The sequence below is a fragment of the Brassica napus genome, chromosome A7, assembly GCF_020379485.1.
Source record: "Brassica napus cultivar Da-Ae chromosome A7, Da-Ae, whole genome shotgun sequence".
Taxonomy (NCBI): Eukaryota; Viridiplantae; Streptophyta; class Magnoliopsida; order Brassicales; family Brassicaceae; genus Brassica; species Brassica napus.
In genome coordinates this window covers 8,054,696-8,337,168 of record NC_063440.1, presented here as the reverse complement: position 1 = coordinate 8,337,168, position 282,473 = coordinate 8,054,696, and the positions used below count along the sequence as shown (strand labels likewise).

The window sequence follows — 282,473 nt, the reverse complement described above, 5'->3', positions numbered from 1 at the left end:
TAAAAATTGCTAAGACTAAAAAAAAGTAAAGAAGATGTGTTCCAAAAAAAAAAAGTAAAGAAGATTATTGTTTACCTAAATTCTGAATGGTCAAGCGTTCTGCAACTCTATGTACTATTATTCCATTCGTCTTCAACCTTGGCCAACTCAGAACATATCTCTTCTTCAACTATTAGTTGAACAAGAGGATCAACATTTGAGAGAGAGAGTTTGTTATGAAGATATTTCTCATTACGTAAAGTTGAGTACAATGTACAGATTATATACAAACTACACTAAACCAAAAATAATTAAACCGGTAAAAGAAAACCGGAAATAACCAAAATAATTAACTCAATAGGCCCCCTCAAGATGTGCAAAGATGTTACATATACACATCTTGGATTTTAAATGTTCAAACTGATGAGGGAACAATGGTTTAGTGAGAATATCAGCAATTTGATCCTTTGTTCTGACGTGAAGAGTCTTGAGTAAACCCTTATCAATCTTCTCACGAACTGTGTGACAATCCAATTCAATATGTTTGGTACGTTCATGAAAAATCGGATTCGTAGCAATATAGATCGCAGCAGTGCTATCAGAAAAGATTCTTGAGTAAATCCTTATCAATCTTCTCACGAACTGTATGACAATCCAATTCAACATGTTTGTTATGTTCATGAAAAAATGGATTCGTAGCAATATAGATCGCAGCGGTAGAGATAATAGGCATGGAAGATGATGGAACTCGCAGCTCTCGAAGTAAGATGCAGAGCCACATCATTTCACATGAAGCTAAAGCAAGGGCTCTCTTTTATGCCTCCGCAGATGACCGAGACACTGTTGGTTTCTTCAAAACTTCTAACACGATTCAAAATACAAATACATGATTGTTTACATGTGAAACTTCACTTAGAAAAAAGACAATTAAACACCACAAAGAATGCATACTCAAACAAAAATTGACGTACCTCCTCCATTAATCATTATTAATCATCAGCAGCAGCAAGAACATGCATGTACAAACAACTTATATAACTACGGCATTCCAAGAACAACATCAAACTACTCAATATTACCAACAATTTTGTATAAATTGTCTTTCGAGCGTAATATTTATGCATGCACAAATCATTTTGTTTTAATAGCCACAAAGGATGCACATTAAATATGTCCGGTTAAACCATAATTTTCTCATCATAATCTTGCCGTCAGTGCCGGTCCGGACTCATGTGGCGCCTAGACGCACATAGAAATTGTTGCCCTTTAACTATATCTTTTTATTTAGTGACAATAATAAATACCATTAAAACATATTTTAAAGAAAATATTTTTTTTATACATCATTATATTATTTGTAAGAATATGTTTTACCTTTTTCTGCAAAAGTATACATTAACTTTTAATAATCAAATTTGTCAGTCAGTTCGTGTTCTATTATTATCATCGATAATCCATTAAATTTCTCACAAGGCATATAATTTTTATGAGTTTTAAATTTTTTTTTTTCTAAAAACAAGTTCTACTTGATAATCAGTTTTTGTGGTAAAAAATATTCATTATTTTAAAAATGTCTAATATCTCAACCGCTTTAGTAGTTTTCCTTGAACTTTTTTAGTTAATGAAATTCTATAAAATGATTTTTTCCTGTGATTAAAATAAATTTAACAATAATTTTCATTTGTAAAATTTTAATGAAATTTTACAGAATTCCAGAGAACATAACTAACTTCTAATAATTATATATTTATTCAGATTTCAATAAACTCCTCAAATAGATCATAAAACGTATGACATAAATAAGGAGAAATAGAGAAGAATTGGAAAGCTTTAATGGAAAATGAGAAATACATATCTTCAAGAACAATCAATCAACAAATAAGGATATAGTTACTTCAGAATTAAAAATGGTTAAGAAATATTACACTACAAGAAAACGTAATTTTAACGAGGAAGTTTAACGAGGAAAAATAATCCTCGTAAAAAAACGTTGATTTGTGAGGAAAGTACGTTGAGAAAGAAAAGCATCGTTATTTCGTCGTAAGCTAACGACAAAAAATATTCGTCGTAAAGACGATGTAAATTAACGTGGCTTTTACGAGGAAATAGTTTTTCCTCGTAAAAGCCACGTAAATTTCGCGAGTGCTTTACGACGAAATATTTTACGTGTACTTAACGAGGAAATTTTGAATCCACCAACTTGGTAGGTGGCTCACGTTTTTTTTTGGCCATACAATTAATTTTCGTCGTAATTTCATAGTAAAATTACAACTACCAGATTCGAAATTTTCTATAAATATGGATGTTGGAACATCATTTTAAACACACCAACAACAAAAAACGTGAAAGAAAAAAAAATGGCTGGCTCTGGGACTATTTACGAGTTGCGGAATTGGATGTATATGCATAGAGATGCTAACGGGAGAGTGACGAAAGAATACCTTGCGGGGCTGGAGACATTTATGCACCAAGCAGATTCAACACCGCTCGCCCAAGAAAGTGGTAAGATGTTCTGTCCTTGTCGGAAATGCAACAATTCGAAATTGGCAAACCGTGAAAATGTTTGGAAGCATTTAATAAATAGAGGTTTCACGCCAAATTACTATATCTGGTTTCAACATGGGGAAGGTTATAATTATGATCAGAATGAAGCTAGTAGTAGTAATAGCAATTTTCAGGAAGAACCGGTTAATCATCATTTGCATAATGAACATAGTTACCATCAGGAGGAGATGGTAGATTATGATAGGGTTCATGATATGGTAGCTGATGCATTCGTAGCTCATGATGAAGATGAAGAACCTAATATAGATGCAAAAAAGTTTTACGGAATGTTAAACGCGGCGAATCAACCACTTTACAGTGGTTGTAGAGAAGGTCTCTCTAAATTGTCGTTGGCTGCTAGAATGATGAATATTAAAACTGATCACAATCTACCTGAAAGTTGCATGAACGAATGGGCGGACTTGTTTAAAGAGTATTTGCCGGAAGACAATGTGTCTGCTGATTCTTATTATGAGATTCAGAAATTAGTTTATAGTCTTGGGTTGCCTTCGGAGATGATAGATGTCTGCATCGACAACTGCATGATCTATTGGGGAGATGATGAGAAGCTAGAAGTATGTCGATTCTGCAAGAAGCCACGATTCAAGCCGCAAGGACGGGGACGTAATAGGGTACCGTACCAAAGGATGTGGTACCTACCAATTACAGACAGATTGAAAAGATTGTATCAATCAGAGCAGACTGCTGCAAAGATGAGATGGCATGCCGAGCATACTCAGACGGATGGTGAGATGACTCATCCATCAGATGCAAGAGCCTGGAAACATTTCAACAAAGTACATCCGGATTTTGCTAGCAATAGCCGGAATGTGTATCTCGGATTATGCACAGATGGATTTAGTCCGTTCGGAATGTCAGGGAGACAATATTCATTGTGGCCAGTCTTTCTTACGCCATACAACCTGCCACCGGAGATGTGCATGCAACGGGAGTTGCTATTCTTGACGATATTGATACCTGGTCCGAACCATCCAAAAAGGTCCCTGGATGTTTTCCTACAACCACTGATAAAAGAGTTGAAGGATTTGTGGTCAACAGGGGTGAGGACGTATGACTGTTCAACGAAGACGAATTTTACGATGCGAGCTATGCTTTTGTGGACCATAAGTGACTTTCCTGCATATGGGATGTTGTCTGGATGGACTACACATGGGAGATTAGCTTGTCCATATTGTAATGGAACGACAGATGCGTTTCAACTGAAGAATGGTAGGAAGACAAGTTGGTTTGATTGTCATCGTCGATTTCTTCCCATTGGCCATCCTTACCGAAGAAACAAGAATTTGTTTAGGCACAAAAGGGTTGTGAGAGACACTTCTCCACCATATCTAACTGGAGAACAAATTGAAGCACAAATCGACTACTACGGAGCTAACGAAACAGTTCGTTGGGGTGGTAATTGGCATGTCCCTCGTAATATGCCTGATTCTTACGGTGTTCATCACAACTGGCACAAGAAGAGTATATTTTGGGAGTTGCCATATTGGAAGGATCTTCTTCTGCGCCACAACCTCGATGTGATGCATATAGAGAAGAATTTCTTTGAGAACATCATGAATACAATATTGAATGTCCCAGGGAAGACAAAAGACAACATAAAATCGAGGTTGGACTTGCCGGATATTTGCTCAAGAAGCGAGTTACATATTAAAAGCAATGGACAAGTTCCCGTTCCGATATTCAGACTGTCTTCAGAAAAAAAGTCGGTGTTGTTCAACTGGGTGGCATCAGAAGTGAAGTTCCCCGATGGGTATGTTTCAAATCTCTCTAGATGTGTTGAAAAGGGTCAAAAGTTCTCTGGGATGAAGAGTCATGATTGTCATGTCTTTATGCAACGACTACTGCCCTTTGCATTTGCGGAGCTACTTCCAACAAACGTACATGAAGCACTTGCAGGTTCGTAGTGTTTTATATCACAATAATTTTATAACGGTCTAGTTTGCAAAATAATATACGACTAACAATGTGTTTAATTGTTTTTGGAATATAAAAGGCATTGGAGCATTTTTCAGGGATCTGAGCACACGCACTCTTAAAGAAGAAGTTGTAGAACAGCTTCAGGAGAACATTCCCATCTTATTGTGCAACTTGGAGAAGATATTTCCTCCTGGATTTTTTGACGTCATGGAGCATCTAGCTGTCCACCTCCCATATGAAGCATTGCTTCGTGGACCTGTACATTACGGATGGATGTATCAGTATGAGCGAGCCATGAAATATTTGAAGGGAAAAGCAAAGAACCTCGCCAAAGTTGAAGGTTCTATAATTGCTGGAAGTTTGACGGAAGAAGTTTCTCACTTCACATCGTACTACTTTGCGTCAAAAGTACGTACCCGTAGAAGAGCTCCAAGAAGATATGATGATGGTGGAGTTGCGCCAACATATGCAGTTGCTGGTGTTCCAGACATCTTTAGCCAGATTGGACGACTCGGTGGGAAGTCTAAAGAGGTTTGGTGGTCGAGTGAACAAGACGCTCATAGTGCACACACCTATATTCTACTCAATTGCGAGGATCCATTGATGCGTTATTTTGAAAGGTAACATATATGGACACTTCAAAACACATATAATTAATTATATAATTGCAAGAGATTCATTCCTATGAAATGTGATTAATTTTACAGCCTATTTGTTTCTCAAGTCGAAGAAACATTTCCTGGTATATCCACAAGTGACGTAGACAAAAGGAAAGATCAGCACTTCATTAAGTGGTTGCGGAATCAGGTATTATAACTCAAACTATTTTTTCATACATGATTTGTATTTTAATGTTCTCTTTATTTTTGCAGGTTGATTATGACGACGATGCAGATTATCCTAAGTGGTTACACGAAGTAATTCAATCTCCACTTGTAAAGGTCACCACATCACAGATGTATTTCACACGAGGCTACACTTTTCACACATATGAGTATGGTAGACAGCGGGCGACCAGTAACTATGGAATATGTGTGAAAGGGGAAACAGATTTCTACGGGATCTTGACGGAGATTATTGAAGTCGAATTTCCAGGGATACTGAAGCTGAAATGCGTCATCTTCAAATGTGAATGGTTCGACCCCGTCGTCAACAGAGGTGTTCGGTCTAACAAATTTGGTGTAGTTGATGTCAACGGTGGACGTCGGTACAACAAATTCGAGCCTTTCATCTTAGCTTCACAAGCAGACCAAGTTAGCTTCCTTCCATACCCTCGGATGAGAGATTCGGGTATAAATTGGTTAGCAGTGATCAAAGTTACACCTCGAGGACGAATCATCAGTGGAGAAGAACCACCATTGCAAGAAGAACAGATAAATGAAGTCGAGGAACCTGAACAAGAAGTTGATGACATCCTTCTCATTGATCCGCATAATCACGAATACGAAGATCTTACCGATGATGCCACAGACGAAGCTGTAGAAGACGAGTTTAATGAAAATGATGATATTTCTAGTGATGACGAGAATGTCGATGTATCCGATTGATGTATTTGATTTTGTGTAGTTTGTTTTATGAATAAGGTAATGTGAGAGTTTGTTTTATGAATAAGGTAATGTGGGAGTTTGTTTTATGAATAAGAAATTGTGGGAGTTTGTTTTATAAATAAGTAAATGTGGGAATTGTGGTTTGGAATGGAAATAAACATGGGGTTTGGAATATATGAAGTAGAAGATAAGGAATATGGGGTTTTGGGGTTTGGGGTTTCGGATTTTAGGGATTTAAACGTACTGCTCGTTAATTCCTCGTAATTTGACGTCGAATGTACGACGTAATCGTCGTTTATTCCACGTAGGACAGAATCGTCGTAAAGACCTCGTAATTAAATTGATGTAAATACCACGTAAAGTGAATGACGAAGGAGGCACTCTTTAATTCCACGTAGGACAGAATCGTCGTAAAGACCTCGTAAGGTAAATTGACGTAAATACCACGTAAAGTAAATGACGAAGGAGGCACTCTTTAATTCCACGTAGGATGATTTCGTCGTAAACACCTCGTAAGGCCACGAGGATTTTACGACGAAATTAAAAAAGCGGGGCACGCTAATTCCACGTAAGCCAGAATCGTCGTAAAAGAGTCGTAAACTAACGACGATATTACGACGAAAATATTAAAAATACTAAAAAAAAAAAGAGAAGAAAGATGCTTGAATCACATTTGGCGAGACTTACGTAAGTCTCGACCACATGAGTTCCAAATATCTTCTTCTCTTCTTTTTTTTCCAAATTTTCTAAATTGGTGAAAAGCGGGACTTGCTACTTCCTCATAGTATAAAAACTAGAAAAAAAGAAAAAAAGAAAGATACTAGAATTATATGTGGCGAGACTTAAGTCTCACCCACATAAATTCTAATATCTTCTTTTCTTCTTTTTTTTTTCAAATATTTCTAATTTGAAAAGTATTTTGGTGAGGAGTGTGATTTGTGTGTGTGGGAGTTGTGTGTGTGGTTTGAGAAGGAAAGTTGTGGGTATTTATAGAAAATAAAGGCTCGCTAATTCCTCGTAACTGGTTAACTCGTTAATTCCACGTAACCCTTTTCGTCGTAAAAACGTCGTTAACGAAAACGCGGGCCTTTGTATTTCGTCGCTATTTCGTCGTAACTGAAAACGCGGGCCTCTGTAATTCCTCGTAAGTTTACGAGGAAATTACGAGGACAAGTAATCTTATATATATCCCGAGCGAGCTCGCTCCGTCTTTCCTCTCCACTTCCTCTCCACTTCCTCCCTAATTCGTAGCAATGGTAAGTCTCTCTAATTCCTCTCTAGTTTGATTAGTTTAGGATAGATTAGGTGGTTAGTATAGGGAATTTAGATAGGTTTACGGATCTTATGTTATTTAGTGTTGATTAGGTGGATAATGTTGGGAAGTATATGTTTACGAAAATTTAAAAAATTAAATTTTTTTCTCAGGTTCGAAAAGGTAGACTTACTGCCCATTACAGAGAGATGTTCGGTGAGCCGGGTAGTCGTTTAGACCCGTCGTCTTCTTCAGCTCCCGGTTCTTCGGGTCAGGAGACTGTCCCCGAGACTCAGTACACTCAGAGAGTCATTGGATCTCCTTCTTCTAGTGCTCCCCAGATGCCTCCTCCTCCTGTGCCTCCTACGATGCTGGCACCTCCGATGCCCGCGGCCGAGATTCATCCCGATTTGATGGTGCCTCCGAGTGCTCCTTACTCGCAGTACACCGTAGAGGACATTCTCCGTCTGCCAGGCAGAGAAGGTTTACCAGTCATCGACCCCGACCGACCGGACGGAACTTTATGGTATGTTTCATTATTTTTTTATTCTTTTTAAATTCTTTTATAACTTTAAAAAATAATTTATATTTTAAATTTGTATTTTTCAGGTGGGGGATTGACGGATGTCTTGCATCGGACGTAACCGACACGATAAAAGGTTACTTCTCCATGGCACATCCGAACTGGAAAATGACGCCCCACTACGTCAGAAAGACGTGGTTCAAAATTTACGCTGTAAGTTCTATTAATTAAATATATATCTTTAAATTTTTTAATTATTTATATATATATTTTTTTCTGAAAAACTAATTATAAATTATTTTTTCCAACAGCAAAAATATAATTGGGCCTTCGGGATCACTGAGAGGGTGAGGAAGAAGTTTGAAGCGAAGGCGAAAGTTCGCTTGTTGGACACGGTCTCCAACTGGAAGGGTGACTGGATCGTGAAGGGGTATGAGCGTGGCAAACCCGCTGAGCTCACCACGGATGTCTGGGATGGCCTCATCCGATATTGGCGTCTTCCTGATTCCATTAGAATCGCCCAGTCTTGCTCTAACTCCCGTAACACAGTCGATGAGCACGGGAACGGGCCGATGCTTCACACTACGGGCCAAAAACCCCACGCTGGTGTCCGTTTGGAAATGGTAATTAAAAATTTAATTATATTAAATTTTTAGTATATTTTTATATATATTCTAATTAACAACTTTCTTAAATGTTTTTTTAGGCCAAAGAGACGGGAGAATTCCCGTCTCTTATGCAACTTTACGAGAGGACCCACAAGAACAAGGCGGGCCGATTTATAGATGGCAAGTCCGAGCAAATCTACAACGATTTGGCTGCTCGGGTTGAAGAACGCCAGACCCAGCTGACCCAACAGTCCACCGATGGATTACCCGTCACCTTATCCACACCTGAAGTGGATAAGCTTTACGAGGAGGTAAATTTTCTAAAATTTTAATTTTTTTAAATATTCATTTAATTTAACTTTAAATTTTTACTAACAAAATTTATTTTTTGTTTTTAAGGTTGTCCCTAAAAAAAAGGGACGGACGTTGGGGATTGGTTCCGTCAACGATGTTCCGAGAGCGACATCGTCTTATGTTCAGCGACGGGATGATGAAGTCTCTCAGCTGCGTAGGGAGTCCGAAGAGCTGCGTAGAGAGTCTACTCAGCTGCGTAGAGATTCTACTCAGCTGCGATCTCGTATGGATGGACTCGAGGGCTTCTTGGACGTTGTAGCGGCCACAAATCCGGAATGGGCGACTTTGTTGAGGACCATGCGACAACAAAATCCTATCCCAGGCCAGTCACCGACCGACGACTCACATGCCGAGGCGGATGTTCAGGCGAGGAGTGATGAATTCTACGAGGCGATTAATTAACGACCACCCAAGTTCTTTTTAATTTCGGTTCTTGTATTATGAATTCAAAACTTATTTATATATAAAATATTTTGGTTTTGATTTTTTTAGAATTTTAATTTTATTAATAATTTAAATAATTTAAATTATATTATAATTATAATTTTTTATATTTCTATAAAATAATGAAACGAAGTAAATTCGTAGCTAATTTTGCGGCTTCTTTACGTGGAAGCTTAACGTGGTTTTTACGAGGAAACATTTACAAGGAAATAACGTGGAAATCTATCAAGGTTTTTACGTTTTCTTTACGTGGAAATCTTTCAAGGTATTTACGTTAATTTTACGAGTATTTATTTACGTGGGTTTTACGAGGAAAGTTTTTCGTGGTAATTACGAGGAAACTTAGCGACGTCCTTACGAGGAATCTTTACGTGGTCTTTACGAGGAAAATTAGCGACGTCCTTACGAGGAATCTTTACGTGGTCTTTACGACGAAATATCCTCCTTCGTTTTTACGATGAAATTATTTCCTCGCTAACTTACGACGAATTAGCGAGGATATATGCGTTACGACAAACGTATAACGACGAAATGAGTTTCCTCGCTAATTCGTCGTAACACTGCTTTTACGACGAATTAGCAAGGAAAACTGCCCTCGTAAAACTTGTGTTTTCTTGTAGTGTTAAAACCTAAAACATAAAGTGTCGTTAAAGTATAGGGAATTAATAATTAGTATTTATTTTACATCATATATAATATAATAAAAGAAATTTAAATGGTTGAAAGGGAAGAAACAAAGATTCGTTTTACATTCCACCACATTTTATTCATTGTTATTATTATTAAAGAGAAAAAGGAAAAATGCTGACAAAAAAAAAAGAGAAAAAGGAAAAATAAAATAAAATGTCTACTTGAAAAACATCAAGTCAAATCTACAAACCTCTACACTAAAGAGACTTTACAACATTTTGGGGCTCTTTAGATACTTATAGTTTTTGGCGCCTAAAATCCTTTTTTTTATGGGTTTTAGCCCTGCTTGCCGTTCATCGCAAAAAGAAAAAAAAAACACAAGCAGTTTGATCTGTTTATATATGGGAGAACAAATCCACCTCATATTTGCATAGATAGATCGGTTCTACGATATTTAATACTTTATGTTTTTTTTTATTTGAATGGCACAAAGTTTTCTCTTCTTTGTTTTGGATTTGTGTTTTTTTATCTAGACAAGAAATAAATATACACATAAATTATTGGTTCAGGTCACAGAAACTCGATAAACAAAACATTCAAGACTTGAAAGATGCACTATGTAATCTGGAAGCAAGTTTGGCTTGATAAAAATGCATTTGTGTTTTTTTAAAACATTCGAACTTAACAAGATGTCAATACTAGATAGAATGATAAAGGAAATATGAGTTTTTGTTGATTTTGGAGTGACTTAATTTTGGTGCACCGATAAATGATACCACGACACCTCTTTTAGTAGATAAGAAAGTTTTTTGGAAGGAAAACAGAATATTGGGGTTCGAAACTGTATAAATACAGGTGTAGTGGGTTATAAATCTTTCAGTCATATAATCGATATACAAACTCTAAAACGAGTATTTGCTTTAATCGTGTTTTCTCTCTAAGTATTCTTGTTTTCTTTGTGATTGATTCACATTTCTTCACAATCGTTTTTAACTTTAACAAACTTCAGTATGTAAAGTACATTAGTTTTACATGATCGATATAAATTCTTAGCTTCTTCAGTATTCAGTTTACTTATCCTCATGTCCAAAGTAAGATAAACAAAAATATAGTAAAACAACAAAACAAAGTAAAAATTAGAGAACAAGTCAAAAAACATAAATGGCCACCCACAAACCTCTCGACCGGAGTTTATTCATTTCTTCTTCACCACAAACACCATAATCCGAATTATGAAAAAAGAACACTATAAATTGACTTGTCATCGCAAAATGAAAATATCAATTAATCAATCAAAGCTCATTTATCATCCAAAGAAAGAACCACACTTCTTATAAGTTAAAGTTGATAAAATCATGTCGAACTTGCAACAATCGTACAATGCTGGGCAGACCAGGGGCCAAGCTAACGTATCTTCTCTCATCCCATTTCTTGTTTTAATCGCTAATATAAACATGATTTTGGTTATGAAATAAATGTATATATTGGTGAATATGGCAGGAGAAGGCCGAGCAATGGACTGAATCAGCCAAGGAAACTGCACACAACGCTTGCGACAAGACTGCTAACGCAGCTCAGTCCACCAAAGAATCTGCCCAACACGGGCAACAACAAGCCTCTGGTTTCATCCAACAAGTAATTTTGATAAACTAATGTTTAACCATTGTTAATTATACTATATATGATATAAACTATTGTTGTCCAAGAAAATGATATGAATTAGTAAGAAGCTAAACTTGTATTGATCTAGACTAACGATGGAAATGTTTTCGGGTACAGACCGGAGAGTCCGTGAAGAATATGGCTCAGGGTGCGGTTGATGGTGTCAAGAACACTCTTGGAATGAATGAGAAGAAGAAATGAGAAACTATTATACTTTTCATATTATATTATTCAATTCTTTTGGAGATCTCTCTAAAATTTGAAAATCTCTTGTTTTACTAACTAATTTTGTAATAAAGTTTTGATTTTTTTTTTTGTTCTTTTTTACAAGATCTTGTCATGAGACATGGCATAAGTAATAAAATGGTGGGAGTCGCCCATTCTATATGTTAGTAGTGATGCTCATTTCTCGCAACACTCTTAATTTTAAGAAAATGTATATTTTACAAATGAATCTGAATGGAGAAAAATAAGTGTTTTTATTGAATAATAATGCAAAATTGTCTTTATTGGCAACATAAAAGTTCTCATTTTGACAGAAGAGAGAAAAAAAAAAAAAAAATTGTAAAAAACAAACCATGCAAATGATCCAGAAGCTACAATGATACTAAAGAAATGACCGTACAGTTTCCCTCGTGAACACGCTACTTTCTGTTGCTCATTCACAAAAACTGCTCAGAGATGTCGAGCTTACTCATCAGTCACGCATCCAGCTGAAGCCGATTGCACATTCTTGATGTACTGTTTTAGCATATGTCATCCAAAAACCATTGATTTAGCAACTAATCCAACAAATGAAAAAGAGAGAGATACATACGTTACAAGTAGTGGTTTCATTGATAGTACCTTGTATAGAACTCCACGGTTAACCTTGTAAGCAGGAGCAGTCCATTTCTTTCTTCGCTCATTCATCTCTTCGGCCGAGACTTGTGTGTCTATTCTCTTCTTTCCTATGTCGATTGTGATTATGTCTCCATTCTCTACCAGACCAATTGGACCACCCTCCTGAATATATAAATAGCATGTGGAAGCCAAGGGAAAAATTCAAAAAAATCATCCACCTTAAAAACATTACTGCAGCACTTTTACCATTATTGTTCCTTGACTTTCCTCATCTAAATATGATTGACACTTGTATCAATACTTGGGAGATATATAATATATACAAGAGGTAGATGATTCTACCAAAAGCTATACTAAGTGCGTAATCTAGGTTTTTGCTATGATCAAACTTGTGGATAGAGACAGAGAGAGAGAATGACCTGAGCCTCAGGACAAATATGGCCAACAACGAAACCGTGTGACCCACCCGAGAACCTACCATCAGTCAGCAATGCACATTCCTGCAAAGTACCAACAACAAGACAAAGTGTGTTCACAAACATAAAGCATGCGTTATCTCAATTAAAGAAAGTGTGTGTTCAAGTAAAAGGTGGAGGTACCTTTCCAAGACCGGCACCCATAATAGCACTTGTTGGTGTCAACATCTCTGGCATGCCTGGACCTCCTTTAGGACCCTCTCCTCTGATAACAACCACTGTTCCCTGTAATAAACGATATACATTCTCAGCAGACAGACAGTACAAATTTAACCTTTTACTTCATATCAGAAAGGCAATTACTTTAAAACTCATCGGGTCTGCTGATATAGCAGCCAACATAGATTCCTCTCCTTCAAATACAAGTGCAGGACCTGAAACAGAATAGTTCCATTAATTATGTAAGCGACCTATAAATGAGGAAGTGAATGTGGAGTGTAAACGGAGGCAATCAATATTACCAGAGAAATATAACCCTTCTTTGCCAGTTATTTTTGCTACAGAACCCTCTGGTGCAAGGTCTCCTCTCAAGATTTGGATGTGTCCAGTCTCCTTGATTGGGTTTGACACAGGTCTGATAATAACCTGTAAAAGCAAATCAGAGAAATGTATAATCTTAGAAGAAGCAGGTCGTAGATTCTGATGAAATAACCAGTAACATTACAAGTAAACAGACCTGGTTTTCTGGTAAACGAGGGACGTTTTCTAAATTTTGAGCCAAAGTCTGCCCTGTGACTGGTAGGAGACAAAACCAAAATAGTAACGTAATCAGCTCACATCAATCCAAAATGTTAATTCGAGTTTCTAACACGCTTAACAATCTATACCAGTGATACAATCCCCATCCATAAATCCAGCTTCTAATAGATAACGAAGAACAGCTGGCGTGCCACCAATCTGTAGATCAAACAAAAAGACCAAAAATACAAAATGATCAATAGAAAACATATAACTTATAAACTAAACGATATTGCCAAAGACGCGCACCTTATGTATATCTTCCATAACATACTTCCCACTTGGTTTAAGGTCTGCTAGAAACGGAACAGCATCGCTGACCTTCTGGAAATCATCAAGGGTCAACTCCAAACCCACAGACCTGGCAATAGCAATTAGATGCAACACAGCGTTGGTTGAACCCCCAAGAGCCATGACTGTGACCATTGCATTACGAAGTGATTTAGGAGTGATAATGTCACGCGGTTTCAAGTCCATCTTTAGCAACTCTATAAGATATTTTCCAGCTAACCGGCACTCGTCCAGCTTCAACGGGTCTTCAGCAGGTATTGAAGAGCTTCAGAAAAATAAAAACAAAGAACCACATAAATTGTTTAGTCTGGAGGAATGTATGGCCATTAGTGTTTGAAAGGCTAACCTGTAAGGAAGGGACATTCCCATGGCTTCGATTGCAGAAGCCATTGTATTAGCAGTGTACATGCCACCACAGGCTCCAGCTCCAGGACATGCATTATGGAGGACAGTCTTTCTCTGTTCATCACTTATAGACCCACCAACAAATTCTCCATAACTCTGACAATACAACATGACGAAACACATAAGTACTGTGGATCTCTTAAGCATACATAACATAATCCAACAACTGTACCTGGAAAGCAGATACTATGTCATATGTCTTCTCTTGAAAATGTCCTGGCTGCAATAAAATCAAAAAGGTTTAGGGTATAATGAAATATCTGCTTACCTATTAATTAGAAAACTTGGTAAGTACAGTACCTTGATGGTTCCACCATAAACCATAATCCCAGGTCTGTTAAGCCTTCCCATGGCCATAATAGTTCCAGGCATCTAGACACAAAACAATAAGAATCAAATCAATCACATAACCATAAAGATGAAAACAACAAGACAAGACAAAAAAAAAAAAGCTTACATTTTTATCACAACCAGGGATAGAGATGTTGCCATCATACCACTGAGCGCTCATCACAGTCTCAATACTATCAGCAATCAAATCTCTAGACTGCAAACTGAAACACATCCCTCTGGTTCCCATAGAGATAGCATCACTCACACCAATCGTGTTGAACCTAAACCCAACCATCCCAGCTCTCTCCACTCCCTCCTTCACCGCCTCGGACAGCTGGAGCAGATGCATATTGCAGGTGTTGCCTTCGTACCACACGGAGGAAATCCCGATCTGGGGTTTCAGCAAATCGTCGTCGGATAGGCCCACGCCGTGGAGGATGGCTTGGGAGCCGCCTTGGGACTTGGGCTCGGTGATTCTTGAGCTGTACTTGTTGAGCTTGTTGGAGGAGTCCGTGAGAGGAGGGGAGGGGTCGGCGGTTACGGGTTGGGCGGCGCAGGAGACGGTTGATCGGCGGCGGCGGCGAGAGTCGAGGCTGTTGGAGGAGCGGACATTGTGTGGAGGGAAGAGAGTGGCGCGTGGGGAGAGGATGGTGGCGTGCATTGCGGCGCGTGCCTGAAGGGTTTAAGCAAATGAAGTTTGAAACTTGCAGAGATTGCGATGCGGCGCGGGGAGGCAAGTATACGAAAGTTGTTAGAAGTCTGAGAGAGAGTGAGAGACCAACGTGCAGTAATGCTACCAAACTTCAGATAAGTAGGGTTTGTCAGAACCAGTCAACCAGGGAACAAAAGAGATCGGTTGAGGTTAGTGTTTGGTCCGGTTTACATCTTGTACCAATTTGAAATTGTATAATTATAACCGAATGTTTTTTTTTTTTTTTTGGTTTTCAATGACCGCCACCTGAAATTAAATTGGAACTTAAAAGAATGTTTGGAACACTCTCTTTGTAGTGTTTTATTACTGAAATTCAAAAGTTAAATCCTAAAATGGGAAATAAAACTGAGCTAGAACAAGTAAATATTCTGAAAAAAAGAAGTTGGTGGAAAATAAGATTTATATGAAATCAAAATCATGTGAAAGAACATTGAAACATACAAATAATACAAACAAATTTAAAGCTGATATTGGAAAAGATAGAAACAAAAAAAAAACTAAAAGCTAAAAATAAAACAACTTAAATAAAAATGATATTAAATAGGTATAATTTTGAAAATTAACATGTTAAAATGGACAGAATAATTAGTTGAATTATTTAAATGTATAACAAAGAGTTTGTATATCAAAAAGTATATTGAAATATAGGTTTGAGTAAGTGGATTTAATCCGGTATGTTTTTGATAAGTTAGCAGTTCCCTTAGCATTTGCTCAGAGAAGGTCGAGATCAAAGAGACAGAGAAGTGGCTGAAGTGAAGAAGAGAAGAGATGGAGGAAAGGCTCTAAGTGAGAGAGAGGGTCTTAATAATTATGTTAAGTCATTTGAGTTATGCGTTGTCGTTTTGGTATTTCCTTTAGGCTTACTTAAGTCGAGTTATGTGTGTGAGAAACATTATCAAAAACAATTAATCAAAATATCTATCTTCTCATCTTATCTTCTCTCTCTCTCCTCTCCCCTTTCTGTCACGAGATAAACCCTAATCTTCAGGGTTTTATCATTGGTATCAGAGCCGATCATGCCGCCTAAGCAAGATTCCAACTCCGATAGGATCTCTGCGCTGGAAGGTAGCGTGGCTAGCATCCTGGACGAGCTGCGAGAAGCATCAAAGAAGACCGACCAGCGATTCATGGAAATGGAGAAGCGAGCGGAAGAACGTCACCTCCAGTCCATGGCGTCGAAGGAGAAACCATCGATCGAGGCTCCGGTAGTGTCTATCGACTCCGGAAACCCTAGATCTAAGAATGGGATCACCGTCGAAGCTCCGCGGGTCACTGTAGAAGCGTCGAACAACCAGACTGATGGATCTCTCAAACGTGTTGACACGGGCCTGCTCGTTCTACCACCAACGGCGACCCCTCTCAGATCTGCCGAGATTAACACCCCGATTTACAAGGGTGGATCTTCTGGTTACTATTCGCATCAGAAGAACGGATCTTCCCCGAAAAAGCTGGACTTACCGGAGTTTGAAGGAAAAAATCCCGACGACTGGATATTCAGGGTTGAGAAGTGCTTCAAGGTGAATCAAACGGAGGATGATGAGAAGTTGTCCTTAGCGATGGACTGTTTAGTGGGATGTGCTGTAACGTGGTTAAGAATGATACAGGATCGCGATGAGTTGTTAGATTGGAGGGATTTTAAAATGAAACTTAAGAGGAGATTCAAGACCACGAAAGGAGGAACTATTCTCAGTCAAATGCTTCGCTTGAGGCAGACGGGTACGATTTCTGAGTATAGGGAGCAGTTCGAGGAGCTCTCTGCTGAAGTACCTCACGTTCCTAATGACGTTCTGGAAGAGATCTTCCTACATGGGATGAAGAGAAGCTTGAGGGAGCAGGTGGTGAGGTTGAGACCAGCGGGAATGGACGAGATAGTGGATATGGCGACAATCATTGAAGAGCAGGAGAACGAGAGGCACTCCTATCAGTCGAGGCCGTTTCAAAGGACTAACTCAGCTCCGGCTTTAAACTCTAACCAGAGGAGTAGCAACTACAGCCCGGGAAAGCAGGGCGATCACACTCCCGCAAGGAAGTCTGCTGATTCTATTCGAGATAACAAGGCTACCAACCAAAGACGACCAATACAAAACCCATGTCGTCACTGCAGAGAGCGTTATTTCACGGGCCATCGTTGTAAGACCTTCCAAAGGTATAAATGCCTGGAGGTGGAGGAAAGGTCTGAAGAAGGCGACGAATCAGAAGAGGACATAGCGGAGGAAACTGAAGCTCCCGCGAAACAGGAACTGCAAGTTCTGTCGTTGCAGTCAATGGCAGGCCTCACCACCAAGAGGACAATGAGGATCAAAGGTCACATTAAGGGTGAAGAAGTGGTGGTCCTGATAGACTCGGGAGCCTCATGTAGTTTCATTGCGACCAGAGTGGTGGAGAAGTTAGGACTCCCTGTTGTAGCTACTCCAGACTTCGGTGTGGCTATTGGAGATGGTAGAATCATGACAAGCAGTGGGAAGTGTGAAGGCCTTAAGCTGATCATTCAAGGGATTGAGATACAAGGAGACTTCATGCTGTTTGACTTAGGAGCTACCGACATGGTGTTAGGCTACACATGGTTGGCTTCATTGGGAGAAACAAGAATCAACTGGGGTTTGCACGTGATGCGTTTCCAAATAGATGGGGAATGGGTGACTATCTCCGGCGATCCCGCGTTGTTGCGAGAGCAAGTCTCTCTAAACTCTATGGAGAAGCTGTGTGACAGTGAAGACGTGGTATACTTACTGGAGTTACAAACCCTCTTCGAGAATCCTCAAGAGCCACCGCAAGGAGAGAGGCGTAGTGCTGAGTTAAAAGGATTACTAAAGAGATTCCGCGGGGTTTTTAACATGCCTACTGGCCTTCCTCCAAGACGGTCCAGGGAACATGCGATCACCCTACAAGAAGGAACTTCGCCCATCAACATACGGCCTTACCGATACTCGCATCTGCAGAAGAATGAGATCGAGAAATTGGTACAGGAGATGCTCCACGCGGGAATCATTAAGCCAAGTATCAGCCCGTTCTCCAGTCCAGTCTTGCTAGTGAAGAAAAAAGATGGAGGGTTTCGTTTCTGCGTGGATTACCGAGCCGTTAACAAGAGCACCATACCGGACCGTTACCCAATTCCCGTAATTGAGGAGCTCTTGGATGAGTTGGCGGGAGCTGCGGTGTTCTCCAAGCTTGATCTGAAGTCGGGTTATCACCAGATAAGAGTCAGAGAGGAAGACGTGGGAAAGACGGCATTCAAGACGCATGAAGGCCATTACGAATTCTTAGTAATGCCTTTCGGACTTACCAACGCACCGGCAACGTTTCAGTCCGTTATGAATGATATATTCAAGCCCTACTTGCGTAAGTTCGTTCTGGTCTTCTTTGACGACATCCTTGTTTACAGCAGGAACGAGAAAGAGCACCAAGAGCATCTTCAGATAGTGTTGCAGCTGTTGGAGAAACACCGGTTCTATGCAAATGAGAAGAAATGTGCGTTTGCACAAAAGAGGATAGCATACTTGGGACATGTGATCACCAAGGAAGGAGTGTCAGCTGATCCCGAGAAGGTGGAGTCTATGAAACAGTGGCCACAACCTAAAAATGTAACGGCTCTGCGAGGATTCCTTGGGCTCACGGGGTATTACAGGAAGTTTGTGCTCTCTTATGGGAAGATTGCGAGACCTATGACAGAGTTGTTGAAGAAGGATGGGTTTTATTGGACAGTGGAAGCGACACAGGCGTTTGAACAGCTGAAAGGAGCAATGTGTAGCTTACCGGTCTTGAGATTGCCAGACTTCAGGAAACCGTTTGTGGTAGAGACAGATGCCTCAGGTAGCGGCATAGGGGCCGTGTTATCTCAAGAAGGCCGTCCTATTGCTTTCATCAGCAAAGGGTTTTCCAACAAGGGCAGAGTTAAGTCAGTTTACGAGCGGGAGCTACTGGCAATAGTGTTTGCAGTCACCAAGTGGAGACACTACTTAACGGGTCGACAGTTCACAATTAGGACTGATCAGAAGAGTTTAAGGCACTTGTTGGAGCAGAGGGCAGTCTCAGTGGAGCAACAAAAGTGGGCTTCTAAGCTATTGGGGCTTAATTTCATCATTGAGTACCGTCCAGGGAAGGAGAACAGGGTGGCAGACGCCTTGTCTCGATGTATGGATAAGAAGGAGGAGTCTCAGGAATTGCGAGAGTTTCAGTTAACAGCTCCACTCTCTATTGACATGGATGAATTGGCCTTTCAAGTAGAGAAGGATGATATGCTTCAGAAGATAATAAGAGGCATTCAGCAGGGAAATAAGGACTATGCAGACTTCACCGTAGACAAGGGTGTGTTGTTTAAGGAAAGGAGACTCGTAATTCCCGCTAAGTCTAGGTTCATTCCGACATTATTGAAGCAGTTTCACTCAAGTGCCATAGGAGGACATGAGGGGGTGTTAAAGACGTTCAAGAGAATGGCACGGGAAGTGTACTGGCAAGGAATGAAAGGAGACATTACTGAGTTCATCAAGTCTTGTGAGGAATGTCAGAAGAATAAATACTCAACGCTTTCTCCAGCAGGACTCTTATCTCCCTTGCCTATACCGACTCAGGTATGGTCTGATATCAGTCTCGATTTCGTTGAAGGGTTACCAGTTTCGAAGGGCTTTGATGTGATTTTAGTAGTGGTGGATCGGTTGTCAAAGTATGCACACTTCTTAGCTCTCAAGCATCCTTTTACGGCCAAGACAGTAGCGGAAGTGTTTGTGAAAGAAGTGATTAAGCTGCATGGGTTTCCAGAGACAATGGTGTCTGATCGAGATAAAGTTTTTCTGAGTCAATTTTGGTCAGCTCTGTTTGCAACGCAAGGCACCGCCCTTCACAAGAGCACCGCCTATCATCCGCAGTCAGACGGACAAACGGAGGTTGTTAACAGGTGTCTGGAAGCTTACCTGAGGTGTTTTGCAGGTCGCAAGCCAACGTCGTGGAGTCAATGGTTACCGTGGGCGGAGTACTGGTACAACACCTCGTACCACTCTTCTTCCAACACCACTCCCTTCAAAGCCTTGTATGGCCGCGACCCACCAAAGCTGTTACGTTATGGAGATGTTCCTACTTCAAATGCGGAGGTCGAAGTGTTAGTTCAGAGTCGTGATGACTTGCTGCGGGAGCTACGTGAGAATCTAGCAGAAGCTCAAACCCGTATGCAAGCCTCAGCGAACAAGAAGCGTCGAGATGTGGAGTTCAGTGAAGGAGAATGGGTCTACCTGAAGCTACGACCCTACAGACAGATCACCGTTGCCATGAGAAGAGCTGAGAAACTGGCTCCGAGGTTCTTTGGGCCGTATCAGATTGAGAAACGCGTCGGTAAGGTGGCGTATAAGCTCTTACTCCCCGCAGGCAGTCTTATACATCCAGTCTTTCATGTGTCACAGTTGAAGAAAGCAGTTGAACCGCAGACTAAGGTACAAGAACTTCCCTTGATCCTTTCTTCTTCCTTTGAGTGGAACACAATACCTGAGGAAGTGTTGGAAGTACGGAAGTCAAAGAATGATCAGAGAGCTGAAGTGTTGGTTAAGTGGAAAGGACTTCCAGATTTTGAGAGCTCGTGGGAAGCAGTGCAGAGGTTGAAGGAACAGTTTCCGCAATTTCCGCTTGAGGACAAGCTGGCTCTTCTTCGGGGGGGTATTGATAAGTTAGCAGTTCCCTTAGCATTTGCTCAGAGAAGGTCGAGATCAAAGAGACAGAGAAGTGGCTGAAGTGAAGAAGAGAAGAGATGGAGGAAAGGCTCTAAGTGAGAGAGAGGGTCTTAATAATTATGTTAAGTCATTTGAGTTATGCGTTGTCGTTTTGGTATTTCCTTTAGGCTTACTTAAGTCGAGTTATGTGTGTAAGAAACATTATCAAAAACAATTAATCAAAATATCTATCTTCTCATCTTATCTTCTCTCTCTCTCCTCTCCCCTTTCTGTCACGAGATAAACCCTAATCTTCAGGGTTTTATCAGTTTTCCAGATAGGAGTCTATTCAATCCGGAGAGAACACTATGCACATCAATAGAGAGAGCAAGCAACACCTTCTTCGAGCATATTCAAGTGGATTGACAAGGAGGTTCGCCTGCGACTCATGACAATCGAAGGGCTGGGCGATAGGAGATATGAAGTAAATTTTCAAAAGTGACTGGAAGCAACATATAGCTCGAGTTTTTCGTTTTTAATATGCACAAATGTATTTCAAAAAAACTGCATTTCATCGTAAAAGCCGAACATCCTTTTTCTTTTGAGTTATGGGTCCTTGGTGGACCTTCGGCTACAAACTAGGCTTTAACTCATGGTATGGGTTAATACGTCTTTAGAGAGAAATGGCATTTTTGTCGAACTTGGGACGATGTCCATTGCCCAACATCAACAATGTTTTGAGGAAAGACGTTTTGTTTTTTTTTTTGTTTCTGTTTCGTTTGTAAATTTTAATTAAATCGAAAACCGGACTGCATCGAAATTTAGAAGTTATGTGTGTATAGTAATGTCACTGGTATGAGCAGATTAAGAGACAGCAAAGTTACTTTACCGCTGCATACCCAAACGAAATGGTTCATGATCATTATTGCTGAATGATTGCATCATGAGTGCGTATTTTACACAAAAACATATGATTTATTAACTTATTTTTTTGTGCCGTCATGTGCTTTTCAACGTTGTAGTGCTATAACTTGCTATTCCAATATAAAAAGATAAACAAACCAAAAGAGAAATAATATGTGACATTGTGTATCAAAGATTCTCTGACGAGTGAGATATATCACTGTTGCAGGAAGACTGTTTTGACTTTGAAGTGTTATGTACATTCCACACATTTGGTCTTCAAAATCATCAGATTCGTTGATGCAAACGATGCTCCTTTCTTCTTATTCTTCTTGCTTCCAAGAATCCTCAGACTCTGTCTAAGTATATCAATCTCTCTTTCCTTCTCATATTTTTCTCTATCCATCAAAGCTATTTTCTCTTTTAGTGTCTCAATTGTATCTTCTTTAACTCTAACTTCATTTCTCAGTTCCTCCACTGTCTTAACTGCTTCTTCTTCACCTTTGCCCTCAAGTTGCCTTTGCATTGTTGCCTCTCCTACAAGTAACCCACTATCAGAGATCAATACTTTATCAAAATAAAAACTCTCAAGTTGAAGCTTTTTTTACCAGAAGAGGAAGAAGTTGTGTGGATGATGAGATGATCAAGCTCATTCTTGATAGCTAAATAGAGTTGTTTCCATTTCTCAACGGCTTCATCTCTCACTGCTCTCTCCACACACATCTCCTCAACAACCCATTTCCAGTACTCTCTCTCCTCTGTTGTTGTTGTCTTTGCTTCCTCTCTCTCCTCCACTTTCTTCCTTAGCCTCTTCACTTGCTCTCTAAGCTTCTTTCTCTCTTTCCCCCACTCTCTCTCCGCCTCTCTAAGTTTATCAAACATTACTTTCTCTCGCTCATCCACCTCTCTTCTCATGTGTCTTCTTCCTCTTCTTTTTTCAGTTGAAGACTCCTTCTTGACACTTCTCATACTTGGTCTCTCTTGCTTGCTTGTGCAACCACCCATATCTAGTCGTGTGGATGTTTCTTCTTAGGACATGAACAAAGAATTTTAATGGAAGGGTCTCTCTCTCTCTCTCTCTGGAATGTGTGTTCTTATTTAACTTCTGATGTAGAGAGGCTCCTCTTCATTTAATGAAGAGAAGTCATTATTGTGAGTGAAGAAGCTCCACTAGTACTACTCTACCATATTTATACAAGGCCTCCAGAAAAGCATCTCACAACAGTAATTTCTCTAGCTTTTTTTTCACTCACATGTGTAACATACTACAGTTAAAAAGTATATTGAATTTGGTGGGGAATGGAATAAATTAAGAGGCGAGTGATGGCAGATGTCAGAAAAGAAGGTGTAAATAGTGTTGAGAGGATTAGGTTTAAGGACATGGAAAACTACAACACCATATTCTCATCCATTTACCAATCAATGGTGTGGGCTTTCTTTGTTTTTTCACATGGTCCACTTCAAAACTATTTGGATGCGACCCTCTCTCTTATAACTCTAGATAATTTATACTCCATATAATATATATATACTCTATAAGTCTTCACTTCATATTACTAATCCGTTTCCATAGTCACAAGTCTACAAAAAAAGAAGGAGACAACTTAGTGTAGATCTCACATTAAGAGGTGAATAGACATACCTGTTTTTGGGTGGCTCAAGGGACAAATTAATCATATGGAGGAAGAGACAAAAGTTAGACTGTTGTCTAATCATAACTTTATTCATATGAATAGTTTATATATAGATACTTAGGTTTTACAGCCACATAATCAAATTAAAACGATTAGGTTGGTCCCATGATATTTATTTGTGGGAATTAGAATTTAGTGTGTTTTTTGGCTGGTTTAAGCTGTCTCTTCACGTGAACTTCCATCTTAATATGGCACTGTCTTTAATCTTTTCCATTAATTAGAATAATCATTCATTATTACTTGGTGTTTTGTCTCTCTAATTTTGGTCATTCTTTTGGTGAAAACATTGATTACTTGGAAAAGCACTGAAGCAGCTAATAGCTTCATTTACTTTTAATGGCACAGTAAATGAAAGAGATAAATGTGCTGGTTTTGGGTTTCTGCCACTAATTTCTCCATATTGAAAAGAATGAACGCAATAAACTATAGTAACCTCTAAGATCATTTTTAGTAGCTATTTCTTAAAATTTTTAGCAGCCTTTTGTTTAAATGAAAAATCCAAATCGGATATTAAAAGTGATGTTGGACGGTTCAAACTCCCATCTTCACACAACTTTAATTTCGTTTCCTCCACCTAATTTATTGATAACAAGATTTTGATCCGCGCTTTAAAAGCGTGGGGTTACCATTTGATTAAAATATTTGTATGCAACAAAATTATAATTTGTATACATAATAGTTATATTTTTATAAAAAATTATATAATTTCTGTTGAATTTGTATGCTTTAATTTATCTTAGATGGACTAATTTGGAAATTTTGAATTATTTGCACCAACGTTATGGTAATATATTTATTTAAAGTATTTATTACATTGATTTTGTTTTTATTAATTTAAAATGAAATAACTTAATCCATACTTTTAATTATTTCACATTTGATCAAAATTTATTTAAATATATTAGTATGTTTGTTCAACCCACTTCGTACAAAATCACAAAGTTATTCGGATATTTTAAATAAATATTTAAAATCATAAGATTTTATGGTATAGGAGTATTTTGAATATATCCATAAATTATTGATTTTGATTTTGCGTTATAATTTTTTTTTTCAAATCAGTTAGCATTGTCAACTAAAAACTTTATACTAATAGTGTAGGCTAGGAAATAAAGTTGGGTACACAATATGAGTAGGAATATTTGTGTAGAAAATATGGGAAGTTAATATATTTTGTGGATCCAATACATTTAAAATAGTGTATTTGATGATCATAGAAATGCAAAAGATATTGCTAGGTAATATTTTAGTAGAATAAACGAAAATTTATATATTTTGTGAATCCTAATATTTTCAAACTTTAACTTTAAATAATCGTGGCTTTAATGATGTATAGTGTTCCACAAGATATTCCTAGTTATATATGATTTGAAGTTATGGAAGTTATATATTTTCATGTATGGTAAATCTTCGAAAAATTAAAGCACAAAATCGTGCTCTTCAAATTATTTCTAAGGATATCTTCACACAATCGGCTCGTATCTTTCCTAAATTGATGCTAAAAATCATAAATGATAACGAAAATGATAAAGGGACATGTACTACATTGGTTGTTTAATTTCGGTCTGGTTTCCCAGACTACCTCAAACTTGAGTAATAGATCAGCCGTTTGACGTAAAAAAAAACGAAAATGAGAAAATGCTTACATATTTTACAATTTAGTTGGGATGCTTATAACTAAAATAGCTTCGTCATATTACACGTCGTGTTACAGAGTAGGGTTTTCTAACTTAGGATTATACTATTCCATTTTACATATATACAAATCAAAGCAATACCGGACATTGTATATTCTTACACATAAATGATCCGGTTAATTTAAAAAAATAGTGATGGTGACATTATGTTTTTAAAAAAATATACAATGTCTGATGATATATATAATAGCGATGGACATTATATTTTGACATTATGTGTTGGGACATATTATATGAAGAAACTAATTTCACTATGAGAACCTTAAGTTATAAAACAGAAAAGTATAAAATATATAAACCCTGTCCGAATTTAAACCAAATTTAATTTGACTGTTTATATGTAAACATGCTTGGTTTAAGATTTTAAATAAGGCAATACGTTTGTTTAATTGTTTTTGTAGTTAATAATTAATGTTTTTAATAATAAATATATTCTTTTGTAAATAACTTAAAAAACTAATGGTATAATCATAATAGAGATTCTGCTTTGATAGTATAGATAATAAAAAAAGATAACTAAGAACCATGTGTTTTTTTTTTTGTAAACTTCATTCGTTAAGAACCAAGAGCCATGTGTTACAACACGTAAACAAATGAGATGGAGAAAGGTTGACACACCGAGCAGCAGATCCACAATCCACTCCAGCTCGGCTGGTGGATAACGTCAAAACACTACTGCATACTCTTTTTTTATAGAAATTGTTGGCGTTTATACAAGGCAAGCTACATGCACACACTTTAGAAGACGATTAAAGGCAAGCTACATGCACACACATTGCCGTCTTTAAAATTTTTAATGGCCTTAGGCCAAACATAAAATAGAGACCCTTAAAAAATAATAATATTGCATTTCTTTAAACTGAAGCAAAAAAAATTTGTGGTATTAAAAGAAAAAAGTGGGCATGTAAGTGTAAATTAGGTTTTGTTGTAAAAAAATTAAGAACGGTGAAGTTAAAAAAAAAACATTGTATTTTTGTATTTAAAATTGAGTTTGTTAATCATGAGCTTATTTATTGTTATAAATTCACCAACTAATTGATAATTTAACAAATTAAAATGCAGACTTCTTCGCCCGCACGAGATACTTCTCGAAGTTGGATCTACGGCGGGATACTACCAAGTGCGTATCGCGGAAGGAGACGAGCCAAAGATGACCTGTGTGACAAGCAAGCAACCTTACTAAAAAGAAAAAATAACAATATTAACACCAAACCTTAAGAAAGGGAGGGGGGATAGTATAGCCTTATAAGCACAAAAATACCTCGTCTAGCGTTACTTAGTTACCGAGGAAGCTTTTCTTAAAAAATCAAAATCCACAAACAAAGCCCACCCTTCTTAAGTCTTGCCTGATCTTGGTCAAAACCAACCGGGAGCGGATAAAAAGGCCACATACAATCTACAAAAGGAAACAACAACAAAATCGATTAGATCAACCGAATAATAAGCCAAAAGCAAGGACAAACTAGCATATTACCAATATCATGATTTCAAAATGGCTGGTAAAATCTATTGACATCAGAAACCAAGGCCCCGTTAATCTTAGCAAAGAAATAACGAGAACACCACACTCATTAATACCCGGCCTGATTTATAAACGGCTCATCAGCGACCCAAATCTTGAAAAAGTTAACAGACAAAAATAAGGAAGGCGGCGTCTGGCCACACGAGCTTGAGTCCATACCTCCGACGGGCGTGCTGATTGCTCAGAGAGGTATAGGTGATACAGGGATTCACATTAAATGCCTAGAGATAAGGCGAGTTGAACTACGTAGCAGCGAGTATGTCACCTCACTCTGACACAAACCGAATATATGATCTCATCACGAAGGAAGATGAACTATATTTTGTCTTATCCAGAGCAACTTTCAGCTATATAAAAAAGTTTTTGCTAACTGAGTAAAGGATCGACTTTTCTCACGAGTGAGAAGAAGATATTATTTAGCGATCTTAATACTCTTGTAAGAGCAAGCTTGATTCGAATAACGAATTCTTCTCACTTTTGTAATCTCTTTTTTACTTCGATTTACTCCTAATGCAAATAAATATTTTAACCTATTTTGTCCCTTATCATTTCTTAATCATAAACCCAAACTCACGACTGAACAACGGCTCAAATGTTTTTTAGCAAAACCATTTAAAAGAAGCTTCATCAAGTTCTCAGAAGAAAACGTTCTCGAAATAATCAGAGATAACGAAAAAAATATCTTCTTACAAATGAAAACTCGGCTAAGCGTGAAGAAGAACATATTAGGATAATTGGACGGGCGAAGCTAGTTTGTATTAGGATTAAATTGGGTTGTTTTGTTTAAAGCGGATTTGTAACCGAAACTGATTTCCCGATTAAACGGGTTTATATAAATAATCCCCTATATATTAATTGAGAATCTTTTAAATAGTTATAACCTCAAGTTTGTACTAATTGAAAATAACTCCTTCCTACGTGGCAGTTTTGTGTACTCTTAAAAATCCTACGTGGCAGTTTAATAGAGCACAATATGTTGAGCTTAGTCTAAAATTAAACATCCTAGGAAAATTTAATATTTTTGTTACGGATACAATGGTTAAATCATATGATCATTACTCATATTAAACATGTCGTATATAAAACTTGGAGTTAACCAAATCGTGCCACATACGGCAGAGCAGACGCTTCCAACGGCGACTCCTTTATTTCCTTTATCACCACCACCTCCAACAACATGAACCCTAGATAATTGCATCATGTTCCCTCTCTGCACCAGGTATATTTCTCACCTCCTTCCTGTTTGATGCAACCGTCTCCGAACTCCGAAGGGTAGAAGAGGTGGAGCCCTAAGAGCCGATGCGGCAACGGATGAAGGAAGAGACGACAGAGAAGAAGTGCAGTGAGTCAGGGAGGCGAGGTCATGGGGAAGAAGAGGTGCGAGGAGTGGGAGCTTCGAAGATTTCTACGGTGGTTTTGTTCGGTGTTGTCGTTTTTGGGTGGTATCTTTGATCGATTGCATGATGGACATCAGCTTATGTGAGATTGAAGTCTTTCTTATGGCTAAAGTTGATTGTATTTGGAGTTCTTATCTTTGTACTGAATGTTTGTATGATTTAAAGCTTGAAACTATTACACTTTGTTGATGAGCTCAAAAGTTTCAAGGTCTCGAAGACTTTAAGAGTTCAATCCACTACTTATGTGAGATTGGAGTCTAAATCCAGTGGTCTTAGAGTTCTTATCATGAGTTGCAAAGATGTGTTCTTGTGATCTCAAAGCAAAAAGAAACTCTTTGACTGTCTTATATATTGTGTACTGTGTTTATAAAGCTGAAACTTTTAGGCTCTGTACATGTCTTATTTCTTCTCATTTAACTTTTTTGTTTGTATAGTTTGCTGAGATGATACAACTTATTGAAGAAAGGATGTGCAATGTGCAGAACTATGTTAAGGTAATTGCAGCATTCTTTGAATATTTCACATAATAGTCTTCTTATTGCCATGACATATATGAACTAATTAATGTAATATGAGTGACAAAAATGACAGAGTTGAGTTTCCCTTACTTACTTTCTCTCTTCATGTGGGAGAGGTTTGTGTAACCCGAAAGATGGTTGGAGAAGGAGTAGGGAAGGAGCGAGGATAGTGGGCTGAGAAGAGGAGGAGAAGGAAGAGTAAGGAAGTTTCATGGTGAAGAGAGAAAGAAGGAAGGAAGTGTTAGAAAGTAAAAAGAAAGAAAGAAGAAGAATGGATTGTTCAAAGATGGGTCATGTGACTCTTATAGCTCAGTCACCGTCCAAGCAAATACAGAACTCTATAGAGAATGTGGAACCTTCAATACTTTCGATTTAATATAAATCAGAAAAAAATATTCATCGGTGAAGAACAAAGTTCTTTCAATAAGAGAAAAAAAATATCTAAACCAACAAAAATGAGAGAGGATGAGTCAAAGCCATGTAGAAAAAAAAAGATACAGATTTTATTTATTTTTGTATAAATATATTTTATAAGTATTTATTTTATTTGGCCCATAAGTATACTAATAATCACGCTTTAGTTTATCTTCTCCATAAGTATACTAATAACCAGGCTTTAGTTTCTTCTGGTCCATAAGTATGGTAATAGTCAGCATGCCCAATTTTGTATGTCTTATTATAGCCATAATTAACTATACTTACAAATTAAAAGTCTAACCAATTTGTAGTTGTCATTTTTTATATTTTTATTTTTCATTTTATGTAAAAGTATGTAATTCTGGAAATTAGTGTAAATTTGAAAGCACAAATGTATCGAACCCATCATAACTTCTAAGCTTTAGTCCAAAATTTCAATTACAATCGACCCCAGTCCAATATATAGATGATTATACAAATAATCCAAAATAGTATACATATAAAATATTCAACAGATTTAAATCTTAAATTTCTCAATTCTATTTATTTTATACTTTAATTATATAAATTTACCCTGCGTAAAGCGCAGGTCTTATCCTAGTATATATTAAAAGAAAAGAATATATCAAATGAAAGCTGTTAAGACTGAAAGAAAACAAATCATGACTTAGCAAAAAGAAACTAAATCAAAATTGTTATTTTTATTCGGTTAAATCAGAAGGAAAAAGCTGACGATCACACATAAAACAGAGAAAACCAAAATTAATGTCTGAATCAGTGAAGAACATATTGGAAAATAATTTTTCTCTCCTTTTAGCTATTTTTCCTCAGATTGAGCATTGGCTATGTAGATCTTTTACCATCAAATTCGTTTTTCTTTTGTACCGCCGATACATACACAACCTTAGCCTAAACATTTCTGATTTTCACTTGAAACAATTACACAAACACTTCAAAACAGGACTGCTACAAAAGCACACAAAGCAAAATCAATACGTAACTTTTTTTGGAAGTATTGGTACAAGAACGCACATTAATCAGGTGTATATCTTTTTATTTTCATATGAATTTTTATTATTTAGTAAAAGATTGAAATCATATTCCTCATGCTATATCACTATAAGAACAAAAAGAAGAAAACATATACATATTTTTTTTTAGTACTAGGGTCGGTCCGCCCTACGGGCGGGATATTAGTTAATTTGATATTCACTAAATGCTCGAGTTGAAATTTATTTTAAGATTCAAGAATTTGGTTATCTGTTATATCTTACTTATTAGTATGCGGTGGTATAGTTGTTTGTCGATTATTCTTGCTTTGGTATTGTATCAAATTAACTAATTATCCAACTCATAATTATAGATGTACAAATGTGGATTTGTGACAAAGTTTGATGACAATACTGTTTTTTTTTTAATTTTTATTTGTAGTGGAGTGTGCATGTGTCAGAAAGAGACCTATAACAACTTTTATGTTTTTGTGTATGGATTTTAAATATATATTATTTTGTATAATGTATACTTGCTCTACAATATTTGTTTGTAGACTAAAAAAATTGTTTTCTATATTTTTAAAAGAGAAAATATTTAGTCTAGAATATAACATGGACATATGTATTGATTATATATAGAAGTTGGGTGTTATTTTAAAATGACATATGTATAGAGATTTTTCAACCATTACTTCACTGGCACAAAACATTTATAACCGTAAATACCTTCTTTTAAAAGCAAAACTAATAAAAGCGTGTACAACAAATGTATTTTGATATATATTATATGCATCAAATTATATAGGTTGGAAACATTGCAAAACTGTTTGGAGCAAAGCTTTTAACTTCACGATCTTCATCTTGACGTCAGTTCAGTGTCGGCCCTGGCCACAAGCAGAAGAAGCATGGGCTTGCAGCTGACACGATAATAAGTATTTTCGCGGTCACATAATTATAAAAAGTGACTTTAGCCTACTGGTTCTAAGAAAAATTACCAGTGCTAGAGGTGCTGGGTTCCATTACCCTTAACTACGTGTCGCTCTCAGAACGCACGAATTGATGACGTGGCTTCACGGGAGAGAGGCGAACATTTCTTTATATATATAGATATATAGATGTATCAGAAATAGTACAAACGCCACAACCCTGACCAAAAAAAACCACAGCTATGGCCCATATCATTTTTTATACCGCCGATACATACACAACCTTAGCCTAAACATCTTTTCGGCATCATCATAATAATCCTTACATTACATCGCTTACGAACATAAACCATGGGGTGGAACCATACCATAATCGCGCGCTCTTTCTAGTGAGTGAGAGCCACTGCAGCTTCTTGAACCAGCGGCTGAGTAACATGCACAAAGTGTTCAGCTTCACGCTCCACTTCTTCCCGACACCTATCAGAGTCTCTCCCTTCACCCATTTTCTTCACAAACCCTACAAACTTCCCCCAATTGTCCGCCTTAAACAGCTCCGGATTCATCCTCAGGTAAGTAAACGCACACATCTCTCTGTTTTCTCCCTCGCTGTTCTGATCAAAGCTCAGCGCAGACGCCTTGAGGATCTGCTCGTGCGCGTAGTCATCATACCTAGGCAATGCGTTTTCACCAGCTAGAGGAACTTCTGCAGCTAGAGTAGCTAGAGCCACCTGGTTCACTAGCTTCTCTGGTGCACAAAGCGCATCTTGAGGCTGCTCGTGGTCTCTCATCTCGATACAGGTGAAGTTGAATATGGCGTTGTGTCTGGCTAGCATTTGAGCGATCGGAAGGTATCCGTCTCTGAACCTAGTGTTGTAGTATCCTGCTGTGAGCTCAGGGGCGTGAGAGCGTGTCCCGTAATGCCAGTGGATTCCAGCGACTTTGACTGATATTTTGACACCCGTGTCTTGGAATATCGATTTGGCTGAGGAAAGGATACGCTCGCCATGATCCAGCAACATCTGGGAATACCATGTGAGGAAGAACTCTCCATATTCTGTGTTCCAACCACCGTCTTCTTTTTTGAAGAACTGAGTGTCTTCTGGCCAGTTATTGTAGTGACCCGCATCGGTTGGGCCAGTGCCACCCCACTCTGGCTTCCCATAAGCTTCAGCTGCTGCTTTCAAGCTGCTTAATGAGTACTGCATCAATCGTAACAAGTAAAACAGTTTGAGTATTACATTCTTTGCAAAACGAATCAGAGGCTATTCATATGTGATTTGTGGTAAGTACCTTGTCGTAGCACTGGAAGGCTCCAATCCCTGGGAACCTCCATGTCCCGTCTTGCTCGGGGTATGAAGGGTAACGCAGCTCTCCTGCTGGTCCCATTCCCACTTGGATTTCCTGAAAAATGAATTCAATCGAATCAGTCAAGCAAACGTAATAGAGGAACAGAATAAGTCAAAGAGGTGTATGCTTCTGACACGAAGTCATGAAGCACAAAATGGGTAAAAGAGAAGTTGGGAATTACCACAATGGTGTCTCCAAGAAGATGCTTGAAGTTGTCTCTGAAAGCACGCATGAAATCGGAATAGCATTGCACGGGTGTTCTACCTTTGAGAACTGGGAGTGTATCAGCGCCAAGTGATATATATTCGTGGTTCCTTCTTCCCCACTGATCAGTATATGCAAGGTCTGGATCCTTGTCAACCTCTTCAACAACCCACTGAGGCAAAGGAATACTGGAGAAAAAAAATAAAAATTCCCAGTCAGAAGACACACAATGATAAGACAGAGAAGACTTCAAACATACAACATGAAGTAACTCTTCACGAAGGACAAGAAATCATTCATTCTTTTAATTGTTTAACTGGTCCATCTAAAGGAAACGTCTTGACTACCAAAATCAATCCTTTGCAATCAAATATTGAAAGAGACGTAAGACAAGTGAGAAGAAAACTCAAAAGGATACAAAAAGAAAGCCTAAAAACAAGGAAGAAAACGACGAACAAGTCACTCAATCTTTTTAAAAGAGACGCTCACGTTCACGTAACAAACAAGAAGATGTGTGGTTCTAATAGATTTTCGAAACTATCACTCTCCTCTAGAACATTGTGTCGTCACGTGTCAACGCAACTCCCGTGCACGTTATTAGTCCCCGTTAATCAATGAAAAAGTTTGACAATTTGGCCTAATAAAAAATTCCCAGTTGATCATAATCTTCAATATTCCAACCCTCAAATCTTACTCGTGATCATTTCAAATCTCAAATCTTACCCAAATTTCATATAGAGACTCTTCCTATCAAAACGAAACATCCATAAAAATTCAAAATAAAACACAAATGCACACAACCGGAAGCTAAAAATGCAATCTTTAGAACGTTATCTCGTCACACGAAAAGTTTGACAATTTCGCCTAACAGACCATTCACAACTGATTATACTCTTCAAGTTTCATATAGAGACTCTCTACACAGAAACACAAACTAAAAAAAGCAATCTTTAGTATCAAGGGAGATAAGCACTTACGTGACAGAGTCACCAACGTTACCACCACACTGATGAAACGACATAACAGCCTGCACCTTAAGTCCAACCTTCTTCGCCATCTCAAGCAGTTCATTATAACCTCCCCAGTTATAAGCCCCAGGAGCCTCCCTCTCCACCAAACCCCACCACACATCGATCATGATCCCTTCAACACCAGCACTCTTCAACGCCTGAAGACTCGCTCTCATCGCCTTCCTCCGATTCACAGTGTTCCCCATCGTCACACTATCAAGCGGCATCATCACGAACACAGGAACTCCTCCCTTCCCTTTCTCTCCTCCGATCCCTCCTTCCTTGTACGTCCTCTGCTCCTCCACTGTCTCCACCGCGAAAGCTTTACACGCCACGGACAGATCCGCTCGCCTCGATCCCAAGACCGGACTCATCGGCGGCGATACGTTTCTGTTCGAGGTGTAATTCATGTTCATCGATATAGGCATCCTCGCCGACGGTGGTGAAACCGATAGCGACGATTCGGCCGATGGTGCGGTCATTTCGCCTGACTTGATCGGAGTTCCGGCGAGAGCTCCGAGCTGATGCGTTAGATTAAACGCCATTTCTTCTGCGAATTTTCTCGAGAAAATAAAAACGATCGTTACGATAACAAATTGGTTCCCTCTATTTGATTCAGAAGCTTTGAGTTTTATGTGACGGAGGAGATCTGAAGAAGGTAGAGAGGGAAGATATTTATAGGGGACCGTTAATAGATACGATTAAAATAATATAATTTGATGAAGTGCTCCGTTTGTCGACACGTGTAGAAACGTACGATGTGGATAAAGACACGATTTTAGATAAGAGTCAGAATGGACGGTGGTGTGAACAGTGCGCGTGAACTTTCCAGCTGACGCGCTTATAACCTCAGAAAACATTTTGTGGTCTATAGATCCATTTTATTAGGGACCATAATAAATATTTTATTTCTTAATTTGTTTTCGTTTTTATTGTTAAATTACAGTAAGTTCATAACTTTTTGTTTCTTACACGGTTTATATAGAAAACGGGGATAGTGATGGTTACTTACTATATAAGATTTTCTTTCATGAAACGTATGTTTCATATTTGGGTGCTTCTGTATATATTTATCAAAATATTTAAAAAGTATTCGTCAGTTAAGGTCTCAGATTCATTTAGTATGGAAAAAATTATACGAGTTACAAAAAAAAATGGAAAAAATTATTCGTAAATAACTTTCAGATACATTTTTATCAAAAAATTAATATGGAAAAATTATTTGGAAATGGTCTTCTCCTATTGTTATTGATTTAACAAGGAGTTGCTGAGCCAAAACAATAGGGTACGAATTCCTTCGGAGGAAAATGAAGTTATAGAATCACGCAATCGAAGTTTAAAAATAAAAAATCCTTCTCTTATTCAATCATTCAAACTCACAACTGACAAGTCACAAATATCAAATCACAAATCACAAGTAATGAACAACATATGCATCTTCTTATATATAACTAGATAACTCCTAACGATATTAGTAATAACATCTTTTCCATATTTCTTAATCCTTTAAATAATCATAACACAAGTAGGATTAGGAAGCTAACTCAAAGCTTATTCCAATATTCTCCCCCTTAAACTTGAAGTTATCTTCACTCACCTCACATACTCCGATAAGGCTTCTCATTTCAACAAACTTGATCATTCCAAGAGACTGTCAATATATCGGCTCTTTTCTTGCTACCCGGAACATGTTCAACCTCAACTTGATCATTTTCGTTACATTCACATATGAAGTGAAATCTTCTATATATGTGTTTGTTGCGGCCATAGAAGACATGATTCTTTGTAAGTGCAATTGCAGATCTATTATCAACTCGTATGATTATCTTCTTGCACTCTTTCCCAACGATTTCTCCAAATAGCTCCTGCAACCAAATCGCTTGTTTGGCCGCTTCAGTAGCAGCCATGAATTCAGCTTCGCAGGAAGATAGAGCCACGATCTCTTGTTTATGTGAGCACCATGTGATCGGGCTTTCATTGAGATAGAATACATGACCCGTCGTACTCTTGCCATCATCATTATCGACGTTATGTGAGCTGTCACTGTATCCGATCACCTCCATCTTGGCTGAGCGAGTGAACACGATACCGGAAGAAACTGTTCCATGCAAATACCGCAAGATGTGTTTAAAAGCCGCCATGTGTGACTCTTCTGGCTCCTGCATATACCTGCTTAACACCCCAACAGAGAATGAGAGATCCGGTCGAGTATGTAACATGTACCGTAGGTACGCTTTCTGATAGACCGCGGTCCACGGATCAGTACATGGAGCCGAACCAGCCTGGAGATCAGAACGTTCTGAACATTTCAACCGAGGTTCATGTTTTTTACCGTACCAGACAGACTGACCGTGCAGTGTACTGGACAGTCCCGCATACGTCCGGAAAGGAGCTTTGGCTGGAACCATGGCCAGATGACCGATCTGACCATACTGGGGCTTGTCTTTCCCATCCAACTTCACATTTAAAGACATATGGTCGAGCTAGAATCCACTTTGGACGAGCTGGACGAGGTGACACTTACTTGGGTGAGCTAGATGAGCTAAGTGAGCTAAGTGACACTACTCTGGAGCTGGATGAGCTGAGTGAGCTAAATGACACTAGCTTGGAGCTGAATGAGCTAAGTAACACTGAAGATGGAGCTGGTTCAGCTTCTGGGCAAAATGGGTCTTTTCATCCCAAAGAAAAGTTCATAAAAAGTTCATTATGGGATTGTTTCTTTCCAAATTCGACCAGCCCTTTCCTCAGTCCATTTCAAGCACATTCTCATCAAGAATACCAAGAGGGAGTCAGCAAGGAAGTCTTGGTCGTGCATGGGAAAAATAATTCAACAAAAATCATTAATTTCGGTCTTTAGTTAAAGTCTTCATTTCTAGTTTCTATGTCTTGTTTTTAGCACATTCTTCTTTGGATTTCTACAACTTGTAATCCTATAAATAAGGCCTTAGAGCCACGAAATAACACAGATTGTTTTTCCCTTTTTATGAGTTTCTCTCATTGTTCTTTGTTTAGAACACTTCTTAGTTTCTTGGTGAGGTTATCTCCAAGTTTCGATCCTTCTTTTGTTGGACCGGTGCGTCACATCCGGCAACGATCGAAGTCTGGTAGTATCTTTGGGCTATTCCGCAACCGTTAGTGTCACCCCTTGATCCATCAGTTCTCAATCCTCTCGGATCTGAGTTCATATCAACCTTACCGAAAGAGTGATCCTTATTTTGGTTCTATCAAGTGGTATCAGAGCCACTCTCTCGGTAACTCTATTATCATTCATCTTTCTCATCTTCCATATTCTTCATCTAAATTTCTTATATATCTATCTTGAACCCGGACTCCTCATTATCCCCCATATAAAAAAAAGTATATAAAAAAAAGAAAGATATTCCAAAGTTTGATTTGTTTGTGGTGTGGTGGCGGAAGAGAAATCCTGCTGGCCGAAGAAAAATCCGGCCTTTGAAGTGGTTAAGGCGGGTTCCCCTCTAAATCTCTTATCTTTCTCTCTTGTTCTTTTGTGGTTCACTAGGATTTGCTCATTGGGTGATCTAGTTTGTTCTCTTAGAACTTTGAGAGACAACTCTTGTGTGACCATAAAATTTGAGTGAAACACGTGTGTGGGTGAGGATAAACACTTGAGTGTGTGAGGATTTATCTAACCTTTTGTGTTGAGTAATTATCTCAGGAATAAGATGTTTGGACTTCACAGGAAAAATACCAAGGAGAAATCTCCACGACCATCAGCCTCTCAATCTTCATTTAAATTTGTTTTGAATTATTTTGATGAGTGTGTTATTGTGCAGAAAAAAACAAACAGGTGGAGCAAAGAGCATGTTAATACATCCAAAGGTGAATCTGGTCCAAAAAGGCAATCTTTTCAGTTTGATGTCCAACAATTTTGTGATAACTTTGTGAAGGGTGTGGACAAAGCCCTCAAGAACATCAGGAAGAGCCAAAAGAAGAGCACATCCACACGTGCCCCAGTACCTGAGCCATCCTTTTCCATCAGTAAGAAAACCCAAGGTGAATTTGAAAACTGCTTTGAAGAATTTAAAGATTTTTCAGATTCTTCACCCATATTTGATGAAACTGATGAAGAACCAATTGAAATTTTGATGTCTTGTGAAGAAAGTTGTGATCTTCCTTATCTTGAATCTGAGTTTATAAATGATAATGAACAGGATAATGTAGAACTAACTGTTTTGCAACCGGAGCATCCGAGTAGCCTTGTTTTGTCTCAACAGGTTTTTGAGGAAGAGCCACTGGATATTCCACATCAGTGCCCATGTCTTTACACTTGGATATCTTTGGATGAAGTCCCAGAACCTATCTTTGATGTGGAGGACGAACCTGATCCAGTCTTTGCTGAAGAAGCAACAAGCATCATATCCACCTTTATGGAGAGCCATCTTTGCTTTGATTCCGGCACAACTACTGCTCCTTCATCTCTTTCCCCTTTGCTTCCTGATCTTCAAGAGCACTGTGAGAAATCTGAATTAGTTATTTCTCTGCCTGACATGTTTGATAAGATCAGTTCTCTTGATGTGATTCGTTTTGGTCTTGATAAGATAAAAGAAAATTGTTTTTCAAAATCTGTTTTTGGAAACATGATTAATTCTTTTAAAATATTTGAACCTGATAAATTTCTTGATCAGCAACGTTTTCAAAATAACCTTGGCATCAGTTCTGAAATTATTTTGAGCTTTGATCAGTCCCTGGAACAAAGTAAAGTTTTTGATCATTTTGAAAAGTATCTTGAGCTTGATTTGAAACAAACTGATTTTTGTGCTACAAAATCTTTTGATTCGTTTGTTTTCAAAAAAAAATAGCTTTGATCTGAACTCTTCTAGGCATAGACTGATTACTGATGATTTGTTTGCATCTTCTCTGGACTTGGACGATTTCTTAATTAAAAAAGATGAAGGAACATAATTCACTTGAAACTGAAACTGGTTTTTGTGAACTTGATTTTTGTGATTCTGTTTTGCAGCCTGATCTCTTGAGTTTTGAAAATGATAAAACTTGGAATTTTCTGAGATCATCTTGTGAGAATTTTGTTGATTTGAGTGTTGATGATATATTGATCTATAACACATTATTTGAAAAATGTCTTGAGTCTTTGATAGTTGTTTCTCAATCTGAACTTAAGCTTGTGTGTTCAGATGTTGATAATGATATGCATGTTTTGAAAATGATTAATGTTGTTGCATATCTTGATAAGATTCTTTTCTGTAATGTCTACTTTGATTTGCATTTTGACAGGCTGAAAAGTGTGCTACTTGTTCTTGGAAATGATATCTTAATTTTTGATTGGAACAAGTATCTCTCTTACACATTTGATCCTGGTCTTTTAGTGTTTGTTTTGAGTATCCAGGAAAGACAGGTTCAGCCTCTGAATGAAAGCATTGGCCGTGCCCAACAACCTCAGATTTGGAGAAGCTTTGTTGTTCAAACCGACTACCTTGCTGCCAGCGACAGATGTTCAGTCCAAGAAAGATATCTCAACATTCCGAAGGTCTTTTGTCTTGAATCCAATTTTACTCGAAATCCAACTCATCAAGGATTCACTGAGGCTTGGAATCGCATGAAAATCGTCACGGATGAAGAAGTTATGAATTTTCCAAACCAAAGGTTCTTCAGTCTGTCTATCCGCGAGTACCAGATTTCTAAACGATATTCATGCCCCATAAAGAAGCGGCCTGAGCCAAAACCGATCATAGGGTTCCAGATGGATCTCCCAGCTTCTCAGAAAGACCAAAATCAGAAGAAATGGCCATGGGATCTTGAAGTTATGATCCATACACCAAAACCGGCCAGACCAAAGACAGCACTGCCTTCTTCATTCAGCCAACAAACCAGAGGTATTTCTAAAACTTCTAAATTTATTTGTGCTGATGAATCTGTTAAGTTTCATGACAGGAAACATGTTACCATTGACGTGCCCATGGAGCTTGAATGTTTTCTTCCTTCCTTTCATTTTTATGATTTGAAAGAAAACCCAACAAAAGAGGCAGCAAAGTGTTCACCACATGAAAAACAATTGGAGCTGATGATCCTCCATGACCCAAATGTGTTTCCTCAGTCAACTTCCTGTCCAAAACAAAAGCACTGTAAGGATCATCAGTTGATTGCCTCTACTCTTCATGAAAATGTTTTGAAACCGAGAATTTCAAAGAGAAAACATATTCTTACTTGGTTGAAAAACGTTTTGCTCAAACCTTTTCATGAATTGATTTCATTGAGCTGTGCTTTGAAAGAGATTTGGTGTAGGAAAGAGCATGAACTAAAATTGCTTAGGCCAAAGAATTCTTTTGATTTCGTTCATGATGATAATTTCTCAAATTTTGCATTGTCTCTTTCTTTCCATAATAGTTTCTCACTTTGGCCTGATTTTGAGATTGATAAATCAATTTTTGGCAACCAGCTTACTTGCTTAATGCTTGCCCACGTCCTTGATGATTATTCTAAGTGCTTGGATCATGTTTTTGGTGTCTTAAGGATAAAGAAACCCTTTGATTATTCCTTTACCAGATTTGATGTGGTTTCTCTAGTTGCTTTGAATAAACAGGATAAGCATGATCAGTTTCTAAGGAGAGCAAGCACCAATGGAATGGACGCCAAAATACTTGGAATTCCTTGATGAAAATGACTTCAAAACTCCAAGGAAGTTTCTGTCCATATTTTTCATTCCCTGAATTTTCCATGAATTTTAATTCCTTTGTATCTAATTCATCTCTTTTTGGTATAGGTCCTTTGGATATGAGGACAAATCATTTTGAAGAAGGAGGGAATGATAGACCACGGTCCACGGATCAGTACATGGAGCCGAACCAGCCTGGAAATCAGAACGTTCTGAACATTTCAACCGAGGTTCATGTTTTTTACCGTACCAGACAGACTGACCGTGCAGTGTACTGGACAGTCCCGCATACGTCCGGAAAGAAGCTTTGGCTGGAACCATGGCCGATGACCGATCTGACCATACTGGGGCTTGTCTTTCCCATCCAACTTCACATTTGAAGACATATGGTCGAGCTAAAATCCACTTTGGACGAGCTGGACGAGGTGACACTTACTTGGGCAAGCTAGATGAGCTGAGTGAGCTAAGTGACACTACTCTGGAGTTGGATGAGCTGAGTGACCTAAATGACACTAGCTTAGAGCTGAATGAGCTAAGCAACACTGAAGATGGAGCTGGTTCAGCTGCTGCGCGAAATGGGCTTTTTCAGCCCAAAGAAAAGTTCATAAAAAGTTCATTATGGGATTGTTTCTTTCCAAATTCGACCAGTCCTTTCCTCAGTCCATTTCAAACACATTCTCATCAAGAATACCAAGAGGGAGTCAGCAAGGAAGTCTTGGTCGTGCATGGGAAAAAGAATTCAACAAAAATCATTAATTTCGGTCTTTAGTCAAAGTCTTCATTTCTAGTTACTATGTCTTGTTTTTTGCACATTCTTCTTTGGATTTCTACAACTTGTAATCCTATAAATAAGGCCTTAGAGCCACGAAATAACACAGATTGTTTTTCCCTTTTTATGAGTTTCTCTCATTGTTCTTTGTTTAGAACACTTCTTAGTTTCTTGGTGAGGTTATCTCCAAGTTTCGATCTTTCTTTTGTTTGACTGGTGCGTCACATCCGGCAACGATCGAAGTCTGGTAGTATCTTTGGCTATTCCGCAACCCTTAGTGTCACCCCTCAATCCATCAGTTCTCAATCCTCTCGGATCTGAGTTCATATCAACCTTACCGAAAGAGTGATCCTTATTTTGGTTCTATCACCTTCTATACTCACTCTCGTCCACGCTCTCGTCTTCCTGAGACTTCGAAAACTTCAAATTGAACTCCATAGGTACATGCGTTAAGTTGCATTCGCTCATCCCGCTATCTTCGAGAATCTTGAGTGCATATGTGTTCTGCTTCAGTGCAATGCCTCCATCGAATTGATGCACCTCAACACCTAAGTAATAGGTTAACATGCCCAAGTCACTCATCTCGAATTTGCTCGCCATATATTTCATGAAATCGTTTATGGATGTCAATGATGATTCGGTGACAAGAAAATCATCAACATATACCACCACAACAAGAAGGCCCAACTTATCATCTCTTCTATATAGTGACGGTTTCTTAGAACATCGATGAAACTTCAAGCCGACCAGAATTTGATTTAACCTGATGTTCCATGCTCTAAGTGCTTGTTTCAGACCATAGAGAGCCTTCTTTAGCTTACAAACCTTGTTCTCTTGTCCTGCAACCGCAGTTAAGAAGATCAAAAAGGACAACCACAAAACCGGCGTACTTGGAGGATTATGCCATTCTCACAGAGTTCGAGTGCGAACGATTGCTGATGGTTATCAATGATGAACCATGGGACTTTACGGAAGCTAAAGAATTAGATGTTTATCAAACACGATGAGATATGTTAAAACCGAGACTGCGATGACGAACAAGGAAACTGGCCCTTCCTCTATCAAGTATCCGATGCTAAACGCATCGAACTATACGGTTTGGGCCATGCGAATGAAGATAGCTCTCAAGGTCAACAAGGTGTGGGATGTTGTAGACCCCAGAAGCAAAGCTGAAGAAAAGAATGACCTAGCCATCGCCTTGATATTTCAGTCTGTGCCCGAGGCCTTGATACTGCAAGTTGGTGACCTAGATACGGCTAAAGAAATTTGGGAAGCAATTAAAGCCTTACATGATGGAGCTGAAAGAGTTCAAGAAGCAATACTACAAACTCTAATGGTGGAGTTTGATAGACTTACGATGAAAGATGAAGATACAATTGATGTATTTGTCGGCAAACTATCAGAGATTTCATCAAAATCGGCATCGCTAGGGGAGATCATTGAAGAGTCGAAGATTAAGAAGAAGTTTCTTAAGAGCTTGCCGAGAAGAAAATACATTCATATTGTTGCATCTGTGGAACAAGTCCTTGACCTAAATACGACAAGCTTTGAAGACATAGTTGGGAGATCAAAAGCTTACGAAAAAAGAATAGGAGAAGATGAGGAGGAACTCCAAGATGATAAAAGTAAACTGTTGTACTCCAATACAGAGTCGCAACAAGATCATTATGGTGGCAATAGATGTCGAGGGCGCGAAGGAAGAAACAATTCGTAGAGAGGATGTTGTCGTGGCAGGTACAGTACGTTCCAACAGCAACGCAAAGCATATCGACAAGGTTGTCAACAGCAGCAACGTGATGCTACTCACATAACTTGCTTCAAGTGCGATAAGCTTGGACACTATGCAAACGATTGCCCAGAGTAGAGAAGAAAGATGAAGAAACTCAAGAAGCCGATGAGTTAATGATGCACGAAGTATTCTATCTCAATGAGAAGAAGGTAAATCCAACTATGTTTGACTCAGATCACGACACACATAACTTGTGGTACCTTATAATAGGGCAAGCAATCACATGAGTGGCAAACGCACATTCTTCTACGAGCTCGATGAAAACATCACGGGTAAAGTGCGCTTTGGAGATGACTCGCAAATCGATATAAAAGGAAAGGGGTCAATGTTTTCTCTTCCCTAGAGGATCGAAGAAAGTATTAAGGAATGGGTACCATATACCGGCGTTAAGAAGCAATATCGTGAGCTTAGGTCAAGCAACGGAAGCAGGCTGTGAAGTACGTATGAAAGACGATGCATTGATGCTGTTCGATCGATAAGGTCGACTGATGGTGGAGAGCACAAGATCAAGAAACAGATTATACAAGTCATGCTACAAGCCGATAGTATCCGATGTCTACAACTTGAAGAATCAACACAATCGTCTATATGGCGTGCTCGTCTTGGTCATATTAATACTGAAACGATGAGGATGATGATGAAGAAAGAGCTAGATATTGGTATTCCCAGGATCACAATTGATAAGGAAACCTGCCCATCATGCCTTCGTGGCAAACAAACAAGACAGCCATTCCTGCAAGCGACGTCATACCGTGTGAGTAGTCCTCTCGTGCTTATCCATGGAGATCTTTTTGGACCAATAACACCTGCAACACTTGCACTAAAATGGTACGTGTTTGTACTCATTGATTATTAATCACGTTATATGTGAACGATATTACTGAAGGAGAAGAGTGAAGCGTTTGAAAAATTTAAAAATTTCAAACTACTTGCTGAACACGAACCAAAGACTACGATACAAACTCTTCGAACTGCTAGGGGCGGTGAGTTCACATCCCATGAATTCAAAATTTTCTGCGACAACAAAGGTATCAAAAGGCATCTCACTACTCCATATTCACCACAACAAAACGGAGTGGTCGAAAGGCGAAATCGAACTCTACAAGAGATGACTAGAAGCATATTGAAGCATATGAATATCTAAAATTGGTCATGCGACCTACCTCATTAATCGAATTTCAAAAGGCACTGCTTCATATTGAAGCATATGACGCAGTGCGTCATGCGACCTACCTCATTAATCGAATTTCAACTTGCTCACTTGATGGGAAGACCATACGAAGTCTTACGTGGCAAGAAACCAAATCTCGGTCATCTCAGGACTTTCGGCTGTGTATGTTATGCAAAAACTGATACAGCAGGAAGGAAGAAATTTGACGATCGATCAAGAACCTTGGTACATCTTGGGACAGAACCCGGGTCAAAGGCGTACCGTCTTGTAGACCCAATAAGCAAGAAGGTCCTAGTGAACCGTGATGTTGTGTTCGATGAAACAAAGAGCCAGAATTGGGATGAGGAGATACCACGACAGGAGACGAACTCAGACACTTTTACTATAAGAGTGAAAGGACTCGATGATAATGAAGCGATAGAAACTCAAGTAGCTAATGAGAATGAAGGTATTTTCCAAAATGATGAAGTAGAAGAAGAGAGCGATAGTGAGACAGAAGAGAACCTGGCTCTGATGCCAAATATAGAATCACACAATCGAAGTTTAAATAAGAAATCCTTCTCTTATTCAATCATTCAAACTCACAAGTTACAAGTCACAAATATCAAATCACAAATCACAAGTAGTGCAACAAAATATGCATCTTCTTATATATAACTAGATAACTCGTATTCCTATTAGTAATAACATATTTTCCATATTTCCTAATCCTTTAGATAATCATAACACAACTAGGATTAGGATAGCTTGTTTCTCAAGCTAACTCAAAGCTTATTCTTACAGAAGTGACTCCCAAATTTTTATTTGGTTTTCTTCTTCTAAAGATTTAAATGATATTATCCGAATGTAAAATGAATTGGACTTATTGTACAAAATATTACATTGTAGGGGAGTTTTAAGTTTATTATTACACTATGAGTCAGTTCTTACTACTAATGTAGTTTTGTCTAACTAAACTCACTTTATAGATAAAATCTAACTAAATAAGCTACTAACTAGTTGCATACACTACCTAAGTTTTATATATATTTATTTTATTGATGGGATTTCATTAGAACCTTTCTGATTTTTTTTTTAATTTTTATTCTAAGAAATTGACTTTTACAGAATTTATTCAAGAGATCGCCGTTAAATCTCATTGATTCTCTTTTGAAATTGTTTCAACAGATCTCGCCGTTGTACGTCTTGATTAGCTCGAGTCAGACATCGTTGTTAAGAAGGTGGCACTCAGCTGTGACTTCCAAATCGTTCAACAAATCAGAAACCAAAAAATCACTTTTGTTCTAACTTTTAAGATTAAAGCTATGAATTAGGATTAAAATCTATCACATATGGGTAAAAATACATAAAAAAAATAAGTCTAGAATGTAAAGAATCATGGAAAATAAGCGAGATATGCGGAGATTAGGGTTTCTGTTCGACAATGGCTAAGAAAGAAGATGAGGTTCTTTTCGTAATTTTTCAACATTAATGAAAAAAAAAAGTCGTGTGTACATTACATTCAAATTCATGTACATTAATTTTGTATGTGCACACTTTATTTTGTATTATACATCAAAGTGATTGTGAGCACATTTTTTGCTTTTTGAAGGTTTTCTATCTAAATAACTAAGACTCTGCGACTTCATGAACTCACATAATGTTAGCACAATGTACATGTGTACACCACCATATTTACTGTACAGATGTACGCAATTATACTTTATCGTACACACGCATAGTGAGGATGAATTGAATTTTGTGTTTTGTTCATCAATTTGTTCTTGACTCTCCGTTGTCGTCAACTTGTACATGTGTACACTTAGTTTTGAATTATACATCAAAGTGATTGTGTACCTAATTTTGGTTTTTTTTGCAGGTTTTATATCTAAATAACTAAGCATACACGACTTCATGAACTCACATAATGTTAACACAATGTACATGTGAACTTTTTTTCTTCTTCTTATGTACACGCATGGTTGGGACATCCTTGAAATCTGACTGAACCCAAATATCATCCTTCACACTTTGTTTAAGAGCTTATGATTAGTGTGTTTGTGTGTGTTCATGCTAGCTTCATGGTAGGTCTTAGCTTGATTAATTTCTGGTTATTTTACTTATGTACACTATCATATTTATTGTACGCATGTACACAACCATATTTATTGTACACATGTATACTATTATACTTTATCGTACACACGCATAGTGAAGATGAATTAAATTTTGTGTTTTGTTCATCCACTTGTTCTGGACTCGCATAATGCAAACTAAATTTAATTTTGTGTTTTATTCATCAACATGTTCACCGACTCTCCGTTGTCGTCAACAAGACTGGCAAGAAGTGTGATCTGCAATATTAATGGAGGAGTATCACCTTTTTGCACTTTTGGTCATCTAGTTTCCTATTTCTTTAATCATATGCCTCAAACTTCCAATCTGATCAAATTACTTCACAAATTTACCCCAATACTTTTAATGTTGTAATCTGGCCTAATATACAATCAAAATGATTAAAATATTTAAAACGAGATGCTAAAAGTATTAAAACATGAAATATCATATATGTACACATGAGTAGTTTTTGTATGTACACATCGAATAACATTCTGGCGCCATAGTATTTCTTTTTTTACAAAAAAAACAGTGTACATGTGAATCGTTGTACATGTGGATAGTATAGTTGTATGTACAACATATCATGTACATATGACTATATATATCTTTACAACTATGTACACGAAAACTGACTCATACCTTATGGAAATCCACATACCTTGTATAAAACCATATTTATGTTACTTATTTTCTTCAAAAACTTCCAAGACAAACAACAACTAATCATACATTGACTATACTAAATTTAATATATCACGGAAGTATAAATATATATTTGATTACTTACATAATGAGTTTTTTTAGTATGGTGGTTAAATGCAATGGTTCTTTACCTTATCGACGCGGGTTCGACTACCAAAGAACACATTTAGTTTATTTTTTCATTTTTTAATGAGTAGCATTTTCGTAATTTTAAGTTCATCTTCCCCTAAATCAATTAGGGTTTCTGTAATTTCCCTCTATGGCTGCCAGCCATTATTTCACCTTAATCATCAGTGTTTTTCATTTTTCTTGCTTGTTTTACCTTTAAACGTGTAAAAATATCATTTAAGACCCGATTTCAAGTTTTAAATGACTTTGTTTCTACAACAAAAACATAGATCTTGCTTCTTCTTTTATTATTGTCACAGCGCGAGGCGGATCAGTTGCGGAGCACGAGAGGGGGAAGCTTGGCCGTGTTGATTCATGGAGAAGGAGAAGACAAACCGCAATCGAACTTGGTTAAGGTTCAAAGAACGACTTGGATGAGGAAGTTGCTCTGATGATTTCACGGCGAAGGAGAAGACAAACCGTGACGGCTTGCGCTCGAACGTGGCTGAAGTTCGTCGGCGGTGATGAAGGAGGACTAGGAAGTACAGTGAAGAGGAACTCCAGCATAAATGACATGATGCACCACAGATGGAGATTCCAAAAAGTGAAATGTGAAGAATAAACATTCTAGTTTTAAATTTTTGTTTGTCTGTTCCAAAGAAACAAAAAAAAGGAAAATAATCAACTTAAGAATATAGTATAGGACCACTTTAGTTAGATAAATGATTTTAGTTGGTTTCTAGTCACAAAAAACTACTCCACTAGGGGAAATTGCCTTAGCATGTAAATAAAATTTGGAAACTGTCTTGCAGCGTTAATAACTCTTTATTGTATTGGTATGGCTTCCATTCAAATCGAACATTATCTTCCAATATTATAGTCACAGCCAGCCTTTGACACATACGGATGAATCTATTCTATTAAAATAGAGGTTATGTCTTCTTTTATGAGTGATTTTTTTTTGGACCATCATTTAGATATTTTATTAAACTTATTTCATTAATGCTAATAATATAAAATCCTTTTAACTACCTTAGTCATAATATGTTTTGATATATTTTCATTTTAAATATAATTATTTAAAAATCTAACAAATCTGTTGAAACATATTTTAACAAGATCTTAATTCTCAAAATTGTATATTAATATATATATATATTCAGTTATCGTTTTTAAATTTTAAAAAATAAAAATATTATCCTGTTTTATTTGTTTTACAGTTATAATCTATCATATTAAAAGAAAAACATTACATAGAACTAAGTATGACAAAATTAAATTAAATTGATAAATTAACATATTTTACTTTAAAAATATAAAACGTTTGTGCTAAAAATATAATATGTTGGTAGAATGGGTTAACATTAGTAAACTATATAGTACATGTATAAAAATAAACTTATCTTAAACTTATATATATATATATATATAATCTATTATCTAAAATGAACAAACATAATAAATTACTAAAAGTAATCCATCATTTTGAATTACGGATCATAATCTAGCATATATTAAATATAAAATAAAATTTCAAATATATTATCATGCATATATTAATTCTTGGGGAGTTTGCCAAATATGACTCAAAACTTGATTAAAATGCAAACTTTTACCCAAACTTGAATCAAATATAAAACTAACCTAAAAAACCTTGTGAAAATACATCCAACCCCTTGTGACTAAACAAAAAAAAAACTCATTTTTATGAATATAGTCCCGGTAAGTCGTCTGAGTTTTTCTGAGATACTGGAATTCGTCTAGACGACTTCCATGTAAGTCATCTCGACGACTTCCATGTAAGTCATCTGGACGACTTCCATGTAAGTCTTCCGGTGTTTGATCTTAAAAGTAATTTATAAATTGTTTTAAAAAATATTTTGACAAGTGAAAAATTAAAATCATGTAATTGTAAACAATTTTAAGTGATGTAAATTAATATATAATAAAATTGAATAGTTTTCAACATAGATGAGTGAAAGTAGTTAATCATGATATTTTTTGGTGTATGGTTTGACAACATATATTGTAGTATTGTATGTATTCTTAGGGTTAGATTTTGGAAAGCTTAAATGTTATTTTGAAAAATTAAGTTTTTACCTATATGTGTTTATTTATGTTTACAATAAACACTTTTTAAGTTTAATTTGATTTTATGAAGTGTTTAGTTAGTTAATTTAGTTTAGAGGTTATGTTTATGGTTTAGACGACTAACATGTAAGTCTTCCAGGAATTCTTCTATTTTAGTTTCCTGCTAAAAATATTTTAATTTTTCGCTAAAAATATTGAAGTCTTCTGGAAGACTTACTTGAAAGTCTTTTGAATCGAAAATATTTAACCTAATTGGATTTTTTGTCTCCCTATATAAAGAAAAATTTACACATTATCTTTCTTTCTCTTAAATGGCTGCAACAAAAATGTAATGTTCCTCATTTTAAAACTCTCTAACCTCTCTCTAATCTCTTTGAACTTATAAACATCAAACATTATATCAATTTATTGTTTTTGTCTAATGTCTTTCTCACCAATTTATCTTGTTTTTGCAGATTTTTCATCGCATGGTTCTCATTTTCCACTTATTAAAAGGTAGATTTATTAATTTTAGATATGTATTTTTTTGTGTTCTATATAGGTAGATCTATCTAACCTTCCATTCAGTTTCTCTGTTTTTAAGCCATTTGAACGTTTTTGGATATGAAGGTTTTTCAGATCTGGATTTGGATATGCATGTTTTTAGATCTGGAAGACTTCTGGGCTAGAAGACTTGCATACGACTTCCAGAAAGTCTTCTGACGGAGTCTTTTCCCATGTCTCCATTTCATAACAGATCTGAGCATTTTGGTAAGTTATTATGTCTGATTTTTCTTCATTTGGTAACCTCATGTTGCATAAAGTTCATACATTTTTCCCAAACTAAAAATCTGCAAACCCACTTTAATCTCTTTGTCTCATGTATTTCTCACTAATCTATCTTTTTGTTGCGGGTTTTTAATCAGATGATTCTCACCTTCCACTTGGATATATACTTTGTGTGTTCTATAAAAGTATATCAATCTAATTTTTTACTTATTTTCTCTGTTTTAAGCCATTTGAACGTTTTTTGATATGATATGCAGGTTTTTCAGATATGGGTTTGATATACATGTTTTTCAGATCTGGATCTTTGGAAGACTTATGGGAAGTTTTCTCGGAATTTTTCTAAAATATAATGCGTTAGAAGTCTTCCATACGACTTCTAGGAAATCTTCCGGAGGACTTCTAGGAAATCTTCCAGACGACTTCAAAGAAGTCTTCCAGACGACCAAGAAGTCTTTTGATGGAGTCTTATTCCATAGCAAGTGGAGTCTAAGCTTGTCTTTGTAGAGCAATGATCTATAATAGTTTTATTTGTGGTATGTTTTGTGATTTGCATGTGTACTCCTTTAGTTGTGACTTTTTTTTTGTAAATTTGAAGAGATTTTAATGAAAAAAATTAGTAAATATGTTCATTTTCCACAATATTATCTTGCCAAAATTACTTGATATAATTGAAGTTATTCATACAACTTCAATAGAAAACACAATAACACAAAAAAATTTAATCAAATTTATTACAACTAAGGGATAAAAATTCTCAAGAAAACTTAGTCAAATTCACAAAATAGAAAACATTACACAAGTTCAAAGATAGAATACTTTCATTAGATACATAAGTAAAAAGTATATCTCATGGTCTAAGAAGACACATTAAACCATGTTACATGATATTCTTGAAGTTACTTAACACTTTTGAAAATAAAATAAACATATCTTAACGTTACTTAACAAATTTCCAAAAACTAACGTAGATGACTTCCAGTGAAGTCTTTTCAATTAGCTAGAAACTTTACTAAGCATGAATTTTGGTAACCTCATAAATATCACCAATTAAGTTATAAATTCATTCGATAGCATCAATATTGACTAATATACATGAATTAACAAAAAAAATAAAAAGTCTTTATAGTTTTAGAGAAAATGAAAGTTTATTAAACATTAACGCAGGCGACTTCCATGGAAGTCGTCCATCTTTGTTTGTTAAAAAAAATCGAGACGACTTCCATGTAAGTCGTCTAGGGAAAAATGGTAAGTTTTGCACTTGACCAGATTGTGTCAGAAATTTGACTATTCCTGGACGACTTACACATAAGTCGTCCAGTATAAAATTAAAAAATCAATATTTTGTTATACCTAGACGACTTCCATTTAAGTCGTCTCATGTTAGTTTTGTAACTGAAAAATAAAGCAATTTTTTTTCTATACGACTTACACGGAAGTCGTCTGTCCAACGACTTACATGGAAGTCGTCCAAGATAAGCAAGGTTTGACCAGAATCTCGGAATAAAATCATGGAAGACTTTCATGTAAGTTGTCTGATGGACGCCTTCCATGTAAGTCGTCTAGACAAAAAAATTTTTTTTTGTTTTATTTTTCAATTGCAAAACTAACCTGAGATGACTTACATGGAAGTCATCTAGGTATAACAAAATATTGTTTTTTTAATTTTCTACGGGAAGACATACACGTAAGTCGTCCAGGAAAAGTCAAAATTTTGACGCAATCCGGTCAAATGCAAAACTAACCCATGCATTGACCAGAAGACTTCCATGTAAGTCGTCTACAACCAAACGACTTACCCAGAAGAAGTGTGGACGAACAGATCTGAAAAAAAAAAACTAATTTCATAGTTTCAACTAGTGAGATAACTTGTTTAGCACACAAAAGTCTTCTCCATGCACCCAGAATCTCAAACAAAAGTGACCCACCAAGAATCGTAAGCTTCAATGGCTCTATGAACCATAAAAAATTTAGAATCAAAATCTTGCGTTTTCTTGGATGAATATGGAGAGAAAATGAAAGAGATGTTGTTTTTAGTTCATAAGAATTGAGAAAGAAGGAATGTAAATCGATTTGAGGTGCATTAAGAGCTTCAAATTGGTTGTTCATAGTAGTTGGTGTATTGATGAGAATGACAATCTTGTAAATACTTGAAGATGATGAGGTTGAGAGAGTAAAAAACCATTTTTGAAAGAAAAAAAACTTATGGTATTTTTCGTGAATAATATGAACTTGTGGGGTGAATAGGACAAAAGAAAAATTCAAAAAAAACATGGGTTAGTTTTAGATTTCACTTTGAGTTTTGAGTCAATTTTGCAAATAGCCATTAATCCTTTTAATAATCAACAGTAAATTTAATAGGATAACTAGATAACAAAAAGTGACAAATGCATGTGATGGTTTGAAACAATTAACTAAAGTACAACATGTAAAAAATAAAATTATTTTATTTGAAATAGCCATATGACATTTAAATATGTGATTAATATTAAAAATATACTATTAACAATGTAAAACATACATATATATATAATTGAAACAAACATCTGCATGGTTGCGGATCAAAGTCTAGTTTTAACTATTAATTCGGCAACTTGGTTATTGTACACATGTGGGCTTTAGGATGCTATGGGTTCGAGTTCTTCTCTCTTTTATTCCACAATTTTTGATTTCTTCCAGCCCCCATAATTTTTGAGCTGGTTTTGATTATATATCTTATCTATTAAAAGAGAAATATCATTTTTATCTACCATAAAAAAATCATACTAACCTTATTAGGTCCATTTCATTAATTACATTTATTTAATTATTTACATTAATTTATTAATATATAAAGATATTAATAATAAATCAATTTTAACTGTAAATTTAAATTTTATTTTTAGTTATAACAAAATATTGAGAAACAATCTAACAAAATCTTTCAAAAATTTTAAAATATTTTATTTAGATTAATACCATTGATTAATTTTGTAATTAATAATATATAGTATTATACATTAATTTAAATAAACTTTTATTATAAAACAAAATAAAATAAAAGTGTATGCTATTTTTCAAATTTTATTATTATATTATATATCTTCTTTAGTAAAAGAAATACCATAAAAATTCATACTAGGTCTATTTCATCAATTAATTATTTAAGTTAATTTATTTAATATAAAACATTTCTAAAAATTCTTATAATTTATATAGATATTTAAAAATAAATTTTAGTTGTAAATTTAAATTTTAATTTTACTTATAACAAACTATGTTGAGAAAAATTTAACAAAATCTTAATAAAATATTAAAATATTTTTAAATTAATGCGGCGATTGATTTCATAATTAATAATAAATTATTATTATAATGGATTTACTTATAAATTCCCTAAATATACTAAAATAAATAACATAGAAATATAAATTATGCTAAGAAAATATCAGTTCTATAGTATTACTAAATAAAAATTTAAAATGTATTGTATTCAGTTTGTAAAAATTAGAAAAAATGAAGGAAATTCTCAATTTGTTTATTTCATACTAATAATTTATTTTACAAAAACTCGAAAATATATTAATGTATAATCACAATTAATAATAAAGTAAATGTGTAAAACAAATTATATACATTAATAATATTGAATAAGAAACATAACCAATAACAATATAGATTTACACAACACGTTATAATACTAAAATGTAAATTATAGCTTTTAAAATTTTACGATACTATCCGTTATATAATTATAAAATAAAAATCTACATGCATCGATGTGCGGGTGAAAAATCTAGTATACTATTAAAACATAAACATTTTTTATCCACTTATAAATAGTCTATATTAGACTATTACATTAATTTAATTTCATATTATATCTCCTCCAACTAACTTAGTTATTATTAAATATATAACAATATCTAACCTATTATTATAATATTTTCAAAATAAGATATCTAAAAGATTCTTAAGTATCATTTTTTTAAGATTGCATTTAATAATATTTTTAATAGTTTATATTTAAATGTAAATATATATCTCAGGTTCTAAAACGCGGCTGGTGCGGCCGAGTACGCGGTGAAGAAGCGTTTAGTGGCAGTCAAGTGTGGCGATTTCATCTTATTCGCCAATTAAATCGGACTCATCGAAATATTTCACGTTCTAAAGATTAAAAAGCTTGAAATCGAGTTTTACATGTTAAATCTACAAGTTTGAACCATAGAAAATAAGAAAAACGCAAAAGTAATGGATGAAATCTGAGAAAACAAGCATGGCGGCTCTGAAATATATCTGCGTAACCCTAAAAAAATTTGAAGAAAATGATGATACTATTACGGTTTTGCCATTAATAAAGACAAAAACCGAAAAAACAAACTTAAGGGCATCGAACACAGGAACTAGTGGATATAAACAAGGCGATTTCCCACTAGACCAGGTCAATATTTACTTTCATCAGAGTAAATCATATAATACTATACATATTTGTTAGAATTTTTTAAATTAGTGCTCAAATTAATCCCTGATTAATCAGCATTAGTCTCCGATTTTATTACAACTCGCTAGGTCCGGATGTGCCGCCCGACTCACGCCTACCGCAATATATATATATATGATATTTAATTTTAAATAGCAAAATTACTAATAAATATTATATATTATTATAAATGAATATTAGTTCTTTTTATTTATAGAATAAGAAAAAAAAATTCTATAATATTTATATATACATAATTCATACTCATAATTAAATTGGTCAACCAATTAATAAATATAAAGTTACTTAATCTATCTATTAAATATTTTCTAAATTTTAAATTTCAAAATAATTACATATACAGAATAGCATATATTCATGAATTTTAAAAACAACTTCAACTTATAAAAGTAAGATATTTAAACTAATTAATATTTTAATATTTTAATATACTTATTTTAATTAGAATTTGAAATATTAAAAATATATATATTTGAATTTGTTAAAATTACACTACTAAATTTAGTTGGTATTAATATATATATATAAACAAAATCATTTTGAAAATTTACCGTAAAAATTGTTGGACCTATTCATTAATAACTTAACATGTTTTATTTTATATTTAGCTAAAATAATCAAAATATAAGCCAAGTTAAAATAGAAATAATATTATAGAAATTTACATATATTCCTAAAAAATCTTCGAATTAGTTGAAATTTTAGTGGATTTTGCATTTTATATATAAAAATAATTTAGGTAGTTAAATTATAATTCGCAAAAGCATGAAAAGTAATTTATGATTTGATATGTATAATCATATACTATATCATGTAACCATGAATAGACCAATCGTTCTATGTTTTTTTCTTAACTTGAGTTTATCATGTCTGGTATAAAACACAATGATTACGTAACACGTGAACGTGAGAAGCCTTAAAAAAAAGACACATAAACATGAGAGCATTTTTTTTATAAACCTAAGAGAATTATGAGATTTTTTTTTTTGTATTGTGAATAGATTGGTATTTTCTATAACTATATTATCACACACAATTCTATTCATTATTAAATGAAAATATTTTAACAGTTTTAACCTCATGTCATAAACTCATATATTTTATATACACCAGTAAAACATTAAATTTATATACATATAGATATTTATAAGTTTATAGAATATAAAATTAATAGAATTGATATTAGTATATTTTAGGTCACTTCAAATATTTATTTAGTTTTTAGAATGATTCTCTTTTAGTATAATATTTTTTTAATTTATCCTTAATACCAGGTTCCTGGTGTTTTACGGATGAATCATGGAAAAATCAGAATTTGTTTCGGTACAAGGATGGTACAGCACGCTACCGGGTTTCAAGGGACTAATGGGAGCTAGAAACACAAAAGCAAGTCTTTCGTCTCTACACTCAGAGGTGGAAGCCCTCATATGGACAATGGAAAGCATGATAAACTTACGTCAATATTATGTTACTTTTGCGACGGATTGTATCCAATTGGTGAAGATGGTTTCACCCTCAGAGGATTGACCGGCATTTGCCAATTATTTGGACGACATCAAGATTCTTCAAGAAAGGTTTACTCATTCAGAGATCATTCATATCCCTTGAACGCTGAATACAATACGGACAATCTGGAGCGGAATGCCAGGAAACAAACGTCTTTTGTTGTTCATATGGATGCATAGTTACCAATTTGGTTTACAGAATCTACATAAAATCTATTTAAGTTAATGATAAAAAAAAAGATTAAAAAATTACAAATCAAATAGTTTATCCAAATTTATATATTATTAAAAAGATATCATTTTTTTTATAAAAATACATCACCAGTTTATATAAGTTTTTATCGGGACAACCTATCAGATCGCTGATTAATGATGGGCTTTTGAGTTTTTACCAAATTTTATCAAATTTTACTTATCACGTTTTAACTAAATCCGAACCGGATTATACATAGATAATTGAGTTTACCTGCTTGACCACGGATCTATAAAAATTATTACCAACCTTATGAATCAATACTAAGTAAATCTAATGTCTCACTAACTTAACAAATATAACTCTTATAAAATATACACAAAATATAAAGATGACGTTGTAAAAGAAAAGTGCACATAAAAGATATTAAATGATAAATATGTTGAGAAAAATCTAACAAAATCTTACTAAAACTTTTAAATATTTTTTAAATTAATAAATTGAATAATTTCGTAATTAGTAATATAGTATTATAATAAATTAATTTTAAATAAAAATATATTACAAAACAAAAGAAAATAAAATTATATGATATTTCTATAAATTTTATACTTATTGTCTATATTATATTAAAATAGAAGTAATCTATGAATTAAATATGAAAATTATATTAAATTGGTAAACTATTATATTTTTGAAAATAGTTTCATTTAACTAAATAAATAAAATAGTACTCACCATTTAAAAAGAATAAATTAGTATCCACCATTTAAAAAGATTAAAATATCATTCACCATTTAAAAGGACTAAAATTTGAATTATGTAATATTATTATACAAAAAAATAAAATTGTTAATATATGTTAATTTTTTATATCTAAACTATATATTATATATTTTTTATTTATTTTAAAATTACAACAATATATTATCTAAAAATGATTATATAGAAAATATAATAGAATATAGCTAACATTTACTTTAAGTGCTATTTATAAAATATGCTATTTGAAAATTTTAAAATTTTTAATTTATTTAATATACTAAAAGTAAATTAATTTTAATTATAAATTTAACGTTTATTTTTTATCATGACAAAATATGATGAAAAAGTTATAAAGAATTTCATCAAAATTTTCAGTTTTTTATATAAATAATGCATTAGTTTAGTAACAAAAGAATCAAAAACATATAATTTTTTTAAGTTTAAAGGTTATAAAATGAAAAATTATCCGCACGGACGTGCGGATCTATGTCTAGTTCACATTAAATTATAGTTTTCGCAATTTTACTTTGCGTATATATAATGTACTGAAGAAGTCTTTTCGCGTGAAATGATATTTTAATATGCATATACAACTTTGAGTAAAAAATAAGATAACATGATGTATATAGATACTTCAATTATAAAAAATATCATTTGTGTATTATAGAATGATATGTAGAACTGACAAAAAGCGTCAAAATTGTTTGAAGTTAGCAATTTATATGGGATCTTACATGAACTAAGAATATATATGGAGTTTTTGATCTAGATACGGATCCAAACACTTGTTTCTTAATCTTGTTATCATATTTTTGGTTCAGGGATTAGTATCACATAGCATTTTAGCATTTCTTAAACAAATACTAGTTATTATATAGCAGGAAATTAGGAATAAATCATGCAACTTGTAAACAAGTCTGATCTTTATGATGAGTTCATTGCATCGGTAAATGTTTTTCGAATCTCTTTATCTATTTTAATTTTTATCTTTTCGGTTTTATGATAACATCTAGTTTTAAATTAATACAGTAATACTTGGAGTATACTTTTAAACGTGCAACTAGTGGTAGAAGGAAAAATCCTTTACAATTTGCAAATAATAAAAAATATCCACCATACAAATTGAATAAAAGAAACGTTGATAGTAGAACACAAAAGATTAATGCCATTTCTCAAAAAAGAACAAAAAAGATTACGTAGGTAATTCCAAATTCTAACAAATTAAAATTTTAAAATTGCATGCATACAACATATTGAATGGTGGAGAAAAGTGAATCAATATTGAAGTTTATTTTGTAAGTGTAACACGTGCCCTAGTTATGTGGTCCTCGCTATTTGGTATTTTGTTACGAGTTCCAACCTCTCTGGGATGATTTTTTCAATTGATTCTTCAAACACCTAAAGCGGAGATTGATATCTTTTTTTTTGTAACCAGGCTTGATTGATATCTATTTTGAACACCTTTTTGTATTTTATAGATATAATGTTTTCAATGTCTCTATATAGAAACCAGATTGCACCTGGCACATTAAAAGAAATTAGTTTGTATTTTTGAAAGGGAGGGGGTTGTCTGTTGTATTCACCAGATTTGCAGTCATAAACGGGTTCCATAAAACATCAACAGTAAATTATGCTTGAAAAAGAGGGACCAAAAAGTAAAATAAAAGATATTTGAAGTAAATAAAAGAGTTATTCTTGGGTTCACCTCACCCTCTAAGTTGAACCTCTAGGTTCACCAACTAATAAAATTTCATTATTTTAAATTTAATATCTTTTAAAAAAGTAAACACAATATTATCAAGTTATATTATGTTTTTAAAATAAAAGTTAAAAAAAATAATAGTTACAAAAAAAAATATTTTTAAAAATAATTTTAACGTCGTCAGCAAAATAGTAAACCCTAAATCTTAATCCCTAAACCCTAAATCTGAAACCCTAAGCCCTTGGATAAACCATAAACCCTTGGATAAATTATAAACTCTTAATCAAAAACACTAAACACTAAAACCCTAAACCCTAAATCTTAAATTATAAACTCTAAACCCTTGAGTGTTTTAGTGTTTAGTGTTTTTAATTTAGAGTTTAGGATTTATCCAAGAGTTTAGAGTCCATCCAAGGATTTAGGTTTTAGGATTTAGGGTTTAAGGAGTAGGATTTAGTTTTTTCCTTAAAAATTTTTGTAATTACTACTATTTTTTTATTTTTATCTTTTTATTTTAAAAACATAATATAACTTGACAATATTTTTTTTATATAAATTTAAATAAAATTAATATTGTGTAAATACAAAGAAAAAGGTCCAAAAAAAGTTAAGTTCTCTTCAATTTATTCTTCTCCAAATAAGAAAAGGGAAAGATTTTTGTTTATTTCCTTTTTTTTTTTTTTTGGTCACGAAAGGGAAAGAGTGTCCCTATAAAAGCATAAACTGTAATCACCATTCTCTTAACAGAAAGAAAGAGGACAATGACGATGTCGCAACTTCTTCCAGATAAATTGGTAGAGGAAGAGATACTATGTCGAGTTCCGGCCACATCTCTAAAACGTTTACGAGCTACCTGCAAACTATGGAACGGTTTATTCAACAATAGGAGATTTGCAAAAAATCACTTTGATAAATCCGCAAAGCAATTTCTGTTTTTCATGTTAACGAAAGAGTATAGGATTCGCTCGTTGAGCGTGGAGCTTAAAGGTGAGCTTGGCCTACTAGATCCGCTTCATTCAGTTCAATTCAAGATAACTCATGTCTTTCACTGTGATGGCCTGTTGTTATGCACCTATGAAGGGTACCATAGACTTGTGGTTTGGAACCCATGTACCGGTCAAACCAAGTGGCTCAACCATCCTGTAAGTCGTTACAAGGGTTACATAACTAACACTCCTGGAGGTAACATAACTTACACTCTTGGATGCTACGAAGACAAGAAGTCTCACAATAGTAGCTACAAAATATTGAGACTCGTGGAATGGGAGAAGAACCAGAGATTCGAAATCTATGATATAAAATCTGATTCATGGAGGATTCTTGACGTCAATCCAGACTGCATATTAATGTATAATCATTCCAGCGTGTCTTTGAAGGGAAAGACCTACTGGTTTGCTTTGGATGAAAAAGAGTTAGATCCCGTCGTACTCTTAGTCAGTTTTGATTATACAACAGAGAGATTTGCACGCGTGTGCCTTCCTAATCCGTATGGCATTTATAGAATAATGTCTCTATCGGTTGTCAGAGAAGAGAAGCTTTCGGTTTTATTACGACGCAGGGATGCATTAGAGTCAGAGATAGAGATATGGGTAAGCAATCCGATTGATGAGCACAAGGTGGTTTCGTGGAGCAAGATATTAGTAGGGGATGAGCCTAGGCTTGGCCTTTGCCGCGGAACAAGTTTCTTGGTGGACGAGGAGAAGAAAATTGCCTTGTGTTGTGATAGGGGGATATGTAACCAAGACACGACCAAGGACTACTTCTTCCTATACATTATTGGGGAGGATAACGAACTCACACAAGTGGATTTCGGAGCATCTTCTACATGGCAGTTACATTCGCCACTTTTGTTCAATTACGTTCCAAGTTTGGCTCAAATCCAGTGATCTGGAAGGCAAGAGAAAACAGAGGTGACTGAAAAAGCTACATATATATTAATTAATTTGATCTTTTTGTTTTTTTTTTTGAACTCTGAGACTTCATTGCATTGACAAAGAAAAAAAAAACTGAGTATCCAAAGAAACAAACCCATGAGAAACTGGGCAGAGATAAGGAAGTAAATAACAGACTCAATCCCTCGTCTTTGCTTTTTTTTTTGGGTCAATATAAAAAAATTCAAGTCATGCTATGTAGTAAAGATATACACATAAAAAAGACGGGATAGTTAATGTTGATCTCCCTTTTCTAGCATATTCGATAATGGTTCAATTTTTCAAAGCATCTATCATTTCAGACAACTTGGGGAGTCAGTGATCACAGAAAGCTTCTCCTTCTTAAAGGTAAAGCGGCAATAGCACTCATTATCGATTTGGTCACTCCAGTATCCTTACCAGTGAGTGCATCGAGATGTTGTGGTCATAAGAACACATAACGTGTAAATGCTTAAGAGTTAAGTCTATTTAAATCAAACTCTAACCTGAATGTATTCCTGTTGGATGCGTTCAAACCTAAGTTCAAGAAAATTCAGTGTACAAATTGCATGAGACACGCTAAGAACATACAAACTGTCCTTTCCAAGGCCACATGTAGTTTATCACTTCCAAGGCCACACCTTAGATGACTTAATTACTGAAACTATCAGTGACTAAGAAGAACATTTGTGTGTTTCTTGAAGTTTCATGGTTAGATAATAGGGACTTGAGATAACTAAACACACACGCCAAAACCGAGTTTTATACTATAATGGTTTGGACTAAAACAGAGTCAAGCATCCAAATATAAGATATATGTGCCTGTTATACAGGTTGGCTGAATATTACTCGACCACACCTAAACCCGATTGGTATGATAATTATAGGGATATCTCGGTCAGCAAAGGGCTATTGTATGATATCTATCTTCGAGACTATGAAAGCATATTCCCTAGATGATGGTTTAACAGAAGAAGCTCTGGTCACCAAGCTACGCACCCGTCGCTGTCATCATCTTTTCTGACACGCATCATAGAGACACAATTCATCAGGTTTTGTACAATTATCTACAATTCAACATTTTATGCAATTCCAGATAAGTTAAATGTTAGGCGTGTAGTCCATGGTGTAGCAATCAGAGAATCAAAGGACTATTATAAAAAATAATATTTATAAAGTTGTGTCAGATTACTTAACTTCTGAGCCTGATTGTCTTTTATGATAAAATTCTTGTAAACTTCACTGTGCAGGAAGATACCTAACTTGTTCCGTGATCTTCACCACTAAACAGTAAACACAGACGCACCAAATCAAGTTTTATATTATAATGGTTTGTGCTAAACCAGAGTCACATGTTCATATATACGTAGTCCTGTTACAAAGGTTGACCCGACCCAAACCTAAACCCCATTGGTTATTCAAACGGTTACGTAAGATATAAGAAACAAATCTACTTATTTATTTATTTCGGTCTAGACTAACCAAAATTAAAAGTGTGCCAAAATCATTAGTGAGAAAACAAATAAAGACATTAAAATATGGGACGTGGCCGAGATAGGTACAAGCAAAACTCCCTAAGGGTACAATCAATCAAAAAATAGATTTTACTCCCTGTGAAAGAACCAAAGAATGAATGAACCAAACCAAAGAATGAAAAAGCTACAGAATTTACAAGAGACAAGTCAACAAAGGAATATACCGAGATATCAATGGAGTGTACAAAAGGCAATTATATAGTTCTATAATAGGTAACAACAAAGCAACAATATGTATCTCTTTGTACAAAGAGAGCCTCCACAATCAAATTCTACTACCAATCCTCTCATCCTCAATAGAAGATAAAGGCATCTAGACAAACAACTCTTTGGCAAAGAGGTTAGGTAACAACAAAGCAAGAATATGTATAAGTCTTTGTACATATAGGTGGATTCTTCTAGACTCACATCTTCTTTAGAACATAATCGCATGTCTTGACAACCTTTCTGGCCGAGTCATGAGTCTCTAACTCGTTTCTCCTGCTCAATATCTCAGAAATGAGTTCCCTGCACTGCTCAGCATTCAAAACAGAGAGCCTTCTCACAACCGATTGCAAGACATAATTCCCAAAGCGCTGATACAACAAAGAGACGAGGCCAGTGGTTGAGAGCTCAAAGATGATGAAGAGGACATTCCTCTTGCTGCCAAGGTGCAGACACTTTTGGATAACAAAGCTAGCATATGGATGATGTGACAAGCTGGTAATGTTGTTTGCCATTGTATTGACAAGAAAGTCGGAAGCTCCATTGTGAAGAATGATCAGACTTTGCAAAGCATTGTTCCTAAACAAATGAAAAATGTAGAACTTGAGATAATGAAAAGGAAGTGAATAAAAATAAAAACAGGCTTAGTGATGTGACAAGTGAAAGGAAATAACCCATTTTTGTCGCGTGCAATGTCAAGAACACAAGGTCTAATCATGTCAATGAGACACATCTGAACATCATATCTGGCGATTTGAACCATGGACTCAAAGTTTGCAAGGCTTCTAGGATCACTGGATAGGTTGATGATGTTGAAATCGATTAACCTCATCAATGGCTTTAAAACAAATGAAAGAACAGTCATTTAGCATAATTTCAGAAGATCAAGTCATCGAACAAGACAAAAATAGTAAGAAAAAAACAAAAAAAAACAGAGGTCTCTGTACCTCAAGCTGACGAACGTTAAGAGTCCGAAATAGAGAACTGAACAGAGGTCTAACATCCATAGATTCTTTCATGATGTCTATACGTTTGAGGAGCAAGGCGAAAACTTCAACTTTGTTACATACATGAACAATGTTCATCAGCGACTTGAATGAAGTAAAATGTTAGCCATCAGTAAAGAAGCCAAAAAGAAACCCTAACCCTAAATGAAGATTCATCTTACCAAATGCCATTGAGCAAAGTCATCTTCATCCTCTCTAAGTCGGCGATATGATCAGCAAGGAGTTGAATGATAGGTTCCTCGAGATTGAGATCACTGATCCTTGCACAGAACTTCATCAGAAGGAGAGATCCGAATTCGTGTTCGCTAAGGAAGAAGAGTCGCTCGCGGAACTCCCTGTGCACCTTCTCCAAATCCGCAACGGAAGCGTTCTCCAGAAGATCACAGAGATGTAATGCTTCAGTCTGATCACCAGAAAAAGCAGCGATTTTTCCCTGTAGGTTAGCCATGGCGGAAGGAATCTAACAGAGAAGAGAAAGTGAAGTTTTAGAGAGCAAAACCTGAGAATGTTTCTGTCCGTCGTATATATTGGTTTTTGGAAATCGTCGATCAGGAGGGCGCTACTGAGCCGTTGGATGAAAACCGATGAGCGGCCCAGATCCTTCGTCATATGTCCTGAGCCCATCTCAAGTATCGCTGGATTGCTGTTTTCTTCAACTTCGCAAGGCTTATGTTTATGAACAAAAACAGAGTAGGAGGAGAATAGAGTCAGGAATGAGTTCAAGAGGTTGTGTAGAAATTATTGTCCTCGTATATATATAAATAAAAATGAGAATGCCGCGTGTTTTTTTTAAATTCAATTGATAATAATAAATTGCCGCGTTTGCATTTAATTCAATAATAAAATCAGCCGCGTGTTTTCTATATTTAATTACCTAGATATCTTATTGGACGTTGGAGCGGCCAAATATTTACTTCTTACTGTTTCCAAAAACATTTCGTATTATTACCGTTAATTAACCAGTATTATTTACTGCGCTAGTTAATTAATCTGATTGGGCTTTTCAGAGGTCGAGATATTACTTTCTACGGTTCCCATGCAGAGTAACTGTTTTGGTAATAGTCAACTTCGAGAGTAAGAAAAAGTAAAAAAAATCGTATAGTTATCCTTAATTAAATAGCATTATTTGCTGCGCCCTTTTTTTATTGGATTATGTTGGCGGTGGTATGGTGTCCAATTAAATTTTTTTTTTTAAGTTGTTAATTAATTTCTCGCAACGGTACCAAATGTAGCATTTAAAATAAATCTTCGGAAACAGTTTTAAAGTCCAACAAACGACTTGTACATCGAAATTTTACTTTTAGCTTGTGTTATATTGTACGAGAGATTTTGAATAGTTTTAATTTTCATTTCTAACTAATGTTATGGCCGTATCGTTCCTTATACAAATTGCGAAACTATCAATTTCCCCTCTAACTCGTAATCGTAATCGTAACTGGTACTTTTAGTTTTATAACCTTTATATAGATTTATAATAATCCAAAACATTAATAGAAATTACCTCTCTGTATTAGTTGTGTATTATAAAATCTAATACAGTAAGTTTTATATTGTCTTAAGATCTCAAGCAAATTCAATGTACGAATTGTATGAGTATGACACATGATAAGAACAATTGTACGACAATAAGGATGTTGAGATATCTAACTTGTTCCGTAATCTTGACGTACCCCTAAACACATGCACACACGCACCAAATCAAGTTTTTATACTATAATGGTTTGGGCTATACCATAGTCAAACGTTCACATACACTTTTTCCTGTTATACAGGTTGACTGAACCAAACCTAAACCCGATTGGTTTCTAAAAATTCTATTCGAACGGTTATGTAAGATATCCAGAACAAACCATTTATTTATTTTGGTTAAGACCGGTTACCCGATTGAGTGTGTGTCAAAATCATTCACTAGTCAGAAATTAATCGAAGTCTAAATTTTTGTGGGTTTATTTGCACGATGTTTTACGGCCGAATCATTAAGAGATACTAGCGCCATAACCTCCGCCCGGATACGTATGATGCATTGTGTTGTTTTGGCATTGTGATTTTATCGTTAGTTTTTTAAAGTTTTTGTTTTCTCATGTTGCCTATAATTGTCTATGAATAGAATAATGAAAATTACTTAGCTTGATTAGGTTGATATAAAAATGACCATCAGATTCATAGAGGAGGTATTGGTAACTCTTATCTTTGTAATGATTAAATTGACAATTAGTGTTATTAGTGGTTTTATTGTTCGACCAAACTTAGGTATTTGTTAGTATACAACTCAACTAGTGCAAATAAAAAGATTTAAAATTTTGATCTTAATTTTTAACAATTTATATGAACCGTAAATTAATTACTTTCCTTATTCTATCTGAAATTGTTTTTTAAAAATTTCGTATTGTATTAAACTATATTTTTATAAAGTAGTAACTCTAGAAATTTATAATATTATATAGTTAGATAAATGTTTAGATTGTTTGAGGCTGCGAAAAAATGTTTGAAATGGTGGACCAAAAATATAAATTGATATTGCTTTAAGACCCAACGTAATGATAAAGTAAAAATGAGTTAAACAATTTTGGGCTTTAAAATATACTGGGCCTTGAATCTAATGATTCTGAATAAACCATTATTTTGTTTTTTTTCCTTCATCGTCAGGAGACTTATCAAGATATTTTTCCTTCAAACCTTTTTTTTTTATGGTTATCTTGATAACTTGCAAACTTCCTCGTCCGCTTGATAGTACGTGAAACCATACCTACTATATCAGCTTTTTTAGATCTCATCTTCATCCATAGAGTCATAGATCGTTAAGAAATAATTAGACAGCTTAAGATAAGCACTTCTATTGTACATAGCACAATCAGAGTTGAAGCTTGTGACAAACACATAATCTGACCTGCATGATAAATGAAAAACTGACTTAGAAAAATTAGAACTTATATTTTTTGTTAACACGATGGAATAATAACGTTGCCATACCTTTAAAACTGGAATACGTCATCATATATTTTTCTGTTGCTGTCTTAAATGAGTGTAGGAAACAAAAGAACATTCAGAATAATAACGCTTGTGGAGATTTAAAATGTCGCAGTGAGAATTACAAATACAACAACGAACAATTTAGTAGTGAGGATTCAAAAGGGTTGTGTGCTCGTCTTCATAGCCTCTTTGTCTTCATCCTCTTTTGAAGAGTTTTTTTGTGAACGCAAGCTCTCCACAACATTAAGCACAAACAGATGTGCCAAGCAGATTTTGACACTTTTATACTTTTACGAACTCGTGTTAATAGTGACCATGATAAAACTTAGCTATAAATAGAGTTAGCTACTCTAGATAAATGGACTCGTTATGGCTATAGTCTCAAGTAATTTCAGTAAACAAAGAATGACTCAATATGTTCATGATTATAGATGGTGAAGAAAGCAACTGCAACGCCAATACTAAGGTACTACATAAGCATGGACTCATGTGCTACTCAATTATAGATTGTTTAATGATAAGCTAAATTCAAGTTAAGAATCAATACCTATATGCCAAATCTCAATGTCCTTTATTTAAAGATTAGACTTCTCTGCTTGAAGCTTTTCATAGTGAGAGACTTAAGGACCTCCTAGCTTTTGCTGAATGAATTTGAAACAAAACGAAAGAAGGATCATAACCAAAACTACCAAATAGTCGAGATTTCCATACGCCAAAGGATCATAGTAGGAATCCTGGGTGGAATGCAGGAAAACTGGAAAAGAGAATCTATACCTATGGTGAGAGTATCAAGAATTCCATAGGGCTCTAAATAGTTCCTGAAAACTTCTCTATTGGTATTTCTCTCCTGATTCAAACAAGCAAACAATAAAATCTAAATCTAAAAGAAATAGATATCGCCAGATCCAGTGAAGAAACAAAGATGAAAACATAATTAGAAGAGAAAAACAGATTCTTTCTTGTTTCATTTTGGCATGATGGAAATTAAGTAATAAAAAATTGTATCTTCTCCTTGTTATAAAGTATACAAAGCTCTTTTGTGGCTTGCTGCATGAAAAGCTTGGACATATCTATATTATTAAAGTTGAAGTACACATTGAGATTGTTTGGCAATATGGATAGTAGTTAAAAAATAGAACTGTTTGGAAACATGGATAGTAGTAAGTTAGAAAAAAATAATGGGCTTATGCTACTAAAAAATTGGAAGTCCATTACATTATATTAAAAAGTAATAGGTCTATGTTACTTGATAATATATATATTCAAATCAAAATAATAATTTAAAATTGATTTATATCAAAAATTCATTCAAAAATAAATATATATTCAAAATTTGATTTTTACTAACATATTTTTCAATAACTATTATAAAAATGTTTTCAATATATATAAGAAAAATACAATACAAAGCCCAATTTCAAACACCAACTTAAATTATGGTTTTTATGTTTCACATTAAATTTTAAAATATAATTTATGTGATTATTTATATCATTGTACGTATAAAATATTATTAATTATAAGAAAACTTATTTGATGGTACTTATAAAATATGATTAATTATATGATAACACATATTTTGTAACCTATAATGACACATATAAGATATATATATATATATATATATAATAGTGATTAGGGGTGGGCGTTCGGGTTCGTTTTCGTTTTCAGGTCTTTTTGGGATTTCGTGTTCATTTCAGATCTTTGAGGATTTGGTTCGGATTTGGATAATCAATTTAAATAGGTTTGATTTAAATATTTGGTAGAGAATTAATTATTATTAAAGTATTTTTGGAGTTTTGAGTATATTTTAACTATCTAAGATATTTACGTTTGATTATTTGTATATATTTTCAAGCATTTAAGCAAACTAAAAAGTATCATATATATTCTGGATGTTTTTATATATATAAAATCTAAAAATAATTAATATATATATAAGTATATAAATCTATTTTGGATACCCAAAATACTTCGGTTCGGATCGGATTAGATTTCAGTTCTTCAAATACCAAAATTTTGAATAATTCGGATATTTAATCAATTCCGGTTCGGATTTAGTACTACTTATTCGGATTGGGATCGGTTCAATTCTTCGAATTCGAGGTTTTTGCCCAACCCTAAATAGTGACATAAAAATCAAATAGTATCATATTTTTTTAAAAAAATACACCCGCACAGGCGTGCGGGTCAAAATCTAGTTTAGATTCTTCTAAGAGTGAAAAAAACGAAGCTTTCTCTAATCATTCATTATATCTACTTACTTACCAAAATTGACAGGATCGTAGATATCAGAATGAAAAAAAGAAAGACCTACGAAATTGAGGGCTTTGAATCCTTGTTTCAACTAACAATGACAGAGCAGCTAAACATATTAGCTTTCAAATGGTTTACTCCCCTGAATAATTCCCCTTTATGGCCGCCAGCCATTATTTCACCTTAATCATCAGTTTTTTTTTTCATTTTTCTTGCTTGTTACACCTTTAAACATGTAAAAATATCGTTTAAGACCCGATTTCAAATTCTTAATGACTCTGTTTCTACAACAAACACATAGATCTTGCTTCTTCTTTTATTATTGTCACAGCGCGAGGCGGATCAGTTACGGAGCACGACGTGGAGGAGGAAGCTTGGCCGTGTTTATTCATGGCGAAGGAGAAGACAAACCGCAATTGAACTTGGTTGAGGTTCAAAGAACGACGTGGATGAGGAAGTTGTTCTGATGATTTCGCGGCGAAGGAGAAGACAAACCGTGACGGCTTGCGCTCGAACGTGGCTGAAGTTCGTCGGCGGTGATGAAGGAGGACCAGGAAGTACAGTGAAGAGGAACTCCATCCTGTTTTATTTGTTTTACAGTTATAATCTATCATTTTAAAATAAAAACATTACATAGAACTAAGTATGACAAAATTAAATTAAGATAGTAAGGAACGACTATCCTCCCAATTAGGTATCTTGGAGTCTCCCTCTGCACCAAAAAACTGAGTCAAGCAAACTGTGAACAGCTTATTCAGATAGTAAGGAACGACTATCCTCCTGGAGTGTTAAGTCTCTCTCCTTTGCTGGGCGCCTTCTGCTGATAAAAACGGTTATAGCAGGCATAACCAACTTCTGGTGCTCTTCATTTTTCCTACCTAAAGCGTGCATTAACCGGATCAACTCCCTCTGCAGTATCTTCCTTTGGAAAGGAGATGTTGACAGTAATAATGCTGCTCGGGTATCTTGGGATGTTGTAACCCGGCCTAAAGAGGAGGAAGGACTAGGAGTTAAAGATCTACTAACCTGGAACAAAGCTACAATTCTTAGACTAATCTGGTTGCTTTTCTTCAGGGCAGGTTCGGTGTGGGTAGCTTGGTTCAAAGAAGAGTTCCTACATGGAGATTTGAGGAACTTCTGGACTACTAATCCTAGCAGACACAACTCATGGCTAGCGAATAAACTTCTAAAGTCCAAGCCTCTAATCTACAATTGGATCAAACTTAGAGTGGGGAATGGACTTACTTGTAGGTTCTGGACAGATAACTGGTCGCCGTTTGGAAGCTTAGACTCCTTCTTGGCAAACCGTGCTTCCTCAAGGCTTGGTATATGTAGGAATGCTACTCTACGGAGTCTCTGGAACCAAGATGCTTGGTGGTTGCCACCTGCAAGATCGGAAAACCAACTACAGTTATACGCTTATCTCACAACGGTTGTACTAACAGATGAGGATGATAACTATGAATGGGAGCTGGAGGGTAAACTAATGCTCACATATGCCACATGAGAAGTGTACAAATTACTCAGAGGAAGTGGTGCCACAGTACCTTGGAAAGATGTTGTCTGGAAAATTATACAAATTACTCAGATGTAAACCAATGCTCACATATGCCACAGAAGAAGTGCCACAGTACCTTGGAAAGATGATGTTTGCCTACGACTTCCTCTGAGTAATTGCATTGATCTCTTGTATCTGGACTGCAATTGCAACTAGATGCTCTGTTTCTCCTAGAAGAGATTGGACAACAACGCTCAATAATATGCAAGTACTAAGGGGAGGAAACTGGTGCGACGTCTTGCCTACTTATGTTTCCAAGCGAAGCTGTATGCACTTTGGGTGGAGAGGAACAGCCGCCTGCATAGAAACACTTTCAGGTCGATCGATAATATAACGCAAAGAGTTGAGAGACAGATCAAGAACCGCATTTCTAGTTACCGAGACTCAAATCCGGTGACTTCTTCGAACTTGATGGCGCTCTGGTTTGCCACGGAGCCAACCCGATAAGGAACATCACAGAACTCTCCAAGTAAACAAAGATTCATGTTTGTGCTACGGCTTCATGATCGATGGAATCGAAGGCGAGGAAAGGGAAGAAGGAGAATTAGGACTGCTGCTGGGCTTCTTAAATGTCTTGGGCTTTTACGTATTTGGTTAAATTTACTTCCTTCTATTTAACAAACTTGGATGGGCTCGACCCATGTAACTTAAGTCTTAAACGGCTTGTAACATTTTTTTTCTGCAATTTTAATTGAAAGCCAGTTACAAAAAAAAAAGTTGTTGTTTTCCAAACTTCTATTCAACATAGGATGATTTTTGATTTTATCTACTCTCAAATTAAAAGCAAATAATTTCAACTTGCACATTTTATTTTTTTGACGTCAAAAGGCCATTCTATTACTCAAGTTTGAGGTGGTCTGGGTAACCAGACCGGGATAGAACAACCAATAAAATATAACTCCCTATGGAACGATCTAGCAGTCTTGGCTAAAAAATCTGAGAACTGATTTCGCTCTTGTGGAACATAGGTGATATTGAACTCCAGAAAGCAAATATGGAGCGTCTCAATCCTTTCCAGCTCCGTCGCAAAGCTTCGCCAAACCTGGGGTTCTTTTAACATTGCAATCATCTCCTTGCAGTCCATTCCAAAGCTCTGGCATGTCGAATGTTGGAGCATATAAACAAACAATTAATGCCATTGATGGTTAGATAAAATAAAGAAAATTAATAATATCAATAATAAATTTGTTTTGTATATAATACCAGAATTTAATACGGGTAAATGCACAAAATATATAATACCAAAATTATATAAAACACTGATTAAATAATCTAAAACAAACATTCCACAAGTACGTGGATCAAATTCTAGTACTACGTACTTTTAAACATACAACTAAGAAACATAGAAGCAGTAGTAGAAAGAGAATATCCTTTACCATTTGCAAATAAGAAACGAAATATCCACCATAAATTGAATAAGAAAACATTCATCGTTGGACACAAAGCAGTACGTAGATAATTCAAGTTTCCAACAAAAATTAAAAATTGCATGCATACAACATATTGAATGGTGGAGAAAAGTGAACCAATATTGACGCTTCTTTTCTAAGTCTAACACGTGCCCTAGATATGTTGGCCTCACTATTTGGTTTTTAGCGATAAGTTCCAACCTCTTTGGGATGGTTTTTTTTTAATTTTTTTAATTAAAACTTAAGAGACCATATTTTATATCACGCTAAGAATCTCATTCTATTAGACCGGCATTAATCATGCTCTAAGAGTTTGGAACTATACATATTCGCTAAAACTGTTATGGCTCCTTCTATTTAAACTGATTCAGTTTGGGTTTCTTGGATCAAAACCAATATCATAAAAAACAACTCAATCTGGGATATTAAGAAAAAACAAAGTCATTTTTGGGCTTTCAAACAATTATTGCAGCTTAGGAGTAAGATAATTCAATGGATTAGAGTCTTACTTTGGACTGATCCAGGGTCAGACTTTGGCCCTTTGATTGATTTCATTGGTTCGAGTTGTCCGCAGCTAACTAGGATTCCCCTATCTGTCGCGTGCTTCTCTTTGGCTTAATGATTCTTGGATCTCCCCGTTTAGAAGATCTTCAGATTCACATGACCACTATCGAAGTCTCTGACGCGGATGACTCCCTAATCTGGCAAGTTCAAGGTCGATCTATTCCTACTTTCGAATCCAGTTTGATATACAATTGTTGAAAATAAAAAAACCTCTGGGTGGATTGGGCCAAAGTGATTTGGGTTAAGAAAGGAATCACTAAACGTCTCATTGAAAACTCTTTTCACTCCGCTTAGCCCTAATCGGCTTTTGAATCGCCAAATAGATATTCCACAAATGTATGGCTTGGTTGTTCCTCTTGAACCGTTGTCCCACAAGGGACAGGATGCTCTCATGGGGACTTGGAAGTGATTCGGTGTGTCTCTTCTGCTAATCTCATCATGAAACTAGAGACCACCTCTTCTTTTAGTGCTCCTTCTCCAACACAATTTGGACCCTCCCTACAATTTAGCACATGGGAACATTCATGGAGTGAGACTCTTAGTGGTCTTATTAATTCTCAAGAAACAACAATCTGAAATATCTCACCTTATTAGCGTGGCAAGCCACGATCTATGAGGTCAGGTGTGAAAGAAAAATTCAACATCCATCGTTCCCCGGGCTCAATTCAAAAGGGAATTGAGCTGAAATAAAAACCAGACTCAAGCTTCTGAGAGGATAATGCTTTGGCTCTCTATCTTCTAGCCGAGCACGGCTATTGTTCTGATCTTCTCATCATCCGTCCCTTTCTTTCGATCTCTTCTCTCGCTTGTTCACAATGTGGAGGTAAAGAAAACTAAGCGTTGTCTACTGTTTTCTTTGGGCTTCCACTTGGGCATGGATTGGTCAACATTCAGAGATTTCCATGAGCCGCTTTGTGTAATACATTGGGCTTCGGTTACAAATTATGGCTTTCTAAGGGGGGTTATTGGAAGGTGAATTTGTATAGAGTTTGTAGATTTTAAGAGTTGATATATTTAAAAAAAAACGTAGATTGTGGAAATTTATATAAATTGACTTATGAAATTTGATTATAAATTTTTTAGATTGGTATAGATTTTCATGAATTTACATTACCCTTTTCTATCATTCTTTTTGTAAAGTAAATATATAATTTATTTTTTTTAAATCATATAGCATTATTATTTATTTATTTTCTTTCAAATTAAAAATAATAAAGTGATACATACAAAATTACGCAATTCTCTTAAATGGTTTCTTGTAAGTTGTTGTCATAAAAAGAGCACTCAAAGAGGAAAATGATCAAAAGAGGTTTCATAAAAAACAAAAGACTATTTTACCCATTGGTTTCGAGATATATAAATAATAATAAAAAATAAGTACAAAAGTTTTTTTTTTTAATTTCGAAGTATATGTTCTTAAATTTGAGCTTTTTATAATTTATAACAAAAAATTCGATTTTGATTTTCAATTTTTTGTCAAATTTTCTTTTAAAATTCAAAATGACTTTTTGAAACTATTTTAAAAAAATATTTCGATTTTTTAATATTTATAAATATAATTATATATTCAAAAATGATTAAAAGAATATAAAATAATTATATATTTAAAATATGTAAAAATATATAAAATATAATTAATTATAATTTGTAGTGCAGTAGATATTTAGTAAGTATAACTATTTGTTTTTTAATTTTCACATAAATTTTGAAAATCACTTCGATACATATGATGTTTTGAAAGTTGAATCTTATAAGTAAAAATGAATATAATTCGTCTTCCAATAACCACTAAATTTAATTAGAATTAGAGAATCAATAATAATTAAACTTTATGAATAACAAGAGATTTGAATTAATTTTGAAAATTCTTAAACCAACAACAATGGATTCTATTAAGATTTTTGAAATCCAAGAACCAATAACAATGGAATTTAAAAAGTTTTAAAATTAATGAAAATTCACGTACCAATAACAAACCTTGCGTCTTGTTATAGGGACTTTATTGGGCTGCTAGACTGAGTTCATTACTTCTTTTGAGGTTAGAGTTTGATATGAGTTTTACTAAGGTGTATATTGTACTCCTTTGCTACATTTAATTATATGCTATCAAAGTTTCAAAAAAAAAAAAAATTGAACCCGCAGCCCAACTAGAAGAAGAAGCTGGATTAAAAGAAAAGCCTATAGAGAAGGGTAATGACTAATGGTTAGGGGAAGTTACGAAGAGAGATGGCATAGAGACTTCTTTTATTGATTGGTCTATGACTCTATGGCATAAACTAGAATCTTCTTCTTTTTTTTCAAGAAAAATCATTATGTCAATGTCAAATTTGTTAACTAAAAATGTTTTAGGAGTATCAATGTTTTTATACAAGCCGTAATCAATAGGAAAAGAAAACAAAAATCTATGTCTTCTGCAAAATGATTTAGATTTATGTAATAGTTTGAAAATCAATAACATTAGAAAAAACCTTTAGAAGAAATAATTAATACCATCGTCCTGGATGGGTTTGTATGACAGTCATGAAGCCAAGGTTTTCTTTTGATTGAGGGACGTAGAATCAGTTTAGGTAGAAATTTCTTTGAAGTGGAAATGTCTAACCAGAAATATATTTAAAAGTTTAATGGATTTCTTTTCTTATGGACTGAGAAGAGGAATTTGACCAATAATTCGAGATAGAGATTATAGTTTAAAGCTTTGAACCGGCAATTGAGATTAGAGCTGGTGGAAAAAAAATATTCGTTAGAGAATATGTGAGAGAATATGTGAGTGAATATCTCAAGTGGGAAATGTTAATGTTTAACAAAAAAATATCTCTATATATTCATATCTAAATTATATAGTCTTATATTTATTTAATTACGTACGAAGAACCAATAATAATCATATCAACATCATTTCAAAACATTGAAAATGCACAAACAGTGACCAATCATGTCAAGAACGATAAAGATGACATTTCTCTGTATGCCAACTTGTAGACACTTCTTGATTACAAAGCTTCCATATGGATCAAGTGATAGGCTTTTAATGTTGTTGGCCATAATATCAACAAGGAAGTCAAAAGCGAGAGGTCGCGGAGGTTATGCCCAGCTGGCTGAGTCGGATAGCTCCTAAGCTTTACGGTATTGTTTATTGTTAATTTATAAACTTTCAACAAAAAAATTTCTAATTTGTAATTTTGTAACAATTTTTTTTCTAATTTTGGCAGATCCTCAGACCAATATGCCTAGAGCGATTGGCCGAGCTCCGATCTAGGAAATGCTTTTCTTCTCTTGATAGCTTTTTTGGTAAACTGCCGAATTATGACTTTGTTTTTCCATTTTGGTTGATGTAGCCCCTTCACAGGTTTAAACAAATAAAAAAACATGATAACAAAATTTGGGTGATGTTTGTATCGTACCTATACAATCTTTCTGAATAGATCAAAGTTAAACTTTAAAAAATCAAAATATATTTCTCTCGTAAGAATCAGAGAGATGAGGAAGAGTAACTCTCACTTCTATGAAAAATATAAAAGAAAGAACATATTATCAAACATCAAACAAGTAATAAAAGGGGAATAAGAGCCTCAGATAAACTGTCCACGTCTGATGGAAAAATCACCCAATCATGTTATAAGGTTTTGCCACATATTCAAGTGATTTCGGCTGTTGGGCTTAAATTTCTTTACAAGCCCGCATGTTAATCTGAATGGCCCAGAAAGCCTATTTTATTGAAAGCATCGTGACTTCTGAATGATATATGCATTCAACCAAAAGAAAAAAGAAAGTCAAAAGCTTCTTTTTTTTCAAAACGATAAGACAATGAATAGCAACATTCCTAACAAATAAACAATGAGACATATTAGATAATGAATAAGAAGTGAATACTGATTCAAAAACACATTTAGAGTTGTTTTTAGTGAAACGAAATATAGCATTTTTATGACATGTTAGGTCAAGATTACAAAGCCTTAGATTGTCAATCAAACAGATTTGAACATCAACACTCGCGAGTTGAATCATAGTTTCAAAGTTGGTGTAATGTCATCTTCATACCCTATGATATGGAGTAATATCGTCTTCAGTCTCTCTATGTTAGAGATATGATCATCAAAGAAAAGAAGATTAGGTTCCTCGAGTGGAGATCTTTGATCATTGAATAGAACTTCGTCTGAACGCGAGATCTGATATTGTGTTTGCCAAGGAAGAAGAAATAATGGCAATAACATAATAATAATGGAAAATATCGTCATTTGTAACTCATTAAAGCAAAAAAAAAAAAAAAATTAGCCGAAAATGAGCTCTAAAACACTCGAAGTCATGAGCTGACACATGATGCAACATGCCTTTTACCACTACACCACAAATACTTACTATAATAGTGTGCCCTCATTTTATTCTCTATCCATTTAAGCACTAAGTGTTTTTTTTTTTAATATTCTCGTTTTGCGTCTTCTTCCTCTTTTATTCTGTCAAGATTATCAATCCCTAAAACATTTGCAAGTCTAATATTCGAATAGATTACTAACAATAGAATCATATACTAATATGGATAATATTTATAGTTTGTCACATTCAGTGCTGGTCTAGATATAAATGGCGCCTAAAGTGCACTCAAAAATTGTTGGCCCTCATATATAACTATTTTATATTAAAAATATGTAATAAAAATCAAAATATTATTAAAAATATCTGTTTCCAAAGAGGAAAAATCATCAGTACACTATTCATGAAACCAAAGAGAGTTTTATGTTTGTTTTTATTAAACATTTTCCTAAACTAATACAACTTTCGAAAAGAAAACAAAAGAAAAAAGAGAACAAAACTTACACATGTAGCGGAGAAAATAAACTTAAGAGAAAAAAGAGAACTCTGACTGGTGAAATGTAGTATTAAGGTTGATTTGCGGTATGTATTGTATTTCGATGTGATTTACAGTAAATATTATGTGGTAAAATCTGTATATTTATGTGGTAAGTTTGCAGTAAAAGTATGAATTATGATTTTGTTAAAACTAATGACTGATAACTTTTTTGATGTAGAAGTTGCATTACAATTTTTATAAATAATTAAAATTAAAAATTTATAAATAATGAATAATTTATTAAAAAGAAATAAAACATTATACCATTTAAGATTAATAAATAATAATAAAACTATTTTTTCTTTTAATATGTATAAAATAAAAATTTGACAAAATAAGTTGCAATATTTATTTTCTAAAATATAGTTACTAACAATATAAGATTGGTAACCTTTTTGTTAAATAAATTATAGTAAATATCATTTCAAATAAATAAAAATTATAAATACAAAATGATTACCCTTATTACAATTTTAGTAAGAAATAATTATTAGAGAAAATTAAGCTCTATTAAACTAAAAATAATGAAAGATACATAAATATTTGAATTATATATGTAACAGCAAACAATCTCATATAAACACACAACTTTATATACAAACATAATTAATAATTTTTTAAGCACTTATGAGAACTTTGATGAATTATTTATTTCTTAGTTTTTTATAAGCACTTATGAGTTAGAATAATTTTATAATAAAGTGTTTATAATAAAAACTAAGAAAGTTGATGTATTAAAACTAATACACATAAACACTTTATACATAAAATTAATAATTAGTTCTAATACACCAACTTTTCTTTGATGTTGGTTTAGCATTTGATTTACTGATTTTACAAAGAAGACTCAAAAATATAACTCAACATTACCACATTATAACTTAAACACAAAATCAAAAATTTATAATTAAATCATGATTGGTAACATTTTTGATTTATGCCTCTAACTCAAATTAAATCAATTATAAATCATGTTACCAATCAAAACCAGCAAAGATAGAGAGAAAAGGAAAACAAAGATAAAAAGGTAATTATAACAGAAAAAAGGAAATAATTAGGTTTGGATTAACTTACTTTTTTATGGTACATATAAAGGAAGTGAAACTTCTTAGTGGACGTGTTTAGCTAAGATCGAATTTTTTACGGATTATCAATATCAAAACCGAAAAGTGAGAATCGTACCTGACTTAGCAGGTTAATAATGCATGCATACAAACCACTAAACCAAAGCATCCGAGTGAATTTGGGTGCCCCACAGGGCCGGCCCTAAGATTTAGGGGGCTGTAGGTGGGTTTAAAAAATTTCAGCTAAAATTTTTTTTGGTAAATATGGGGGTCTAAAAACATTTTTGGGGGACCTAAGATCAATGTTTCGTTAAGCTTGGTCCAGGACTGGCCCTGCCCCAAATAATACATAATGATACACACTAATTAGGATCACTCAGCTGGATTGTAAAATGATATGATTTCTCACGGAACAATTAGAAACGAGTGAGAAATGGTGGATTGAAGGGTCGCACAAAAGTTGCGAAAGGCTGTCGATATTCCCAACTCATATTGCTGCTTGATATGACGCACAAGTCCAGCAAAAAAGAGATTGTTTACTTGGATATTATGCACCAAGAAACAATGAAAGTGTTCTTAAACAAAAAATAGATAAATTCAAAATAAGAAGGAAAAATTGATTGATAACTTATGAGAAGTGTTTACATATTTATAGAAACAATATTCAAAGAAAAACTTAGAAATTTTGTAGAAAATCAAATCTAGAAAATGAAAAGATTGGCTGAAAAACATAAAGATAGTCAAATAACTCTTCGGTTCTTGATCTGGTCGAAATGACCCTCTGGCTACTGTCCCGTTTCATCCGAACCAGTCTAGTCCATGGCGGTAAGGATCAGGACGTGAGCTGTTCAATCCGTACGGCCCGCCGGGTGTTCTACACGAACAAGCTGTCCCCGTGTGGGTCAAGTCTTCAGATAGTTTAAGAATCCTTGCCTTAGAGAAATGTCCGAGAGAGAAGTCCATCAAGGGATCGAACACTGAGGCAAGAATGTTCATTCGGTCATCGAGACATGCAGTACGAATCAAAAGGGCCAAAAGGAAGAAGCTTTGGTCGTCTTCGGATTCTTCTCGTCCCAAGTGACTTTTGGCTCGACTATCAGTCTTAGCATGTCGAGTTGGTCGGAAAACAACTTATGTGGGTCGTTCAGTTCCATCATCAGGTCGTGCCTCCATCCTTAGCTCCATTCCGGACGTCCGCGGGGGTCGATATGGTAGACAAAACGGTCGGCACGGTCGGCATGATCCGATGGGGAAACCTTGGTTGGGTCGAGCTGTGCAACATGATTGTCATCCTTGCCCGGATCCATGTAGTGAGGCGCATCATTCCCCTCCTCTTCAAAAGGATTTGTCCACAAATATGGAACATCTGCAACAAAGAAAGAAAGATCAGAAACATTAAAGCTAGAAAAGATGTCATACTTACCTTGCAAATTAAGCTGATATGCATTATCACGGATTTTTTAATGATCAGAAATGGACCATCAATACGCGGCATAAGCTTAGACTTCCTCTCTTCTGGGAACCGTTCCTTCCTCAAATGCACCCAAACAAGATCACCTTCTTCAAAACGACCTTGTTCCTTTTATTGTTTACCTTTCTCTCATAGATATTTGTTTTGGCTTCATTGTTGGCACGAACCTTTTCATGTAGCTTTTGAATGGATCTGGTTCACAACCTCAGTTTATCCATCAGTTTGGGGGTGACAAGTGGTGGAGAATAACAGCCTGGTTCCGAACTTAGACCACAAAGTCTTCCAAAAGTAACTAAGGAACTTAGCATCTCTATCAGAAACAATCGTTCTAGGCATACCGTGCAACCTAACAACATCTCTAAAGAATAGTTCTGCTACATGCACAACATCATCCGTTTTGTAACAAGGAATGAAATGAGTCATCTTAGAGAATCTATCAACCACCACAACGATATAATCTCTAGCAGCTTTAGACTTAGGCAATCCAAGCACAAAATCCATAGAAATGTCGATCCAAAGATGAGATGAAATGGGTAAAGTTGAGTAAAAACCTTGGTTTTGCGCCTTGGATTTGGCTTTCTTTCAGACCACACATCGGCCATATATCCGTTCCATGTCCCTCATCAGGCTCGGCAATGGAAGTGCTCATGAATCACCTTGTGGGTCTTCTTGATTCCGAAATTTCTCATCAGTCCTCCTCCATGTGCTTCCCCAACAAAAAAACTCCCTCAAAGAACATTGAGACACAGAAAGACGGTTATCAAAGAATAAAAATTCAGACATTTGATACTACTTCCCATAAGTGGCCTTAGAACATTTCTTGAAGATCTCTTTAAAATCATGATCAGTTGCATACAAATTCTTGATGAATTCAAAACTGAGCAACTTAGTTTCAAGAGCTGAAAGAAGAACATACCTCCTAGACAAGGCATCATCCACCACGTTTTATTTACCTTTCATGTACTTGATGACATAAGAAAAAGTCTCAATGAACTCGATCGAACGTGCGTGCCTCTTTTTTAACTTTTGCTGGCCCTTAAAGTGTTTCAAAGATTGGTGATATCTGTGAATCAAGAACTCCTTTGGCCAGCGGTAATGCTGACACGTTTGGAGAGCCCTCACCAAAGCTTACAGTTTCTGGTCGTAACTGGGGTAATTGAGTATGGCTCCTCCAAGTTTCTCACTGAAATATGCAATGGGCTTCTTTTCATGCATCAATGCAGCACCAATACCCACGCCTGAGGCATCACATTCAATTTTAAAAGTCTTAGAGAAATCAGGAAGAGCAAGCAAAGGAGCTTGAGTTAACTTCCCTTTAAGTATTTGAAATGCTTCATCTTGAGCTTGTTCCCACTACCAACGTTCTTCTTGATCACTTCCGTGAGTGGGACTGCTATAGTGCTGAAGTTCTGAAAGAACCTCCGGTAGAACCCATCTAGTCCATGAAAGCTTCTCACCTCTCCAACGGTTGTTGGACTAGACCAGTCATGGATGGCTTTGATCTTCTTTTCATCCACCCTGAGTCCATCAGCGCCTATAACAAAGCCTAAAAAACCACGTGATCTGTTCCAAAAGAGAATTTACCAAGATTTGCGAACAACCTTTCTTTCCTAAGAACTTCAAGAACAGATTTCAAATGCAGTTTATGATCATCAAGGCTCTTGCTGTAGATAAGAATATCATCAAAGTAGACAACAACAAAATGGCCAATAAAGGACCGTAAGAGATGATTCATCAAACGCATGAATGTCCTAGGAGCATTAGTAAGACCAAAAGGCATGACAAGCCACTCATACAATCCTAGCTTAGCTTTAAATGAAGTTTTCCACTCATCACCTTCTTTCATGCGAATTTGGTGATAGCCACTTTTCCAATCATGTTTAGAGATAACAGAGGAGACATGAACTCTCTAGCATGTCATCAAGCCTAAGGATTGGATGCCTATACTTTTACCAAAATGGAAGATGAGAAGATGGATAGACAATATCGGTAGAGTGGCTCTGACACCATTTTGATACGCCCTAATTATAGTATCACTCAGCCGGATTGTGAAATGATATGATCTCCCACGAAACAGTGAGGAACGAGGGAGAAATGGTGGATTGAAGTGTCGCATAACAGTTGCAGAAGGCTGTTGATATTTCCAACTCACGTTGCTACTTGATATGACGCACTAGTCCAGCAAAAATGAGGCTGTTTACTTGGATATTACGCACCAAAAAACAACGAAAGTTTTCTTAAACGAAGAACAAAGAGATAAACTCAAAATAAGAAGGAAAAATCGATTGATAACTTATGAGAAGTGTTTACATATTAATCAAATCTAGAAAATGAAAAGATTGATTGAAAACATAAAGATAGTCAAATAACTCTTCGGTTCTTGATCTGGTCGAAATGACCCTTTGGCTACTGTCCAGGTTCATTCGAACCAGTCTGGTCCATGGCGGTAAGGATCATTGTTCGATCCGTACGGCCCGCCGGGTGTTCCACACGAACGAGCTGTGTCCCTGCGTGGGTCAAGTCTTCAGATAGCTTAAGGATCCTTGTCTTAGAGAAATGTCTAAGAGAGAAGTCCATCATGGGGTCGAACACTGAGGCAAGGACGTCTGTTTGGTCATCGGGACATGATGTACGAACCAAAAGGGCCAAAAGAGAGAAGCTTCGGTCGTCTTCGGATTCTTCTCGTCCCAAGTGGCTTCTGGCTCGACTATCAGTCTTAGCTTGTTGAGTTGGTCGGGAAATAACTCATGTGGGTTGGTCAGTTCCATCGTCAGGCCGTGGTTTCATTCTTAGCTCCATCTGGGACGTCCGCGGGTCGATAAGGTAGACGGCACGGTCGGCATGATCCGATGGGGAAACTTCAGTTGGGTCGAGCTGTGCAACAAGATCGCCATCTTGATCCAGGTCCATGTACTGAGGCACATCACATAGTCAATGGCGCCCAAAACCCTTACTTTACGGAATTAGCCTAGGAAGATGAAAACTAACCAAGAAAGATGAATGTTATAGATTAATAAAACAAAGCAGTTCATATAGGCAATGTCGTACAATCTTAGTAGCTAAATGACGAGCTCAGGTACTGCAATGCAATATATAGATTGATTAAAAATCAGAATGTACCTATAGCTCCAGTCCTGGTTTAACTCGAACTCGAATATACATATAATATAATAAGTTGATAACAAAAGTGTGAAAGCTATATGACAGTTCTACAGGTTATATATATAAGATATCCTGGATAGTTCATAGCTCTGAAACGAAATATCCAATAGTGAAAAAATCCAAAATTGTATCTAAATTTCAAGATAACACTCACATTATCAGAGATCACAGTAACAGCCTCAGACTTACAGAAAATACGAGAAAGCCAGAAGAGAGAGAGAATAAAGTGCATATAGATCTAAGTTAATAAGAACGTGTGATTGATTCAAATTCAACATAAGTCACTAACTCTATATATATATATGACAAAACTTTCCAAATTGAGTTGAAAAAGCTTTTATAGCCAAAACTGTTTTATGGTACACGTTCATTACAACATAATATAATCTAAACCGTTCATTACTTTTCTTTCTAAAATCAACCAACTTATTTGTATTTGGTTCACAAAGTTACACAAACGCTTTAAATGACCGCCTATGAGAATGGCATAAAGGTATCAAACGGTATGATAGATCACCAAATATCCAAACAAAGTTTGTATTTCGAAAACCATAACCCCAACAATACTTAACAGTTAATAAAATTACAAGAAGCTTGAAAATTAAACGCGAGGAGGAGTAACAGAACGAGGGAAAGGAGATCCAGGGTCAACTCTTTGGAGCTGAATGGCCCTGTGAGACTCATCATCATTATCATAGTACATATAAGCAAAACCACCGTGACGTGTCATATCCATACCGGCCATCTCATCCTTCTCCGATATCCTCAGCAAACCGAGCCTTTTGAGCAAGAAGAAGAGTGTTCCCATGGTAGCACTAACCCATCCTGCAACCACAAGTATTTGAACTAATTGTGCTCCCAACAGCTTCCCTCCTCCACCCATTAACAGTCCATATGGCCTTCCAGGTGTCTCGCCGTAAACCTCGTTTAGATACTTCTCCTTTGCAAAAAGCCCTACGAATATCAACCCCCACGCACCACATCCTCCGTGTAGTTGCGCCGCCTCAAGGGGATCATCATACTGTACGATCTCCGCGAGCTTGTTGCAGCCGATGAGAACGAGGGCAGCCATGAATCCACATACGATCGCAGCCCAGGGCTCTACCACAGAGCAACCCCCTGTTATGGCGGCGAACCCACCGAGTAGCCCGTTACATACGTCTGTCACGGCCCAGTGGCCAGAGAGAAGACGTTTACCGAAGAGTGTGGTTAGAGCTGCGGTGGATCCAGCAAGCGTGGTTGTAACCGCTGTCCGTCCTATTCCGCTCCATTGGCCGTAGCTAGAACCGGTTTCATACGGAACGAGGATCTTGGTGAATGAACCGGGGTTGAAACCGTACCAACCGAACCAAAGAAGGAACGTTCCCAAGACGACAAGGGAGGCGGAGTGGCCACGTAGTGCAATAGCGCGACCACTTTTCTCAAACCGGCCACGTCGAGGACCTTCGATGAGAGCACCCCATAATCCTGCTATGCCACCAACCATGTGAACAACACCGGAGCCAGCAAAATCTATGGCTCCGGTGTTAAACAAACGGTCTTCTGCTGAACGGAAGGGACTAGCCCATCCGAACGGGGACCAGAACCAGTGAGACACAACAGGATAAACAAATCCGGTTAAGAAAGAAGAGTAGATCAAGTAAGCCACAAACTGAGTCCTCTCCGCGATAGAACCGCTGGTTATTCCAGCAGCTGCGATTGCGAATGACCATTGGTAGAGGAAGAAAGAGTAGTCGGACGTGAGGGTCGGGAAGTCTCTAAGAGCAAAGTTGTGTCTTCCGATGAAACCTTCAGAGGATCCGCCAAAGGCAAAGGCGTAACCAAAAAGATAGTAAAAGAGTCCTCCGGCTGCAGCGTCAAGGACATTGGTGAGCATGATGTTCATCGTGTTCTTAGCTCTAACGGAGCCAGCACAGAGCATCGCAAAGCCTATCTGCATGGAGAAGACGAGGTAGGCAGAGAAGAGAAGATAGGTGTTGTCTACGGCGTAGGCTGCATCGGTGAACTTGTTGTTTACGGTGCCTAATTGGCCGCATATGTATTCAGCCGCCGCGGTGGCGTTGGGACCGAGCATGGTGGAGAGATCGGACACAGAGCAAGTTAGAGGTCCTGACATGTTGACAGAGTTGAGACAGAGAGACACGGAGAAGAAAGGGCGTCTCTTGTGTCTCTATAAAAAGAAGGAAGATGGGGTTGATGGTGGACTTTCGATTCTGGCTTCACCAATTAAATTAGGGAGACATATTAATAAACCCTTAATTACATTATTAAGAGTTATGTAAGAGAAACATTATTAGATTAGAAGATGATATCTGCCAAATCTCTTAACAACTTTCACTCTATGGTCCTAACCCTATACGGTTTAGTGATTCGCATGTAGTTGTAAATATAAAAGACATGGGAATATATAAATTACTACTGTATGTCTGTATGTGATGACGATACTTAATAAATCTATTTAAAATCACCGAGCAGATTTTCTAGTTGTAAGTTGTAACCAAGAGTCTTCGTTTCAGCTAAAAGTAAACAAAAATCAAAGGTCTTCTCTGAATCTGATCATACATCTTAGCTTTAATAGAAAAAAAGAGATGAATGGATGATGGTTAAAGAGAAAAATATGATCCGTTCAAATGTAATATACGTTGGAAATATTGATAAAAAAAAATCATTTTTCTTGGCTAATAGGAAAATATGATCCGTTCAAATGTAATATACGTTAGACCATAAGAACAAACAATTACCGTACAATATGGTACCTTTACTTTATAGAGTCACACTAAAGCGGGTAAGTCCTTTATTCTTCTTCCGTCCTCATGGAAAAACTTTCACATGTATCCTAATTTGTTGTTGCTAAAATTTACTAAAATAACAACACAAATTGTGGTTTGACCAAAAAAAAAAAAAAAAAAAACAACACAAATTGTGGCAATCAGTAACTAGCAAAATAAAGTGTACTGATCAAATCTAAACGTGTATTATTTATTTTATGTTTCTTTTGAAATGTATGTTAATGAGTACGTAAAATATTTCCCCGCTGTCTTATCATTTATACAAAAAACTTCAAATCATTTAAAAAAAATTTAAATTCTACTATTAAAAGATGAACTGAATCTCTACTATATATAAAATGAACTAATTTAGAGACTCCTAAGTTATACCACATCAGCAAAAATATTTATATTCAATCAAAGTTACACATCGTTTTTAGTTTAACAAGCCTAAATAAAATCCAACCTTAGCCGAAGTCTGTTCTCTAATCATATTACAACGAAACCCATTTTCTTTAAACAACAAATTTCCAAAAGATTAAATATGACCTACATTTATTCAGCCGAATCTTTTTCCTCACCTTCACATGGTTTTTCTCTATCCCTTCTCTACAGTTTAAAGAAAAATCAATAGTCATCAAAAATCTTATCATTTTCTTAGTTACCTAGATCTGTAACTGCCATCTTCCACTAATTCTACTAGCTCCATATAAATATGCCGATGTATCCTTCCGCAGCCAGAATTTCCCTCACAGTTGGCCGCCACCGGCTTCCATGCATGTGTGGCTAAGCAACTTTTCTGGCGAAGCTATCTACAGCCGGATCCAGTTTTGATCTGATGCTTTTGAAAAAATAACAAGGTTACGACATTTATAGTTACAAAAATTCTCTCTGAGATTTTCATTTCCATTGAGCTTTGATTGGTTTCATGTCTGAAATCAAGAGAAAATGGTGAAGGGAACGATTACCACCATGGTAACACGTTTATTTCTATGGAGCTTTGATTGCACAACTGCGCAAGAGCTCGACAACTCAATCAAGTACAATATTTTGCATTTTTAGCTCATTTATTTTTCATTATGTTATGTGATGAATACATTTGAATGTGCTTGCGTCTGAATTTTTGTAGTTAATGGAAAATTATTAGCTCTATTTTTTTCTTTTTTGGAGATATTAAAGATTTGAAAATGGATGAACCATAGTGCCTTCCGTGCACAAGAGACTGAAACTTAGAGGATAGTGGCTTTGAAGAAGGTTGGATTCGACAAATTTGAGCCAGAGAGTGTGTACATGGCAAAAGACTTTGTGATACATTTTAAAAATAACTTGAAGAAAGATTGTGATACTTAGGAGACTCAATTTAAGGATAACATATGTCTTTTCGCAGAAGTCACTTTTCCTCAACTGCCACATGGCATGGTTCAAAACCTATTAGTGAGTTGACTAAATCCCAGCTTTTGGTTTCAGCCAGAGCCGAGAGTGTTCATGGATTCCAGAAATTACGCGAACCAGAAAGTTCAGAGCTTAGAAGCTGTGTATCTAACGTTTCCGTACGCCATGCCGATGACAAAGAAAAGTGAATTCTTTGAGGTTCTTTCTATTGTTTTTTCTCTTCTTTCGTTCTTCATCTCTATATGATGGGGTTGAATGGTATAGGATGTAGCTTTGGATCTTTTGCTTTATTTTTTTAAAAAAATTTAACCTGTAGATTTTGTAGCTTTAGCTTTAAATTTAATTGATGTATTAGCTTTAAGTAAAATCGGTTATCACCTGCCTAAAAATCTTATTGCATATGGTCTAATGTGTACATTCGTGAACTGTTTCCTTGAGCAGGATAAGCTGGAGAAGATGAAGCTCCGGCAGGATTACCGGAGCTTATGACACTCCAATCTCATAGGGACTGCTTCTACTAAGTAGACCATTGAGAACCTGCAACATTGGAAAGAGGCAGCACATGATAGGATAGTTTATTCAATGTAAGTAGAATGCCCTAAAGGTTAACATTGAAGGGTGTATTTTCCATGTATTTTAATATATCTAAATAGTTTTACATCAAACAAAAGTTAAGTAATTCAGCTCGAGCAAGCATTCCCAATAAGTTGCATCCCAAAGTCCTCGCTCCAGATGGTCAGAGTTACTAAGATCTTAAAATGATTTAGCATGGTCATAGTTACTAAGATCTTAAAATGATTTAGCATACTTGAAAAGTAATGTAAGCACGCTTGAACAAACCAATAAAGTTCCGTTTGAATGCAAAATCTGTTTTAGAAGCACATCGATTAGACAAGTAATAAAAGCATGCAAGAAAAAGAAATATGGTAATAACATGAACACCAGTTTCTCAAACTTGACTTTGACTCTAAATAACAGTGAGTGAAGCTGATTATTCTCTCACCTCCAACACAACTTCCTTGAAAACAATTATGTCTACCCTATCATTTTAAAAATATGTTCCACTTTCAGATAATTTTGTTACATCTATACTATATAATTAAGAATGTTTAATGAATCATTAATTCAAATTGGCACAAAAAAATGATGAAACAAATAGTTTTTAAAATCAAATAATGTATAAACATATACAAATAATTTATTACAAAAATGTTATAAAATAAATAGTAAAATTTTAGCTAAGAGATAACTTAAAATATATAATAAACTAAACTTATATATATTTGTTTTCAGTAGTTTGGTGATATGAATAAATTAAAAAAAAAACAAATCAAACTATTAAGTTAAAACAGTTTATTTTTCAAAGTATAAGAGCATTAAAAAATTGGATTAAAAAAAAAATTTAAATATTTTATATTTGATGGATATACAATTTTTTGGATGAAACAGTTACCAAACATTATTATATACTATTTCTCCTATTTTAAAATAGTCAATAGATTTGTAATTAACACCCGATCAAAAAAATAACAGCTGAAAAATTACATAAATGTAAAATAAAAAACAAAGTGAAATTTATCAGTTCAAAAAATCACAATGAAAACTCAAATCCATCACCATATGTTACACATTACCTTAGACATTTTAATTTTTTGAAAATTAAAATGGTATAAAATATTAAAACATATAAAGATGTAAAATGAATTTCAAAAATAATAATAATAAAGATGTTAAATAAGTTTATAAGGTACAATCCGCGCGTAGCGCGGCAAGAATTCTAGTAGTATTAAATTATGTTAATTCAAGGGTGGACAACTGATGCCTGATCAATGGTTTTTTTTTTTTCAAATGACAATCATGGTTAATTTAATGAAAAGTATTATTTATAGTGGCAATTTTTGAACATAAAAGCCATATGTAACCTTATACATTATTTATTCTACTGTTGGATGTGGTTTCACAATTAAGAAGCACTAGAGCTTGATCCGCGCTTCCACGTAGCTATGTATTAGTTTTTTACGTATTTATGCATTGATATTTATTTTTCATGATTAGTGTTATATATTTTAGATATGTATCTATATAACTAATTGTATTCAAAAGATCCGGATCGAACCGGATAATATGATTATTTTTTGTTCAAATATCCAAATTATTTTCAAATACATTCGTTATTTGAATATTTTTAGTTTTTTGTACATCAGAACCAAATTCATACAGACCCGAGAGATCCAACTTGAAACTCACACATAAATTTATATCCAAACATGGCCTAATTTTAAAACCCAAAAAATCTATATCCGAAAAACAACACGTACCTAAATGGGTATCCGAATGTCTATGCCTAACAGATTCTGTAAGCAAATAAATATATATATATATATATATATTTATGTGTTTGGCTAAATTAAGTGAAATAGAATTTTTTTTATTTAGTAATATTTTTACAATATTAATAATGATCAATATATGAATATCATTTTTTTAGATACGTTTTGGAATTGTAATTAATTAATTAATTAATTTAAATTGATTTTAATGCAGTGGTAGAATCCGTAAATAAAAAGAAATACAAAAAGGAAGTACCTAAAAAGAAATTTCAAAACCCAAAAAATCTATACCCGAAAGAAACAACCCGTACTTAAATATGGGTACCCGAATGTCTATGCCTAACTGATTCCGTAAAACATAAAATAAATTATTTTAATGTGTTTGGCTAAATTAAATGAAATAGAAAATTTTTTATTTAGTAATATTTGTACAATATTAATGATGATAAATATATGAATATTAATTTGTTTAGATATGTTTTGAAATTGTAATTAATTAATTAATTGAAATTGATTTTAAATGTAGTGGTAGAATCTGTAAATAAATTAAATACAAAAATAAATACCTAATTTATTATAAATGCAATGACTAAATGTGTAAATAAAAAAAATACATATACTGTTATCCAAGTTTCCAAACAATTCTCATTTAATATTGTCATCCACATTTCCAAACAAACATTATTTTTAAATTGCAATTCATGTTTCCAAACAAACCTAATTTGTACTTCAGTTTTAATAATATAGACTAGATTTTGACCCGCACGCCCGTGCGGATGTATTTTTTTAAAAAATATGATATTATTTGTTTTTTTTGTCACTATTTAGGGTTGGTCAAAAAACATGAATTCGAAGAATTGAACCGATCACAATCCGAATAAGTAGTACTAAATCTGAACCGGAATTGATTAAATATCCGAATTATTCAAAATTTTGGTATTCGAAGAACAGAAATCTAATCCGATCCGAACCGAAGTATTTTGGGTATCCAAAATAGATTTATATACTTATATATATTAATTATTTTTAGATTTAATATATATAAAAATATCCAAAATATATATGATGTAAATATATACAAATAATCAAACGTAAATACTTAAATATATGATGTAAACTTTTAAGTTCGCTTAAATGCTTGAAAATATGATGTAAACTTCTAAGTTCGTTTAAATACTTATATATATGATGTAAACTTTTAAGTTCGCTTAAATGCTTGAAAATATATACAAATAATCAAACATAAATATCTTAAATAGTTAAGATATACTCAAAACTCCAAAAATACTTAAATAATTATTAATTTTCTATCCAAATATTTAAACCAAACCTATTTAAATTGGTTATCCAAATCCGAACCAAATCCTCAAAGATCTGAACTGAACACGAAATCCCAAAAAGACCCGAAAATGAACCCGAACGCCCACCCCTAATCACTATTATATATATATATCCTATATGTGTCATCATAGGTTACAAAATATGTGTTATCATATAATTAATCGTATTTTATATGTACCATCAAATAATTTTTCTTATAATTAATAATATTTTATACGTACAATCATATAAATAATCACATATATTATATTTTAAAATTTAATGTGAAATAGAAAAACCATAATTTAAGTTAGTGTTTGAAATTGGGCTTGTATTGTATTTTTCTTATATATATTGAAAACATTTTTATAATAGTTATTAGAAAATATGTTAGTAAAAATCAAATTTTGAATGTATATATATATGTATATATATATTTGAATGAATTTTTGATATAAATCAATTTTAAATTATTATTTTGATTTGAATATCTTATATATCAAATAACATAGACTCATTATTTTTTAATATAATGTAATGTACTTCCAATTTTTAGTAGCATAAGCTCATTATTTTTTTTCCTAACTTACTACTATCCATGTTTCCAAACAATACTATTTTTTTAACTACTATCTATATTGCCAAACAATCTCAATGTGTACTTCAACTTTAATAATATAGATATATATTTTAAAATTTACCCGTTTAGTTTTTTTTTAATATGACATTTCTAAGCAAAATAATTTTATAGTTTATATTGAGTAGTTTTATTTTATCATGTTTACCGTTAATTATATCATCCATTTATTTAGAATAAGACATGTAAAGTCACACAAATGTATTTTTTTATTTTTTATGGTCAAAATTTTATGATAATATATAATAAAATTGTTGTATAAACTGTTTTTATGGATCAAAATTTTATGATTATGTATAATAAAATTGTTGTATACTATTTATTATGTATATGTGGAATTAGTAAAATAATTACCATATAATGTATGTAAGTACGAAATGTATATATGGAATTAATTATTTTCAAACACACATATGTATAATAAAATAGGAAAAAAACAAAGAATACTAAAAGCTAAGTTTATTAATTATTGTTGCCATAATTTTTAGTTAGAATTTGATTTTGGAAATGTATTAATTAAAGAGAAAAAGACAAAAAAATGCTAAAAATATGTTAATTAATAACTTCAGTGGCATACCATCGTAAATAAATTGAAAAACTAAGGGCTATTTTATTTTTGTACTTCACTTTTAATAATATAGATATTATCTAGAACATGCGAGTTTACCGCATATTAAAAAAACAAAAAAAATTCTGAATTTAAATTCTTAATGTCGAATAATTTTGAGTTTAAAAATGACGAAAGCTTGTTTTGAACTATTACATTCACGAAACTTACAAAAATGGTAATCGAGTTAGCTTTCTCTTTTTATTTATTTTTGTTACATCGAGTTATCTATCTCTAACAACCTCATATATCAGGATGTCTAACACATTGTGTTTCTGTGCTTCGATGGAGGGATTGGATTTGAACCCAAATGCTTCAGTAGCCACAAATACAACGGTCGAAAACGTCAAAAACATGATATGTAAAGGACACTATCACATGGTTAGTTACATTTATATGTAACCATGTGCTAGTGTCTATTTATTGTAGTTGAAATGAAGTATCAAATTCAGTTTAAAATAAGTAAAACAAATATGGTTCTGACTAATAAGATTTAGGAGCCTAAAACTTGAGATATAAAAGTAGGAATCGTTCTTAAAATTTTAAAAGCTAGAAGCAAGAAAAATAAATTGGCAACATTTTTAAAGAAAAAACAGAGATAAGAAGAAGAAGAAGAAGGTAAAGACAAGATATGATAAAATGAAGCATCGAACTTGGGCTCTGATGAAGGCAGTTTGGACAATTGATTATACCACCAGACTTATAAGAACTTATGAGATCTCATGACCGGAAATAACTAAGAAATGAAAAAGGCTGTAAACCTCGGCTTCCCCCGCTTTGTCCAATGACTGGCATTCTATCTATATAACTATATAAGCAAAGAATGATAAGAAGAGAAGGATAAGTCATAGCTGCCAATTCATACTACAAACTTCTCCCCAATTTCAAACACTGCTTTTCTTTCATTTACTATCCCTTCCAAAGGACTTTATTCTATATTGCCCTACTATCTCCCATCTTTATTCGAATATGTCCCTTCATAAATCTAATTTCTTTTTTATTTTCTTTTTTTAACCAAACCAAAGTAAATGACACAAAAGGGTTTAATGAATTTGTTAATTTACAGACCCAACCATAGGATAAACGGATTGCCCACCCAAACCCAACTAAAACGGATCCTATCCTATTAATTTATTAAAAAATTGAAAACCACAAGACAAAAACAAAAAAACAAAATCCCTTCCCCTTTTTCGTTATCTTCTTCTTTCTTCAAATTCAACTTTCAAATCCCATTTTAGAGAACTCTATCAATAATATTTCCTTCTCCAATTCATTCATTCTTCAATTTCATTCATATTGATTGATTTACTTGTATTCTCCTTTCTCGTTTTAGATCCAATCAGTTTCTAGGGTTCTCAATAAAAACCAACCATTGATCTGAGATGGCTGATATCATGAAGCAAATCTTAGCGAAGCCGATCCAATTGTCTGACCAGGTGATGAAAGCGGCTGATGAGGCTAGTTGGTCTTTTGGTCAAGGCGAAGACTGAGAAGCTTGCTGGTCTTCTCCGCCAGGTTTCCCGCGCTAGTTCTGATCTATACGAGCGTCCCACTCACCGTATCATCGATGACACGGAGCAGATACTGGAGCAGGCTTTCTCCCTCGTCCTCAAGTGTCGAGCCAAGGCATCATGAAGCACGTCTTCACCATCATCTCCTCCGCCGCTTCCGCAAGATGTCTCCGCTCCCGTTGGGGATCACGGTGACGCTGGTTACCTTGGTCTTCCTCCTATCGCCGCCAATGAGCCCATCCTCTGCCTCATCTGGGAGCATATTGCTCTTCTCCACACCGGACCCCTTGAAGACCGCTCAAATGCTGCCACTTCCCTCGTTTCTCTTGCCCGCGATAGCGATCGCTACACTAAGCTTATCATCGCGGAAGGAGGCATAGGGCCTCTCCTTATAGCAGGGGAACAAGTGTCGGCGGCGGCTTACTTCACTTGTTGCTGAAATTCGACGAGAGAAACGATGGGTGTGTAGAACTAGAAGCTCATCGGAGTTTTAGCTCACTTATCCATTCCAATCCGCAGTTAAGAGGATTTCTATCAAGTCGAAGGCTTGGCGTGAGATGTTCTGTTTCGCTCGATAGAGATACTCCCATTACTGATTCGTTCTCTTCTCACCCGAGTATGTAGTCTCCTTCTTTGTTGACCTAAAGTTTTCATTTTTATTAATTGTTAGTGTTGCTTTGTTGGTTTACTGAGTGATCATTGGTCTTGGTATAACAGATTTCTTCACTCGAGCTAAACAAGTGAAGGGAATTGAGATCAGTGATCAACATAGGTAATGCTTGTGTAAGTGTGGTTTAAGTAGTCTTGTTTGTTTCTCAATTGGTCCTGAGGTTATGGAAGCATGGAAGATTGATTACATGTAATGCGAACATTTTGTTGTGGGTTTTCAGTAATGTTTAGTGCATGTCGTGAGAAGAGACATTCTTACATGTACTTGGCGTATTTTGCTACTGGTCGAAGCTCTCTAGCTGTGTATTTATTTGGTCATGTTCCTGAGTTATTTTAGTGGAACGAACAGAAGAGCTTTCTTTTGTTTCTAAATTCTTAAACTAACTTTTTTTTTTGCTCAGCTTGGCTATATGGTCTTTGATGCATCACAGTGGGTGCAAATTCCTTTCACCGACAGGAAGACCGATGAGATCAAAGAGCCAAAGAAGAAGCATAAAACAAAGGCTAAGGCTTAAAAGATTTGTGGGTTAACATATTTTGCATGTTTATTATGTATCTCGGTTTTTCTTTTGAACTTATGTAGGATGATATGTAAGTTTTGCTTGTGTTGAATCCATGTAGGATGATATATAAGACTATTGCTTGTGTTGTTGCAGGTTTGGATTACTAGAATACTAGGTATTATTGTGTGCTAAAAACAAAAATTTGAACTATTAGGTTCGATCCCTGTTCTAAAACGCGGACGCCTAGCCGTCTAGGCGCCCGACTACTCGCAACTCGGCTACTTCCCGAGGCGATTATACCCTAATCGGCTAACAAAATCGCCAACTAATTAATCGGCCTAAGAAGCCGATTAGTCGGTCCATTAACCGATTAATCGGCCTAATTAATTGGGCTAAATATTAAATTGTGAAAGTATTTTACTGGGTTTCATGTGAAATCTAAAGCCCGTGTACCTTAGCGTTTCTATAGTATGTATACTTTATATATAGAAGTGAGATTTTGCTAACAATTAACTTTTTTAAAACCAAAAAATATAAATTTAAATAATAATATACAAAAAACTATTACTTTCTAACATATTTATATTATATATTAAATTTAAATAATAAAATAATAAATAAACTAATCCCCGCGTATACCCCGATTAATCCCCGATTTTTTAGTAATTCGCTAGGCCCGAGATCGCCGCCCGACTAGCCCCTAGCGTAGTTTCGAACAGGGGGTTCGATAGGTATTATTAAGAAGACAAAAAAATAGTCTAAAACGTGTTAAAAATTTTCAATAAAAAAAAAGCATGTCTAAAACATGTTGAAAAGGAGATAATACATTTTTGAATATTTGCACTTAGTAGTACTCAAGGTAGCAGTAATATTTTATTCTTCATAGTAATATTTTTGCAAAATACAACATTTTTTAGTAATATAACATCAAAAAAACAAATTTATTAGTAATACCAATGTATTTAGACAGTTTTAGATTGTATATAACACATTGGCAGAAAAAAGTTTCAAAAAATATGTATTTTCTGTTATTCATCTCATTATGACATTCTCATAAAGACATTAGTATGGAAGTATAAGAATGTTTTCTATGAAAATGAGAAGTTATCAATCAAACTTAGAAATTAAGAGTATTTTAGTCTAATTTGACAAATAAACACTTATATGGACATATTATCACGTAATATATGATATACATCTTTTAAAAATAAACAATAAGACGAAAATTAAGATTCTTATAAACATGCATAATACATAGTAATTCAAAGTATTTTAAGATAGTTTAAGGTAGTTCACAATAGTACTTAGTCGTTCATTTAGTCGTACTAGTAATTCCGTTAATTCCTAAAATTTTAATTTTCATTGATTTAACATTTTTAACCCATCACGAAGGTGTTATTCCCACCACTTTAATGTATTATTTTGCTTCCAAAGAGTGCACATAAGCATAAATATACAAAATCGTCTTTAAACATCATTTTCCTATTTGTTTTATACCAATACACCTAAAACTTTAGTTTTCATCAGTCAGTTTAGGTGTTTTTAAACGACCAAAAACGTGTTACACAATCCAAATTATTGTCTAACACCATTTTAATGTTTTTTCCTCAAAACAATGTTAAATTTAGGGAAATATACATAATTTTCTTTTTAAACTTTATTTATATATTTCTTTAAAAATTCCACTATTCTTATAGTTTTAGTATAAAAAATAATTTATATACGTATTTTATTTAATTTATTTTTGAAATTAATTCTTGGTTAAAGTATTATTGAAATACATTTTTATTAAATTTGTATTTTTGAAATATTATTCTTATAATATTTATAGATATTTCTGAAATTAATTTTTGAATAAATATTAAATAATTTATTTTAAATTTGATAATTTTTATATAAAAGAGATAAAATTTAGTTTAAACAAAAATAATTTATATAAGTATTTTATTAAATTTATTTTGTAACTAATTGTTCATTAAAATATAATTGAAATACATATTTTATTAATTTTTTGTTTTTTGAAATATTTTTATATAATTTTTTAAAAAATATTTTATAAATTATTTTAAAAATTAGTTTTTGATTAAAATATTATTTAAATACATATTTATTATATTTGTATTTTCGAAATTTTTTAAAATATACAAATATTTTTGAAATTAATAGTTGATTAAAATATAAATTTTCGTTTATATATTAAATCTAGTTTTGAGTTTTATTTTGTTATTTTATTTTTTACAAAAATATTATGTTAAAATAAATGATTTTTTTTTATTTCTAAATTTTTAGTTATATTAATCATTAAATAATTAAAATATAAATTTGGTTGGAGAATAAAAAAGAAGACACGGAAGGAGAGTGAGCTTCTAAAAATGGGGACCACATGCAATTTAGATTTAATATATCAATTTTATAAAAAAAGGGAGGGGTCCGCGAAATATAAAAATATTAGATTATAGCGGGGTCCGCGAGTATGATGAGTGGGGTCCACAGATAACATAAAAATATTATTAAGAAAAAGGGTAATAGGGGAAAGGGGAAAAAAGTAGGGTAGTAAGAAAAAGAGTGGGGTAGATAGAATAATTTTTTTCTAACCGGGGCGTTTTAGATTACTTTCCCCTTCCAAACTTGATTCAAGCTTATATTATCATTGTTTCTATCTTTACTCATCAAATAAATAAAATATTATTTTGGCATTTTGCTTTATGTAATTCTATTAAAAGTCCAAACCTGCATTCTTCTGTGTCAGCCGAATCTGATCTGTAATTTTATTTACAATTTTGATAGTTGATCATGTTAGCGTTAACAATTATAAAACTTGGATGATCATGTTAGCATTAACAATTATAAATTTTGGATGGTTTTGTTTTCTCTGTATCGATTTTTCAACCAACGACTTAGTTGTTGTTAATTAAACTATCTCTACTGAGAGTTTTTTTTCGTCATGAGAATATTTTATAATATAAATAATAAAATAGAATCGAAAAGAGAGAAGTTAATTAAATAGTTAAATTACATTTAAATAGTAATATATTTTTTTGTTTAAGATATTTTTGAAGTATTTAATGGATGGAAATGCTTTTAGACTCTTAGAATATTTTATCTGTAATTTCTAACTGACCACTCCTACTTAAAATAAATGAAAATAAACAGAAAATGGAAAAAGAAACGAAAATAGTTTTCGGGAAGAAAAAACTATGAAATTGTAGATATAAAAATTAGTATTTTACTCTTTTAATAAAAAAATTCTGAAAAAGCTCTCATAGTTTCTACCACTACTATCGCTCTCACTTAGCTGGCTTTTATTATGTGAATCAATAATGTTCCAACTATGCCTATACGTATTAATTTAATGATTATAGGAAACATTTGTAATCTATATTCACTGATAAATACGTACAACGAAGAATCAATGAGCTCGTCAGATTACAAACTAGCTGATGAGAAACTACGGAAAAAAAATATAAGAGTATCATTATAATGATCAGGGTTGACATTAAGCAAAACTTTTTTTAATTTCGAACGACAAACTAATCACATATTTGGTAGCAATTATAGTTCTTTAAAACCGTATGACATCATGGATTACCAAATAGCACATTGATTTCTAAGTATAATACGTAGTTATTACTGATTAATTATAGTTCATACTATATTTTAATTAGGTCAACTGACAATTATGAAAACTTAAAATATTTGCTAATTACGAAAAGCCATATTACCTGGTCACTGGTTTATGAAATTAGACTTTATCAAACGGGTCACTTGTGTAAGTTAGGCCAGTCCATGGCTCGGCGTCATGGCATGTTAGGGTAGGTGTCTATAGCTGCCTCTATGCTAGGCATATCAAATTTCAAAATTTTCTTTAGTAACTCTTGTTGAATCATTTTTCATGTTGTAATGGAATGTTAACGAGTACAAACATCATAAGAAATTTACAGAAAATCGAGAGTTTCGCATTAATACTTTGGCCAAAACAGGTTGACTTTGCATTGCTTGCGGACTCCTGAGAACCATTTGGACTCTAACTATTGTAGTCCAGAGGCTTCTAGCTAATTTTATACTTTTTTTTAAATGTATTTAAGTGTTTCACACATATTAAAGTTTGATTATAAATTTATTATTGATATTAGCTTAGTATCATAATTTTAAACAAGTAATATTATTATAAATACTACTCTCTCCTTTCCCGAATATTTTTTCTAGATTATTCGGATACAATGTATATTTATATCATTTATATAAAATACTGTTATGATGCATATTAAAAATACAATGAATGTTTATTAAATTTATTATTTACTTTTACTATACACTTTCTGATAAATATCAACCAATGATGATTTGTAATCAGTTTAAATATTTTTCTTTAATGTTTTTAAAAATATGTGAAATACCTTAAAATAATAAAAATATTATCACTGTTAAACAAAAAATCAAAATAATCTTAGTTTCAAAAACAGAGGGAGCACATTTTTAAAAAAGTTTACGATTTACCATTATTAACTAATAAAAATTTTATAAAACAAAAATCCTTTTAAAAAATATTATTTTAAAACTTTATCTCTTAGAAACAAAGAAAGCGTATTTTAAAGAAAGAGTATTTGCATGGAATAACAAATTCTGAACTCTCCCATTTAGAATTTCTTGAGAAACGTTCTATAATGGTTCCAACATGTTGAGCATATATATATATATATATTTTTTTTTTTTAAATATGTTGAGTATATATAGACATATTTGGTGTATATATGTATCCGTAATATAGTAAAACTTACGGCAGTAACATCTTTAAGGGGTTCGTCCGTACGTATTTATTTATATTTTGTAGACCACCATTGTTCGTTAAATTGGATTAGATCCGTTATTTAATTTTATTCGATCCGAAAATCTAGATATCCGTAAAGTTTTGAACCAAAACAAATACTAAAAATCAATATTCATTAAAAACGAAGAAAATCACAAATAATAAAATTTTAAAAACCGGATATCTGCTCCGCTCCAACAACTATATTAATACATATATATATATATATATCGATTAAATGTATAGTTTTAAATGTATGAGTTTATATCACTGTTATTTTAACGTATGATTTAATAAATATTGTTCACATTGTTACTTATAAAAGTATTAAACTAAAAAAAATAAAAGAAATTTTTATGATATCTATAATTTTTTCTTAAGTTTGTATTTCTTATAACTAATTTTAAAATTTACAAATATATAATTTCACAGCTTCTTTTATTTTTTATTTTATATATCACAAATTTATCTCGATTTTTCTAGATTATTTGTATTAAGTAAAATGAAAAAATATATCCGTAAATATTCCTATCCGCAAATATCTACATATTTTCCGGATATCCGGTTATCCGGATATCCGTATTATCTGGAGCAACGCAAATTGAAAAATTTAATATCCGTAACATACAAATCAAATCACAAATACTTTCAAATATTTGGATATCCGATCTGTGTCCACCCTTATCCACTAAGTTGTAAGTAAAATATTGTACAGTATGAAATGTACTTTTAATACGAATACATATATGGTCCACATACAGTTTGGCTAATATGAGGAAACAATTTTGGATGTGCGAGGAAGTAGCTGATGGAATCGCATTAAACATTGTGATCACATTATTTACTATGATCCAAAACTGAATCTAAACTTCGGAAAACCAATGATGTTTCCATGCAATTATGGAGTATCGTACAGATTTTGAAACTATATCATCATAATCATTACTAAAATAAAATAAATTTAGTGTTTAACCTGAGCATTTCCTACTTCATTTCTACTTTAAAATGGAGTTTCCAATTATAATGCTCAAACCTTATTCTATTTTTTATTTTATAATGATATAAATATAGGTTTACTTCAGAAAGAGAATAATACATTTTTATTGCTCTACAATTTACTCCAAAATGGAGTAGAGTTAAAAAAAATACTCTATTTTTTTTAACGCTGATTTATTATGATATTACAATTATGAGAAATATTACATTAGACGATCCGACAACTGACAATACTACATGTCTTATAAGGATCTACGCCTAACTGCATCACCTGAGCCATTTTACGAAGATCACGCCTGACCGAGTTTACTTGCACCATGTTGAAGATCTCTTGTAAGCTTTTCCTCTATAACCTGCATAATTGTTTAATAAATCGCTTTCTCCGGAAATTGAAACATGGACCTACTGGTGTAGAAGCATTAATGAAGCCTTAGTCAAAAATATACTCTATTATAAAATTATTTTATTTTGAAAAATATAATTAAGTTTTAGTTTGGAAATGGTCTATAACACTGACAACTCAGCATGACACTGATTATCTTGGTCATATAATCTGGTTTTTTAATTTAATTAGATTAATACAAACATAATTTTTTTAAAATTTCTTTACTTTACACATAAACAACTCAAAAGAAAAATAGTTTGCAATACTAATATGCAATTAGCGAGGCCCATGTAAAGACCGTAAGCCCATTATTTAAGCCCATGTAACAAGGGTTTATAAGGACTATATATATGTCTCTATATGGTTAATGTATGTGACTTTGGCTGCTGTAAAAGAGCAGCATTTCCTTCTTTTATTATATGAATCAAACGATCTTTTATATCTCTTGAAGGCAACACAAGCTTCTTCCTTTCTTTAGTTTCTTAGTCTTTCAATAAAGCTCTATGAACTATTTTCCATTTCAATAAAGCTTTACAACGCTATAATCTCTCTAGGTTTTTCAAATGTTATCATGGTATCAGAGCCATGTCGATTCATGGGCGTATCTTGCCTCTTCTACAGCTTCCGCTCAAGCTAACGACTCAATCTATGGGTTTTTGAAGCACCAACCAAAACGGGTCTGAAGAAATCTCAATCACATGGCTCTTTTAATCTGAGCACACAACTTGTCCTCGGATGAGCTGAAGGTTGAAGCTTTACATCTCAAAGTCGCCTCTTTTCAAAAAGATGACCAGATCCAGAACGTCATCACACAGAATTTGTTTATCAGTGATATGTATCTGTCCTTCTATCTTAGACAGAACAAGTGAATGGCTGTTTGGTAGATACAGAAGAACGATGGTTTATGGTTCATTTGATGCTGTCTGGTTAGTTGTCTTGGGTTTGATAAAAATGGCTGACGCTGTCTGGTTGCACACAACATATTCGATAAAATGGTAAAGAGGAAGTTAAAGTGGTTAGCTGGCTATAGGAATCTAGAGTTGGAAGTTACGGTGATTCTCCTTGCTAAGAGATGGGTACAAAAAAACCAGAAATTTAGTAAGATATAATGGTTAAAATTATACCTTTGAGGAACTATACAAAAACTCTCCAAGTACAAAAATACCTCAGAGAGAGTATGATAGATCTCCAAGTATAGATCAAGGTCTCTTTTGGTTCTAAAGTCTACTGTTTTTATCTCCACATCAAATGAGAAGCTGTCTACATCTTCATGTCTCCAAGTCACTACTATTTGCATCTTCAAACTTGTCATCTTGCTTCAACAGACACCAAGTTTGTGGGTAAGTATTAGCAAGGCCCATGTAAAGACTCCAATCCCATTATTTAAGCTCATGTAACTAGCGTTTATAAGGACTATATATATGTCGCTATATGGTTAATATCTATAACTTTGGTTGCTGTAAAAGAGCAGTCTTTCCTTCTTTTATTATATGAATCAAACGATCTTTTATATCTCTTGAAGGCAACACAAGCTTCTTCCTTTCTTTAGTTTCTTAGTCTTACAATAAAGCTCTATGAGCTATTTTCCATTTCAATAAAGCTTTACAAAGCTATAATCTCTCTAGGTTTCTCAAATGTTATCATGGTATCAGAGCCAGATCGATTCATGGGCGTATCTTGCCTCTTCTACAGCTTCCGCTCAAGCTAACGACTCAATCTATGGGTTTTTGAAGCACCAAGCAAAACGGATCTGAAGAAATCTCAATCACATGTCTCTTTTAATCAGAGCACACAACTTGTCCTCGGATGAGCTGAAGATTGAAGCTTTACATCTCAAAGTCGCCTCTTTTCAAAAAGACGACCAAATCCAGAACGTCATGACACAGAATTTTTTTATCAGTGGTATGTATATGTCCTTCTATCCTAGACAGAACAAGTGAATGGCTGTTTGGTAGATTCAGAAGAACGCGATGGTTTATGGTTCGTTTGATGCTGTCTGGTTAGTTGTCTTGGGTTTAATAAAAATGGCTGATGCTGTCTGGTTAGTTGTATGCACACAACATGTTCGATAAAATGGTAAAGAGGAAGTTAAAGTGGTTAGTTGGCTATAGGAATCTAGAGTTGGAAGTTACGGTGATTCTCCTTTGCTAAGAGATATGTACAAAAAACCAGGAATTTAGTGAGATATAATGGTTAAAATTATACCTCTGAGGGACTATACAAAAATTCTCCAAGTACAAAGATACCTCAGAGAGAGTATGATAGAACCCCAAGTATAAATCAAGGTCTCTTTTGGTTCTAAAGTCTACTTTTTTTATCTCCACATCAAATGAGAAGCTGTCTACATCTTCATGTCTCCAAGTCACTACTATTTGCATCTTCAAACTTGTCATCTTGCTTCAACCGACGCCAAGTTTGCGGGTGAGTATTAGCGAGGCCCATGTAAAGACCCAAGCCCATTATTTAAGCTCATGTAACTAGGGTTTATAAGGACTATATATATGTCGATATATGGTTAATGTCTATAACTTTGGTTGTTGTAAAAGAGCAGTCTTTCTTTCTTTTATTATATGAATTAAACGATCTTTTATATCTCCTGAAGGCAACACAACCTTCTTCCTTTCTTTAGTTTCTTAGTATTTCAGTAAAGCTCTATGAGCTATTTTACATTTCAATAAAGCTTTACAAAGCTATTATCTTTCTAGGTTTCTCAAATGTTATCATGGTATCAGAGCCAGGTCGATTCATGGGCGTATCTTGCCTCTTCTACAGCTTCCGCTCAAGCTAACGAGTCAATCTATGGGGTTTTGAAACACCAAGCAAAACGGGTCTGAACAAATCTCAGTCACGTGGCTGCTTTAATCAAAGCACACAACTTGTCCTCAATTGAGCTGAAGGTTGAATCTTTACATCTCAAAGTCGCCTCTTTTCAAAAAGACGACCAGATCCAGAACGTCATCACACAAAATTTGTTTATTAGTGGTATGTATCTGTCCTTCTATCCTAGACATAACAAGTGGATGGCTGTTTGGTAGATTCAGAAGAACGCAATGGTTTATGGTTTGTTTGATGCTGTCTGGTTAGCTGTCTTGGGTTTGATAAAAATGGCTGATGATGTCTGGTTAGTTGTATGCACACAACATGTTCAGTAAAATGGCAAAGAGGAAGTTAAAGTGGTTAGTTGGCTATAGGAATATATTGTTGGAAGTTACGGTGAGTCTCCTTTGCTAAGAGATGGGTACAGAAAAACCAGGATTTTAGTAAGATATAATGGTTAAAATTATACTTCTGAGGGACTATAGAAAAACTCTCCAAGTACAAAGATACCTCTGAAGGAGTATGATAGATCTCGAAGTATAGATCAAGGTCTTTTTTGGTTCTAAAGTCTACTGTTTTTATCTCCACATCAAATGAGAAGATGTCTACATCTTCATGTCTCCAAGTCACTACTAGTTGCATCTTCAAACTTGTCATCTTGCTTCAGCCGATGCCAAGTTTGGGGGGGGAGTATTAGCTTGCAGGGGAGTATTAGCAAGGCCCATGTAAAAACTGTAAGCCCATTATTTAATCCCATTTAACTAAGATTTATAAGGACTATATATATATTTCTTTTTATGGTTAATGTCTGTAACTTTGGCTGCCGTAAAAAAGTAATTTTTCTTTCTTTTATTATATGAATCAAATGATCTTTTATATCTCTTGAAGACAACACAAGCTTCTTCTTTTCTTTAGTTTCTTAGTCTTTCAATAAAGCTCTATGGTTTATTTTCCATTTCAATAAAGTTTTACAAAGCTATTAAGTTTCTTTTATTATATGATCGTTTGATTCATATAATAAAAAAAGAAAAAACCGTTATTTTACAGCATTATAGACATTAACCATATATTGACGTATATATAGTCCTTATAAATCCTAGTTACATGTGCTTACATAATGGGCTTGCGGTCTAATATATGCAATCTATCTTATTAAAACTCAAGTACAAAATTGGAGTGTTTGGAGACTTGAATAGGACTTTTAAAAATTTGGAGTGTTTGGAAACATGGATTGCAGTCTTTTAAAAAAAAATATTTTTGTTTGAAAACAAGGATAGTAGTATTAAGAAAAAAAAGTAATGGGCTTATGTTTTTTTAAAAAATTGAAAGTTATCTAGGCCACTTTTAAAATATACCAAAATGAGTCAATCTAATTCCCTAAAAATTTTTTTTCTAAACTAACCATAAAACAAAATTTAAACTTTATATACATATTTCAAATCAAAATAATAATTCAAATTTGATTTATATCAAAAATTGATTCAAAAATATACATATATTCAAAAATGGATTTTTACTAAACTATTTTTCAATAACCATTATAAAAAAATATTGTCAATATATATAAGAAAAATATAATACAAAGCCCAATTTGAAATACCAACTCAAATTATGGTTTTCATATTTCATATTAAGTTTTAAAAATATAATATATGTAATTATTTATATGATGGTATGTATAAAATACTATTAATTATATGATTACTCATATGATGGTACATATAAAATACGATTAATTATATGATGATAAAATACGATATATAATAATGACTAGGGATGGGCTTTTGGATACCCATACGGGTTTAGTTCTGATCGGTTTGTATTTTGAGTTTTCGGGGTCAAAGATTTCAGCCTTATTAGAATGTTTCTAAATTTTGGTTTGAGTTCGATTTGGATCTTTGCGGGTTTGGTTTGGGTTTGGATAACTAATTTAAATTATTTTTAAAGTCTTAAATCATTATATATTTTAAATTTCTCAAAATGTATAAATAAAATAATATATTACGTATAAATTTGAATAACATATGTCATAATACTTAAGCTTAACATATCAATTGGCTTGATTTAAAATTTTGGATACGAAATCAATAATTATTTTAAGTATTTTTGGTGATTTGAGTATACTTTAACTATTTCAGATATTTAATTTTGACTATCTATATATATTTTCAAGTATTTAAACCAATTTAAAAGTATCATTTTTGATGTTTTATATACGTTAAATCTAAAAATAATTAATATATATAAGTATATAAATCTATTTTTAGATAAATTCGGATACCCAAATACTTCGGTTCGGATCAGATTCGGTTCTCTAAATAACAAAATTTTGAATAATTAGAATATTTAATCAATTTATGTTTGGGTTTGGTACTATATCTTTGGATCGGTATCGGTTATGTTCCTCGGATTCATTTTTCCAAATCCTAATAATTACATGAAAAACAAATATCAACATATTTTTCAAAATATACATCCGCGCGCCTGCGCGGGTCAAAATCTAGTTACTAATTATGTCCGTAGACTTTGAATCTTTGATTTGAATTATTGACGAAAGTTTGGATATAATAATTATAATTAATTTAAAAGGAGTAATTGTTAAAATTTTAGGGCCCACAAGGCCCAGAACTAATCTCTCATCAAATATGGCTCACTGTGTATAAAACGGGGACGCAAATATTCAATTTTTATTTGTGGTCTTTCAGATAATAATGGCCGCGTATAATAAAAGCCCATTTAGGCTACTAATTAACCGTAAACGTTTTCAAAGTTACTTATTGATAAAAAGTAGTGACATGTCAATGTCTCTTCCTTTCTACTTGCTACTTTGGTTGGTCAAAAACAATATCGACGTTTACCGAATCACTACTAAATGATTGTGCCTAGTTACTAATATAGTAATATCACACAAACAAAATAAATCTTAAGTCTGCATAAACGACTCATTTACACACTAGAATGATCTTCTCTACTCTGTTCGTCTCATCTAGAAGATATTTTTAGAGACAAAAATTTACAAGTAACAATATTTTTATTTGATTGTTTCAATTGAATTTTATTGTGCTACAATTGACACACAATTCGTCCAGACTTTCTACTACATCACTCGTTCGTTAACTTGGCGTTGCGTAAATGTGCTTCTTATAAGATCCACACACAATGGCTAACAGAACAACTTATGTTAAACCGAAAATCAGAAAATATAAGACCAAACCAAACTCAAACTCGACCTAACTTGTCAGTCAAGTTTTATTTTTTTCATTTTCCGGCAGGTAAGACACTTAAAGGCTCAAGCTAACAGAAGGGAATAAACACGTTTTGGAAACAGTGCTTCCTTGGGAAACAAGCACCACCACCAAAGCTTTCTTGTCCCTCCAAATCAAGATTCCATAAACCATCCCAAACGGTGAAATCTTCGTTGACATTAGCCTCAGGTATTGGCACCGGGAAAACCCCATTGCCATTTGGGTCATAACCAGAACCAGTTGTTGAGTGTGTGATCTCATGAGGAACATAGAAGGCACCGCCTTCGCCACTACTGCCGCTACTACTGCTACTGAAGTTATTATCACCACTGTTGTTATTTTCGTCATCATCTAGTAAAGACATGATCTTTTTCATGTCGATTTGGTTGAACTGAAGCAACTGTTGTTCTTGCTGCATCTCCATCTGTCTTAGCTGCTGAAATTGTTGCCTCTTCAAGATTCTGTTTTTCGTCTTCTCAACATTGTTAACTGGAGATTTTGTCTTCTTCTTGAAATGGGTTCTCCAGTAGTTTTTGATCTCGTTATCTGTTCTTCCAGGTAAACTACGAGCAATTGTTGACCACCTAAGGTTGTAAAAATCATTAGACAGTAAACCATAAAAAAAATTAAAAGGCAAAAGCTACTTATTTGAGTAAGGCTACACAAATAATTATAACATTTAAATGCAAATATAAAGCAAACCGCAAATAAACAAATAAAACTTAAATTAGTTACCTGTTGCCCCACTTAGCATGCAACTCAAGGATAATGGTTTCTTCATGAGGAGTGATTTGTCCTCTCTTGAGGTCTGGTCTTAAGTAATTAACCCATCTTAACCTACAGCTTTTGCCATTTCTCTTCAATCCTGCGAGCTTCGCCACAGAGTTCCATCGGCCTTCACCGTGAAGACGCACATAATCGATCAAAAGACGGTCTTCTTCCGCAGTCCAAGGCCCTTTTCTCCAACCTTCTTCTACCATTCCCCATCCTGCTCCCATCACTCCCCACAAACTCATCCTTTCTTCTTTTTTTTTTCTATAAGTGAAAGCTAGAAAAGAGAAGTATATCTTAAATCTCCTTCTCTCTGTTTTATGAAACCTAAGTGTTCTTCTGATCTGCCTTTGCGTTATGTTGTGTTCTGTTTTCTCTCTATCCCTTCCAGTATTTATATATGCACGCACTGACTCACTCTAATTAACTCCTTGGCGAGTTGGCTCCACCACTTTTTGTTTGTTTTCTATAAATACAGAGACTAGTGACAAGACAAAGATCTTTTTACATTTGTAGAGTTAATGTTCTTTCTAGAATCAAAACTATAAGGTTATCACTATCAAAAGGCAAGGAAATGTACAATATATATGTGTATATATATACCTTTTACATTATATATACTTTATCAATCTTAAATTACAAAAATAGTTGTAGGAGCTCTTATATAATTAATCTATTCAGCAAAAGTTATCCAAAGAAGAAAAGAATTGGAATTGTAGATATAGACGGAAAAAAGAAGAATATTAGTATTACAAAGAAAAGGTAAAGAAAAGAAGAAGTAGAACTTGGGAGCTCTCTTTACCTCTTTAAACATGTCCTTTTCAGAAGTCCCCCATATATATATATCCTTTTGTCTATCCAAATCTTCATCCCGCAAAGACATCATCTGAAAAATACTAAAATGTCCCTTAAGGCATTGGGTAACACGTAACATGGTGTACCCGAGCATCTATCCAATAGAAATATTTGGAACTTCGGTCCTGTTGCACGTATATATATGATCTACGAGTTGATACACACATTAATTATAGTTGTTTTTAATATTTAAGCTCATTATCTTTTAGGTTTTCTACAAAAAAATTCTCAATGTGATTTTGTTTTGTAAATTAATCCGCAAACTCAAAAACTAACGGGTTAACCCTCCAAGTGCCAGTCAAATCGCAATATAACCCTCGGCCGTATATATATGTATTTAACTGTGTATAATTTTAACATTTTTCAATACTACGTTGTTTTGGCGCTAATTTTTTAATGAAAAAAGTTTGTTGAACTCGGGGTTGAACATTGAACCTTAAACACTATGTGCATGCTATATAACCATCTCAGCCAACAAATATATTTGTTTACTTAACGAACACAATTATAGAGATTTCTAAAAATTCATTCTGAAATGACCTTGTTTCTTCTTCTCATGGATATGGAAGCTTGCGTAAATGCGTAATGAAGGTGGTTATGTAGCATGTACATAGTGTTTAAGGGTCAAGGTTCAAATCTTGTGTTCAACAAAAAATTTTCATTAAAAATTTAGTGTCAAAACGATGTAGTATTGAAAAATGTTAAAATTATACACAGTCAAATACACATATATACAACTGAAGATTATATTGGAGTTTGACTGGTATTTGGAGGGTTGATTCGTGAGTTTTTGAGTTGGCGGATTAATTTGCAAGAAAAAACCACATTGAGGGTTTATTTTGAAGAAAACCCTTATTTTTTTTTTCTTTAATTAAAAGTACAATCGTAAAACTTTAATGGTGCTTCATTTTTAAAGTTGATACACATAAGAACCACTAAGGTTTCTCCAAGTGTCGAGGAGATTTATACATGCGATCTTACACTAATCTTTGCTGTTGTCGTATAAGATTCGCTGGATTCCACATAAGGAATTATGGCAATAGACTATATAAATAAATTAAATCACTATGAACGAGTTTATGGTGTGCGTCACTATGAGACAGGTGGTCTTATAATTTTCTGTCTAACAGATATTTGTAAAGATAGCAAGCACTATCTCTTCTTATTTTCTTTAAAATATTATCATATCATCTCAAAAACCAGTGTCCGATATTTCCATCTTCAACATAGTCGAAACATATCTACCAAAAAGTAGTAAAAATCATTTTGGTTGGGTAGAACTGTTGGTCACTATCTATTGGTTTGATCTGTTTCTAAAATACAGTTATTATTTTTCAGTAATAACGAAATAGCCTATGTGCATATATATATATATATATATATATATATATATATTGTATGTTTTAATGGGACTGTTGAATTTGTTTGTTGTTAAGTCCATGGCCGAACTATATATAGTCTTGGTGTATTAATAGTGAATCAGGAACTTAAATACGACACTCGACTATTTTGGTTTTGATGCGGTAAGAAACATTTTAGCTAACTAGCACTACAAACCTTAAAATAATATTCTCGAACTAGGGTCAGATTTAGGATTTTATCATGCCAACCGTGACCGACTGACCGATCCACGAGTTAGTCAAATATAATAAATCATTTCAATGCTAAAATAAGTTAGAGCTTCAAAATCGTCATATATTATTTTTTCCAGCAAAAAGAAATGTCGATTGCATCAGTTTGATGATGACGCAAAACAATACTAACACAAACCACAATATGTTACATGCCATGATCCCATTTCATCATTATTAGCTGTTGGGATGGTTCTTAATCTTTCATATTGCTTTAAAGTTTGAGGAAACTATCATGAAACTTTCAAGAGTAGCTAGGAGAACTTTTAGGAAACAAACTAAAACCTACGTTAAAGCCAGACACGATCAAGTATATCTGAAATGTCATACTGCCATCACCAGTCATTTGTTGATGCATCATGCATACGTGAGGTTTCTTTTTTCAATTGTTCAAATCCATGATTAGAAACATTTTTGAATTATTATATGTGTGGACCGCGTTGTAAAGGTGTAGAGTCCTAATAAAGCTCAGCAAATTTGTGTGTTTGCATGTATTTTATTCAGATCTTGTTTGCAATGCAAATCTACTATTTTAAATGAAACATCAAAGAGTTGCAGATCTGAAAGTATCTCGACGGCTCAGACACTACAGGCACAAGGCGTGCCTATAAGACGTCAGCAATATATTTCACCGATTGTACATCAACACATATTAAATTGAATGTTTAGACACTGATCACTTTTTAATCCGACATTATTAATTATTTAATTGAATAATTATTATTATATATTTGTCGTTGTAGATCATTTGAACTCCGTGTTTCGTAAGAGTTTTTGGTATTATTGGTGACTTTCGTACTGCAAAGACATGTTTAGCAGCTAAGCATTTGACTTTTCAAAGTGCGTTTACGATTAGAGATGTTTCCTTTTTGTATGTTATTAGGAAAAAAGTTTATTTTTTTTTTACAATCATCTAATGCGTGTAATTTTTTAACCATAATACCCCACCTTATTTATTTGATTTTTTATTCGGTTTAGTTTGGATATTTGAAATATTTTAAGAAAGGAATCATTCAAATATTTACGATAATCATCTTTGTACTTTCTAATTCAGTTAGGTTCTTTTGTTTTGGGTGATCTCTTGTCACATACATCTGTATTATCACTTCACAAATGTAAGATATATGTTGGTCTAGTTGAGGAGAACATGTCACAAAAGTTGTGACTTGCTACTCTTATTCCATTGTTCTCTCACCTTTCACCCAAGATTTTAGGTGAATTTCGACTTGAGTTTTGAATATTCGTAATCTTAATATGCATGGATCTCATCCCTTACTACACATTTAGCCATTTTGATATCCGAAATGTGCAGTAGTAGTAGTAAGTGGTAAGGCTGTAAGTACATCGATCTCCAATATATTCTTCGATTTATTCCTCTAAAATATGGAAATTCTGTAATAGAGATGGATTTGTTTTAAATATATTCCTCTAAAAAAATATTTTTGATATATATATATATATTTAATTTAAAAATAATACCTTCTTACTTGTGAAAATTGAAAATTAACCCATTTTATTTTTACATTTCAAAAAACTATGATATTACTTAAACTAAATATTTCTTAAAAACTATAATGTAAATAAAAAGTATGCTTTTATTCATATAAAAAGTGTAAGTCACTATAAAAGTATTTATTTTTGGTAATAATTATTAAAGTAAAAAGTTGAAGGACCATTTTGTAAATAAAAAGTGCCTCTAATTATAGAAGAATAATATTTCTTCCTCTTAATATATGTAAAAATAGCAAGCTCTATTTTAGAGGAAGAAATAGAGATGATCTTGACTGAATCTTTTTTCTATTATACTCCCTCCGTTTCATTTTAGTTTTCGTTTTAGGTTTATGCACACAGATTAAAAAATATATTTAATTTTATATATTTCTAAAATAAAAACATCATTACTCATACACCTAACCATATTTCAACCAATAGAAAAATAAATTATAAAATATTACTAATAAATTTTGCATTGAAACATAAAACAATATTTAAAATGAAATAAAATTTTAACTCTAATACAACAACTAATATGAAACTGAGGGAGTAGCATCTCGAATAAAAAATAGCTATGAATTAGAGATGTTCTAAGGGATGTAAAAATACAAAAAATATTGTTTGGGAGGGGAAGATAAAATTTATTAGAGAACACACCAACTTAACAAGAACAAAAAGTTATAAAAAAGCTAACAACGATTTATAGTCTTACTAAGTAACTAAATCAAATAAGATTTCGAATCCAACGTTTAAAAAAAAAAAACGATTTGTGTTTCTAGTTTCTTTTCGAATCCAACGTTTCCGCGTGAGATGCAACTTGGCAAGTACTTTGATCAAATAAGCAATCATATATTCTTTTGAGTAACTATATAATTTTTCGATTTTTTTTATATATGCTTCCTTTTTGGTGATTTATATGTTTGTTATCGATTAAAGATAAAGTTTGCACGATTGTATGAGATGATACTTTAACTATGATAATGTTGTTCATATCTTAAGTTGAAAGTTCAGGAGGGGTGGTACTTGCCAGTGAGCTTCTCTAGCCCTGGGTAAATTATTGCTGTGCTAGCCTAAATAATAGCTAAAGGAATAGCCTCAAACATATTTCCATGAGAAAAAAGATAATAATTTGCAAAATCATATATCAATTTAAAGATATATTAAGTACTTTACACCCATTGAAGGGCTGTGACCCTAGTTCTGGATTGCAGGTCTAGAATTTGGGTTACGAATGTACTTTGTGACATTGGCGATATATCTAAAATATTGCCAAATAAAGGTAGAAAAGTGTGGCTGATTTAAACATAGCAGATAAAAATATGGATATGCTAATTTGCATAAATAGATAATTTTTTTTTTGTAAAAGGGCTTGCATAAATAGATAATTATGGTTCCAAATATCATCAATAGTTTAGAAGATTGGAACGATGAATGCATTTTTATAATACATATGATTAGTTGACTAATATATATAATAATGTTTGATAAATATAAATGTATATGTTATTTAGTTATAAAACATCAAGAACTGCATTAATTTAATAAACATTAAAGTCTCAAATTTAATATAATTAATAATAAAATATATAATTTTATTAAACTATAAAAAAATTGGTTATATACATACTTGTGATAAAAGAATAGTTATTAACAAAATTTTGATTTATACTTATTGTAAAATATAAAATCATGATAGATTTTTAGCGGATATTAGTAATATTATCATATATACTCTTATTTATTATAATTATAATAGCTAAATCTTACTTTTTAATTAATTATTTATGTATTTATTTAAGTTGAACTATATTTTATAATATCTTTTTTAGTTTCCATCTGTAAACTTTCTAAGTAATCAATTTTACAAAATTTAAAGGTTCCAAATGACACATAAACATAGAATTTTCTTACAACTATAGTTAAACGTCAACAAATGCTACTAGCGCTACTACCACAAGCATCACATTTGTATATGTTAAAGCAAGAAACAAAAAAAAAACATAATGTTTCTAAAATTTTGTTATGTGTGAAGGTTCTGGTGAATTCATTGTTACACCGATTAATAATGTTTTTGAAATTTTGTTCATACTTCATATCGTAGAAGCGATTAATGCAAAACCTAAGTAATTTATTCATGCATCAATATATGTTATTAATGTCATTGTACTTAAATCATACTATACCGATACTAGTACATGTTTCTTTTACTTTGTAGGATGCATTTGAAGCCAATGCAACGAGGATGGTTAAAACAGAGATTTTTAGTTCAGTGTACATGTATTTCTTTTAATTTGTTATTATGATTCTCATACAAGATTCCTTTATTTTTGTTTAACTTATGAATATATTAACTAGCTAAAGAATATACATAATCCCCATGATGAAGTTTATTACAAAAACAGTAACATAATGATGAAATATTAATGAAACGCCTACATGTAGTCCATGTTTCCAATTTATCCCATATTTTTCTAATTTCTCTTATTATCTAGCGTTAAATGTCTCTTATCTAATACTGATGAATGCATTAAAAGTATATTTTCTGTAATTGTTAAAATTAATATATTTCGTAGAGTAGACATAATCACTAAAAACTGGATATCCTAATAGATAGATTTTGCCGGCTCTACATATATAATATAAACATTCATATATTTCAATAGACTAGAGCCATTATCTTGGAAAACACGAAACATGAAGGATCTTTAAGAACTAGGTGTTTTGTCTTAACACATAAGTTTAATTTCCCATTACTAATCACTCTATACGATTGTACATATTTACTTTAAGTTGAGTACAATATGTTTTGTCTTTAACGATTATTATACTTTAATTATAGGGCCAGACACAACCAAGAAGATGGTGTTGCCATTTCATCTGCCTGAAATATTGATCGAGTTTGGTAGTTCTGTCGTAACACAATTGACTCTTTCCAAGCTCCAATTCATGTCATGGATGAAGTGTAATACTATTTATCCATATGCTCAGCATTATTTTTATGCGGAATTTTCTACTAGTTTTTTCTTGGATAAGAAGATACAAGATTGGTGACCTCGAGGTATGACTTTTACACGTGGATTTGTCATTGCTAAATGTCCATATGGTTTCTGTGAACTTTACTACTTACATGAGATATTTCATATCATAAGAGGTCCATGCTCATACGTTGATTTTATGACTGTTAATGGTTTTGTTTATCATATCTTTAAAGACACTTACATGGCATTCGTATTTGATACTAACCATTAATCGTATCTTTTCTTTTGATATATTGTTATTTACTATTTAATGATTTTCCTTTTTAATTTAAATGCATAACAATTAATAAAATAAATAGTTGGATGACATCTTTTCATCATTATTAAGAGTTGTATTGAGTTATTTATCAATCCAATTCTACTATAAAACAGCAAAAAAGATTCGTTAATTCATATCTACACTCTGAAAAGTTACACAACATCAACTTTGTGTAAAACTTAATATGATGTTATCGATATTACTTTATAACATCATTTCCAATATATTCTAACATTCATTTTTCTCATCACTAAAATATATACTTTGGTATTTTCAAAATACAAATTTTCAAAGCGAAGATATGTGAAGTTATTCACATGAATGTGAAGATATTCTCAAACAGAATTAGATATTTTTGAATTGATTTCTACTTGTGAGTGTTGATCTCTTCTCTTAATCAACATGACAAGTTATACATATTTGTCCACTCTGAACCCATATTAAGAAAACACTCAGCGTATTCAAGTTACGCTTCTACGACGATGGTAAATCAAATTACCATCTCCTAGATTGTACACCTTTAAATTGATTTTGGTTGATTCGAAGGTTAGGTGTTTCATTAAATTTTTAGTTCTCTGATATACATCGCTATCTCTTTTGAATAATTTGGTAACATGTACAAATGTATGTTTTTTTATTGTTGTACCATGTCCATTTCAGGGGATAGATATTCAAGCAACAATTCCTCATGAATGTGTGATTTACTTTGTCAATGGTTTTAGGGAAAACAATTGGTATTCTATCAAGGTTTTCAAGATAAAAACAAACATTTGTAGAACCAGGACAGCCAATAACATCTTTAATCTCAAATTTACCATATCAACCATCGTTAAGCACATTGCTTTTGTATCATCTTCGTTGTATTTCTATTCTTCAAAATTCGCTGATATTATACATAGGTGACTTGACTTCAAAACTTCTGTTGGTAAGTAATAATAAGTTATCTTATTCTAACAGTTATATTAATTGTGTTTTTTTAATGATAATATTTATTTCAGATGGTATTCGCATGGTAATTTGTTGTACACCACTCCAGTTTCTTCTGAATGACAAAAAGAAAACGATCTTGCATTCCTGAGTTTTTCTATTGAATATGATAGGTATGTTCATTGTTACTATATAAATCTACATATATATATACTATTTAATCAGGACATGTTTGTTATACATAGCGAACGTAGAATCGAATGTCAAGCAGTAGGTGACGTTCAGTTTGAATGACAACGAGTTTGTGCTTAACAATGTGGAGAACTTGAAATATGTTTACTACGATTTTGACATATTAATCAGTTCCCAAATAGTATTCTTTTGTTTGTATTTATTTGAAATATTAAGTATAACCCACATCAAACTTTATTACTAGATTTACCTCCAAGTTTTAGTTATTATATTCTTACAGGTTTCAACGAATAAAACCAAGTACTCAAAAACCCTGATGTACATGAAGCTAATGAGCTACTGGGTTCGGGTATAACCATCACAAAAATAATTTAAAAAATCGTGTACCTTGTATAAATTTTTTGAACGGTGTTAGAAAATCTCAAGGCTATGAAATCGTCTAAAATATTTTTCTTGAAATTATCAGGAAAATAGCATTTATATAAGTAATACATTTTGTATAAATTAGCCTATCAAACTAATGAATTAATTGAGAGAATTGAATCCCTTATATAATTTATATTTCTGAAGTTTCTTCAAAATATATCAAATATACTAAGATAATCTGAGATGAAGCGTGGACAAACATTTACGGACTCTCCGAAGACATATTATATCATACTGTCTTGGAGCGTAAAGATTTTTTTTTCCCAACTAAATTTTATTAGAACAAAGGCCTAAGCCCATAAAAACCATACAAAGATCCAAAGGTCCAAACACAAAGCCCAGAAATAAAACAAACCGCTTAGGCCCAAACCCGTTACCCAACCAACCCAAGCGGCACCGACTAGCGATTCGCCCTACCTCGAGATCCGAATCCGCAACGTCGCCACCACCGGAAGAACCTACGTCGGAACACAGACGCGTCTCACCGGCCACTCCAGGAGCATGCCTCACCATGACAAACCTGAGCCCATGACCTCCACATACACTCTTCGCTGCAACCGTATTATACTCTTGTGTTATCTTTACGGGAAAGATCAATCGCCGGAGCGAGATCATAACCACCATCAATCGAGCACACACAGCAGAGCAACATAACCGGCGCACAGAACATCACCATCTTGATACAGAAACCTTTCTCTTCCAACAAGGAGAGCTTATCCACGGATCACAAAACACCAACGCAAGACACAACATAAAAACCTTAAAACTACTCTAAATATCGACCAATCGTCTTGGAGCGTAAAGATTATAGAGAGATATATTTTTTTAATTATTTAGTATATACTTTTATTTCTGTTAATGGTAAACATTATCCTCACATTTCATTTTCTGAACCTTTTCTCACCACCTCTCTTTTGCATAGCTATGTTACTGGGTTGAAGAATAAATTCAACACATACATTATGTGGTTTTAAATATTTTATTTCACTATTTCTCAAATAAAATATTTTATTTCACTTTCCCTTTAATAATCCATCAAATGAACGATTCTCATCAAGAATGTTAAGTGGAAGTTGATTGAGTTAACCACACTTACGATGTCTCTTGTTTTCTTATTGCAGGTACCCTTCCCATCAGACACGGCATCCCCAGCTCAATCCGGTATTTTTCGTCGCTGGGATAACTCGCTCCGGCGTGGTCGCGGGTGCATTCAGGTATGAAAATCTCAGGCTTTGTATAACCAACTATGCGCTAAAACGTCGGTGAAGATTATAAGTGTGACGAGATCGCCAAGAGATGTATTGGAAACTGAAGAAACGAGATGACGCCACTTTCGAATAATTTCCATCACTAGCTGATAATGATGATTGATAATTTGAGGATAATGTAACTACCTATCGGAACGCGCCAGTGTGGTAGTGGTTGAGCGAAGCTAGGAAAATTACATTAGAGTTTAGATCATATTGTTCGACTCACGGTTGTAAACGATACTTGAATTTTTGATTTCGGGTTGTTTAATAATTTTTTTTAAAGATGGAGATATAACGTTCTCTCACAATAAATAACTATTTTGACCAGTTCAAATTTCTAACCTAGAATTTTTGATTTTTTAGTTTTATTGGTGATGTCGCACTGCCGTGGTATACCATTTCATGTGCCATCCAGTGCAATATTAAAGATATGGTGACACGAAAACATGACACCACCATTTTTACCATTTCAGCATCTTTTGAAACACAGTTTCCTACTATTTCTAACTAAATTGCAAATTTGACATTACTATATTGTATAGTATCAGTCGACCTTCGTATGTTTAATTTCCTATTGCTTACTTTTTATTGGGTATAAATCCAATTACTTACTTAATTGGATCTTTGGTCGGAAGCATGTGTAACAGTATACAAATTGGACAAAACAACTATTTTTTTAAAGTTATACTAGAGCTTGACACGCACGTCTACGGGTATTTACTTCCACTTGTATATACATGAATATTATTTAAATATTTATTATTTAATATTTTAAATGTTTATCTCATTTTAAAATATTTATAAACGTAATAATTAAATATTTTACATGCTGTTTATTATATGATATTTTAAAAATATTACATGATATTATTAAAAATCATTTTTAAACTTGATTTTTTTTTAAAAAAAATTAGCTAAATTATTTTGGGAAACATCTTGAACACAAAAATCTAGCTAAATTTAATTTAGGAAATAATTTAATAAAATAGAAAAAGACAACGATTACTTAAGTTGGAGGTTATGTAGTACTTCGATGGCATGAAAATGTAAATATTGGAAAAAAATAGAGTCAATTCAATCTCTTGTTTTAAGAGATTAGATTATAGGTGTGGGAAGGTTTAAATTGATAAACTTCGTATCTAGCTAACTCGTCATCAACTGAGCTAATTGTCTTCTTTACTTTATTGGAAAAATTAAGAGATAGAGAATAATTAAACGTATAAAGAACAACATAGACAATAATGCTATCAGAAGAACAAACTTTTTGTAGAAAGAACATTAGGTAACATAGTAAAATTACAACATATACCATTATTATAATATATTACGATTGGTACAGTCTAAATCAAGCTAGTGTTTAGGATACAATTCACTTTAAATCACCGGCCTAGCGTTATGCCTATTTTTTTTGTCTTTAACAGATGATCTAAGTTTTTTGAGTGCAAATCAAACGCATGATTAGTTTTCTGGCCTTTAAGAAAATAGTAAATTCTATATAACTTTGGACGACATTTTTATATAGAAGACTTGAAAATAATATTATCCATCTTGGAAATACGAGCACGCAAATTATAAATGAGAAAACCTTTTTGTTTGAACGGCTAATTGAAAATACTTTCTTTTCTTTTTTTTGACAGCAAGACATTCACAGATTCATATTGACTCTGTAAACCAAATCGGCAACTCTGCATCCATATGAACGACGAAAGACGGTTGTTTCCTAGCACTACGTGCCAAGCTATCCGCCCTTAGGTTCTCCGTTCGGGGTACATGGATGACGTCTGAGTTGATGAAGCTTCTTCGTAAAAGCTTGATATCTTCCAGGTACCTTTCAAATGCTGGCCATTCTTCTAGTTTCGAAACCATCTTCACCAATTGAGAACAATCCGTTGCAAACGTAACCTGAAACTGTCGTAAGTTCTTCATGCATTCCATTGCCCAAATCAACGCCTCCACCTCCGAGTGAAGAGGTGATAGACACGCCCTTACATTCCTTGCTCCCAATAAACCATCAAAACCCGGTAAGGTACTATACCATCCTTGTCCCGAAAATAGTTTCTTCTCTTTCCACGAACCATCTATAAAACACCATCGTCCTGTAGTTTCTAATATAGGTCTGGTCTGCACTTGCCTCTCCCTTCTTTGATCAGTGATTACCTGTGCTTCAGCCCAAAGTGTCGATTCTACTTCTGCTAATCTAAGTGTTTCCCTTGGATCAATATCCAGATTACTAAAAACTTTATTGTTCCGACCTTTCCATATATACCATAATATCCATGCGAATTGGTGGTCATCCATTTTTGGAGTAACTCTCCAAAAAAGATAATCCATGTTACCAAAAAACGAACAAGTAGGAAAAGAACTTGGATTTGATGGTATTTTAGATAATGCCCACACTTGACGTGCTGGAGGGCATTCAAAAAATACATGATTTATTGATTCCTCCGGGTCTCCGCATCTAGAACAACAAATATCCCCTTGTAGTCCTCTCCCCCGAAGATTCTTCATTACCGCTATACAACCTGAAAGGAGTTGCCATAAAAAATGCTTTAACTTCGGCGGGCACCGCACTTCCCAACAGAAAGCTTTTAACGTATCCACTGTGGGCCCATAAAATTCTGGTGGTTTTTCCTTGTCAGGATAGACCCGTTCCACTTGATACCCTGATTTGACCGAATATTTTCCATTATTAGTGAAATGCCATCCATTCCTATCTTCCATCTGATGTTTTATGGCAAATAGCAAATAGCAATAAATCATGTTTTATGAATTATGATAAAATATTACTAGTACATAAGGAAACAAATTCTCAAAATAGCATTAATTAAAAATATAACTTTTATTTTATATTTGGTTTAGTGATTATGATTTAGGGTTAATATTAAAGGGGTAAGAGCATCCACAATGGTGATACCCATTGTGGAGTCCTTAGGATTAGAAATAGCATTATTTTTTTTATTTTTTTTTGAATAGTTAAGGATTCTTGTGAAAAATGTGTGTACAATGGTGATCCCGAAGCTGGAATCCTTAGGGAATTTTTTTTTTTTTTGTTTAGTGAAATATAAATTTTATATATTAGATGATTAAATACAATAACTTAGCATAAAATACAATAAATAAACATAAAATACAATAATTAAAGATAAAATACATTAATTAAACATAAAAATACAACAATTAAAGATAAAAAACAATAATTTTACATAAAGATAGAATAATTTCTAATCTTCATCACCAAATTTATTCCAAATATTTTGAATTAAATCATTTTTCAATTGTTCATGCATTTGCTTATCACGAAGATCATTCCGAGTGGGAAATATATTATTCAGATTTGTTGGCCTCTCCGTTTCCACCTCTGAACATCTGGGGACGTCTCCTTCGTCAAATTCAGATATATCAATACGAGAGTATCCATCCCGTTCATCTTCGACTATCATATTGTAGAGTATGATACATGCTCTCATAATCTTCCCTATCTTTTCCTTTTCCAATGTTTTTACCGGGTTTCTCACAATCGCAAATCGAGCTTGCAATACTCCAAAAGCCCGCTCCACATCTTTTCAGGTTGCTTCTTGGACTTTAGCAAATAACTGTTGTTGAGGACTTTGAGGGAGGGTGATAGATTGGATAAATGTTGACCATTTTGGATATATACCGTCTGTCAGATAGTACGCCAACTTATACATGTGTCCGTTGACCACATACTTTACCCTGGGAGCTCGACCTTGTAAAATGTCATCAAAAACAAGAGACCGATCGAGGACATTGATATCATTTAAGGTACCTGGAGGACCAAAAAAAGCATGCCATATCCAAAGATCTTGCGAAGCTACAGCCTCTAAGACAATTGTCAGTTTTCCGGATCCACGTGTGTACTGACCTTTCCAAGCGGTTGGGCAATTTTTCCACTCCCAATGCATACAGTCAATGCTCCCGACCATCCTAGGAAACCCTCGTGCCTCTCCAATATCGAGTAGTCGTTGAAGATCCTCCGGTGTAGGTCGTCGTAGATACGCATTTCCGAATAATTGTATTATTCCGTTAGTGAAATTATGTAAACATGAAAGTGCAGTGGTCTCACCAAGTCGGAGATATTCGTCAACGGTGTCAGCCGCAGTACCATAAGCAAGCAGACGAATAGCTGCAGTACATTTTTGTAGTGCAGTAAGACCCCACCTCCCAGTCGCATCTCTTCTTTGCTGAAAGAATGGAAAGCGCTCTGATAGGCCATGAACAAGACGCAAGAATAATTCCTTATTCATGCGGAAATGGCGTCTGAATAATTGAGACGAGAATGTCGCATCTTCGCTGAAATAGTCATTCCATAAGCGGTCTTGTCCTGTTTCGCGGTTTCGTTCTACATAAGCACATCTCCTTTGCGGTCTGCTTTGGGCCTCCACTATGTCGTTGTATGTTTCTTCCAAGTATTCGTCGCAAATTTCGTCCAATCTTTCATCGACTTCATCGGATGAACTCGATGATGACATATCTAAATATCCTGCTTTGGAAAATAATAAAATTGTGTACAACCATTAAAAAGACTTGCCATTAATTTTTTTTTAATTCTTGTAAAATTCTTGTAATCTCGAAGTGGTTGGTCCAAGAAATTCTTGTAAAATTCTGATATTAAGACTCAAATATGTTTTATATAGACTATGATCGGTAATTATTATGCAATTCAAAAGTCTTTATTTATCATATTTTTCATGTTTTTCTTGTTAGATTGCGATTCATGTTAACTATGCTACGTTATGCATGGTTGAAAACAAAGTGATCCGTTTATTTAAAACAATTACTACATGATTGATCCGTTTCTTTAAAACAGTTAAATGGCTATACGAATATAACTGAGTCTTAATGCAACTAAATACGAATATAAATGAGTCTTAATACGAATATAAATGAGTCTTAAGTATGAGACACATTACATCAACTTAAGCAACAAGATTCTTCAATTGAGTCAAATATCTTACAAGAAGTCGTTAAGAGATAGAGTTACCTAGTTAAAACAGAAGCTAGTCAATACAACAACTTGGTAGCAACAAGATTACACCTTCGCGTCAAGAGTAGTAGCAAATGGAAATAAAAGCAAACGAGATACCTAGCTAATGACCGGCTTGACACAAATTTATAGAACATAAAGTGAAAAGAAGAAACCCGTGACTTGGTTTCACAACTCCAAATGCACCCGTGACTTGGTTCACATGTCCTACTGTTGAACCTGAAACAAAAAGACAAGACTTATTAAAGCAACACAAGACGACATGTATCTACTACGCAAACAAGACAATACCTTAATGACGACAAAGCAACACAACACAACACGACATGTTTCTACGCAAACATCATAACATATCAGACATAAGTTTGAGTTTGAGAGATGTTTCCAACTCAGTTAATGGTTCTTTTTTGGCTAATAAACGATGGAGTAATGTCTGGTTAGAGATATTTTGTTTCATCTTCATTATGACTTGTAGATGTGACAACTCCTCTTCTTTACCACTCTTCTTCTTCTTTGTAGCTGCTTTCGCAGCCTTGACCCCGATCGGTCTCCCCTCTTGTTGTCCCACTTCCTCGTATGTATCAACCTCCGAGACTAGCTTCCGCTTTTCCTTCCCACCATCTTTATCGACAATAGTGGAGCACCATTTCTGGTCATGCCTCAGCTCCCTCCAGGCGTGTTCCAGACCGAACTTGTGGCCTTGATCATTGAAGAAGTAGTCTAGTGCAGCTTTCATGAGATCATCATCATTTTGACCACTTCTCTGCTCCCTCATAGCGTGGTCATAGCAACCAACGAACTTGGAGACTTGATCGTTAATCCTACCCCACCTCTGCTTGGCCGGAATAATCTCTCTCGGTATTCTCCCGACGAGTTGAGGGTTTGCATTGTAGTACTCGATAATCCTCTGCTCATTGCCCACCACTGGATCTTTACTGGTGTTGAGCCATGCACCAATAAGTATTGTATCCTCTTGCGGTGTCCATTTCCTCCGGCTGTTGCTAGCAGAGTCGACAACAGGCTCACCAGACCCGACAACAGGCTGACCAGACTCGACAACAGGCTTAGTAGCTTGGCTACCGAGCCAAACTCGTTCGGGTAAATCAAGGTCAATAGAACATTGACTATACATGAGGTTAACATAACCACCGGTGTTATTCATTGTAAGAAAAAGGAATCACCAATCAAATCTACGCCTTATACATTGACTACACATGCCTTATATAAGCGAGCTACAAGTAAGAAAATACTAAAGCCAATTAAATCTAAGTAGTTAGAGCAGATAGCATTTATCACCAATCAAATCTCACTTTACTACAAACATTTTATCAATAAGTTCTCTACAACCAAACAAGTACCATTGTAATAACGTTTAAATCTAAGTAGTTAGAGCAGATAGCATTTATCACCAATCAAATCTCACTTATAATAGTTTCTCTACTAGAAAAATTTTAGCAATAAGTTCTCTACAACCAAACAAGTACGAAGTTGTACAGTGTCTAACCTTAAAGACAGCGTTGAGGTCAGATACTCTCCTTGTAATCCTTCAAAGCTCTTCCTGAAAAACATCCAATAAAACAGGTTAATTTTTTTTTAAAATAAGCAGAAAAATATTCAACAAGCAGAACAAATGAAACTAACCTCCAAGAATTAACACTAAAACGCAGAACTTAAGACAAACTACCAATGCAAAGCATTTTGTAACCAACGATTTCTTCTTCGATAACTCATCACACACGGTCTTCTCGAGCTTAGCCAGGTTCTGGTGAGTCTCATTAGCTTGATCCTTAAGCAGCCTAAGCTGTGTCTGAAAGTCAAGCATCTCCTCCGCAGTAGCATGTCCTCCGCAGAAGTTCTGAACCGGCTGAGGTGGGTAGTGAACCGGCTGAGCACGGTTGTAGCTACTCTCAGCTTCATCGGCGTACATTGCGGCTTCAGCAAGAAGAAGTGATGTATTATCAAACTCATCTGATGAAGAAGGCTGGGTGTAGCTATAGTCTTGGCCCATGTTTCTTAAACCTGAAATAAAAAATCATGTAAGCGAAGATACACAACAACAATCACAAAGAAAATCAGTTTTCGAGCAATACGTACAACAAGCAAAAGTAAAACATGACTACAACAATTGTAACTCTAACACTTATAATCCGTAACAAAGACAAGAACTAAAACATTCCTAAACTCGGGTAGTGGGTTCAAAACCTACGACGAATCGAAATCAAACATAAACGATGATGATAAGAACCAAATCAAAAAATCAAATAAAATCGAGAGAAAGAGAGAGAGAGACACCTAGAGTGGTCAGCAAAAGTGGTAGACAAGAGGATATAGAAGATGAGAATCAAGAGCAAACCGAGAAGAAAACTATAAATCTATATAAATCCCCAATCCGATTTCCTCAATCCTAAACAACAAACAAGCGAATTGAAAAAGAAGAAAATTTTAACCCCAGAAGAAAACCCTAATTTCGATTGAAATCCTAAATCAGATTTGAAACCCTAAAGCTATTAAAACCAAACAATTGAACCCGACAGAGTGATGAAATCGACATGCATCAACCAGAGAAGGAAAAAAATTAACTAAAGTGATAGGATTCACCTTTAAGAAAGTCGATCGCGAATCGCCTCTGTTATCGTCTCTCTCTCGACTCTGCTTTTTTTTTCTGCGTGAAACGATAATGACGCGGCTCGCGTTATTTCCACCGCCCTAACCAAACCAACCCTAAACCGGAACCAATCAGCTGTTGCCAGCGCATGAAGGACTTGCTCCTTCGTTCTCTTAACCAAGGATTAATCCTTCGCTCGGCCGGATTTTTTTAATGTTTATTTAATCCAAAACCTTAAGGATTAATCTTAAGGAACGTGCAAGGAGCAGCGTTGTACGTGCTCTAAGGGTGAGATTATGGTTTCAGAGTAAGAATAATTTACGGTTTTGTTATCAAATAAGTGATATTTTGAATTTTTTTATAACTGAATGCTATTTTTGGATAAATTTTTTTAAAAATGTTAATACCGAGATTTGACAGTAATTCGTATATGATACAAGGCACACAAAATATTAGTGGGTAAAAAGACACGATCGTTATCGAAGATGTGTTGAACTATCAATTTTAATTGGTTTCGTAGTGATGAGATTTTGTTTATGTCACTGGGGTTTCTAATCATTTCGGTAAAAGGTGTGGTCAAATATTATATAATAAAATACAGATCTAATACAAATGAAAATGAGTGTTAAAGAGGCAAAACATGAAAAATAGAAAGAAAATGATTAAGTAAAGGGCTTAGAAAATCACGAATAGATGATGAAATATTTTGATATATCCAATCTTGATACATATGAAAGTTTTAGGCTTACATCGATTCTAAAGTTGCTTACAAATGTGTCTGTCTTTTTTAAATATGAAATTTTGGGTCATTTTGAACAAACAAAGTTAAAGGACCAAAACATATTCAACAACATGATTACCACAAAAAAAAAAACACATATTCAACAACATTTAAAAAAAAACAGAGTCTAAGACAAAACGTATAGGGGTTATTGGTTGTTGTATTTTAATGGATTTGAAAATACGAACTAAATCTAATGTTATTGGTTCTGTGATTTTAAAATCTATATTAAAATCATGTGTTATTGGTTTAATGATTCATAAATTCTATATTAAGTCAAGTGTTATTCAATCGTACGAATTTACTAATATATATTTGATTTTATAATAGATTTGAATGGATTTGTTTGGATTTTTTAGTTAAAAATACAAAGACTCAAATTCGAGAGAAAACTTTCGGATTTGCATATTTTACTTGGATTTATAAATACTATTTGGATTTCTAAATCAATCAAAATATATAAACCAATAAAGGTTGAACATATATATTATACAAACTTATTAAGCAAATGCAATGCATCCAGTTTGACAGCAAATCCCGTTTGGCTGTCAAACACTGAAGACCAATCCACCTTGAGCTACCTTTTTCACTTTGACGAAACCAATTCTATGAGTTGTAACATAGATACACTCTGATTACTTTATAAATTTGCTCTTAAACCTTATACCTAACAAGTAACACCTTTTAGTTACTTTTATTTATCCCAACTCAATTGGTTGAAAGAGAGGATTTATTGTCTTTTCTATGTCCCAAGTTCGAATCTAGCGAAGGGATTGAAAAGTCTAGAAGATAGAGAGACATGAGTAATCCAAAATTATATATAAAAATAAAGATGTAGAGTATATTAGTATAGCTTGAGATCTGGGGTGGTGGTGGAGGTTCATGTATCAATTCATCATCATCATCTTACGCACGAGTGCCAAAACAAATCTAGTTAGTTTATATAACTAGTGTTGGTAGGCAAATTCTTACATCAATCTTTTAAAATACTCTTTCTTCTTTTGCTTATAAGGTTTTGACTAAAATTATTTTCTTATTAGGTAAAGATTATGAATCCACAATAAAACTATTTCTTAAACCTGGGAATATGAATTTTTGTTTGCAACCTAACTTATCATGCATTTAATCTTTGGGATTAAAGATAATCAAAACTCTTTGACAAAAACAATAAAACTTGAAAGCAGTTTAGGATAAGGATGACTGATCATCATAGTAAAGCAAAAACTATTCCATGAAGCTATGTGCATGTATTGACTAACGATTGCGGCTGTTCCTGAAAGAAATAACATAGTCACTTTATATTGTGACGTTGAAAACTTGTTAATATTTCTAAATTTTGTTGAAATAAAATCTATTACATTTTTTGGTCCTGTGAAAACCACTATCTATAAATACAAAATGGTCAGAATATATAATTCTCTCAGTTTTGGAACCAAATAAAATCCTCCTCTCATGGAGAAGAAAGAAAGTGGAATAGTTTCTCTTTCAAGAAGAAGAAAGATGGAAGCGATCTCCTCCAGAAGGTGAAAACTGATATAATATCTGTCTGTTACGGAAGAAGTTAAGATGAATGTAACCTCATGGTCTAGATATGTGATGTCAATACGACCTGAACAAACTTGCATTTTGTAACTTAAACTTGTCCAAGCTTGGTACGGTGCGAGATCCATACCGGTAGATCTGTGACAGAAAGGAGAGCAGAGAGGTCTATCTAACAAGAGAAAATGTTTCCCTTCCCAGCCATAACACCCAAGTATATTGAGTGCTATATCTACATTGTTGGCTGAAAGTGGGCTATCAACATAAGAAAAACATGGGCTAGGCCCGATATGTTTGTCACTAACGAGGAGCTGGAGGGTTTGGCCGGTGACAAAGAGGATACAGTATTTTGGTTTACACATTTTGCTAGATTTTGATCCGCGCTTTCAAACTGCATGATTTTTTTTGTTTATAAAATTATTAATTTGTTTGTTAGTTAATAACAGAAATTACAAATTTTATTTGTTCAATCCGTTATCACTTGATAAATATTTTGTATATTTGATGAAATAACCTGGAAAACAGTAATTGTATAAAATGTCTAACCATAAATCGTAGGTTGGTTTTTAAAAAAATCAACATTATTTCAATTTTAATATTAATTTAAAATAATTAGAATTTATTAATTAGGATTTATGTAAAATTATAGTTTTGTAAGCACATATATTAAGAATATTTATGTAATATCAATTTAGAAAGAATTACATTTACTTTTTAAAAAATATCAGATATAACTTATTATAGTATAATTTATTATTTTAGATTTCATAATATTATCTATTTTTTGAAATTTTGAACCGTATTAATCAATGAAGGGATAAGTATTTTAATAAAATACAAACTCGTGTAACATGTTTGTTTCAAAGGGCGGGATTATTTTTGTTCAACCCGTTTGAACCGTATTAATCATCGAATACACAAAATACTTATACAAAATACATAACATGTTTCAAAGGGCAGGATTATTTTTGGTCAACTCATTTTTACTTGATAAGTATTTTGTATATTCAATGAAATAAAATGTCTACTTATTAATCATATGTTTGTTTAGAAAAATCAACTTTAGTTTAAGTTTTTAAATATTAATTTAAAGGCAATTGGGTGACTTCGATATAGAGGTGGAGGGTGTTGCAGTAGATTATTTTAATGAGCTATTTGCAACGTCCTCTCCATCTTGTTTCGAAGAATATCTACATGAAGTTCCGAGATTGATTAGGGATGATCAAAATAGGGTCCTTACATCTTGGGCATCTGAGGAAGAAGTTAAATCGGCTTTATTTTTGATGCATCCAGAAAAAGGTCATGGGCCAGATAAAATGACTGCTTTATTTTTTCAACAGTCATGGTCAATTATTAAGTCCGATATAACTGATATGGTAAATGAGTTTTTTCAGACAGGTACTTTGGATGATAGGTTAAATATGACGAATATTTTCCTTATCCCAAAGATTGCAAGGCCGAGTCGAATGACGGAATTAAGACCGATTAGTTTATGTAACTTGGGCTACAAGATTATTTCGAAGGTCTTATGCCAAAGACTGAAGCGTTTGTTGCAAAACTGATCTCAGAAACATAGTCAACTTTTGTTTCGGGAAGATTAATTTTAGATAATATTATTATTGCTCAGGAAATGTTTCATGGGTTAAGAACAAATAACTCTTGTAAGGAAACATTTATGGCCATTAAGACGGATATGAGTAAGGCTTATGATCGTGTAGAATGGGGCTTCATAGAAGCAATGTTGATTAAGTTGGGTTTTGCACAAAATTGGGTTTCTAGGATTATGGCATGTATATCTTCGGTACAATATAAAATATTGATTAATGGACAACCAAATGGCCATATTATACCAAATGATCCACTATCACCTTACCTATTTATATTGTGTACGGAGGCACTTATAGCAAATATTAGGAAAAAAGAAGATGAAAAATTACTGCCAGGCTTAAAGATTGCGCAGTGTAGTCCGGCTATTTCGCACTTATTATTTGCTGATGATAGTCTATTTTTTGTAAGGCTAACAAACATGAATGTGAGGTAATATTACAGATATTAAAGGACTATGAGAGGGCGTCAGGCCAACAGATTAATTTTTCAAAGTCCTCTCTATTGTTTGGACATAAGTTGTCGGAATTAGTTAAATTAGAGGTGCAACAGGTTTTAGGAATTACCACAATAGGAGGTATGGGAACATATTTGGGGATTCCCGAGAGTTTGGGAGGTTCAAAAGCACAGATTTTTGGATTTATTAATGAGAGGATTAACAATAAGGTCAATAATTGGACAATTTGGTTTATTACAAAAGAAGGTAAGGAAGTTTTAATCAAATAGGTGGCTTCAGCTATGCCAACCCATGTTTTGTCTTGCTTTCGTCTACCGAAAACACTCACAAAGAAGCTTACAAGTGTAGTTGCACACTTTTGGTGGAGTAGTAATGGAAATAAAAAAGTATGCACTGGTTTTCTTGGGATAAATTATGTAAAGGTAAAGAGGAGGGAGGATTGGGTTTTCGAGATCTTCAAAATTTTAATACTGCTCTCTTAGCAAAACAATTATGGAGGCTAATAGATAAACCTGAATCTTTATTCGCGAAGGTTTTTAAGGGAAGATATTATAGGAAATCAGATCCTTTGGATCCAATTAAGTCTTATTCCCCATCTTATAGATGGCGAAGTATAACTTCAGCTCGATCTCTGGTTAAAAAAGGGCAAACTAAAGAGTGGGAACAGGCTCACGCATTTCAGTATGGAATGATCCCTCGATCCCCACACCTCGCCCGAGATCAGCACTACCAAAATCTCAGAATCAATTCTTGAACCCGTTACTTAAAGTGGAGGATTTAATTAATCCAACTGATCTTTCCTAGAATTTGAATTTGCTTAATGCATATATTCATCAAGATGATGTGAGTACTATACGGAGTCTGGACATAAGTCGACATCCAAAACAAGATTCATATGGATGGCATTTTACTGATCATGGTCGGTATAATGTTAAATCAGGACATAGGGTGGAAAAAATTTATCCTGATTTGGGTTCTCAACAAGGATTTTTTGGTCCAGATACAAAATTTTTACTAGCCTGGAAGTTACAATGTTCACCAAAATTGCAATTGCACCATTTTGTGTGGCAGATCATCTCAGGTAGCTTACCGGTTACAAAAAATCTACGATCTCGTGGTATCAAATGTGACATGCAATGTCAGATATGCGGAGCCGAAGAAGAATCAATTAATTATGTTCTCTTTGAATGTCTCCAGCGCTTCAGACTTGGGTGATTTCAAATATTCCATCTCATCCACGGATTTTCCCTACTCCATCAGTGTTTACAAATATGGATTATCTTTATTGGAGACTTCCAAAAGGACATGATTTAAACTATTTTCCATGGATATTGTGGTATATTTGAAAAAATCGTGATGATAAGAATTTTAAAAAATAAAACCGGAGATCCACCAGATATTCTAAGAAAGGAACCTTCAACCCGAGTCTTTTCGGAATTGCCTAGAAATCAAATTTTACATGGCACCAATTGGTGTTATATTGACGGAGCATGGAAAGAACAAGATATTTTTACAGGACAAGGATGGTTTTATAGGAAGGAAGGATCTACTGATACTATGATGGGAGCCATGAACATCCGCAGAAGTCTATCACCTTTACATGATGAATCTGAAGCGCTGATTTTAGCAATGGAGTGCATGAAGACATTTCATATCTCAGAGATGATGTTTGCAACTGACTGTTCTCAACTGGTGAAGATGGTGTCTACACTTAGTCACTTACAGAGTGGCCAGTGTTCAATACACATATGGAAGAATTCTTGCAATGTAAGGAATTTTTTCAAACTTTCTCTCTCCAACATATCCCAAGGGAAAAAAACACAATGGCAGATAAGCTGGCACGTAGTGCTTGGAATCTGCCTTCTGCTATGGTTTATGTTGATTCAATTCCCCCGAAGTGGCTTACGGGTTTGGAATCTGCTTAGGTTACTTGCCTTTTGTTGTAAAAAAATATTAATTTAAAGATAATTAGAAATTTTTAATTAGGATTTTTGTGAAATGTTAGTTTTGTAAGCGCATATATTTAGGAAATTTATGTAAAATCAATTTAGAAAATAATTACATTTAATTTAAAAATATATCAGATAAAAATTATTCTAGTATAACCATCAACGGTTAGAGTATTAAATGTTTAAATTAAATTAAAAGTATAGATTGCATAGAAAGTAGAATTATTATCATTTACAAAAATATAGAAAAATTAGTTACCATAAATATAGAAAATATTCAGTTGTCTATTTTAAATAAACAATAATTATATTTAAATTAAATGCAATGTAATACTATTGTAAATAAGTTGAGAATCAATGGCAGCATCCTAGTAGAGATTTTGTTTTGATAGTATAGATAAATTTACTTTTGTTTCATAAGATTAGACATGAGCATCTGGTTTCCTGTTTGTGGTTTGGATACTTTGATTTTTCAGTTTTTTCGGTAATAGAAATTTAAGACCCTTCAAGAATTTACGGAATCCAATTCAGTTAATGGTTTGGATATAAAGTTAAGAACTAACTAATATCCAAAAACAAAACTGAGTCCAATTCGATTTGGATATTTGGATAATCTGAGTTGAAATATTGGATAATTTAAGTTTTCTTATTAAATATCATATAATTTGAGTTTTTTTTTATAGAAATATCAAGTATTTCAGATGATTTTAAATATTTCAAATTAAATTTGGTAATTTAATTTATAAATAGTATTTATAAGATACTTAATATTTTTAATTAAAATATTTTAAATATAGAAACTCTATTGTAAATATTCAGCTATTCGTTCGGTTCTCAATTCAGTTTTATTCGATTTCAGATTTTCAGTTTTAGGAATATAGAATCCATTCAGATAATTTATTGTATTCAAATATAATTTTATTTTCAGTTTAGTACAGTTCCTCAGTTCAAAGAAAATGTGAACATACCTACATAAAATATTGAAGATAGGGCTGACAGCAGGAAATTGAACTCATAACAGTTTTGGTTATCAGTGACCTCATAACAGTTTTATTTTTCGGTTTAGTTTAAAGATTAGGCTATGATTGGTAAACATCGCTTAATTGCAGAATCATGAAAAATAGTTAAGCTGCGAAAAAATTAAAAATACGGAATGGCGGAACACATATTATATAAATAAAAATATTTATATGATATTGACTTTATTATAAAAAAACAAACACGAATAATTAAACTAATTATTAAAAAATGTGAAAATAACTAAAATTTATTAACTAAAATTTATTAAAAAATACTTTACTCTTAATTATAAATATTTTGTTTATTTTTATATACATTTTTAATAATAAACTGACATCGTATAACATTATTAAAAAAATTATAATATAATTTTATTTACTACATAATTATTTATCATTAAAATGATATTATCATGTGAAAGTGTTGATTTTGTAAGTAATCAACTAAAGCTCACGTTTCTACTTAATAAACTTTTTTTTTGTATTTTTATCAGCAAAAAATGTAAATTTGCGTTTTTTTTATACCGCAATTTTTGTTGATTGGCAAAATGTGCAAGATGTGCTTTTCCTCGGTAATGACGTCAGTGTAACTCCTATATGCTCAAAATTTTCACAAGGAAACTACCGGTGAGAGCAAAAGAGTTAAACCTTTCTTACTGGTGTTGTGAGGGTGTATATCTATATTTTGTTGGAATGAATGGCTTAGGTTGTAGAATATTTAGATGCAGTCATTAGGAAAGGTGCTGAAGTGAAGTTGGCAGCAAATTGGATAATGAGTGATATTGCAGCAATATCTATCAATGATGTTAAACTTAGTCCTCAAGAGTTGGCTGAGCTGATAGCTGCCATCAAAGATGGAACCATTAGCGGAAAGATTGGAAAACAGGTCAGTTCAACTTCATTTTAATCTAAAAATGTATCATCTTTTTGTTTGTTTGTTTAAATCAATGATATTTATTCAAATTTTGCATATACTCTTTGAGCTATTGGCTAAAGGCGGAACCGTCCAAGGAATGATTAAGGGAAAAGACTTGGTATGCTATTCCACAAAATGAGGAGTTCGATCCAGAGAAATGCATAACTGATTTTTTGCTTATGTGTGACATATGCTGCAGCCTGCAGATAACCGATCCTGTGGAGATGGAGAAAATGGTTATGAAGGTGTTCTCCAAATCTCCAAAGCAGCTTGAGCAGTACCGAAGTGGGAGAACCAAGCTTCAAGGCTTTTTTTACTGGCCAGGTATTTGCAGATACGATCAGCCTTTAACTTGAAAACATGAATCAATTTCAGAGTTCAGACTCGTGTGCTGCTTTTTGTTCAGGTAATGAAACCGTCAAAAGGCAAAGCAAACCCTGCTTTACTTAACAAGATTCTCCTGGAGAAGCTCAACACAAAGGAGTAACTGAAGTACAAGCTTCAGGTTTTGGCAGTTGAGATTAGTGAAAAGTGTTTTCCAATTACTGTTTTTCTGTAGAGATTTGTTAAAGTGTACTAAAAATAATCGATTTCGATAGATTGTTGTAGTGGCAATACAACGGATATTGAATTGTTACAGAAAGATTTTGACTAACAATGACAAGTTCCTTCAACAAGAGTGTTCTTTTGTGTACATATGAAATAAGAGCTGAGATTTTGCAATTTCTCACTCTGTTTCAGAAATTGAGAGAGCAGACCCTAAACGTCTAGGGAGAACATTCCTACATGATATAGTAATTATACATTCATGAACTCAATGTAACAAGCAACTAGTCCTTTTGATACAGTACGAGTATCAGGAACTTAAGCACATCTAAATAAGCTTTCAGAGTTCATCGTGGAGGCGTTGTTGTAGAGGAATACCAACATTTGGAACTGTATTTCCTCCATCAAACTCTTGTCCGAGAGGCATAGCATCACCATTGGCTGCTTTTCCAGCCAACTGAGCTTTAATGGCAGCCGTAGCCATCTGCTGTAGTTTCAGGATTCCAATCCGCTTTGAAACAACGTAAAGAACAGCGCAGACGAAGAGAGAAAATCCAATTATGAGGATTACCCTGTTGACAGGACAATAAGAGTTCTTATTTTACCATATAAATCACCAGGAGAGTTGTTGTTGGTTTATTAGAGAATCTATTCTTTTTCAAGTACCTGTCAATTACGTCTTGACGCTGCATTGTAGAAAGTAGATTACGGGTCCTCGATAACAGAGACCTGTGTCCTTTGTACTCACTTTCGGCTTTCTTAAGTACTCCAGTAGACTCATCTGCGAAAGTAAACATAGATAATATGTCAGTTTTAGTGTCTTAACTATCTTCACTAAAAACTCTAATCATAAGGTCAGATAGGAGCATTATCGATTGACATACCGAAAGCCACGAGTGTGTTTGTACTTCTCTCCACTTCCTGTAACCCCCCAAAAGTCGAGAGAGAATATTTGAATCAGCTTTAACTTTTGTTTATGGGTTGTTTTCTTTGGTCTAGAGCAGAAAACAAAAAAAAAGCAAGCAGGATGTAAGCAGAAAATAGCTGTTCTGACCTGAACCATCAGCTGGCGTGAACGCCTGAGACTTTCAGTAATGCTTTCAGCATCCGACGTCACTCCAGCATTTGCTCTACAAACAACCAAGATGAACTATATTTTAGAGAGTGCTACTTTAACAAAAAATACAAGTAAAATTGTTTTAAAGAAGAGGCTGGGTCAAGCAGGACTGATGTAATAGAGTATGAAACAGTTACTTACTGTCGTTTACGTCTGAGATCAGTGGACTCTGTTCCACCACCGAGGAGAAGCTCTCTCTACAATCATTGTAAGCACTCTTTATATATATATATATAAAAAGAAAAGGGGATTCAAAGGAGAATGCTGGTGAAAACAGCAGCAGAGCAGAGAGAGTGCGGACTTACCTCTTGTTGAGCAGCTTTCCTCATGTTATCCTTTGCTTTCAAATTAGCACTTCTCAGGTTAACCCTCAAACTGACCACAAAGAAAAACAATCCAGATTCAATTTGGTCAACTAAACCTTACATAGGCAAAAGTCAAGCACAAGGCAATGCTTTTAAACAGTCACAGAAATGTCCCTAAGTCAAGATCAATCGCCATCAACTTGAGCTACAATTTACATTACCCCCAACTACCTAATCGTTTGTTATACAAAAAAAAGCACATATATACCTTTGATACTGATTCTTCCAGGTTTCAAGCAGAGACTGAGTGGACTGGACCTGGTCATCAGAAGGGAGCTGAGGGGCGAGAAGATCGAGATTGAATTGAAGAGAGTTGAGAAGAGAGAGACCATCCTGAGCCAACCCGTTGAGCCTCTGCAGAGAAATCTTCTCCTCGCCTCCTCTCCTTGATTTACCGTACTCTTGAATCGCAAGGATATGTTCGAAGGTCTTCTCGTAGGCGTCGTCCCATTCTCTCTTCGTCTTCTCCACTTGTACTACTACCTCGTCCATGTCCCACTTGCACATCATACAAACAATAATTTATCAACCAAAAACTAATATGCAAGAAGCCACAAAATCATCAATCAACATAGACACAGGCTAGATGAGCAATATTGTATACTTAGGCATCACATAATCATATAATCTAATGGTCTTTCCGTATGAATTATGATAAGATAATCTGTAATCAAATAACTCAATCGATACGAAAATCCCTAAACTACAGAATTAGCGATGAGATATAGGGCACTTACAAGGTTGAGATAATGATAAGATCAGTGCAATGGTTTCTTTTGAAACAGAGATCGACGAACAAAAGCGAATGTTTCAATTCCGGAGAGGAGCAATCAGAAGAAGAGGAATCTTTTTTTTTTGGGCAAGAAGATAAATAAAACGACGTAGTTCCAATTATATTCGAAACGACTTCGTTCCTTTGTTTTGAATAAAGAAGGCTTTCCAACACCACCAAGTACGAGGCTGGCTAGTGAGAACAGGCGATTCAAGTGTTGTGTTTAGGGCGTGGACGTTCGGGTACCCGTTTGGATTCGGATATTTCGGATTTTTGGGTATTTCAGTATAGAGGTATAAAACCCATTCGGGTATTTCTATACTTCGGGTCGGGTTCGGGTATTTTTAGTTTGGATTCAGTTATTTCGGATCGGGTTCGGACATTTAGATTTTGAAATTTAAATTTTTTTTTCTCAAATTTCTTGTACTTAAAAATAGAAAAAAATACTATGATAGCACCAAACCAAGTTTTTGTTCCTAAAGTAGCACTCAAAGCTCAAAGTCACAAAAATAGGTTTCATTAAAGAGATAAATATACATTTATACCCCTTGGGTTAATTAATCCAAACCTTAGGGTTTAGAGTTAAGGGGTGAGGTTTTGGAATTAGGGTTTAAAATTTTATAAAAAATAAATATTAAAATAAAAAATAAAAATTTAAAAACAGTTTCAAAAAGTATTTTTAAATTATAAAAAAAAAGAATTTGAAAAAAAAAATAAAAAAAATTTCAAAAAAAAAATTATAAAAATTTCGAATCTGAAAACATATAATCTGAAACTATAAAAAAAAAAAATTTCATTATTTATTTATTTATTTTATTTATTTTTATTTATTTTTGTTTGTTTATTTAATTTTAAACCAAGGGTATTAGAGATATTTTACCCTTTAGTGAATGTCATTTTTGTGACTTTCTCCTTCTAGTGCCATTTTTGAGACATAAACTTCAAAAGGTGCTATTATTGACAATTGCCCTTAAAAATATAACTTTCACTTAACTATTTTTTTTATTTTTAACAGATTGAATGGTTAATATATTTGGACAAAACATTTTAAAACTAAAAAAGCATTAATTTAGTTATTGTTTTCAAATTTTGGATGTAACTTTTGTTAATTTTTGAAATAAAAAACTTGACATGCATTTTAAGTGAGTAGCAAATCATTTTTTCGTAATTGTATATATATATCATATGAACTTAAAGTATGTGAAATATCAATATAAATATTTTATATAAAATGAGAGGTGCAAACTAGAAATATAAGGTTAATAATACATATGTTTGGTTATCTTCGGATATCCATTTGGGTTCGGATATTATCAGTTCGGGTATCCAATCTCTCCTAATTCAATATCCGTTCGGGTATTTTACTACTTCAGTTCGGATTTCGGTTCGCGTTTTTCAGATCGGGTTCGGGTGCCACTTCGGATATTGGGCAAAGTGCCCACCTTACTTGTGTTTATTAGTCCTTGTAATCTTTTGTTTAAAGTTGGTCACATTCCTAATTATTAAGGAATGAAGAAGTTAAATACATTTTCGAAAAAAAAAAAAATGCAGGACATTCTCTTCGTTTGAAATTGAAATATTACAAATCTCGGTTGAATGAAAATGTGACACAATTACACCCGAAGACCAAAAAAAGGGTAATTGCCAACTGCCTGCCGTTTGCAATATCTCCAAAAACCTCAAAAAGCAAAAACGGCATACATTGCTTTCTTTCCATGTGCCATGTGCCTAGTTTTTAATCTACTCTAATTCTAACTTCCTAAGCCAGACTCAATTGTGCAAACAGAGAGCGAGATTATCAAGTTACACTCAAGGCTAATGTTGAAACTAGGAGATACTGACTACATCTGACGCAGTCAAGCTTGATGACGTCCCAAAATTGCGGTGCTTTCCATCGGCTAAGTTAGCTAGAGAGTAGCCTTGCTCATGGAGCTGGTTAATCAAAAGGGTCTCTAGCTGACAAGCCATACTCTTACCTTGTACCACAAGGTATAGGAAACTTGACCCTTGCAGTCCTTCCTTTGCCCTATGCGCACGTATTCTTCCTTCAAGATCATCCGTCTGCACTTTCATTACATTAACACAACTCATCCTCAGAAGATTACTTAATAGTGTGATATGGAAGTATACCTGTCCAATGTACAATCTCTTATCTGGTCTCTTCATCACATACACGCATGATGAACCAACTGTAGATGGAGGTGGAAGCTCTCGAGCACCTATTGAAAGACATTCTAAACCTACAGGCTCAACCATCTTTATCCCACAAATCTTAAGGATAGCTTTTGCCAAGTCCTTCTCCAAGCTTCTCTCAGACCTGACTGGTTTGCGGATCTCATTGTCCGATGAAGTCTCCGTTTTGTTTGGCCTGACAACCCCAAACGATGCGTCTTTGGCATAAACGGAGATGTAAAGAGCTTCGGCTCTTTGGATAATTGTCTCCGGAACACCTTCTCTCTTAGCTGTTTCAAACGCAAGACTCTCTCTGCAAACTCCATCTGTCAGTTTCCATGTTGGTTTTGTTTGCCCTTCCACATTATCTGCTCCCATTGCTTTATACGCGACGTTTTTGGCCGTAAGAGGCAAATCGAAGATTCCATGGAGATGTGTAGAAACAATACCCAAGCAACCACTTGCGTCAAGATTCTCGATCACACTACCAGCAATACAGGTGCCTTTAGCTGTCTCTGTCCCTCTGCAGATCTCATCTATAAGCACTAGGCTTCTTGAAGTAGCCTGGCTTACAATAGACCGTATCTCGGACATTTCCACCTGATGTTAACATGTAAGAGAATATATCAAAACGGCTTCCTATTGAAATAAACAGATTCAGTTTGGTAATTACCTGAAAAGAACTCTTCCCATCTACAGGACTGTCATAAGATTTCATATGAAGCATGATGGAATCGAAGTGAGGGATATAAGCTGATTCAGCTGGAACCATAAAACCACAGATTCCAAGCAAAGCAGCTGCGCATATCGATCTGAGCAAACTCGATTTACCACCACCATTAGGTCCAGTTAGAAGAAACAGTGATTGCATGTCGACCGTATTGTGAACAGCAGTTCCAGAAGCTACATCAAACCAATAAGGTGATAGCCCAGTCAGCTTCATTCGAGTGGCACCACCATCTAATGGATTTGCGGCCTACATTATCCAAACATGAGATATAAGAATAAGACGGCCCACGAAACAGACCAAAGCACTGAGACAACAAGAAGAGTTACCTCATCTGTACTGAAACCAACAAGAGTTGGAAAAACCCACTTTCGTCTTCTCCCTTCACTGCAGCAGTACTTACATTAAAACTAGATAAATGAACCTTTCTTAATGGGAATAGATTAAACACACAAACATACCAAGCATGAGAAAATAACGCTTTTGCAATGACGAGAAGCATAGATGCAAATACAAGAACGTTTATTTTTGTTTGCAATTTAGCAGATAACTCCCTCAACAGCTCCAACACCCGGGCATTTGCGTTCTCACTAGCTTCATGATATCTGCAACGAACGCATAGTATGACTATCAATACGTAGACAGTATTAATGAACCGAAGTTTCTTACAGAGGGAGAGACAACCTGACTAAAGCAGTTTCCACCTTTTGAGTTGTAAACCATTCTTCTCCAACCTTTTTCCCTTTGGAGTCAAAAGCAGGTTTCAGCTGTTTAATTTGTTCTTCCCCTGCAGTACCACCCCATACAGATGGGGTAAACCGTTTCCCTTTGAACCAAACAGACTCATGTTCTTTTGCATACACAATTTCTCCCTTTGAGCCACCAAGTGATGCAGCCATAGCCTTGATTCTTGATATAATAGGGTGGAAATCTTCAGTTACCTACATTGATTTATGGTTTCTTCTTGAGAGTCCCATAAGATTAGAATAACGTTTCATTTCTTGAATACTTACCGCTAAAGATAAAGCCTCTGCCGATTTGGCCACTTGTGTGATTTCTTCCTCTATATGGATTCCCTTAACGCGACCACGCCATGAAGACTCCATATCGTAAAAGAACTCGTTCGGGACATTAGCACATTTACTAACGTTCTGATGACTTTCATCGTCATCTAATGAGATCATTTCACCAATTGAATCAGAAGCCCAATGACATTCATTGACCTGGCAAGAAACCACAAACATTCAATTTATACTCATATTCATCAGCTGAGGAAACCAGAGACTGGTAAAACTAAATGCACAAACTTACAAAAGTTTCAAAGTCAATCTTCAAACCAGTAGCCACCCAAGTAGGTTCCATCAATAACTTCAGTATTTCCACAAGCTCAGGATGTCTGTGCATGTGTAATACTTCATCAAGCACATTTTTTATCCGGCAGAACTCAATGTAGTTGGCTTCCCGCTGTTCAAGAAGCTTCACAAGCTGCACAAAGACGCATATAGATGTTAGCAATTATAAGCTGCACAAAAAGTACCTTTAAAAGAGGGATCTTGAGCAAGGTCACTTAAACCTTAGCAGATGAAACACAGGTAAACTCCGGAACTGAGCATGTTATTGTGCTCATGAGCTTGCACGTTTCTGCAAATAACAATAATGTGGCAAGAAGAATCATAACAAAACTAAAAGGGAATAATCTAAGAAAGCTCTTCACATTTGTCAAATTACCTTGGATTTTCAGAGCAATATCATAAGCAGGAGGGTTTAGAAGAAGATCCCGGACATACCTGAAAATGAAAAAGGTAACGAATTTTCAACTTTTCCACTCAGAGATGATGCTTTGGAGAATAAAACCAACGTTTCCCCTTTCTGTTTCAATCAATTTTGCTTACAAAGAAGGCAGGCCACTGCACGTAGATGGAAGTAGCACCTTCAACAAACAAGGTATTCCTTCAGTAGGTAAGGCACCTGCAGCAACAAATATATATTAGCTTGCTGTACCATTCCAAAACTCTTAAGACTTCCTAGTGAAACACTAACCAATTTGTGTAGCCGTTCCAAGATGCAAAGGACGTGGCCGGTTTTCTAAAGGTACATTGACATTTCTAAAGGAAACTTCATCATCAAGACCATAAACATCTTTGACCTGAGGGGAAAAAACAAACGATTTGTTTTTTCACCAAACTGAAATGTCATAAGTAAATTGCATATTTAACAAGTAACCAAAGTCCATAGTTATAACCTTTGTTAAGAGCTCGGAAAGAGTATCTCCTTCAAACCATTCAAAATTTCTGCCACTACATTCTCCCCAGAGGAGACCCCCTTCTCCAAACTCTCCCCACCGGCATGTTCCTGCACAGTAAAGTTAACAAGAATTGTATCATAACAGACAATAAAGCTCAGAAGGTAATTAATCTGACATAAATTTATAAATATTATTTTTATAATGGTCTTCTGACACTCTATACTCATAGCTACACCAAAGACTACACGGCAACACCTAACTTATCTGAAATTGCATAATATGTAGAATTGTAGATAATTATACAAAACCTGATGCATTGTGTCTCAATGATGCATGTAAGAAAAGATGATGACAGCGACGGGTGCGGAGCTTGGTGACCAGAGCTTCTTCTGTTAGACCATCATCTAGTGAATATGCTTTCATAGTCTCGAAGATAGATATCATACAGTAGCCCCTTGCTGAACGAGATATCCCTATAATTACAAAACAAAGCAAGTCACATTCATATGATACTTATGTAGGCTATATACTAAGGCGCGAAATAGTATTCCAGTGACTAAAAACAACCCAAAAGGCATACTTACCAACCACAGGCATAGGCTCCGGAAAGTCAAGATCATGGTCAACACCAACGAGCCCATAGACATAAGGACTTCCTGGATGTGCATGCCTAAATGCTTACAAATACATGTCAGAAAGCTGAATGTCTTATGAACAAAAAATACAGTGTGTGTTTGCTGCTTGCAAAGTCAGATTTCTTGGAAACTAACTTATTGCCTACCCTGAAATGAATCGACCTTTACGAGAACGTGCTGGTGTTGGCCCCTGAATTTCTTCCACAATACACTACAGAGAAGAAAGCAAGCAACACTAGTCATATAGAGTCGTTACAATTCAACATGCTTAAAGATGAGAAAATTGCAAGAAAGAATTTCTTTCTAAACTCACCACTGAAAAACCATTGCGTGTTAGGTCATCCAAAGTTTGTCTAAGATTCTGCAGAAAGGACAAAGTATAACTGGATTGAGAGTAAGAATGATAAAATGAATTAGAGGTCGAGTTTATCTACACAAAAATTTACTATCCAACATAAAAAGGCACCAAAAACGCAGTTTCATGTAAGCAACCAGTAATAGCTGATAAAGAAAGATGATGTACCACAACTGGGCAGCCAGCCTTTGGAACACTATCTGAACGAAGACCACCAAAAGGATTTAAACCAGCATATTCAACGAGTATACAAGCATCTATTCCAATAGCCTCATAGAAGTCTCCAACCTGAAACGAATCAAATGGAAACATTCTACTAGTTGTTTCGAAGAAACAAAACTCATGGGACTGGAAAACAGCAGAACCGTTTACAGTGTTGTCCATTTTGCTTAAAGTTAAATCACAAAGATATCATCATAAGAGAGAAAGCGACATACTCTGCAGAGCAAAACTTCACGTGGAAACCTTGACTTAAACTGCAACATCTCCCAGTTGAGGTTTCCGTCTTTAAGACTGAAATGAAAGCAACCCATTAACAAAAGATTGCATAATCAAAGGCAACAAAGTTACCCACAACCAACTAGGTTACTTACAGCCCTACAACTTAAAATATGAGACTCTAAACAACTTTCTCATTCTCAATAAATCTCATCCAAGAAAGAATGGTGTTAGTCTCCTAAGTCATACTTTATGATATACTAGTTACTAACACATAACTAAGCTCAAAAAAAGGATTAGAGACAGACACTGGGAAGAGAACTAACCTTCCATTCCTCAAGCTGGGGTCCAAACCAAGTAGATTGGTGTACATAAGCCTTTCGATAAGTTGAAGAGTAGATGGTTTCTTACATGTCTGCAATCTCTGAAAAGTGTTCAGAGAAGGTATAAAACCAAAATCAGTAAGTCGAGAGTGGGTGCAGCAGTCAAATATCCAGGAAGACAATGTCAGCAACTCTTTCTTCTTTTCATTTAACGAAAACCATAACAAGAGACTCTTGACAAGATGGAAAACAGGATGGTTACCTCCTTCCACCAGAGCAAATGAGAGAGATCTTTGTCAGTGAGAACATCAGTAGACTTGGTCTTAACTTTCTTAGAAGAAGCCGTAGTGATTCCTTTCACAGACTTTCCATCTCCTAAACAGTATCTCCTCTCAGAGTACCTTGTATTACTTTTTATCAAGAAACAACATACATCATTAGAACATCCTCACTATGAATAAGAAAAACAAGTGCGCAGATATAGCGAGAGCTCATAAGCAAATAAAAACAGATAAAGTTGTGAAATTGAACTCAAATACTTCAAAAAAACGTGAACTTTCTCAAAATAGTAGCAAGAGATACGCATAGGGAAAGCTTATACAGAGAAGAGGAAGGCAATTACAGTAGAAGAAGTGGGGAGGGTTTGAGGGAAGAGTGAGTGCGAAATGGCGAGCGTAAGAGGAAGGCGAAGGAACGCCATCTAGGGAGCGAAACGACGGCGTTTCTGGTGGCAATCCAGTGCATCTTCTCCTAGCTCTCGTCTCGTCTCTGCTGCTCTCACCACCACAAAGTGTTTCGACTTCTCGTCTCTAGGGCTTCCCGCCAGAAGACGAAAGTAGACGAGTACACGACTTCCCACTTCCCGTGACCACCAGACGTTTCTTCTGTCCTCTTTTTATTTCCTTTTCTTCTTTTTTTTTCTTTTACCCGATGACATTATAATAAACTGCAGGATGAAAATTTACAAAATACAAAAATTTACTACATGATTTCTTTGTATGGTTGAATAAATTTTGAGATAAAGTGAGAACAAAATAATATTATTTAACATAATTAGTAATATATTTCAGATATAAATCTATACTATTAAAAGGGAATCACTCCTTAAAAATCTACTTAAACAAGGTTGTTGGACCATTTCATTAGACTTAACTATTTATTTGATCTTAACTTATATTTCTCTAACCATATAAATACTTTACATAATTTAAATGAATTCATTTATTATTTTCTCATAATCTATTATATAATTGCTCTAACAATAAATCCATATGAATATATGATAGATTATTCAAATGTGATCATTACCACATATAATTCTATTAATAGTATAAATTTTTAATGGTTTAGTTATGTTTAATAGGTATATAATTTGTATTTTAAAATTTTAAGTACTCATTTGGTCTTTACTTTGGTTTCTATTTTTTCTATGCTTGATTATTTATGAAATTCAGCTTAATTTTGAGTTTTTTTTCCAGTTTGGTACGGTTCAGTGCGCTCGGGTAAATGTACTCAAACTTATACATTATCTCTTATATAAAAAGAATTTATTTAATTTCAAAATAAACCCGCGCTTTCTAAGCGCGGGTCAAAATCTAGTATATATATTATATAGTGACCAATAAATTCTAGAGAAAAAAGACCAAAATAGCACTAAATCAAGTTTTTGTTCCCAAACTAGCATTCAAGGCCAAAAGTCACAAAAATAGCATTCAAGAGGTGGGGTTTAAGATTTAGAGTTTAGGGTTTAGGGTTTAGAGTTTAGGTTTTAGGGTTTAGAGTTGAGAAGTGAGGTTTTGGGGATAAGATTTCAAATTTTGAAAAATAAAAAATTTTAAATTTTTCAAAAGATAAAATGCTATTTTGGTCATTTTAGTTTTTGAATGCTATTTTTGTGATATAAACTTAGAAATGTGCTATTTTGGAGATTTGCCCTAAATTCTAAGCATATGCAATTTTTTGTTATAAATATTTAATATATTTTATTTTTCTTTAAAAATAAAATATATTATTATTAGCTATATAATCAAAAATTAATTTTTTATTTAATTCAACCAGTTTACACAATATATATACAACTACTTAATTGCCTAGACCTTTTTTGAACTTTAATTTCTTAGATTTCTTACTTAATACTTCTTCTGTTTCTAAATAACGCATATTTTAGATTTTTTACAAATATTAAAATAAAATATTTAACTATCAATGCATTAATTTTTATAATTATAAAAATTTTCCATAAATTTAAACTAATAGCAATTAAATAAATCCAAAATTTATCAATTAACATTTCTTGTAGTTTACAATTCATTATATTAAAAATACATAGAAAATCTAAAACATTGATCTTTTAGAAACAAGTAAAAAATGCAAGAACATGCATTATTTAGAAACAAAGAGAGTAAATGACAAAGACTTTTTAACACTAGTATAAAATGATTGTTTAAATAGACATATATATAATTCACCATATTTGATATTTTCTACAACAAATAAATCATATATAAAACTTACTAGTTTATAACAATAAAATTAGAATAAATTCCACAAACAATATTTTTATGAAATATATATATATATAGTTAATAGGTAAGATTATATGATATTTAATAGTAAAGGTAACGAATTATCAATAAAAAAAATGGTTGTGTAATTTTAAAATATATTTAATTGATGATTAGGTTGCAATAATATGAAGAAATTCTAACTTTACCTCAATAATATTTAAAGGGAATCACTCCTAAAAAATCTACTTAAACAAGGTTGTTGGACCATTTCATTAGACTTAACTATTTATTTGATCTTAACTTATATTTCTCTAACCATATAAATACTTTACATAATTTAAATGAATTCATTTATTATTTTCTCATAATCTATTATATAATTGCTCTAACAATAAATCCATATGAATATATGATAGATTATTCAAATGTGATCATTACCACATATAATTCTGTTAATAGTATAAATTTTTAATGGTTTAGTTATGTTTAATAGGTATATAATTTGTATTTTAAAATTTTAAGTACTCATTTGGTCCTTACTTTGGTTTCTATTTTTTCTATGCTTGATTATTTATGAAATTCAGCTTAATTTTGAGTTTTTTTTTCCAGTTTGGTACGGTTCAGTGCACTCGGGTAAATGTACTCAAACTTATACATTATCTCTTATATAAAAAGAATTTATTTAATTTCAAAATAAATCCGCGCTTTCTAAGCGCGGGTCAAAATCTAGTATATATATTATATAGTGACCAATAAATTCTAGAAAAAAAGACCAAAATTGCACTAAGTCAAGTTTTTGTTCCCAAACTAGCATTCAAGGCCAAAAGTCACAAAAATAGCATTTAAGAGGTGGGGTTTAAGATTTAGAGTTTAGGGTTTAGGGTTTAGAGTTTAGGTTTTAGGGTTTAGAGTTGAGAAGTGAGGTTTTGGGGATAAGATTTCAAATTTTGAAAAATAAAAAATTTTAAATTTTTCAAAAGATAAAATGCTATTTTGGTCATTTTAGTTTTTGAGTGCTATTTTTGTGATATAAACTTAGAAAGGTGCTATTTTGGAGATTTGCCCTAAATTCTAAGCATATGCAATTTTTTGTTATAAATATTTAATATATTTTATTTTTCTTTAAAAATAAAATATATTATTATTAGCTATATAATCAAAAATTAATTTTTTATTTAATTCAACCAATTTACACAATATATATACAACTACTTAATTGCCTAGACCTTTTTTGAACTTTAATTTCTTAGATTTCTTACTTAATACTTCTTTTGTTTCTAAATAACGCATATTTTAGATTTTTTACAAATATTAAAATAAAATATTTAACTATCAATGCATTAATTTTTATAATTATAAAAATTTTCCATAAATTTAAACTAATAGCAATTAAATAAATCCAAAATTTATCAATTAACATTTCTTGTAGTTTACAATTCATTATATTAAAAATACATAGAAAATCTAAAACATTGATCTTTTAGAAACAAGTAAAAAATGCAAGAACATGCATTATTTTGAAACAAAGAGAGTAAATGACAAAGACTTTTTAACACTAGTATAAAATGATTGTTTAAATAGACATATATATAATTCACCATATTTGATATTTTCTACAACAAATAAATCATATATAAAACTTACTAGTTTATAACAATAAAATTAGAATAAATTCCACAAACAATATTTTTATGAAATATATATATATATGTAGTTAATAGGTAAGATTATATGATATTTAATGGTAAAGGTAACGAATTATCAATAGAAAAAATGGTTGTGTAATTTTAAAATATATTTAATTGATGATTAGGTTGCAATAATATGAAGAAATTCTAACTTTACCTCAATTTTGATACTTTAAATATGGAGAATTATAACTTTACCTCAAATTTGATAATGAAGTTACAATAATATTATAATAGGTACAAATAGAATTGTCAAAATATGTTTAAGCTAATATATATATCCAAACCAATCCAACATCTTAATGGGTAAAAGATTTTGTATGTTAATGAATAAGTAGATTTAATGGATCAGTAGATTTGATAAGTTCGAAAAAATTCATAAGTTATGTTTAACTTAAGATTGTTGGACTGCTTCAATCTATAGAGATAGTTATATAGTTTTGAATGTATTTATGTTGATGCAAAGTGGATATTGCATAGCACAATTTTGTAATTATGTGATATGATTCTTCCGCACATGAGTGATTTAACTAGTAAAGTTCATTATGTTTATTTTTTAGGTCAAAATGCTTTAAAAATGGGAAATACAGAGAAAAATGTTCACTTTTTTTGTCAGCAAATGTTCTCTCTAAAAGTAGATAATGTCATAGCTAATGATTGTATGCAAGAAATTTTGAAGGATATGCTGAATTTGGATGATAATATGGTGTGCAAAAGGGAAATTTTTTTTATGTGCGCGGTAATTTGCTCACATATTAAATTTTATAGTACAAGATGGTTTAGATGTTATTAGTGGTGCATTGTCTAAGATTCAAGATACTGTGGAGTATTTCAAAACTTCAACATAAAAAATGATTGTATTCTCAGGTTGTATAAAAAGTGATCATAGATGGAATTCAACTTACTTGGCGTTTGATTAAGCTTTGAAGTATGAACATGATTTAAATAGGTTTAAAGTGGTTGATATAAGCTACAAACATTGTCCCAAAAAAATGAAAAAGGACAATAGTTATCTATGAGATTTTGATTTTATTTCTCTAATGTCTAGGACAATTTATCTCACATCAAACTTATATTTGGAGGATGTCTGGAAGATTCAATGTTTGTTAGAATTGAACATGAGTAGTGAAAATAACATCGTTAGAAAGATAATTTCTAAGATGAGAAAAAAGTTTGATAAATACAGGAAACAATATAACATTATTCTTGCAAATGGATGATGTATTTGATCCTAAGATAAACATCAAAATTTAGAATCGTTGTTATAATGAGCTTGATATATTCACTTCCAAAGCAAAGATAGAACACCTTAAGAATAAGCTTTATAAACTTTTTGAAGAGTATATAAGAAAATTACCTCATATTGTGAGTTTTATAAGAGTAAGCTCACGTGTTGCTAAAAGAGGAAGAGAGAACTTGGATGTGGAAGATGGAAGTTCTCAGTTTAAGTGATTTAATTTACGTTTGTTGATTAGATAGTTATTTGTTAAAGTTTCAAATTATACAAAATTTGTTCGATTTTGATGATGTACCAAACTATATGGAAGAAAAATTAAAATTAAAAGCATATTGTCTAAATAAAAAAACATGTTGTCTTTAGAAATCAACTTTTCTAGAGCTTTATACTTAGTGCTTAAAAAATTATTGATATAATTCTACATCAATAAAATCTACATATACACCAAAAACAAAATTACAACCTATATTCTAAAAAAGGGCCATAAACACTCGTCCTGTTACACAGAAAATACATTCTTCAAAAACATCAATTTGCTTCGAAATAAAGTTGTTTTCTGGAAGCACGGAAAATATGAAGAGCATTTGAAATCAAATGATTTGCTCTACAATGAAGTTCCTTGCTAGCACATTCTTTGCAAAGTCTAAGACATTTATCATATTGAGATGTGTTTTATTTTTAAAAGACCAAGGGTAAGGGCCTGACTGGTTTAAACGCAGCGGTTGCGGTTGCGGTTGTGGGAGTTTGTGGATGCGGGCGGTTGCGGTTTCTAGCGGTTTTAAGAGATTTGTATGACTGGTACTGCGGTTAAAAATTGGTGCGTTTGCGGGTGACTTATGACTGGTTAACTACCAAATGCGGTAACAGTCAAATAATAAATTAACAATATTTACATTTAATATAATTATAAAAATATCAAAAAACTCAGAAAATTATAATACATATAAAATTTATATTTAGAAAGTTATAATTTTAATTTTTAAAAATTTATTGAAATTGTTTTTATTATAAAATTTTATAATATTAATTAAAATATAATAGATATATTTTAATATTTTCATAATTTCAATTTTAAAATTTTTATTAAATATTTTTACTTTTGTATATATATTGTTTTAAAAAAAGAAAAAAATTTTACCCTCCCGCAACCGCCCGCAACCGCAAACGCTAGCTGGAGCCAGCTTTTGAATTTATGAGATTCGGAGCGGTTTGAAACGGTTTAGAGCGATTTGAGTGATTGTTGCAAACCGCCGACAACCGCTACCAACCGCAAAAGCTGCGTTTGCGGGTGGTAGCGGGAAAACCAATCGCCCCCTAAGAAGAAGACAAAAAGCTGGAGAGTGAACTAGAGTTGATGTGAAATATGGTTTTATATTTGGCCACAATTATCAGTTGTAGGAAGTGATTTTCAAAAACAAAATAAACGGTCATTTAAATTGGTGGAGTACTCACAACTCTCTTTAACAATGGGAGAATAGTTTTTCTCAATTCTTGATTTTTTTTTGGATTATTAATTCATTGATTTCACTTACTTGGTTAACAAGAAATATTTACGCAACCCATAAATAATTGTTCGACACGTTCAAAAATGTATGTCATTCTTACGTAAAGATCATGTGTTAATCAAGTAAATGTAGTCCATGAATTTACTACACGAATGAGTCGAAATTAAGTAATATCCACTTTTTCTTTGACAAAAAAAAATCTGATTAGTCCATTAATGTAGATTACCATCAATTTTGTTTTGAGGACCAACTTTTGATCGTTGTCAAGTATGATGAAAGTGTACAACAGTAATTCACATCATCTCCATCTTCATTTTCCACTTTGTAATCTTCCTCATCTCTTTAACATATGCTCACACATCATTGGGATGAAACATCTAGATTTTGTATTCATTTGCATGATGTATCCAAATACAAAAAAAAAAACATAGTTCTAGAATTTTGAGATGAAAATTTATTTATATCCCTATACAATATTTGGATACAAATTTTAACTGAAAACAACATCTAAAACACGTGCATCCAAATAAAGTAGCCAAACGAACATAACTTTAGTTATAGAGTTTTTGTATATTTAGCGAGTAGATTGTATTTTCTTAAATATCTCTACTATTAAGTATAATTCGGTATATCTATCTGCAAATTATGTAAAGTTTTAAAAATTTAAAAGTAAAGTTGGATTTTGTGCGTTCCACTCTAGATTGACCGGAACAACCAATAGCATATAAAAAAATTAAGGTTGGACTCTTGATTCTTGTTACTTGCTAGTGTATAACAGTAATTCACATCACCTCCATCTTCATTTTCCACTTTGTAATCTTCCTCATCTTTTTAACATATGCTCACACATCATTGGGATGAAACATCTAGATTTTGTATTCATTTGCATGATGTATCCAAATACAAAAAGAAAACATAGTTCTAGAATTTTGAGATGAAAATTTATTTATATTCATATGCAATATTTGGGCACAAATTTTAACTGAAAACAACATCTAAAACACGTGCATCCAAATAAAGTAGCCAAACGAACATAACTTTAGTTATAGAGTTTTTGTATATTTGGCGAGTAGATTGTATTTTCTTGAATATCTCTACTATTAAGTATAATTCGGTATATCTATCTGCGAATTATGTAAGTTTTTAGAAATTTAAAAGTAAAGTTAGATTTTGTGCGTTCCACTCTAGATTAACCGGAACAACTAATAACATATAAAAAAAAATTAAGGTTGGACTCTTGATTCTTGTTACTAGCTAGTGTATATAAGAACCTTGGAGAATGAAGATGAAGACGATGAACCCACTAACTTAACTCAAAACCTTTAATATCACGATTTTCGAAGTTGTTCAGGACTCTGCTGACTAAAACTAAGAATGATACAGTCATACAGCGGATGAAAACTAATTGCGTCGATGGATAACACACTGCTTCAATTCTACAAACTTATCTCGTAACTATGATGTAGAATTCTCATTGGTATATATAGGTTCATTGCTCATCTACATAAAATGCCACATGTTTATTTAAATTTTACACAATTAATAATAATCATCTATTATGTAACTTTTTTAGTAATACAGTATGTGGTGGTCAATGCTACGTGGATTGTCAAAGAGGCATGCACAAAGTGTTTCCACAAAGACAATGGCTGTTTTGCATGTTGTGTCTGCTCCTTTAACTGAATCAAGGACAAATCACAGATCCAATCACCTTTCATCTTTAGAACCCCATAAAGAAAAGAGAAAAGATTCATCTAAAAGACAAGAGAGAAAATGGCAGAACAGAGATCAAGATCAACAAAAACCTTCTTCTCTCATCAGATGATTCTATGTCTCTTTCTTGTCTCACAAGTCTCCATCGCCTCTTGCAGCAATACGAGTGTAGGAGTGAACTGGGGAACAATGGCGAGTCACCAGCTTCCACCTGAAAACGTGGTGAAGATGCTAAAGGACAATGGATTTACTAAGCTAAAACTGTTCGAAGCCGACCAAAACATCTTAAACGCTCTAACTGGTTCAGACATCGAAGTCATGATCGGAATACCAAACCGGTTGCTTAAAGAAGTCGCTCAAGATCCAGCGTTAGCAGCTTCATGGGTAGAAGAGAACGTCACCGCTTATTCTTACAACGGTGGAGTCAACATCAAGTACATAGCTGTCGGAAACGAGCCTTTCCTTCAGACATATAACGGAACATACGTTGAGTTCACTTTACCAGCTCTCGTCAACATACAAAAAGCACTAGAGGAAGCTGGTCTAAAAAACGTGAGAGTCACGGTTCCTTTCAACGCAGACATCTACTTTTCTCCGGAATCAAACCCCGTTCCATCAGCTGGAGACTTTAGGCCTGAGCTCAGAGATGTAACGATTGAGATAATCAACTTCTTGTATACACATGATTCTCCTTTCACGGTCAACATCTACCCTTTTCTAAGTCTTTACGGAAACGCTTACTTCCCCGTGGATTTCGCCTTCTTTGATGGGAGTAACAACTCTTTGAGAGATGGAGATTTGGTTTATAATAATGTGTTTGATGCGAATCTCGACACTTTGGTTTGTGCGATGGAAAGATACAGCTTCTTGGGGATGAAGATCATCGTGGGAGAAGTTGGATGGCCTACGGATGGAGACAAGAACGCTAATGCGAAGACTGCAAAGAGATTCAACCAGGGAATGGTAAAGCATGCTATGTCTGGAAATGGAACTCCGGCGAGGAAAGGAGTGATCATGGATGTTTATCTCTTCAGCCTTGTCGATGAAGATGCTAAGAGTATTGCTCCGGGGACTTTTGAGAGGCATTGGGGCATCTTCGAGTTTGATGGTAGACCCAAATACGAGCTTGATTTGTCTGGTAAAGGTGATGATAAGACTCTGGTTCCTGTGGAAGATGTGAAGTATCTTCCTAAAACGTGGTGTGTTCTCGACACTAACGCGTTTAACCAAGATGACTTGGCTGATAACGTCGACTACGCTTGTAGCTTATCTGATTGCACAGCGCTTGGGTATGGTTCCTCTTGCAACCATCTTACAAGCGTGGGCAATGCTTCGTATGCGTTTAATATGTATTATCAGATGCATGATCAGAAAACATGGGACTGTGATTTCTTGGGGTTGGGTTTGATCACTGATGAAGATCCCTCTGATGATCTTTGTGAGTTCCCTGTGATGATTGATACAGGTAACTCACCGAGGTTGCAGCCTCGATCTTCTAGAGTGTTGGCCATGGTTATAGTTATTTTGGTTCTTCCCCTTTTGTAAACAGTCTTGCAAATGAATCTTTCAAGCTAGAGATTGTCTCTTACGTATAATTGTATTATTAATATATAAACGCCAAGAGAGAGAGAGAGAGTCTCAAGAGAGGGATTAACAGAAACAAAATGATATTAGAATCAGAGGATGTCGGTAAACATGTCAGATTCCTTTTTGCGATAAAGTACTTTCCCAAACATGTCTTTCAGCTTCTCATGGCGAACCATCTCGTCTAGGATCTTATCTTCAGACACAACTTCGTTTTCAATAAGCTTGTCCTTCTCGTTGGTGGGAGAGAAGACCATTTCGGATATTCGATGCTTCTTGGTTTGCTTACAGTACTTTCCCCACTCAGTTGTGCCTTTAACCATGAGATGGTAAGTGTACACCACCCGCTTTTGGCCAATTCTGTAAGCTCGGCTTATGGCTTGCCGCTCAACAGAAGGGTTCCAAACAACGTCGAGGAGGACAACTCTAGAAGCGCCGACAAGGTGAATACCCTCGGAACAAGCTCCTGTTGATGCCAGTAGCACTTTAGATTTACTGTCTGGTCTGTTGAAGTTATTGATCAGATGCTGTCTTATTGTTTGTTTAAGTTGACCATGCATGTACAGAATCTCTTCTCCTTCTGTCCAGCCAAATACTGCGTTGAGCTGGTCCCTGATCAGCTCTAGAGTGTCAATGTATTGGCTAAACACCAAGACTTTCTCGTTCACTGTTTGGCTGAAGCGGATGAAGTCGATCAAGAACCTTGTTTTCGCACCTTCTTTTGAGTCAAGCCTAAGGCTCTCTAGGACTTTCAATGCTACTGGCCCAATTGTTAACCGTTCCTTGTTGGTCTGCTTGCAGCACATATACAGAGATGGGTGTACCGAAACAGCTGAAAGCTTGTGCTCAAGCTCAAACGTGTTCTGAGAATGGTCAATTCTCTTCAAGATTTTCTCCTGTTGAAAAGGCGGGTTCAACATCACAACACAGTCTCTTAGACCAGGAAGGCTTTCTCTGAGGATGTTTCCTTTGTGGACATGAACAAAAGGAGCAATCATATCTTTAAGCTCAGAGATTCCAACCTCTTCATCGAACCTCCCGTTTTTGCCTTCTTGGCTCAACCTCGTGAGATCTTGGAGCCTCGAAGAGATCTTATCTGCATAAGCTGGTCTTGTCAGGCACAAGACGTTGGAAAGCTCCTTGAAGTTATTCTGAAACGGTGTCCCTGAAAGAATGATACGCTTCTCTGTTTTGACTTCAGTGAGCACTTTCCAAATGCAACTATTATGGTTCCTCGGTGTGTGGCCTTCATCAAGGACCAGCAGCCCGGGCAACTCTAGCAACATCTTTCTAAATTCTTGTACTTCTCCGGCGCACCTGTTCCCGGCGAGCTTCTCATACAGATTGTAGCTGATTCCAAGAATGCTTTTCTTGTTCCTCCAAGAATATAGCTTAACCATACGGACAGAATCCTTGTTTCTCCTAAGGTGCCTGTTTCCCTTTAGAAGTGAGACAGCTGCTTGGTTCTCTTGCCCTGAGAAATCTTGACTACTCATGTTGTAAAATGGAATGTTTGAATTCCATTTTTTGAACTCTTCTTCCCAAGTAAGCATTAAGCTTGCAGGAGCTATCACAACAGGATGGCTCTCTGGAAACTGTTCTAGGTATGACTGAAGAAACACGATGGTCAAACGCGTCTTACCAGTTCCAGGCGAGTGAGAGATAATGCATCCGCCACTTTCTTTTCCCACTGAGCTCTTCAACTCGTCAAGTTTTGTTGTCCCAGCTAAGTTATTCCACATAAATTCAAAGCCTTCTTGTTGGTGTGGGTACAGACTATTCTTTATGCCAGGGATGTATTCCCAGACTGTTCCTTGTGTATTTTTCAAAGACTCCATATCTCTGCTGTGGTCTGAAGCTGCAAAATCAAGACTGTCAAGTAAACCGCCACTCTTTTTGTCACTGCATGTCTTCTTGTCATTAATATTAGCTCGATACTTGTCCTGCACAATGCAGAGGAAAGAACATGTTCAGAAGTAAAAACAATATCAACAAGTAATAAGTGTAGTAGCACAAAGGATGTTACCATAGTAGGCGAGACATCTCTGATCTCGACGGAGACATAAGAACAGTAGCGGCATTTTAGACCAACTTCTTCATCAAGTACGAAGTCATGCTTCCCATTGCTACATGACACATCTCCACTCTGAAGCAAAAGACTTAATTTCATGTCGTAACAATGACAAGAAAAAAAGCATGATCATCAGGAAAGGAAAAACCAGAGAATAGTATTCTTACTCTAGAATGAGCAGAAGAGCGTACACCTTCCAATGATAAAGCTAAGGCCATATCTTCCCACAACCTGTCTATCTCTTTCTCCTCTTCTGTTTTCTCTATTGGCTCAGGCTCCTCCTCACAACCAAATCTAAGGTTTACATGAGTCGGAACCCACGGTTTTCCACCAACATCGAAACTCTCACAAAATGAGTTTCCTAGCTGATCAGTCACATTCAAGTGCTTCTTCTTTTTCTCCCTATGGTATCTCCTTCGTTTCCTCTCTCTAACTACAGGATATTCACCAGAGCTGTCTCTAACTATAGGATCTTCTCTAGTATCAACGTCTGCTGTGTCTTCCTCGTCGTCCCCGGAGCAAATGTCTTCATCAAAAATCTTTGTTCTGTCCCAAACAGATTTTGCTAGCAGATTAAATACATCCAAATCATTCTTCTTATAATAATTCTTCCGCTTCTCCCTCTTGTACACTCTTTCACTAGGACTCTTGTTCTTCACTTTAGCAGTGTTTCTAGCATCACCACCAACCTCATCATCATCGTCAGAACAATCGAAACCACTATCAGAGCTCCCTGTATAAGTAGAATCTGAGCTTTCCTCCATGTAATCAGACGAGTCAGACTCAACATCTTCTTCATCACTATAGTCATCTTCACCACACACTTCAGTTTCTAAGTCTTTTACAGAGCCTTCTTCTTCTTCTTCAGAGCTAGAGCTAAGACTCACAACCTCGTCAGCTTCTGAAACCTTCTCTTCACCCCTCAAATCAGCATCATCCATCTCACAATCGACACTGCAATCATCATCATCGGGAGTTTTCTCCTCATCAATCGAATTCACATCATTCACAGTCGATTTCGATTCTAAACTAGGAGCAATCACTGGTGATGAGCCTACATTATCATCATCCTGCTTACCTTTCGGGTAGATAGTCTCAACGAACTCGACATCCTCGTCATCTGTCCTCTTCTTTTCACGTCGCCGTTTCGGTTTCGGTTTCGCCGGAGAAACAGAATCGCGCACGGAATCTCTCTTCTTCCGCCTCTCGATCCTACTCCTAGATTGATTCTCCACAGAGATCCCCTTTGATTTGTTCAGAAGTGAGTTCAAGTACGATTCCGTCTTCGAACGAGTTCTTCTGCCGACGCAAGTAGTCATATCCATGGTTGAATTAACAAGAACAAGCACGATTTTGCTTGAGAGAGACTGTGTGAAATCGAAAACCCTAGCAGAGAGATTTTGCCATGGAGGGAAGAAGGAGATGATTAAGTCATGGTGCTACTTTTTTTCTTTTGTTTCCTTTGGCGGTAACGTTTCAACTTTTTTTCTCGAAAAAGGGTTTTCGTCTTCCTTATTTGGGGGTGGGACCGGGTTTTATTGTAATACTTGAAATAATTAGGGGTTAAAGTGAAAACGTTTTGGGAACTTTTACTAACTCTACGGTTTTACGTAAATTCTTTAGAATCTTTAGATAACTTTGCTTCAATGCCCATTGGTTGGAATTTGATTCGTACGGGAACTTCGAAGTTACAGGTTTGTCAGCAACAGAGGTATTTTAATAGGTCCAAGTACACTCCTATTTCCTTTTTATTTCTTGTTAAAGTGATGCAAAGAAAAATCAGATTTGTCTATGATTTTCTTTTGGAGTTTGGTTGGTGAACATTAACTGAGAGTCCCACAAGAAAAAAGTATAATAGAGAGTAATTAAAAGTGCAAATATTAAAAGGAAAAACAATATTTAAAGTAAAAAAGGAGTTTTATTGTGATTAATAGTGGATTGGAGTAAGAAATTAGAAAGTAAGTTTTCTTAATGATACATTTTATTACTAATTATCGTATGACATCTACCTTCACAAAATTTATGCTATAGTATTCTCTCTTTTGAAACGGAGGGAGTAATATTTAGCCTAGTATACCCTAGCCAACAAGGTAGAAGGGCATGACATTAATCTCCAAGCTTGTTTTGCTAGGAGGGCCTTATTGAAAGCAAACATATCTCGTATTCCTAAACCCCCATCTTTTCTGGAGGCTGTGATTTTGTTGCAAGCTATCCAAGGTATCTTATGTCTGTCTTTAGTAGCTGACCACCAAAATTGCCTCATCGCTTTCGTAATTTCCCGAAGCAAAGTTTTAGACAGTAAAAAACATGACATTGTATATGCAGGAAGAGCTGTTATGACTGCCTTAAGAAAGACTTCTTTACCAGCAGGAGACAAAAACTTTGAGTACCAACTATCAAACTTATTCCTTATACGCTGTGTGATATATTGAAATGTCTCCTTTCTATTTTTACCTATACACTCAGGCAGTCCTAAATATTTTCCAAAACCACCTATTTTTGATATTCCCAGAGCATTCATTATTTGTTGTTGGAGATGGTGAGGAGTACCTTTACCAAAAGTGTTAGCCGACTTTGAGAAGTTGACTTCTTGTCATGATGCTTGTTTATATAGATTGAGGATATGAGACAAATTTTTTTGTTTCTTCAGGTGTGGCTTTGCAGAAGACTAGCGAGTCATCTGCAAAAAATAGATGGGAGATGGCAGGGCCACTTCTTGAGGCTTTAAAACCATGTAATTTCTTTGCATGGATGCTATTTTTAATCAATCTAAATAATCCTTCTGTACATATAATATAGAGATATGGCGAAATAGGATCACCTTGCCTTAGTCCACGCTTTGGTTTAATTTCTCTAGTTGGCTCTCCATTGATCAATACAGAATAGGAAACTGTGCTTATACATATCTTGATCCACTCCCTCCATTTTGAGCAGAAGCCCATTTTCATCATAAATGTATCAATAAACTTCCATTCAACTTTGTCAAACACCTTAGCAATATCCAATTTCAATGCCATAAACTTATTCTTTAAATTCTTGGTATGCAAGAAATGCATTAGTTCATGTGCAATCAACACATTATCTGTTATGAGGCGCCCATGTATAAAAGCAGATTGGTTTTCAGATAAAAATATCATTCAGCCAAGGCTTTAAACGCTCCGCCAAGATTTTAGATATCAACTTGTAGACTACATTGGCTAAGCTTATAGGTTGATAGTCTTTAATGGCTAAAGGATTCTCTATTTTGGGGATTAACCTCATATAGGTTTGGTTTAATTTGGGGTCTAAAATAGATTGCTCAAAGAAGAGGTTGACGTAAGAAATAACACCTGATTTGATTGTGTTCCAATGGTGCTGAAAGAAGCCAGCCGTCATCCCGTCTGGTCCTGGAGACTTATTCGGGTTCATTGCAAATAAAGCTTTCCTTATCTCCTCCTCAGTGACTGGTCTAGTGAGGCTCGCATTCACTTCTTCTAATACTGTTCTAGGAATCCCATTTAGAAGGCCATGCTCAATATTCACTCCATTCCTCTTATATATAGAATGAAAGTAATTGACAGAGTGAATATGTATATCCTTAGCTTTAGTATAGGTATTCCCACGGTCATCCTGAACATGGATGATTCTGTTGTAGCTTCATCTCTGCTTTGTTTTGGCATGGAAATATCTTGTATTTCTATCTCCTGCTTGGAGCCATAGAACCCTACTTTTGTTTCTCCAAAACTCCTCTTCAAGCCTATATTGCAGATGAAGCTCAGTTTTTAGAACCCCAAGTCGATCATAATCAATAGTCGGTGCTTCATAAGCCTTTTGTATATCTGCTTTTAGTTGTTGAATAAGTTTACCTGAGTTGGTACTTTGTTTGCTTCTCCACTGGGATATTGCTCTTCAGCATTTGTTGAGGATTTGATGGATATCTTTACCTGAAAGGCTAAAACATTCTTCATTCCACACCTGATTAATAACATGTCTCAAGTCAGGAAACAATCTCCAACGGCTATCATATTTTTTTAAAAAATCTTTCTCTTGCATTTCTCTGCTTCAGTATTAACAAGTAAAGGTTGATGATCAGACCCAATCCAAGGAAGCAAGCTAACATGAGCAGCGGGATACATTTTTAGCCAATCACAATTCGCTACAGCTCTGTATAATTTGGACATAATGGTGTATTTAGTTTTTTTTTTTCCATCCAATTGAACTTGCCTCCTAGAGTTTTGAGATCTTGCAATCCAAGAACAGCTAGCAATTTGGTAAATAGTTTTAGCGAGGAGACTGACCTTTTAATGCGTCCTTGTTTCTCTGTGGTGTACTTGACATCATTAAAATCTCCAATCATCATTCTAGGCTTATTCTGAAGAAAACCTGCATGCTCAGAGTTTATAATATGGTGCCATTTTTTCTATATTTTTAACAGGATTTCCATATATATAAGACAACCAAAAAGTATTGGTGCCATCTTCAACTGTCATATTAGTACAATACAGATTACGATTATCCAAAAAAGTTATCTTGACCCTTTCATTCCAAAAAATTGCAGAACCTCCACTCCTACAAAAGTGTTTTAGAGTGTAAATCACTTAATAACTTAGGTACTATTTAAAAAAAAAAAAAAAAAAACTTAGGTAGTATTTATAAAAAGATGAAAAATAGAGGGCCAAAATGTGATAAATAAAAACGTGTTGGACGAAATGAGAAAAGTATGCCGACGCGTTGATCGGTTTAAGCTCGTTTACGATTCACTGTATCCGTAGATCCACACGGTGGGGTGAATTGTGATTCAAATCGGAAACCTCCATCGATTTTTGTTTGGATCTCTCAAATTTTTTGTTTGATTTTGAATCTGAGAGAGACCAGATCCGAAGGAGGAGGAAGAACAACAAAAATGCAAGCAAGGCGTGGCCAATCGTCGTATCGAGATCGGGCGGACGAGTTCTTCGGCATCGTCGAAACCTTGAGGAGATCAATTGCTCCGGATGCGGCGAATAATGTGCCGTATGGCGGTGGTGGTGGGGGAAGGAGAGAGGATCCGAGATCCGCCGTGGCAAATCAATCGGAGTTCAAAAAGAGAGCTGCTGTCATCGGTTTAGCTATCAACCAGACGTCGCAGAAGCTATCAAAGCTTGCTCAACGTAAGTTAAGTTTACTAACTGGCTCGTGGATCTGGATAACGTGGCTTGCTTAGGAGTTAGGACGATCGTTTCTGAAGATGTAATTAGTTGTGGAATTAGCATAGAATCATGATAGATACGCTAAAATCACATAACTTCATAGGACCTTTAGCATTGATAATAGTAGCTGTTTTTTTTTTTAATATTTTTGCTTTGTTAACTTTGTCATTTTGTTGAAAATATCAGTGGCGAAGAGATCATCAGTTTTTGATGATCCCACACGGGAGATACAAGAGCTGACGGCGGTTATCAAACAAGAGATCTCTTCTCTGAATTCCGCTCTGATAGACCTTCAAGCTGTACGCAACTCCCATAATGATGAACGCACCATCTCTAGAGACACAACTACTCACTCAGCAACTGTTGTTGACGATCTCAAGAATCGCTTGATGGACACTACCAAAGAGTTTAAGGATGTTCTTACTTTGAGAACCGAGGTTCTTTCTTTGTTTTCACTTCAGATTTTTCTCTCTTTTATGTTGATGATGCTAAACCTGAGAGCTTTGACTTACTGGTCTGGTGTTGCAGAACATGAAGATCCATGAAATTCGAAGGCAAAGATTCACGTCTAACCCTTCAAAAGAATCAACAAACCCGTTTGTTCGCCAGCGTCCTTTGGCTTCTAAGCCTGCTACTACTCAACCTGCTCCACTTCCATGGGCAAGTAGCTCTTCTTCATCTTCTTCATCGTCTCAGTTAGTCCCAAGGTAATGAGTGTACTACTAATACGATAACCACTGTTTCAAAGTAGAACTTATCTCTCTTGAGCTCTCCCTGAGAATGTTGTGATGCATTTACGAGAGAATTCAAGACCTTTGTATATGTTGTGCATTTACAGGAGACAGGGAGAGGCCGAATCTTCTCCATTGTTGCAGCAGAGTCAACAACAACAACAACAGATGGTCCCGTTGCAAGACACTTATATGGAGAGCCGCGCAGAAGCTCTACACAACGTAGAATCAACAATCCATGAGCTAAGCAATATCTTCACACAACTAGCTACCATGGTTTCTCAGCAAGGGGAGATCGCTATCAGGTTCGTCAAACACCAAACTGTGTGTAAGAATCATTGAACGTTTGAGGGAAAGGAAGTAATATTATGTGTTGTTGAAAATTGGTTTGTACAGGATCGATCAGAACATGGAAGATACATTGGCGAATGTGGAAGGCGCACAGAGCCAACTGGCCAGGTATCTCAACAGTATATCATCAAACCGATGGCTCATGATTAAGATTTTCTTCGTACTGATTGCATTTCTCATGGTTTTTCTCTTCTTCGTGGCCTAATATTGAGATCGTTAAAAGAATATATTCTAAAAGAGTTTCAAAAATCTAGACATGGTTCTTTTCTTCTGTCGTATCTTTATTGACATGTAAAGAATATAGAGAAAATGATCTTTATGCTCTATGTTCAGATCATTGGAGATATACATATATATATATTGCCAAATTTGTATGTGAAATTGATTTACGCTGCCAAACGCCTTCGTGATTCTGATTCTTCTTCACTACTATACAATTTTACCATTCATACTTTTGTTTCTCAACTCTATTTCTCTATTTTTGAATTTTTATAGTTGTATGTATATATATATATTCAGAGATCAAAACAGTGACTAGTGCCGACACATTCAGTAGTATTGTATCGGGATAGATATATGTTTATTAATCATCGTTGTAAAACAGAGCTTAGATAATGAGAGGAGTATTTGGTTGTATAAGCAACTTCAAATTCAATCTCTGTATTTCGTTAATGTATTCTAGCATTGTTGACCAGTATTTGATTGCAAATAAAATTTCCTTGGGTTCTCAATTCCCCAATATTCAAACACTCGTTACTGAATTTCCCACAATATCCCACTAACGCTGATAGAAAGCAGTCGATAATCCATCCGGCCCTTGTAACTTAGTTTTTTGATAAGCGGTATCCGCTGATCCCGTTAGCCCTTATAACTTATCAGCACCAATGAAGTACAAACCAAGTTTTATTCTAGGTTGTCAACAAATAAAATTGATAATTATGTATAAATATTAATGTATTAAAAATATTTGTTAATTAAATTTAATTTTAATATATTTTAAAATTTTGGATCCGATATAGATTTTAGATAATAATTTTAACCATAATTCTTAAATGTTTAAGTCAAATATAACAATTTAAAGATACATATAAAATAAGACGAGACCAAAGTTATGACTATGCCTAACCTTCGAGACCTAAGAGCTGATTATCCCTATCACCCTTAATGAGTTTCTTAATGATTTTTTAATGAATAAATGTAACTAAGAATCCTTAATTAAGAAACTTCCATTTTAAGTAGTCCAGTGGGAGTTTCTTAATTAAAAGTTCTTAAAAGAATATTTAATTTTTTTAAAAAAATAAAATTTATTTATTAAATAAAACATATTAAAAATAACATTTAAAACATAATTTTTTTAAAAAAAACATAAAAATAAAGATTAGTATATATAATAAACATCAAAATCTTCATCAAATGATCCCTCAAAAAGTGTTTTGAAAAGAAGATGCCATATGTGTGTTTATATGTGTTTTACTTAGACTTTGTGATGAAAAATTTGATTAGTTGAAGAACAGGAAGGAGAATGCAATAAGACATAAGCTGAATGCGGAGGTTTTGAGTAAAATTTTGTAAAAAGAAAAACAAGAATGACAATTGGAATAAGAGAGAAGCTGAGGAGTGGTTCAAGAATGACACACGAGCCTTTATAAGGGAAGCTGATATTTTATTACCAAATCTGTTACACATAAAATTACGAAGAGACACACGAGACTTTCTAGTCCGTGACACAAAAATACAAAACATTACAAGACTTCCACTCCCAAGTCCGTGACTCGCTATCTCACCTCTGTCAATCAAACATGCAAAATTTCAGTCCGTGATCAAACAACACTTCCACTCCCAAGTCCACTACCTGCTGAGACATAAACAGAAGGCTCTAGGTCAATAACATACACCACAAACAACACTAACTAACCAAAATGAAACCAAATCATAACATTCTTTTAAAGTAATGACATTTCCACTTACGCTCTGAATTGACTGGCCATATTGACTACCTTTGAGTCGATTTCATCCCTCAGAGGAACTTGACGGTCCAGCTCTTGCATTTATCAGTGTCACGTGACATGGTTCATCAGCTCAAATACTGAATAAGTTGGAAGTCTGTTATAAGAGATGTAGTTCAATAAACTCACCTCGTTCATATCAGATGCCATGTTCTTCAAAGCATCTAAACCTGCCTGTTTAATTTTCCGCATCTCAAACTCATGTCTGAACTGGCTGGACTCATGTGATTCTTGAAAGTAATCATCATCAAAACGCCCATCTAATATCCACATTAGAGGTGTCAGATTGCTCCAAAAAAGAATAAACAGTTCATATTATTCTAAGACAATACAATAAGGAACACAAAGCTAGTTGGGTTTTGAATCAACTGAATCAAATTTGATATCAGGACGAGACATTGTAGAAGGAGCCCACGCACTAGTGCTTTTAGGACCACCCGCAGTCCCATCAGGTATAGCTTCAATCCTAGCCGGAAGCGCAAGTACCAAATCGTTTCTAGCAGCAAGCTCTTCCGTTGTAAGGCCCTTTACCTAAACAATTTAATAGATTGCCACCAAGTGTACACAAAGTTAATCAGAACACATAAAGATCAGAACACATCGTGTTTAGGGTTTCGTCTGACGGAGAACACGGAGGAGACGCCGTGATGACCGACAGAGTCGTCGATCGTCTCAGACGGAGAAGCGAGAGCAGACATGGTGGGTTTTGACTTTCGATCGTCTAGAAACGGAGAAGACGAGGAACACCAAACGCGTGAAAAGAAAAGAATGAAACAAAAGAAGAAAAAAAAATCTTGTTGCATTTCCTCGCCGACACGTGTACCAAACACCCCATTAAAATCGATTCCCAAAACTCCCAGTTAAGGATCGGTAACTAACATTATAATTACTTTTGAATTAATTAAATCACCTATTTTCTTTAAGAAACCAGTTAAGGACCTGGGATAAACATGGTCTAATGGGATTCAAAGTTAAATTTGGAGCACTGTTTTTTTTTTTATAGGAACACTATTTATAGCGTTAAATTTACAAGCTAAATGATTTCTACAAATTTGGATAAATAAACATTTTTCTTAGTTTGAAATAATCAAACAACTGGTTAAATAAAAAAATGAGAAATCGAAGAAAACGATAGTATTTAAGCATTCTCATTAAAAAAATATAAACCTGATTCTCGTTAACATTTACACAAATGGGCTTTCCTCTCCTCTATTCAAAAGTTTCAAGTCCAGTCTCAATATCCGCAATTCTTGATGTTTAGACTGAGTGATGAAATCTATATATATAAAATATAGTTTGATCTCTCCTTAGAGAGACACGTCATCATCCATGTCAGAAATTCGGTTCACGTATGCTTGACATGTTGAAACTCACCGTTTCATTTATTCGGTGGTATTGTGGGCTTTAGTTGTTGCGGATACAGGAGGTGATGGGCTCTTTGTTGTTAAGCAATTTGTGTGGGATGGGGGCCGAAGAAACAGAGTGCGTCTCTTACCCTAGGATTTCAAACGCGATTGTTCATCTTCTTTCTTACAATCTGAAAGGATACCTGTTACATATTCATCTTCTTAAAACCCTCCATTAATCCATCACCCATGATCTGTCTTCAATGCAAGCTTCAATCCTGCAAGGCTGTGTAGCTGCATGTATAAAAAGGTTAGTCCTTTCTACTCGGGAAACCATATTTTCAATCCGTCAATACAACACTGTGAACTTATGTTCTGAGATATGGCCAACGCTTTGATCTTTCACTCTGAATTACAGACCGGACGCTCCTCCTCCACCGTTCAAGTGCAGTTGCTCCGGTTCTGGGAGGCCATGAACATCATCCTCTCACTTAAGTTTATTGTATTACTTCCACCGTCTAAAAGTAGAACCGCCTCTGTTTTCTCTGGGTCGTCTTCTTATTGAAGAGGAAGCATATCAGCATATGAGGGATAGAAGAAAAACAGAGGGATGATGAATAATACGCGTAAGGGCTACGCCACTGTTGAAGATATAAGGAAAATATCCATAGCCAAAGCTTCAGCCATTAATGGCGGCGGGAGGAATCACTTGGAGGCGGAGGGGAGAGAACTTTACTTAGCGCCTTGGCGGTGGTGGTGGTCGGAGTTGGTCTATCTAACAGGCGCCTCCTTCTGTCAACTTCTCCATGACACCGAGCGGTTTCAGTTTATCAACAGCATAGGAAAAGGTCCTCTTGGTGCTCATGTCAAACATGTCATTGAAATCTTATTTGAGGTTTCGGCTTCCTTATTTCACCTTCTGTCTGCAATAATGTTATACCTCTCACATATGTAAAGTTGAATTTCATTTGGATATCCTTTTCACCAGAGAAAATAAACGGAAGTTGTTATGTTATTATCCTTTCCAGAAAGGCTGTTTTGATGATTTGAGGAACTATGTATGACGGGAGAAGGTTCTCTTACAAGGTATATACTTTACGTTTGATTAAAGTTTTTTTTTTTTTGAACAGCAACAATGCTGTTGTCACAGGGTAAGCACGATGTCAAATATCCTGCTGGGGCTGCAGCTGTTGATCTGAACGTAGCTTACCGAATGTCATGGAGGATTTTCAGGTTTGCTTTTGTTTTATACAGTTGGTCTACATAAGTGTTTGGTCACCTTAGATACAGTTGGTTTTGGTTGGACAAAATTGTCCCGTGTGTTTATGTGAATATATATGGTTTGGTTCTTGATTGTGTTTGAGTTGTGCATGCTCTGGAAGTTTAAACACAGATATGGTTCCTATGAGGCGCTGATTCACAAGGGAATATTGTGTACCCTAACAAATTCAAACCTCAGGTCGAGGATGATGACAGGTTTAAATTTCTTTTCCACAACATAACATCCCAAACGACCTGCTTGGCGTTTAGAATGAGCTGCTTAAGATTGTCTGAAGCCAGTGATGAACGCTACGCAAAGGAGAGCTGCTGCACAGATTCAAGGTGTACAGAACAAACCAATACATATGAAGAAGAAACAAGAGATTAGCAGAGAACAAAATTCACCAACTCACATTTTCCCGAGCTCTTCCATATCCTCAATGGTAGCACTTCCCATATCAAATTTTGGGTCAGTTATTAAGCATGAAGAAATTTATTTGCGCATCTCATCAAAAGATGAATCAAAGTACTACCGAAATTACAACTTCTGCTTTTCTATGTTGATGTGAATATTTTCGTTTCTTTCAATGTCACTGATTATTAAAATGTTTGTGGACCATTAATTATTTATTAAAATATATGGTTTAAATATTTAATGAATAAGTATGCTAAACTTCAAAAAGGTAAAATGGTGTGTTATAAAAACTTATAAATTTATAAAAACTTAATATTGAAAGAAAATAAATAATTTTTTTTTATATTTCCAAAAAAAAAACTTCATTTGTTATTTAAAATTTAGAACTTTATCACAATTTCAGCTTATCCATAGTTAAGTTACTTTTCTTTCTAAACCTTAAAATAAAATAATAATAAAAAATTGTGTTTTTTAGATTTTTCTAAATTCATTTGTCATTTATTAAATATTTTGATTAATATAAATACACCTTTGGATATTAGAATTTTCACAAAATTAAAAATTTATGAATTAAAACGAGAAAAATAATTAGTTAGTGTATTAAATTAGGTAAATAAAAGTTTGGATATTAAAAAGATTAATATAATTTAGTTGGGTATTTTATGAATTTTTCTCTAAGCAAAAATCTCTCCGAAAAAAAAGAAACTTACAGACAAATTAACCCACAATTTTTTTTTTGATCAAAACCCACAACTTAAATTAATAAAATAGTACATTTTTGACGGACATACATGTGGACATCCTTCTTTGATAGGTCATCTTGCATGCGTACAAAGAGCAAATAAGTTTAATATGCATGCAAATAATAAATTGTAACAAATTTAAATATAACTTATTAAATTCAATAACAAAATATAGTAAAATTGTTACTATGATAATAAGAAATAACTTATAAAATAAAGTCAATGTAAATTCTTATACCGAAAATTAATCTATAAATCTTATATTAAAAATTATAATTAGTTATTTAGATAACATGGTTTTGTTTGGTGTCCAAATATAATAGCATATACAATATTCAAATAAATACCTATATTTTTAAGTAGTAACAATTGATATTAGGTTTTACAAAAGGTATATATCAAAATAAATTTCTATTGTATATAAATTACAGAAACAATGATAAAATAAATAGTGAAAGTTGTTATAAAAATAGTGAAATTAATGTCACATAATTGACAATGAATTAAACTTTTTTTAAAAATTACATCAAAGTGGTTTTAAGGGTAAGATAAGTATTGTGAACACAAAATGTAGGGTTAATCTATTTAATTAACTGTGACATTTTTACAAAATACTAAAATAAACCATAATTTCATACAAAAATGAAACTAAAACATATATATATATTATACTTGCATAGTCCAACAACAGACCTATTGAAAAGTAACCTATAACAAAATAAGCAACAGAAATGAAATTATATTACTTATACTAAAAAACGATTAATATATATATATATATCTATTAAATATAGACATGTTTTCATCGATAATCACAACAATTATATTAGAAAATTTAGTCACCTAACGAAACTAATTTTGTGTCTTTTACAGTAAACGAGTTCAAGAAAAAAGAATGATAAATTTTTTAAAAGAAATTATAAAATTACATTACATACATAGAATAAAATAATTTAAACTAAAAACAAATGTTAATCAAATATACTAGAGAAACTTCCCGCGCGTAGAATATGATGAGTCCATCACTACAAGAAAACAGAGACATACTGAGGGAAAAAATTGTCGGTATGTCATCGGAATAACGCTATTCCGACGACATACCGACGAAAAAAGTCCTCGGAAATAACTCCTCGGAATTTCATTTTTCCTCGGAAATTCCTCGGAAATTTCCGACGGAATTCCGAGGAAATGAATTTCCGAGGAAATTCCGAGGACCACAAGTTCGTCGGAATTTCCTCGGAATATTCCGAGGAAGATGTCGTCGGAATATCCCGAGGGATACACTTCCTCGGAATATTTCCAAAATTAAAAAAAAAAATATAAATTTATTTTTTTAAATTGAAATTCGAAAATATAAAATTAAAATTAAAATAGAAAACATATTTAAAATACAAAAAAAAATAAAATAGTTTTTATAAATAAAAAAAATGTTTTATAAATACAAAATTAGTTATAATAAATATAAATATTTTTATAAATATGAAATCATCTTTTTATAAATACAAAATAGTTTTTATAAATACAAAAAAAAATAAAACAGTTTTTATAAATAAAAAAATGTTTTATAAATACAAAATTAGTTATAATAAATATAAATATTTTTATAAATATGAAATCATCTTTTTATAAATACAAAATAGTTTTTATAAATACAAAAAATAATAAAATAGTGTTTATAAATCAAAAAAATGCTTTATAAATACAAAATTAGTTTTAATAAATATAAATATTTTTATAAATATGAAATCATCTTTTTATAAATACAAAATAGTTTTTATAAATACAAAAAAAAAATAAAATAGTTTTTATAAATAAAAAAAATGTTTTATAAATACAAAATTAGTTATAATAAATATAAATATTTTTATAAATATGAAATCATCTTTTTATAAATACAAAATAGTTTTTATAAATACAAAAAAAAATAAAATAGTTTTTATAAATAAAAAAAATGTTTTATAAATACAAAATTAGTTATAATAAATATAAATATTTTTATAAATATGAAATCATCTTTTTATAAATACAAAATAGTTTTTATAAATACAAAAAATAATAAAATAGTGTTTATAAATAAAAAAAATGTTTTATAAATACAAAATTAGTTTTAATAAATATAAAATAGTATAAAAATTAAACAAATAGTTTAAATAAATCGCAAAAACAGTTACTAATTACAAAAAATAGTTTTAAAAATATTTAAAATGTTAAATAATTACAAAAAATAGTTTTCATAATATTAAAAATGTTTAATAAATATAGAAATTTATATTTTATATATAAAATACATAAAACGTTTTATAACCAAAAAAAATGATTTTAAATATTATATATATGATTTTTAATCTTAAAAAAAGTTTTATAGATTTTAAAAATGTTTAATAAATATATAAATGAATTTAAAATGCAAAAAATAGATTTTATATACAAAAAACGTTTTCAATATATATATATAATTACAAATTCGATTTTTATAACCACAAAATTAATAAAAACTAAAAAAAAAAATTCAAATCAAGTGAAATACATAATCAAACTCGATTTTACACAAATCTACCATTCACCCTAACAAAATCTATAAATCTCATTCCAAAATCAACAAATCTACTTAAAAACCATACAAATCTAACCTAAAAGAGTGGGATAGGGTTCATACATGAGGATTAGGGTGGAAATCGCGAGGGAGAAGAGAGAAAGCGCCGTAAATCGCAAGGGAGAAGAGAGGAGTCGACGAAATCGCAGGGGAAAGAGAGAGTGCGGCGGAGAGAAATGGGGAAGAAGGTCGGGCTCGACCTAATAAAATGAGGGGTCCGACGGAAATTATCCGTCGGAATTTCCTCTGAAATATTTACTATATCCGTCGGAATTTCCTCGGAAATCATTAATTCAATTTTCGCGAAATATTTGACGGCTTGGTTTACCCGGTTAAATGAAAATATTCCGAGGAACAAGGTTTCCTCGGAATTTCCCCGGAATTTACCGAGGAAATTCTGAGGAAACAGGGTTTGGGGTTTCAAAACATCGATTATTTTCGCCGTATTTAATTTCTTATACAATTATAATGCATACCATTGAGGATTCTTTGTATAGATGATCATAAACCATGAAATAACAAAATTTCAAAAATAATTGTATATATTCCCTTTACCGTTTGTTAAAGTGTATAAGTGTTTCTCTTATGTTGTGTGGTTTTCGTTCATGCAATCGTAAAAGTGTTTGTTATTGGGTAAAACACCAAAGTTTGACTTCATAATCTGGTTAAGACACTTAATGAAGGTTATATACGTGTTATTCAATCCGTAAAACGTTGTTTTCGGTTTAAAACCCCAAGTTCCTCGGAATTTCCTCGAAATTTTCCGAGGGAATTCCGAGGAAAACTCTATCGTCGTCGGAATTTCCTCGGAAAATTCCGAGGAAAAGGAATGTATAATCAAATCCCTAAATCGACAAGATCTATTCCGAGGAAATTCCGAGGAAAACCTTTCTGCCCTCGGAATTTCCTCGGAATTTTTAAAATCCCCCCAACGGCTCTCCAACGGCTCTCTAACGTCTATAATATTTCCTCGGAATTCATCGGTTTTTTCCGAGGAATACTATTTTCCTCGGTATTCCGTCGGAATATTCCGACGAAATGAATTTTCCTCGGAATTCCGTCGGTATATTCCGAGGAAATTCCGAGGAAGCCAAATTTTGGGTTTCCTCGGAATTGCCTCGGAAATTCCTCGGTATATTCCGAGGAATTCATTTTCCGTCGGAACGTCCGTCAGAATACCGCTGTTTTCTTGTAGTGCATGTAAATATTGCATAACCATTATGAAAATATGAGATCTCCATTATACAAATGTACTATATGTATTGACAATTGATAGAATTAGAGACTGGTTTTGGTTTGTACTCCATTATATGTTCGCTTCAGTTTCAAATTTATTTTGTTAACAAATTGTACAATCAGTGAAGTTATTGCTTTAGTCGATAATGTTTGGCAATAAAAATATTTAACTGATAACATGGAGATTCATTATATCGACACAAAATAATGAAAAAATAAATAATATATATATAGTAGAAAGTCTATAAATTAATATTCGGCAAATGAATAGACACAGTAATTAATAAATTTTACTGGTCTTGAATTAGACATATGTAAAATATAACTTAATTCGATAAAATAATAATAACATAACTTTCATATATAAATTTTTTATATAAACATCAACAAATCATCTTTTAAAAAATGAATTCATCTTTCTTTCTTTTTTAAAACTTCACTATTCTGATGTTTTCACTGAATTACAAATAAAAGACATTTATATACTATCATCAATTCAACACACATTATATAACAAATAATTTAATTAAGTAGATAAAATTTAACTAACATATAGTATCATAAAGTTAATTTTTTTGGAAGACAGAAACAACTATTGTAAACAAGCAAAATATATCTTATCACAAATAAATCTCTCACTTTGAACTTTCTAAAAGACGAATATCATACACGTTTCTTGCAAATGCAAACTTAAAAAACAAATCACAAAATCATACAAAAAATAATAATCTAGATCACAAGTAAAGCATATCCCGCCCGTAGGGCGGGCCGACCCTAGTTAGAACATAAACTATTCTTTGTAGGATTTTTAATGTTAGAACCCCTCAAATAAATTTGTTTTGGGTAAAAACCCTTAAACTAAATATTTAACGAAAAAACTTCAAACTAATTTTATTTAATTAATTAAACCGTCACTGGTTATAATTACCATTTCTATATTAAGTAAACATAGTTAAAGGGTTTTACCATTAAAATTTAAAATAATCCAAAATATAATAATATTATCTAAAAATTAGTAACTATAATTTTCAAAATTAACATTTTGAAAAATTTCTATAAATATATGAGTCTGATTTGTTTTAAAATCAACATTATATATGATTAATTAAAATTATAAATACCCAGAAAATATAACAAAAATTATCTAAGGATTTATTTGTAATAAAAATTATCTAAAAGTTAAAAATGTAAAAACAAGAAAATATTATAAAAATTATATCTTATCTAATAAAAATGTAATAATAAATCTTTAGATAATTTTTATTATATTTTCTGGTTTTTTACATTTTTAATTTATACATATATAATGTTGATGTTAAAAACAAATCAAACTCATATATTTATAGAAATTTTTAAAAATGCTAATCTTGAAAAATTTAAGTTACTAATTTTTAGATAATGTTATAAAATTTTGTATTTTTTTTGTTTTTAGTGGTAAAACCCTTCAATTATGTTTACTTAATGTAGAAACCCCTAAACTAAAGATTTACCGTTAGTAATGGTAATTATGACCGGAAAGAGTTTAATTTTTTAAATAAAATTAGTTTGAGATTTATTCGTTAAATACTTAGTTTGAAGGTTTTTACCCAAAACAAAACTTAGTTGAGGAGTTTTAACGTTAAAAATCATTCGATAAGAACTACCGGTAATTAGCCTCCAACAGATACACATCTCATTTTTTTGAAAAAGCAGATACACATCTCATAAGGAATTTACCTAATCAAACATCGAAAATGGCTAAACCACAACGTCCGCAATAATTGTCTTGTGTATGTTTTTTTTTTCTTTTGAACACCAATTGTCTTGTGTATATGTGTAACAACAATTTATAAGAATGGTTACAAGAATAAACAAGATCAAAGAAATGTCGTTGAAATTCAAGAAAATGATTATGCATGTTATTCATCAACTTGTTAACGTTTACATAGGAACATCTATGTAGTCGGAGGATTCTAGTTTAAAGTAAACTGATTACTCCAATAGAAAGCAATTCAGTTTTTAACATTTACACCCAAAAAAAAAAAGCAATTCAGTTTAACTTAACCCAAAGAAGTGATGCGCCATTTAATTAGTTACCTCCTTTAACTCTCACTATGATAATCTCTTTATCTTTTAACTTATACTGGAAATTACGTTGTTGTACTAATAAATACACACTCACATTACACAAACATAAAGAGATACTACTACTAAGGGACATACTTCATAATCTTAGTAACACAATATTATAGACAAGAAGAATATCGACGCAAATCATTTATTATATTCATCCTTCAAAGCTGGAGGAGGCGCTTCATGACGCCAAGCAGCTCAATATGTGACGTCATTTGTGGAAAGTGACCCATCGCGTCCTCAATAATGTCCACCGTCGATTCCCCTTTGATCATCTCCTGCATGAAGTAAGCGACGGAGACAGGTACAACGACGTCGTTTCTTGGTTGTATGACGTGGCAAGGCACTGACACTTGGTTCAAGAGCTCTCTCTCGTCGCTGCCAAATACAATCTTAGCTAAAGCAAGAGCCGTCTCGGGCTTCATCTTTTTAAGGCATTTCTCGAACCTTTGGACGGACAAAGAGTCTCTTGAGTCAACCACTACGGAGGCGAAAGCAACCGCCCAAGCCTCGTAGTTGGAGCCAATGCTGGTGATGATCGTGTCAATGTCTTTTGACTCAAACCCTCCTCTGTAATCCTCACTGTTTATATACCTATAAATTTTAATTGAGTTAAAATTAAAATAAACCTAATGATTTCCATTTCAGTCTATGAAGTAGTGACTTATATACTAAATTTTTTTTTTTTTTGACAGCAAACGGCTCTTCTATTACTCAAACTTGAGGTGGTCTGGGAAGCCAGACCGGAATAGAACAACCAATAAAACATAATTAATATAAGCACGTTCCATTACACGACATATATAGTCAAACACTCAGCTGTTGCATTAATTTATGGCCGACTTTCGCAACTATAACTATAATAAACAAATTAAATCTTATCAGTCAAAATGATAATTCATCCTCTCGCGGATACTGTTTGATAAAATTGGAACTAAAACATTGGCCCTAGCCCCTAGGTAAAGATTTTTTCGGTGTAACTAGTAAATATTTTTTGGCCCTATGTAAGATGACACGCACTAATAGAAAAAAAAAACTGTATGTTGTTGTTAAAAATTATTTACAATATAAGAAATTGATCGCAATTCAACAACTCTATATATCGGAGAATAAGCTGCTTGGAAGAGGAGTGGTCCACAATATATATATATATATGCATATCTACTGTCTTATGTTTGATTGGTTTATTTATATAAATCTACTATACACACATGACAAAGTAGCATGCAGATATAGGTTGTAGGGAAATAAGACAGGATCATATATGTCATATCCATCTAACAAGCTAGAAGATGATCTTGGCCACATGCTCAACACTTGGCAACAGTTACAACTTCATACAAGCCACATAAAATCCATTAATTATCGGCAAAACCATTATCATAAACCATATTTTTCGTCATTTTTAAAGGCATTTTTCGTCTTCTTTCATGAAACACTTAATCATCAGGAATATTCGTACAATCGATGGGATGGTATAACGTCTTTTTGAATTATGATTGCATGTGCTATATTTCTCTTTAGAACGTAATTATAACTGTTAGTCATTTGCTTCATCTTATTTACGGGATAAATACGCATTATTTACCTCTCTTACTTTAGCCATATCTAACATAGTCCTAAGTGATATTACATCCAAGAGAGAAGATTACACATGTCTCTGGGTTTTACGACTTTGCTTGCTTCTACAAATATTTTTTTTCCAATTTTAATTAAAATTAAGGAGAAGGGTTAGATTGAGGTTACCTGGGTGAAGCAGCAATAGGGATAAGATTTGTAAACAAATCGGGCCTTTTAATAGAAGCAGCACAACCGATCATGCCCGACATGGAATGGCCTACGAACACAACGGGGCCAAACTTCAACTCCTCCATAAGAGCAATAAGATCGTCAGAGAAGGGGTCGAGGGAATTATACTTTGAAGGATCGTATAGAGTTTGGTCTTTGATGGCTCCAGAGAAAAGCCAGTCAAAGACTAAAACCTTAAAAGATTGGGACAGAACCGGTATTATCTTGTCCCAAACCGACTGGTCGCCTCCAAACCCGTGCGCCAATACCATTGACCTCTCACCAGAACCGATGATCTTGGCGTTCATAGCGGCTGAGAGACTGGATATCTTCTGGTTAACCACCATTCTTAACTATAATTGTGCTTTTAGAGATGAGACAAGGCTTTAGTATCTTTTGTGCATATATATAAAGGGAGAAAAGAAATGGATTAGGTCTATATATGGTTCTTAATTGACATCCAACCACCGATTTTATTAGGCTCGCATTTTGGTACATCCAACATTTATGGCCTTTTCAACAATGACTGTATTTGTATTCATTGTTCATCTACATAGCATCTTATAGGAAAAATCAATATTCAGCATAAATAAAACATATATGAAAACGAATCCTTACTTTTTGGTATTAAAAAGGTATAGTTATCTGGACTGAAAGTAAACTTACATGAACTACTTTTGTTTGTACATGTAAATGCACCATTAAGTATTGTGACGTGTAGTCATTAACATGATTTAAATACACTACACTAACATAAAATTAATACATATTATCATTAGTTAATCATGCTCTACCTAATGAAATGATCACAACGGAGAAATCTAATAAACTATTTACATCATTGTTTTTTTTGCTCAAAACATCAATATTCATAATCATGTGGAAGTCTATCGTCTATGAATACGTGTAAACCTTCTGCCCACTATTTCCGTATAATTCTCCTAAAATTTAGAAGTTAATACCAAAAATTTGATATCATTTTTAATTTATTTTCACAAAATGATCATTTTCATAAATATCTTAAATTTGCGATTGAAAAAACTAAACTAACTCTTCTAAATCATTTATAAATGCTTTTTTTGATCAAACACATTTATATATGCTTAAGAATTATTAATAGAAGCTTATAAATCCAACTTGTTTTGGTCAAACAAAAAGTTTATAAATCCAACTCACCCCTTAAATACTCACTAAACCATAAACCTAAATGTTAGGGTATTTTTTTATTGAATGTGTATCTGAAAAGTAGTATCCAATTTATGGTATGTGAAAAGAATTCTAAAATTAATATCAGTCTACTATACATCCAGGGCCGGCTGAGGAGGGGATAAGCGGTGTGACCGTTTCGGGTCCAAGCCCGTGTCCTCCGTATGTTAATATCTCCGTATGTTAATAGTTAAGGGGTCCAATTTTTTAAAAAAATCTATATTTTTATATAAAAAAATTATAAATATAATAAATAAAATTGAAAAAGGCCCAAAAATATTTATAATGCATATAGTTTTATTTTCATTACAATATATACAAAATATTACTGATTAAATTTCAAAAATATTTTAAACATTATCTGAATATAAATCTTAAATGATAAAAACAATTTTTTGCCTTATGAACCATAACAATGTTAAGCCGGCCATGTATACATCTACGTAGGGTCAAAATAGAGACGGGAGCGACTTGTAATTTTCGAGAGTTTAAAATATGCAGATAAGTAATGGATATGAAGAAAAATAACACGATATAAATTGTGTACTCAATGTTTTAGTTTGTGAAGCACATAACAGCAATGATCTACTTTACATATCTGATACTTCAAAAGTTTATATTTCAAAAGTTTAGCTGTGTGTGGAGTCGATCTCCCCCACCAACCGGGAAAAGTTGGTATAAAAACGAAAAAAGTATGGTGATAAGAGTTGTACTCTTTTGACTTCTCAATTAACGAAAAAATCTAGTTAATTGCATAACTTTTGAAAATATTTTTAATTTATTTTGCGTTCTTAGTTTGGATTTTGGGTTGGTATTTGCAACTGGTCATTAGAATGATTATGGGATTGACGACCATAATCCATTACATTAAGTAAGATTTACAGTATTTTTTTTTATACAACATGTCTTAATATTTCATTATATATATGTTCTTTTATACGTTTATATGCCAACAATTATATATTGTGTGTTATTATTAAAGTAGAATATACTCGTCTCTTTTTTGTGCACAAGAACATGCTCAAATAAAATATATAATAATTTGTCTGATATAGATGGTAAAAACCACAAAAAGAAAAGTCAAAAAACGCACAAAACAAATGAACTGTGTTCTCATTTCGTTTTAACATTTATAGATTTTCAAATCACTGGGGAAAAACAAATTGAATATTATACATGTTAATAAAATTCTTTAGAAGGAAACATATATTTTACGTTTGGAACAAACAGATTCTTAAATACTAAACACCTTCATTATATCTACCATGGATTAAAGGATTAACAAAAAAAAAACTTTATGTTTAGGTAAAGGCTTGCAAAAAATAAGAAACAAATGAACTCCTAAACGATCTTTGGGACTAGTGGTAGCTTACCAATCCGTGACGAAGATGTATTGGTCATTTATCAATAATAAAAACATAACCAAACAATGAACAAGCGTCCAAACTTTGATTTTTTTTTTTTTTGACAAAAGCGTCCAAACTTTGATGATAGCAAAAAAAAACGTAACCACTAAAATGTTGAAGCCAAAAAGTGTAAGGTCGCAGTATTGTATTACTCAAATGTGTATGACGTTTAGATTGGTTCAGAGACTAATAGCTTGAGATAGTTTGGTTATAATAAGAAGACAGGGAGCACACAACCGCACATGAGGAATCTGGAGGACCAGACCCAAAAGTTTGGTTTTGTCCATACCTTGTCTTTTTCCTTCTTCCAAATTTGGACCTTTACAATCCTACGTCAATGTCAGGATAAAAATATAAAAGATCTAAATATACTTACAGTTTAGAAATTGACTTCAGGTAGTTATAATGTTTAAATGTGATTTAGTAATTTTCTACTAATTGACGAAGCTCATAGTTGTGTTCTCAATTGTCTAAATCTTTTTGGTGACTAGATTTAAAAAGAAGACCCGCGCGGGTGTTTGTCTTGTAAAATCATTATATACTCATAAACCATAGGTAATTTTTGTGCTTTAGAATTTGTGGTCAACGTTGTTTGATAATTATCGTATTGAATGTATAACGCATGTGGGTTTGGTTTTCGGTTCGGTTTCGTTTTGATTATTTTGATTTTCGGTTTCTAGAGATATAGGAACTATTCGGTTATCTATATAATTCGGTTCAGGGTTTGCTTCAATTCTTTCGGTTTAGGGTCGGTTCGGGTAACAATTATAAGAACCGACTAATATCCAATAAATTTTTGTTTCCAATTCGGTTACAATTCGGTTCCGATTTTTTCGGTTAATTTTGAATAATTCAGGGTAAAACAAAATTGGAATGTTTTGGATATATATCGGATTATTCGGATAAATTTTAATATTTTGGATAAAAACTATTAAGGTAATTTGGTTCTTTAGGATAATTTAAATAATTTAAATACTTTAGATAAAAAAAAAATTCAAGTATTTCGATTTTTCGGATAGTTTGGTGTATAAGTGGTATGTTTAGAATTTTTGGTATCTTAATACTACATATAACTAATATTTTATGTATATAAATGGTATTTTGAATATTTGGGTACCCATTCGGTTCTCGGTTCTCTTACATTTTTGTATTACTAATACATTCATGTATTAATTATTTTGATTTTTTTTTAATTGATAATTATATATGGTACTCAAACCTTAATATTTAAAATGTTAAAATTACTAATTGTATATCTATATTATTAATGGAGAACTTATTTTTGGACAAAAATATAGGTCTAAATATTTATTAATTATTGAAAATGAGTCATATTGATTTTATATCTTAATATTTGTATTAAATGTGTTTTTAGTTCGTATAATACAATTAGTAATACAAATTTAATAAACTATTTGAAATTTAAATTATTTTTATATCAAATACATAGTATTCATGTACAAAATTATAAATATTTCTGAATTTAGTTATTGTATATAATATAAAATTATAAATGGACTATTTATTTTGTACATGAAAAATTGATCTCTTTTTATTTTTTAATAAGATATACTAAATAGTAGTTGACATTATATGAGTCAATTACGCATAGGATCTATATATTTTGGAAAGATAATATTGGCAAAGTAGTTGATTTTGATTAAATTATTCTAGACCAATTATATGGTAAGATAATATAGTAGTAATCACGTTTTAGATTTATAAAGCAATGTGTTTAAATAGGAGCGAAATATACGTGAGAGAATCACGATTTGAATATGAAGTTATTTGTATCCGAAAATATGTTAAACTGGATAGATGTTGATTTGAATTGGTTATTTAACCTTATTTATCGTGGTGCTTGTTATAATGTGAACAGTTGAATTATTATATCTATTTTAACCATAACGAAGACTGGTTGCAGCGTGTCTGTACGAAAATTATAATGGTTCTTTTAAAAATTAGAACGCAAGAATTGTCTAACTGGTTTGGCAAATGATTCCATTATGAGCTAATGCCATGATCAAGGAATTAAATACATTTGATATAAATCGGATCACTTTGATTTATAATGGTTTTGATGACCAAACATACACGATTGGTTAAATACAGTTCATACGAACCAATTAACACGAAAAAAGTTTGTCCCAAATGAATTTAACCAAACGCAAGTAATTTTGAGCCCATTTGCAAAGATTTTGAGTCCAATCGTATCTTATATATTAAATTAGAAAATCTTTAATTAAAAGGAATGGCACGAGATGTAAATAATAAAGTAAATCAAGGTTTAATTCAAATTTGTACTTTGTTTCTTTCTTCAGAATGCTGATTTACAGATGTAAACACTTTATTAAAGAAATATGTATAATCAATTTTCGGGCCATAGTTTCTTTGATAGATTGAAAAACAGTGTCACCGCACATCTATGACGATGCCACATATATTGTTAAAGATGTATAAAATAAATAAAAGCTGTTAATTTTTTTGAAAATTGTTAAAAAGAAGTTAGTGGCAAAAACTTTGTAAATTTTCTTTGGTTGATTCATGGATCCTTTCTTTTTGTCTCCGATATCTTTTTATTAGTATATAAATGCATATGATTAATAAAAAATAATACTGCTTAATTACCTTTTGGGAATATATATATAAGTTTCAAATAGTTATAAATTGCCTTAATCTTGATTATATATATTGTTTTCAGTGACAAGCGATTAAAAAATATACAACAAAAACATCATTATAAAAATAGACACTTTGAAAAAAGGAATCTAAACTTTAAAAAAAAAACTATTTTCTTTTAATTAATAAGCTAACCAAAAAGAAAGTATTGACATAAATAAATGATAAATTTGGTTTGTACACAAAAGGCCAAGTGAAATGCAGGACAAAACGTTGAGTTTCGTCGTGTAGCAATTAAAGTCCACGACCAAGCAACCTTACCTTCACGGCTCACCCACACAATTACGTTACCCAAAGGCTTTGAATGGAGAAAGCGGACCAAGCGTTACTGATCTGGCGGATTAATTGGATCGAGTGAAACAAAAATGGTTCTAGCGGATTTAGTAGATCAAGAGCGAATCTAGTGGATCAAATGTGGATCTAACGGATCTAGCGGTTCAAACATATGCATGAATAATGCAAGTGGATTAAAAACAATTCAAAATATTGTAAGTCAGGTTCTTTGGATAATCTCTAAAACAGATAATCCATATTCGTAAAAAACTATACACATGGAAAAACTCACTAAGTAGAAGGAATTTGTGATATAGCCCATATCTGTACCGCTATGGGGGAAATTCAAACAAGACATAATTTATCGATTCTTCTTTCGACCACACATATGGCACTGAGAATCACATTTTTCACTACGATCTCGAATATTTTGTAACGGGTAGAATGTTCGATATTATTTTTCAAAAAAATGCCTTAACTTCGGTGAACACTGAAACTTCCATGTAAATGCCAATAAAGACTTTGTATATAGACCATAAAATTCTTGGACTAGATACTTGTCTCAATATAACTTTTCTGTTTTATAATCCGATTTAACAGTATAGTTTCCTGACACCGTAAAGTTTCATCTATATGAATCCGGTTAAGCAAACCTACTGACTGCCATACCGCAAATGATGCTAACATTATCCGGGTGGTGTATGCACTAAGCAAATCCACATTCCAAAACCAATTACGGGATTAATCAGATTTTCCACCCTAAGAAGCGAGTTTAAAAATTGTTTGATATTTTGAGATTGATGACTTCAGACGAGCAGCAGAAATCCATGGACTATTTGTTAACCAAATATCGAACTGAAGTAATACTCCTCGTCCATATAGAGTTTTTCTTGGGATCACCAATCAATAATGTTTTGTTATTTCATATTCCATATATTTTTTAAAAAAGGAAACAAAATAATATGATTTTGCAAAGTTATATATATATTTTTTAAAAAGGTAAAAATAATTAAAAATTATCGTAGTTGCCGAAAAAAAGATTTTTTAAAATATTTTTAAGGCCGTCAGTAGAACACTAAATCCTTGGATAAGCCCTAAACCTTGGGTAAACCCTAAACCTTTGGATAAATCTTAAACCCTAAAACATAAACACTAATTCTTGAAACACTAAAGCCTTAACCCTAAACCCTTGGGTAAACCCTAAACCTAGTTTAGGGTTTAGTGTTTAGGATTTAGGATTTAGGATTTAGTGTTTTTCTGACGATGTTAAAATATTGTTTAAAAAAATCTTTTTTTTGGGCAACTACTACTATTTTTTATTTATGTTACTTTTTTATTTAAAAACATAATATTACTTGGAATTTTTTCATTATTTTGTTTCTGATATAAATGGAAGCATGATTTAATTGGATCAAGAGAATCTGATTTATGATAATATTTTCCTTTTTAAAAAATTTCACGAATAAAATATCAGGTTTGTCAATGAATCCTTAGTAGATTAGAAAGATACTCTTTCCGTTTTCGAAAGTAAGATTTTTTTAGATTTTTTTCTTGTTCCACAAAGATAGATTTTCTATATTGTTAAGGTATTTTTTTATACTTCTTAAGAATATTAATTGAGAATATTTGAATTGATTATATTTCATTGGTAAAAATTATTGGAAAGTGTATAATAAAATAAAAATATATTAAATGATAAAAATTTATTAAATTTTTAGTAAGCGTGCATACTCTAGAAAATTTTAATTTCAGAAACGGATGGAGTATAAACAAAAAAACAACATATTTAATGCGGAAAATGAATGGAGAGGGAGTAGAGCAGAAATTGCCTTTTGCCTTTAAAAGCCGGCTCCTACTCTCCTTCTCCACCATAAATAGCATTCCATTAACCTTCATATATGATATGTCCATACAATGCATGTCCATACTGTATGCTCACATGCTCACCACGTGTTCAGTATCCAATGAATCATAAGATATTTTCTCAACTACTTTAACTATTACGAGCTTCGAAGAGAATCAACAAATGAGGCTAAATCTAAAAACAAAATGTATAACAAAATGCTTTAAACTTTAGTTGTAAATTTTCATTTTGTGTTTCGGAATGGATTTTCTTAAAATACTTGTAAAGTAAAAGATGAAGTTCTAAAGTCATGCATGCTGATATGGATGATCTAGTTTCTTTAGCCGCTATTTTGATTCTTATCTCCTATGACATTGGTTTGGCTTCAATCTATATATCCTTCAGTCAATTTTTTTTTAACATTAGTAATATTTCAAAGTCAAAAGGCGTGTAGACTTTGATTTTTTCTTCATCAACTGGCCAAAGTAGGTTTTGAGAATTTTCCCTAACTTTTCCATTTATAGATAAGTCATCATAATTTTATTATCAAGTGTATAACCTACAAGGCAGTCTCATGATACCTTCACACTTGAAAATTAGTTTCAACCTTTTTTTGTGCAACTAGTATTGTATTAAAACCAAAAGAAAGAATCAAGCCCATTAATAGGTCCAATACATCAGAATGAAGCCCAATGAATAATTTTGCTAACTTATCAGCTTTCAAATTCTCCGACCTACAGATATACGAGAAAGAGATGAAGTTGAACATAGAGGAAATATGATGGATGTCAGAGACGATTCCGTAGATCTCTTTGTCAAATGTTTTGTTGTTTATTGGTCTGATGAGCGTTAAAGAGTCGGAGCATACTTGAGAAACTGAAAATCTCGAGCGAGCGTTGCTGCCATGGTGATACCCAATCTGATTGCTAAGGCCTCAGCCATCAGTGGGGGAGTTGATGGAATCATGAGTCTCTGATACTTGTCTAGCATCTTCGCCTCGTTGAGCTTTGATAATCCAAGCTAGCCATGCCTTCTTTGAGACCTTTTACCACGAAGCTCTGTCATGCATGTCCTCGGGGGATTATATGAAATATTGGTTTAGAGAACTGACTGTTGGAGCTGTCTGAACGATCAGGTAAAGATGTCATTGTCTTTTTTGTTTTCTTTTGAGCTTGATTCCATTCTCTTGCTAGCACGAGACCATTCATTGCCACTTCTTCAGGGAGAAAATCTGATCTTCAAAAATCAGTTTTTTTTTATGGTTGTCAAGATGACCCAACAGGTCCACATGAGTATAATATTTGTTACTTCTGATGGTGGAAGGCATATGGTTCTCCGCAATTTGACTAACATCGATTGGAAGTCATATTCAACAGATGTGTTAACTACTATGAGGAGTGGTACCTTGTCCCAAACCTTTACGGAAAAGGAGAACAAAAGAAGGTATTCATATGAAATTCTGGTTCCTAGAATTTATGGCAACCCACATATGATAGTATACCTCTACCTTTGCAGGTTATCACCCAAAAGTAACGCTTTTTGTATGATGGACGAAAGGAACACCTTCATCTTTGGGGAGAAAGAGCATGACCACACATCTCAAATCCAGTTGAAATCCTGCTCAGACTGCTGGGAGTTGATACTTGGATTTTCATAGTCGCTGTAAAGTAACCTGAATTTGTAGAGTAACACATCATTAGATTGGTTGCCATATGTAGATATCATGTCTTATGTTCCTCTCATGCTTTGTTTTAGGCATTGTATCTGCGAAGAAAGATTAAGTAAGATCTCCTCTATCTTTTTCTTGCTCCATTCTAAGGTCATATCCTTTTCTTGTTCCATTCAAGGTCGTTGGTGAGACGGTCATACAACTCAGGTCTATGACCGCTTCTTGACAGGGTCCTAAAGGTTTGATATCATCACTAATAGATATCCAATAATTTTGCCAAACTTTTGTTGATTCACTATTTTTTATTGCCTTTCTGATGTAGCTTGATATTTGGAATACTTACAAATATCTTGATTATTTATTAGTTTATATGATAATTACCTTTTATTTGTATTTTTCATATTTGGCTGGTTTTCTTGTTTTAATTAAGATTATGGGTTTTTTAGATTTAAGAATTTATTATAAATATGCATTAAAGCCTAAAACTGTATTTAGTTTTGATTTGATTAATAAAGACCTTTGGCTTTTAGGAGAATAATATTATTTATCCTTTGTATTGATTTGATTAGATTCATCGATCAAGAAGCATGTCCCAAGCAAGGTTTCCCTAGAATCCATTGGTTGAGCTAGCAGGTCCCAAACGTGGTTCCATAATCCCTTGGTTGAGCTGTTTATCATTGCTTCCGCTCCATCACTCTCCTAGGTTGGAATTTAGCAGGTCACGACCGTGAAGGATGCTTCGTCATCCATAGGAGTAAACAACATGTACATTAGCTTCTAGGAATCCTTTGCTATGACAATATTTTCCTACTCGAGAGAGTAAATAGTCTTGATTAGTTATGATTCGCCATGCTACTAGTGCAGCTAAAGGGCTTGGTTAAAGAGTTGTATGTCTCGTAGTCCCAAACCCCCATCCGATTTAGGCTTTGTTAGGGTCTTCCAGGAAATCCAATGTATCTTCCTCTAGTGATTTGGTCCATTCCACCAAAATCTTGTTAATGTTGACTGAATTTGCTTGCAGAAGCTAAATGATAGTTGGAAGCTCAACATTTTATAAGTAGAAATATATGTATGAACTGCTATCAACAACTTTCTTGCCTTGGACAGGAACCGTGTGGACCAGTTGGCATCTTTTGCCTTATCATGTCCACAACTGAACTGCTATCAATACTTTTGCATTCCTCCTTCTCTATTGATATTAATCATAGTTTTTTTTGTTGCTTCCTTAATATTGATTGGTGTTTTTGATGAGAATGTGATTGCTGACTTGCTTCTGTTTATTTTCTGCCATGATTCTCTTTCGTACTCCGAGAAGACTGACATTTGTGAATGACAGCTTTCTACAGACATCTTCCACAAAACATGGTATCATCTTCAAATAAAAGATGATTTACTCGTGGGCTTACCCTTGCAATTATGATTACTCTGAGTTCACCCAAACTCTATGCACTTCTATAAAACCCAAAAAAATATTTCCCGCAAAGGTTGAACACAGAAGAAGAAAGCATTTCTCCATGTCTAGTGACCCAGTGAACTTTTACTGAACTATACACTGCACCATTCACTAGAAAGGGGTTCGAGATTATTGTAATACATTGCATGATCCATTGATCCATGTTTCATGGAAACCAAGTCTCTTGAGCACTAGTGATATAAAATCTCATTCAATGCGATCATAAGCCTTAGACATATATGTTTTTACTGCTATTAAAATATTTTGGACTCAATATCTTCAGGAATTGCAAACCTCATATACTATGAAAACATTGTCTGATACAGCTCTTCCCTATATAAACACAGACTTGTTCTCTGAAATTATATTACTCAACCCTATTTCAGTCATGGGGTTAGGAGCTTTGATATAGTTTTATAATAAACATTGCAAAGGGCTATTGGCTAGTAGTCTTCCACGCTTCTTGCATCTATAGCCTTATGGATTAATCTTATGTGTGTTGCATTCAATTATGGTGAGAGAACTTTTGTTGTTGAAGAATAAATGAATCTATTTGACTATTGAAGATCTTATCATTTCCAAGAAACCATCGGGTTTTGGTGCCTTATCTAGATGGATTGCAAAGATAGCATCCTTAATTTCAGTAGGTGTTGGCTCTCTGATTAGCTCCTCATTCCTTTGTTGTGAGACACATGGGGACATTGCCTTTCCACAATAATTATGTCGCCAAAAAGAATGGAGGTGAAAAACTTGTCATAATATTTGCAGATTACTCTTCCTCAAACCAAAGTGAGCCCTCTTCGCCCTACAGAACCAAAAGTATATGGTTTGCTTTCCTTTGGTTTTTCCATGAAATAACCCATGTGTCAATCACCTAGGGTTAACCATAGTTGATGGCTCGATCTGTTTCTAGAATTCTTCCTCTGCTTTTAGAAGCCTTTAGAATTGGTATCGAGTTCATTCATCTGGAAACGGGTTGGCTATAGCTAGACTAAGATGTACCTAGATTTTCTCAATTTGATTTCTGTAGTTATCTTGATACTCTTTGCTCTATTTGAAGATAGCTTTATAGCATATAGCTAGCCTCTCTTCCGCGTGAAAATATGAGTAAGTGGTTCAAATGTCTTTAATGAGCTGCTTGATTTCCACATTCTCTCTTAGAAAATGGTCATATCTAAATATTATATGTCCTTTCCTCCTTGTTGTATCTAGGAAGGATAGAAGGGGTCGGTGATCTTGATCCTTCGTACCTTAGGTATCGGCTTTTGCATGAATGAAAAAGTATGCCAAATCACTGTTGCTCAGAGCTTGATCCAGTCTACATTGGACCAGATTAGTGTGTCTCTTCACTCACCATGAAAAGAATCTGCCAAATTTCTTTATGTCAAAGAAGTGATTTTGAGATAGGAACATGCTGAACGAACAAAAGGTACCTTCTGCTTTGTCTGGTTGGACCAGACTTCTTGCTATTGTTTACTATTTCATTAAAGTCTCATGTCAGAAACCATGCACCTTCTAAATCTGGATGTAGGCTAGCTAATTCATTCCATACAGCATGTTTTTACAATGGTCTGATTCCCCATAGGTGAAGGTAGCATGGAAATAAGAGTCGTTGTAACATATATTTGTGCCGATTTAGTTTGTGATGTCCTCTGAACAGTCAGACTGAAATCATATTTCCATTCTAGTTAAAATCCCACACCTCCTGGACTATGTGGGGAAACAATGCAAAATGCCTTCATCTGAAACCATTTCAACTCTTTAATGACCATTGTGTTGCGTCGAGATTTTTGTCTCCAGGACGAAGACAATGCTTGGAGTTTCTCTTCTGGATCTCGTTTAAGTGTTAGACCATTATGAGATTACTCAACCCACAACAGTTCTAGCTTGCTATGACTAAAGACTTAGGAATTTAGGAGCTTAAAAATCCATCCTCCGTTTGGCGATAATTGGGATTAAGTGCATTTGCGGTTATTTGCATGTTTCAGAAGGACCAGCTTCTCCAGTCAGCCTTTGAGAGTGTTGTTGATCTGGGTTGGATTGTCTTCCTAGAGACCTTAGAGCATCATTATCCTAGAGACTCCATAAGGGTCTCTTAATTAATTTTTAATACTAATTAAGTAGTAAATTTGGTTAAGAGACTTAGTTAAGAACTTTCAACTTTTATGTCCTCCATTGCAAGTCTCTTATTTAAAGATTCTTAAAAAAAAATATGATAAAACAACACATCGATGAGAATAAGCTTTGGTATATCTTCACAATGCAAGTAATGACACACCATAAACAAGTAACTAATAGATCATGTAACAAATTGCAAGTAATAGGGCAAGTAAGGAGGCGTAACGAGTCAAGTATTAAAAATAATAATGATACTTGATACTTGCTTTGGTCTTGCAAGTAATGAAAATTATCGACTTGTTAGTTGCCTTGACAACACCGAGTAATTGAATTTTTAAAGCGGATACGAATCAAGTAGCGAGTTTAAGGCGAGTAACGAGTAATGATGCCCAGTCCTAGACCTTATATATATTGTGTAAAGTGTATTTGATTGGGCACAAAAACTATGAGTTGCTGGAACAAGTGAAATCTATAGGACATGTTTTTTGAGGGATTAAGTAGTGATTATACATGTTAAGATAGCCCATTGGAGCAGCTAAAGCTTTTGTATCCACTTTATCAAGAACAGACCACTATTTCGAGAACTCAGAATGAGTAACATTATTTATTTCCATATTTCTTCTTATTCCTCTTTTTTGTTTATGATCTTATAGACTAATACCCATGGTTGGATTTTCTTCAGCAACACAATGCAGACTATTTTATCTTGAATCAAACTACGGATTATATGCCGATTTAAATACGAACCTCCTAAGTATTTAAAAAGCAGGTACATTATATAACATTAGCTTTTGTTCTACAATTCTGATTTACATACGATTTTTCAATCTCAAGACAGTTGTGTAATGTAGGTATGTGGTCCGGAACAAAGTCAGATGTTTTCACATCTATTGTGATCTTGCTTACATTCTAACTGGTCTGAAAGATACAGTACTAAATTAGAGAAGCAAAAGCATAGTTGTCTGGCGATATTAATTGTCCCATGATCAAAGCTTGGGCAAATAACTGATCCACGACTTCTGAATGATTATCTAGTGAATGCGGGACAGAAATGGCACTCTCATCAGAATGTGGAACATGAATAAACGGCCCATTGATGCAACAAGCCGTGGATACTCTTCATTATAGCAAGGAGATTAAGGATTAATGTGTTCAGGTTTTTGATATTTGACTTTGAACATTTCTCAACTGTCAGGCAATAGTACAACCATTGTCCTTATAACTTAACCAACATGTAGCATTTGTTTAATTCCACTTAGTCTTACAAAAACACCTGACTATTTGAACTTGGCAGGGAGATAATAACAAATTATTCATAGTAAGTGAGATACAGAACAAAGCAAATAGTTCAAGGCCTCTTAGTTTTAATAGATATGAACATAAACAAGGAAGAAAGGCAAAATGCTTGCCCTCAAGAGTCTTTTAGGTCAAATCCTACACCCAATCCAAAGATAGAATAATATCCGAAATCCATGTTAGGGAGAAATCATGGACTATTTTGGTTCTAATGATATATTATTCATAAATACTAATACTAACAAAGAATTGATTAGTAAAAGAGCTTGCTACTGCTTCAAGATCCATTGTTTGGCCTTTTGTTGGAGATAACATCAGAGAATACGTGAAGAAGCTGCTCAGCAAGGCTGCTTGGATCATCTTCTAAGGTCTGCACAAACGTGCTCACAACAGATTGCTCTTGAGCAGTCGAGCTCAAGCCGAACCATGTCAAGAACCTGATCCTGAATGTTTTCTCGATGTGGCCTTCGCACTCCAGCCACCTAACCACCTTCATGCATTTCTCAATAGTGTCATCAATCGGTGAACTGTCACACTCGTTGTTCTCTGATCCGTGACTGTTTGAATCTGCTTTCCTCTTCCTGGTCATGAGGAAATCAAACTCGGGATCATCACCGCTTCCATCTGATCTCACCAAGCAATTGTTGTTCTTCTGTGTACCGTTAGACACAGTATCATCATCATCATCATTATAATTACCATTACCGTTAGCAACATCAGCCTCAGCTAGTGAGTCTAATGGCACTCCATTGTCTTCACCACCAGAAGAATCAGGTTGAGTGAACTCCTCATTCAAGTCTGGTACTGAAACTACATTAAGGTCAAACCCAAGTGGTCGTCTAGGTGGCACTTCTACCTCTGGCTCACTGCTTTTATCAGTATCTACATCGTAAAACGCGTCAAGCAGGCCATCCTCCTGAGCTTCAGCTAATTCCACATACTTTCCAAGTTGCCCGATTTGGAATCCCGAGGAAATGCTGCTTTTCTCCTCTCGATCTGAAGCCTGATCATTTCCTAATAAATCAATCCTCCTCTTCGTCCTACCCTCCACCGAGTTATCACGCAATATCTCAACGCTCTTTGTAACACATCTAGCGTTAGAATGACCTAGACAACCAGCTTCTGTGTAAGATACAACACGGAACATGTACTCCTTGCAAGGATCAAGGTCAGCCAACAATATCCTCCTCTCTGCTCTACTCAGATCAAGAAACTGGTCATCCTCAGGCGTCTCTCCTTTCTTGAAACACCATAACCTATAACCCTTTACTCCACATTCTTCAGCACTTGGGAGCTCAATCAGACGAAGAGTCACTCGTGTAGACGCAACATCTTCAAAATGAAACCTGCATGCAGCAGGAATCGAATCTGCAAAACAAAACTTATATCACCATCCTCCCTTTTAAGCAAAACATATCTAAACCAAAGATGTCTTTAAATTCAAACCTCTGGCTACGTTGGCTGACCAATCCTCAGCCATTTTGATAGCAGAAGTGCAGAGCTCTTGCACCTCGCTCGCAACAGGAAGCCGACTAACAATGCCACGGTCAGTTCTCGCAGAAGGCCCATCAAGAGGACCGACTTCATCTTCCAGCATCGACTTAGCAGCTTTAACAACCTCATGTAACTCAGAAAACCGACAAGTCCCATCGAGAAGCCTGTAACTCAACTCTATCCTGTAACACAGAACATCTCTCCGTCGCGCATCCTTTGCCGCCACAAGCTGCTTCTTCCAACATCTTCACAAAACAGAACACACATCAGAAACTCTAACTATGTCTACTCATCAAAAGAAGAAAACTTACCCAAGAATCTCAGAAACTTTGCCGCAAGAGTAGCAGCAGAAACACCCATCAAGCTTCATCAGGTCCCCAATACTAGTAACCCCAACCTTGTCTTCACGAAACGCACACTCGACATGGCACGACAAGCCGCAGAACTCGACGTCGTTTGGTTTCTCGGACTCGCAAACCAACCAAAGGCTCGGATCTTTGTTCTCGTCGAAAGAATGGCACACGCAACAAGAGCATCTCTTGCAAAAGGAATCGTCTTTCGGCACGTTGGCTCTGCAAGACGCGTTCTTGCAGATCCACGAGTTCGTGATTCCGGCGTCGTCCTCTTGTTGTTGATGTTTCTTGTTGGCGTCGTGCTTCTTGCTTGACTTGTTGTGACTCTTGCGGGACTGCGAGATCTTCGATTTCGTTTCCATTTTTTTGCGAAATTGAAGCTCTTTTCACATGATTCGTTGATTAAGCGGGAGAATTTGGCGACATGTTCCGGCGGTTAGGCGACGGCCTGAGAATGAGATTGCCACGGCGGCTCAATTTGGGGGATGAAAGAGATGAAGTTCCTGATTCTAGGGCACACTTTGTACTTTTGACTTTTTAAGATGTTTGTAATAATTATCATCTTGGGCTTTCGGGCCTCTGTTCCGTAATAATAATTTGTTGTCATGACCAACTCAAAAACCTTGACATTGTCTAACTGATCACAATTACCAAAACAAAAATCTAGGGCTCCGAATGGTGACTGCGGTTTGAGCGATGCAGGACAAGCAGTTCAACTGCGGTGCGGTTTTAATAGTTATAAAAATATATAGATATATGGTATATATAGAGATTTTTTGTTACTGATAACTGCGGTGCGGGACGGGGTTGTAAACATTCGAAGCCTAGATCTATGGTCATGTCCCGTCCATAGATATTTGATTATGTTGCTAAAGTATAATTTCCTGACATTTTATAATAAGGGTTCGATTGGGATTTTAACTTTGTTGGTTTTAGAAACTTTAGTTTGTATTAATAGAAAAACATTTTAAAAGTTATAACATATAGTTTGTATTAATTAAAAAAAAAAGAGTGTTCTGATGAGTTGTCAGGTAATTAGAATGCTAATTTTGCTTACGTGGTATCTTGAGAATCAATTGAGAATTTTATTAGTACAAAATTAAATTGGTAGGGAATGTTATATTATATAGTATGTCTATTATAGACCATTCATTTATCAAATTGAAATTATTATATATATTTTCTTTAAATAAAACCTACAGAATTACCTAATGTGATTAAGATATATATGGCAATTAATGATTTTAAATATAAAATATTTTCTAACAATCTGTATATTTTCTATCATTTTTGTTTAATTATTTATTATTAAAATAAGTTACACAATTATATTAATCATATAATAAAAATTTAGATTTTTTGTATATGTTGTATTTTGAATTTTTCAAAACGAGTATAAATTACTAAAATTGTTAAAAGTCTCACATAAACTTTTGTTATCAAGGTTAAAAAAATTTATGTGATAAGATACAATGATTATGAAATCATATGAATAAATAATTTTATTTTAATAAGTGTTTATGTTAATATATATATACACATATATTTCATATCGTTTAAATTAAACTATACATCATATGAAAATACATACTTATATTTTGATATCTGCGTTGAACATATACTGAAAAATTAATATTTTAATTTTGAAATCTTCATTTTTTTTTAATGATTACAAATTATTGAAACCACTAAACGTTCCACATTAAAAAAAATGTTGGTGTAAAATTTTGTTACACAAATATGCAAATAATCATAAAATCATATGAGTAGAAACCTCATTTAATAAATATTCATATTAAAAGTATGCTATATATCAATGTTAATGTTAAAATCATTTAAATCTAATTATATATCATATATGATAGTTAAGATTGATTGTTTTGATTTATTTACCTTAAAATGATTGCGAATAAATAAGAACGGTGGTTTGATTTATATGCGCACGCCAATTTATTACATAATAGTAACTCATTTCATAGTTATTTAATATATAATTATTATTTTATTATTTCATAATATGTAGAAAAACATAAAATAAATAATAAATATAAAATACTTATTTTGCACAAGGCGTGGATCTTAACCTAAGTATGTATCTTTTTAATAATTTTAAATCTTAAACATTTTCTAAATCTGAGACCAAAACAAAATAACGAAATGAGAAGAAAATCAAAAATCAATATTTATATCGAACAATAACCAAAATAAAATAGAATACTAGATTCTGACATGCCCTTCAAAGGGCGAATATATTTTTGTTTTAATTTTTTTAGAAATTTAATTTTCTTATTTGTGTTTTTTATAATTTATTTTTGTTTTTCTCTGTAATCATATTTGTGTATAAATTTTAATCAAAATCTATTTTATAAAATAATAGTCATTTAAAAGTTGACGGCATTCGCTTAGTTCTTTGTAATCATATTGACCCGTATGCCCGTTTCTTTGTAATCATATTTGTCGATTCTAGATCTTGACCCGCATGTATAATGTTGGTTTGTATTTTTGTATTTTTTTGTATTTTTAATGTAAATATGTAATATTTTTTGTAACTTTTTCTTATATGTTAAAGAAATTTAATTTATACGAGATTCTGACCCGCCCTTCAAAGGGCAAGTATATTTTTGTTTTAATTTTTTTTAGAAATTTAATTTTCATATTTATATTTTTTAATAATTATATTTGTGTTTTTCTTTGTAATCATATATGTGTATAAATCTAAATCTAAATCTATTTTATAAAATATTCATTTAAAAGTTGATGGCACACGCTTAGTTCTTTGTAATCATATTGTCCGTATGCCCGTTTCTTTGTAATCATATTTGTGAGTTCTAGATCTTGATCCGCATGTATAATGTTGGTTTGTAATTTTTTTAATGTAAATATGTAACATTTTTGTATTTTTTTTCTTATATGTTAAAGAAATTTAATTTATATATGTGTATAATATTTTTTAAATTATTAGTAAGAGGCTTTTGATAATTGTATTAAATTTATGATGTTACATAACTATACAATTGTGTCATAGTTATTTCACACATTAATTTTGTACTTTATTTTTAAAGATTGATTAATTGTTTTTTAAAAATAACAAAGTTATAGTTACAATTGATATGTGTTTGGAATGTCAATATATATTGGCATAAATTTAATTTAAAAAGTTGATTTTTCTAATGTTTTTATTTCTTTGGTATCTAGATTTATAGTCACTTATTATTAAAAAAAATATATTGGCATAAACGTGTCTCTGGTAACTGACGTGACACGTCATGGTGGTTAAATTCATAAATTTAATTTAATTGCAGTTATATTTAAAAGGTATGTTTTGTTGAAATAATAGTTGAACACAACATTTTATCAATTGGACATGTTCCTAATTTAATAGTATTTGATATTTAATTTGTTGTCTATATATCAATTGGACATGTTCAGAGCAAAATCTAAGATATATCGTCTCGATTATCCCCATAAGTAGTATATATATTGATTTTTTGACAAACTAAAACTTACATGTTATAAATGTGTAAAGTCTAGGACAATTTTTTTTTAAAAAAAATAGCTTACATGTGTAGTACATATTTTATTAAGGATTAAAAAAAAAAGGACCAAAGACCTTAATCTCTTTCTCCTATACCATCCACAGAGTTACCACGGCTCCGCTGAAAAATCTCAATGCTCTTGGTAAAGCATCCAGCGATAGAATGACCTAAAACCCCAGCTCTTGTGTAAGATACAGCACGGAATATGTACTCCTTGCAAGGCTCAAGGTCAGAAAACAATATCCTCATCCTCTGTGCTTCTCCTCTACTCAAATCAGTGTCAAACTGATCGTCCACAGGCGTCTCTCCTTTCTTGTCACACCATAACCTATAACCCTTCACACCACGTTCTTCAGCACTAGGATGCTCAATCAAACGAAGGATCACTTGTCTAGGCGCAACATCTATAAAATCAAACCTGCATGCAGCAGGAACCAAATCTGCAAGACAAAACTTATATCATCATTCCCCCTTTCAGACAACATATAACAAAGATGTCTCCAAATACAAACCTCTGGCTACACTGCTTGACCAATACTCTGCCCTTCTGATAGCAAAACTGCTGAGCTCTTGCACCTGCATTGCAACAGGAAGCCGACTAACAATGCCCCGGTCATTTCTCGCACAAGGCCCGTCAAGAGGACCAACTTCAACTTCCAGCTTAGATTTAGCTTCTTTAACAATCTCATGTAGCTCAGAAAAACGACTAGTCCCATCGAGAAGCCTGTAACTCAACTCTATCCTGTAACATAGAACATCTATCCTTCGTGCATCCTTTGCTGCCACAAGCTGCTTCTTCCAAAATCTTCAAAGAAAAAAAAACACATTAGATCTATATCAGAACTCTGACATATAATATATGTCACCTCAAAAGAAGAAAACTTACCCGAGAATGTCAGAAACCTTGCCGCAAGAGTAGCAACAGAAATATCCATCACGCTTCATCAGATTCCCATTAGCATTAACCCATACCATGTCTTTTCGAAACGCACACTCGACATGGCACGACAAGCCACAGAACTCGACGTCGTTTGGTTTCTCGGACTCACAAACCAACCAAAGGGTTGGGTCGTTGGTCTTATCGAAAGCATGGCACACGCAACAAGAACACCACTTGCAATAACAATCATCTAAAGGCACGTTAGCTCTACAAGACGGGTTCTTGCAGATCCATGAGTTCGAAATATCACCGTCTGCTTCTTGTTGCTGCCTCTTGCGGGATTGCGAGATCTTCCTTTTCGTATCCATTTTGCGAAATGAAAGCGTTGTTGTGGTTCTTGGTTCTTGGTTCTTATCTCTGTTATATAATAGGTTTCCCATAGTTGTTCTCATGACTGACCACCTCAAAAACATTGAACTTGTACATCACAGTTAATACTAGAGCCAATGTCTAGATCTTTGGTCCTATTATCCCCATAAAATTTATTGATTTTCTAGCTAAATTAGAATTTCCGAGATTTTATACTAATTTTAGGCATTTTGATGATCTTTTCATATTTATTTTTGACTTTTTGAAATAACTAGGTAGATACCCGCGCTACACTGCGGGATTTTATATAAATGATATGTTTTTTATTAATTTAATAGTATTACTAATTTTAAATAATATAATTTCAACAATTCTAGATACATTTGCTTAAAGTTTTTCAGAAAACTCATATACACATAATAAAATTTTGCCAAAAAGTTTTAATAATTGGATAAAAACACAGAATTTTTAGAGTATCTTCAACTTATTAGTGTTCTTACCACTATAATAAAAATTAGAGGTAAAATTACACTAACCCACTTCTATTTCTTCTTCTATAATAGAAATTGCTATTTTTTTATTTTTAAAAAAGAAATACCATTAATTATTTTTATTATATATTTAAAAATTATTATTTTAATAAAATACATTGGAGTATATTTCAATTTTATTATACAATTATTTTATTTTAGAAGTAAAAATAATAAAATACATTAGAGATGGCATTAAGTCAAAAACGTCCAAAAAGAAATGATAAAATTGTTCTTTTTTTAAAGTAAAATTGTACTCTTTCTTTTGAAAAGTAAAATTGTTCTTCTCGACCAAATCGTTTGTAAGTCTTTTGTGTAAAGCTTATACAAATTGATAAATTTTATAACAAATGTAGATGACTTTCAAAAGTAAAGAGAAACTATAATAATGAACTTGTAACTCCTATTAAAAAAGCTTTGTTCATATTACAAATACAAAGTCGACTTACCTCTAGCATTTATTTAAGTATGTGGTTTAGTCAACAAGGTGAGTACGTCTTCGATAGCACCTATGCTTAACATAGGTCGATAGAACCAAAACATTATTAGCTTTCTAATGCTTGAAACTAAAGAACTTAAAGCAATAGGAGTAAACTTATTCCGACGAAGATCAGAGTTTCCACGAGAAGCTAATATGGTGTCCATTATTAAAACATATGAAGCTATAAGCTTTTTAACCACCTGCATCATCACCAAAGATCCAAATTTATCTCTTTACCCTTGATATTTAGAAAATTCAGTTTTAGTCTTACAGATAGTTGTGGCTGGAGAGAATTACCTGAATATTATTTGTTGGCAGCTGGTAGAGTCTCCCAAAGCCAATACATCTTCATCAGAACCATCACTCAGAAGTTCATTGAGAATTACCAACTTTCCACCTATTAAACCGAAGCGAACCGCTTTTTTTTTATCTCTCTTTTGTATGCTGCCAGAATCTCCTACGAACTACACTACATGAGTAGATTACGCCTTTTATGCCATCCATGACCACGTCACAGACCTTTGGAATCCCAAAGCAAGCATGAATCCCATTAATCTGAATCAAGTTGTTTTGAGAAATAAATGGTGAACCAATTCCTCAAAACAGTATATCCTTGATGTTGTTGAGACTGGATTAATGCCGTAAACAAACAACTAAGAATGATTCAAAAGTGCAATAGAAACTCTTGTCACTTCTTATCTGTGATGCTTAGTTTTGACAAGAAAATCTACAACTTCCAAGAACTAACGAAGAAGACAATTATACACAAGCTTATTCAAAAAGGTAAACAGTGACTTTTTAGAGATCAACATGATTAGAAAATACCTAGGATCCTTTTTTCCATTTCTTTTCCAACATTACAAGAAACATTTTCATGGTGTAGCTTTTATCTGTACCATTATAGAAGATGCAAACATAGAGAAACAAAGTAATTAGCATCCATATACTCTGTTTTAAAACAACTACAGCTTGATATAAAATGGTTCTACTAAACTAATTAGCATCCATATAATGAATTTGAAAAATAACTACTACTACAGAATTTGACCCAAAAAAACTATATATACAGCTTGACATACATAATGATATACAATGGTTTTACTAAATATTTCTAAGAAAGACATTATGTATATCAGTAGATGTAAGCAAAGCTGTATAACCAAGTATACACATAAGACATTAAAGAGAAAAGAGAGCTCAAAATGTGTCTACTCTCTGGAAAAGATAACATTTGATGTTGTCATCATCATCACCTTAACCCTGCTTCAAATCTAGTTACATGTATCACTGCATCTTTCCTTTTCAGATTCTAGAACAAAGAAATTGCTCCTCCTGGCCCACTTGTTGGAACAATTTAAAACAAACGTTAAGCGTCTTAATAAAATATCAGTCATTTGTTCACTTTTTCTCTGTGACAATAAAAAAGAACTACAAAATAGTTTATTTGCAATCTTCATAATGAAATCCACTTGCGTCGTGGTTAACAAACCTTAGTATCAAACTTTGTAGGTTTGGCTCAATCTTATCATCATCATCCTGACTCTACGTAAAATCTAACAAAACATTGGTGTTTGTGTTTACATTCTATTCTATTCTAGACTACTGATATGAAACAATAAATAGATTATAATAGATTGATGGAGAATTCACCTGAGACAATACCATAATACACAGTTCTACTTGTCTTTGCCGGTTGATTTATTCCCGCTTTTCAGTTTGAACCGGCGGCGGTGGCTTCTCCTCGCTCTCTCATCTGTTCACTCCACCGTCTTTAAGGAGTCCGAAATCGACACTAACCATAGACAAATGACATGTAGAAACGAAATAAGTTGATTAGTTCTTCAAGTTTTTTTAGTTAATAACATGTCAGTTCCTCGTGCATTTTAAAATCTGACTAAATTTAAGACATGCGCAAGATTAACATTATATATAAAAATTATTTTATGTATTATATGTTTTTTACATATTATGAAATAATAAATATATATTCAATAATTAAAACTCAGTAAATATTACATATATAATTAATTTGGTGTGAACATATAAATCAATTTTATTAATCCAAACAATATTTTTTTTCTATTTGATAGGATATATAATTAAATTTAAATGTTATTAACATACATAGTATATTTTTAATATTAATGTCTATTCATATGAGTTTTTTGATCATTTGAATCTTTTGTAGCAAAATTTTTTTAATTACTGATAACAAAATTTTCATTGTAGGAATAATAGTTTTAGTAATTTATAATTTTTAAAAAACTACGTTGTCAATGTTTGTTCAAGAATTTTATCAAAAAAAATTTGTTCAAAGTAAATTCCAAAATTTAAATATTTATGTAATTTATATGGTATATAGTTTAATTCAAAACAATATATATATATATACCTTTAAACTTAATAATTAATTAAATTAAAATTTTTACTTATATGATTTATAATCATTTTTATTTTTTCATAACAAAAATTTTAAACCATGAAACACAAAATTTGAATGTGAGACTTTTAATAGTTTTAGTAATTTATAGTCATTTTTAAAAATTGAAAATATAACATATACAGAAAAATCTAAATTTTATTATATGGTTAATATAGTTCTTTAATTTATTTTAATAATTTAAAATTAAAAAAATAAGATAGAAGATACACTAATTTTTATCAAATCTTAATTATTAAAAATAATTAATTGTCATATTTTTTTTATCAACAATTAATTGTTATATATACTTAGCCACATTAGGCAATTATGTAACTTTTATTTAAAGAAATAATAAAAATCATAAATAATGAATTTATGGTTAATTTAAATAAAAAGTTTATTATATAATTAGATAGACCAACATATTTCTCTAATGATTCTAAGAATCATCATAGTGATAGGTAAAAGACACTTATATTCATAGGGTTAACTAATCTAGAGTTAGAGTTTTGTTGATGGGTGGGATAGGGTTTTTAGAATGTGAAATTTAAGATTCTAATAAATATATAAATAAATACTTAAAAATGTATAAAAAACAATTAAAAAATAGTTCCAAACATAATTTTCAATTTTCAAAAGGAAATTTTGAAAAAATAATAAAAAAAATTCGAAAAAAGAAATTCAAAAAAAAAAATTTATAAAAAGTTCGAATTTGAAAAAGTATAATTCGAAAAAATATTTTTATATTTTTTATTTAAATATTTATACTATTAAAAGGGAAGCAGTGTTTAAAAATCTACTTATAAAAGGTTGTTGGACCTTCTTTTTTTTTGATCTTCCTTATATATTATATGTTATCCCTATTTAATCTCATTTTGTTATCAGCAAAATAAATATTATTAATTGAGCTTTGGGCGTTTAACTTAAAAAAGATTATTTAACTAATACAACCCATTCCGAAAACAAAATTATAAATCCAATTAACTTTTGTTACAGAAAAAAAAAATAAACCAAATTAACTTTAGACCCATTTTTTACAAAATCCCAAATTATGAAGACCATTTTATACATAAATACATATAAATGTAACATTATTTAAATTGTATGGATTTCTAAAAATAAAATATCTGTCACAAACTGATTTTTTTTTAAAAACAATTGATAATAGTTTGATAGAAAATTAAAAAAGAAAAAAAAAATAATAATTGCTTCACTATTTTGGTAGATTGATAATTAATATAATTATAAATAAACTTAACAATATTTGTTAAAAGAAATATCTTATACAAGTCAAATGTATATTAATATATCAAAAATTTATAAAACAAAAAACAAATTAAATTTTTCTCAGTGGGTTAATAACGGTCTTTTTGATTTTCAGATACTTTTATTATATTTATTTTATTATATTATATCCCACTATATATGAGTTACTAGATCTTACGGTTCGACCACAAGTCTGATTCGGATATGAAAACTCAATGAAAACATTGTACCGGACTGAAATAATAATAATAGAACAGTTTTTAAATATTTTAGATATCTAATAATAAATGTAAATTCATTTAATATTTGAGTTTACGGTCACCAAAAAAATACCCGCGCTTCTTAAGCGCGGGTCAAAATCTAGTTGATTTATTATATATAGATAACAAGTGTATAAATGTCTTTTGCCACTTAATGAAGAAGATATTTTTGAAAATGTCCTTTTAGTGGTGATAAAGATGAAAAGTGTTATCATGAAATAAAAATAAAATTTCCTCAAATTTATTTGATTATAATTTCAAATATATGATAATTTGATGATGAATATGATACTAAAATATTTAACTAACAAAAACAAATTGTAAAAATAGCAGCGATACAAATTGACCATAAAAACTTTAAACCTATGTTTGAACCAAAAAAACACTCCAATTTTCACATGTTGTCCATTTTAACTCTCATTTTTTGTTGACCATAAACGTCTGTTAACTTGCTAAACGATGTCGTTTTAAATATTAAAAAATTCTTCATTGACACCAATACCATTATTCCCAGCCTCATTATAATTCACATTAGTTTCACTATCATCTTCATAATCACCTTCTTCACCGACTTGATTTTGTTGTTCAATCAGTAGATTCCCTAACACTTTCCACTTAAGATCTCTCACTACAACGAACAAACCCGAAGTAACCTCATCGTTCTAGCCATCCTTTGCATTATAGCTTTGGGTTTTAGAGATTAGAAGATTGAGAGATTATGGAATTAGAAAATTTAGGTTTCGCGAAAGAGGAGATGATTTAAATGTTTACAGATGTAAAATGACATTATCTCATTAATGTTTAATCAGTTCTTTAAACGACGTCGTTTAGCGAGTTAACAAATGTTTACGGGTTTAACAGTTGACTTTCCAGATTACTAAAATGGCCTAGTCAACAAAAAATAAGAGTTAAAATAATTAATATTTGAAAGTTAGTATTCTTTGGTTCAAACATGAGTTTAAAGGTTTTTTTGCTTTAATTTGAAAGTTCAAGGTTTTATGGGTTTTTTTTTTAATTCTTGCCAATATATGAATATTTATAAGGAACTTGCACCATCGGCAGTAATAATTTTTTTTTAAAATTTAATTATATTAAAAATTAAATTCTGTTAATATTCTAAATTTTTATTATTTTCATAATAATATTTTAATATAAATGTTAATTTACTTAATCATAATTAATATAAAATAATAATTTTTATTTATTTTAAATTATATTTAAGAAAATATATGTATATGTATATATTTAAAGGGCTTTTTGCATAATTGACCTACAACTTAAAGTCAAACACAAAACTAACCTCCATTTTTTTTGGAAATTGGTTTTGCCATATTCACCCCACAAGTTCATATAATTCACGAAAATGCCATCAATTTTTTATTTTATTTTTCGAAAATGACATTTTTACTCTCTCACCCTTATCATCTTCAAGTAATTACAAGATTGCCATTGTCATCAATACCCTAACCACCATGAACAACCAATTTGAAGCTCTTAATGCTCCCAACATCGAGTTACCCTTCTTCTTTTTTTCCATTCTTATGAAGTAAACACAACATATCTCTCACTTTCTGGTTCATAAAGTCATAGAAGCTAACGATTATGGGTGGGTCACTTTCGTTTGAGATTCTCTGTGCTTGGAGAAGCCTTATGTATGCTAAGGAAGTTATCTCACTAATTTAAGGTATGAAATCAAATTTTTTTCCAGATCTGTTCGTCAGACGACTTACATGGGAAGTCGTCTGGCAGTAGACGACTTACCTGGAAGTCATCTAGTAAACACAAAGGTTATTTTTGCAATTGACTTTGAAATCTGTTTTCTGAGACGCCTGAAAGTTAAGTCGTCTGATTTTGTTTGGTTACAAAAAAATCTCCAAAAAACCTAAACGACTTACATTTCAATGGGCATAGGTTAGTTTTGCATTTGACTGGATTATTTCAGAAGTTTGACTTTCCCGGACGACTTACATTTCAGTCGTCTGGTGAAAATTGAAATATTAATATTTTATTAACATTATACGACGTACAATTAATTTGTTATAGGTTAGTTTTGCAATTGAAAAAAAAAACTTTAATATTTAATTATACCTAGACGACTTACAATTCAGTCATCCGCCCGACGACTTACATGTAAGTCGTCCATGATTTTATTCCGAGATTTTGGTCAAACCTCGTAAATCCTGGATGACTTACAAGTAAGTCGTCTGACGGACGACTGAATTGTAAGTCGTCTATATATAATTAAATATTGAAGTTTTTTTTTCAATTGCGAAACTAACCTATGACGACTTAATTGTAAGTCGTCTAATTTTTAAAAAATATTGATATTTTAATTTTCACGAGACGACTGAAATGTAAGTCGTCCAGGAAAGTCAAACTTCTGAAATAATCCAGTCAAATGCAAAACTAACCTATGACGACTGAAATGTAAGTCGTCTAGTTTTTTTGGAGTTTTTTTTAACCAAACAAAAGTAGACGACTTATTTTTCAGTCGTCTCAAATAACATATTTCAAAGTCAATTGCAAAAATAACCTCTGCGTTGACCAGACGACTTAAATTTTAGTCATCTGGAATACTTAGATTGAAGTCGTCCGCGTCGACCTAAATGGACGACTTCTGTGGAAGTCTACTAGATGACCTCCGTGGATGTCGTCTGCGTCAATGTTTAATAAACTTGTATTTTCTCTAAAACTATAAAGACTTTTTAATATTTTCTTGTTAATTCATGTTTATTAATGAATATTTGGGCTACTGAATGAAATTTGTAACTTAATTGGTGATATTTATGAGGTTACCAACATTCACGTTAATTAAAGTTTCTAACTGATCCGAGAAGACTTCTGTGGAAGTTTTCTCCGTTAGTTTTTAAGTCTTCTACGTTAGTTTTTGAATAACTTGTATTTTTAAGAGTGATAAGTAACTTCAAGATATGTAAAACTCATATTTACAAAATATATTCTCTCCCTTAGTTTTATTAAATTTGACTAAGTTTTTCAATGCAAACTTATAAAAAATATGATATGCTTTCACTAGTCACTATTGTTTGTTTCCATCTCTTAAGTATTATTGTTATAGACAATAATGATGATTATTGTTACGAGTTGGAAGAAGGGTTAAAATATTTTTTAAAATGTTTTATCAATATGAAGCTATTAACATTCTTTATTAAGATGAGAAAAAGGCCATTGGAGTTTATTATCGCATATGAGAGATCTAAAGATAAGAAAAAGGCTACTGAAGTCAATTATTTCATTGATTTGAAAATGTGTAAACACATTGTTAGCACATGTATTACATCTTGGAAACATTATTACTGATTTTACCAAAAAATCACAACTAAAAGAGTAAACATGCAATTCACAAAACAGACCACAAACAAAACTATTATAGATCATTCCTCTACAAAGACAAGCTTGGACTCCACTTGATATGGAAAAAGACTTTGTCAAAAAACTTCCAGAAAGTCCAGACGACTTTTAGGAAGTCCAGACGACTTCCAGACGACTTTGTCAAAAGACTTTTAGGAAGTCCAGACGACTTCCACATGACTTCTAAGAAGTCTAGACGACTTTGTCAGGCGACTTTTAGGAAGTCCAGACGACTTCCAGCCAAAAGACTTCCAGACGACTAACAGGTAAGTCGTCCCAGAAGTCTTCCAGATCTGAAAAACCTGCATATCAAATCCAGATCTGAAAAACCTGCATATCCAAAAACGTTCAAATGACTTAAGAATAGAGAAAATGAGTGGAAGATTAGATAAGTCTACCTTTATAGAACACACAAAAATACATATCTAAAATTAATAGATCTACCTTTAAATTAGTGGAAGATGAGTACCATCTGATTAAAACCTGCAAAAGAGATAGATTAGTAAGAAATACATGAGACAAAACTGAAAAAATCATATAAAGTTTGGTGTTTTCAAGTCAAAGAGATTAGAGAGAGGTTGAAGAGTTTTAGAATGATGAACATTACATTTTTGTTGCAGCCATTTGAGAGGAGGAGAGAGAATGTGTAAATTTTTCTTTATATAGGGAGACAAAAAATCTAATTAGGTTAATTTTTTTTTGATTCAGACGACTTACTTGTTATTTAAGCGGAAGACTTTAATATTTTTTGCGGAAAATTAAAATAATTTTAGCGGGAAACTAAAATAGAAGACTTAAATTTTAGGCGGGAATATTTGGACGACTTACATGTAAGTCGTCTGTTTTAATTTCTTCACCAGACGACAGAAATGTAAGTCGTCTAGACCCTAAACATAACCCCTAAACTTAATTAACTAACTAAACACTTCATAAAATAAAATTAAACTTCAAAAGTGTTTACTATACACGAAAATAAACACGTATAAGTAAAAAATTAATTTTTCAAAAAAACATTCAAGCTTTCCAAAATCTAACCCTAAGAATACATATAATACTACAACATATGTTGCCAAACCGTAGACCAAAGAATACCATGATTTACTACCTACACTCATCTATGTTGAAAACAATTCAATGTTGTTATATTTTAATTTATATCACTTAAAACTGTTTATAATTACATGATTTTAATTTTTCGCTTATCAAAATATTTTTTAAAAAATTTATAAATTATTTTTAAGATCAGCTACACCAGAAGACTTACTTTGAAGTTGTCCAGATGACTTTCAACATCTCAGACGACTTACTAGGGCTATATTCGTAAAAATAACTTCTGTTTTTTTGTTTGGTCACAAGGGGCTGGACTGTAATTTCACAAGGCTTTTAGGTTAGTTTTGCATTTGATTCAAGTTTGGGTATATGTTTGAGGTTAAAATCAAGTTGTGGGTTAGTTTTGGCAAATTCCCCATATTTAAATTTATAATATTAGATGATTTTCATTTATTTCGTTAGATATATTAAATCAATTTATATAAAAAAAACTAAAAATTTATATAATTTTTATAACTATTATAAAATAAAACTAAATATAATTTCTAAAATTTGTAGATATCAAAAGAAACCAATTAGTATTATGATTAAAAGTTTATATTTTTTTTTTAAATTGTATTATTTTTTAAAAAACTTGTGTAGTAATAAAAATTGTATGATTATAAAAATAGAATTAAAATAATATTTCAAAATTTTCAAAATATTTTGTATTTTTATTATTATTTTTATTAGTGTCATATTTGGATAAATTTTATTTAGTGATGATATATGAGTTATTTTCCATATTCTAAAATGTTTACAAAAATAAAAATTGACATTAAATGTAATTGCAATGTCGCATTTAGACATAAGCCATTTCATTATTTCTAATATGTCATGTCACAACGTTTTATTAGTGAAAGTGATTGTAGATAAGAGATGACATGTATGAAATCACTTTGTAAATAATGTGTAGTGAATTATACATGTCATCATTTGAGGGTGTTCATCCCTTTAAAATTTGAAGGGATGAAGGGCTGTTGGAATGCAAAAAACTAAAAAAAATGAAGGGATGAAGGGCTGTTGGAGATGCTCTTATGTGATGCCATGTCACAATTTAAAGAATGTCATCACTTTGGTGAAGATGAATATAGTGATAAACTTATAAGCAAATCACTTTTCAATGTCTAGGGATGCACAAGTTATGTGCTGGCGTGATCTGAAGGTCATAAATATAATTATAAAATGATAATCATGACTATGATCTGTATCCACTTCCTATAACAATCTACTTACAAAGATTTGATTTTCGAATAATCTCCGTTCTTAAATCGTCTAATACTATTTTCCTACCAAACCCATGAGATTAAAACATGTTTGCCTTCCATTCTGGCCGTAGGTGATTTAGTCTGTTTAATTCTTATCCCACATAAGTAGAGAAGAGTCAAATCGACCCAAGAGTCTTTGTCCTGTCCCCCAGAATCAATGTCTCATGTCCCACTTGCTCTTTGTCTTCTGGTCTTCAGCACGATTGGAGCCATCAGCATCCATACTGTCATAACATGGCATCAACAAAATATTAAAAACTGTCTCCCAATCTTGGAGTTTTAAGGATGTTCATTCTAATTGTCTCTCAGTTGTTTGCACTTACTGTATACGCAAACTGCAACCCACTCGTTCACAATCCTCACCCAAGTACTCGTCCATCCCACGTCAATCGTCCACCTGAACCAAAACAAAGTTAGTATAAGTTGAAGTCTCAACCTTTGTACTGACGCTAGTATGAATAAGATTGTTGAAAAACTTTACTTTTTCATGGGGTGATGAGTGTTCCAACCGATGAGTAGCATAGCGAAGTACATTGCTCCTGTCGCAAACACAAAATGGAAGAATCCATATCCATATGGAACACCATCTTCCTCTACTTCTTCTTCTTCTTCTTCTCCTTCACTACACACATCTTTCTTGAATTGGAAACACTGCGAGTCTATTCCTGTCGAAAATGTGGCAATCACCATTGCCAATAACGCAACCACAAAGCTCTGCACAACTCAAAATCAGCTTATTACTAATTTGGATGAAACAAAAGAAAAAAAAAGTGTTGAGAGGTTTCAAGAAGTTACAATGATTGTAAGCCAGTCCGTTCTGTTTGAAGCTGCGGCTTTTCTGTTGCAGTTTTCTCCCACTGGTTCACTGCACAACAATATGTAGGGGCAAACCAAATTACTATTAAACTTCTTTAGGCAATAAAGAATGACTATACAGATTTACTAGTTGACGTGTCTTATAAACTTGTATTCCTTTATAGGGTTTAGATGCAGAATTTGAATTAGAAGTGGACTGAACCAATGAAATTTAGAGCGTTAACACTTTCTATTTAATCTGGTTAATTAACACAGGAAAATTAATTTTAAACCATAACATACCTTCGAATGGCGCACCAGCAGATAAACACAACATAGAGTCCCATAAGAGCCGGAGTCAAGTATCCAGCATTGACCTGTTGGTGTTGGCAACGACAACCAAATCTTTATAACTTCAAACATCCAAAACACACACACACATGACAAAACTATGGATATATAGTAATGGATACAAAAAGACTTACTTTAGGATGGAGAGCGATGCTTGTCATGAGCTGGATGAGAAACAATGTCCAAGTTATGAAGAATATATTGAGAAGACAAGAAGAATCCGGTGCGTACCATATGTACATCAAAATCACCCCAACTATACACACTGTGTATGAAGTTGTTGCTAGTAGCATCACACGGACATGGCTACAAACATTAATATAAAGAGTGTTGCTTGATTAGTAATAAACTGAAGAAGAAAGTACTTTGTGTAAATCAAAACTAACCATCTTTCTGCATCTTTTTGGGACTGATAGCACTCGTTAAGCCATGTAATAAAACTGATCACACTGATTAGCTGTATGAGTAGAAATACCCTATAGAGAAACAACATACAATATAAGATTGTGGATTTTCACATCATTATATAAATTGTGAAAATTAGACTAGATCAGTCTCTTACCCTGCACCAAAATGGGCAAGCTCTCCTGAAAATCAAACCAAAGAAAACAAACATGTTTTTAATTACTCGTAAATTGAATTAAAGAGAGTACTAGAAGAGGAATCTTTCTCCGCAAGCCTTACCGTAAAGGAGAATAATGGTAGAAGGAAGCAAGAAAGGAATGATGGTTAAAGCAGGCCACATGATAAGCTTAGCAGACCACCATCCAGAATGCCATTTATCTCTTGATGAATGCGTTTTTGATGTGCCAAGTGTTGATAGAAACATTACGAAATAGAACAGCTGAAGATTTAGAGTTAAGCATAAAACCTTTTCTGAAAAATGTGTTGTAAGATGAACATATACATAGTATTTCAAGACTGATCAAGAAAGGATACAAAACATCCCAAGCTAACCCTCAAGACTCCTTCTGTCCCCAAACAGTTTTCTCCTTCTTTACAATTCTTGAATTCTGCAATTTAGAAAAAAATATAGGACTTGTATCAGCATCGGTTAACTTTTAAGACAAGGAACGAGATTGAAACCTGATATCTTGGTACGTACTTGTTACTTTATTTAAGGCACGCCGACCATAATCACGAGCAGCCCAAGCTAGTAAATTTGCGATGAGGAATATAAGACCGTATACATATCTAGCCATCCAGGGATTACAGCCATTGCGGAACTGATTAAACCATGATCCGTTCTTGATGGTTTCATAGCTATCGTTTCTGCTGTTTCCGCTGTTGCTAGTGCTTGTACCGGTCTCCATAACTCCTTAATTAGCACTTACCAGACTCTCTCCTCTTCATGACATTAGAAGACCGAAGATTTCAAGAAACAGATCATTCCATGGGGGGAGGATTTTGCATCAGAAGTCAATTTCTTAAGACGGACGAAATGATCAAGAACGAGAAAGTCGCCCTGTTCTTTTCCTGGTCCGAGAGTTTTCTTCCTTCAGATCAAAACCTATGAAAAGAAACAATAAGCACTTGCCGGAACAGAGACGGTAACAAGAAGACAAAAGAACGAAGCAAAGGATGAGAATCCAATTCCATTATCAAAACGAGAATGAGGAACTTAAAAATCTAAGACAAAACATGTTTGACATGAGAAACATCTGAAGTGTATCCACAAAAAAATATCACACAGAAGTCGTTTCTCAACAGAAAGCATCTCATGTCTTTTTTGTTCTGCCGACCTTGGCAGAGAATACGTATGGTGCAAGTAACCTTTTTTCTTATTAACCTAAACTGAAAAAGCAACTTTTATAGGCGTCAACGAAAAGCCTCATTAGATGGCTCATGTTAGTCCAAGAGCGGAACTTTGAACCTTAACCATGCGAATTATAAAGATCAAAAAGACAAAAAAAAATAATACCAAACTTAAAAGGCAGGCTAGGCTACAATATGCGGACATTCGAGATTCTGAAGACTTTAAACTCCCAAAGTAAAGATTTGGCAGAAACTAAAAACAATGAGAAAAGAAAGAACCTTTTCGATAGTAATCCCTAATGCAAAAGGAAAGGCGTGGATAAACAAAGAAGCACCCAAAGAAACTTTGTTTGACAATGAAACAAAGATTAAGAGATAAAAAGATTAAAACGAAAAAGAATCAGATCTGATAGAGATATATGCAATGTGGACTCGGAAAGAAACGTGTTGGTACGGATACAAATGGGCAAACGAATCTTTTCCTCTTACGAATATGAATGAGTCATGCTAATTAAGCAGCAACATCAGATACCCTTTTTGGGCTGCACAGGTCCACTTAATGGAGTGGAGGCAAATGCCTCCACTAAAAACTATTTCAAGAAAGAGTGGGATCATTGATCAACTATCCACCCAAAAAAATCTAATAAAAAAATAACGTCATCTACAATACTGAGACTTGGGGATAACATAAATTATCAAATCTTGAAAGTGTCATTGTGAAAGCTTATAGCTTCTATCACCGAGATCTACTCGATTCTTGTTCGATCGTCTAGAGTAACTCAACAAGAAACTGCACAAGAGTTTGTTACCCAGGTTCACCGCACTTTCTCAATGTGAGAGAGCCGCTATATCTCCTGGGGCTGATCTCAGATCAGCAATCCACTACTCAGCTCAATCTTGAGCTTGGATTACAATCGTAACCGCCAGTCTCTCTACTCTCTCGCTTCTCTCTTTCTATCACTCTGAATCAGCTCGAGCTAGAGTTGAGATAGAACGACTTATATAACGTCGCTATACAACTCTCAACTCACGTGATAATACACGTGACTCTTAGCTAACCAAAACCGGTTAAGCTAACCTAAATGAGAGACTGACGGTTAGACACTTATATACATACAAATACATGGACAAATATCTTCAAATCTCCTCCTTGTCCAGGTATCATGTATGCACTGACTTCACTTGTTGATTCTTGAAATCAACTCCTCCTGAAACCAAGAAACTTCAGATCTCTTCTTCTTCTGTTAACTCTTCTTGTTAACTCTTCCTGAGCAAACTCGCTCAACCTCTTATCTCCCTGATAAACCCACCAGGCTGTATAACTTAAACCAATACTTCTTAGGTTTCTGTGATTCTGAGAAACCTCAGAGCTTCCCGCATCTTCCCGACTGGTAGCACTTTGGTGAAGATATCAGCAGGGTTATACTGTGTTGCTATCTTCACAACGTCGATGATCTTCTCACTAACAAGCTCCCGAACAAAGTTGTACTTCACATCTACGTGTTTGGTTTTCTCATGATGAACTGGGTTCCTAGAAAGCGCGATTGCACTTTGAGAATCACAAAAGACTTCCACCAAGTCTTGTTCAAATCCCAACTCATTGATGAGTCCTCTTAGCCACATGGCTTCTCTTGAAGCTTCTCCTAACGCTATCCATTCTGCTTCTGTAGTTGACAATGCAATAGACTTTTGAAGACTTGATCTCCAACTCACAACATTTCCACCAACTGTAAACACCATCCCAGTAACAGATCTACGCTTATCCAAGTCTGCTCCATAGTCCGCATCACAGTAGCCCTTGACCACAAACTTTCCTTCGTTTGTGTATGCTAGCTTCACTTTAGTAGATCCTCTCAGATACCTTAGAATCCATTTAACTGCCTGCCAATGAATCTTTATGGGACCGTTCATGAATCTACAAACCATCCCAATAGCATAAGCCAGATCAGGTCTTGTTCCCACCATTGAGTACATTAATGACCCCACAGCACTCTGATAAGGGACGTCTCTCATATAAAGCTCCTGATCTTTTAATTCCTTTTCAGTCGCTGAGCTTAAGCGAAAGTGTGCCCCTAGTGGTGTTGACACACTTTTTGATTTCTCCATGCTGAAATTCCCCAACACCTTCCAAGCGTAGTCCTCCTGAGATACTGTTAAAGTACCTCTCTCTCGATCACGCATAATCTCCATGCCTAATATCTTCTTAGCATCCCCGAGATCCTTCATCTCAAACTCCGAGCTGAGTAACTTCTTCAGCTCAGTCACTTGAACCTTACTTTTAGACGCCAAAAGAATGTCGTCCACATATAACAACAGATAAACATAACTGTCCTCCTCATATTCTTTATAGTATACGCAGATGTCATACTCACTCCTCACAAAACCTTGTGACACAATGAACTCGTCAAACCTCGTATTCCACTGACGAGGAGATTGTCTCAAACCGTAAAGAGACCGCTTTAGAAGACACACCTTCTCCGGATAATCCTTATCCTCATACCCTTCAGGCTGATCCATATAGATGTCTTCGTCAAGATAGCCGTGTAGAAACGCAGTCTTTACGTCCATTTGTTGAAGTTCCATATCAAAATGAACCACCATGGACAACAAGAACCTGATTGACACATGCTTAGCCACAGGTGAGAATATCTCTTGAAAATCTACTCCTTCTATCTGTGCATATCCCTTCGCCACCAAACGAGCTTTGAACCTAGGATCCTCAACGCCTGCAATGCCTGCCTTTCGTTTGTAGACCCACTTGCAACCTATCGGCTTCTGACCTTTAACTCTGTCAACTAGAATCCATGTTGCATTTTTCTTCAGGGAAGTCATCTCTTCTTGTTCTGCTCCTATCCACAACTCACTGTCAGGGTCTTCTAACACTTCCTGATGATTGCTGGGCTCACGTCTTCCAGCATCCTCCATTATCAAATATGCGAAGCCAGCAATCACTTCATCTCCTTCATACGTCTGGTAGTCTTTAAACTTTGAAGGTTGACGTATCTGCCTCTTCTCCCTGTCTCTAACCAACTGATAGCTGCTCACATCTTGTTGATTTTTAGATGTCTCAATTGCTTCAGTCTGAACCGTAGTTTCACCAGCACCAGTTGAACTTGAAACACCTTCTTGAGTATTAACCTGTTCTTCTTGATCACCTGCAAGATCAAGACTCGAACTTTTATTAGTTAAATCATATGGAACAAGGATAGAGGTACCTGAAGATTCAATCTTGTTGATGTCTTTGTACATCAAGTCTTCTCGAAATATGACGTTCCTGCTGATGACACACCGTTCATCATCCAGCAACCAAACTCTAAACCCCTTTACTCCCTCAGGATAACCAGTGAACACTCCTTTCTTCGATCTTGGGTTCAGTTTCCCTTCGTCTGTGTGCACATACACCACGCACCCAAATCTCCTTAAGCCTGACAACTCTGGTAACGCTGTAGTCCATCTCTGTTCAGGAATCTCAAAATCTATAGCTGATGATGGAAGCCGGTTAATGACATATACTGAAGTAGATGCCGCTTCAGCCCAAAATTTGAGTTCCAAGCCGCTCTCACTCAATATACTGCGGACCTTGTTCATTATGCTTCGATTCAGTCTCTCAGCAACTCCGTTTTGCTGAGGGGTATAAGTACACGTTCTGTGTCTTACTACTCCTTCTTCTTTACAGAACTTGTCGAATCTCAAGTTGCAATACTCGAGACCGTTATCTGTTCTTAACTTCTTCACTTTTCTCTCAGACTGTATTTCGACCATCTTCTTCCACTCCACAAACTTCTCAAAAGCCTCGTCTTTTGTCTTGAGAAAGTATATCCAAACTTTTCTTGACCAATCGTCGATAAATGATATGAAGTAATGACAGCTGCTGAGACTTTCTGGTACGTTTGGTGAACCCCACAGATCAGAGTGAACATAGTCTAGTTTCTCTTTGGTAACGTGCTTTGCTTTGCCAAAACTCACTTTATGAGCCTTTCCAATTACACAGTCTTCGCAAAAGTCAAGATTCGTGATGCTTGACTTGTCAATGCAACCTTCCTTGGCCAGCACTTCTAACCCTTTCTGGCCTACATGACCAAGTCTGCTATGCCAGAGTCTTGTTGTAGCCATCTTTGCCTCCTCATCCGATATTTGACTTGACGCCGCAGCCGTACAAGCTTCTACCTTTACTGCACTGCCTTTTAGAATATACAACGTATCATTTCCTTTACGTTCTCCTTTCATAATCACTACACACCCTTTAACAATCTTCACAACTCCTCCAGATCCTCTGAATTCACATCCTTTTTGTTCAAGATTGCCCAAAGAGATGAGATTTCGTGCGATTCCTGGCATGAATCTGACCTCGTGCAGTACAAAGGTAGTGCCGTCCTGATTCCTGAAACGCACAGAGCCAATGCCTTTAACTTCAGTATGACTGTTGTTAGCCATTCTGACCTTTCCCGATGCTTTCTCCTGCAGATTGATGAACACTTCCTTCCTCGCCGTCATGTGAAACGAACATCCGGTATCAAGTACCCATTCTTCAAGGTCGTTCTGATCCTGAGACAAGTTTACCTCGCTTGCTATTAAGCCCACCAAATCTTGAGCATCATCTCTGGCCAATGATGACTCAGGTTGGTTTCTCGATTGAGACTTTCCTTTGTTCCTCTCAAGCCACTTGTAGCACTGTTTCTTGAAGTGACCTTCTTTGCCACAGATCCAGCAAATCTTCTTTCCTTCTGCAGACTTTGATCTAGATCTTCCGTAATTCTTTCCTTTGCCTGATGACCAAGTTCTATTCTCTGATCTTCCTCTTACAAAGTGACCTTCTGAACTTGTCCGAGACCCTGAAGTTTCCTTGAGTTCCTTCTCCTTCGACTTAGCAGAGCTAGTAACATCTTCCACTTTTATCACATCTCTGCTGTACTTCAAGGTTTCCTTTAGCTGATCATACTTTGACGGCAAAGAACTAAGCAGCAACACTGCTTGTACTTCCTCTGGAACCTCAATACTCAGATGACTAAGTTCTCCTACTATCTTGAGGAAATCATCTACATTCTCATCGATTGTTTTTCCGTCTTGCATCTTGAATCCATAGAGTTGGAGCTGTGCATGAACTCTGTTAGGTAAAGACTTTGGCTGATACAGAGTTTCCAGAAGTAACCATGTATCTGCAGCTGTTGTACATCTCTCGATCTTCCTCAGAACATGATCACCTACGTTCAAGAATATCAGATTCATTGCTTTCTCGCAACGCTCCGATCTTGCATCCAAAACCGCTTGCTTCTCTTTCTTCGCATCAAGATCATCATCGTCTGAAGCTTCATCTTTAACCTCTGAGCTTGAGGTTTTTGCTTCCAGAGCGTCCTTCAATCCAGATACGCTGAGAAACGCATACATCCTTCTCTTCCACAGGGAGAAGTCACCATCTCCATCGAACCGTTCGATCTCGATCTTGGATCCAGTCATCGGTAGCGACATGAATCACCTTCTCGAACACCTCGAATCTTCAATCGCGATCTCCTCGAAGCTTAACACAAGCTCTGATACCAATTTGTGAAAGCTTATAGCTTCTATCACCGAGATCTACTCGATTCTTGTTCGATCGTCTAGAGTAACTCAACAAGAAACTGCACAAGAGTTTGTTACCCAGGTTCACCGCACTTTCTCAATGTGAGAGAGCCGCTATATCTCCTGGGGCTGATCTCAGATCAGCAATCCACTACTCAGCTCAATCTTGAGCTTGGATTACAATCGTAACCGCCAGTCTCTCTACTCTCTCGCTTCTCTCTTTCTATCACTCTGAATCAGCTCGAGCTAGAGTTGAGATAGAACGACTTATATAACGTCGCTATACAACTCTCAACTCACGTGATAATACACGTGACTCTTAGCTAACCAAAACCGGTTAAGCTAACCTAAATGAGAGACTGACGGTTAGACACTTATATACATATAAATACATGGACAAATATCTTCAGTCATGTTATCGATATTGATATTTCTTTACTTTTTATACGGTTTTAGTTGTAGTTCAGATTCAAATTTTAGTAATATATTTGCGGATTTTCAGAAAAAAAGATTTAAGTTTGGGTTTATTTTCTTTGCTTCTTTTTTTTTTTTTTTTTTGGTCAACAACAAACAGACTCATATAGACTCTGCGAACCAATCCGGAAGCTCTGCATCCATATGAACGATGAAAGACGATTGTTTTCTGGCACATCGTGCTAGACTATCCGCCTTTTGATTTTCCGTCCGGGGTACATGAATGATCTCTGAGCTAGTAAAACGTGTCTTCAGTAGCTTTATGTCCTGCAGGTAACTCTCAAACGCTGGCCATTCCTCTGGTTCCGAAACCATCTTCACCAATTGAGAACAATCCATAGCAAAAGTAACCTGAAACTGATGTAAATTCCTCATACATTCCATTGCCCATATCAGCGCTTCTATCTCTGCATGAAGGGGTGAAAGACCTGTCCTAGTATTCTTTGCACCCATCAATCCCTGAAAACCCTCAAGTATGCTATACCATCCCTGACCTGAATAAGGTTCTTTATCTTTCCAGGAACCATCGATGAAGCACCAACGACCGACCCTCGGCTGACAATTCAAAACCTCCGTCTGCTGCGGAGCCTGTTTAGTTTTCAACTCCTGAGCCTCAGCCCAAAGTATTGATTCAGTTTCTGCAAGCTTAAGTGTATCTCTTGGGTCAATATCCAAATTACTGAAAACCTTATTATTCCTTCCTTTCCAAATATACCATAATATCCATGCAAAATGATGATCTTCCATCTTAGGGAGAACCCTCCAGAAAAGATGATCCATATTCGTAAATAGAGAGCTTGTGGGGAAATAGACTGGATTAGACGGTATCTTTGACAAGGCCCAAACCTGACGCGCAGGAGGGCACTCAAAAAACACATGGTTTATTGATTCCTCCTCAGCTCCACATCTAATGCAACAAATATCTCCCTTCATTCCTCTTGCTTGCAAGTTTTTTTTGACAGCTATACATCCGGATACCATTTGCCATAAAAAGTGTTTAAACTTCGGAGGACATTTAACCTCCCAGCAAACCGCTTTTAGAGCATCCACTGTAGGGCCATAAAATGCTGGTGGTTTTGTCTTGTCCGGATAGACCCGTTCTAACTGATATCCTGATTTTACCGAATATTTCCCATTATTTGTGAAGTGTCATCCATTCCTATCCACCATCTGAGTTTTACTCAAAGGAATACTTTCAATAATTTGAGCATCCTCGGGATCCACCAAATCCCGAATTACTTGCGACTTCCAAGTTCGTGAAATTGGATCTATCAAAGAGTCCACTGTGAGGTCCTGAAAAGTGTCATGTTGATTTTTGGTTTAGTTTCTATCTATTGCTTCTTTGCTTCTTTTGGTTTAGTTTCTATCTATTTATCTATCCTATTATTTGCGAAGTAAATTTTTGGAATCGAGTTCTCACGTTAAAAGTTAGAGTGGTTAATATCGTTTATACCCTTAATGAATAATAAAATGTATAAATAAATAAAAAAATAAAAACGAAATTTTAATTTATTTGATAAGATAATTGATTAAAATTAATAATAGAAAGAATTATCCAAAATCTAAAAATATAATTTAAAAAATAGATAATTTCTCTATATGTTGTATTGTTATCTGAAAAAGTATTTTAGTTAAAAGTTAAAAACATAATTATATAACTAAATATTAATCAAATAAAATTCTTAATTATATAGTTAAAAATAAATATAATTTAAAAAATAGATAAGTTCTCTATATGTTGTATTGTTATCTGAAAAAGTATTTTAGTTAAAAGTTAAAAAAAACATAATTATATAGCTAAATATTAATCAAATAAAATTCTTAATTATATAGTTAAAAATAGAATATTAAATTATCCAAAATCTAAAAATATAATTAAAAAAAGTAAATTTCTATATATATATATATATATTGTATTGTTATCTGAAAAAAGTCTTTTTGTATAAAGTTAAAAAACATAAATTATTTAAATAGAATATTAAGTTATTTTAAGATTTATTTTAATATAATGAATATAATGTACAAAGAACTTTTCAAAAATTTATGAAAATGTTTAAGCCCGCATCGCGGACAAAACACCTAGTTTTCAAATATTTTAAAAGTAAAACAGATTTGAACAAATGATTATACGGATTAGGTCCTCATAAACACGATGAAATACTTTATATCTGGGTAAACAGTGGATATAATGTTCCTTTTTTTATTTGCTAACTTGGAGATATCTGGCAGGGCCAAAGTCTCAACCAAATAGTTTTTTAGTAGTCTGTTTATCGGTGCCAGACAAATCCAGTTTCTCGCAATGAGGAAACCATAAACGCGTATATCTGAAACATAGGTTTCAAACTCGAGGTACTTAACACTTTTCCACGTCTGTTGTACACTCGACCACGCTTATGTTGTTTATAATGTTCTTATTGAAGTATAGATTAGGTTTATTATTAATTTAGTAAATAGTTCTGAAAGAAAAGTCTACTTCCCATCATATTTATTACGTAAAAACTAATGTTCTTATAGCTCAACAAATGGAAAGGAGAAAATCAAAAGCCTGATGAGTCCACGGCCAATACGCAAAACATTACAAAACTATCAAGACTGATATTTTTCTAATATCGTATTCCCTGGCGGACAGATCTATCATAAACCTACAAAAAGTTTTAGCCTGATACGGAACGAGTTGTGCTTATATTTTGTATATCTAATAGAAGAAGAAAGTTTGTTTTTTTTTTTGACTGAAGAGTTTGTTTTATTGATTGTAACTGAATCTGTTACATTAACTCTTTTATATATAAAGAAGTGTTTTCGGTATAAAACATAACCAAACAAAATAGACTCGGTATAACATAAACCTGACTATACATTTTGAATATCTAATAATATCTTATCTTGTGATCATTTATAGCTCATCTCATGTTTTCACGTTCATATAGACAAGAATTAATGGTATTGCCACCAAAAAATTCATAATAATATGAAACAGGGGGAACAAACAGAGGTCGTATGTGAAGTAGTGTAGTATTGGTAATATTACAATGATCAGGGAGAATGAGTCTGATAAAAGTTCTAACGTTCTTAACCACATATTATCATATTTGTGTATGTATTATAAGTCTAAACCAAAACTATATGTAGGCGAAATTAAGTTCCATTTTTCATCAAATCTTTTGTGCCAAATAAGACAACTCATGAATTACCAGGAAATATAGAATAACGTTTTTTTTTATTTTAATCAAGATTTTATTTGTTTTTATTGACTCCACACAGTTGAAATATAGGCAGAGTTTCTTTTTTGACTCAAGAAATAATAAATTATAAGTATTACTTAGCCGCAGAGATAGAGCTAATAAGTTGGTAAAAAGAGGAAGAAACCAAACGTCAATACAAATACTAATTTAAATTTAGTAAACGTTAATTTTTCTTAACGACTTAACTTTGACGAAACAAGATCAAAATCCGTCAAATAGCTCGTCCTCTTGTTCGTTTAGTATTCATATGTGTCTTTCTGCAAACTATGTTTGATTAACAATTTAATATCAATTTTCTCAAAAAAAAGAATAATATTAATTCTTAACTAATGTTTGAGCTACTGCTAATTCTTTTGGCAAAGTGAGATAAATTAGCAGAAAGCAAAAAAAGAAGCAGGAAAAGTGAAGAACGAGTGGCCCCTCTTTGTCTCGGCCGATCATCTTTTGAAAATCGACGTTCAGTAACTTTGGATTCCCGAGAAAATGAAGGAAAAAACAGAGGGCAAACTAATTCGGAGTTCACTTTTATGCACCGAACTGAGTTCGACACCATAACCATTTTCATTTTCCCGAGAAATCAAGAAATCATGATACGTAAATTTAGTGTTTTCGATCATAGCAATTAGCAAGCAAGCACACACACATGTTTTTTAATCTCAGAGATCCAAAATGGATGAAGAATAACAGAGATAGAGAGAGAAAGGGAACCTGTGATGTATCAGAGATAAGCTCTTGAATATATGAAGGGGGATCGATCAGATCTGGAGATATGTGGAGAATGGTGTACGTGTGTGTGTTCCTCCACAAGCTTTCTTCTAAATGTGATATGAAACAAGAAGAAGAAGAATAGAAGATAAAAGAGAGAAATGTGAAAACGAGAAGAGAATGGTTTCAGGTTTCTTTCCTTTAAGAAAACAATACTTATAACTTATATACAAACCTACAGTATAGATATACATACATACCACAGCTTTGCTTTCTCTTTTTTTTTTTTGCTCAGTTTTATTATTATTTTTTTGTTGCTTTCCGCTAGCTACGTCCTCCCGTATCTTTTCTAAGAAATGATGTAATTTAAAACAAAACAAAGAAAAATAAAAACCTGATATATACTTTAAAATTAAAAACTGAAACTAAAGGGCACAATTTTTCGTAAAGAAAAATATATGTTATAGAAAATTTAAACCAAGTAATTCATAATTCCGAAAGTGTACTATGGTTCTGTGACAAAACAAAACTATAACTCGATAAGTAATGATATGTTAATAAAATCTTAACTATATAATTAATTTACCAAAACCATTGAAATATTAGAGCGATTTCAGATTTATTCGATTTCTTCATTATATAATTACATTATCGTTGCTCCATCCGCTACTTTATCCGTTGCGATTCCGTCCACCTTCATATCCGCTGCCGCGTCTGCCTTCTCCGATGTCGTTCGAAACCCTCTCTCCGCCGCTGCGGTCGTCTTTTCTAGTACTGTCCGAAGCTCTCTCTCTGCCGGAACCACCAGATCCTCCCGATGCTTCATGCCGCTCTTTGTTCTTCTGCACCTTGACACACCATTCACTTTGGTTCGTCTCTACTCTTCAATCTCAGTTGGTTCTCATGTAGATTGGTATGAGATGATTGTTGTCTGGGTGTCACCGAATATATGGATTATGGTCTTGAATTGCAATGTTCCAGTGACCTTTGGTTCATTTGGTTCTGATGTTGTTCAGCTCGTGGTTTTTCTGTCGCCTTCGTGCGATTTCCCGCAGTATACGGTCTCTCCATGTTAAATATGAGTATGGAGGGTTTTCATTACCCGGTAGTTTCTTCGTGAGGCTGTTCTTTTTCCCAATATTTCCTCCTTTATGGAGTGAACTGGATGCTCAAGCATCGCTAGTATGTTTGATGCTCTTCTTTGCATATGTTGCAGTGTTTGTAACTTCTCAAGTTACACAGTATGCTTTTATTCAAGAAGGTTATGGGATCGTAGTTCAATTTCTTATGTTCTTTTCTAATGAGGTGTATCGTCATTCTATCATCTGTTTAATCAATGTTTCAGTTTGTTTGGCTCTTAGTAGCTTTGATGTATCATCCCTTGGTGGAGTTAAACTCTGTTAAATTTTTTTAATGAAAGTGTGGTTTGATAAAAAAAAAAGTAATTACATTATTGTTGGTATACTTTCGTTAGTGTTGTTATTTTCGGTAAATTAATTATATAGTGCTGTCGTGAGTAACTATATAATTACCAAACCTCTTGTGAGTAACTACATTCAAAAAGAGATGTTCTATGATTTCTAATTGATGTTGACACATGATGCATCGTGGATCAACTCCATCACTCTATCTGCAGGAGATAATATGTTGTGCATTTTAGCCATGCCTTAAAAGCATACTTTCGTATATAGAAGGAGAACCAAACGCTCGAATGCCAACTCCCCAGCGGGCTGAGCTCATGAGTAGAGACCACATATGTCGAGTGCTAACTTTGGTTTAAATACCTCTATACTTTGCTTCCATAATGCCACATCCTCCCTCGTAGACCGTTTGCTTCTTTGTCTTTATTCATGTTATTTGGACATTCGATTTTGGTATGCATGAATCCTTTACATTTGACGCACCTGAGCTATTTTTTTTTGTCAAAGGACATTCATTTCAAAAGTTTTTATAGCCCTCACACTTGTGACACTGCAAATCCTTCTTACGGTACCCTGAGTTGTGTTAAACCCAGACTGTTGATTATTGGAACAGTCATAGTCTCTATTCTGAAACCTTTGAGTTGAATTTTGAGAGTACCCTTATCAGGGCCAGTCTACCTCTCCTTTGGTTTAGGTGCGTATTTTTTTGTCTTCCATAAGCATCATATAAGCAGCCCACGGTTGCTCAACAGTCATCCAAACTTCCTTTTCTATGACCCTGAAGATATGGCACATCCTAAATTTCCAGTGACTGAAATTACCTTCATCCAGCATAACTGAATTTTGCAAAGTTACAAGTTCTTTCATGTTTTTCATGTTATTCACATGATCTCGAGCTGAGTGTAGACTTATGCATCTACTGAGGTGACCCGCTCTAATACCAAATAAAAATTCACATGAGATTGTAAATTCAAGAACATTTATCTTGTATATTATAAATAGTTTAAACAATCATATTGGATCTGTTGAATCTGATTTACTCAATGTCACACATAATGATCAATCCTTAATCTACCCAAGATACAATACTAAGATACAATAGCTAAGCTGAACTCTCAAGTCACTCACTTATTCAAAAGTAAACGCAATAGAGACAAAACCTTGAACTTGTTTCTATTTCTCTCAAAAGCACACCTCAGACCTTTTTTTTTTTAACACTGGTTGTATTTCATAATGTGAAGTTTAGAAAAAACAAACTGCCTCCCTAACAACACACACCTCATAAACAGAAGATTGGGAGAAACATGTTACCAAAATAAAAAGAAGAAAAAAGCAGAAAATAAAGAACATCAGTAGGTGCCCAAACAAAGCATGAACAAAGGAAACATGCTAGAAGCTCGTCAGCCAGCGAGGAAGCTGCGTCAGCCAGTCATGGAGACTCCATTGACAGCCTCTGTTTGGATAGTGAATTACTAGCCAGTGGGGACCCAAGTCGCCAGATAAGATAGGTAGCAATGAACCCGCGTAACGCTGATAGCAATGCTCGTAGCAACACCATACTTATCGAGAGATACATGCTATAAACTCTAATCATCAGATGAGCTTAGATCCTTTCTCCAGCATGAAAGAAGGAGGCTTTATGTAGCATGTTTGCCATCAAAGATCCAAGATTAGGGGACAGACTATTAAAGCATAAACAGACGTTTCAAGCAGCTTGGTTCTTCTATTATCTACAGTAGGAGCTTGAGAAGAAACCAGCTGGATATCCGTATCTAAAAGATCAATTCCACAAATTTTGAACTTTGATAGACTAACAGTAGCATTAGTTTATTAAGCTAAGAAGAAAAAAACAACATGCTTCGAAAAAATCGCGATAGAAGCAAATCGACACAAACCGTTGCTCCATAAGGATCCAGAAATAATGACAAAACCGTCGCTCCCCCAAGAGCCAAACCAATTCTACCCTTGTAGTTGATCAAAGAAAAGCCATCATCCAAGAGATTTAAAGAAGCCGGAATCTAGAAACAAGACACCAAACCGGACCCATTCCAAAGGAGGAATAAAGCGCCGCATAGAACCGCTTCAACCATTGAAGCAAACGGAACAGGAGCGAGATTGAATGACGAAAACAAGGATCCACAGAGACATGCCTGAGCAAAGCTTCAACAAATCCGATGGAAGAATTAACACCCTACATCAGAGCCGGCTTAGTACTGCACCGCGCACCAGAAAGAAGATCCGGATCTGTTTAAACCAACAAACGCATCACTGGGTCTCCGACGGAATCAAACGATCACTCACCATTTCATAACCACCGAAACACCTCAGATCGAACAAAAGAACCTATTATAAGACAGTAACTACCCTCTTACGGCACCGACGAGACTCGCCGGATGCCGGAGAGGGCTAATCAGAAATCTCTCTTTTTTTCTCTCTGAGGCGGCTGCTAGGGTTTGCACGTGAGTTCTTGTTTATCCGCACACCTCAAACCTAATTCGAGTTTAAATATATATCAATGTGTAACACAATATTCCATTTCCCAATATTCTCTGATAACACCTTTTTTTTTGTTTGCCAGTACAACAAACTTTCATAACCAGTAACAGAACGACACAAACATTTTTCAACAACTATCACTTTTTTGCGTGTAACATGAACATCTTCATGTATTCACTTCCTCTGCTCCACGACATTCCAATCACCAACCAGCTCAATTTCTCTGAGCTTACAGTTACTACACTATACATACAGTATTGTCACATTTGTTGTGGTATATGATGGTGCATTGATGTGGAAAAATTTATTCAATTATACCATCTCTTATGAGTTTGCCAAAGGGCATGTGCATGGTAATTATATGGTCGAGTTCCTAATTCTTCTTACTCGTCGTAGAACAACAGACCTCGATTGTACATATTGTTGAAATCGTCCATGTGTAATGCCTTGACCGATACCAATTACGTAATGCCTTGACCGATACCAATCGCGTCCACAAGAGCAAACTATTTTATGTATACTATTCACATATGGCTTCTACCTTCGTCAGACGACATATATATTCATTAGTTTAGAAATTCTGATTGTTTCTACACAGGTTACCACTATATCTATTTATGTATTTTATTTCATTTGTGGTGCAAAATAATCACTTTCTAATTAGATCTTCCATTTTGATTTTTTTCAAAAATTACGCACTTTTGATTGCTGAATAATTTAATATATAGTCAAAGCGCATTTTAATACTAACATATATAGTTAAATGATTATTTTAATATGCTCTATCCACAATCATACTATCGGAATGGGAAGTGTTGTATATATTCTAGCTCTTTTATTAATATTATTATTATTATTGTTATTATTATTATTATTATTTATTCTAGCTCTTAGGTTTGTTTTATCTCTAATACTTTGTCCGTTCCACATATATAAAAGTTTTAGAAAAAATATTATACAAAAATATAATTTTTGTATTTTTCTAAATTTTATATTTATTTAATTATAATAGTACATTGTAACTTTCAAAAAAAAATTGTATTTATTAACTTACTATTGGTATAACTCTATTGAAAATTGATATTCACAGAAAATAATGCATTTAAGATATAAAATGCATTTATGTTTAAATATTTATGAACAATTTAAAAATATTATCTTTGTAAAATGGAAAGAAGATATGTCATAGTGTGCTATTTATTATTTTCTAACGTATATGGCCTGGCCTGCTAACTGAATGTTTCAACCACCAAAGATGAATAAGTTTTGGCCAAAAACTACCCAAAAAAAGTTTTAAACCACATATATAGCTTGGCCGACGAGTGAAAAAAGTATTCTCTCCATTTCTGAAAAAAATCATTTCTATTATATTCATGCTTATCAAAAATAAAAATAAATATATACAAATATTTTAATTATTTAATTTATTACATATTCTTTAATAAATATCAACCAATAGTATTTAAACAATTTAAATATTCTAGTTAGAGTTTTGTAAATACAAAAGTACTTTAAATTTAGAAAATTTATTTTTATAAAACAATAAAAAAACCTAGAAAATATTACTTTTGAAAAGAGGGAGTTATATAACAAACACTCATAATCAAGTAGTTGGAAATTTTTTTGAAACAAATCTAAAATTATCTATTCTATAAAAAAAATTGTACATTTCAACATGAAGTAAAATTGCCCAAAACACAAATTATAAATACGAGACCCAACTAGAAAATATTATCCTAAAATGAAACTATCATCTATAGTCTAACATTGAAGAGACAAACTAACAAAATATCACTAGGCTTTGAGGTCCAAAAACTGAATTAAAATGTCCATAAAAATGATAAAATCAATACTATTAAAACAGAAGCAATTTTTATCTACTTACAAATAGTCTAGGTTGGACCATTATATTTAATTATATTTTCTATTATTTCTACTCATATCTAATTTAATTGTTAAATATACATCATACCTAATATTAAGGAACTAACAAACTAATCTATTATTTTTTAAACTAATGAATTTAATTTATATTAATTCGAAATTCAAATAACTAATCAATTATATTTTAGTTATTAATGTAATAAATAATTATATATATATATATATATCTATTCATTCGTATGTATACAACTATATATTAATCCAAATGAAAAAAAAAGAAATTTTTCAAAACCCTCACCAAATACATAAAAATATAATTCTTATAGTTAGACTTTTAATATATATATAAATATATATTATAAAATAAATATTAATAGTAATTATATGATGAAACATGTTACTATTGATAGTTTAATGAATATACTTTTACGGGTTACTCAAACGGACATGTAATATATATATATATATATATCAAATATAAACTAATTGAACAAATATATTAATACAAATATATCATAGAACATTACATTAACATAAATCGAAGCCACAGAGTAAGAGTCAATATTTTAATTTTTTAAATATAACTATATATATAAATTATAAAAATTAAGAACTAAATATAATAAAAATATATATCAAAATTAAAATAATAAATATTTACATTTCTAATGCGAATAATGAAATTAACTTTTAAATTTAAATAAGCCATAGACAAAACATCAAAAAGCATCTAATAATATGTGAATAACAAAAGTAAACTAACTAAATAAACAATTATATTTTTTCGCAAACATAAATCATTAATTTGTAATAGACGTATACACATTATTGATGCTGAATCTATTTTATTTTTAGTATGCATCCCCTCAAATATTAATCCATTAACAAGATGGAAATTTAGTTGGACTAAAATTGTATTAAAATTGGAATATCAATTTCATAATATATTCACAATTCATCTGAACATTCATGAATACATATATATATATATATATATTACAATACTCTAAATATAATAATAAATCAAACCGGATTACATATTGGCTCATCCATCAGTTCAACCGATAACCAGATCTCGGGTTTTAGCAGTTGTTACGGGTTTTATAGAATTTTTAAATAATAATTTTTAAAAAAAACTAAAATGGATTACATATGAACCACCGAATTTGGAAATTTAATTGCGGGTTGGGTCGGGTTTCAAAACATTGAATATAATGTTTCATTTGTAATATCTAAATGTAAATACAATTAAAATACAAATTTATATCAAATAAATTTGGAATGTTTCGAAAATAATCTCGCGCTTTGAAAGTGCGGGTCAAAATCTAGTAAGAACTAGTAAAACAGGAGACATCAACGAGCGGCCAAGAAAACTTAATGGTGTAGTTGTGGGTGCTTCTCTTTCTACCACACTAAGAAGATGGATCATTATGCATCACCCACTTGTTCTTAATTTGTATTCTAAATATTTTATTTTCAAAGCGTGTAAATTTGTTTTGCTAAGTTTATTTTTCTGTACTAAAATAGCCTGTTTATTTTAGATTTAACAAAATTGCGTGATGCAAAAAAATAAAGGCTTCAGCATGCATTGGCGTCCACGTAAGTCCTTCTCAAGTCTTAAAGACAAGGTTCTTCTTGAACGGTCCACAATAACTAAAAAGAAAAATATTCTTGTTCAAGTATGGATGGATAGATATTGATCCCAGATGGCTACTCCCACATTTTTAAAACCCAACTAAAAATAAACTAGAGTTTTTTTTGTGAACATTATATCTATCTATACTATTAAAATAGATGTCATGACTCAATTCATGTGTGATTTTTTATATTGGACCATCTTTAGAAATTATTTAAATGACTCTTTTCTTATAAATATTTAAATTAATCAAATTATTCTAAAACAAATAAATTAAATAGATATTTTTATATTTTATGAAATTATATTTGAATAAAATATTTCATATATTTTTATTTACAATATAAATATATATTTATTTTTCCTTAAAATAAAAAATTTAAAATTTTAATTAATTTCTTCATTTATAACATATATGTACATTTTATTTTTTACTCAAAGAACTTTTAAATATTTAGTTAATTTCGTGTTTATTAAAAAAATAAATGTATGTTTTATTTTAATTAAAAAACCTTTAAAATATCTGATTAATTTTGTAATTATAATAAAACTAATATACAATTTTGTATTAATATTATGATATTAATTTAATATAATACTTTTCAATAAAAATTTTGATTTTTAACTAATAAGATTTTCAATTTAGAATTTTGTATCACATGATTGAAAATATGTTATCATTGACAATTCAAAATAAATAAATTAAAGTATTGCATGTGAACTATAAAATTATTGTCTTTTAAAATGTTATATTAAACAATTAGTAATATGATACATATTAAAATGATATACAATTAATAATGTAAAATAATATTTATGTGTATAAAAATGAAAATAATCACCTGTAATGGTGAAGATCTAGTTTTATGTTGTAGCACAGCGAATCTTCATCTACTGGTGGGGAAATTTTCAGTTTGTTGCGTTCTTTAAACTTGAGATAAATAATTTCTGGTGTTCCTTTTTCTACCTTTGAAGCAATATTCACTGGATATGATTTTTTGTTTTCTTTTATTACTGGAAATCCGGGTTCCACCCGTAAGGCCCCGACTAACTTGGAAACGAGTTTTTTCAAACAAAAAAAACCTTGGAAAGACTGATGAGCAGGCCCCTTATCTCACAAAGATGTAAAAACAATATCTCCAAAAAAAAAAAAGTTCAAAAACAATATCTTACAAAGACGTTAATAAAAGGGAAAAATTGTTTTTTTTAGAGCAAAAAATGATAACTATGTCACTTTAGACTAATCTCATATATTTGATGTCTCATTATACTAATTATTTTTAAAATGGCAATAATGCCCTTAAAGTTGTAATTTTTTGTTTTTTTTTTATTTTTGTTTTTTTTTATAGAAAAAATCGATTTTTTTTTCAAAATATGAAAGTGGATATTCTCAAATATTTTGTTTCCATATTTTTAGGAACTGATTTCTTATCCGTAAAATACAACTAATCTGTAGAAATCGATTTTTACAGGTTTTTAGAATTATAGTAATATGTAGATTTTGATTTCTACATGTTTTAGATTTATAGTAACTCTGTAGAAGTCCGTGTCTACATGTTGTAGATTTATATTAATGTGTAGATTTTGATATCTAAAAATTTTAGATCGGTAGGTTAAGCGCAGAATATGTATTCTAAATATTTTTAGAATACTCTTATTTACGTAGATCACATATTTTAAACATTGTAGATTTAATGAAAAAAGTAAATTTTGTTTTCTATTTCGTAGAATGTCATTTCTACTTTATTTAGAACATAATCTAAAATTTATGATTTAAATAGTTTTAGAACTGAAAAAAATACCACTAAGTTCATATTGGTATTTTATCAAAAGTTACTATTTTTTCAATTTTTTTTTGTTTGTAAAACTATTTATTAAATTTATTTTCAAAAATATTAAAGGGTGTTATGGGCAAAAATAACACAAAATAGATATTATCTAAAGGGAAATAGTTATCATTTTTTACTTTAAAAAAATTATTTTCCCATAAAAAACAATAATCACTATTTAGTACAAATGCTTCCATGCAAGACAACCACAGATAAAATATCCGAGCCAAAATCTAAGTGGTCCATACGTAGAGTTTACTCATAGTGAAACTGAACCAGCACACTGTGCCACCACACACAACTGACACAAGTCATATTGGTAACGTCAATTGCTTATTAATTCATCGTTTATTAACAAGAAAAAATCAATGATAATCCTACTAATGAATAGTGATGGAACGTGCTAAAGGTTACGATGGTGAGTTTGTATAGTCAAAACGCAATAAGATTCGCGTGCTTATTATTTGTGTTTATGTTTGAGTTTACTTTTAAAAAAATTCTTTATTTTACCACTCCATGATACCAAATCTCATGCGCTTATATGATGCGAATTGCATTTCTATAAACAAAACATCCTTAGTTTGGGTGGTGGTTCTTTTTTTTTTCTTTTTTTTTTAGTTTGGGTTCTGGTTCATTTGCCAAGATATACACAATCATGTGAACAAACACATATGTTTAAAACTTAGTTTGAGGAATTTTCTAACAGCCAAGATTTGAATTACTACGTGTATAATCAAAGATTTGAGCTAGTGTTGTCCATAAACTCAGACGACTAACTTTTGTGTAACACAAAATATCGTACAATATTGTGCGATACCTTATAAAATGTGCCATACTTTTACCAAAAAAAGAAGTGCCATACACTACGTTGTCTGTGTGAAAAGATCTCGAATATGGTAAATAGTCCCCAAAAAATGTATCACAAATCTAAACCAAATTATTAAAATGCACGCGTATTTACCGGTTTTTAGCTGGTTTCTAGCCGGTTTCAACGGTTTTTCTCAAATCCGGATTTTAAACCGAACTCGGCTTCTTTAACGAGTCACGGTCGGACCGGTTCGACCAGCCGGTCCGGTCCGGTTTTCAAAACCTTGGTTATCAGCTAATGATTCGATTAAGCATTATTGGACTGATTCCAACTGGGCCTAACTTGGATCAGATTTAAAGATTTATTTTAGAACACACTATAAAAAAGTGATTCGAAAAAGTTTAAAAGTTTTTACAGTAGGTCGAGTGTTAGATTTACAAATAATACAATTTCTTAAATTATAAAATGTAAGGTTAATCGAAATTTTCATAACTATTTGTTGTTGTCGTATCCAACGAAGAGAGTATATCCATCGAAGATATCATGCATTTAAACCATATGTCAATCCAATAGTTTACGGAAAAACTAAGCTAAATCTGACAAAAATTTAAACCAAATCCAAATCAAACATTAATCATATTCTATTGGGACTAAACTTCATAACAAAAAAAACTTGATTGAATCCGGATTGAATCCAGTTAAACCTCTGAAAGTTGATGCCTACTTTTAAACTTCAAAACCTACTTTTCAACTTCAAAACAATACCACCAAGGCACCAAGTCTTTTCTCCACTTTATATCAGGATAATATTACATTTCCTTCTAAATGAAACATCATTTAAAGCCCAACAAAAAAATAATCTTACACATATACTTTGTAAATACAAAAGCTCATTGGCCCATTAGTTATGTCTAAAATTTTGAATAAAGACCTAATTTGACCCTGATGGATCATGGACGACCCCACAAAACACCGCGACAAAACTCCGTCACTAACATATTCACCGGTCGTGGTAGCTTCTACGTAAACCTTGCTAAATATTCGGATCCCTAACCCTGGACGGCCGCTGTTAACCTTAATTTCTTCCAATTCTCACTCATCAGGCAGAAACCCTCGAAGATCTTTCTCTACCAGGGGAAAATCATGTACTTTTTTAGTTCAAAACCTTTGATTTCTCTTCTCTCTCTCTCTCTTTTGAAAATGGGTGACAGTGAAGATGAAACCGGATATCCAAAGAAGTTTTACCCTCTGAATCGACTAAACCATCCTATGTATACCCGACCCATTCCCAAATTTCAAGCATATTACCGCGAAGAGGATGATGAACAAGAAGACGACAAAATCAAAGAAGACAAAGGAGAAGGATATAATCATCGTGGAAAAGAGAGGTTACAGAAGATGCTTAAACCGAACAAATCAGTTTATGGGTACGAGTTTGTGGATCCAAGACATGCGAACTAGAAAGACCATGACGAGGAGTTTGTGTTGTTGGAAGTATGGGGAGACAAGTTTCTGCAGTTGAGCTGTAGATTTTGAGGAACGAAGAGTGGAACGAACTATCTGAAGAAGTGAGCAAAGAGCTTTGGTCAGAGAGTCAGAGACGCAGTGTCGGAGAATGATTGATAGTTTAAAGAGGAAGTATAGGAAAAATAAGATCAAAGTCGATATACATAGGTCTTGTTCGAGCAAGTGGTTGTTTTTCAACAAGATAGATATGTTATTTACTCTTCGCCTAAGCTGGAGTTGGGTTGGCTTGTTGTGTTGATTCAAGAGGGTTTATGATAAGCAACAAACTTGTTGAATAAACGTCAGCAGTAGACGTGTGCTGGAAGAAACAACTAAGTCTTGTTTGAATCAGTCTAGCTGAATTATAGGACATTGAGTTTGTTGAGTTATTTCCGGAGTCAGTTTCGTTCACTCTTTGTAATACGTTTGGTCTATTTAGATGTTCTCTCCTACGATGAATAAACTACACTTTTAGATTATACTTGTTCTTGAGGTCTTTTAATCATTCTAAAGTTAACAAGTGGTATTTGAGCTTGATACGAACCTGGTGAGAGACAAAATAAAGATGAGTAAGAGAGATTCATTGCTGAGTATCCCGAAGTTTGATGGTGATTACGAGTAGTGGGCGATGCTGATGGAGAACCTGCTGAGATCGAGGAAATCGTGGGATCTGATAGAGACAGGGATCACAAGACCAGAACGAAGTGTGATCCTGACCGGAGCACAGGGAACAGAGCTTGCAGAGCTTACTCTCAAGGATCTAAAGGTGAAAAATTATCAATTTGCATTGATAGATAAAACGATCCTCAAAACAATCATGAAAAATGATACATCTAAGGATCTATGGGAGTCTATTAAGAGCAAGTACCAAGGAAACCATCAGTGAATATTTCTCAAGAGTCATGTTGGTGGTAAATGACATGAGAAATCTTGGAGAGGAGATGAATGACTCCAAAGTTGTAGAGAATATCTTGAAGACTCTAGTTGAGAAGTTCACGTATGTTTTGTGCGCTATAGAATAATCCAACGACATTAAAGTCCTCTCGGTTTATGGGCTGCAGAGCTCCTTGATGATTTATGAACAAAAGGAGGAAAAGGCAGAGGAGTGGATATCAAGGGAGAGGAAGAGAAAGCTCAAGCTTCAATAAAGAGACAGTAGAATGTTACAAATGCCACAAGATGGGACATTTTGTCTTATGAATGTCCGGAATGGGAGAAGAGTGCAAACTTTGCGGAGCTAGAGGATGATACATTGCTCATGGCACACGTTGAAGAGACCACGAAAGAAGATGAAGAAGTATGGTTTCTAGACTCTAGCTGCAGTAATCACATGTGTGGTGAAAGAGACTGGTTAGTGTATTTTGACAAGAACTTGAGCAAAAATGTGAAGCTTGAAGACGATAGAATAATGATGGTCAAAGGAAATGGAAGCATTCGGTTGCAGATCAATGGATCAGTTCAGCTGATCACATCTGTGTATTTTGTGTCTGGCTTGAAGAGTAACCTACTGAATGTTAGTCAGTTACAAGAAAAGGGATAGTCATTGATGATTGTGTGTGTGAGATATGGCATAAACACCAAAGGAAAATGATCTTACAGACGAGAATGAGTAAAAACAAAATGTTTGCGGTTCTTGCGGCTGTCAAGAAGCAGAAGGAAGCCAATGAAGACATATTACCTGCAAGTAACTTGGCCATTTAAGCCATTTAAGGTGATCTATGGCACATGTGACTTGGCCATTTAAGCCACAGAGGAATCAAGGCTCTGGGAGAGAAGAAGATAGTCACGGGGCTGCCAAACCTTGATCATACAAAGGTTGAAATTTATGATGTATGTATGAGAGGGAAGCAAATCAAAGTGATCATTCCAAAAAAGGGTTATGAAAGTCAAGTCGAGGTTTTGAACTGGTTCACAACGACATATGCAGTCCGATCACACCGACTTCAACAAGCAAAACGAAGTACATCATCAACTTTATTGATGACTATAGTAGGAAATGTTGGACTTATTTCCTTTAAGAAAAGTCGTAGGCTCTACAAACATTCAAGGAGTTCAAGGTTCTAGTGGAAAGAGAACTTGGACAGCCCCTTGGGTGCCTCCGAACTGATCGTGGAGGAGAGTACAACTCGAATGCCATTCAAAAGTACTGCAAGGAGAACGGTATAAAGAGACAACTCACGGCTGCTTACACCCCGCAACAGAATGGAACATCATAACACAAGAACCAAACCATCATGAACATGACAAGGTGTATTCTGATGGGAATCTCAGTTCCAAGAAAGTTTTGGCCTGAAGCAGCTCAGTATGCGGTATACATTCTGAACAGAAGTCCAGGAACGACACTAGGTGATGTAACTCCAGACGAAAAATGGAGCAACCACAAGCCCTCAGGCGCTCACATCAGGGAATTTGGATGCATTGGTTTTGCTTTAGTGTCTTATGAGAAGAAAACCAAGCTTGATGAGAAAGGTGTGAAGTGTGTCCTGATGGGAGTGAGCAAAGAATCAAAGGAATACTGGCTCTACAATCTAGAAACCGAAAAGATTGTCATCAGCAAGGATGTGAGGTTTGATGAAACCAAAGGAAGGGACTGGGGAGAAAGCAAACAAGACAATGGGCTGTTCTAGGAAGAACTAGTATAAGAGGAAGAAGAAGATGGAACCATGGAGAATGGAAATGAAACAGAAAAAGGGAATGAAACACGAGATGAAGTGGCTGATACATTTCAAGCAATATAAGAAGTTGCAGGGAAATGGGGAAGGAAACAGTGGTGAATCTCTACACGTGAATCAGTTGGAATATCAAAAAGAACACCAATATGGATGTAAGACTATGTAGCTGGACACCAGTTTCTTTATTCAAGAAGAAGACAAGATCATTGCAGTATTCACTACATTTGATGATCCGGAGAGCTTTGATGAGACTGCAAGAGAAGAAAGATGGAGGGAAGCAATAATAGATGAGATCAAGTCTATAGAAAAAAATGAGACATGTGAGCTATTTGATCTTTCAGCTGGTGCAAAGGTCATAGGCGTGAAATGGGTGTTCAAGACGAAGCTAAATGAACGAGGAGAGGTTGACAAGTACAAAGCAAAGCTGGTTGCAAAGGTCTATCATAAGAGGCAAGGAGTAGACTTTGAAGAGGTCTTTGCGCCTGTTGCAAGATGGGACGCCATAAGAGCTGCTATTCTAGCTCTTGTGGCGCAAAGGAGCTGGAAAGTGCTTCAGCTAGACGTCAAGAGTGTGTTCCTCAACGGTGAGCTGAATGACGATGTCTACATCGATCAGCCTGATGGGTTCGAAGTAAGAGAGACTACTGGGAAGATTTACAAGGTCAACAAAGCCTTGTATGGTTTAAAACAGACTCCAAGAGCTTGGTATAACCAGATCAAGGGATACTTCATGAGGGAAGGATTTGAGAAGTGTTATTGTGAACATACACTCGTTGTGAAGAAGGAACAAGGAGATATTCTGATTGCCAGTCTCTATGTTGATGATCTTATATATACATGCAACTCAGACTCTCTACTCGAAGATTTCAAGGAGTCAATGATGGAGGAATTCACTATGACTGATCTTGGGAGAATGAGGTTCTTCGTAGGAGTGGAAGTTGTTCAAGATGACAGAGTAATCTTCATCATTCAACACAAGTATGGAGAAGATATCCTGAAGAGGTTTGGAATGGAGGAATGTAATCTAGTCACGAACCCAATGGTGTCGGGACAGAAGTTGGCAAAAGAAGGAGCTGGAGCAGAAGTGAATTCGACTGGGTTCAAGCAACTGGTGGGAATCTTGAGGTATCTAACAGTTACAAGACTAGATATCATGTTTGTTGTTAACTTGGTGAGCTTATACATGGAGCATCCAACGGAGCAACACTTGGTGGCAGTGAAAAGAATCTTGAGGTATGTTCAAGGAACATCTGAGTTTGGGATTCAATATAGTAGAGAAGGTGGAAGGGAGATGTTAGGTTACGCAGATAGCGACTATGCAGGCGATGTAGACGATAGGAAAATCACATTTGGTTATGTTTATGTGATGAGTAGAGTAGCAGTAGGGGTGGGCACTTTACCCGATATCCGAAGTGGCACCCGAACCCGATCCGAAAAAACCGAACCGAAATCCGAACCGAAGTAGCAAAATACCCGAACGGGTATTGAATAAGGAGAGATTGGATACCCGAACCCGAACGGATAATACCCGAACCCGAATGGATATCCGAAGATAACCGAACATATGTATAATTAACCTGATGTTTCTAGTTTATATCTCTCATTTTATATAAAATATTTATATTGATACTACACATAATTTAAGTTCATATGATATACATACAATTCCGGAAAAAATGATTTGCTACTCACTTAAAATGCATGTCAAGTTTTTTATTTCAAAAATTAACAAAAAGTTATATCCAAAATTAAAAAAAATAACTAAATTAGTGCATTTTTAGTTTTAAAATGTTATGTCCAAATCTATTAACCATTCAATCTATTAAAAATAAAAAATTAGTTAACTAAAAGTTATATTTTTAAATACAATAAACTTGAGAAATGAAAATTTTAATATTTTTTTTCAAAATCTAAATATCCAAACCCGATCCGAAATAACCGAATCCGAACTAAAAATACCCGAACCCGACCCGAAGTACAGAAATAACCGAACGGGTTCTAGACCTCTATACCGAAATACCCGAAAATCCGAAATACCCGACCCGAACCCGAACGGGTACCCGAACGCCCACCCCTAAGTAGCAGTATCTTGGACTTCAAAGAAGCAGCCCATAGTGACTCTATCTACTTCTGAGGCTGATATTTTTGCAGCGGCGTATATTGCTTGTCAGGCCGTGTGGTTAAGAAACATTCTTGAGGAGATTGCCGTTGATCAAAAGGAGGGAACTGTGTTGTACTGTGACAACAGCTCAACAATCAAACTCTCTAAGGACCCGGTTCAACATGGAAGAAGTTCTTGAGAGAATTGGTTAATGATGGTGTGATTAAGCTTGAGTACTGTCCAACACAAGAGCAAGTATTTGATATCATGACAAAGGCACTGAAACTGGAGGTGTTCGAGATGTTGAGGATGAGCTTGGAAGTGTGCTTGAAGGAAGAGCAAACTTGAAAGAGCCATTCAAGTTTAAGGAAGGATATGTCGAATAAACGTCATCAGTTGACGTGGGCTGAAAGAAACAATTGAGTCTTATTTGAATAAGTCTAGCTGAATTATAGGCCATTGAGATTGTTGAGATTGTTGAGTTACTTTCGGAGTCAGTTTCGTTCACTCGTTGTAAGACCTTTGATCTATTTAAATGTTCTCTTCTACGATGAATAAAATACACTTTCAGATCATACTTGTTCTTGAGGTCTTTTGACCATTCTAAAGTTAACAAAACTATAATTCTTATTGCTAATCAAAACCGATACAATCTCAAGTCACCAAATTATGCCTTGAGTCATCAAATCCAGAGAACAAGCTCTCTGAATCAAATGCCTTCTTGAATAAATGAACTCAACAAGCTTATTGATCAAGTCTAACAAAACCGATGAACAACAAAAAAAAAGGTAAAGTTTCTATTTATACTCTTTCACTAATCTTCTGCTCTCTAACTGCTATCTCTTTTCTTCTCGCCAACTCAACAAACCTCAGCCACATCAGCATAGAATTCAGTATCTATTAGTTTGTGTTTATGAACACGAAGGTTTACTTGGATAAGAGCGATGAGTTTGATGAGACGATGGACAATGTTGGTGATTCAGAAGAGGATGATGAGAAGGAGGAGGAGCGTGAGGTTAAGTATGAGAAGAGGAAGAAGTCAACAATGTGGTTATAAGCTGTTGACGGATTTAGTTAAGAGGTTTGGGAAGATATATGAGAAGATGGAGAATAGTAAGAAAGAGCAGATGAAGGAGTTAGAGAAGATGAGAGGTGATTTTCAAAGAGATTCGGAGCTACATAAACTCATAGTGAGATCACTAGGCTACGTGAAGAGGAGGAAGAGCATCATCATGGTGATGGTGATAGTGAAAGTGAAGGTGAGGAAATGGAGAATGATTATGATGTGAATCTTAGTGATTGAATCTTTAATAACAAATGACTAGGCTTGTTTGTTTGTTTTAGATTCTAAAATCAAGGTTGAGAATTCAGAACTGGTGAGTTTTGTAATGTTTGATTGATGGTTGCAAGTTCTATTTGTATGGGTTAGTAGATTAGTATAAGCCAAAATAATTTTCCTAAACTTATTGCATTATCATATATTTCCTTATTAAGATAATGGAGTTTATGATGATTATTTCTCTTGAGCTTAAACCATAAATTTCTGTGTTTGTATACATTTGCAAAAGAATAAAGAGCCAATATCTTAATTGATGCAATGTATGTGATTGCTTTATAAGCTATGTAGGGTGTGAGTTCAATATCCCTAGGGTATACATAACAACAATTAAATAATAAATGATCGTAGATCAAGGCTACCTATTGTGCATGAGAACAAGATACATACATACATTTTGTTGCCAAATACGAATTTGCAAGATAGATTCAAGGATAGCTCTGGTCTGCTTCCAATTGAGAAAGGAATAACTCAGGCCCGAAAATTCAACCAATAAAGGAAGTTAACATAGCTTATAAAGCAATCTCATCATAGTTTATTCATTCGTCCTCCAGAAGCACACTTGATTTTTGTTTCATGGATACTTTGAGTAACGAGTATATAATAATGAATTGGTCACAAATGTAGTTGAACCACATTTTCTACAAAATTTTGACATAGAATCTCGTGTAAGCTCGTAACAAAATCTAGAAGACCAATATACTTACACTGCTTTTCATCGTGCTTTAGTAAAAAACTAAAAATATGTCGATACAAGCAGACCCGACTTTGAGGGTGTGCCGAGAGTGCAAAAGCACAGGGCCCAACTTTGGATTCAACAGATTTCTTTAGAATTTAAAGTCCTTATTTTTGAAAAACATTACAAAATAGGCCCCAATTATTTTCATGGTTTATATTTATTAAAGAACACTTCAGAAAATATTTGGACCAGCATTGGGCCCTAAATTTCAGTAAGACCGACCTGAATAAGTACCTATACATCTGGAAGAACTGTACAATAATTTATCATTTACTTCAAATTTACTAAAGTTTGAATCTGTTAAGTTTTAGAAACATTTCAAAAGAAAATTGCAATATGTTCTAAGTTATTTTTAAGTATTCACACTTTTTGTAGTATGTGCGTTATTAGTAACTCAAGTTATGGGCTTAGTGGAATTAAACATGATCAATTCCCAAAAAAGAAAAAGAAACTTTGTTAACACAAAAAGTAGGAATTGTTGTGAATCAGGAGAAAGAAGGAATCAATTAATCTTATTATTCCATAAGTAATGGTACACATATATATAGGATACAAGTAAGGGTTTAGGAACCTTCTAGAACATGGGCTTTTGGGTCTATAATAGACATCCACATAACTATTCATAACACTCTCTTTGGATGTCCATTGTACAAAAATATTTCCTAAAGTGCATAAGATGTTGCCTCATTAAAAACCTTGTCAGGAGAACCCAGTGAAAAAAACCATGGTTAAGGGGAAAAAAGTGCAGCGCGCATCTACTCCCCCTGATGAAAATATAACTTGAGATATATGATAGGACACAATCCAATATGATGAATTAACTCCTTCTTGAGGTTGGACCGGTTCACTTCTCTTGGCAAATTTGACACTCCTCACTAAAACTTGAATATCTTGGTGACCGTAAGACAAAATGACTTCAAACCACATGGAAATCGAAGCTAACATCCATGTCTAACTTTAGGCACCGATATGGCTCTGGTAAGATGAAAATATAGAGTGGTATTTTGAATATCATACGATATTAGGTATTATATTAGGTATTTTGAGACAGCTTGTACATGTCCCACGAAAGCAGTCATATCTCGAGTTATATAATGGAGAATGACTTGATTCAAATTGGAGATGAAAATAGACTCAAACATCTTTATCCGGACACCAGTTTCATATTTTAATTTCATCTAGGTCTCCTTTGATTCAAATAATTTCGACCTTTGTATCTGTCTAGCAAATGAAATGTGTCCATACTTTGATTCTTGTTCAAGTATGATTGATCTTTGATCATTATCTTCTGCTTATTTTAGTCTCAAAGTACATCGGAAGATTGATAGATCTTCATCACTTAAGTGTTAACATTTCTCTTTAGGTATCTATCATTTACGTGTTCTATGTTGCCTCATTAAAATCTTGATATGAAAAATCCAATGGGACAAAAACCATGACAAGAAAAAAGAGTACAACTACAAACATCATCATATTTCTTCCCCCGGAAGCATCATCTTAGAGAGATGTTTTCTCATCATATATATCTTCCTTTTAAGAATTGATATAAGCATATCCTTAGTAATAAACTCGTTTGATTGTCAGATAATCTCTTAGACCATTGGACTTCTTATCCATAGCATTATTTTCACACAAAAGATCATATCTTGGTCTATTTGGACTCTTTGTCCAAGTTTCCTTTTATAGACAATCTTCTAAACCTTCACATTATGCATACTTATACATACGAGTTATTATTTTGCTTCTTATGAAAGTTACAAATATGACTATCCCTCTTGTCATACGAAATCACATCTTTCAATCATGAAAGAGATCAGTAAATTTCCAATATCATGGTACTTCATGACCAATACCTTTTCTTTCTTTTATATGCTCAATATACCCACGCGATAATGTTCTCGAGAACTAGCACTTAGTGTTTCTAGCAGTCCAAATCCTTATGGGGTTTACTGCTTCTTACAGTTTATATTCTTTTGGATCTTTCACATAAATTTCATTGTTCCAGTGGCTCTCAGTTATTTTTCATTGTTGCCAGACTAAAGAAACTTGGAAGTTGATGCTTCCACCACATGATGTGTTTCTTATAGCAATTTCAGGTCTTTGTGAGAATTCTTGTGCAACTACTCTTTTGCTTCTCATAACTTTTCATCATCTCATTCATTCTTTCACATAATGACCTATTTATGTGCCACTGGTTTAACACCATTAGGTAGGGCTGTTCAATATGGTAAAACCGAACCGTACCGAACCGAACCGAACCGAAATAGACAATATGGTTTGGTTTTGGTATATACCATATAAACCGAATAGATATAATTTTATAAAAACCGTAGGATTTGGATATGGTTTGGTATATAACCGATTAAACCGAATAAACCGAACAAAACCGATTAAAAGTAGAAACATGTAAATATGTATCTATTTTATAACAATACATGAAAATATATTTGTTACATAAGTTAAATTTGTGTTAATAACCATTACCATAATTTTATAGTAATAAAAAATCTTAATTTGTAGAACACTTGAACTATAACTAAATAACAATACATCGCAATTCAGATATCTTATTTTTTAAGTCTTTTTTTTATTTTTTTGCTTTATTTTAGTCTTCACTAAATTAATATGAAGATTATAAATTTGATGGACAATAATTAATGGAAAATTTTCAATTGAAAAAGCATGACTTTAATGAATACTAAATATGGAAGAGTGGAAAAACTTTTCTTTTATGTTTTTGTTTTGTTTCATTTTTTTTTCAAAATTTCAAGCTTTGATTTTAGTTATAGATTTGATTATTTTATTGATGGTAGAAGCATTTTTATTTTTTTGTTCATTTATTTGAACATGTAATATATTTTTAATAAATGACGGTGTTCACAATATGACTTTAAAATTCATATAATATGATCTCAAACAAAATAATTATGTTTTTTGATATAAAACCGAATAAACCGAAAACCAACGGTATATAAACCGAACCGAACCGAAGTAAATATGGATTCAGAATGGTAGTTATATTTTACTAACCGAAATACCGAAAACCGAAAATAACCGAACCGAAACCGAACCGATATCCGGATTGAACACCCCTACCATTAGGTGTATGGACTACTTGTCCAAATACTCTCTATTTCCAAGAGATTTAATCCCACATCTATTGGTTATTTCCATCTTGGCCAATCATTTCTTTGTGGACACTTTTCAATAGATGGTTCATGATCCTCATTCTCATCAACTGCTACATAGCATGCATATATATTTACGACGTCTATTTGATATCAGTTCCATATTTTTCCAAATATGACATAGCTATTTGAGATTTATTTATTCTCAGGTACCTGAATCTTTTTTTCTATCTCTTCTCGAGATCTTTAATATTTTATTCCTCGATTTTTCCATTCTAATTCATGCTCTTTTTCTTTTCAGAGGATTTTGGAACTGATAGGTCTATCACGCTTCAGGTGATTTTTAGACTCATTAGCAGTTTGATATTGTCCTTATAGGACATCCATTTAAACATGAGCATTTACAGCTGATACTTGTGACTTAATCACTTCCTTAAGGTCGGTAAATGAGTCTGGCAACTCGTATGCTAATCTTTTTAATAGAATTATTTCCATCATTCAGTTTTGGACATTTATTCACGTTCTTTAGTCAATGATAATTCATTCAACTCATTCATTCTCCAGCTGTTTATTTTTTTTATTTTTTTTCTCCCCCTAATATTGGGTAGACTAACTTTGAGTCTTTAATTAAATCTTATAATCAATGGAGATAATATCTCAACATATTTATTACCTCCTTTGAGGTCCCATCTTTAGCGGTGTGGTGGAGCAACTACAACTTATCCAAATTTTGTAGATGGGATATTTGGTTCCGGACCCATAACCAATTTTATGGGGAGAGTACTTAATTACTTTTGGCATTATGCGAATCAATGCTGCTGCATCTTACATATAAACATTAGCTACAACATGTTCATCATGTATCTCAACATGCATAAAATAATTATCAAAGGCTTGTAACATCACCAGTATTACCAATAAATCTCGCAAACATCAGGTTGCGGATCTGTGACAAGGATACATACGACCTTCTTGTCGATGCATTAATTATAAACACATGGTGGATGATCAGTCCACCAGTGGGTGATCAAGCCCACAAAAATCTTCTTGTATTTATAGAATCTAAATCTATTTGACTGGTGAAAAACCGTATTTTTATATTGCTTTGTAAGCAAGCAGCATATAAAATATCATCCTTAAGAATTTCATGGTTCTTAACGAATGTTCATATGATTATCTTTCGCATTATTACTAAACCGGGATGGCATAACCGATCTGCAAACATTACACTTTCGGTAAACTTATGGTTTACTTTTACATTTATCTCCATTTTCTAATCATTGTATTGTACAATACAATAGTGCCTTGGTGATACTTCTGATTGAAGGTATTCAACATTTCCCTTTATTTATTGTCTCAACATTATTAGATTCTAAATCCCCTGGTTATTTTTTATAAATGACTCCTCAAGTCTATTTCCAGTGTGAACATACTTCAGGATGTTTCACTTACTAGGGATGTCGGATTCTCTAAATATCCACCTCGAGTTGATAAGGCTATTGGTTTACCTTAAGAAGAATCATCAATCTTAATTTGAGTGGAAAAATAATCTTCTAGAAGTTTCACTTATTATATAAAATGTGAAATTCTTTAACGCTTCCCCTCGAGATGAAACTACTAAAAGTTTATCAATCTCGGATGAATCTCATATCTGAATCAACAACATGTATAATTTCTCATATCCTTCTAAATTTTGAGACTTAGAATATAATGCAATAAGGATTTTTAAATTGCAATCTTATGTACAGTAATATTATGTACTATTCTAGAGTATTCATATATATCATTCTATAAGGTTTTACTACCTTGTATTGTACTCACAATTTTTTTTTCATCTTTAGATGATTAAATCATATCATTTCTTTATTACCATGTTTATTTTCTCAATTTCAAGTGAGCATATGAGTTCTATAAAGAAACTCTTTCGATCTTGACCTTATCCATATTCACGTCTACAACCATTTTTATGTCTAATTTCTTGACCAATACTATTTATGTTGATTTTCTTTCTCAATATAAAATGTCATATTCTCTCCATGAGAATGATCATAATCAACTAGATGTAATTTATCATCTAACATCAATAGCTCATTATTTTTCTCAGTCTCAAGGAGATAAGATATAGTTATAAATTTCTTTAATCTCTTTTCTATTTCGTGTGTCTACTGGACAACATTACTTATGAAAAAATGTATTTTTCAATATATATGCATCATTAAAATTTTCTTCGAGAAAATTTTGTTTTAAATTTAACATCCAACATAGTTGATTTTAATTACAGACTTCAGGTCTTGTAATCTTTTGATACAAAATATATAATGAGCTTTAGGTAATCACATTCAGGTGATCATACTTTTCTTTGGATTGTTCTCCAAAACTTATGGATCTTTAAGGCCAAATCTTAGACTTAAAACTCTCATATAATCTCGTGCAAAACAACCTGAGATATTCATAGTTTTGCTCATGAAACATGGCACCTTATACGTTAGACATCAAAACTTTCAAGTCCATATAATAAAATTTTAAGTGTTGACCATACAGACAACTGAGCTTATTACAAAGGAGTTCAAAGCAAAACAATTCAGAGCTTGCATGTCAGATAAAGCTATACGTCAACATTAAGTCAATTTTCATATTATAAAAAGGGAGAATTTGTTGAATATTCATAAGAGGCAAAAGAATGAAGAATATAACTATTATACAGTAACTCAAGATGGATGGGACAATTTGCACAAAACATGACCAAAATCTCCTTCCAGGCGCGTGCGTTTGATGTTGAAATGGAGAAGATAAAATTATCATACTATACTACAAACTATTTAGTATAGTCACACGAATAATTTCACTCTAACTATAATATATTTTATTTAGAATAGTATGGCAATTGATATTAGTTACCAACATAATAAAACACAACCAAATAAATCCTAAACCTGCTACCTAAACCCAAACTCTAAACACTACACCCTAAACCTAAACCTAAACACTAAACCCAAACGGTAGACCCTTAAACCCAAACCGTATACCCTAAACCCAAACTCTAAACTCAAATTCTTAACCCAAACCGTAAACCATAGCGGAGCTACCTAAACCCTAAACCAAAACTCTAAACCATAAACCCAAACCCTAAACACAAATTCTAAACCCAAACTATAGACCCAAACAGAATTACCTAAACCCTAAACCCCCCTAAACCTAAATTCTAAACCCTAAACCCAAACCGTAAACCCTTAACCCAGATCCTAAACCCAAATTGTTAAACCAAACCATCGCCTATAACGGAGCTACCTAAACCCTAACCTTGAAGGTCTAAACCCTAAACCTAAACCGTAGACCCTAAACCCAAACCCTAAACCAAAAACCCCCCTAAACCCTAAACCCAAACCGTAAACCCTTAACCCAAACCATAAATCCAAATTATAAAACCAAACGAACGCCCATAACAGAGCTACCTAAATCCTAACCTTGAAGATCTAAAATATACTATATTTCATTTAGAATAGTATGGCAATTGATGATAGTTACTATATTAATGAATGGGAAAAGGAGGAAAATGGAGAGGTGAGGAGCATGAGGGGAGGAGGAGGAAGGAGGAAAGATAGAAGTATGGAGGAACGGAAAGAGGAATGGAGAGAGAGACCGGGGAAGGTAGGGGAGGAGAGAAAGAGTAGAAGGGAGTGTAAGAGTGAAAGCGATATAGGAAGAAACTATACTATTTTGATGAATAGATTAGTATACTATAATGTAATGCTTATTCAAATATTGCATGAAAGCAATATAAACTGTCAATACAAACATGTATGTGAATCTCCATTAACTTAGAGCATTCATTCAACACTAATGAAGGAGAGGAGAAGAAGGAGGAGAAAATACTAAGAAATCATTTCTATTCTACATTTATCAAATAGAATAGTACAACGTAGTGTGTACTGTTTATCTTCTCCAATAGTTCTGCGCATTCTCTGTTTCTTAATCTACATGTATCAAAAGTAACAAAATTCTAAAGCCAATTAAATATATAAAGAAAAATAATCAGATAATCAGTTGTTGTATCTGGTGATTATACAACGTGCTAAATCCTGATCTTATGCTCTTCAATCTAACCAGATTACTTTGATTCGTTTATTTTGATTGTAAAGTTCGTCGCGAAATTTAACGGCTTCGTGATTTTTGTGTGATGAAAAGGAACAAAAAAAAAAAAAAAAAGCGGGTGTGTTAGTTGGTAATAGATAAGGGTAATTTTGTATATATTGTAGATAATATATGGTATATCATAGCACATACCTTATAATGGTTATGTACTTAGTTTTTTTTGTGCTATGGTCATGTCCCCTAATTTCCCTTATAAAAACACTCAAAAGCATGCAGTCTTAAACTTTGATTAGAAACTAGCAAACAAACAATTTTCTCAGCCGTAAAATCAAATGTGATGACAAAACATTCAATATAAAGACATGCTAGCAAAGGACTTTAACTTCATACGTGTTACTTTCCAACATATATGTAACACGTAGACACAAAAGCAAGTTTGTATTATTTCAACTTAACGTGATATTCTACACTTGTTAAGAATGATTGTAAACGTGAAAAATCAGTAACGATTATAAGCAATTAATTAATCAAGCTACCAAATTCAAACTTTACACGCTTTAAACCAATAAGAATGTATATTGCAAGGAAGACAATCGTATAAAGAAGACGATGTTAAACAATAATGTGTATTACAAGAAAAGTGCGAAGCAATAATATATACGGCTGAAGTCAAACTTATAAACATACGAATAGCACGTAGTAGAATATGGTATATGGATTAAGTAAAATCAGATCCATACGAATATAATTTCAGAAAAACGATTGAGTTCGAGCTTATAAAGTTGACACTATAATATGGATTCGATAACAAAGCATGAAACTGCAGTTAAATCACAATTTTATTAAAGCAATACTTATCTCCCTCACATCGAGAATAACACGATAAACCAAACTCCAAATCAATCAAACCAACAATAAACTAGTTAAATTCACGATAAAACCAAATAACATCGAAATATATGTGAATGACACTTATCTTAGTAGTGAGTGATAATATGTATGGTTTTCAAATAAGAGAAAACTTAGCTTTATCAAACGAAGATGATGTGGATCTAGCGTGCGGTGCATCATTGCCGATATTTTTTTTTCTTTGACAGCTAGGGTTAGGTTTTTTGTATTTGAATGTTGCTCAAAAGGTAGCAAACTTGAGCTTGCTTTGCCTCCGGCCTGGACGGCGCATGACAGCGCGTACCAGCGTCCGGAGGGCTCTCCTTCTTCTATTGTCCTTCTCGCTTTGCTGCCGCCGCTTCACCAGATTTCTTGCCTTCGATATGCACGGAGTCGTGGGCTAGGGTTTGACGCCAGTGAATGCTCCGCTGCAGAGGCGCTTCTTCTCCGGTGGTATCTCCGTCTCTCTGTGGCTCAGACGAGTAGGATGAGAGGCTGGTGGTGGCTGTAGTCGGATTTTTTGGGTTTGATCGAGTTTGATTTTTCACGGTTTCATCTCGTCTTAGCTTCTCTCCGTCTTCGAGTGGGAGGGTCGCTTTGCTTCTCCGGGTCAATGGCGGTTCACCGCTTCAGATTCAGGAAGTCGTTCGGCTCGGGATCGAGTTTTGGGGCTCTCGTTGTTTCGTCGAGCTCAGGCTCTCTCCCTATTGGCATGGTGTGTGCCGGCGGGTTGTGAGTTTGAGCACGCAGTCGGGTTGGTGCTCTAGCTCAGTGGCTGGCTCGCGTAAGGTCTAGCTTGCGGTTTAAAGGATGGTCGTCTATGCCGTCACAGTGGCTGCCTGCTCTGCCCCCTCACCTCGATCTTCCTCTTCGAGGTTTGTGTTCTGTTTTTCCAGCTTGTTTCTTTCCGACGTCGGCATCTCTTGTAGGTTATGTCGAGCTCGGTGGGTATCGGTTGCAAATTAGCCCATGTTCTTCATTCCATCCTTGTTGGTGCAAGTGATGGCTTTAGCAGCTCCAGTTTCAGTTCGTCGGTTCTCGATGGCTACGAACGTGTGGTGGTTCTCGTGTCTTTGACTGTCACGATTAGCGTTCGGTCTCCGCTCACATCTCAGCACTACTTGGGCTTACTTGAGCCTCTTGTGGTGGTGTGCGAGGCAATTGTGTGCAGGTTGGGCTCAGTTTATGGAGTACGGAGGTTGCGGCCCTTTTTACTCGGATCGGCATCATGTACAGGTCGCATCCGGGCAAAATAAATGCTTGGTTTTGTTGTTGAAGGTGTGGTAGGTCGCTGCTGTTGCTGTTTGTTTTGTGGGCAGGTGCTTTGAAGCTATCGACGAGCTATTTTCAGGTGGGCCATTATCTTTAAGAGCGGATTCATCGGGGAGGCCAAAATTACCGGGTTCCAACTCTCGGTTGAACTTGGTTCATCTTTTTGCGGCAAGTTGTTGGTTGATTTAGTCGAGCCTTGTGACTACGGTTGTGGTGGTGTGTTTTTCTTACTTTCGGTTCTAGACTGAGTCGGTGTTTAGATTTTATTTATTTTTTCTGTTTCGTTTCATCCTCTGTAATTCTCTCAAAAATGAAAACTCGTAATAATATCTTTACATTTTTACCAAAAAAAAAAAAAGGTTGTGCTGGTAACTTGTTGTGAATCAGGACAAAGAAGGAATCAGTTAATCTTATTATTAATGGTACGCATATATAGGATACAAGTAAGGCCATGATTAACGTTGAAACCCCATATGAGGTTTTATATATATATATATATATATATATTTTTTTTTTGTGAGTAAAAAAAAAATTTAAAGACCAACCAATCGTGGGCCGCCACGTGTCAGTGGGGTCCGCAAACATATCAAAAACCCACCGAACAGCGATCTTTATTTTGGCTTTCCTGTAACCGATTTTTCCCTTTTTGTGGGCCCCCCACATAAAAACCCCCACTAAAAACCTCTTCCCCTTTTCCGATAATCCTGCTCTAAAGGTTTAGAAACCTTCTAAAACATGAGCTTTTGGGTCTATAATGGACATCCACTTAACTATTTATAACATGAATGAAATTATTATTTGGCTTCAACATTGAAAATTCGGAGGATATTAGATCAGAGAATTCCACCTTAATTGGCTAATATTTTTTTTTTGATAAATCCTATCGGATGATCCGGTCGGCCACGGGAGGAACGCACTTAATGCTACATAGTGGACTAGTCCAAAAGCGTACCACACTGTTTGACCTGAGTTTGGAATACCTTCCGATTAATGTCAAGGGTGGACCCAATCATATGTTATGGCCCACCATGTAAACCATTTGGACCGAAGCCCAAGATCAGACTGACCAAGTAGTGATAATTTAGTTTCCATTGGCAATCGAACCGAGGACTGATGTGGTACACACCAAACCCCAAAATATTGCCACTAGACCACCACTTGGTTATATAATATTTTCTTCATTTTGGGTACATAATCTTCTTATTTGGCCTATATATTGCCACAACATTGAAATACAAGCAAGTTTTCAATTTCGATCATTATAAATCGATTAAGCATATAGATATGATAAAAAAGAGTGATCTCTCTTTTTCCATAGAATCATTAAGAATAAAATTACTAAATTTGTCCCAAAACAAAACATTCAAATACAAGCAGTAAATTAATGTCTAAAAAAATTCTAAGCTGATTAATGAAATTTATTCGTCGTTAGTTAATGATGGGCTTGACGTGACAGCAATAGAAGAAGACTCAAGGCCCCAGGCCTAAACGAAAAAGGAAAGAAAGCCCATTATTTAGATTTAAGAAGTAAGTAACCAACGGCCAGGATTACTCCAACGGAAGACCCCGATCTGATTGGCTGATGCTGTAGATCGTCGCAAGATCATTGGTCCACATCATCGCAATGACATAAGTTTACATTCCTTCTTGTAGATCGCCGCAATATCATTGGTCCACGTCATCTTCGATGACATAAGTTTACATTTCCTGTCTTACGGGGATTAAAACCAAGATCTGTTTTAAAAAGCTCCCAACAGAGTTAACTAAAATTAAATAAGAAACAAGCAAAATAAAGAGAGAGAGAGAGAGATCTAAAAAGAAAAGAGGAGAGTATTCGATATGGCTCGCTCATTCGGAGCAAACGGCACGGTTGTGCTCGCGATCATCTTCTTCGGTGAGTATCTTCTTCTCTTTTGTTTTGTTCAAATCGATAACACATTGGCCTCTCTGCATTCATGTTTGATCTTAAGAGATATGTTGAATAGTGATTCATTTACTGATTATTAAGAGGTTGGAATGTATTTCAGGATGTTTATTTACGTTTTCAACGGCTAAAGAAGAGGCCACGAAGTTGGGAACAGTGATAGGGATAGATCTTGGTACGACCTACTCTTGCGTTGGTGTTTACAAGAACGGTCATGTTGAAATCATTGCCAATGACCAAGGTAACCGTATTACTCCTTCCTGGGTTGCTTTCACCGACTCCGAGAGGCTCATTGGTGAGGCTGCTAAGAACCAGGCTCCTCTTAATCCTGAGAGGACTGTCTTCGACGTCAAGAGATTGATCGGCAGAAAGTATATAAATGCATTTTGCTTTTTTGCTTTTTTGCTTTAGTTCATTGCAAGTTTTTCTGTTTGCTTAAATTATTGCTTGTTGTGGCAGATTCGAGGACAAAGAAGTTCAGAAGGACAGGAAGCTTGTGCCTTACCAGATTGTGAACAAGGATGGGAAGCCGTACATTCAAGTGAAGATCAAGGATGGTGAGACCAAGGTTTTCTCTCCTGAGGAGGTCAGTGCCATGATCTTGACTAAGATGAAGGAGACTGCTGAAGCTTACCTTGGCAAGAAAATCAAGGATGCTGTTGTCACTGTTCCAGGTTTGGTTTTTTTTTTTTTCTTATTCCTTCTAGTTTTTTATTAATATAATTTGCACATGTTTTATTGATTCTTTTATTTTTATGTGCAGCTTACTTCAACGATGCCCAGAGGCAGGCTACAAAGGACGCTGGTGTTATTGCTGGTCTCAATGTTGCCAGGATCATCAACGAGCCCACTGCTGCTGCTATTGCCTATGGTCTTGACAAGAAGGGTGGTGAGAAGAACATCCTTGTCTTTGACCTTGGTGGTGGTACCTTTGATGTTAGTGTTTTGACCATTGATAACGGTGTCTTCGAGGTTCTCTCCACAAATGGTGACACTCACTTGGGAGGTGAGGACTTTGACCACAGGATCATGGACTACTTTATCAAGTTGATCAAGAAGAAGCACCAAAAGGACATCAGCAAAGACAACAAGGCTCTTGGTAAGCTCCGCAGGGAATGTGAGAGGGCCAAGAGAGCTCTTAGTAGCCAGCACCAAGTCCGTGTGGAGATTGAGTCCCTCTTTGACGGTCTTGATTTCTCCGAGCCTCTCACCAGAGCTCGTTTCGAGGAGCTTAACAACGACTTGTTCAGGAAGACAATGGGACCAGTGAAGAAGGCCATGGATGATGCTGGTCTACAGAAGAGTCAGATCGATGAGATCGTCCTTGTTGGTGGAAGCACCAGGATCCCAAAGGTTCAGCAGCTGTTGAAGGACTTCTTCGAGGGAAAAGAGCCGAACAAGGGTGTGAACCCCGACGAAGCTGTTGCTTATGGTGCGGCTGTCCAGGGTGGTATTTTGAGCGGAGAAGGCGGTGACGAGACCAAAGATATCCTTCTTCTTGACGTTGCGCCACTCACTTTGGGTATTGAGACAGTGGGAGGAGTCATGACCAAACTGATCCCGAGAAACACAGTCATTCCGACAAAGAAGTCTCAGGTTTTCACGACGTACCAAGACCAGCAGACCACCGTCTCCATTCAGGTCTTTGAAGGTGAGCGAAGTCTTACCAAGGACTGCAGGCTGCTCGGGAAGTTCGACCTCACCGGAATCCCACCAGCCCCAAGGTTTGTCATCTTCTTTGTTTCTTTATGCTTTGCTTGATCAATTATATAACACACTTTGTTTTGTTTTGGCAGAGGAACACCTCAAATCGAGGTCACGTTTGAAGTGGACGCCAACGGTATCCTGAACGTGAAAGCAGAGGACAAGGCCTCTGGTAAATCAGAGAAGATCACAATCACGAACGAGAAGGGTCGTCTGAGCCAGGAAGAGATTGACCGGATGGTTAAGGAGGCAGAGGAGTTTGCAGAGGAAGACAAGAAGGTGAAGGAGAGAATCGACGCAAGGAACAGCCTCGAGACATACGTGTACAACATGAAGAACCAAGTAAGCGACAAGGACAAGCTTGCAGACAAACTTGAGGCGGATGAGAAGGAGAAGATAGAAGCAGCGACCAAAGAAGCCTTGGAGTGGCTTGACGAGAACCAAAACTCAGAGAAGGAAGAGTATGACGAGAAGTTGAAAGAAGTAGAGGCTGTGTGTAACCCAATCATCACAGCCGTGTATCAGAGGACAGGTGGTGCACCAGGTGCGGGAGGAGAATCAGCGACCGAGGAGGAGGAGGATGAGTCTCACGATGAGCTCTAAGTTGTGCCTTTTCTTATTCTTAATTTGTTAGAGAGACCTCTTGGTGAAGATTTTGAGGGATAAAGAAGAATGATAACGCTTTTGTTTTCTTTTATTTTGGTTTTTTTTTTAATGGATAGGAATGGGGGTGCTCTCTTTATTATGTTCATCTGAACCCTTGTCATGTACTTCTTTCTCAGAGCTTGAAAAGCCGACATTAGACACTGTTTGGTAGAAACCACCTTCAAAATAAAATAGTACCAAAAACATTTTGCAACATTCTTCTTATATCCAGCAAAACCTGCAAAAGAAAAAAAAAGTGATTTAAGAATGCATTTTTGTGAATTAAAAGAAAAAAAAGCTTACAAAAGATCTGCAGCATGATATAAGGAGTACCGTCAAGCATAAATTTTATATGGTGGTTTCAGTGATAGAGTCAGGTGTAAATCCTCATACGGCATATAGAATTGTCGACCGTAGAATCATCTGTAATATTTCTCATAGTTGTATTAACATAATTATCCAACGTTAAAAAAAAAAATGCATCGCCCAAAACCTCAAGGCAAAACCATACACATTTGAACATTTTGACATATAGTAAAAATTCAAAAGCAAAATTCACATTAATGCATAATTAATTAATTATATTAAGACTAATATAGCGCATAGATAAGCTATCATTTTCTCTAGCATACTTAATAAACATAACACAAACCACTGTCAATAGAAAAAAAAACAACAAAAAAGGGTATGGCAACAATGATTGCGGCTCCTTGGATGGACACTATAATCATTGTAAAAAAGGAATCGAGGATTGATAATTCAGAGGATATCAAATATATTGCAAGGGAATCTCTTGCAAATAAAACAAAACAGCTAATGTTAATATTCTTATCCCAAATTCCTCACCGCTGGAAGGAAGATTGCTAAGGAAAGTGCAAGCTTCAAGCAAACCTCTTTTAAGATAATCGGCATCAGCCATACTTGAGCTAGCTTCAATATGAAACAAGTGTACCAGAAAAAGAAATGATCAAGAATCCTTGATATGTTCCCAAGACAACTTAAATTATTTGCAGCTCTTGGTTTCCGCTTGGTCAGGTGATTCGCCCAACCTTATATCTATGAAAAGAAAGAACGAAATAACTGGGTATAACTCAACCACCAATGAGAAAACACAAATATTGTTTCAAGTATTGTTTTTTTTAACTAAAAATGAGAACCACGAAGGAAGATATCCTAGTATCAAAAACCTAGCTGATAACAGCTGAAAAGAGGCCTCCATATCTTTAAATCCCCACCAAAGTGGTAGCAAAAAAAAGCAAGAAAGTATGAAAGTTCCAATTGAAGATGTAAGATGTCTGCTTTAAAATAGTCGCTGCCGTAGTTGCTGACGCAGATGATATGTTGAGTGGTGAAGACCATGTGGAGTCAAGATGCTGAGCTGGAGTCGTGGAGACTTGGAGAGCAATGTAGTATTTTGGAAAAAAAAGCATTGAATAACGTGGAGTTAATGATAAAATAACTCTGAGGGTCGTCGACATAGTCACAAACACAGAGGCTGATTTTATTGAGAGAGAAAAGCTCTTGGGTGTGGTCTTGGTCGTGCCGAAGCAGTTGCTAAAGTACTTGACGGAAGAGAGACATAAGCGGTATAGCTTAAGAATCTTTCATCAGTAGCGTGTGTTAAGGTGTTAACACTAGACGTGTAAAAGCTGAACTAAGCAGATCTTGTAATAGATTGTTTATAAGTGATTATAATAAAGCATAAGTGTTTGCTTGTAGTGTTTTGTCTTTCAGTTTACTTTATGCAGTACTATTGTGGTGTCTCCTTTGCATTAACACCATTATCCACATGCTAATAGCTTTTGCACTGCATTAGCTATCTCACTTTCAGAGATACTAGTCTGATAAAAAGAGGACCTCAAATCTATAGACTTAGTAATAGCACTGAATCAAGCAGACCAGTTTTTTCAACTATACCTTTCTGCATTTTCCCACACAGCTAATGGCCATCCTCCAGTCAAAACTCCTTGTGATCAGCTCATGCATCTAAGTATCTAACTCATAAATTTTCCCTGAGAAAAACATAACGGACGCAGATGTAAATGTACCAAGGAAAAGGATCACATCCATATATTCTGACTCTCCATAATTGCTTCTACGACGCAGACATTTTCTTGAAAACACATGCAGGTATGCATAGAGTATTTGTGTCGTTTATTTTTGTGATATCTTTTCTTTCTTGAAAGTGTATTCCTTTTTGGTGTATTTTCCTTAGGCTAAAAGGGATCATCGGGCAATATTCTATTGGCGTCTATGCACCTAGGGATACATGGACATAATCCAGGAAAAGAAACTGCAAAACTAAAAGTTTACAGATATGGCATATATATATATAATTCTATAAATTTATATATATATATATATATAATTCACACTTTAAATCTCAAAATAGAAGTAGAGCAAAGAACATTTAACCACAATCATAAAATAAATAGAGCAAAAAAATATATAGATACAATTATAAATAAATAAAAAACAGAGTAAAAAACATATAGCCACAATTTTGGCGGGTCTGCTCTGGTTGTAGCTTCGTATTTTTCCAGTGGGGCTTCAGTGACTTTTATTTTGGCAGGTATGATGTGGTTGAGACTTTGTATTTTCCAGCAAAACTGCAAAGTGTCTTTTTATGACAGGACTGTGTGGTTGGAGCTTTCTACTCTTATAGTCATGAAAGGGGGATTTCTGTGACCTCTCGTTCTAAGGTGAATTATTGGTTGTGCTTGTGCTTTTGTTTACTATTTTAATTTGTTGTTGAAGATTTTGTTTTTCTGTTTCTTTTTATAGTATTTCTATACATCTCACAATATGGTTTCTTCTTAAGAATTTAGGTTATATGTACCACTGACACTATAGTTTTTTTTTAACATCTAATTTTATCACTTATATTGAATATATGTGATCAACATGCAAAAGAACATGCAAATATTGAGGTACATAATAATAATATTAAAATTTTACTCCTTCCTCAACCTGTTTTGCCATCATCAACTTTGTTTACATTCCTACTAAGCCACTGAAATCCGAAATTTTGGAATTTCCTTGCCCACCATCTAATGTCTCTGATCCAGTTATAGTATCCAAAATGTAGCTTCTTATTGTTGAGGATGTCTATTGCCTTTTGACAATCACTTTCAATTATAATCTGATCATATCCCAAACTCCAGCAATGTTGTAGTGTCATTAGGATCCCTTGTAACTCGCTTTCTAAAGCATCTTGAACTCGTTTCCCTCTTGTTTGAGCTGAACCTTTATAAACTCCATTCTCATCCCTAATAACCCCTCCAGCCAATGCTTTAGTCATTTGTTTATGAAATGATCCATCAATATTACATTTCTTCCATCCTCTTGGTGGTCTTGTCCATTTCACATTCTCAGGATTATTAAAGACTTCTCCTCCCTTACTTACCTTGCTTGTGGACCAGCTGATGGAAGTTCCAACCAATAAGAATCCTAATGAACCTAAAAATATGATAAAGGGCCCAGAGTGGTTCGCCTATTTAGATATTCACAACCGTAGCAGCTTAAGAAGCAAAGAGACAATGGGGTAGAAATGAGAAACAAAAATATTCTGATAAAGACGTTCTTCAGTAGTCTTGTTTGGTTGTATGGTTTCGTTGTATCACTCTGTTTCCATTCCTTTATATCCTCTTTTGATGAAACACCAAGGTATTTCTACTCTTCCACAGTCTCCATAAAATCCATAAAGGTAGATCTTGATAATGATATAGCCGTGTAGAAAACGAGTATTGTAAATATGCCTCAATCTTTTTTCAAGAGATGTTGATGAACTATTGATGATTAGATACACCAGAAGATCTCCATATCCCTACAGCATACAGACACTCAAAGAAAATGTGCTTCTCCGTTTCTTCTACAGAACAGCATCTTCGACAATAATCATTCCGAGTGATGGGTCTTCTTCTGAGATTGTTACCTGTCACCAAACATCCATATAACAATCTCCGCAAGAAGTGTTTTAACTTCGCCAGGTCTTTTGTTTTCCATATCTTGTGTTTTAGCTCTGCAGATCCATGAGTTGGTAATGGAGGGACATTATATGGTGAATGAGTACCTAACCAATATCCAGACTTCAATGTGTACAATCCATTTTCATTATAATATCACTAAAATTTTCCAAACTATGATACAAGGCAGTAATCAGAATTTCAACAGTGAATAAGAAACATTACATCACTCTTTATGTTCTTCTAAATCAACATACACGCATGATGTGAATCCACTCAAAAAAAGTGAGCATATACCTAATTTTGGAAATACTATCTCGAGAGAGACGAATCCCCCCACCCCGCGGTGGATTTATCAGTTCCTCGACGAAAATATTATTGAAGATTGATGGAAAGACATGACACCAAACTTTCTTGGTAAAGTATATGTTCCTCTAACCTCATGGTCCTCATCCACATATATCGATACATTTCGTTCAGCGGAATGTACCGAAACGTCTTCGTTGACATCCCCTTCTTTCACAATTAATCGTAACAAAAATTTCGGGGTAATACCATCACCAGAACCATGAGTCACGGGCAACTGGACTAAGGCCTTGAGTGTTAACCCCGGGAAGAGAAGAATGCATAGCGGAGAAAATATATGTTACCATTCAATCACTTGTTTTGCTATTAATTTTATAAATAAAAAAGTTCAAGAGCAGTGCGGGAGAGATGACCACACCTATTGTAGAAAACATTAATATGACGTGGTTAGTAAGTTATGCTATTATAAATAAATTATTGTTTAATTATTAAACTATAGAAAATAACACAAATACAACTACTACTTTGATCTATATAACATACATAGATTAAAATTTTAAATGTGTATTATTTAGTTAATAAAATTAATTAGAATAAAAATATTTTATTTTTAAGCTATAATACATATTATAATTTATTTAGTTTTGTTTAAACGACAACTGGATGCCTTTACATTAAAATGTGATATATTACTTTAAAATTACATAATAAAGTTTTAATAGTAATATTTTGATATTGATTTAATTACATTTTTATTTCAAAAAACAAATTCAAATTAATTTTGTTTAAAAACACTATCGTAATTATTATTTAAAAATAAATAAAATATTGGCTATAAAATCTCAATAATAGCAAATTAAATTTAATAGTTCAGATATATAAAATATTTCAAAATAATATATTTTTTAAATTATATTAATTTCACTGATTTTTATTTGTTAAATATAAATATATTATGTGTATTTCTTATATACTATTCATTATACATGTCACGATTTATATTGTATTTTGAACTGTTTATTTTAAGCAAACTAGTCACCCCGCAATCTGCGTTTTTTTAATACTAATTGCAGTTAATTTGTATTGCAGTATTTAATCCGTTTGTTCCGGATCGCTCAGTTTTTGTTCCCATTCTAAGCCTAAAGCGATATCTGGCTTTGCATTCTTCGACGCTTCACGCTAGAGGCCCTAGTGACCGTCGATATCTGGCTTTGCATTTTTCGACTCTTCACGCTAGAGGCCCTAGTGACCGTCGATATCTGGCTTTGCATTTTTCGACTCTTCACGCTAGAGGCCCTAGTGACCGTCGATATCTGGCTTTGCATTTTTCGACTCTTCACGCTAGAGGCCCTAGTGACCGTGAGATACTTTTCTATTACTGTCTACCGTTGGATACAAGACGAGTTCATTTAGATAAATTTATAGTAACGCCACGTCACCTACAATAACACCCAATAAAACAAGAACACGTTACCAGCCTAAGAACTGTCCAGAAACGAAAATGGAGTGATCGAACTCTCCAGAAACTCATCTCCTTATATAAAGACCTCTCCTCCCAGCGACGCCTTCATCGTTCTCAATTTCAGAAACTTATCATTATCATCATCTCTCTGAGATATCAAGTTTTAAACAACAGCGACGATGCCGAGCAGATACCCAGGAGCCGTGACGCAAGACTGGGAGCCAGTGGTGCTCCACAAAACCAAGCCAAAGAGCCAAGACCTCCGTGATCCCAAGGCGGTTAATGCAGCTCTCAGAAGCGGCTTAGCGGTTCAGACGGTGAAGAAATTCGACGCAGGTTCGAACAAGAAGGGGAAATCGACGGCGGTGCCGGTGATCAACACGAAGAAGCTGGAGGAAGAGACGGAGCCGTCGGCGATGGATAGGGTGAAAGCGGAGGTGAGGCTAGCGATACAGAAAGCTCGGTTGGAGAAGAAGATGTCACAAGCGGATCTAGCGAAACAGATCAACGAGCGGACACAGGTGGTTCAAGAATACGAAAACGGGAAAGCTGTTCCTAACCAGGCCGTGCTTGCCAAGATGGAGAAGGTTCTTGGTGTTAAACTCAGGGGTAAACATGTCAAATAATTCAAAACGATGCCGTCTCTGGTTTCGTTCTTCCTTCTTTTGGGTGCACGTCCAATTTCGTATTCTCAATCTTATGAATATAAATAATAACGCTTTTGGCTTCGTATTCAAACGACATCGTATCTGGCAAACGATGGATGGTCAAATTTAAAAAGGAAATGGATTTGTTATGTTTGAGTTACTTGAATTTCTTCATACATGAGTCATGACTGGTCTAAGTATTTATTCTTTGCATGTATAATGTATTCCTGTAGTCAGCAAGATTAAAAATCCTTTTTTAAAAACAAAGTCGATGTTTCAGGGACATCTCTGGACTTGGTCTTGTAGGTCTAATGGGTTTGTGACTCAGAACTTCTTGGTTATCATATAAATTTAGAAGTGAATCAGGAAATGTGTAATGGTAGCGTGACATCTGCGAGTAAGTTACTCGGTTCTAAGCGAGAGTCCAAACAGATAGAATCAGTATTTGTAACATGTTTAGATTTTTTTAAGTACATTAAATACAACGATAAGTAAGCAGAAAAAAATGCTCAAACAATTTGATAGGTAAAAGTTTAAAAACTTTATTTCAAATTTGCTAACGTTTAAGAGACGAAACCATTTAGCAAACTGAAAAGATTGTAACTTGGTACTCCCTTACCTACACGTCACGACCCCTCTCTGTATCTAAAACACATCGATCTCATGACGATCGCACTAAACGTCTAATGGAGACAGAACTAGATTCAACATATTCAGCATGAAGACTAGAAACAAGCCATTGTCATATTTTTTTTAAAATGGGCAAGGGAGATGAGCTGAACGCCAAAGACACTCGAGATTCGTGTCTTTCTCCTTCTCTTCCTTTGCTTAGCCTCATCAGCTTAAGTCAACTAAAATTTTGATTTTTATGTTTTCATTAGAATACATGTTATTTTTATATGTGCATCAATATTTACTGCTTTAAAATGCAGCTTATCCTCAAGCAGGAGAAAAATTAAATGCGGCCGCAAGGACCAACACAAACCCTCATGTAACTCTGATGGTAGCATTGGACAGTGCGCGCCAGAGTTTCCATGTTGCACATGTCCAATCGAATAGTGAAAGACAATTTCACTTGATCAGGACGCAGTCCCTGTTTCTTCAGCGATGCCAAATCGAAAAAAATTCTTCATTCTTGTTTAACAAACTTATACGCAGTATTTGTTACAACAGATTTGTAGACTTTTAGGCCAGAAGCTGTATCTTGTCTTTGTCGGGCCTTGTTCAAAGCTTGTTACATGTGTCCAATGAAGCATTGTTCAGAATTCCTTTCCACATATATTGTAGTTAACCAGAAGCTGTATCTAGTCTTTGTCAGGCCTCCGTTCGATAACATCCAACTCATGGCTATCGCAATTTCGAACAAATGTTTCATGTCATACAATTTGGTCAAACTTTAGTTCATTCTCTTATTTCATATTTTGGGAAGCCACTTTAACAATAATTAAGTAAAATCAGTGACCATATAATAAATTTTAAGAGAAAACTAAAACAATTCAGGCGAATCATAGATAAATTCCTACTATATATGTACAAAGTAGACTTTTGTCTTGTTAGGTTTACACCTCATCAATAGGTTTTCTATAAAAACGGATAAATTATCACCAAATATTCTTTTAGGCTACATCTGTCTAAAAAAAATTTTTTTTGTTAACGCTGATTTATTATGACATTAAATTTATGAAAAATATTACACAGACGATTCAACAATCGACAATACTACCTATTTATGAAGACCTACGCCTAACTGCATCATCTAAGCCGTCCTATGAAGATTCATTCCTGACTAGATTTAGTTGCAACATGTTGAAGATCTCTTGTAATCATTTCGTCTTCATTAATAAATTGTTTTCTCCGGCTTGAAACCTGGATTTGTCATCCAACTTTGTAGTTAGTATTTCCTTTTCATTTCAACCAAAATTTTGACATTATTTTTTGTCAACATGTGATAATGTAGTAAAAATATAATAATATGTAAATCTACATAATTTTAAAACAAGTAAGGTATATTATATAAAATTATAATTTTCATTAAACCATTTTTGTAAACAAAATATAGTTTTGCATTTTTGAAGCGCAGACTAAAATCTACTTGTATTTTATAACTTTATCTGACGTACCAATAAAATCAGTTATATTTTGACTTACGAATTATTTAAGCTAAAAACTATATATGCTTTACAAAATTAAAAATTAAATAAAACAATTACCATCGACCATCGAACATGTCACTTGATATATTTTTCATTTAGTAAGATATTCTGACTTTTTGTAAATGAAATTTATGCAAAGAATACTTTTGAGTGTTTGACCAGTTCATATGAAACGAAACCATAACCAAATAAAATAACCACATATGGATAATCTAATGAAAAATATACAAATAAATGACCACAATTACATTTTGTTAGTTATTTAATTCCCGTCTGAATTTTCAAATCAACTCAAGTTTGAGAACTATAATTGTTTTTTGATGTAAAAAAAGAAATAATCTTCGTATGTGCGTATATGATACAAGTCAATATTAGAGTGCTATAATACGAGAATGTTATTCTAAAAACTGTAAGCCGAAATGGATGACAGGTTCATGTAACATACAATTTGGTCAAACATTAGCTGATTCTCTTATTTTATATTTTGGGCAGCCATTTCAACAACACTTGGAATGAGCAGATGTAAAAATTATGATCAAATAATAAATTTTAAAAGACAAATAAAAAAATTCGCGTGAATTGTAGATAAATTTCTAGTTAGGTTCTATATAACTAAATTGTAGATAAATTGTAGATCAAATAATAAATCTATATATGACATAGACTTTTTCTCTTGTTAGGTTCTCTATAAATTTGACACTTCATTATAGCTTTTGAAAAATTAATAAATTATCCCAAAATGTTCATCTTCTTGTTATTTTAGGCCAAATCTATTAAAAAAATTTAGCCGTTCTTCTTTTCTAATTAGTATATTTTCGATTCAACCAAAAATTTGATATCAGTTTTTGTCAGCATGTGATAATTTAGTAAAAATACAAATTTCAATGTGAAAATAATTAATTTAAAATAAATAAGTTATATTAAAATATAAATTTCATTAACCCATTTTTGTAAAGAAAAATGGTTTTGCATTTTCAAAATGCGGAGTAAAATCTAATATCATTGACATACCGATAAAATCAATTATAGTTTGACTTATGAATTATTTAAGCTAAAATGTTATATACGATTTACAAAATTAAAAACAAATAAAACAACTAACACCGATCATGGGACATGTCACTTGATATATTTTTCATTTAATAAGATATTCTGACTTTTTGTAATTAAAATTTATGCAAAGACAAACCCAAAAAATTTATGCAAAGAATACTTTGAGTGTTTGTCAAGTTCATACGAAACTACAACTAAATAATAACAAAAAATAGAAAACAAAAAAACCGCGCTAGTAGTCGTATTAAAATTCCAATTATATCACATAATTTTTAATATATTTGTTTTATTGGACCGTGCATTTCTTATCGTCCAAGCAACCGTCTCGTATGGTAGTATATCACATCGAGCACACACAGTAATAACTCTATATGACACTAGTATTAAAAATATATCATTCAATGACAAAAAATTATTATGTTCAAATCCCACATGTTGACGAATCGACAGTCGTGGGGATCACTCGTTAGCATCTGATTGAAAAATTATTTTGAAGCTCCATTGTTGATTCTTTTTTCGCTACTGGATAAAAAATATATACGGTTATAACTCAATTTGTATTTATTTTTGATAAAATAATTCGATTAATGACCCAAACAATAATAAACTTTGGTGATTAAAGTAAAGTGGCGGTAGTTTTGTAAACAGAAGAAGAAATAAGGGAAAGCTTCGTCAATGGCGGATTCTGATCCAGCCAGCTTCTTGACGCAGGCCAATGCCATACTTAGAAAAAACTTAACCTATCAGGTTCGGTGTTCTCGTTTGCCCTAGTATCCATAATAACATATACATGCACATATGGGTTTATTGTTTTCTTTCGCAGAAACGGAACATATGGAGCAACGTTCGGCTCATCATGATCCCTTTCTATCTCTGCTTGGTTTTAGTTGGTATTCAAGCTCTGTTTGATTCACAAGTCAGCAACTCACTCGATAATCAATGTGGTTGTAAATGCATTCACAGAACCGGAGACGAAACATGCCAAATGGTCTGTGGTGTAGAATACTCTACTCGTGATCAAGCGGTCTTTTGTGCCATCCCAAATCCACAACCATGGCCACCTTTGATTCTTATTCCGCTTCCTCGGAATCGTGTTGTTGACGCCAATCTCACTAATGTCTCGTGCAAGCAAAGAAACAATTGCCCTGTAACCATACTTTTCACTGGCAATAATCAATCTCTTGGTGCAAGTATATATGCTTCTTTTTTCTCATGGTGTTGTTCAACCATATTCTCCGTTATATTGTTTCTAATAGAACTCATATAGTGTTTCATGTTTTCTCCAGCTTTGTCTAGAAATCTTTTCAGGAGGTCTTTTCCAATGAACTACTCTGACCTCTTGTTTAGTTTAGCGGATAATGTGTTGGTAAGTTCTCTATTGTCTGTATTTGATATTCTGTTTATTGTGTGAATATATCTCTCTGTGTTTTTTACTTTGAGCTGGTGTTTTCAGGCTACAACATATAAAGGAAGTCCCACCAATTATCTTGATGCAGGAATTGTCTCAGATCGTTTCATATACAACATCCAATCTCGGTGCACTCCAAACTCCAAAGTTTCATTCTCACTAGGACAATCACCTCTCAATTTTACCAAAGGTATATATATATAAAATTTCCATGAGAAATCACATTGATCATATTTCCCTTGTGTGCATATATATTTCAAGTTTGTTAAGAAGAATATATTGTAATCAGGTCATCTGAAGAACTAATAAGTTTTTGTTTTGTCAAAACCAGAGATGAGATGCGTCCAAGGGCTGAACCTTTGGATAAATAGCTCCAGAGAGATTAATGATGATATTTTCAAAGGTTATCTGAAAGGAAATTCTGAAGGGATGATAAATGAGATTGTTGCAGGTTTTTATACTTATTTCTCTATCTGTAATGATTTGATTATTATGCACGTGAGATTTTCTAATTGTTTTTTTTTTTTAAATGCTTTGGTTGCCTTAGCATATGATCTCTTGGACACAGATAGGACTAACTTCAATGTGAATATTTGGTATAACGCAACGTACCAGGATGATTCAGGAAATATGCCTCCAAAGTTGCTCCGAGTTCCCCGCTTAGTTAGTTTGGTAAGAAACTAAATGATACATTCAACAACGTCCTTGTGTTCACCATTTTCTAAGACTACAAATCTGCAGATGTCAAATGCTTATCTTCAGTATTTGAAAAGCCCAAGGACAAGGATGTTGCTTGAGTTTGTCAAAGAAATGCCTAAACCAGAAACTAAACTTCGTTTAGACATTGCTTCTCTGATTGGTGCAGTTTTCTTCACATGGGTTATTCTTCTTCTGTTCCCTGTAAGCTCATTTAAGTGGACTGCTTACAACTCTTTAAAGCAATTTGCCAATTTTCTTTCTCAAAATCTTGTCAAGCCTAAGACATGTTGTTCTTTTTTTTTTTTTTTTTTGTCAACGAGACGTTCTTAACTACAAGAATTTTACATGCAGGTGATCTTGACCTCACTGGTGTATGAGAAGCAGCAGCGGCTAAGAATTATAATGAAAATGCACGGTCTAGGAGATGGTCCGTATTGGATGATTACCTACGCCTATTTTCTCGCCATTTCCACGTTATACGTAATATGCCTGATGATATTTGGGTCAGCAATAGGTACTGATCCTTATCCATTATAGAACAAGTTTTGTTCTATGGAATTATTGTTAAAGCAGCTATAGTTTACTTGCAGGGCTGAACTTCTTTAGGCTAAATGACTACAGCATCCATTTTGTTTTCTATTTTCTCTACATAAATCTTCAAATCTCCCTTGCCTTTCTAGCTTCCTCAGCATTTTCAAACGTTGAGACAGCATCAGGTACTACAGGTCACACTTATTTTAAAAATCTGCTCATGAACATGTTGGTGCCAAAAAGAAACACTTTCTGTTGTAGTTGTTGCATACATATACGTGTTTGGATCTGGATTATTGGGCTGGTTTCTCTTCCAGTTTCTGATTGAAGAGTTATCGTTTCCCAGTAAGTTATCAAGATCACTTGTTTTCTCTTCCATCCGGTTTCACTTGTTTATGTGTTTATTCTCAGTATTAATTTAACCACAATGTTAATAAAATCTTTTTTCAAGGACGCTGGATTTTTGTCATGGAGCTGTATCCTGGCTTCTCTTTATTCCGCGGGTTGTATGAGTTCTCTCAGTATGCTTTTCAGGGGAGCTTGACTAGGAGGCAAGGAATGAAGTGGAAAGATATCAGCGATAGTTCAATGGATAAAGTTTTCTACATCATTATAGTTGAATGGTTTTTCTCACTCATTGCAGCATACTATATCGATAAGATGTCTTCATCAGGAAAGGACCTTTTGTTCTTCTTGAAAAACCCTTTCAATAAATATCTTCTTCCACAAAGGCCTAGCTTGCAAAAGCAGGTCTCTGCAGTTTCCGTAGAAATGGAGAAACTAGATGTCACTCAGGAGGTATTTCGAAGAATAAGTCACAACACATTCCATGTTCTTTTCTTCTCTCTCTCATTAAAAACTTTATTCCAACCAGAGTGAAAAAGTCCAGAAACTGATGCGTGCGCAGAGGACAAGACATGCGATTGTATGCAACACAATGAAGAAGGTGTATCCAGGTAGGGATGGAAACCCGCCAAAAATGGCGGTCCGAGGGTTATCTCTGGCTGTTCCTTCGGGAGAGTGCTTCGGTATGTTAGGGCCCAATGGTGCCGGAAAGACCTCATTCATCAACATGGTCAGTACCCATATGGACAGAAAATATTTTGAGGTTAGCTAATAGAGTTTTGTATTGTACTTTTGTGTCCAGATGATTGGTCTTGTGAAACCAACATCAGGGTCAGCGTTTGTTCAAGGTCTGGACATATGCACAGATATGGACAGAGTCTACACCAGCATGGGTGTATGTCCACAACACGAGTAATTAAATCTTAGTAACATTTTTTTATTATGTTAAAAACTATACAGAAAGATCGTATTGTTGTTATATCATTGCTTTATTTTGTGTTGTAAACCAGCTTACTCTGGGAAACACTGTCAGGAAGGGAGCATCTGCTCTTCTATGGGAGACTTAAGAATCTCAAAGACTCTGAACTTGACCAAGTATGTTATCAATCTGTATAAGTCCAAAAAGTATCAAAGCGTAAATGACTGATCACCCATGTTAGGCTGTACAAGAATCTCTTAAGAGTGTAAACCTATTGCACGGAGGAGTTGCTGACAAACCTGCTGGAAAATACAGCGGAGGAATGAAAAGACGGCTAAGTGTAGCCATTTCACTTATAGGGAGTCCTAAGGTATGAATGCATTAGGTTTGCTGATTTTGGTGTCTTGAGTTTACAAGCTGTAACTATTCCAAATTTTTTTTATCTGGTTGTTATCTTTGATTAAAAGGTGGTCTATATGGATGAGCCGAGCACAGGACTTGATCCTGCTTCAAGAATGAACCTATGGACAGTCATCAAACGTGCGAAAACAAACACTGCGATAATCCTCACGACTCATTCGATGGAAGAGGCAGAGTTTCTCTGTGACCGTTTGGGAATATTTGTTGACGGAAGGTTACAATGCATAGGAAACCCAAAAGAGCTAAAGGGAAGGTATGGTGGATCTTATGTGTTAACTATGACAACAGCATCAGAACATGAGAAAAATGTGGAGGTTTTGGTTCAAGATGTTTCTCCAAACGCCAAGAAGATATATAACATTGCTGGGACACAGAAATTTGAGATCCCGAAAGAAGAAGTTCGGATCTCAGAAGTGTTTCAGGCGGTGGAGAAGGCCAAGAGCAGTTTCAAGGTGTTTGCTTGGGGACTTGCGGACACAACCCTTGAAGATGTCTTCATTAAGGTTGCTAGAAGTGGTCAGGCCTTTAATGTCTTCTCTTGAAATATTCTTAACATTATCGTTATTGTGTGTTCAACGTGAACTATTGTTCTCCTCTGCTAGATTGACCACTACCAGACTTCTTATATTCCATTTAAAATAGGTTTAGTTTAGTAAAATAATTATAAGACATGATACTCCTTACTTTTATTTTCAAATATATACTTTTAAAATGAAATGTAAAATTAATTCAAGTCAGAAACGTTTTTACAATAGGCGCCTCACTGTTTTGTAATCTATCAACATAACCAACTCGATCGGCCATATCAACATTTTGTTGTTAGCATTCTCTCACTCCATTCAACAAAGTTGTATGTTGATATTCTTCTTGACGAAGGTTTAGGGAAAGGCATAAAACATCCTTTTAAGTTTTAACCCAAGTGAATTCAATTCCACCTCTAAAATAACCCATTTTTTAATGATCAAATCCTTCAGCTTTACTCTAAGCTGATAAGAGAATTCGAAAAATTGACTTTCACAAAAGGCAGAAGTTTGTTGGATAATACATTAAATAAAAACAAACAAACAAACAAAAAACACATGCTCCCCTGAACGTGGCTTGAACGAGTGACTGAGACAAAAGGACAAATAGTATAACAGATAAGTTGACAGCATTTCAATCTAGTGGAGTGCTTCTTCCCATGCTCCAAACACTTGAAATATAAAAATAAGGAATGTAACTTTTTTTTAAGGAATGTAAATATTTTCGAAATATAACATTCACCAAAACAAACAAAAGAGAAAGAGCAAAATGCACGTGAACGAAGGACCAGTCGACACGTAACTCTCGTGCGTATTGTGGATCAAATCCATATGCCCATATCTGATCCTTCACCAACCAAATCTAAAATCGCTGCCTGTCACACGCGTTAGTCTGCGTCTTCGTTTTCTAGTTGAGAGTATGCTTCCGCAATTAGTCTTTCTTTGCCAGTCACAGTAGGCATGTGTTCTTAATTAAAGCTTCTACTTGTTTACGAACCCTCAAATGATTTTCTCCTACCATATCTATTTATTAATATCAGAACTTTGATGAAAATTAACTGCCATAGTGCTGCTGGTTGTGAGAAAAAATACGGACCTTGCAATCCGAGATGGTGTAATGATGATACTATAACTACTTACTATTTAACATGTACTATACGTGTCTCTTTTGTTTTAGATTTTATAAAATGTGTACTATTTGTACTATGTGTCTCGCCAAAGGAATAACCAGATTGAAGAAATGACCTTTTATAAATTAAGAAATACATTGCCTCTCTCTGGGGTGCGCTTTTGTACATATGACGTATGAAATGATGTATACATCGCCTAGAAAACTAATTGTCCCGTACAATATTACTTTCTTATAATAATATATGATTTAAGAAGTAGAGAATACAAAAAGCTTATGCTCCTGAATCAAACAACGTAATGAATAAATTATCCCCCAAAAAAAGAAATACTCAAGTAGTGGAGTGTGTGCATCGCCAGCAAGATTCTACAGAACGTGTCTTGTAATTACTCGTTTCTCCGTCAGTGACCGGTGCGGTCCATGTCAGTAATCCACGCGCGTGTGTCTGAGAATATCTCCACACAATGGCTGAACCAGTAACTTGCCACCAAATGAAAGCTATTGACCTAACAAGGATTTATGGGCACCTGCGTCGGCACCACACTAGAGCAAAAGATAAACTCGCCACGTTTTCGCATATTCATACCTCGTCCCTCGTTACACGAATAGACTATTATTACTTCTCAGCTGGCTCTTTGTTTTCGTTACGGACAGCAAATATTTGAAGTAGGGGAGGTATGTCTCCAAATAATTTTTACTTATGCTTTAAATACTTTTCTATTATATTATTAATTATTAATAAATAGGTGGAGCGATTGTAGGTTGACAAAACGTAAATTTAATAGGACAATAGATATGATAATAATATTCTCATCTTTTATTCTTCTTTTAAGAGAAAACTTTCTTTTTAATTTGCTACTGAAATCACAGATGTTTTACATATTTTAGTATACATGTACAAACTATATCTTCGCTAGCTTTTGATTGTACTATTAATTATATTAACAGAAACTATAGCGTATGGATTGGTTAACCCCATTTAGTGATCATATCATTATTCATTGTTCAAGTAAAAGTTGTTAGATTCGATTAAAATGGTATATATATAATAAGAAAAAGAAAAGTGAGAACATTATACAAATTAAAAAGGGAGCACTGTCTCTCACTGATTCGATCAGGTCATTGTCTCTTAGGTTGTGCCGAATTAAGGACCATGCGTTGATGCAATAAAACAGTTTTTTTCAATTCAAACCATATATTATTATAACATTCGTTTGTGTGGTTAACATTTGACCCACGTCCTCTTAGTTAAGTCCATTTTAATTTATCTAATATTTAAGTGGGACTTTTTTTCAAAGATCGCAATTAGATTTCGTGGTGGTTGCCTAAACAATAAAACAGTAATGCCTTTGATGCGTGTGAGCTGATTGAGACCAAGTAATATTTAGCCATTGGTTATTTTGCTTATAATGTGGTGGGAACTGGAGCTGGGGACTGTGGCTATTATTGCTACTGTGGGGGTAACATTTGTGGTGGGAATTGGAGCGGGGAACTGTGATTTATCAATCGAAGTGACAGACGCATATGGAACTTAATATTGCCATCCTCCAATTCACCTCTATAAATTTCAAGCAACGTCTGTGATTATATGTCTCAGTTGACCACACTACTATATCTAGTAAGCAACTATGCAGATTCTATATCCACCATAGATATAAAGTCTGTTTTTACCAGTATCAGCAATTTTGAAAGAAAAGCTTTACTTAACTCTTGCCTTTACCAGATTTTCGGTGTCATCCAAGAAAATTTATTCTAGTCAAGGTTTATGCGACCTAAGCCAGCTATATGGATCTGGGGATTGAGTAAAGAAGTAGGTACTCTTTTCAATGTTACCTAAACTGGAATAATTTTGATCCAGGAATTGCAAGCGTGCATCTGATGTCTATGAAATTAAAAGAAATGGTCATCTTGATTTATATTTGTAAAAGAAAAGAGAACAACATGATGCGGCTCTTCTTTGTGAGTGAGCTCCTGCTACTAAGCCCCGTAAGTATGTGTTGTCTTGACGTTAGTACCATCTCGGTTCTTCGTTATTGTTGCCGGATGAACCAGCTTCCTAATTGATTGCAATCGGTTGGCACTCTTACTATTCTTCGTCCGTGTTAGCCTTGGCTAGAGTATCTTCTCCGGGTTTAAAATCCCTATCACTATTTTTCAAAGTGGAGGTTTACAAGCTGAAGTTTTGAGTTTTACCGAATGTCGTTTGTTTCCACGTTTTTACCTTTTTTGCCGTGGAACCGATTCTTAAGTTCTACAATTTGTGAATACTTTTGTAGTTCCTCTTATTCATTTCTTGAAATGATACTTATATATTTAGAAAAAAGAAAAATAAAAAAAGAAGAAAGAAATAAAAAAAAAAGAACAACATGGAAAGTAAGGAAATCTTCATGTTAAGATTTGGAAATCTCGTAATCTTCATGTTTGTGCGTCTTACGTAAAATCTGGTGATCATTTTTTCTCGTGCTAATACATATCAGAAATTTGAAAAATACTAGCATGAGGGTATTTCCAAGGAAATTTTCAGAACGAAACGAAAATATAGTAGTAGCCGGGGACATTCGGATTAGGTATTCCAAGTTTTTGGATTTTCGAGTTTACACTTCTGTCCCATTCTAATACTTTACTAGGATGAATCGGGTTCGAATAATAATATTTTTGAATTCGATTCAAATTTATATTGTATCTGAAAATATTTAAAATTATATATTGTCCGGATTATATCGGTTTGCTTTAGATATATCCGAACTAAACACAAAAATTAAAAGCAAAACATAAAAACTATTTAAATGGAATAGAAATCAATCTAACACACATCAAATTGATAAAATAATAATAAATTATTAAATTAAGGCAACGTTTGTAAACAATATGCATTATTTTATAGATAAAGTAGACTTGGTATTTCAAAGAGCAAAATACAAAATACTTATTTATAAGTAATGAGGTATTTAAAGTATTTAAATTTTAATACTTGTGTTTATATATCATATCAAATAAATATTGAATTGAATATTCGAAATACTTATATATGTTTCAAATATTTATATTAACTATTAATTTTGGATACTTTTAGGTTATATGTTTTGAGTTTGATTAACAACATTTCGAGTTTGAATATTGTTTGTACCATTGACCGTTTGAATATTTTTACATTTAAATGATCAAGTTTTTTGGTTCAAATTCAGTCCGGATTCGGGTTCCGGGTAGGCCTAGATAGTAGTATACCCAAACCTAACATGCATAAATGATTTCACACATGGCTGGCCGGATCAAATAACTTGTCACGTAAGAAAATATTTATATAAGAAGCGGGGAAAAGACCTGAGCTGAGGCTTTGAGGAAGCACCTGCATGGGTCCCACACTTGGCCGTGACACCGTAAAAGCAAAACACGAGCTTGCCACGTTATCACAAAAGTAAGCCACATCACACATGTCTCACTGTCAACTATACTATTTCCATCCTATTTTTTTGTTTATATAAACCCGCAAGCTTCCTCTTTAATTTCTTTACCAACAGCAAACATAGAAAGCGATAAAAGAAAAAGAGAGGAGAGGAAAAAGAAATGGAGGACGACAATAATAATAACACCAACACAAACGTGATCGCACCTTTTGTTGTGAAGACATATCAGATGGTCAACGACCCTTCGACCGATTGGCTCATCACTTGGGGGCCTGCACACAACAGCTTCATCGTCGTTGATCCTCTCGACTTCTCTCAACGAATCTTGCCTGCGTATTTCAAACACAACAATTTCAGCAGCTTTGTTCGTCAACTCAACACCTATGTAATTAATTACTATACTCCCTCTCTTGATTCCATACCAACTATGCTCGGAGTTAATATTGATTTGCTATGTTTTTTTTTTCATTTCAGGGGTTTAGGAAAGTGGATCCAGACCGGTGGGAGTTTGCGAACGAGCATTTTCTCAGAGGACAGAAGCACCTGCTCAAGAACATAGCGCGTAGGAAACACGCGCGTGGGATGGTATACGGCCAGGAGATGGAGGACGGTGAGATCGTGAGGGAGATCGAACGGTTGAAAGATGAGCAGAGAGATCTTGAGTCAGAGATTCAGAGGATGAACCAAAGGATCGAGGCGACGGAGAAGCGGCCGGAGCAGATGATGGCGTTTCTGTACAAGGTCGTTGAGGATCCCGACCTCCTCCCGAGGATGATGCTCGAGAAAGAGCGGACAAAGCTAGTCTCCGACAAGAAGAAGCGTCGTGTCACGGTGAAGTCAGAGGACGAGGAAGAAAACGGAAGGGTCTTTGGGATTATTTCACCGACACCGTCTCCGCCGGAGAATCTTTACCGGACTCAGTCGCCGGAGAATTCTATGGGATGGGTTGTTCCGATGCAGAAGCCGGGCAACTTTGGTAGTTACAACGAGACTGGTCTGATTTCCACTTCGTCGACGTCATCATCGTTAACGTCGACGCTGTCGCTGCCGGAGAGCGTAAACGGAGGCGGCGGAGGATGTGGGAGTATTCAGGGAGAAACAAGATACAAAGATGCGGCGACGTTTGGAGGAGTGGTAGAGTCAAATCCACAAACACCGCCTTATCCGTTTTCTTTGTTTCGAGGTGGCTTTTAGTCTTTTAGCTTCACATGATATATGATCTTTGTTTCTTATCTATTATTTTTTGTTTTTTTGTTTTTTTGTTTTTCTTACCTAATAATGTATAACCACCAGAAAAGGTAGATCGATTGTTGTTAGTGACAGGGAGACAGAGTCAGTAGTCATATCGTTTTATAGAAAGTTGACAGTATATATTTTCTGATTATATTGTTAAAAGTTCATTCATATGATGGCTTTGTTTTTTTCTAAGTATTTTCAGGTGATTCGTAAACACTTTGTAATAACAACAATTTTGATCTTCTCAACTGTTTTGGGTTTTGGAATTTGAGTATTAGAGCTATTTCTCCTTCTGTGATTCCAATTTTAATTTTCCTTTAATTTTAATAATTAAATATTTCAACTTTATCCAAATGGTTTTCACATCAGGGGTGCTTCTCTCATTCAAAACTGGTATGGGACAGAAAACTTGTGTTTCCAGTTTAGAAGTTTCAACATAGACTTTGTATCTCCTTTATATACACATTATTAATAATTAAAAAATTTGGGGTCTATAGGTCATATATATATAGAGAGGATGATATTCAAACAAAGTTATTCCTTTTAAAGTAGATCTCTTTCAACATAATTTAAACTTGTAACCTCAAAATCTTAAACTAATTAACTTATAAGTTTTAACACTAAACCAATTCATCAATATTGCTTTTGCATCTTCATTTTATAAACATGATAATTGTTGGATCCAGTCCCAGCATCTGAGTTGGGTCCGATCGAATTGGTTGGGATTGGAAACAGATCAGTGGGCTGAGATCGAGAGTATATATCAAGCTCGACCTAAAGCTCGAGTTCAGAACACACCGAGACAAGGTCAAACCCGAAGAATCCGTAACTACATGAAAGGATGAAGGAAACGATACCAGAAACTACAACTAATCTTTAACTAACTCAAAAAGAGTATAAAAGGAGAGGAGAACAAGAAAAGGGATATTCACATTCCATATTACGCACTTATACACATCATCGACCTAGAGCTCTCATTCCCACACACACTTCAAACTCATTTTACCTTGTTCTTCATTAGTTTAGTCTGATTCACTTGTAAACCTTTTTGATATTAATATATAATCCATTTTCGTCAACTTGAATTTGATTACATCGTTGTTATTCTAAAGATATTGTTGACCACAAGTTCTTTCTTCTCTTATTTTACAAACAATCAATACAAAATTCCTAATATGGGAAAGATAAACAAAAAAACATTTTTGCTAAGAACTCAATCTAATGAAGACACAAAATGAATCCATTTTATGCGATCACCGAGTTCCAGCCCGATCAGTTTTGGGAAGGCCCTTGCAAAATAACTAAAGTAATTCAGACAAGAGTCTATCTCAAAAAATTTAAGACCGGTATGACCGAAAGTTGATGTTAGAACGCTTACAACCTCGAAAAGTATTATCACTAAAAACCCAAATATGAGTTAAACCTCATACCTTTGGAAGGGGGGGGGGGGTGACCAACCTCGAATCGTCTCTAATTGTAAGGCCAAATTCCTCAAACTCGTAAGTCTGAAGAATCGACATTGAGCTTGCTTTCCTCGCCAAAAACTGCTCCAACCTTGATCTTAAAAAACTGGAACTTCGTTCTATGATTTTGCCGATACATCTAAATATGTTAGGCTTGATTCCTCGACCATGATATGTAGGCAGCTAAAGTTCGAGAATAGCCTCAATAAAAAAAATCATCCTTCGCTATAATTAGTCTTCCACATGGATTCCTTATCAGCTTCTAGGACCCAAACACAATAAGGACAAGCAAAATAAAAAATTGCTTCCATATCAAACTAAGATATCCTCAAGTTTGACATCGTGACTTGCTATCAATCAACTCGCACTAACTTGACGATCCGCTGATACTACATATGTATTGTTGACACCATTGCACAAAACACTAAAGATTTTTAGATTTTTAATTTTTAATAGTTTTTTAGAGTTGGGCTGTAGGTATTTGTCTCTACACCGAAATTATAAGAACGTGAGTTTAAAAAGGGGACGTGAACTTAAAAAATACAAGTGTAATTTTAGTTATATAGACTAGGCGTCCGATGGTTCGATCAAGAAAAACACACACATGTTAGAGTAGGGATGATCAATCTTTGATTGGTAAAAAAAATATTATAGAATAAATGGATGAAAAAATAAGTAGATAAATTTTAGTTGGACCTACCATTTTCACTGCAACCTTTTTCACAATTTTTATAGAGGTAAGTGTTTTTATTCCATTTATTTTACCTTCATTTACTCTATTTTGTTTACCAATCAAAACTAACTTGAAAGTACGTAGCAGAAACATTGCCTATGTCCTTGCCAAATTTGAGGCGACACTAATCGAGTAGTACTAGTAACTTAGAGCATTTCCAAAAGAAACTCTATAACTCCAAATATAAAGTTTTTTGCTTTCCAAAAAGGAATTTCAAAACTTTAAATTTGAAGTTTTAAAGAGTGAAACTCCAAATATAGAGTTTCACTTTTCAAAACTTCAATTTTGAAGTTTCATCTTTTCATTTGCATTTTGGTCCTTACAATTATACATCATATTTATAATTCTTAAATATATTTTTGTTTATTGTTTTAATCCTTAAAACTTTTATCTCATATATATTTCAATTTTTTTTTATAAATTTAAGTTTTACACATGAAATTAAATAAAAAATTTAAAACAAGATTTATAATATTTTAGAACTAGAATTAAACAACAAAAATATTACAAAAAACCCATAATAAAAACTTATGAAAAATATTACAAAAAGTTTATTAGTGTAACATGTTTTTAATTAATATTTCTGTAATATATATATATATATATATATATATATATATATATATATATATACTAGTTATTTATAGAAGTTTTAAAAATTTACATTAACTATGATAAATATAAGGATCATAGTGTAAAATATAAATAGTTTTGAAATTAGGTTTGAAGTTTTACTTTTGGAAAATAACATATTGAAACTTTAAATATAGAGTTTTGGAAATTTTAAAATAGAGTTTTTTTTGGAGATGTTCTTCGGAAGTAAACGAAGCACCCACTCAAGCATATAACTAACATGACGATCCACTTTTACTCTCACCAAAATGATGAATTGTTAAATTTTCAGAAAGTGACAGTTAGCCGGCCCCCGAGACTTTGGTCGGGCCAAACGTTTCGAACACTCATTGGGGTAAAGATTAACGACGACGATTGAGTTGGACCGGCATGCACCACCTGATGTCTCATACATGGACGCGTGTTGAAACCAGATAATGGTTGAAGTTTTAATAGATACTCAATATTATATTTTTGGATGTAACAATTTAAATATTTAATTTGACTTCTAACATGTATTTAAATGTGATTCTATAAATATAAAACTATTTTTGACATTTTAAAGAAAAAATATTTTCTAAAATATATTAATTTTGCTTTATTCAAATTCAATTAATTTAAGAATTATTGGATGAAAATTTTATAGTTAAATATAATGGATAATATATTGCATTTTAAATAAAAGTATGTTGTAGCATTCTATACTTTTCAATGCTTCTAAAATGTTTAATAATAATTGGGAATAATTTTTATACAATTTTAGAAGATATATATATATATATATATGGGTAATAGATAGTCAATCGCTTTTAATTCGTAATTGGCTTTTGAAATATTAAAAGTGGATTTCTTTTGTTAATTTGAATCTCTAATGATGTAGAAACAAAAATGAATATTATTGAACAAATTTGAATGACATACATAAGTGATATAATATACTCTAATACATTTCCTCATGGGGTCAAAGACACTGAATGTATCATTCTATCGTTAATCATTTATCCTCGGCTCATCCCTCTTCTCAAATACATTTTCGATGTATGCAAAGCTAATGACATTAATGGTAAACATATGATTAGATTTTCTCATGTTCTTATATCTCTCACTAAATACTATCTGAATGGTCTCTTGTTAATTAGGTAGACACGCAGAAGTGAACACTATCCCAAACAAACACCGTACAAATGAAGAGCTAATAACATACTACATTTTATGAGCATACTTTTGCAGCACTGGCCAGGCGATGGTTAGAAAAAAGTCCCTCTAGCAAAAATTTCATTATTATTCTCGTTATTGTCGTTACGTGCATGGTCCTCGGCTATGGATTTCTTGCTCCTTCCATCACTGGCACATCAATCACTTACCACCTTGTTACACCCTACAGAGAAAATATTTTCATTGTTTTTTGTATCTCATGGTTCTGTCCGCTGCGGGTAGCCTGGCCTCAGTGGAAACCTATGTCATATAAACACTGGTATTAGCCACTACGTTAAAGTTCTCTTTCTAAACAGTGAGTGTTGGAGATTTTTCACATGTTAACATGAACATCAAAAACAAAAACTACGGATTCATTTATACTTAGTTAAGAGATGATGCCAGATCTGACATTGCAGCACACTGCTATCCTCAAACTGGTTCGCCAGTATGCATGTCAACGATAACACTGCAGCCTTCATAGCTGCTGTTCACGCTCCAACATGGAGCCGCATCATCTTGGGTCGTCACCTGCTTGGAACCTGAAACCGTCAACTCTCCTCTACACTGCCGCTCCACCTCCACCAACAATCAGCTACCGCATCTCTCCAAACGCCGGTGCATCTCCACTCCGTCTTCCCGTCAACTCTGGCAGCCACCTTGTTACACGCACTGGACATGGACAGATTTGGTACTTTTTGGGCTTGGCCCATTATCTGGTTGCTGAGAACCCATCATCCACGCCCAGTCACCCATCACCATAACACCTTAAGATATCATGGACCTGGACCTCAATTTTTGAATCTGTACCGTCGACGACTCTGTGTGTAGTCCTACTTCGGCAGCCTCTCTGCATTTCACAACAATACGAGATCCAAGCATCTTCAGAGATGGTTTTTAACTGTTTTCAAAATCTATTGGTTGGGTTCTTCAACGTCAATTTCGATTTCTTTGTGTTCTCTAGAACGTAGACTTTAGAATTATAAGTGAAGATTTTCTATGGATTTCTTCTCGCTTTATCCACCTCTATCTTCCATTATGTTTTAGTTATGCTAATTTATCTGCTTTTGCTTATAGTTGAATATCTCTCCTATTGTAACCGATTTAGTCTATGAGGCGTTTAATTTTATTATGTAAACATTTAGTGTTCAAAAAAAAGAAAAAAGAGGGTCATTATCGTAAAATAAAAAAATATTCGTAAATACAAAAGCATTGAGTTAAAAATAAAATACTTTGTGTTGATGAGGTTCTTGACTTTTTCATATAATCAGATTTATAGATAATTTTCTTCTAGGAAAAAGTCGTCAACTATTTTATCCAACAGTCCAACTTAATAGAGAAACAGTATATCTAACATATGAACGGTCTAGTATCCAATAAAAACAAACTTATTTTCCTTAGTTTCCAAATTTATTATGTTATCAATTACCTAACATAATAAATTATTGTTATAATCCTTGTGGATTAGCTATAATCCTTGGCTATAATACCACATTATGTAATCAGAGTAGTATTTCATTCAAACCAAATACGTCAGATTCATTAATAAATGGAAATATATACCAAAACAAGAAAGGATCAAATTGGAATATTTGGAAAATGAAAAGGAACGAACCGTCTCTCGCCGATTCGAGGGGGGTGTCACTGTCTCTTATTTACGATCTGGCGAATTAAGGACCATGATTTGATGCTAGAGATTGTTGTTCACTTGTTCTATTGAAACCATATACACTTTTAAAATGCACCCAACGTGTGGTTAGCGTTTGACCCACGTCCATCTACATAATCTATGTATTGCATTAAAATAATTGGTAGATTTTGCATTAGGATATAGGATTTCTTGGTGGTTGCAGCAATAAAATAGTGTATTTGTCTACGATTTTGATTAGATTGAAGATTTAAACAGTGTACAAGAGACTATAAGTATTTTAGAAAAAACCTCTTTTGTTTATCACCTGGCTGTTTATTACCTGGCTTGCAGTCTTCGATCTTGTTGGGAAAATAAAATGACGTTTTCCTCACCTTATGTGAATCTTTAAAGAAAATATATCGACGACAGCAAAATATATAATAAGAATAAGCAATAAATAAATGAGAAAAACACTTTTATATAGAAAAACATATTTGTTATAAGCAGACTTGGCCCTGAAAAACTTTACAAAACTAAAGGCTGGAAGCCCAGAGAAAAAAATGTTGCCTAGCCATTTTGAACCTGCTATCTTTAGGTAGTTTGCCTGTTAGTTTAACCATTTGAGCTACTGTTATATCTTAAAAATTGGCCGAAACTTCAGTATGTTATCAACGGCTGGAAGCAGATGCTTCTAATGCATCTGTCAGGGCCGCTACTGGTTGTAAGAATAAAATTCCTAAAAGACCGTAGTCCACTAAATAATCCGAGTGTGAGTATGACTATATTCTCTCTCTATTCAATAACCTGAACAGAACACACACTCTAACTGCAAAGAGCTATGTCCAACACAAGATACTACCACAGCAAGAGAGCACTACAAAAGCTTCAAAACATGCAGCCACAAAATGACCTAAGTTCACTAGGATTCCGGAAACCAGAGACTAATCCCACTGTATAAATATAAGATGAACAAGTCAACAACATCTCTGCCAAGTTTCAGTTCAATAGAAAAAGATCTCACTATTGGATTTACGAAACACCCAACACATCACTACTGAAGAACATTAACGACCATCTTCACTAAAACCTAGATAACAGAAGATTCAACTGTTGAAATCCAAATCTTTTCGGTGAACCTTTAACAAACTGAATGAAGAAGCTTCCCACAATATATCAGTCATATCAAGATCCGTTTGACCTTCCAAACCGTGTCTTGTCAAACCCAGACGAATTCTGCATTATTTTCTCTCTTTGGTCTTAAAATTCTTTTTCAGTCTCTTCTTTCTTTTCTTGTGTTATGTCTTCTAACCACACAAAATTAGGTTAAAATACTTTATATAATGTCTTAATAAACCCCCCAAGGCACGATACTAATCTTATGGATTAATATCAATGGCCCATCTCAAAGTTTTGTTATCACCAACAAAACCTATTGGGGTTCCCATCAAAGTATCAAACTCCTTCTCTGACTAGTGGAGGAAACAACCATACCAACTATCTCTCGGCATACCTCAAGGTTCCGCTTCCTTAGAAGCAATCATATCTTGTATCCAATGATACCTCCTACGAATGTGTTTCGATTGTGAATAAAATGTAAAATTCTTTCCTAGACAAATGGCACTTCGACTATCATAAAACAATACATACTTTTCCTGCTTGAACCTGATATTTCACAAAAGTTCTTCATCCACAACAACTCTTTACAAGATTCAGCTGCACCAATGAACTCTCCTTCAGTGTTAGATAATGCAACATATTTTTTCAACCTTGATTTCTATGCCACAACTCCACCCGCAAATATTACTAAGTAACTCGAAGTAGATTTACTAGCTAGAATCAACATCTCAAAACATGTTTCAATGTTCTATTTCTCTATTGGAAAGAAACCTGCTGATAACCCCAATGGCGTAGGCTAAATACGGTCGTATACTGACCATGGCATACATCTAACAACCCACTGTAGAAGCAAATGGACCCTTTGCCATATCTTTTTTTTTCTGCATATGTCTTCGAACTCTGTTGACTGTTCAGTCTTATGTGTGGAGCGAGAGAAGTACTCAGCACTTTAAACTTGTTTATCTAAAACTGTTTAAGTACTTTTTCAATGTATTCCTCTTGACACAAGTAAATCAGCTTCTCACGTTTATCTCGAACAATTCTCATACCAATAATCTGCTTCGCTAGACCCATACTCTTTCATAGCAAAAAACTCACTTAGCTGATTATCCAGCTCTTTAATTATGTCCATGTTCCTTCCCACAATCAACAACTTTGTAACATCCGGAGTTGTCATATATGGAAAGACTTAAAAGAATTGATTTAGCTACCTATGTCACCAAAATTGACTTACCTTTTCCGTCACACATCCGTTTAGGACTTCAGAGTTAAGCGTGCTTGGCTGGAGTAGTGAAAGGATGGGTGACCTATCCGGAAGTGATTTGCGATACCGTGCGAGTGAGGCCAAAGCATGGGAAAGGTCGGGTGGTGATTGCAGGTTTAGTAAACAATGATTTCGAGCCTTTGAAAAAATTAACGAACCAACCATTGGAACATGATGGGTCCACGGGCCGAGAGAGTGGGCGTGGATGGCCCATTAGTGAGGGTGGTCGGGGCGTTACAAGTGGTATCAGAGCTAGGTTAGCCATATCGGTTCTGACCCGAGAAGCGTCTTGAGACCTGTCGTGGGGCGCAATGAGGATATTGCGTTCTTTGATAGAGGGTGAGTTGTAACATCCCGAGTTATGATATATGAAAAAGCCTAAAAGAATTGATTTGGCTACCTATGTCACCAAAGTTGACTTACCTTTTTCGTCACACATCCGTTTAGAACTCCAGAGTTAAGTGTATTTGGGCTGGAGTAGTGAAAGGATGGGTGACCTAGCGGGAAGTGATTCGCGATACCGTGCGAGTGAGGCCAAAGCAGGGAGAAAGGTCGGGTGGTGACTGCAGGGTTAGTAAACAATGATTTTGAGCCTTTGGTAAAATTTATGGACCGACCATTGGAACGGAATGGGGTCCAAGGGCCGAGAGAGTGAGCGTGGATGGCCCATTAGCTGAGGGCGGTCGGGGTGTTACAATATCATCGACATACATCAACAAGATGATAAAATATTCGTCACCAAACACCTTCACAAATAACAGACTGGAATTTCATGTACCACTCTTGTTTCAATCCATAAATGATTTTTTTCAAGAGGAAAATCAAATCCTCTTTGCCCTTTTTCACATAGCCTTCTGGTTGTTCCATGTAGATCTCTTTCTCCTAATCACTATGAAGGAAATCAATCTCCACATCCATTTGCTCAACCTTAAGACCAAGGCTTACTGCCAATCCTAACACATGAACGAATGATATCTTCAAACTGGTATCCTTTTCTTTCATAATCAATCCCATTCTTTTTGATGAATCCTTTCACACCTAATCTAACCTTGTATCTAGGTGGAAAATAGTATCCTCATGCTTAATTATGTACACCCACGTATTAAGTATAGCCTTCGTACCCTTAGGCAATTTTCCAACTCAATGTATGATTCTCATCAAAAGAATTCATCTTCTCATCCATGGGCCAAACCACATATCCTTGTGTTAATCCTACAAAGTGTCATAATAGCTTTCAGGCTCTCCCATCAATAATTAACACATACTCACTAGGATCATACCTTGTCGAGATCTCTCTTGGATCTTTTAACAACAATAGATTGGTTCTAAATAGCTGGTGTCTCACCATGATCGTCACCATGATCACCACTACCATCTTCATGTGCGGGAGCATATACATTAGATGTATTATCCTAAACCTTCCCTCACTGTGGACGGATGAAGAAGGAGTAGCCTCTGGATCGAATAAACTCTCATAAACCAGAGTTGAATTTCTAGACTTGTCAATGTTCTTAATCGTTTGATCTTCCATGAACACAACATCTCTTCTCCTTATAAGATTTTTTCAACGAGATCATAAAATATATACCCGAATTCATCATGGCCATAACCGATGAACACACACCATCGCGACTTCATATCAAGCTTCAATATCTCATCCTTGGGAATATGAAAAAACATCTTACACCCAAAGACCCTCAAGTGACCGTAAGAAACATCCTTGTTGGTCCAAACCCTCTATGAAATATCACCATCTAACAAACAAAACACTCAGTGACAAATTCAGCACATGAACAACTGTGATCAAAGCTTCTCCCCAGAAAGTCATCAACAAACCTGACTGTGAGATCAAACATTTTATCCTCTCGACAATCATGATGTTCATCCTTTCAGCTAACCCATTCAACTGTGGAGTCTTAAGTGGTGTGAACTAATGCATTATTCCATGCTCTTTGCAATAAACATCAAATGGTCTAGAATACTCTCCACCATTATCATTGCGGTTACACCTCAGCTTCTTCCCCGTTTGTCTCTCAACCAGTGCCACAAAATGCTTGTAATATCCCATCACCTGATCATTCATCCTCGTAGGAAATAACAACAATTTTCTTGAATGATCATCAATGAAAGCCAAAAATGATACGTCGCCAAACTATTTTTGTCTTTATTGGACCACACACATCTGAGTGTACCAAATTCAATACCTTAGGTTTCCAAGAAGGTGCAGAAGACTTGAAAAATACCATGTGTTGTTTTTCCGCAAAAGAAATGCGAACACTTCTGCAGGTGCAGACCAAAGATTCACGGAATCACCTCATTCTTAAAAAAACACAAACATTCCCTTCTCACTCAAAAGACCTAGTCTCTTATGCCATAACTCCATGAAACCATCATTCTCCACTTTCTTAATAGCATCTTTGGAGAGCATGCATCCAATAGAAGGATGAATACTTTTCATCTCGAGCCACAATCAAAGAGCCTCGAGAGAGCTTCCAATTACCACCACCGTACAACTGTAGAAACCCTCATCATCAAGTCTTCCCACCGATATCAGATTCATATGAATATCCGTAACATGCTTAACATACTTAACCACCAACCTAGTTCCAAGACTAGTCTCCAAGCACATGTCACCAATGCCGACAACCTGAACCAAACATCAATTCCCCATCTCCACGGAGCCATAATTATCCGTAGTATAGGTAAAAAAAACAAATTATAATGTGATGTAGCATGAGTAGCTCCACTATCAACCACCCAATTGGTGTCTTGGTATACCACATTAATGGCATTACTTTCAAGAAGAAGGTGAAACTGAAAATCAGTGACGGCACCTGATCCACCTTTTCTTCTTGATTACTTTGGTGCTTGTTTTTCAACTTCCAGGCATCTTTCTTCATTTGCATTTTCTTGTAACAGAAATAACACTCCATATTACCAAATTTATTAGATTTGCTTTTGCTCCTGTTCTTTTCCTCGTGGGCTTTTTATATGATCTCATCTCCCTTGTCTAAGTAACAAAGACATCTGAACGCGAAGAACCAGCATTTGACGGCATTCTTGCTTCATCATTAAGAACATTGTTCTTCACTGAATCCATCGAAATAACACTTTCCGAGTGGAGTTACAAAGACAAATCGTGAAATCTCCCAAGAATCTGGTAAAGTACCAAGAAGCCACATACCGTGAATCTCATCATCAAACTTGATGCCCATATCATAAAGTTTGTTGACCAATCCCTGAAATGCATTAAAGTGATCCGTCAAGTTCCTTCATGATACCTCATCTTAATTACCTTCTTAATTAGTTACATCTTCTTA

The 282,473-nt window shown here is 34.1% G+C and overlaps 24 protein-coding genes, 4 long non-coding RNA genes and 1 other non-coding gene across 43 annotated transcripts; 12 read left to right on the top strand and 17 right to left on the bottom strand.

Annotated features, from left to right (window-relative positions):
- Window positions 1–11,087: 11,087 nt before the first annotated feature.
- On the top strand, window positions 11,088–12,060 carry LOC106453302 (late embryogenesis abundant protein 1-like). The gene is made up of 3 exons (XM_013895567.3): window positions 11,088–11,228; window positions 11,320–11,454; window positions 11,599–12,060. Exons 1-3 carry the CDS (start codon window positions 11,175–11,177, stop codon window positions 11,680–11,682), a joined length of 273 nt encoding a protein of 90 aa, XP_013751021.2. The 5' UTR covers window positions 11,088–11,174; the 3' UTR covers window positions 11,683–12,060.
- LOC106450576 (dihydroxy-acid dehydratase, chloroplastic) lies at window positions 11,942–15,378 on the bottom strand. The gene is made up of 13 exons (XM_013892256.3): window positions 14,692–15,378; window positions 14,535–14,606; window positions 14,407–14,454; window positions 14,176–14,330; window positions 13,788–14,094; window positions 13,628–13,697; window positions 13,477–13,535; window positions 13,262–13,385; window positions 13,104–13,174; window positions 12,924–13,025; window positions 12,744–12,824; window positions 12,328–12,486; window positions 11,942–12,222 (listed from the first exon to the last, which is right to left on the bottom strand). Exons 1-13 carry the CDS (start codon window positions 15,226–15,228, stop codon window positions 12,172–12,174), a joined length of 1,836 nt encoding a protein of 611 aa, XP_013747710.2. The 5' UTR covers window positions 15,229–15,378; the 3' UTR covers window positions 11,942–12,171.
- A 6,553-nt stretch (window positions 15,379–21,931) lies between these two features.
- On the bottom strand, window positions 21,932–23,132 carry LOC106454473 (golgin subfamily A member 6-like protein 2). The gene is made up of 2 exons (XM_013896589.3): window positions 22,424–23,132; window positions 21,932–22,352 (listed from the first exon to the last, which is right to left on the bottom strand). Exons 1-2 carry the CDS (start codon window positions 22,818–22,820, stop codon window positions 22,069–22,071), a joined length of 681 nt encoding a protein of 226 aa, XP_013752043.1. The 5' UTR covers window positions 22,821–23,132; the 3' UTR covers window positions 21,932–22,068.
- Window positions 23,133–31,183: 8,051 nt separating this feature from the next.
- Window positions 31,184–34,213, bottom strand: LOC106450573 (beta-amylase 1, chloroplastic-like). Of its 2 annotated transcripts, NM_001316018.1 has the most exon segments (6): window positions 31,184–32,176; window positions 32,269–32,307; window positions 32,309–32,313; window positions 32,315–32,379; window positions 32,507–32,717; window positions 33,507–34,173. In NM_001316018.1, coding segments are annotated over 6 exon segments (1,710 nt in total). In that variant the 5' UTR covers window positions 34,085–34,173; the 3' UTR covers window positions 31,184–31,364.
- A 3,407-nt stretch (window positions 34,214–37,620) lies between these two features.
- On the top strand, window positions 37,621–41,060 carry LOC125576440. The gene is made up of 2 exons (XM_048736537.1): window positions 37,621–39,391; window positions 39,524–41,060. The coding sequence occupies exons 1-2, from the start codon at window positions 38,449–38,451 to the stop codon at window positions 40,168–40,170; spliced, it is 1,590 nt and encodes a 529-aa protein (XP_048592494.1). The 5' UTR covers window positions 37,621–38,448; the 3' UTR covers window positions 40,171–41,060.
- Window positions 41,061–59,071: 18,011 nt separating this feature from the next.
- Window positions 59,072–61,654, top strand: LOC106454471 (probable F-box protein At5g47300). The gene has a single exon (XM_048736535.1). It carries the CDS (start codon window positions 59,072–59,074, stop codon window positions 60,194–60,196), a length of 1,125 nt encoding a protein of 374 aa, XP_048592492.1. The 3' UTR covers window positions 60,197–61,654.
- A 242-nt stretch (window positions 61,655–61,896) lies between these two features.
- On the bottom strand, window positions 61,897–64,427 carry LOC106454469 (pumilio homolog 5). 2 transcript variants are annotated; one of them, XM_013896588.3, is made up of 5 exons: window positions 63,466–64,427; window positions 63,128–63,369; window positions 62,907–63,016; window positions 62,634–62,797; window positions 61,897–62,538 (listed from the first exon to the last, which is right to left on the bottom strand). In XM_013896588.3, exons 2-5 carry the CDS (start codon window positions 63,135–63,137, stop codon window positions 62,160–62,162), a joined length of 663 nt encoding a protein of 220 aa, XP_013752042.2. In that variant the 5' UTR covers window positions 63,138–63,369; window positions 63,466–64,427; the 3' UTR covers window positions 61,897–62,159. The 2 variants fall into 2 exon arrangements, with proteins under 2 accessions (XP_013752042.2, XP_013752041.1); XM_013896587.3 differs by having other exon boundaries at window positions 62,907–63,050; window positions 63,466–64,154.
- A 3,716-nt stretch (window positions 64,428–68,143) lies between these two features.
- LOC106454468 lies at window positions 68,144–78,528 on the bottom strand. 4 transcript variants are annotated; one of them, XM_013896585.3, is made up of 6 exons: window positions 70,129–78,528; window positions 69,997–70,047; window positions 69,827–69,920; window positions 69,740–69,755; window positions 69,438–69,577; window positions 68,144–68,772 (listed from the first exon to the last, which is right to left on the bottom strand). In XM_013896585.3, exons 1-6 carry the CDS (start codon window positions 70,233–70,235, stop codon window positions 68,626–68,628), a joined length of 555 nt encoding a protein of 184 aa, XP_013752039.1. In that variant the 5' UTR covers window positions 70,236–78,528; the 3' UTR covers window positions 68,144–68,625. The 4 variants fall into 4 exon arrangements, 2 of the variants coding, with proteins under 2 accessions (XP_013752039.1, XP_022544360.1); XM_022688639.2 differs by having other exon boundaries at window positions 68,145–69,178; window positions 70,129–75,694; XR_007314793.1 differs by lacking the exon at window positions 70,129–78,528 and having other exon boundaries at window positions 68,147–69,178; window positions 69,687–69,755; window positions 69,997–70,101.
- Window positions 78,529–82,171: 3,643 nt separating this feature from the next.
- LOC106454467 (ammonium transporter 1 member 3) lies at window positions 82,172–84,830 on the bottom strand. Its single transcript, XM_013896584.3, has one exon. It carries the CDS (start codon window positions 84,383–84,385, stop codon window positions 82,871–82,873), a length of 1,515 nt encoding a protein of 504 aa, XP_013752038.2. The 5' UTR covers window positions 84,386–84,830; the 3' UTR covers window positions 82,172–82,870.
- Window positions 84,831–92,361: 7,531 nt separating this feature from the next.
- On the top strand, window positions 92,362–94,158 carry LOC106444740. Its single transcript, XR_007314792.1, has 3 exons — window positions 92,362–93,450; window positions 93,552–93,606; window positions 93,905–94,158. It is a non-coding gene; the product is annotated as an uncharacterized LOC106444740 (long non-coding RNA).
- Window positions 94,159–106,023: 11,865 nt separating this feature from the next.
- On the bottom strand, window positions 106,024–107,591 carry LOC106454465 (myb-related protein 305-like). The gene is made up of 2 exons (XM_013896583.3): window positions 106,992–107,591; window positions 106,024–106,840 (listed from the first exon to the last, which is right to left on the bottom strand). Exons 1-2 carry the CDS (start codon window positions 107,270–107,272, stop codon window positions 106,306–106,308), a joined length of 816 nt encoding a protein of 271 aa, XP_013752037.1. The 5' UTR covers window positions 107,273–107,591; the 3' UTR covers window positions 106,024–106,305.
- A 24,412-nt stretch (window positions 107,592–132,003) lies between these two features.
- Window positions 132,004–133,652, top strand: LOC106450571. 2 transcript variants are annotated; one of them, XR_007314791.1, is made up of 4 exons: window positions 132,004–132,945; window positions 133,043–133,093; window positions 133,175–133,299; window positions 133,382–133,652. It is a non-coding gene; the product is annotated as an uncharacterized LOC106450571 (transcript). The 2 variants fall into 2 exon arrangements; XR_002653119.2 differs by lacking the exon at window positions 132,004–132,945 and having other exon boundaries at window positions 132,956–133,093.
- On the bottom strand, window positions 133,548–135,978 carry LOC106453297. The gene is made up of 8 exons (XM_013895562.3): window positions 135,741–135,978; window positions 135,212–135,501; window positions 134,944–135,013; window positions 134,780–134,835; window positions 134,576–134,651; window positions 134,406–134,442; window positions 134,188–134,302; window positions 133,548–134,093 (listed from the first exon to the last, which is right to left on the bottom strand). The coding sequence occupies exons 2-8, from the start codon at window positions 135,493–135,495 to the stop codon at window positions 133,862–133,864; spliced, it is 870 nt and encodes a 289-aa protein (XP_013751016.3). The 5' UTR covers window positions 135,496–135,501; window positions 135,741–135,978; the 3' UTR covers window positions 133,548–133,861.
- Window positions 135,979–137,311: 1,333 nt separating this feature from the next.
- Window positions 137,312–143,561, bottom strand: LOC106450570 (DNA mismatch repair protein MSH1, mitochondrial). 2 transcript variants are annotated; one of them, XM_013892250.3, is made up of 22 exons: window positions 143,293–143,560; window positions 142,933–143,080; window positions 142,674–142,771; window positions 142,347–142,422; window positions 142,078–142,197; window positions 141,868–141,915; window positions 141,701–141,765; window positions 141,504–141,589; window positions 141,228–141,392; window positions 140,917–141,026; window positions 140,715–140,820; window positions 140,567–140,642; window positions 140,403–140,461; window positions 140,248–140,315; window positions 139,986–140,159; window positions 139,688–139,897; window positions 139,359–139,615; window positions 139,136–139,279; window positions 139,004–139,061; window positions 138,621–138,923; window positions 137,906–138,547; window positions 137,312–137,836 (listed from the first exon to the last, which is right to left on the bottom strand). In XM_013892250.3, the coding sequence occupies exons 1-22, from the start codon at window positions 143,412–143,414 to the stop codon at window positions 137,603–137,605; spliced, it is 3,369 nt and encodes a 1,122-aa protein (XP_013747704.2). In that variant the 5' UTR covers window positions 143,415–143,560; the 3' UTR covers window positions 137,312–137,602. The 2 variants fall into 2 exon arrangements, with proteins under 2 accessions (XP_013747704.2, XP_048592491.1); XM_048736534.1 differs by having other exon boundaries at window positions 140,248–140,461; window positions 143,293–143,561.
- Window positions 143,562–149,470: 5,909 nt separating this feature from the next.
- LOC106450569 (glucan endo-1,3-beta-glucosidase 8-like) lies at window positions 149,471–152,894 on the top strand. Its single transcript, XM_048736533.1, has one exon. The coding sequence runs from the start codon at window positions 151,381–151,383 to the stop codon at window positions 152,863–152,865; it is 1,485 nt and encodes a 494-aa protein (XP_048592490.1). The 5' UTR covers window positions 149,471–151,380; the 3' UTR covers window positions 152,866–152,894.
- Window positions 152,895–152,898: 4 nt separating this feature from the next.
- LOC106450568 (SNF2 domain-containing protein CLASSY 4-like) lies at window positions 152,899–156,840 on the bottom strand. 2 transcript variants are annotated; one of them, XM_048736532.1, is made up of 4 exons: window positions 156,054–156,342; window positions 155,143–155,929; window positions 154,931–155,050; window positions 152,899–154,847 (listed from the first exon to the last, which is right to left on the bottom strand). In XM_048736532.1, the coding sequence occupies exons 2-4, from the start codon at window positions 155,914–155,916 to the stop codon at window positions 152,997–152,999; spliced, it is 2,745 nt and encodes a 914-aa protein (XP_048592489.1). In that variant the 5' UTR covers window positions 155,917–155,929; window positions 156,054–156,342; the 3' UTR covers window positions 152,899–152,996. The 2 variants fall into 2 exon arrangements, with proteins under 2 accessions (XP_048592489.1, XP_048592488.1); XM_048736531.1 differs by having other exon boundaries at window positions 155,143–156,840.
- A 2,801-nt stretch (window positions 156,841–159,641) lies between these two features.
- LOC106450567 (syntaxin-32-like) lies at window positions 159,642–161,676 on the top strand. The gene is made up of 5 exons (XM_013892248.3): window positions 159,642–160,104; window positions 160,330–160,580; window positions 160,672–160,850; window positions 160,982–161,179; window positions 161,271–161,676. The coding sequence occupies exons 1-5, from the start codon at window positions 159,858–159,860 to the stop codon at window positions 161,428–161,430; spliced, it is 1,035 nt and encodes a 344-aa protein (XP_013747702.2). The 5' UTR covers window positions 159,642–159,857; the 3' UTR covers window positions 161,431–161,676.
- A 1,191-nt stretch (window positions 161,677–162,867) lies between these two features.
- LOC106450565 lies at window positions 162,868–164,195 on the bottom strand. Of its 2 annotated transcripts, none has more exons than XR_001289427.3 (3): window positions 163,361–164,195; window positions 163,194–163,266; window positions 162,868–163,080 (listed from the first exon to the last, which is right to left on the bottom strand). It is a non-coding gene; the product is annotated as an uncharacterized LOC106450565 (long non-coding RNA). The 2 variants fall into 2 exon arrangements; XR_007314787.1 differs by having other exon boundaries at window positions 162,868–163,077; window positions 163,361–164,050.
- Window positions 164,196–164,552: 357 nt separating this feature from the next.
- LOC106360581 lies at window positions 164,553–166,488 on the top strand. Of its 4 annotated transcripts, XR_007314790.1 has the most exons (4): window positions 164,637–164,887; window positions 164,996–165,663; window positions 165,728–165,810; window positions 166,037–166,488. It is a non-coding gene; the product is annotated as an uncharacterized LOC106360581 (long non-coding RNA). The 4 variants fall into 4 exon arrangements; XR_001272786.3 differs by having other exon boundaries at window positions 165,728–166,488; XR_007314789.1 differs by having other exon boundaries at window positions 164,996–165,810.
- A 6,456-nt stretch (window positions 166,489–172,944) lies between these two features.
- On the bottom strand, window positions 172,945–175,253 carry LOC106345942 (probable esterase KAI2). Of its 2 annotated transcripts, none has more exons than XM_013785169.3 (2): window positions 174,683–175,253; window positions 172,945–173,530 (listed from the first exon to the last, which is right to left on the bottom strand). In XM_013785169.3, exons 1-2 carry the CDS (start codon window positions 175,069–175,071, stop codon window positions 173,098–173,100), a joined length of 822 nt encoding a protein of 273 aa, XP_013640623.2. In that variant the 5' UTR covers window positions 175,072–175,253; the 3' UTR covers window positions 172,945–173,097. The 2 variants fall into 2 exon arrangements, with proteins under 2 accessions (XP_013640623.2, XP_013640624.2); XM_013785170.3 differs by having other exon boundaries at window positions 172,945–173,518; window positions 174,683–175,139.
- Window positions 175,254–188,715: 13,462 nt separating this feature from the next.
- LOC106345944 (VIN3-like protein 1) lies at window positions 188,716–191,049 on the bottom strand. Its single transcript, XM_013785173.3, has 3 exons — window positions 190,473–191,049; window positions 190,114–190,406; window positions 188,716–190,035 (listed from the first exon to the last, which is right to left on the bottom strand). The coding sequence occupies exons 1-3, from the start codon at window positions 190,874–190,876 to the stop codon at window positions 188,945–188,947; spliced, it is 1,788 nt and encodes a 595-aa protein (XP_013640627.1). The 5' UTR covers window positions 190,877–191,049; the 3' UTR covers window positions 188,716–188,944.
- A 1,725-nt stretch (window positions 191,050–192,774) lies between these two features.
- LOC106349624 (VIN3-like protein 1) lies at window positions 192,775–195,699 on the bottom strand. The gene is made up of 3 exons (XM_013789610.3): window positions 194,937–195,699; window positions 194,563–194,855; window positions 192,775–194,490 (listed from the first exon to the last, which is right to left on the bottom strand). The coding sequence occupies exons 1-3, from the start codon at window positions 195,401–195,403 to the stop codon at window positions 194,126–194,128; spliced, it is 1,125 nt and encodes a 374-aa protein (XP_013645064.2). The 5' UTR covers window positions 195,404–195,699; the 3' UTR covers window positions 192,775–194,125.
- Window positions 195,700–205,871: 10,172 nt separating this feature from the next.
- Window positions 205,872–219,126, bottom strand: LOC106345945 (retrovirus-related Pol polyprotein from transposon TNT 1-94). Of its 2 annotated transcripts, XM_013785174.3 has the most exons (12): window positions 218,866–219,126; window positions 208,236–208,640; window positions 208,070–208,143; window positions 207,815–207,974; window positions 207,693–207,717; window positions 207,517–207,606; window positions 207,265–207,436; window positions 207,083–207,156; window positions 206,780–206,849; window positions 206,466–206,698; window positions 206,308–206,381; window positions 205,872–206,208 (listed from the first exon to the last, which is right to left on the bottom strand). In XM_013785174.3, the coding sequence occupies exons 2-12, from the start codon at window positions 208,441–208,443 to the stop codon at window positions 206,147–206,149; spliced, it is 1,242 nt and encodes a 413-aa protein (XP_013640628.1). In that variant the 5' UTR covers window positions 208,444–208,640; window positions 218,866–219,126; the 3' UTR covers window positions 205,872–206,146. The 2 variants fall into 2 exon arrangements, with proteins under 2 accessions (XP_013640628.1, XP_048592487.1); XM_048736530.1 differs by lacking the exons at window positions 205,872–206,208; window positions 206,308–206,381; window positions 206,466–206,698; ... (6 more) ...; window positions 208,070–208,143; window positions 218,866–219,126 and adding an exon at window positions 209,165–214,689 and having other exon boundaries at window positions 208,524–208,640.
- Window positions 219,127–248,509: 29,383 nt separating this feature from the next.
- On the top strand, window positions 248,510–250,901 carry LOC106345946 (mediator of RNA polymerase II transcription subunit 37f). The gene is made up of 5 exons (NM_001316218.1): window positions 248,510–248,564; window positions 248,698–248,965; window positions 249,054–249,268; window positions 249,358–250,318; window positions 250,391–250,901. The coding sequence occupies exons 1-5, from the start codon at window positions 248,510–248,512 to the stop codon at window positions 250,899–250,901; spliced, it is 2,010 nt and encodes a 669-aa protein (NP_001303147.1).
- Window positions 250,902–253,908: 3,007 nt separating this feature from the next.
- Window positions 253,909–254,244, bottom strand: LOC106349626. The gene has a single exon (XM_013789614.1). The coding sequence runs from the start codon at window positions 254,242–254,244 to the stop codon at window positions 253,909–253,911; it is 336 nt and encodes a 111-aa protein (XP_013645068.1).
- A 2,423-nt stretch (window positions 254,245–256,667) lies between these two features.
- On the top strand, window positions 256,668–257,590 carry LOC106345947 (multiprotein-bridging factor 1c). Its single transcript, XM_048736529.1, has one exon. It carries the CDS (start codon window positions 256,856–256,858, stop codon window positions 257,300–257,302), a length of 447 nt encoding a protein of 148 aa, XP_048592486.1. The 5' UTR covers window positions 256,668–256,855; the 3' UTR covers window positions 257,303–257,590.
- Window positions 257,591–260,382: 2,792 nt separating this feature from the next.
- Window positions 260,383–268,841, top strand: LOC106351057 (ABC transporter A family member 3-like). The gene is made up of 16 exons (XM_013790876.3): window positions 260,383–261,276; window positions 261,353–261,719; window positions 261,816–261,895; window positions 261,983–262,127; window positions 262,269–262,388; window positions 262,485–262,609; window positions 262,679–262,837; window positions 262,988–263,150; window positions 263,227–263,352; window positions 263,429–263,512; window positions 263,619–263,965; window positions 264,042–264,242; window positions 264,315–264,424; window positions 264,523–264,607; window positions 264,673–264,801; window positions 264,899–268,841. Exons 1-16 carry the CDS (start codon window positions 261,205–261,207, stop codon window positions 265,391–265,393), a joined length of 2,808 nt encoding a protein of 935 aa, XP_013646330.2. The 5' UTR covers window positions 260,383–261,204; the 3' UTR covers window positions 265,394–268,841.
- Window positions 268,842–269,879: 1,038 nt separating this feature from the next.
- LOC125576437 lies at window positions 269,880–270,569 on the bottom strand. Its single transcript, XR_007314785.1, has 2 exons — window positions 270,328–270,569; window positions 269,880–270,234 (listed from the first exon to the last, which is right to left on the bottom strand). It is a non-coding gene; the product is annotated as an uncharacterized LOC125576437 (long non-coding RNA).
- LOC106345948 (heat stress transcription factor C-1-like) lies at window positions 270,054–271,309 on the top strand. The gene is made up of 2 exons (XM_013785176.3): window positions 270,054–270,290; window positions 270,380–271,309. The coding sequence occupies exons 1-2, from the start codon at window positions 270,066–270,068 to the stop codon at window positions 271,097–271,099; spliced, it is 945 nt and encodes a 314-aa protein (XP_013640630.2). The 5' UTR covers window positions 270,054–270,065; the 3' UTR covers window positions 271,100–271,309.
- Window positions 271,310–282,473: the final 11,164 nt, after the last annotated feature.

What these genes read in the sequence shown, in the direction of transcription:
- LOC106454468 (XM_013896585.3), bottom strand. Translation starts at nt 70,235, where the DNA reads ATGAATCTTTGTTTACTTGGAGAGTTCTGTGATGTTCCTTATCGGGTT. An exon ending in AGCTTCGCTTGGAAACATAA is followed by an intron (nt 69,921 to 69,996) that starts GTAGGCAAGACG and finishes AATCTCTTCTAG; the next exon opens with GAGAAACAGAGCATCTAGTT. An exon ending in TATCTGTCCAGAACCTACAA is followed by an intron (nt 68,773 to 69,437) that starts GTAAGTCCATTC and finishes CAAATAAAACAG; the next exon opens with GATGGAGTTCCTCTTCACTG.
- LOC106453297 (XM_013895562.3), bottom strand. Translation starts at nt 135,495, where the DNA reads ATGGACGAGGTAGTAGTACAAGTGGAGAAGACGAAGAGAGAATGGGAC. An exon ending in GATCTCAGACGTAAACGACA is followed by an intron (nt 134,652 to 134,779) that starts GTAAGTAACTGT and finishes GGTTGTTTGTAG; the next exon opens with AGCAAATGCTGGAGTGACGT. An exon ending in CGTCAAGACGTAATTGACAG is followed by an intron (nt 134,094 to 134,187) that starts GTACTTGAAAAA and finishes TCCTGTCAACAG; the next exon opens with GGTAATCCTCATAATTGGAT.
- LOC106450570 (XM_048736534.1), bottom strand. Translation starts at nt 143,414, where the DNA reads ATGCACTGGATTGCCACCAGAAACGCCGTCGTTTCGCTCCCTAGATGG. An exon ending in CACGCAATGGTTTTTCAGTG is followed by an intron (nt 141,766 to 141,867) that starts GTGAGTTTAGAA and finishes TCTTCTCTGTAG; the next exon opens with TGTATTGTGGAAGAAATTCA. An exon ending in AAAGGTCGATTCATTTCAGG is followed by an intron (nt 141,590 to 141,700) that starts GTAGGCAATAAG and finishes GTAAGCATTTAG; the next exon opens with GCATGCACATCCAGGAAGTC.
- LOC106450569 (XM_048736533.1), top strand. Translation starts at nt 151,381, where the DNA reads ATGGCAGAACAGAGATCAAGATCAACAAAAACCTTCTTCTCTCATCAG.
- LOC106454465 (XM_013896583.3), bottom strand. Translation starts at nt 107,272, where the DNA reads ATGAGTTTGTGGGGAGTGATGGGAGCAGGATGGGGAATGGTAGAAGAA. An exon ending in CATGCTAAGTGGGGCAACAG is followed by an intron (nt 106,841 to 106,991) that starts GTAACTAATTTA and finishes TTACAACCTTAG; the next exon opens with GTGGTCAACAATTGCTCGTA.
- LOC106345942 (XM_013785169.3), bottom strand. Translation starts at nt 175,071, where the DNA reads ATGGTGGTTAACCAGAAGATATCCAGTCTCTCAGCCGCTATGAACGCC. An exon ending in CCTATTGCTGCTTCACCCAG is followed by an intron (nt 173,531 to 174,682) that starts GTAACCTCAATC and finishes TAAAATTTATAG; the next exon opens with GTATATAAACAGTGAGGATT.
- LOC106454473 (XM_013896589.3), bottom strand. Translation starts at nt 22,820, where the DNA reads ATGGGTGGTTGCACAAGCAAGCAAGAGAGACCAAGTATGAGAAGTGTC. An exon ending in CACAACTTCTTCCTCTTCTG is followed by an intron (nt 22,353 to 22,423) that starts GTAAAAAAAGCT and finishes GGTTACTTGTAG; the next exon opens with GAGAGGCAACAATGCAAAGG.
- LOC106454469 (XM_013896587.3), bottom strand. Translation starts at nt 63,044, where the DNA reads ATGAACATTGTTCATGTATGTAACAAAGTTGAAGTTTTCGCCTTGCTC. An exon ending in TTAACGTTCGTCAGCTTGAG is followed by an intron (nt 62,798 to 62,906) that starts GTACAGAGACCT and finishes TTTGTTTTAAAG; the next exon opens with CCATTGATGAGGTTAATCGA. An exon ending in ATTGCACGCGACAAAAATGG is followed by an intron (nt 62,539 to 62,633) that starts GTTATTTCCTTT and finishes TCATTTGTTTAG; the next exon opens with GAACAATGCTTTGCAAAGTC.
- LOC106345947 (XM_048736529.1), top strand. Translation starts at nt 256,856, where the DNA reads ATGCCGAGCAGATACCCAGGAGCCGTGACGCAAGACTGGGAGCCAGTG.
- LOC106345945 (XM_048736530.1), bottom strand. Translation starts at nt 214,351, where the DNA reads ATGTCGCTACCGATGACTGGATCCAAGATCGAGATCGAACGGTTCGAT.
- LOC106450576 (XM_013892256.3), bottom strand. Translation starts at nt 15,228, where the DNA reads ATGCACGCCACCATCCTCTCCCCACGCGCCACTCTCTTCCCTCCACAC. An exon ending in GGATGGGGATTGTATCACTG is followed by an intron (nt 13,536 to 13,627) that starts GTATAGATTGTT and finishes GTCTCCTACCAG; the next exon opens with TCACAGGGCAGACTTTGGCT. An exon ending in ATATTTGTCCTGAGGCTCAG is followed by an intron (nt 12,487 to 12,743) that starts GTCATTCTCTCT and finishes TTATATATTCAG; the next exon opens with GAGGGTGGTCCAATTGGTCT.
- LOC106345946 (NM_001316218.1), top strand. Translation starts at nt 248,510, where the DNA reads ATGGCTCGCTCATTCGGAGCAAACGGCACGGTTGTGCTCGCGATCATC. An exon ending in TGCTGTTGTCACTGTTCCAG is followed by an intron (nt 249,269 to 249,357) that starts GTTTGGTTTTTT and finishes TTTTATGTGCAG; the next exon opens with CTTACTTCAACGATGCCCAG. An exon ending in GGAATCCCACCAGCCCCAAG is followed by an intron (nt 250,319 to 250,390) that starts GTTTGTCATCTT and finishes TTGTTTTGGCAG; the next exon opens with AGGAACACCTCAAATCGAGG.
- LOC106345948 (XM_013785176.3), top strand. Translation starts at nt 270,066, where the DNA reads ATGGAGGACGACAATAATAATAACACCAACACAAACGTGATCGCACCT. An exon ending in TTCGTCAACTCAACACCTAT is followed by an intron (nt 270,291 to 270,379) that starts GTAATTAATTAC and finishes TTTTCATTTCAG; the next exon opens with GGGTTTAGGAAAGTGGATCC.
- LOC125576440 (XM_048736537.1), top strand. Translation starts at nt 38,449, where the DNA reads ATGAAGGAACATAATTCACTTGAAACTGAAACTGGTTTTTGTGAACTT. An exon ending in ATTCAGCCAACAAACCAGAG is followed by an intron (nt 39,392 to 39,523) that starts GTATTTCTAAAA and finishes ATGATTTGAAAG; the next exon opens with AAAACCCAACAAAAGAGGCA.
- LOC106454471 (XM_048736535.1), top strand. Translation starts at nt 59,072, where the DNA reads ATGACGATGTCGCAACTTCTTCCAGATAAATTGGTAGAGGAAGAGATA.
- LOC106450567 (XM_013892248.3), top strand. Translation starts at nt 159,858, where the DNA reads ATGCAAGCAAGGCGTGGCCAATCGTCGTATCGAGATCGGGCGGACGAG. An exon ending in GCTATCAAAGCTTGCTCAAC is followed by an intron (nt 160,105 to 160,329) that starts GTAAGTTAAGTT and finishes TGAAAATATCAG; the next exon opens with TGGCGAAGAGATCATCAGTT. An exon ending in CAAGGGGAGATCGCTATCAG is followed by an intron (nt 161,180 to 161,270) that starts GTTCGTCAAACA and finishes TGGTTTGTACAG; the next exon opens with GATCGATCAGAACATGGAAG.
- LOC106351057 (XM_013790876.3), top strand. Translation starts at nt 261,205, where the DNA reads ATGGCGGATTCTGATCCAGCCAGCTTCTTGACGCAGGCCAATGCCATA. An exon ending in TTCCCCGCTTAGTTAGTTTG is followed by an intron (nt 262,610 to 262,678) that starts GTAAGAAACTAA and finishes ACAAATCTGCAG; the next exon opens with ATGTCAAATGCTTATCTTCA. An exon ending in GATATTTGGGTCAGCAATAG is followed by an intron (nt 263,151 to 263,226) that starts GTACTGATCCTT and finishes GTTTACTTGCAG; the next exon opens with GGCTGAACTTCTTTAGGCTA.
- LOC106349626 (XM_013789614.1), bottom strand. Translation starts at nt 254,244, where the DNA reads ATGACTAAAGCATTGGCTGGAGGGGTTATTAGGGATGAGAATGGAGTT.
- LOC106453302 (XM_013895567.3), top strand. Translation starts at nt 11,175, where the DNA reads ATGTCGAACTTGCAACAATCGTACAATGCTGGGCAGACCAGGGGCCAA. An exon ending in AGACCAGGGGCCAAGCTAAC is followed by an intron (nt 11,229 to 11,319) that starts GTATCTTCTCTC and finishes TGAATATGGCAG; the next exon opens with GAGAAGGCCGAGCAATGGAC. An exon ending in CCTCTGGTTTCATCCAACAA is followed by an intron (nt 11,455 to 11,598) that starts GTAATTTTGATA and finishes TTTCGGGTACAG; the next exon opens with ACCGGAGAGTCCGTGAAGAA.
- LOC106345944 (XM_013785173.3), bottom strand. Translation starts at nt 190,876, where the DNA reads ATGGAAACGAAATCGAAGATCTCGCAGTCCCGCAAGAGTCACAACAAG. An exon ending in AAAGTTTCTGAGATTCTTGG is followed by an intron (nt 190,407 to 190,472) that starts GTAAGTTTTCTT and finishes TGTTTTGTGAAG; the next exon opens with ATGTTGGAAGAAGCAGCTTG. An exon ending in GTCAGCCAACGTAGCCAGAG is followed by an intron (nt 190,036 to 190,113) that starts GTTTGAATTTAA and finishes TTTGTTTTGCAG; the next exon opens with ATTCGATTCCTGCTGCATGC.
- LOC106349624 (XM_013789610.3), bottom strand. Translation starts at nt 195,403, where the DNA reads ATGTTTTTGAGGTGGTCAGTCATGAGAACAACTATGGGAAACCTATTA. An exon ending in AAGGTTTCTGACATTCTCGG is followed by an intron (nt 194,856 to 194,936) that starts GTAAGTTTTCTT and finishes TTTTCTTTGAAG; the next exon opens with ATTTTGGAAGAAGCAGCTTG. An exon ending in GTCAAGCAGTGTAGCCAGAG is followed by an intron (nt 194,491 to 194,562) that starts GTTTGTATTTGG and finishes TTTGTCTTGCAG; the next exon opens with ATTTGGTTCCTGCTGCATGC.
- LOC106454467 (XM_013896584.3), bottom strand. Translation starts at nt 84,385, where the DNA reads ATGTCAGGACCTCTAACTTGCTCTGTGTCCGATCTCTCCACCATGCTC.
- LOC106450568 (XM_048736531.1), bottom strand. Translation starts at nt 156,300, where the DNA reads ATGGATATGACTACTTGCGTCGGCAGAAGAACTCGTTCGAAGACGGAA. An exon ending in GCTCTTCTGCTCATTCTAGA is followed by an intron (nt 155,051 to 155,142) that starts GTAAGAATACTA and finishes CTTTTGCTTCAG; the next exon opens with AGTGGAGATGTGTCATGTAG. An exon ending in GAGATGTCTCGCCTACTATG is followed by an intron (nt 154,848 to 154,930) that starts GTAACATCCTTT and finishes TGCATTGTGCAG; the next exon opens with GACAAGTATCGAGCTAATAT.
- LOC106450573 (XM_013892253.3), bottom strand. Translation starts at nt 34,084, where the DNA reads ATGGCGTTTAATCTAACGCATCAGCTCGGAGCTCTCGCCGGAACTCCG. An exon ending in AACGTTGGTGACTCTGTCAC is followed by an intron (nt 32,718 to 33,506) that starts GTAAGTGCTTAT and finishes TTTTTTCTCCAG; the next exon opens with TATTCCTTTGCCTCAGTGGG. An exon ending in CCTTCCAGTGCTACGACAAG is followed by an intron (nt 32,178 to 32,268) that starts GTACTTACCACA and finishes CGATTGATGCAG; the next exon opens with TACTCATTAAGCAGCTTGAA.